The sequence below is a fragment of the Brienomyrus brachyistius genome, unplaced genomic scaffold, assembly GCF_023856365.1.
Source record: "Brienomyrus brachyistius isolate T26 unplaced genomic scaffold, BBRACH_0.4 scaffold46, whole genome shotgun sequence".
In the NCBI taxonomy this organism is placed as follows: domain Eukaryota; kingdom Metazoa; phylum Chordata; class Actinopteri; order Osteoglossiformes; family Mormyridae; genus Brienomyrus; species Brienomyrus brachyistius.
In genome coordinates this window covers 2354679-2609716 of record NW_026042321.1, presented here as the reverse complement: position 1 = coordinate 2609716, position 255038 = coordinate 2354679, and the positions used below count along the sequence as shown (strand labels likewise).

Here is a 255038-nt window from a genome sequence, read left to right as displayed (position 1 = left end):
AGGACAATCTTCCACAGTAATTTGTAAATTCTTTCATACCTTCCCACAATGAAGATAACTGACAGAACTGTGTTTTTGCCTGGACACACTGCACTTTGATGTGCTTAGTGAAGCTGCAGTTATATATCTTAGCCTATATACCGTCCGTTGGGAATGGATTTTTGCCACTGCTTAGAAATTTTAATCACTTCTTGTTATCTACTTAATTGTAATCTTTCCACAATTTCCCTAAATTGACTGGCAACCACCAATACATTGTGCGGTGTATACACCCATGATTTCCTTATATTTCTTATCCAGCGTTTAATATTTCAGTGCAAAATACTCTGTACTTGTGCAAAATATTTGTTCTTTGGCGCCTTAGCATTTAACATTGTCTGAGCGATCTTAAAGTTATCATGGACTTGGTTACAAAGAAAACGGAATTTTCTTCTATAGAACATTTAATTATCAATGTGCGCGTCAAAAATCCCGTTACGCAATTCGCGCACGGGTGAACCATTAATTAACGTACTAACATGTTCACCGTTTTAATCTGGCTTAGATGTAAGTTATAAAAGCCAACATAGAAACACATAACCAACGTGTGCTGTTATTTTGTATTACAGAAAATATGTAATCAAGAGTTTCAACCTACATCTCTGTAATGTACTTTACTCTTACTGCATCGTTCCTCGTGTGTTCAAGTCCTAGGAACAAAATAACATTATACAAACATGAAGTATTACGAAATTTTGCGTATTGTAAAGTAATGAATAATGTGTTATTAGCTAACAAAGCTAGTTGCAATCTGCCAAAATAAATAATGTTTATAAAAATTGATCGACGTGAGACGATGAAATTCAATTTCACACGGTCTTTTATTGATTAACTGTTGGTTTTTGTTTGTTTTTATTCAACCCTTTATTGCTGTTGCAATATACCATATTGGTTGCCATAGGTCTTCAATGTATTACAGTATGTTCACGTTAAAGCCACATTCTGCCGATCGCTGGCCGCTCCCTTGTCCATTTGCTCACAGGTGTGGAAGTGAGCGTCAGCCGGAATGGGAGTTTAGACTAAACCATTTTAATGGAGGGTAGGGGTTCTCTAGGTAAAAACTGTCAGGAAAAAAAACGTTAAATTATGTGATGAGAAACATTAATCATTAGTGTTTTTGTCAACTATACATTATAGTTTATATGATATTATTGAGGGGAACGATTCCGCATCTCAACAATGGAGGGGATGTGTCCCTCCGCCCCCCCTCCAAATCTATGAGTGTTCATCACTTAAGAAAAAGAGGATGTTTAATTTTGACTATATCTTCCTGTTATCATGATAAAAAAATTAAAATCATATCAGTCGATGTCGATAATTCTCGCAGTGAATGTGAGATTATTTCCAGTTTAAAGACTGCTTTTGCTCCTGAGTGAAAGTCGAAGAAACCAGATGGTTAATTACCAAGCTGAAGCTGGCTTCTTTATTGTCAGAATAGTCAGTGTGACATGCACTTGCCACACAGTGTTTCACAAAGGCAGAAGTTAAACAGGATATTTTAGTCAGCGCTGACTAAACACACCGCTGGCATACTTCCTAGCTTCTCCAAATTCTCTGTTCATTATATTACTGTCTAGATTTTTCCATGCTGGAATTATGGAATATTATTTAGCACTATATAACATAGAATACAAGTACTGTGATATTATTAAAAAGTATGCCAAATATCCATGATGTAATCATTACAATGTAAACATACTGTAATGTAATCAACACAATGTAATCAACTGAGTATCTAATTGCACCTTTTGTTAGTCTGAGTTTCTGTTAGCTACTTTATGTTAGTCCTGAATCTATGAATACTCACTTTTATTGACATATATTTTATCACTATGTTAAAGGACAAATATATTATCAACCTTTTAGTTAGACAATGTGTAAAAGGCTGAAACTGCCTAGGTTTTCTACTCAGGGATTCGCCTGAGTTCACCAGAAGTTCACGGCTGAGCATTTAAAAAAAAAACGAAGTGGAGCTGCTCGTGCCACCATTATGTTCAGCCGAGAGACCAAACGGTAAAAGAAATGATGGACAAACTTATCACCTAGGGGTGTGGATTAAGGGAAATCAATTATTGTGAATGGCTGAAGGAATGATGATGCTTAAGTGACGAGATATTGTTAAATGATAAGAACTTGTATAAAACAGTACTGGACACACTTTTACGTGCCCGGCCTTGGTTGTAACTTCATTGTTGCAATAAAGACTGAATTCTGGATACTACACAAATGGACCTCTGACTTCTGATTTGGCGGGGAAGGAGAAAAAAACCACGACATAAATTGGCGTCACGAACAGGATCGGAGAAGAGACCTGGGGAGGCGACCACCTGGCGGAGAACAGGGAGACACCCGTCTGCATTTAAGCGGCGCGCCCTAAACATAGGTAACGAAAGGTTTTTATTATTGTTTAATAGAATAGGGAAATAGAATAGGGAGACGGAGACGGGGGTGTCTCGGGGACATATGCCGCCAGGCAGGGCCTCCCGGTAAGGGTACTCGCCGATTAAAAGAACTAAAGATAAGAGAGCTGTTTGTGCAGTGTCCAGTGGGCCCAGTGTGTGTGTGATGTGAGAGAAATCCCTAAAGGAAGGGTCACGTGTGGATATTCCCTCAGAGACAAGCCTTGAAGAAGGGGAAAGTTGACCCTGAGGGCTTGATATACTGTTGCGAGGCGTAGAAGCCTTGAAGGTTTAATAGTGATTTAAAGGTATTGCCCTGAGAGAGGGCCAGTGTTTGTGCTGCAGGTTCTTGGATTAGTGTGAGTCGGAGACATCGCCCTAAGAGAAGGGGGTCTTCTTGTTCTGATAAAGTAAAGGTTGGGTTGCCCTAAGGGAGGGGCCCGTGTGTTTCAAGTTGTGGGGGAAGAATGCTGTTATGTCGTGATGCAAAGATATTGCTAAGTTGCTAAGGAATTGTTTTAAGCAAAGGTTATATTGTGTTGCAAATAAAATATTGGTAAAGTAATAAGGCCAGAAAGAGCCTAAGTATTAGAAGTTGTGGGGATTTTAAAGGTCTGCTGGATCAGACTGGTTTTGTTATGCAGAAGTGGGGAAAATGGTCATATATGCAATTTTGGGTTAAATCGGAGAAAAAGCACATATGACGGATAAGTTGAGTGATAAGGTGCATAAAGCAGAAATAAGTACCCCAGAGGTAAAACCGCTTAGGAGACTAAAATTAAAAAGGGATCAATCAAGCAGGGGACTGGATAGAGCATTTGTGCATTTTTATAAAAAATCATTTATAGTAGTGGAAGTGCAGGTAGGTGAGTCTAGAATTTTGACAAATCTCAAAATAAAGTTTTTGAATCAAATGTGATTAGAAGATTCTACGGACTATAGAGACTAAGTTTAGAGATAAAGGGTATTAAAGCACATCTTTGTGAGAGAACAACAGGTCATAGACAAGAGGTTTTATGACTTCCCATGGAATTAGGGAGTTTAACAGAGAAAGCGTGAGGAGGCTCGTGTGCACGGTGAACAGACAAACGTAAAATCAGGCTGAAAAAAAGAGAGAAGGGAGGCTTTGGTATATGTGTGCTCATAGATAATTGGGTGCAACATTAAGAGTAAGTAGAAAATAATTTAGAGTCAGTGACACTTTAAGGTGAAGTAGGTTCAGTCAGGGAGAAAATTCTTATTAAGGAAAAGAAAGGAAAACAATAGAACACGGGTTGGCTGTGAGGAAATTTGTTAATTTTTATATCAGACAGGAAAACAGCCTACGTGACAGTAGAGTGGAGGAAAGCAGTAAAACGAAGGGCCCAGTAAAGGCAGCAGACACACCAGTACAGCAGTTGGGGAGGGAGCACCCCCTGCTTAAAACAAAGATAGAAAAGATGTCTAAAAAGTGGGAGAATAGAACAAAGGCTCTGGTAACTAAGTAGCCTAAAGGGGGCACATGGGATGTAGCAGTGAGGAGATGGAGACTCTGATAAAGTATCATAAGGCTAATAAGAGCACAGAAAGGCGTAAAAAGAAAAGGCATAAGGAACTGGAGGTTTTGAGGTTGTTTAAAGTAAAGGGAGAAACCTGGAGAAGGGACCAGAAAGCAATGAGAAAGGCACTAAGCGAGAAAGAAGAGATGAGGCAGGAAGGAATATGGCCACCGTCTTATCAAAGGCAGTACCCGTTAGTGGAAGCCCCACCTCCTTCATACAAGAGTCAGTTTCCAGTAATAGAGGGGAAGGTAGAATTCAAAGGTGAGGTGACACAGAAGGATGAAGGAAGGGAGCAGAAAGGAACGGCAAGTTGTCTAGATGGATACAGGGAAGTGAGTGCATTGCTGCGGCAGGCCGTGGAAGAAGGACTGTGAGGAAATGAGCTAATAACAGAAGGCCAGGTATGTGGGTCTGAGAAAAAAGGAAGTGCTAAAAAGGTGGGGAATGGAGTAAGTAGTGGTAGTGATGCAGAAGGGCTGATGCACCTGCTGGACACCCCTAACCCTCCATTTAAAGGATGGAGTCAGTTTCAGGAGAAGGAGATAGAAACGGAGAGTGAGGAAGGAGTAGAGGATAGAGTAGTGAGAAGCAGGAGGGCTGTAAGGCCCCCCCCCCCCCCCCCCAAGGTACACCAGGTACTCCGATGCTTCCGTTAATGGTGAAAGGAGCACAGACACAGTATGTGCCGTGGGCAGGACAGGATCTGGAGGGCCTGCTTCTCAGACTCCCAGTTCTGGCAGAATGGGCCGGAAAGTAGATAAAAGCATTAGAGGAGGTAACTATGGGTCGGCTCCTGGCTATAGGGGACATAAAGGCAGTTATGGCTCGCGCTTTGGGGGTGGATGCAATGGAGAGACTGCTGCGAATTAGTGGCCTGGCAGTGGCGACAGGGACTCCTGTGAATGATGCATGTCCCTTTGATGGTTACCGCGCTAACCTCTGGCACCAGCTGCGATGTTTCCTCCACGGCTGAGTGTGGTTGAAATGAAGGTGGAGCCCATAAAGGAGGGGGAGAGCCCTGCTGCCTATCTGCAAGCTCAAGAAAAGCGGTGGCGCACTGAGACAGAGCAGGACCTGCAGAATCCGGCATTCAGAGGTCTGTACCGGAGGGCACTGCAGGACGCGCTCCCTAAGCCAGTGAGAAGCAGGCTAAGGCAAGTTGTGGGACTTATTACTATGCCTGAGCAGCAGTACCGTGAGCAGCTGATTCACGCTATTGACTTGTGCAGAGAGGAGGAGGACTCTGCTAAAGAGCGTGAGAGGGAACTGACAAAGAAACTGAATCAGATGCAGCTGGAGGAGCTGACCGCTAAAAAGAAAAAAGTCCAGGCACCAGTGGTTTCTCCGGACCCCAGCCCCCGGGGGCAGCCTGTGGACAGCCGGCAGTCTCCTGTCGCTGGGGCCCCTCAGAACACTAATTGGCCTTCTCTCCCTGATTGGAATAGAGCGAATAGATATGATAGGTGGGGGGGTGACCAGAGAGCACCTGATTTCCCACAAATTAGATGATCCCAGTCTATGGGAACACTGGGGAACAGGCCACTTCAGCTAGTGTGCTGGAACTGTAACCAGCCCGGACACACCACTAGAGTCCGCCCAATTCCACCCTTTCAGGGGGTGAACCCGAGACGCCCTATGGGCCCGGTTAATCCAGGAGGCTCTGTAGGTCCAATGCCAAATAGAGGCAGGGGTGGCAATCTGCAGTTGCAGAATAACAGACCACGGGGTCCGATCAACCCGTGGGCCCAGGGACGTTTATTCTAGGGGTGCCCAGAGAATCCTAAAGGGGGACCTCAGATGCCAATGTTGAGTAAGGGGTCTGAGGCTGAGCCGATGCTGCAGGTTCAAATAAATGGCAAAGTAATACCAATGATGATAGACACCGGAGCCACCTACACTTGTGTAGGACTAAAAGATGCCAGTCATATCCCCCAGTCCGCTGAGAAGGTTAGGACCATAGGATTCTCGGGACAAGTGCAGCATATTCCAAAATCTGCTCCAGTGGAGATTAAGATAGGGGACAAAAATGTAAATATGCCCATACTAATATCAGAGCACACCCCAGTGAATTTGTTAGGCAGAGATGCTTTGTGTCAGCTGCAGATAGACATAAAATGTACAGAGGGGGGTGTAGAGGTGCTCAGTGGACAGTACAGCCTTATGCGACGAAATTTGTTGTTCCATAGAGGGCAGTGTAGTTTATATGGGATTGATGATATTACTGGAAAAATTTGGGAAATTTTAGAACAGTGGGGCCCATTTATATAGGAACAATATAGCAATAGGTTAAATTGGACCAGGAAAAACATATTTGTTTATTGCGATGGAGAAAAGTCTGTGATCCTGAAGTAAAGGGTGAGTAGGATCAGCTGATAGAGTCTCTGCCTGGCCGGGAGAAAGAAAGGATGTGCATGATAACAGACGGGATAATATTAGGCCCTGAGGGAGTAGCCATCCCGATACGGAAAACGGGAATAGTGGGAGAATGGTACAACATACCAGACACAGAGCCCCACATAGCGGTGGCTTTTAATCAGTCCATGCTGGATCTGGGAAAAATGATGCGGCAAGCAAAGCAGGTGGTTTGGGTGCCGACGATGCATGAAGGCGTGCAGGCAGCGGCAGGAGAAAAGATGTTGAGGATTCAGGGGAGTGCAAAGGTTGTAGGTGATTTGAAGTTAGACAACAGAGATTCGTGGCTGTGGAGCATGATAAGAGTACAGTGTGATGCAAAAGAAAATACAGAGGAATGCTGGCAGGAAATGGAAAGAGAAGTGCCTGAGCAGGTGTGGACTGCTCATGATACAGATGTAGGCCTAGTAAATTCAGCTAGCCCAGTGGAAATTTATCTTAAACCAGGGTGCACACCACCCTGGAAAAACCAGTACCCCTTGAAACCTGAGGCCGAGGAAGGTATAAGGGAAACAATAAAGGGATTACTGGATTCAGGGGTGTTGTTGCCTACCATTAGCTGCTGCAACACCCCCCTCTTGCCTGTGCCAAAGGCAGGAGGTGAAAAGTGGAGGCTGGTACATGATTTGCGTGCAGTAAATGAGGTAGTGGAGGATCAGACAGCAGAAGTTCCCAATCCACACACACTGTTGACAAATGTGCCCCCCAATGCAAAATGGTTTACAGTTGTGGATTTGTGTTCAGCGTTTTTCAGTGTGCCCCTTGCAGAACAGTCACAGTTTCTGTTCGCTTTCACCTACAGGGGTCAGCAGTATACCTACACGAGGATGCCACGGGGATTTAAGCATTCGCCGCATGTTTTTAATCAGGTGCTTAAGGCAGACTTAGATGGACTGAATTTAAAAAGTACAGTGATACAGTATGTGGATGATCTATTGTTGTGTGCTGAAACGCTGGCAGACTGCCACCAAGACTCAGTGCAGTTGCTGAAGGTCTTGGCGAAAGGGGGGCATAAGGTGTCCAAGGCCAAATTGCAGTACTGCCAAGAGCAGGTTACGTACTTGGGGCGTGAGGAAAGCTATAGCAGCAGAACAGCTAAAGGGGATCACTAAGGCTCTGTAGCCTATGACTGTGTCACAGATGCTGACTTTTTTAGGGATGACAGGATTCAGCATGGACTGGATTGAGGACTATGCTGTGAAGGTGGCACCGTTGTGGGCACTGATAAAAGAGGAGGGCCACACTAATTTGAAGGCCTCCTTAATTTGGACAAATGAGGCCTCAGTAGCATTTGAATCTATCAAGCAGGAGCTACAGAATGCACCTGCTCTGGGCCTCCCAGACTACAGCAAGCCGTTTTATCTGTATGTCGGGAACAGGAAGGACAGCTTTGGGACAGCCCTGCTGACTCAGGACTTGTGTCCTGGCAGATGGAAGCAGCCATTGGCATACTACAGCATGAAGCTGGACAATGTGGCTCAGGGATACCCACCCTGTTGCCAGGGAATGGTGGCTGCCTATTTAGGCTATGAAAAGGCCACTGCCATCACAATGGGTTATCCATTGACAATTTATACTTCACATAAGGTGGTGGACCTTAATGACAAAGGCAAATTTGTGTTGACCCCAGCACGGCAGCTAGCGTACTTTGCATTTCTCTCTTACCTGAATGTGACAATAAAGTGCTGCACTACAGTAAACCCTGCAGACAGCATTCCCCTGGAGGATGAGGGGCAGCCACATGAGTGTGTGGCAGAGTCTTTGGTTTACACTAAACTGAGACCAGACTTGGAGAGTTCTCCCATTGAAAATAGCGAGATGGTGTTGTTTGTGGACGGCTCATGTTGGAGAGATGGGGATGCCTTGAAGGCTGGGTTTGCTGTAGTTCAGGCACAGGGTGATGATTTTTACACTCTCGTTTCAGGGCCAGCGGCACAGCCATGTTCCAGTCAATTGGCGGAGCTAGGGGCTTTGGCTGAGGCGTGCCGGTGAGGACAACATAAGACGGTTACAATCTACACAGACTCTGCATACGCACACGGTGTATGCCATCTGTTTGGAGCAGTCTGGAAGCAAAGGGGGTTTCGCAAAAGTGACGGCTCCCCCATTCAGCATTATAATCAGATTTTGGAGTTGCTACACGCAATGATGCGTCCTAAGCGTTTGGCTATTGTTAAGTGTCAGGCCCACCGCAGAGGCCGTGATTTTGTTATTCAAGGAAATGCGGCCGCTGATGTGGCAGCCAGGGCAGCTGCCCAGGTCAGGACTGCTCATCTTTTGCCTATGGTGACTGTAGAGCTGGACCTTACTGTTTCTGATCTGGTGGCCCTGCAGGAGTGTGCGGGCCCCTATGAGGCCTCTGTGTGGATAAAAAGGGGGGCCTCTAAGGATGCTAATGGTCTGTATTGCAACCATGAGGGACTTTTGGCTGCACCTCTGTCTCTGGTGAACATTTTGATAACGGATGCGCATGGTCTTGACCATTGCGCAAGGGGGGAGGTGTTACGGAAAATTACACGACAAGGTTTCTGGGCACCTCAGATGCAAGCAATGGTGGATGCAAGGTTGTCAGAATGTGAGGTGTGCATTAAGAACAATGTATGCAAAGCACCGGAGGGGGGAGCGAGGCTGGGCGACGAGGCCGCGGAGGGGGACCCGCAGGCAACGTCCGACCGGGAGGGCCAGGACCCGCAGGCGCCCCCCGAGCCCCAGCGCAGGCGACGGAGGGCGAGCCAGGGGGAAGGGCGGGAGGGATCCTAGCCCGGCGTCTGTGTCCCCTCCCCTTATGGGACACGGACAGGAAGCCTCGCGGCCAAGGCCGGGCTCGCCGGGGTGAGGGCACCAGAGTCACCTGCAGGGTCCCCGAGGGGTCCCACTCAAGCTCCTCCACCTCCGAAGAGGGAGGAGCTTCGGTGGAGTCCTCAGGGACTACCTCGGGAACTAGGGCCGAAGGGATTGGAGGGGGATCGGGAGCTGGAGTCACAAAGGAAAGGGGATTAGGAATGGGGCCAGGGACCGGAGCTGCAGGCTGCTGCAGCGGGGGCACCTGCCTGGGAGCTGCAGGCTGAGGGAGCACCTCGGGCGTGGGCGCTGCAGCTGCAGGCTGGGGGAGTGCCTCGGGCGTGGGTGCTGGAGCTGCTGCAGGCGAAGGGGGCGCCGCTGGAGCTGCTGCAGGCGGAGGGGGCGCCTCGGAAGCTGCTGCAGGCGGAGGGGGCGCTGCAGGATCCGCTGCAGGCTGAGGGAGTTGAGCTGTCTGCGCAGTGGACAGCGGAGGCGGCTGCTCCGGTTGCGCAGGAGGCTGCGTAGGAGGCTGCGCAGGCGGCTGTTCCGGTTGCACAGGGGGCAGCGAAGGCGGCTGCCCGGGCTGCCCTGGAGGCAGGTCCCGTGAGGGCAGCATGGGTACGGCCCCTTTAAGATGTCGGGGCACTCATGGAATCGCGTCTCGTACAGGACCGGCCCCCTTATTGGCCAGCCGCTCAGGCCGGAAGTTATACCGCTCCAAGGGAGGCGGTAGCTCCGTGGCGGCGAGGAGCTGAGCTGCGATGGTGACTTCCAGATCGGCCAGGGAGTCCTCTCGTTCCCTGGTCGGAAGAGAAGCAGGGAGGAGCGTACATGCTCCCAGAGCGATCATGAGGGCGGTCGCTGGCTTCCTTTTCTTCTTCCTCCTGGCCATCACGGTGTTCGCGGAGGGTTGCTCCCTCTCCGCTAGAACGGAAGGCGGGGGAGCCACCTCCGCAACGCTGGGTGCGTCCAATCCCAACCTCTTTACCGTCAGTCTTTGGATGAGCTGGTAGAGGTGGGAACGCACTTCCTCCAGGCATTTCCCGTCCCCCGCAGGGGACATAGTCAGCAGGAGGTCGCAGCTATGGGTGGCTAGGTCCATCGCGACGGGGTCCTCCATCACGTCGGGCTGGCTAAGCCAATAGTGGGTCTCATGCAGCAGACCGAGCCGTTCGTTCGTGGTCTGCCGCTCTGCCTCTTTGGTTAGTTCTGTCATTCTGTCACGCGACGTGTGTGCAGGTAAGGCTCACGGACAGGCAGGCAGGCAAGGAAGCAGGCAAGACAGGCAAGGTACGGGGAAAACGGGGATTTAATAATACTACGGGGAGCAGGAAACATCAGACGCCAACTAACATCAATGACAGACAATGGGAACAGGTCAGACCAGGACTTAAATACACAGGACTTAATCAAAATAACTAGACACAGCTGGGTACAATCGGGAACGAACACGTGGGTAAGCAGGGGGGCGTAGCACACACGAGGAGCGGACGGGCCGGGCATCACAGAAGGATCCAATGTATACAGTATATAGATGCGATTGGCCAGCCAAGGGGCATTCCAGAGAAATATAAGGCGAGAAGTGAGATAGCTGCTGATTTCGAATGAATATTTATTTGGCCTACTCCTAACAAAAATGTGGAATGGATAAATTATTTGTACTATAATCAGCAGAGGTTTACCAACTATACTCAGGAGGCACTCACATCTCTGGGGGAGCAGCTTCAGGCCACCAGTCTGATGACCTGTCAGAACACAATGGCCCTGGATTGGCTCCTGGTAGAAAAAGGGGGAGTGTGTGTGCTGTTTGGGGATCAGTGCTGTACGTTTATTCCTAATAATACAGCCCCGGATGGTTCCTTTACTGAGGCTATGAGAAAGTTGCAGGGGTTACAGGATGAGATGGCAAGTAATGCAGGACAACATGACGGGTTGTTTGACTGGTGGTATGATATGTGGGGAAATTGGCAGCAAGACCTTATGAAAGCACTCTGTGTGGGTGCTGTGCTCATTTTTGCTCTGCTACTAATCTTTTGTTGTGTAGTTCCTCTTGTTCGCTCCCTAGTGGGGAGAGCACTGTCCCGGCAGGTGACTATAGCTGCAATGTCTAGAGTGGTGGGAGGACCGTTTGGAGCGGCATCCTCCTGGACCAACACGGAAACGGATGGCGACATAGACACCTAGCATGCAGTCCTGTCCATAGCTGAAGTTCGGCCGTTCCGTGTGTGAATACTCCGAGCAGGAGACCTGCAGCATGCCTGCCTCCCATGACATCTGGGATTTTTTCTGATTAGGACAGACTGTCCGTTATAATTGTCTGCAATGTTATTAGTTAACCTTTTACTTATCTTTGTATTACATATATCTGTTTTTGTATTGGGTTTGTAGTAGATTTTGTAGTCCTGCTGTATATGCAATATATCCAGGGGAGGTCATTGTATGGCGATCCTCCCCTCCCTTCCTGATGTACCCCCTGTGCTGCTGTTGGTTGATTCTCAGTGTTAGTAGTTTGTGAGCCATGCCTGCCATGGACCCCGAAGGGGGGCCGTGCCTGTGGCGGACTGGGAGTGGAATTTCCCTAGGCTGGATGGACAGGATTATGTGTGGGACTCCTTGGAGTCACAAAGGGGGGAAATATATGGAATATTATTTAGCACTATATAACGTAGAATACAAGTATTATGATATTATTGAAAAGTATGCCAAATATCCATGGTGTAATCATTACAATGTAAACATTATAATGTAATCAACACAATGTAATCAACTGAGTATCTATTTGCACCTTTTGTTAGTCTGAGTTTCTGTTAGCTACATTATGTTAGTCCTGAACCTATGAATATTCACTTTTATTAACGTATATTTTAACACTATGTTAAAGGACAAATACACTGCGTTCCAAATTATTATGCAAAAAGTGTTTAGGAGTGATAAGGTAAGATTTTTTTTGTTTGTCAGTTGAACTCATGGATGGTGATATGTGTCGGAGCTCTTTATATCACTGAAAGCAGTTGCAGACACCTGTGCTAATTAGTTTGGCAGGTGTGTCCAATTAAAGGCAACACTACTTAAGAAGGCTGTCCCACATTATTAAGCAGCCTACATTTTCAACCAAAATGGGAAAGAAAAAGGACCTGTCGGCTGCTGAGAAGCAACAAATTGTTGAGTGTTTAGGTCAAGGCATGACAACAATCAACATTGCCAAGACATTTCATCGCGATCATCGCACAATCAAGAAGTATGTAGCTGATTCAGAGCACACACGTGTGTGTGCTGATAAGGGAAAAGAACAGCTGCAAAAATGCCTTGTCTTAGCAGCAGACACGTTTTTGAAGCTGCTGGTGCCTCCAACGTGCCCCGAACAACAAGATGCAGGGTCCTCCAGAGGTTTGCAGCTGTGCGTAAGCCATCCTTTCGACCTCCCCTATCCACTGCACACAAGCAGAAACGGCTTCAGTGGGCCAAACAATACATGAAGACTGACTTCAAAACTGTTTTGTTCACCGATGAGTGCCATGCAACCCTCGATGGTCCAGATGGATGGAATGGTGGATGGCTGGTTGATGGCCATCCCATACAAACAAGGCTACGGCGCCAACAAGGAGGAGGTGGAGTAATGTTTTGGGCTGGAATCATGGGGAGAGAGATTGTCGGCCCCTTTAGGATCCCTGACGGGGTAAAAATGACATCCATAAAGTATGTGGAGTTTCTCAAAGCGCAGTTCCTGCCATGGTTCAAAAAGAAGAACCGTGCATTCCGCAGCAAGATCATTTTCATGCATGATAATGCACCGTCTCATGCTGCAAAGAACACATCTGCATCTCTGGCTGCTATGGGCATAAAAGGGGACAAACTTATGGCGTGGCCCTCATCCTCCCCTGACCTCAACCCTATTGTGAACCTCTGGAGCATCATCAAAAGGAGGGTCTATGATGGTGGGAGGCAGTTCACATCTAAGCAACAGCTCTGGAAGGCTATTCTGTCCTCATGCAAACCAATTGAAGCAGATACCATCCAAAACCTGACACATTCAATGGATGGGAGAGTTCAGAAGCTCCTTTCTAACAAGGGGTCCTATGTGTAAATGCAACATCACCTATAATAAAGTTTTGACTTGAATACTGTTTGATTTCAGTTTGTAATAACCTGCTATTGCTTATAATTACACAACTGACCATTTTTTGTTCTTTATAAAAATGAAAAGTTTGGAAACTCTGTTGTGCATTATAATTTGGAACGCAATGTATATTATCAACCTTTTACTTTATAAAAATTGGTGTAAAACAGTACTGGACACACTTTTACGTGTCCGGCCTTGATTGTAACTTCATTGTTGCAATAAAGACTGAATTTTGGATACTGCACAAGCGGACCTCTGACTTCTGATTTGGCAGGGAAGGAGAAAAAAAACCACGACAGAATTTTCCTGTGGACTCTCCTTTTGGATTTCGCTAGATTACCCTTACTGGACTGGTTGCTTTGGATTTACCTGCTCTCCCGGCGAGTTGCCCTGTTTTGACTGTTATCTTTTGTCTGCCAGTTTGATTTTGCTTATTTGTTCAGTAAATGCCCCGTTTGTGTTCTTATGGATGTCTGTACTTGTGCACCGTTGCCTGTCCTGACAAACGGTAAAGGTGTATCATCATCATACAAACATGAGATCAGTATTTAACTTGTGTGTTTCATTACTTGTTCTGTCAGTAGTTCTTTAGTCACAAAGATTTACTGAATTAGCAGATATAGTGACAAATACAGTAACTCGATTCATTAATGATGAACGAATGTGAGATTAGTATGAAGGCCTACTTAGACTTAGGTTGTGTTTAATTAATACATGAGTAATAGCATAATACTACATTTTTTATGCCCCCTCAACTAAAGTGCTTTGTTCCGTAATGCAGAGGAGGTAATCAGACTACCAGGTAATGATTACTATTTACTAGATATCTACTAGATAGTCAACGGAAGTAATGGATTGAAACAAAACATTTTGCGTAAGACTGATTATTACCCTTCCTTATACAGTTCAAATAAGGGATTTATTCGACAGCATCGTCCTGAGTGCTGATGTTTGGGGCACAAGGTGAAGCAGGCAGTTACAGCAGTCATCTACGACACCAGATCAGGAAAAGAAAAATGAAATTCATGATTTCGAGATGACTCTGATATCGACTATCGAAGTTAATTTTCTATTTATCGTATTGGCTAAGATTGTCACGCGTCACGCTGTCCCGCTGAGGTGCGTTTCCAAGCAGATGACATAAATTGCCCCAATTTACGTAGTCAGTAGCGCTATATAAGTTGAGGCACAGTTCTAGAACTCGGATATTTCATCTTCACGCCCATTTAAACCGACGTTTTCTGCAACACGGATCAATTGTGCACTGGCTAGAACTTAAATTCGACATATCTCTCTAGTCTGTCATTTGTACAGTGGAAGAGATTTTTTTGTGACAGTTCCTGCAGGCTTTTGGGTGCAAGTCAGAAAAGCAAAATGCATAAGTTCGTTCGCAACTTAACCCGGCTGCAACAAGTTTCTCTGCGACCCTTGTTTCAGGGCCTATCCCACAGCCCGGTAGCACCCGGACCCTGGACTGGGAAGGGGAGTCCTAGCCTGTGTCATGTGAGCACATCAGCAGTGGCCAGGCAGGACAATGCAGTGCGTCCACAGCAGCCCGAAAACTCAGATCCTTTCCAAGACAAGTCCATCGGGCTGGTCCAACGCTTTAAGAAAACCCTGAAGCAGTATGGGCCAGTCATGATACCTGTGCACCTGGTGACGTCCTCCATCTGGTTCGGGGCGTTTTACTATGCAGCCATGAAGTAAGTGAACCGCAGTTGTGAGGAGGACTTGGAGTCAGTGTCATAGGTTAGAGACAGCACTAGAGGTTTGCATTTGGCTTAACATCAGAGGGCAGGTGGGGCTTCTGGGTTGAGGTCTGACTGTCGTACCTTAAAAAAAGCAGCACAATAGCGATGTGATACCAAGTATGAATGGTTTTGTGTTCTGGAGAGAATGTCTCACAGAAAATAAAGTGTGTTCATGTGTTGCGAGATGGGTAATATGAGTGACTTTGGGCCCCAACCCCCAATTGCTTGAGGGACTTGCTTTCTCTCAAAAATATATCTTGTTTGGATAAGAAGCATCTGCTAAGTAAGTAAATGTTTCTGTCTTGATCTGCAGGGGTGTGAATGTGGTCCCCCTACTTGAGCACGTCGGCCTCCCAGAGAAGGTCGTCAAGCTCATGGAGGAATCCCAGAGTGGACATGCCATCACCGCCTTAACCCTATACAAGGTGAGGGTCCCAGCATGCCTGGATGGGGGCTGTTTGTAAGAAGCCCCCAGGTTCTGCGCGAGTGTTTAGGTAAGTGAGCACTTACTGATGTATTCTCTAATAATCTTGTAGATTGCCACTCCAGCCAGGTACACTGCCACACTGGCAGGGACATCCATCGCTGTGAGATATCTGCAGAAACTTGGCTTCATGTCAACTGTGCCCCCAGCCAAGAACAACATGCAGGACAAAGTGGAAGACCCTATGGATCGTGGGTCAGGGAAAATGGATAAAACTAAATAAAGGCTGCAGCAGATCAATGCACACAAATATGTAGGCCTACTATACAATAGTAAAAAAAGACTTTTTGATAACATTTTTGTTTTTTTGTATTGCTTTAAATTAACATGACATGCCAACAAATGAACATACTGCATCTTTAATATTGTGATTATAAATGCATATGATAATTAATAAGCTAATGTCCCCCCTCCCCACACACACACACTCTGGCTTTGTACCTGACAGGGCTCCCCATCTACTCTGATTCTGATTTAACCCCTGCCTGAAGTTTAAACTTTAATTGTATTGTATGCATTTAAAGTATACCTATGTCCTACTTACCCACTAAAATACAATAAAACTAATCTCTTTTCAAGGTTAACATGCATTGCACACATTGTTACAGCAAGATTGCAGAGGAGAGCCAAATTAGTAAAAATAATAATATGAAAGATTCGCATTGATAAAATACAAGACACTTCTGTCGCAATATTCTTACTATGCAGGCGCTCCTCTACTTACGAACCTTTAACTTTTGAAATTTCAGACATACCAACGAAGAGGACTGTAAATCCAAATCTTGTTCGTTGGGCACCCGATTCCTCTCCGCAACATCAAAGTTTGTTCTGCACACCAATTCCGCCTAGCATGCCTTCTGGCCACTACTCAGCGTAGCGTCCGTACTCCCAGCATCCTAGTTCTTTGTACTTGTGTATTGGTAAGATGTGCTCTCGAGATCAAAGTTTACTTCGTTTTTGTTGTGAAATATTCTGTGCATCAATTATCCATTTTTGTTTTATGTATCATTAGTAATATGTTTTAGGGTAAGTAAACATGTATTGACTTTATATCATACTGTCATACCCCGGTCGTCCGATCCTCTCGTGTATTTAAGTCTGCATTAAATTATGTTTCTCCAGTCTGATCATTAACATCTTGATGTTGTTTTCATGTTCCTGAGTATGATTACCTGAAATAAACCCCATATTCACCTGATTTTGCCAGCTCCTGTGCTGCTCCTGTGCTGCTTCCCCGCATCGAATGCGTGACAGAATGCTCAGAAATATCCTGTCACACTGACTTAAATACACAAGACTAATTAACACAACTAGAAACAGCTGATGATACGGGGAATCCACACGAGTTAGTGAGGGGGGCGTGGCACACAGGAAGATCAGCATGACCCATACTTACTTATGCATGTAGATTTGAGTACCCTTAAAATGATGTTGAATAAAGACTTATGAACATTTCAAGTTAGGAATGGCTGTTCGGAACGTATCGCGGTCGTAAGGAGAGGAGCGTCTGTATTTCCACTCAAAATCTTAGAGTAAACATAATGCAAACTCAGAGAGGAAAATAAAATAGTCAGCAGTTTTAACCCAGACAAAGCAGTGGATTCTGAAAATATTCAAAATTTCAAAACATAAAACACTACAATGCACAACTTAAAAACTGAGTACAGGAATATGTATAAAAAAACTTTGTGACGTACCTCAAAGGTATAGCGGAGGTCAGCAGGGTAACTAAGGTTCAGCGCATACATGAGAGCAAACAGCATAGCCACACCAAAGGCTACATTTCCCAGGTCTTCCAACACTTTGATGCCTTCAAGGACAATTCCAATTTCATCTGGTTGATCATCTGAAGCATATGTATCTGCATATCTGGCATGATATATGTTACCCTGGTACCTTGGGCGGAGCTTAATTCTCCCCCTCTGACGTCATAAGAGGAAGTGGCGTATCCTAGATTCTGATTGGTCAAGGGTTTATGTCCATATATGGTATCAATACATGCTTATGCCACGTGTTGCCGATAGGGGGGTTTGGGAGATTAAACTTTAATAGAATAGAAATACATTACATGTATTTATTAATGTGCTTTTTTATGTTACGTTTTTAAGGTATAATAAAACATAGAGCAGGGGCAGGGTGTGGCTCAGTGGGCTAAGCCTGTGCGCCTGTAATCAGAAGGTCGCAGGTTCAAACCCAGCCTCAGCCTGTGGGTCCTTGAGCAAGGCCCTTAACCCCCAGCTCCCTGGGCGGTGCTACAGGTGGCAGCCCTTCGCAGACAACTTCCTCTACGAAAAAAGAACAAGTTGTGGGAGGCATAAAGACAATTTCCCTACAGGGATCAATAAAGGTGTCAATTATTATTATTAGGATGTTGGCAAGCTAGTGCATACACGTTCAGCGGGGGCGTCCGTCCGGCCCGTAGCCGCGTGTTGTTAGTAAGCGCCGCGGCGTATTTTAAAAGAAAGCACACAAATGTTTTAAAGAAGAAAGCACCCAAATATTTTAAAGAAGAAAGCACTTTTTAAAAGTTTTTAAAATGTTTTTGAAGTACGTAGCTAAATACCGCTCACTAGTTCCTGCAGCTATTAAATTAATAATGCGCTGGGTGTATTTGCACGTGGCATAAGCATGTATTGATACTATATATGGACATAAACCCTTGACCAATCAGAATCTAGGATACGCCACTTCCTCTTATGACGTCAGAGGGGGAGAATTAAGCTCCGCCCAAGGTACCAGGGTAACATATATCATGCCAGATATGCAGATACATATGCTTCAGATGATCAACCAGATGAAATTGGAATTGTCCTTGAAGGCATCAAAGTGTTGGAAGACCTTGGAAGTGTAGCTTTTGGTGTGGCTATGCTGTTTGCTCTCGTATGCGCTGAACCTTAGTTACCCTACTGACCTCCGCTATACCTTTGAGGTACGTCACAAAGTTTTTTTATACATATTCCTGTACTCAGTTTTTAAGTTGTGCATTGTAGTGTTCTATGTTTTGAAATTTTGAATATTTTCAGAATCCACTGCTTTGTCTGGGTTAAAACTGCTGACTATTTTATTTGCATTATGTTTACTCTAAGATTTTGAGTGGAAATACAGACGCTCCTCTCCTTACGACCGCGATACGTTCCGAACAGCCATTCCTAACTTGAAATGTTCATAAGTCTTTATTCAACATCATTTTAAGGGTACTCAAATCTACATGCATAAGTAAGTATGGGTCATGCCGATCTTCCTGTGTGCCACGCCCCCCTCACTAACTCGTGTGGATTCCCCGTATCATCAGCTGTTTCTAGTTGTGTTAATTAGTCTTGTGTATTTAAGTCAGTGTGACAGGATATTTCTGAGCATTCTGTCACGCATTCGACGCGGGGAAGCAGCACAGGAGCTGGCAAAATCAGGTGAACATGGGGTTAATTTCAGGTAATCATACTCAGGAACATGAAAACAACATCAAGATGTTAATAATCAGACTGGAGAAACATACTTTAATGCAGACTTAAATACATGAGAGGATCGGACGACCGGGGTATGACAGTATGATATAAAGTCAATACATGTTTACTTACCCTAAAACATATTACTAATGATACATAAAACAAAAATGGATAATTGATGCACAGAATATTTCACAACAAAAACGAAGTAAACTTTGATCTCGAGAGCACATCTTACCAATACACAAGTACAAAGAACTAGGATGCTGGGAGTACGGACGCTATGCTGAGTAGTGGCCAGAAGGCATGCTAGGTGGAATTGGTGTGCAGAACAAACTTTGATGTTGCGGAGAGGAATCGGTTGCCCAACGAACAAGATTTGGATTTACAGTCCTCTTCGTTGGTATGTCTGAAATTTCAAAAGTTAAAGGTTCGTAAGTAGAGGAGCGCCTGCATAGTAAGAATATTGTGACAGAAGTGTCTTGTATTTTATCAATGCGAATCTTTCATATTATTATTTTTACTAATTTGGCTCTCCTCTGCAATCTTGCTGTAACAATATGTGCAATGCATGTTAACCTTGAAAAGAGATTAGTTTTATTGTATTTTAGTAGGTAAGTAGGACATAGGTATACTTTAAATGCATACAATACAATTAAAGTTTAAACTTCAGGCAGGGGTTAAATCAGAATCAGAGTAGATGGGGAGCCCTGTCAGGTACAAAGCCAGGATGTGTGTGTGTGGGGAGGGGGGACATTAGCTTATTAATTATCATATGCATTTATGATCATAATATTAAAGATGCAGTATGTTAATTTGTTGGCATGTCATGTTAATTTAAAGCAATACAAAAAAACAAAAATGTTATCAAAAAGTCTTTTTTTACTATTGTATAGTAGGCCTACATATTTGTGTGCATTGATCTGCTGCAGCCTTTATTTAGTTTTATCCATTTTCCCTGACCCACGATCCATAGGGTCTTCCACTTTGTCCTGCATGTTGTTCTTGGCTGGGGGCACAGTTGACATGAAGCCAAGTTTCTGCAGATATCTCACAGCGATGGATGTCCCTGCCAGTGTGGCAGTGTACCTGGCTGGAGTGGCAATCTACAAGAAGATTAGAGAATACATCAGTAAGTGCTCACTTACCTAAACACTCGCGCAGAACCTGGGGGCTTCTTACAAACAGCCCCCATCCAGGCATGCTGGGACCCTCACCTTGTATAGGGTTAAGGCGGTGATGGCATGTCCACTCTGGGATTCCTCCATGAGCTTGACGACCTTCTCTGGGAGGCCGACGTGCTCAAGTAGGGGGACCACATTCACACCCCTGCAGATCAAGACAGAAACATTTACTTACTTAGCAGATGCTTCTTATCCAAACAAGATATATTTTTGAGAGAAAGCAAGTCCCTCAAGCAATTGGGGGTTGGGGCCCAGTGGCAAAGTCACTCATATTACCCATCTCACAATACATGAACACACTTTATTTTCTGTGAGACATTCTCTCCAGAACACAAAACCATTCATACTTGGTATCACATCGCTATTGTGCTGCTTTTTTTAAGGTACGACAGTCAGACCTCAACCCAGAAGCCCCACCTGCCCTCTGATGTTAAGCCAAATGCAAACCTCTAGTGCTGTCTCTAACCTATGACACTGACTCCAAGTCCTCCTCACAACTGCGGTTCACTTACTTCATGGCTGCATAGTAAAACGCCCCGAACCAGATGGAGGACGTCACCAGGTGCACAGGTATCATGACTGGCCCATACTGCTTCAGGGTTTTCTTAAAGCGTTGGACCAGCCCGATGGACTTGTCTTGGAAAGGATCTGAGTTTTCGGGCTGCTGTGGACGCACTGCATTGTCCTGCCTGGCCACTGCTGATGTGCTCACATGACACAGGCTAGGACTCCCCTTCCCAGTCCAGGGTCCGGGTGCTACCGGGCTGTGGGATAGGCCCTGAAACAAGGGTCGCAGAGAAACTTGTTGCAGCCGGGTTAAGTTGCGAACGAACTTATGCATTTTGCTTTTCTGACTTGCACCCAAAAGCCTGCAGGAACTGTCACAAAAAAATCTCTTCCACTGTACAAATGACAGACTAGAGAGATATGTCGAATTTAAGTTCTAGCCAGTGCACAATTGATCCGTGTTGCAGAAAACGTCGGTTTAAATGGGCGTGAAGATGAAATATCCGAGTTCTAGAACTGTGCCTCAACTTATATAGCGCTACTGACTACGTAAATTGGGGCAATTTATGTCATCTGCTTGGAAACGCACCTCAGCGGGACAGCGTGACGCGTGACAATCTTAGCCAATACGATAAATAGAAAATTAACTTCGATAGTCGATATCAGAGTCATCTCGAAATCATGAATTTCATTTTTCTTTTCCTGATCTGGTGTCGTAGATGACTGCTGTAACTGCCTGCTTCACCTTGTGCCCCAAACATCAGCACTCAGGACGATGCTGTCGAATAAATCCCTTATTTGAACTGTATAAGGAAGGGTAATAATCAGTCTTACGCAAAATGTTTTGTTTCAATCCATTACTTCCGTTGACTATCTAGTAGAGATCTAGTAAATAGTAATCATTACCTGGTAGTCTGATTACCTCCTCTGCATTACGGAACAAAGCACTTTAGTTGAGGGGGCATAAAAAATGTAGTATTATGCTATTACTCATGTATTAATTAAACACAACCTAAGTCTAAGTAGGCCTTCATACTAATCTCACATTCGTTCATCATTAATGAATCGAGTTACTGTATTTGTCACTATAACTGCTAATTCAGTAAATCTTTGTGAATTAATGAAAGAACTACTGACGGAACAAGTAATGAAATACACAAGTTAAATACTGATCTCATGTTTGTATCATGATGATACACCTTTACCGTTTGTCAGGACAGGCAACGGTGCACAAGTACAGATGTGGAATTAAAATTGGACATCGGTAGGCCCGGGAGGTTGGCATATTGGGACTGTGTGTGTCTTTAGGCCTTAGGCAAGAAGAGATTGTTTTGAATACTGTGTGAGCTCGCTTCGAGATAGCTGCCTGCAGTAAGTTCCGCAGACCCTGAGGAAAGCTCGGGCCTTGGAGAGGCAGACAGCGGAACAAAGGGGGGGGGGGAGAAACCACCTGCAGGGAGAGATTCGAAGCTGCCCCAACTGGTGCACAGCGAGTTATAGCTTTATAGAATAGTTGTGGCAAACAATATATAGCAAGCTATGCGGTAGTGCAAATGTATAAGTAATTGTTAATCATACTAATCATATGTTAACCATGTATTGGCAGTGATTCAATGACAATACGTCAATACGTTAATCATTAATCAAAGGACAACTGAGTATTTACAGTGATTCAATGTCATGTAATCAATATCTATATTCATATCTCCAGTAGGAGCCTAGCAGTCGAGACATGTTCTGGTAGACTGAGTAGAATGGGTGGACTTTACCTTGCCACCAAGGTGAACCAATAGAATTCGAAAATTGTGTTTGTTATACGTTTAAGCTTGGTTCATTGGTATGTTGTGACCAATCAGGATTTAGACACCCTTACTGTTAAGTGGGAGTTATTGTATATCAACTGGTTGCTCGGAGAGCTAAAAAAGATCTTGGTACCGAATGCCAGAGTGTGATGAGAGCGCTTTGCTGAGTTGCTGAAATAAAAGAGATTTTCCTTTACCTCATCAAACTGAGAGGTCCGACTTTTATTCTAAGTATTAGCTTCTAAATTTTTCTACCACACAGACACATCCATAAAAACACAAACGGGGCATTTACTGAACAAATAAGCAAAATCAAACAGGCAGACAAAAGATAACAGTCAAAACAGGGCAACTCACCGGGAGAGCAGGTAAATCCAAAGCAACCAGTCCAGTAAGGGTAATCTAGCGAAATCCAAAAGGAGAGTCCACAGGAAAATTCTGTCGTGGTTTTTTTTCTCCTTCCCCGCCAAATCAGAAGTCAGAGGTCCGCTTGTGCAGTATCCAAAATTCAGTCTTTATTGCAACAATGAAGTTACAATCAAGGCCGGACACGTAAAAGTGTGTCCAGTACTGTTTTACACCAATTTTTATACAAGTTCTTATCATTTAACAATATCTCGTCACTTAAGCATCATCATTCCTTCAGCCATTCACAATAATTGTTTTTTCCCTTAATCCACACCCCTAGGTGATAAATTTGTCCATCATTTCTTTTACCGTTTTGTCTCTCGGCTGAACATAATGGTGGCGTGAGCAGCTCCACTTGGTTTTTTAAAAATGCTCAGCCGTGAACTTCTGATGAACTCAGGCGAATCCCTTCCTTCAGTAGTAAACCTTGGCAGTTTCAGCCTTTTACACATTGTCTAACTAAAAGGTTGATAATATACATTGCGTTCCAAATTATTATGCAAAACATGTTTTTCTTAAATTTTCCAAATTACCTATATGAATTGCAGTCATTGTAATTTTCCAGTCATCAACTATTAGAGTACAATTGAAAGGTTTTTGAACAAACTGCCCAACGATAACAGTATATTTAAAAAAAATAAAACACTCAAAATGCACTCAAATGCATGTTCCAAATGCACAACAGAGTTTCCAAACTTTTCATTTTTATAAAGAACAAAAAATGGTCAGTTGTGAAATTATAAGCATTAGCAGGTTATTACAAACTGAAATCAAACAGTATTCAAGTCAAAACTTTATTATAGGTGATGTTGCATTTACACATAGGACCCCTTGTTAGAAAGGAGCTTCTGAACTCTCCCATCCATTGAATTTGTCAGGTTTTGGATGGTATCTGCTTCAATTGGTTTGCATGAGGACAGAATAGCCTCCCAGAGCTGTTGCTTAGATGTGAACTGCCTCCCACCATCATAGACCCTCCTTTTGATGATGCTCCAGAGGTTCACAATAGGGTTGAGGTCAGGGGAGGATGAGGGCCACGCCATAAGTTTGTCCCCTTTTATGCCCATAGCAGCCAGAGATGCAGATGTGTTCTTTGCAGCATGAGACGGTGCATTATCATGCATGAAAATGATCTTGCTGCGGAATGCACGGTTCTTCTTTTTGAACCATGGCAGGAACTGCGCTTTGAGAAACTCCACATACTTTATGGATGTCATTTTTACCCCGTCAGGGATCCTAAAGGGGCCGACAATCTCTCTCCCCATGATTCCAGCCCAAAACATTACTCCACCTCCTCCTTGTTGGCGCCGTAGCCTTGTTTGCATGGGGTGGCCATCAACCAGCCATCCACCACTCCATCCATCTGGACCATCGAGGGTTGCATGGCACTCATCGGTGAACAAAACAGTTTTGAAGTCAGTCTTCATGTATTGTTTGGCCCACTGAAGCCGTTTCTGCTTGTGTGCAGTGGATAGGGGAGGTAGAAAGGATGGCTTACGCACAGCTGCAAACCTCTGGAGGACCCTGCATCTTGTTGTTCGGGGCACGTTGGAGGCACCAGCAGCTTCAAAAACTTGTCTGCTGCTAAGACAAGGCATTTTTGCAGCTGCTCTTTTCCCTTATCAGCACACACACGTGTGTGCTCTGAATCAGCTACATACTTCTTGATTGTGCGATGATCGCGATGAAATGTCTTGGCAATGTTGATTGTTGTCATGCCTTGACCTAAACACTCAACAATTTGTTGCTTCTCAGCAGCCGACAGGTCCTTTTTCTTTCCCATTTTGGTTGAAAATGTAGGCTGCTTAATAATGTGGGACAGCCTTCTTAAGTAGTGTTGCCTTTAATTGGACACACCTGCCAAACTAATTAGCACAGGTGTCTGCAACTGCTTTCAGTGATATAAAGAGCTCCGACACATATCACCATCCATGAGTTCAACTGACAAACAAAAAAAATCTTACCTTATCACTCCTAAACACTTTTTGCATAATAATTTGGAACGCAGTGTATTTGTCCTTTAACATAGTGTTAAAATATACGTTAATAAAAGTGAATATTCATAGGTTCAGGACTAACATAAAGTAGCTAACAGAAACTCAGACTAACAAAAGGTGCAAATAGATACTCAGTTGATTACATTGTAATGATTACACCATGGATATTTGGCATACTTTTTAATAATATCATAATACTTGTATTCTACGTTATATAGTGCTAAATAATATTCCATATATTTCCCCCCTTTGTGACTCCAAGGAGTCCCACACATAATCCTGTCCATCCAGCCTAGGGAAATTCCACTCCCAGTCCGCCACAGGCACGGCCCCCCTTCGGGGTCCATGGCAGGCATGGCTCACAAACTACTAACACTGAGAATCAACCAACAGCAGCACAGGGGGTACATCAGGAAGGGAGGGGAGGATCGCCATACAATGACCTCCCCTGGATATATTGCATATACAGCAGGACTACAAAATCTATTACAAACCCAATACAAAAACAGATATATGTAATACAAAGATAAGTAAAAGGTTAACTAATAACATTGCAGACAATTATAACGGACAGTCTGTCCTAATCAGAAAAAAATCCCAGATGTCGTGGGAGGCAGGCATGCTGCAGGTATTCACACACAGAACGGCCGAACTTCAGCTATGGACAGGACTGCATCCAAGGTGTCTATGTCGCCATCCGTTTCCGTGTTGGTCCAGGAGGATGCCGCTCCAAACGGTCCTCCTACCACTCTAGACATTGCAGCTATAGTCACCTGCCGGGACAGTGCTCTCCCCACTAGGGAGCGAACAAGAGGAACTACACAACAAAAGATTAGTAGCAGAGCAAAAATGAGCACAGCACCCACACAGAGTGCTTTCATAAGGGCTTGCTGCCAATTTCCCCACATATCATACCACCAGTCAAACAACCCGTCATGTTGTCCTGCATTACTTGCCATCTCATCCTGTAACCCCTGCAACTTTCTCATAGCCTCAGTAAAGGAACCATCCGGGGCTGTATTATTAGGAATAAACGTACAGCACTGATCCCCAAACAGCACACACACTCCCCCTTTTTCTGCCAGGAGCCAATCCAGGGCCATCCTGTTCTGACAGGTCATCAGACTGGTGGCCTGAAGCTGCTCCCCCAGAGATGCGAGTGCCTCCTGAGTATAGTTGGTAAACCTCTGCTGATTATAGTACAAATAATTTATCCATTCCACATTTTTGTTAGGAGTAGGCCAAATAAATATTCATTCGAAATCAGCAGCTATCTCACTTCTCGCCTTATATTTCTCTGGAATGCCCCTCGGCTGGCCAATCGCATCTATATACTGTATACATTGGATCCTTCTGTGATGCCCGGCCCGTCCGCTCCTCGTGTGTGCTACGCCCCCCTGCTTACCCACGTGTTCGTTCCCTATTGTACCCAGCTGTGTCTAGTTATTTTGATTAAGTCCTGTGTATTTAAGTCCTGGTCTGACCTGTTCCCATTGTCTGTCATTGATGTTAGTTGGCGTCTGATGTTTCCTGCTCCCCGTAGTATTATTAAATCCCCGTTTTCCCCGTACCTTGCCTGTCTTGCCTGCTTCCTTGCCTGCCTGCCTGTCCGTGAGCCTTACCTGCACACACGTCGCGTGACAGAATGACAGAACTAACCAAAGAGGCAGAGCGGCAGACCACGAACGAACGGCTCGGTCTGCTGCATGAGACCCACTATTGGCTTAGCCAGCCCGACGTGATGGAGGACCCCGTCGCGATGGACCTAGCCACCCATAGCTGCGACCTCCTGCTGGCTATGTCCCCTGCGGGGGACGGGAAATGCCTGGAGGAAGTGCGTTCCCACCTCTACCAGCTCGTCCAAAGACTGACGGTAAAGAGGTTGGGATTGGACGCACACAGCGTTGCGGAGGTGGCTCCCCCGCCTTCCGTTCTAGCGGAGAGGGAGCAACCCTCCGCGAACGCCATGACGGCCAGGAGGAAGAAGAAAAGGAAGCCAGCGACCGCCCTCATGATCGCTCTGGGAGCATGTACGCTCCTCCCCGCTTCTCTTCCGACCAGGGAACGAGAGGACTCCCTGGTCGACCTGGAAGTCACCATCGCAGCTCAGCTCCTCGCCGCCACGAAGCTACCGCCTCCCTTGGAGCGGTATAACTTCCGGCCTGAGCGGCTGGCCAATAAGGGGGCTGGTCCTGTACGAGACGCGATTCCGTGAGTGCCCCGACGTCTTAAAGGGGCCGTACCCATGCTGCCCTCACGGGACCTGCCGGTCCCGCCGCCTGCACCACCCGAGCAGCTGCCTCTACTGCCTCCAGGGCAGCCCGGGCAGCCGCCTTCGCTGCCCCCTGTGCAACCGGAACAGCCGCCTGCACAGCCGCCTGCGCAGCCTCCTACGCAGCCTCCTGCGCAACCGGAGCAGCCGCCTCCGCTGTCCACTGCGCAGACAGCTCAACTCCCTCAGCCTGCAGCGGATCCTGCAGCGCCCCCTCCGCCTGCAGCAGCTTCCGAGGCGCCCCCTCCGCCTGCAGCAGCTCCAGCGGCGCCCCCTCCACCTGCAGCAGCTCCAGCGCCCACGCCCGAGGCACTCCCCCAGCCTGCAGTTACAGCGCCCACGCCCGAGGTGCTCCCTCAGCCTGCAGCTCCCAGGCAGGTGCCCCCGCTGCAGCAGCCTGCAGCTCCGGTCCCTGGCCCCATTCCTAATCCCCTTTCCTTTGTGACTCCAGCTCCCGATCCCCCTCCAATCCCTTCGGCCCTAGTTCCCGAGGTGGTCCCTGAGGACTCCACCGAAGCTCCTCCCTCTTCGGAGGTGGAGGAGCTTGAGTGGGACCCCTCGGGGACCCTGCTGGTGACTCTGGTGCCCTCACCCCGGCGAGCCCGGCCTCGGCCGCGAGGCTTCCTGTCCGTGTCCCATAAGGGGAGGGGACACAGACGCCGGGCTAGGATCCCTCCCGCTCTGCCCCCTGGCTCGCCCTCCGTCGCCTGCGCTGGGGCTCGGGGGGCGCCTGCGGGTCCTGGCCCTCTGGGTCGGACGTCGCCTGCGGGTCCCCCTCCGCGGCCTCGTCGCCCAGCCTCGCTCCCCCCTCCGGTGTTTTGCATACATTGTTCTTAATGCACACCTCACATTCTGACAACCTTGCATCCACCATTGCTTACATCTGAGGTGCCCAGAAACCTTGTCGTGTAATTTTCCCTAACACCTCCCCCCTTGCGCAATGGTCAAGACCATGCGCATCCGTTATCAAAATGTTCACCAGAGACAGAGGTGCAGCCAAAAGTCCCTCATGGTTGCAATACAGACCATTAGCATCCTTAGAGGCCCCCCTTTTTATCCACACAGAGGCCTCATAGGGGCCCGCACACTCCTGCAGGGCCACCAGATCAGAAACAGTAAGGTCCGGCTCTACAGTCACCATAGGCAAAAGATGAGCAGTCCTGACCTGGGCAGCTGCCCTGGCTGCCACATCAGCGGCCGCATTTCCTTGAATAACAAAATCACGGCCTCTGCGGTGGGCCTGACACTTAACAATAGCCAAACGCTTAGGACGCATCATTGCGTGTAGCAACTCCAAAATCTGATTATAATGCTGAATGGGGGAGCCGTCACTTTTGCGAAACCCCCTTTGCTTCCAGACTGCTCCAAACAGATGGCATACACCGTGTGCGTATGCAGAGTCTGTGTAGATTGTAACCGTCTTATGTTGTCCTCACCGGCACGCCTCAGCCAAAGCCCCTAGCTCCGCCAATTGACTGGAACATGGCTGTGCCGCTGGCCCTGAAACGAGAGTGTAAAAATCATCACCCTGTGCCTGAACTACAGCAAACCCAGCCTTCAAGGCGTCCCCATCTCTCCAAGATGAGCCGTCCACAAACAACACCATCTCGCTATTTTCAATGGGAGAACTCTCCAAGTCTGGTCTCAGTTTAGTGTAAACCAAAGACTCTGCCACACACTCATGTGGCTGCCCCTCATCCTCCAGGGGAATGCTGTCTGCAGGGTTTACTGTAGTGCAGCGCTTTATTGTCAAATTCGGGTAAGAGAGAAATGCAAAGTACGCTAGCTGCCTTGCTGGGGTCAACACAAATTTGCCTTTGTCATTAAGGTCCACCACCTTATGTGAAGTATAAATTGTCACTGGATAACCCATTGTGATGGCAGTGGCCTTTTCATAGCCTAAACAGGCAGCCACCACTCCCTGGAAACAGGGTGGGTATCCCTGAGCCACATTGTCCAGCTTCATGCTGTAGTATGCCAATGGCTGCTTCCGTCTGCCAGGACACAAGTCCTGAGTCAGCAGGGCTGTCCCAAAGCTGTCCTTCCTGTTCCCGACATACAGATAAAATGGCTTGCTGTAGTCTGGGAGGCCCAGAGCAGGTGCATTCTGTAGCTCCTGCTTGATAGATTCAAATGATACTGAGGCCTCATTTGTCCAAATTAAGGAGGCCTTCAAATTAGTGTGGCCCTCCTCTTATCAGTGCCCACAATGGTGCCACCTTCACAGCATAGTCCTCAATCCAGTCCATGCTGAATCCTGTCATCCCTAAAAAAGTCAGCATCTGTGACACAGTCATAGGCTACAGAGCCTTAGTGATCCCCTTTAGCTGTTCTGCTGCTATAGCTTTCCTCACGCCCCAAGTACGTAACCTGCTCTTGGCAGTACTGCAATTTGGCCTTGGACACCTTATGCCCCCCTTTCGCCAAGACCTTCAGCAACTGCACTGAGTCTTGGTGGCAGTCTGCCAGCGTTTCAGCACACAACAATAGATCATCCACATACTGTATCACTGTACTTTTTAAATTCAGTCCATCTAAGTCTGCCTTAAGCACCTGATTAAAAACATGCAGCGAATGCTTAAATCCCCGTGGCATCCTCGTGTAGGTATACTGCTGACCCCTGTAGGTGAAAGCGAACAGAAACTGTGACTGTTCTGCAAGGGGCACACTGAAAAACACTGAACACAAATCCACAACTGTAAACCATTTTGCATTGGGGGGCACATTTGTCAACAGTGTGTGTGGATTGGGAACTTCTGCTGTCTGATCCTCCACTACCTCATTTACTGCACGCAAATCATGTACCAGCCTCCACTTTTCACCTCCTGCCTTTGGCACAGGCAAGAGGGGGGTGTTGCAGCAGCTAATGGTAGGCAACAACACCCCTGAATCCAGTAATCCCTTTATTGTTTCCCTTATACCTTCCTCGGCCTCAGGTTTCAAGGGGTACTGGTTTTTCCAGGGTGGTGTGCACCCTGGTTTAAGATAAATTTCCACTGGGCTAGCTGAATTTACTAGGCTACATCTGTATCATGAGCAGTCCACACCTGCTCAGGCACTTCTCTTTCCATTTCCTGCCAGCATTCCTCTGTACTTTCTTTTGCATCACACTGTACTCCTATCATGCTCCACAGCCACGAATCTCTGTTGTCTAACTTCAAATCACCTACAACCTTTGCACTCCCCTGAATCCTCAACATCTTTTCTCCTGCCGCTGCCTGCACGCCTTCATGCACCGTCGGCACCCAAACCACCTGCTTTGCTTGCCGCATCATTTTTCCCAGATCCAGCATGGACTGATTAAAAGCCACCGCTATGTGGGGCTCCGTGACTTGTATGTTGTACCATTCTCCCACTATTCCCGTTTTCCGTATCGGGATGGCTACTCCCTCAGGGCCTAATATTATCCCGTCTGTTATCATGCACATCCTTTCTTTCTCCAGGCCAGGCAGAGACTCTATCAGCTGATCCTACTCACCCTTTACTTCAGGATCACAGACTTTTCTGCATCGCAATAAACAAATATGTTTTTCCTGTGTCCAATTTAACCTATTGCTATATTGTTCCTATATAAATGGGCCCCACTGTTCTAAAATTTCCCAAATTTTTCCAGTAATATCGTCAATCCCATATAAACTACACTGCCCTCTATGGAACAACAAATTTCGTCGCATAAGGCTGTACTGTCCACTGAGCACCTCTACACCCCCCTCTGTACATTTTATTTCTATCTGCAGCTGACACAAAGCATCTCTGCCTAACAAATTCACTGGGGTGTGCTCTGATATTAGTATGGGCATATTTACATTTTTGTCGCCTATCTTAATCTCCACTGGAGCAGATTTAGGAATATGCTGCACTTGTCCCGAGAATCCTATGGTCCTAACCTTCTCAGCGGACTGGGGGATATGACTGGCATCTTTTAGTCCTACACAAGTGTAGGTGGCTCCAGTGTCTATCATCATTGGTATTACTTTGCCATTTATTTGAACCTGCAGCATCGGCTCAGCCTCAGACCCCTTACTCAACATTGGCATCTGAGGATTCTCCCTTTAGGATTCTCTGGGCACCCCTAGAATAAACGTCCCTGGGCCCACGGGTTGATCGGACCCCGTGGTCTGTTATTCTGCAACTGCAGATTGCCACCCCTGCCTCTATTTGGCATTGGACCTACAGAGCCTCCTGGATTAACCGGGCCCATAGGGCGTCTCGGGCTCACCCCCTGAAAGGGTAGAATTGGGCGGACTCTAGAGGTGTGTCCGGGCTGGTTACAGTTCCAGCACACTAGCTGAAGTGGCCTGTTCCCCAGTGTTCCCATAGACTGGGATCATCTAATTTGTGGGAAATCGGGTGCTCTCTGGTCACCCCTCCCCCCCCCCCCCCCACCTATCATATCTATTCGCTCTATTCCAATCAGGGAGAGAAGGCCAATTAGTGTTCTGAGGGGCCCCAGCGACAGGAGACTGCCGGCTGTCCACAGGCTGCCCCCGGGGGCTGGGGTCCGGAGAGACCACTGGTGCCTGGACTTTTTTCTTTTTAGCGGTCAGCTCCTCCAGCTGCATCTGATTCAGTTTCTTTGTCAGTTCCCTCTCACGCTCTTTAGCAGAGTCCTCCTCCTCTCTGCACAAGTCAATAGCGTGAATCAGCTGCTCACGGTACTGCTGCTCAGGCATAGTAATAAGTCCCACAACTTGCCTTAGCCTGCTTCTCACTGGCTTAGGGAGCGCGTCCTGCAGTGCCCTCCGGTACAGACCTCTGAATGCCGGATTCTGCAGGTCCTGCTCTGTCTCAGTGCGCCACCGCTTTTCTTGAGCTTGCAGATAGGCAGCAGGGCTCTCCCCCTCCTTTATGGGCTCCACCTTCATTTCAACCACACTCAGCCGTGGAGGAAACATCGCAGCTGGTGCCAGAGGTTAGCGCGGTAACCATCAAAGGGACATGCATCATTCACAGGAGTCCCTGTCGCCGCTGCCAGGCCACTGCTTCGCAGCAGTCTCTCCATTGCATCCACCCCCAAAGCGCAAGCCATAACCGCCTTTATGTCCCCTATCACCAGGAGCCGACCCATAGTTTCCTCCTCTAATGCTTTTATTCACTTTCCGGCCCCTTCTGCCAGAACTGGGAGTCTGAGAAGCAGGCCCTCCAGATCCTGTCCTGCCCACGGCACATACTGTGTCTGTGCTCCTTTCACCATTAACGGAAGCATCGGAGTACCTGGTGTACCTTGGGGGGGGGGGGGGGCCTTACAGCCCTCCTGCTTCTCACTACTCTATCCTCTACTCCTTCCTCACTCTCCGTTTCTATCTCCTTCTCCTGAAACTGACTCCATCCTTTAAATGGAGGGTTAGGGGTGTCCAGCAGGTGCATCAGCCCTTCTGCATCACTACCACTACTTACTCCATACCCCACCTTTTTAGCACTTCCTTTTTTCTCAGACCCACATACCTGGCCTTCTGTTATTAGCTCACTTCCTCGCAGTCCTTCTTCCACGGCCTGCCGCAGCAATGCACTCACTTCCCTGTATCCATCTAGACAACTTGCCGTTCCTTTCTGCTCCCTTCCTTCATCCTTCTGTGTCACCTCACCTTTGAATTCTACCTTCCCCTCTATTACTGGAAACTGACTCTTGTATGAAGGAGGTGGGGCTTCCACTAACGGGTACTGCCTTTGATAAGACGGTGGCCATATTCCTTCCTGCCTCATCTCTTCTTTCTCACTTAATGCCTTTCTCATTGCTTTCTGGTCCCTTCTCCAGGTTTCTCCCTTTACTTTAAACAACCTCAAAACCTCCAGTTCCTTATGCCTTTTCTTTTTACGCCTTTCTGTGCTCTTATTAGCCTTATGATACTTTATCAGAGTCTCCATCTCCTCACTGCTACATCCCATGTGCCCCCTTTAGGCTACTTAGTTACCAGAGCCTTTGTTCTATTCTCCCACTTTTTAGATCTTTTCTATCTTTGTTTTAAGCAGGGGGTGCTCCCTCCCCAACTGCTGTACTGGTGTGTCTGCTGCCTTTACTGGGCCCTTCGTTTTACTGCTTTCCTCCACTCTACTGTCACGTAGGCTGTTTTCCTGTCTGATATAAAAATTTACAAATTTCCTCACAGCCAACCCGTGTTCTATTGTTTTCCTTTCTTTTCCTTAATAAGAATTTTCTCCCTGACTGAACCTACTTCACCTTAAAGTGTCACTGACTCTAAATTATTTTCTACTTACTCTTAATGTTGCACCCAATTATCTATGAGCACACATATACCAAAGCCTCCCTTCTCTCTTTTTTTCAGCCTGATTTTACGTTTGTCTGTTCACCGTGCACACGAGCCTCCTCACGCTTTCTCTGTTAAACTCCCTAATTCCATGGGAAGTCATAAAACCTCTTGTCTATGACCTGTTGTTCTCTCACAAAGATGTGCTTTAATACCCTTTATCTCTAAACTTAGTCTCTATAGTCCGTAGAATCTTCTAATCACATTTTATTCAAAAACTTTACTTTGAGATTTGTCAAAATTCTAAACTCACCTACCTGCACTTCCACTACTATAAATGATTTTTTATAAAAATTCACAAATGCTCAATCCAGTCCCCTGCTAGATTGATCCCTTTTTAATTTTAGTCTCCTAAGCGGTTTTACCTCTGGGGTACTTATTTCTGCTTTATGCACCTTATCACTCAACTTATCCGTCAAAAATATATGTGCTTTTTCTCCGATTTAACCCAAAATTGCATATATGACCATTTTCCCCACTTCTGCATAACAAAACCAGTCTGATCCAGCAGACCTTTAAAATCCACACAATTTCTAATACTTAGGCTCTTTCTGGCCTTATTACTTTACCAATATTTTATTTGCAACACAATATAACCTTTGCTTAAAACAATTCCTTAGCAACTTAGCAATATCTTTGCATCACGACATAACAGCATTCTTCCCCCACAACTTGAAACACACGGGCCCCTCCCTTAGTGCAACCCAACCTTTACTTTATCAGAACAAGAAGACCCCCTTCTCTTAGGGCGATGTCTCCGACTCACACTAATCCAAGAACCTGCAGCACAAACACTGGCCCTCTCTCAGGGCAATACCTTTAAATCACTATTAAACCTTCAAGGCTTCTACGCCTCGCAACAGTATATCACGCCCTCAGGGTCAACTTTCCCCTTCTTCAAGGCTTGTCTCTGAGGGAATATCCACACGTGACCCTTCCTTTAGGGATTTCTCTCACATCACACACACACTGGGCCCACTGGACACTGCACAAACAGCTCTCTTATCTTTAGTTCTTTTAATCGGTGAGTACCCTTACCGGGAGGCCCTGCCTGGCGGCGTATGTCCCCGAGACACCCCCGTCTCCGTCTCCCTATTCTATTTCCCTATTCTATTAAACAATAATAAAAACCTTTCGTTACCTATGTTTAGGGCGCGCCGCTTAAATGCAGACGGGTGTCTCCCTGTTCTCCGCCAGGTGGTCGCCTCCCCAGGTCTCTTCTCCGATCCTGTTCGTGACGCCAATTTATGTCGTGGTTTTTTTCTCCTTCCCCGCCAAATCAGAAGTCAGAGGTCCATTTGTGTAGTATCCAGAATTCAGTCTTTATTGCAACAATGAAGTTACAACCAAGGCCGGGCACGGAAAGGTGTGTCCAGTACTGTTTTATACAAGTTCTTATCATTTAACAATATCTCGTCACTTAAGCATCATCATTCCTTCAGCCATTCACAATAATTGTTTTCCCTTAAACCACACCCCTAGGTGATAAGTTTGTCCATCATTTCTTTTACCGTTTGGTCTCTCGGCTGAACATAATGGTGGCACGAGCAGCTCCACTTCGTTTTTTTTTTTTAAATGCTCAGCCGTGAACTTCTGGTGAACTCAGGCGAATCCCTGAGTAGAAAACCTAGGCAGTTTCGGCCTTTTACACATTGTCTAACTAAAAGGTTGATAATATATTTGTCCTTTAACATAGTGATAAAATATACGTCAATAAAAGTGAATATTCATAGATTCAGGACTAACATAAAGTAGCTAACAGAAACTCAGACTAACAAAAGGTGCAAATAGATACTCAGTTGATTACATTGTGTTGATTACATTACAGTATGTTTACATTGTAATGATTACATCATGGATATTTGGCATACTTTTTAATAATATCATAATACTTGTATTCTACGTTATATAGTGCTAAATAATATTCCATAATTCCAGCAAGGAAAAATCTAGACAGTAATATAATGAACAGAGGATTTGGAGAAGCGAGGACGTATGCAAGCGGTGCGTTTAGTCAGCGCTGACTAAAATATCCTGTTCAACTTCTGCCTTTGTGAAACGCTGTGTGGCAAGTGCATGTCACACTGACTATTCTGACAATAAAGAAGCCAGCTTCAGCTTGGTAATTAACCATCTGGTTTCTTCGACTTTCACTCAGGAGCAAAAGCAGTCTTTAAACTGGAAATAATCTCACATTCACTGCGAGAATTATCGACATCGACTGATATGATTTTTATTTTTTTATCATGATAACAGGAAGATATAGTCAAAATTAAACATCCTCTTTTTCTTAAGTGATGAACACTCATAGATTTGGAGGGGGGGCGGAGGGACACATCCCCTCCATTGTTGAGATGCGGAATCGTTCCCCTCAATAATATCATATAAACTATAATGTATAGTTGACAAAAACACTAATGATTAATGTTTCTCATCACATTTTTAAATTTAACGTGTTTTTCCTGACAGTTTTTACCTACAGAACCCCTACCCTCCATTAAAATGGTTTAGTCTAAACTCCCATTCCGGCTGACGCTCACTTCCACACCTGTGAGCAAATGGACAAGGGAGCGGCCTGCGATCGGCAGAATGTGGCTTTACTGTAATGAACATACTGTAATACATTGAAGACCTATGGCAACCAATATGGTATATTGCAACAGCAATAAAGGGTTGAATAAAAACAAAAAACAAACAAAAACCAACAGTTAATCAATAAAAGACCGTGTGAAATTGAATTTCATCGTCTCACGTCGATCAATTTTTATAAACATTATTTGTTATTTTGGCAGATTGCAACTAGCTTTGTTTGCTAATAACACATTATTCATTACTTTACAATACGCAAAATTTCGTAATACTTCATGTTTGTATAATGTTATTTTGTTCCTAGGATTTGAACACACGAGGAACGACGCAGTAAGAGTAAAGTACATTACAGAGATGTAGGTTGAAACTCTTGATTACATATTTTCTGTAATACAAAATAACAGCACACGTTGGTTATGTGTTTCTATGTTGGCTTTTATAACTTACATCTAAGCCAGATTAAAACGGTGAACATGTTAGTACGTTAATTAATGGTTCACCCGTGCGCGAATTGCGTAACGGGATTTTTGACGCGCACATTGATAATTAAATGTTCTATAGAAGAAAATTCCGTTTTCTTTGTAACCAAGTCCATGATAACTTTAAGATCGCTCAGACAATGTTAAATGCTAAGGCGCCAAAGAACAAATATTTTGCACAAGTACAGAGTATTTTGCACTGAAATTTTAAACGCTGGATAAGAAATAAGGAAACCATGGGTGTATACACCGCACAATGTATTGGTGGTTGCCAGTCAATTTAGGGAAATTGTGGAAAGGTTACAATTAAGTAGATAACAAGAAGTGATTAAAATTTCTAAGCAGTGGCAAAAATCCATTCCCAACGGACGGTATATAGGCTAAGATATATAACTGCAGCTTCACTAAGCACATCAAAGTGCAGTGTGACCAGGCAAAAACACAGTTCTGTCAGTTATCTTCATTGTGGGAAGGTATGAAAGAATTTACAAATTACTGTGGAAGATTGTCCTTTTATTTTGAAGGATCACGTACTTTGTTTAAAATGTAACGTCGACAGGCTGAAATATTATCGTGTGAATTATCGCCGTCTTTATACATACTTTTCCTAAGTCTGCAGACTTGAAATAATCCGTTTCTAGATGAAAGGTTTAAGAGGCTTTGGCCCTTCCATAAGCTCCGCCCCCGATGACGCATTTTCCCCCTCTACGTTGCAGTGACGTTAACATAAAATACGTTCTAGAATACCAGTGTGACGTGGGAGAGAATAAATACCGCAGCCGGGCAAACGATTCTCATTTCGTCTTAGTAGTTATTGGAGGAAGCATCAGGTGATAGTCATGTCCAGTTTATTTCGCTATTTCCAGCCGCGCCATTTGCTCTGCGCAACCGGACTGGTGGTTGCAGCAGCCGGTACAGCGTACCTTGTGCGGCGACTCCGTAAAAGGGCGGAGCTCCAGGAAGGTACCTGGATAATTATCGTCTATATGTGTAACATATATGCATTTCACATTTAGATAAAAACACATTTTTAAATTACACACGTATGTGCTACACACTTGAAAGAGTAATACTGTTTTCACGGATTAACACTTCAAACAATAATAATTCGTTTTGATTAAATATATGTGTAGTAATGTATCACTTACACTTAACAATGGCAGTGCCCAGAGAACCAGAGGAGCCGACCAACCCCTGCACATCGCCCATCCCTGCCGTACACACCGTGGAGCCACCTTGTAAGTGTCCCCGCCACTCCCGTCCAAAGACCTTTGTCATGTTATTTGCCAGGCTTCCCGTTTTAATGTAACATAAGAGATGCTGGTCCGGACCAATTTCCATCCATCCATCCATTTTCCAAACCGCTTATCCTACTGGCTCGTGGGGGGTCCGGAGCCTATCCCAGAAGCAATGGGCACGAGGCAGCCGGACCGACTTAAGATTGGTTTATTTATCTATCGCATCTGCTTATATTTGTGATGATACTTTGACTTGGGTAAGTGCTGTTTATTACCTAGAGAAACTTAAACTGCCAGGTAATCAGTAACACCACATTTGCCCTGATTACTGCTGTTTTCATATCATCAGTTACCGGCCTAACTTTACCTGATGATTTTTAGGTGTTTCATGTTCATGTTGTGACGTTTCCTATTGTCATTTGAAGTGCTGTGGTCTCTGCAGTTGGTACTGAATAAGCAGTGTGCTGAATAAGCAGGAAAATGGATGGATGGATAAATTGTTTAATCGTCTTTAGTTATTCTATTCATGAGATTTGTACATATCAAACAGGATTGTAATTACTTTCCTTTTTTTCTTGCTAAAGCATTTCCCTGGTTCGGAATAGACATTGGTGGGACCCTTGTAAAATTAGTCTACTTCGAACCAGAGGAGGAACAGGCAGAAGCGGAGAACCTGAAAAACATCCGCTCCTGTCTGACCTCTAATGTGGCTTATGGCTCCACTGGCATTCGAGATGTGCAGCTGGAAGTGAAGGGTCTGGAGCTGTGTGGCCGAATGGGGAACCTGCATTTCATTCGTTTCCCCACCCAAGACCTGACTACCTTCCTGCAAATGACCCGTGACAAGCAGTTCTCCGGGCTCCATACCACACTCTGTGCCACAGGTGGTGGGGCCCACAAGTTTGAGGCTGATTTCCGAACGGTGAGTTCTGTTGATGTTACATTTCATTACAATATAATGCAATTCACTTTGTCTTTGAAAATGTGAAATTTCCAGAGGAAATCACAAATCCTATTATGACTTTTTTTTCCCCGTAACCCCTTCAGATTGCTGGTCTACAGCTCGTGCAACTGGATGAGTTGGATTGTGTCATCCGGGGGGTCCTTTTCATGAGCTCCAGTGGACCCTCCGAGTGTTTCTATTTGGAAAATCCTAACCATCCAGAGCAGTGCTTCCTCAAACCATTCCAACTGGAGAACCCTTTCCCATTCCTACTAGTCAACATCGGATCTGGGGTCAGCATTCTGGCAGTCCATGGCAGAGACAATTTTAGACGTGTCACTGGAACAAGGTGAGCTAGCCTCTGGTGATAATTTTCAAATCTTCTAAAGCTAATATTGATATAACAGTTTGAAACTGTCTGGCTTTCAGTCTTGGTGGAGGAACGTTCCATGGACTGTGCTGTCTGCTGACGGGTTGCTCCACGTTTGAGGAAGCACTGGAGATGGCCTCACATGGGGACAGCACACGGGTGGACAAGCTTGTGCAGGACATTTATGGGGGAGACTATGAGAGGTTTGGTCTCCCAGGCTGGACTGTGGCCTCCAGGTAGGATGTAGTCATATAATATTTAAGTCAGCCTAGAATGACCTGCATCCCCGGTCCTGAATCAAGGCTTAAAATTGTGCTTAAAAAATGTAATACTGTAAAAAGTCACTACAGCAAGGAAGGATGTCTGGAGGTGGTGGATGCTGAGTAATCTGAAAATCAGCTGGCATGCAGTAACCCTCAGTCATGTTTAAACCTAGAATTTAATGATCAGTGTTGACACACCACTGCACAACAATGGGATGTGTCCTCTGCATTTAACCCATATGTGACAATGTGACATAGCAGGGGGCAGCTAACTCAGTGCCCGGGGAGCAGTGCTTGGGGACGGTACCTTGCTCAGGGTACCAAAGTGGTGCCTTGTTGGTCGGGGATTCAAACCTGCAATCTTTCAATTACAAGTGCACTTCCCTAACCATTAAGCCACCACTGCCCAGAGGTGTCAGCAATAATCTGCATGATACCTGATGCTGCAGGAATAACCAAGACATGTCAGAGAAGAAAAAAATAGGGTTTATTTATAGTTGTGTACTCTTTGTTTCAGTTTTGGAAACATGATTTCCAAGGAGCAGCGCGATTCGGTGTCCAAAGAAGATCTGGCCAGAGCAGCATTAGTTGCCGTCACTAATAACATCGGCTCCATCACCAGGATGTGTGCCCGGAATGAGGTAAACATTTATCAGGACTTACACACACCGTGCCTGTGTGCTCTGTTCATATATGATTCACATACGTGATGCAGAATGGGACGAACCACATTACTAAAGGAATTTGCCATTATGTTGAGCAAATCCATATCCAGAACAAAGACAGAATTCTGGCTTTTCCCTAATAAACAGCGTTGCCCTCTATTCTGTCAAGATATTAAAAGTTTCTTACAGTTTTTTATGTCTAACAAGCATCAGAATGCAGTTACTCTCTAGTGTCTCCCATGATTTAAAACCCAAATTCCAATAGTAGTAAAAGCCTTTCCTTCATGCTGTTCAGTAACCACCCGGGCAACAAGTATATTTTTGTTTTAAACGGGGGTATTTGTTTAAAACTGCTTGCTTACTGCTTTCTTTATTCTTTGAAGAATATAGAGAGAGTGGTGTTTGTGGGCAACTTCCTGAGGGGTAACATGCTGTCCATGAAGCTCCTGGCCTACTCAATGGAGTACTGGTCTGCTGGACAAATGAAAGCGCTGTTTCTTCAGCACGAGGTATGAGTCATTTTAACCTCAAGCCTCCCTTGACGTCTTGAATGTTAATGAATGTTAATGGCTGCTAGCTTATGAACTTTTCCTATAAGCTGCTAAAGAATCAGCCATTTTGTTGATGCGATTTTTATTTCCGTTATTTATTATTTTTTTTCTCATAAAACAGTTATTTATTTGCTATGAGCACCACAAAATGAATGTATACTGTTTATAATGTGCATAATGGTTTTTATTTTTTTACAGGGCTACTTTGGCGCTGTCGGGTCACTTCTGGAACTATTAAAATCCTCCTGAGCCCAGAAGTTTAAATAACCAGGGTCACATGAAATTCAACCGCCCTCCTGTACCTCTGTAACTACATCTTTGCCATGTGATCAGGTAGTGTACTCTATGGTCTAATTTAGATACTATGCATTCTGTTTTCATTTTTGTCTTCTAACTAAGCTTTTCTTTTGTAGGATCACACATGCACATATCACAGAGCTTAATTTCCAGGTACAAGCTCTGAAACCTCAAACTCACCTGAAATATCGCAAGACTCTCCCTCGTCGGCGATGAGAGGAGCTTCGCTACTGATCGTTTACGTTACCTGGTGATGCAGCTCGCTGGACGAGCCTTCTAACCCAGGTTACTATGCGATACTTGTTATTAGTGAATCCCATTTAAGTCTCACATTAACAGACTCACGGGGATTCACAATCGAGTTTGGAGGAGCTGATGGAGAAGAAGAGAAACAGATCCAAAAAGTTTGTTTTATAATAAAAACCTTTAAAAATATTTCTGAGAATGTGTTGTACCACTTATTCCTGAATAAACTAAGCTTATTTCCTGAAGGAAGATTAGAGCTAGTTCAGGGGGGTATTCTATGAAAGTAGCTAAAGAAGGTCAGACTCCACTGAAAAAGTGAGACTCAAACTAGCGCCATCTCCCAATTAAGCCTGAAGTCATTCCATTAACGCAGAACGAGACTTTTCTAATCAAGGCTACTTCAGACAGACTTGCATAGTCTCACTTAGTGCACGTACCCGAGATATTTAGGTGGTAGATAAAATGACGCAGAACAAGAGCAAACCGAGAGCAGCTTTTTTTCGCAGCAGAACAAATACTTCTGAAGGAGCTATATGAAAAATACAAAAATATTATAACAAAAAAAGGCAATACTGTAGCTATCAATAAAGCCAGAGTGATGGCTTGGCAGAATATTGCAGACAGACTAAATGCGTAAGTCATGTACATGTTACCAGTATGTGTGACTAGTGATTCGGTGATACAGTGATTAACACTGTTGCCTCGCAACAAGAAGGTTCCTAGTTTGAACCTCCTGGCCAACAGACTCCTCTCTCTTTTGGTTTTATATGTTCGTTTTACTTTATTGTGTAATTCTTTATTCTTTGATCTCCATAAAGTACTTTAAATTGCATTGAAATTGTACAAATAACTATCTCATCTTTCCATGTTACTAATAAATTCAAATTTTATTTGTCACATACGTAGTCATACACAGTACGATATGCAGTGAAATGCTTAGATAACTGCTCCTGACCTAAAAATAAAAGACTATGAATAGGAATAGGAAATAAATATGAAAATTAAAATAAAAGGTAAATTAAACTAGGAAAGAATAAAATAAAATATAAAAATTAAAGTTAAAAATAAAATAACTGTACAACAAAAACACACAATATAGAAAATATATGAAGAATATATGAAGAAATATAGAACAATAAGAGCAGCTGTATGAGTAGGTATATATTTATGTAATTTTTGTGTGGAATGGAGTTAGAATAAATGGTAATAAAGGAATGGTAATGTCCAGGATTATGCAATCCACATATTTAAAGTGTCTTGTGCAGTGCAAATATGCTTAAGAGTGATTTATTTAAAGTGACTTGTGATAGAGTGATTTGATGACCACGAAGTGTAGTTGTGCAGTGGCCACTCGTGTAAACGAATGTCCAGAATGTCCAGAGTGTATGTAAAAACCATATGTGTGGGTCAGTACTGTGTGGTGGTGTGATTAAGAGACCGTATCGCCTGCGGGAAGAAGCTCCTCCTCAGTCTCTCTGTGTTGGCCTTCAGGGAGCGGAATTGCTTTCCTGACCTCAACAGAGAGAACAGTTTATTGTTGGGATGGCTGAAGTCCTTCACGATCTTCCTGGCCTTGGTCCAGCACCGCCTGCTGGTGACTGAGTGCAGGTCAGGGAGCTCGGTGCGGATGGTGCGCTCAGCTGATCGCACAACCCTCTGTAGAGCTCGTCTGTCCTGCATGGTGCTGTTCCCGAACCAGGTTGAGATGTTTCCCGTCAGGATACTCTCTATGGTGCAGGAGTAAAAGTTCCTGAGCACCTTGGAGGGCAGTCGGAAGTCTCTCAAGCGTCTGAGGTGGTAGAGACGCTGTTGGGCCTTTTTCACCACGGTGTGAATGTGGCAGGACCATGACAGGTCCTGCGTGATATGAACACCGAGGTATTTGAAGCTGTCCACTCTCTCCACTGGACTCTCGTTGATGACGGGGGTCTGGTAGTTCCTCTCCTGCTTAGTGCTGAAGTCCACTATCAACTCCTTTGTCTTACTGACGTTTAGAAGGAGGTTGTTCCTCTGGCACCAGTTCTCCAGATTCCTAATCTCCTTCAGGTAGGCCGTCTCATTGTTATCAGGGCTCAGGCCCACCACGACGGTGTCGTCAGCAAACTTAATGATGGTGGTGGAGCTGGTAGTGATCACACAGTCATATGTGTACAAAGAGTACAGCGGGGGGCTCAGAACACACCCCTGGGGGGCTCCAGTGCTGAGTGTGATGGAGGCTGTTCGTAGTAAACTTAAAATAATAAAATAATATTAATAATAAAAATAATAAAAATATAAAACAATAAAAAATAAACTGCTCGTAATAAACTTAGATTGTTGATCTATGTGACTTGGCAGTGGTCTAGAAAATACAATTTAAGCCTATGTGTAATCCCCATAACTACAAAGACTTTAGGTTGTTAATTACAGCTCTACTGACTTAGATGTGTGTGTGAGCTCCACTGACCCACTTGTCTAACCCTTGACTTGCATATCCATCCTTCACTATTATATCTCAACAGAAGCACTCTCAGTGGAGAACGAAGAACCTGGCAGCAAGTAAAACAAAATATAAAAATATCATGTCAGTTTGAGAACAATAGTTTACAAAATTCATAAATGTAACTGTAGCCACGAAGAAAAAGAGCCAGGCCACTGCTACTGGTGGGGGGCCTCCACTTGAGTGACTCACACCAGCAGAGCAGCTGGCACTGAGCGTCAATCGAGGACGGCCTCAGGTGGAAAGAATAGAAGGGGGGATATTGTTAGAGATCATCCCCCCAGGTGCCCGGGAGAAATATGTAGAAGGTACTGTCCACTTCTTTCTCTCTAGGTGTCCATCCCTTAATACTGATGTCTGATAACTGTTGGTATGCCTGTCTCTGCAGTGAGAGGGGATGTAATATTTCTCGCTGATCCCACAGTCACATCAGTGCATATCACTCTTGACCCATGTGTAAGTATGTAATGTTCTTTTAAATAAAGGATATAGTACCATGCAATTTTCTGTTTCTTCAACAACTTTAGGGTTCCTCATTTTGCAGTTTGATGGCATCTAGGTACATCTAGTACATCTAGGGCTATTGATGAAGAAACGGTGTCAACAGACACGGACATGCCAGAGGTATGACCACATATGAAATGCTTTGCATGCGTTTGCAGTCTGAAGAATGAAATTTTTATTAACAATATACTTTTCTGCAGGATTTAATCAGACCACGGTCCCTTTCAGCAAGGAGCGAATTGAGTAACTACTTATTACTAACAAAATGCTAAACTTCTTTGTGACCCATTATCTTTTGTTACAGGATATACGTGCTATTTATAAAAGGAGGCCGCTCCTATTTTATCTGTTGAAAGGGAAAAGCTAGACATAGAATACAAAAGACTTCTGATAAAGAAAACAAAGTTGCAGATCAATAATCTGCAACTTTGTGAGGATGCTTTAAAGATCCTGGAGTCATGGACAGAGCCTGGCCATTTTGCCTCAGCATTAGAAATGAGGCAATTCCCATCAGAGATCATCTAAACACAGAGAGTGGATTCAGTTATACAGCACACTTTGCCTGTCAGAGCATTCATTGTTCTGTATAAAATGTTAAATCCTATTCAGTGCTAAATCCCTTCACCTGATATTGTATAGAGTTTCTCCAAACCTACACAGGTTTCCGTTCACATAGTCTGCCTCCATTGGGCATCGCACCCGAGCACTTCTTGGACAGCGCTTCTGGTGGCCTACCATGCTGCAGGACATCCATGGTTACGTCACGGCCTGCCTGGTGTGTGCATGTAATAATAATCCCTTCCGTGCTCCAGCAAGCCTATTGCAACCTCTTGCTGTTCCCTGATGCCCCTGGTCTCATATATCCTAGGATTTTGTGACAGGCCTTCCCCCGTCCCACAGGGGTACTCACAATAGTGGAGAGCTACTCTAAGGCTGTGCATTTTGTTCCTGTTCCCAAGCTGCCTTTGGCTAAGGAGACAGGTCAGTTATTAGTGAACCACGTCTTTAGGCTGCATGGTCTACCGTCTGACATTGTATTTGACAGGGGTCCACAGTTTGTTTCCAGGTTCTGGAGGGAACTCTGTAGGCTGATTGGTGCCACTGTCCTTTGGATTCCACCCACAGTCCAATAGACAGATGGAGAGAGCCAACCAGGACCAGACGTGCTGGACCAGATGCTACACTGTATGGCCTCACACTCACCTGAATATTAATTAATTGATACTTTATTGATCCCCTGTAGGGAAATTATCTTTACGCCTCCTCAACTTGCTCTTTGTGGAGTAAGTTGACCGCTGCCACCCGTAGAGCTGGGGGTTAAGGGTCTTGCTCAAGGAGCCGCAGACGTACTGAGGCTGGGTTCGAACCTGAGTTTGATTTTGTCACAGTACACTACACTACACTGGTCCCGGGAACCGGCAGGACCGGTTACCATATGCCCTCCCCTACCAGCTGATGGACACTAGGAGGTGGGTCCATACTTGCTTCTTTTCTTTAAGAAATTTATTTATTTTTTTGCTTCACATGCAGCACATAAGTCATACACGTCACTGGTGTCGTGAGCTGTAAATGATGGGTAATTGAACTTTTTAAAAATAATGCCATAAGTCTTGCTCAAGGAGCTGCAGATGTGCTGAGTCTGGGTTCAAACCTGTGACCTTCTGATTACAAGGACACAGGCTTAGCACACTGAGCTGCATGCTGCCCCATTCCACATGCTGCCCCAATAGTGGAGTGGTTTCCTTTCTTGGATGTAATACGGCCATAATTATCTGCCTGTATCCTCTGCGGGGATGTCCCCATTTCAGTGTTGTGTTGGTCATCAACCTCCCTTATTTCCAACAGTGGAGTAAGAGGTCCTGGTCCCGTCTGTCCACCACTTTCTTCGTCATTGTCAACGGACCTGGAATGTGGCCAGGTCTTTCCTGCTATGTGTCCGTAAACGCATGGAGAAATACTCCAACTGCCGGCCTCCCACTCTCCATGTGGGACAGAAGGTGTGGTTGGATACTAGGAACCTTCCTCTATGGGTTCCTCTATGAGTTCCCATCATCGAGGTGATAAGTCCCTTGGCAGTTCGTCTTTGTCTTCTGGTGACCGTGTGGCGAGTCCATCCTACATTCCATGTTTCCATACTGAAACCCCATGTAGTCAGTCCCCTGGGTTCTCCTGCGTTGCCTCCTCCTCCTCCCAGGTTGGTCGACGGACGTGAGGTGTATCTGCAAAGCCACCGGCATTGTGGATGACCCCACACACCCATCCCACACCCTCTTCTCTCTCCTTCCATCTGGTAAAAGGTTCCGTAGCACACAAACCTTCGCTGCCAGGATGGCAAAGAATTTTTTCCCTCAGGCCATTAGACTGAATCAGAAGTGAATCATGAACTGTATTTCATGCCATTTATTATATACTACATACTCTGTCCTGCTGCTAGTATTGTTTGCACTTTATTTACTATTTATTGCTGTCTTGCTGCTAAAATACAGTATGTGTCATAATACACTATCTGCAACAATGCTATTTTTTCAAATATCCAAACCAGCAGTTACTACCGTCGACTGCACTATATTTTGTTTTCTCCTGTAAAAATTACACTTCTCTAGTCTAATTTTCGTACTTTCACTTTCATTATGTGTAATTTTTATTTTTCAAAAAAATAACTTTTAAAGAATGTTATATAATTTATTTTGCTTTATTTTATATGTATAAAACTTAGACTGTTTCACATTTCTGTTTCACATTTGAAGACTCAAAGCACTCAGCACTTTTTTTATAGTAGTGCATGCATTAAAACCTTGTTTTCAGGATACCAGTGTTGCTTTTCATAACAGAAGAATACATATTGTGATTCTCTCAACAGGCTAGGAAAAGAAGCAGAAAACCAGAAAAGTCTTCTCCTAAAACAATAGGTATTGCTATCGTCCATTATTCAAAACCCTCTGAAGAAAATGCAGACGGAACTCGTGAGCACATTGACCAGACAATATTCTGAAGGTGAAAATGATGCAGCCAGACCTGCTCTCACAGGCACACACCATTCTGGATATTTGCATGAGGAGTTTAGTTCACCTCATTCACTTACTGTCCATGGGCATCTAGTGAACTCTGACATACAAATTGGAAGAACTTCTAAAGCCAGTTAAGATGACCTGGGCTCCAATCTTCCATGGAATTCCAGGGTGCTAAAAGGTAGTAAATCACATAAGGAAAAATTAAGGCCATTAAAAAGTATTAAAAGGTATTACGAGGTATTAAATTTTAGATTTTTTTAAACTAGGAATTGTCCATTTGTGTTTTAAAGGTTATCTGCTAAATTTCTTGCAAAATATTTTAAATGTCCTTCATTCATAGATGGTCTCTGTGATGCTGACGTCATATTTGGTGATGGAGCAAAGCCTTAAACAGTTAGCGCACTGAACTACATCTTGGATGCTTACACTCAGAAAAGCGGGGTGCCTTCGACTTGGGCTTAGGTCTGTCTGCAGCTGACATGATGTGGAGCAAAATCTGCAGGCGGCTGCAGGGGTGGAGTATAAACACGAGGCTGAAGTTGGCTCCTTATTCGCAGCTCCTTTTCCGGATTTTCCGGTCCATCTTAAATGCTTCACAGCCCAATACAATGATGCGATTGTGCCTGTAGGGGGACCGTTTTAGTACCTTAAACCTCTCTGTGCCAGGCTAATATCAATTTCGCGGTACAGGTCAGGTACCTCATTATATAGAAAAGGTGACATTGTCCTGGCCCAGACTTATTTAATGTTCTAAAAATCAGATGGAAACAAGGCATGTCATACTATAGTGCACAAAGGTGTGAATGAGAAGCCAGGGGCCGGTTGCACAAAACACTTTCAGTAAAGATGTTCCTAAAACTCCGAGTTAAGGTCTCTTTAAAATAAAGTCGGTTGCACAAAACACCCTTAAGTCTCCTCCTTAAGGTTTCCTTATAATTTTCTAAGTATTTAAGTTTTTCTCCTTGTCTTGCTCTTATACTTAAGGAATCCCTTAATGGTTGCACAAAAGTCCTTAGCAACCATACTAAGGGAAAAAAAATAAGGTACCTCTAACCGTTCCTTAACTGCAACATGGCCAAAGTTCTGAGAACAAATAACAAAAATGAACGCATCCCAAAAAGAGTGACCGGGAGAACCCCTTAGATACGCTTAATGATGAGCAATTGACTTTGCTTTATAAATTTGTCCGACCGTCTGCAGTTGGATCAACCCCCCCCAAACTGAAGCTGTGCTCCCCCGGCTGCGTTGCAGTTAATGTTTGCTTTGCGGGTTTATTCTATGGGCTCCTTCCAGGCTGTAATAAGGGATGTATTTCCTGTCCACAAGTCAACAGTGTGCTGCGTCATTCAAGTCCGCTACCATCGCTGCCTCATTCGAAACTTTGAAACCTTAAATATCACATTTTGTATAGAATTAATTCTAATAATCAATAATTTATTTTCTAGCACATTAGGTTGCAGTCTATACGTGAGTGTCATAGAACGTTAAGCCTGTTTCACGTTCAGCCTATTTTACTAACTAACCATAGCCCATGTTACCCACCCTTACAGTCTACATTATATCAATACCTTAAATACTTTGTGCAATAAGAACTTGTTTAAAGAAAATGAGCAACTTATGTACAGAGATCCATTTCACTGTCAGCAACACAGACTAATGTTAACAGTTCCCTCAAGTAATGTTAGTCATTTAACCTATCTGAAGTTGTAAGTTAAGGTCAACTGGTAAGAGTTATCCTACCAGCTTTGTCACATTCTTTCCTGTAATTAGTGATCTCTTCTTTGGCCAGAAGAGATACGTTGTATTTTTTTGGACCTCTTGGATGGACCTTTTCACTATCCATCCATTTTCCAAACCGCTTATCCTACTGGGTCGCAGGGGGTCCGGAGCCTGGGCAATGGGCACGGGGCAGGGAACAACCCAGGATGGGGAACCAGCCCATCGCAGGACACACTCACACACCATTCACTCACACATGCAGGCAATTTAGCAAGTCCAATTAGCCTCAGCATGTTTTTGGACTGTGGGGGGAAACCGGAGTACCCGGAGGAAACCCCACAATGACATGGGGAGAACATGCAAACTCCACACACATGTAACCCAGGCGGAGACTCAAACCCGGGTCCCAGAGGTGTGAGATAGCAGTGCTAACCACTGCACCACCATAACACCCCACCCACCTTTTCACTAGACTTTTTGAATTAATTTTCATTGCAATTTCCTCCCACATTTGTTGTTTTATGTTTTTTGTGGATCAAATTTACTTTTCAGTATGTTCTTTGTTTTATTGTATTCCTCCAATAACAGGTATCACAAGCAGTTGCGAGTGCAAGCATGTCTCCATGGAAATGGGACAATTTTAATGGTGTAAAACGTCTTTCAATGTTGTAAATCCCTTAATGATTTTCCTTAACTAAGGAAATCTTTTAAGGGGTTCTCTGGAACACCCTTAAATAAATCCCTTAGCTAAGGAGATATTAAACCTTAAGCGTCATACTTAAGGGGGAAATTTAAGGTTTTTTGTGCAACCGGCCCCTGGTTTCCAGATTTCATTTGAGTATTCAGTTGTACCATATATGGTTTTTATAACATTACTATTCATGACGGTGAAGTTAACTAAACTTTGAAGCATATTGCTTACATGACTGAAACAGGTTAAGTTACAATTTTAAAATATACTTAAACTGCAAGTATCTGAAACACTGTATGCTTTATTCCAGTAATGTGAGTAGTTCTAATTCATTACATCCACTCCCTATACACAGAAAAAGATATTTGGGTCGTTTTTTCAACACAAAACAATATATATAATTTTACAAAAAATAACTGTCATTTTTTACAGTAATTTCTTTTTTAAAAAAGCTGCCTGCAAAACTGTAAAATTACAGATATTATCCCTGAATTAAACCAACTTTCATTTTGCGCATAACTCCAGTAATGAAAAATTACATCTATTTCACATTTTTAAAAGGAAAAATTCTGTTTAATTTATAGTGTATGTTTCCCACTTTCTTAGATTACGTACAAATTTATGAAAAATCAAACAATTAACTGTAAAATCAAGGTTCAAAAGAAATTATATAAGGACATTTTAAAATAAATGAACAACAGTCTGGATAATTGTTGCAAAATGTACAATCTATATCAATGTGTCACGATCCGTGTTGAACGGGTGATCGTTCGGGCAGGCGAGCAGGCAAGAAGCAGGCAAGGCAAGCGGAACACGGGAAAAACGGGGATTTATTCTGGATCGGGACGGGCAAGACGGAACACTGGTACTGACGCTCACAAACATCAATGGCGGACAAGGTACGAAGGCAAGACGTGGACTGAATTAGACAGGACTGGGCGAAAATAATCAGACACAGCTGGGCTAGATCGGGGAAGCACACGTGGATAATCAGGGCGTGGCACACACGAGGATCGGACGAACCGGGCATGACACAATGTTTTTTTTTTTTTAATCTAGAAAAATTAATTTTACTGGGTAAATTTTATGGATAAGATTAAGTGATACTTCATTTACTTCATTTGCAATTAAATAACGATCAGGAATACGCAAAACGTTTTTCCATTCAATATTATCTACTAATCTGTTCCAGTCTGATATTACAGTACATATAGAACGGCACTGTGACCACATAATTTTGAAATACAGATTTAACAGATTTATTAGTTTTAAAAGGATAGGATGAGAAACAAATCTTACCAACAGAAGGGTGTACTGGAGTAAGGGGTGGAAGTTGTGTGTTATTTAATTGTGGCTGCAGTTTACATAATGCACATATCCCTGACGGAATAGCACCAAACCCAGATACCATGCGGATGTGGGCCACTTCTGGCAAATGTGTGGCACTGCTGGCCCGGTTCCGGCATCGGCAAACGGATGTATGACAAATGTGGCCCACTTGTGGTTAGACAAATGTGGCCCACATGTCACAAAACAGACATGGGCCACATGTTAAATACTTTATTAAAAAATAGTAGCGAGAAATGTTAACTCAAAAACATATATTCAGGTAAAATTAATACAGTATGACTCACTATAAACACGCAAAAGTTCAATTTTGGGTTAACTAAAGTTAACAGGTTTTGATCGCTATTCCCATAATGTTTATGAGTTGGTAGGACTGTTGGGGTTTACTGTGCACAATGGAACATATTAGTTCATTATAATGCTGCATAAATGTTTAATAATGCATTTAAATTATGTAATGTCCTCTGTCTCTGTCCAAATAGCATATGCATTACATCTAGAAAACATTTCTTTTTCCATAAGCACAAGTGCACAGTGCCTGCAGTGGCACACATTTGCCAGAAGCGGGCCACATCCGCATGCTATATTGGAAGTAATTATTGTATTCCTTCCCAGCCACCAGATGGCGAACTGTCTCAGTTAGGGTCCCTGAATGAACCGCTTTTTTGCCAAACAAAAGCCCGCGTAAATTTCCGGGCGTCCATAGGTATCTTAGCAACCAACGGAGCGAGACGAATGCCGAATCCAGTGCGCAGACGCAAATTTGTAGCCGAATAACAAACATGGAGTCTTCCGAAGGTCTGCGAGTGGAGGAAGAATGCCGAGTAAGTGGAAACAAACTAAATATTTATTTAGCAAGCCTTCTTCATTGTATTCATTAGCTGCTTCGGTAACCTTGTTATTTTATATTCCGGTCGGTCCTGGTCTAACTGTTTTGCCTGTTAGGTTAAATACCGAAAAGTTTTTGAATGGCTTATTGCATTTCGCAGCAAATATGATTCAACTAATCTGATTACCTAATTAATTTTTTTTTTAAATGCCGCCTCTTCGGTACAGTGCTTAGGTACCGCAACTGGTCACTTCTTAGTAATATCCTGCTGACGACAGTATCGCTCCAAATTGGTCTGATTCACTTTCGAACTGGTGTCATTTAGTGTGCTTATCGCGGCTTCAACAAGTCCCCCTCAGTATTTTCTAAGATAAATAATATCATAAATAAAATCTCATAAATAGTTCAGTAATAAACATACTGAATAAAATTCAGCTGAACGGAAAAAGATGAGGGACGTATTTCCTGGAATATAGAAGTGTGTAGCAGAAGCTGGTTGCATTCTTTGTTTTGAAGCAGATGCATGGATGTTGCTCACGTTGTCATTTCAGCATCGCAGTGAGAGCTGTACCCCCGAATGCCCTTGCAGCCCCCGCAGCGGCACACATCTGTCCTCCAGCACCAGCGCTGTGTCTCTTGGGGAGGTCATTGCAAACCATGCCAGACAGGTGCTCCATCCTCACAGACACAACCCCCGTCATTCTGTATCTCCTTTAGTGTATGATTCTGGCTCTGTCCTGAATTGCATATCAATGTACCCTAAACTTAAGGTTTTTGTTTTTAAATTGCTCTGGTTACCTGCTCTGATTGTTCTGGGCTGTGTGTATATAAGTGCATGATGTAGATGGTCCGATATGAAATCTGATATTAAACTTTTGAGTATCTGCCAATACTGATACTAATCTGATATATTTTACCCTTTATCAACTACTAAGCATTAAATGAGGTATTTATATGAATACATTTCCATGAACATGGCAAACTATCTGCACTTAGTGTCGTACAGTAGCTGTGTTGTTTGAGTATGCTTACATTTTACTTTTAGAACATTTTGAACTAATTAAATCCAGATCCCATTGTAGCCTCTCCACTACTAGATCAGTATCTGCTACACCACCCACCTTGGTGTCAACTGCAGATACAACCAGTTTACTGTATGTATTGGTGTCAATATCATTAATGTAAATTAGGAACAATAGTGGTCCTAAAATTGAACCCTGTGTTCAATTCAGCAGACCCCCTTAGCCAAAGTGATTTACATTAGTGCTTAGAAGTCTTATCAGTGAACATATTTTGATACTGTTCAGTAGAACCCAGGCTAAGAATGATATCACTCAAAAAACTCGGTTGGCAAGTAATACATTTTTGTTTTAAATAAGAAATTAATCTTGGAAGTGCTGGTCCAAGTACTTCCAAAAGAGCTACGTAGTCTTTGCGTATTGAGAGATGGTGGGACCAGTGGAGCGGTGCTGAGGGTCAGACAGAGCGTGGTGCAGTGTGTGGTGAGAAGTTCTTTTAGATAGAATGGTGCTGGTCTATTTTTGGCTTTGTAGGTGAGCATCAGTGTTTTGAGTCTGAGACGTGCAGCTTCAGGAAACCAGTGGAGGGAGGGTAGCAATGGTGTGGTGTGGGAGAACTTGGGAAGGTTGAAAATGAGTCGGGCAGCTGCATTCTGGATTAGTTGCAGCATGCTAAGATTAGGAAACAAGTATGCTAAGATTTGCTCAAACAAAAGTCATGCCACTATGCTACAGGATGGAATCCAAGGCCACCGTAATTTACACAAGTCAGCTTTTTGTTTTACTCATTAACATCTTTCACAAAAATGAACAGAAATATTTCATAAAGTGAAAATTGTGAAGTCTCCTTCTAAATTAAATTTAATAAATCAATCATAAAAATATGACTGTAAACCCCAACTAACCATTTATAGTGAAAAAGTACACACAACTCTCCACTACCAAATATATGATGGAGCTCAGATAAAACTTAAGTAATTTGTATGTTAAATTACTTTGTATTTATATAATATACATGCAAAATTATACCCCCCCATGTATAAAGATACTGTTGTATGCACTGGTAGCCCTACATTTTGGTTACAAATGCAAAATTAACGGTACTAAAACGTTTAAAAGTTGCAAGAACCCCAAGATTTCGTGGTGACAAAGACACCTGGCATATGAGTGAGGCTGGTTGCCAAGACAAGTTGTGCGGCGTAACCATAGCCAAGTTTATTAATGATATACTTGTAGTGTGCATGTGAACTAACAATATTTTGTATTGCTGCTATTTATATATTGTACGTGACCCGAATCATTTTTAGTATTGTTTTTGGCTTAAACGTAAAAGTGTTTTTGATTTTTCAACAAGCTCCAAAAATATTCTAGCTTAATTGTCAAATGTGCAAATGTGAAGAGGGTGTTTCCACACAGCCGACATGACAGTTCCGACATGCATGCATTGCTGAACAACTAGTGCTGACCAACCCCCACCCTCTATCCAGTCCAGCATTTTTTGCCAAGATTGACCTGATGCAGATACTGGGTATCAGACTGGTGCTATCTCTAGTAAGATGTATCTTTTAACAAAAATCTCATCTTTTCCATGATTCAGTTCTATGTATTTGACGGTGCTAAAGAATGTAGGAGCCTTGTACACAGATATTGAATTGTTTCTTGGGATTGAGAGATATAACGTTAACTGTGTGGTTTTCCGTTTCAGGCCATTGGGTCTTGGTGTCCCCTGCCAGGAGTGGAAGACACTGGTTTGTTGACAGAAGCCTCCATTAGTAGCATGACCCAGGCATCTCCTTGGCCTGCAGGGAACCATGCCCACCAGGATTCCCCATCCTTTCAGGCTGATCCTGTAACAGTAGCTGCGGATTCCTCCCTGCGACCACCAGGGGGAGCCTCCTGCTCCTTCCAGCTAGGTATAGAATATACACCAACTGTGCCAGCCATTACATGTCTGCTAATGTTGACAAGAATACATAGAAAAGAATGACTTCTCAGGATTTATTAGAGTGGCTTTTATGATAATAAGTTAGACTATTGCCACCTATTTGAAAAGTATTTATGAGTATATAGTATGAATGCCGGAGAAGTTTAATTCTGAGGATGAAAGTCATTATCAGTTTAAATAAAATTAACACAGAGATTAAAAAAAATAAACATATATATATATATATATATATATATATATATGTAATATATATATATATATATATATATATATATATATATGTAATATATATATATATATATATGTAATATATATATATATATATATATAATATATATATATATATGTAATATATATATATATATATATATATGTAATATATATAATATATATATATATATGTAATATATATATATATATGTAATATATATATATATATATATGTAATATATGTAATATATATATATATATATATATATATATATGTAATATATATATATATATATATATATATATATATATATATGTATATAATATAATATAACATTTGTGTATATATAATCTTTCTATTTGAAGAATTTCAGGATAGTCACCTCTCACCTGCCCTCCCGTTGCTACCGGCAAACTATGGGAAAGTCCACAGTCTGCTGGAAGACACAGTTTTTCATCACACAGCCTTGGAGTTTGTTGCTCTGAGGTCAGTTTCTCACCGTGTCACAAACAGTTTGTATGTGATGTGTGTGCAGCAAGTACTAAATGTTTAAAGAACGGTACAGTTTTTCCTGAAAGAGAATTACTTTATCCTGACCTGCTGATTAAATGAAGAAAAAAACTTTTTTTTCCTCCTCCAAAAATTATATCTAAAAAAACTACTGTTATCTTTTGATTGAGCACTTCAATTTAAATGTCATTTTACACATATAATAGTAGATGGTGCAAATGATCTGTCTGCGGGTCATCCATTTCAAGATCTCTTACCCTGGATTTGATGTAATACTTTTGTTTATCACAGAAATATATAAAAACATACACAGACATACTCACCCCCTCACCATCACGAAGGTAAGGGGTGGAAGATCCCTGGAAATATTCACGAATAATACTTGGATCCATTACATTTAGGGCATTAAAAGTTACTGTGACAAATGTGAGATTCCACAGATACAGAGATGGCTAACACGAGTTAGGCTGATTGCCAAGACAAACGTGTGGTGCATCCAAGCCACGATGTGTAGATCCCACAGTAATAAAAGTATTAAAATAACTTTTAATTTAAAAGACATACAGTTTGCACATACTCTAACAAATATTAAGTAACACAAATTTTTATACATTATTTTTGAGTGATTCAAATAATTTTAGTATGCTTTGTTTATTTTTTGCTTATGCGTCACTGAAAAGTATTCCCATGTAACTGCTCATGGCCGATTCTCGAAAAATCCAAACTGTAAATGTCAAATTTGTGTATCTCGAGGAATGACTGTATATGTATGTTTATTTTTACACACACATATATATATATATATATATATATATAAAGGACCATTCTAAAATGCCTAGAATTTTTTTGTTAAGGTGAAAATTTTCATCGTGTTTTGACTTTTGTTGTTTTAGAGGTACTCCAGACATTTCTGCTGCATCTGAAACCGAAAGGTTGAGCATCGCACTTCAAAGGGATACTGGAATGTGTGATCTCCCCGCTTTTTCACTGTCGGAGCTATCACAGGGGCGGCTGGACACTGATCATACCTCACTATCTGTGCACACGGAGCCTCTCGCCTTGGCCTTGGGGGAGGATGCAAGCAGCTCCTGCTCACTATCTCAGCACACCCTGTCCCCCGTGTCAGGTGATGGCGATAATGTGGCAGATTGCCTCCCCATAATTCTTGAGAAAGATTTGGTTCCAGAAGGCTCTCAATCTGGAACAGAGAGCCAGCTTTCACACTCGGATGGGGGTTCTCCAAACGCTGGTTCTCAAGAGAAGCTGCAGGAGGAAATTCCCACAGAGGAGAACAATTCAAATGGACTTCACAAACAGCTGTGCTGCGAAAATGACAGAATTCAATCTGCGAGCGAACCTGAAGAGAACCAAAGCCATCCTCCCAGAAATAGCCAGTCAGTGACCTCCAACTTTGGATCAATGGAAGCATCCACTGGAAGAGAGAGCATTACCACAGAGGTACCCTATGACAACAAAGCAGATCCACAGTGGTCTGCGGGGTTTAGCTTTGAGAGAGGCCATTCAGAGAAAGAGCTGTCCTCCTCAGGAAATCACACAACTGTGGAAGGATCTTTTGTAAGATCTCTTGCACAACCGGTGTACCAGTCCACCCCATTTATCTTCCCGGGGATTCTCCAAGCAGCTGTGCAGCCGTCCTTAGGAAAGCTTTCTGCAGTTGAGTCCAGTGTCATGGTGCCTTTGACCTCTGCTAACGAGGCCCGGAATGTCCCAAGCAAACCAGCACAAGCTCACGCTTTTGATAACAGCAGCACTGTTTTGAGTCCAAGCCCTCTATCTCTTCAGAGTTCTGGAAAGATTCAGTCTTTGCCAAGTCTCAGCTACATGGAGAAAGTGGGGGCTTGGAATGTAAACCAGGCATCAGGAAAAACCTATTCTGACTTGGCTTTGCATAGTCCTAGGCGCAACCTTGCAGCTTCGTTCTGTGGAACCTCTGATTCAGCAAGGGATTCTCTTTTGCTTCCTAGAAGTGGGGGCTCCCATTCATCACCTTTAGCTGGCCGTTTCGGTACAACCGGTAAAGAGGCTCAATGTACCGGAGCCCTTCAGAGTTTGCCCAAACCCTATTCTGGCTCAGAGGCTGGTTGTTTGTCTCCTAGCTTAGCTAGGAACTTGGCCACCTCTGATTCAGACTTGCTCTTGGAAACATCAGAAGGACAAACACCCCAGATAGAGCAGAGACAAAGTGAGCCAGCAAGTGAGTGTACAAAGATCCCGGTGAAACAATCTGTTTTGCAGGAGTGTGAAGTTAATGTCGCGCAGGGAGGAAGAGTCAAGTCAGCAGATTTATTGGAGATACAGAAGAAAGTTGAGCATTTGCCCGAAGTTGACTTGTCCCATTTCAGCACTGTTTCTTCTAATCAAGCCCTTCAGAGTGTGCTCACTAGCTCTCAGGACAGCTACCAGGGTAAGCAGAAGCTGGCAGCTTCCCCATCGGCTGTCTCTTCTGTGCCCAGCCTGGAGGTGGACACCTACACCCATTGGATGACTGACCCTTCCACACCAGTCAAAGAGAAGGAGATGAATATTGATGAAAGAATTCCGGTAATAACAGAAAAAAAGTCACAGACAAATCAAATTAAGCAATCATTAAGCAGCTTTGCAAGCATGTTTTGAAACTGTTGTAGCATGACAATATAACTTAAGTTTTTGATGATAATATATTGAAACATTTAAAATTTGTTATTCATCAGATTATAACAATCATTTACTGTTTTAACAATTCTCATTGTGCAGATGTACCTCCGTAATCTCGGAATTGACCAGTCCCCGTCGACTATTCTGACTCCTTTCATGCCCAGAGGACCAATCAGGGAGCCAGAATTCTCACCAACTGATCTCTGCACAATAAAAGATTCCACACCCACAAAGAGTACATTGCCGTCTGCAGGTATACATTTAGGTACACATTTACACCCTGTAGTAAGGATGTAATACTAAGAAAGTTTAGTAACAACTTCTAGTCCATCTATACCATTGCTAACCACTTACAGAACACCCAGAACTGAATTCCACTCCATTGCAGGGCATATTGACAAACATTATGTGTAATTTAGAGAGAATATTCAAAATAACTTGATGTTTTTGGACTGTCGGGGGACCTGAAACACAGGGAGACCATGCAGTGTGGCAATGTTACCATGTTGCCATCAATTTTTGCAATTATTTTTTAATTTTTAATGATTTACTCTTGCTGGGGGGGGTCATACCTTTGTGCTTCAATAATAACTGTTGTCTTCCAGGTAACACGCCTGAAAAAGGGGAGTTTTCCAGGTCCAGTGTTCTGTCTCTGGGCTCAAGCACAACCATTCCACTGAGTTTCGGCAGCTTTCAGCCAGACGCACTTTTCCCCCAGCAAGCAGCCATTCATCATCTAGGTGCATCTCTGGACCCTCTACCTCAGCAGCCCCTTAAGAATGAGACACTGTGTGAAGGACAGCATCCTACCCCAGGGATATCCCAGCAAGCCTCGAGTGGAGGCAGCAAGATCACGGAACATGCTCAGGAAGAAATTTTCCAGTCTAGTAAGGCTGTAAGCCAACAAGACAGGGATTCCTCTACAGATCAGCTGCCTGTCCTGTCTGTTACAGACTCCTCTATGGGTTGCAGAACACTGCACAAGCTTCTGAACAAGACTCGGAGCACTGTGTCTGAGAGGCCTTCTCTATCTTCCTCCTCAGCCACCATGTGGGGCTCTGAAAACTCCCTTCTCTGTATACAGAAGAAGCTAGGCAGCTTTGCAGACTCTTTGGCCTCCTCAGGGAATCGTGAGACCACCTCTCTGCTTGGGGGCAAGTCCTCTTCAGATTCACTGCTCATAGCCGATGGACAGAGAGACACTTCTTCCAGGGAGCCCTTCAGGTCCTCAAGGCCATCGACTGACCGGCTCACAGCCACGAAACAAGCAGCTGCACTTAGCTTGGGGATAGATGTGGGCCCATCCTCTGTTAGCATTTCAGGGCAGCCTGCTGGTTTCCTCAGTGACAAATCTGTGCGACGGGAGCCTGAGGGCTGTAGTGCTGTAGTTCCAGACCAGGCACTCCCTGCACCTGTGTCTGTCCCAGCGGAGGGCTGCTCTGAGGCTGACGGGGCCATGCAGTCCCAGGAGGTGGTGTCGTTATCCAAGGCCTCCTCCAGTGCTTCAGTAGAGATGAGGCCAGCCTCAGGCTGCAGAGAAGCGGACCGGAACGCCGAGAGCGATAGCAGCAGTGCTGATGTGCTGGCTGCCAGAGTAGCCAGTTTGTTGAGGAATGAGTCACCAGCCACTGTGGCTTCCAGCGGGGTGAGCTTTGCAGATGAAGAGGAGCGAAGGGCTAGGGGTAAGTCTGCAGTGCATGTGTGTTCCTGCGGCGATCTCTCTGTAGCGAACCTTAGTGAAAATTCCTCTGTTTACGCTACTCCATAGGAGTATTGTGGTAGCTCAGCGGGTGGCGCTGTTGCTGCACATCTCCAGTAGGTTTGTATGTTTTTCTCTTGTTTTGTTGTGCAAGGCTTCACCAGGTTCTCTGTTTTCCTAATCTGCTTCTCTGTATTGCTTGTAAGAACATAAGAAATTTACAAATGAGAGGAGGCCATTCGGTCCATCATGCTCGTTTTGGCAGAACTTAACTAATAGCTCAGAGTTGTTAAAATCTTATCTAGCTCTGATTTAAATGAACCCAGGGTTTCAGCTTGCACTACACTAGCTAGAAGACTATTCCATACTCCAAATACATGCTGTGTAAACAAGTAGTAGTTTATCATTCCGTGTGCACATGTACTCTGCAGTTGACTGGAATCTTGTGAGGAATCTTGTGCTGTCCCCCAGCCTGGGACCCTGTCCTGCTGGGATATCCTCCAGCCCCCCCCCCGCCCAAGCCTGACCAGGACAGGCAGGCAGATGGATGGGTGGATGGATGGATATGCATACATATAAACAGAAACCTGTACTGAAATTCTAGAATCAGTCGGCAAGAAACATTTATCTAGGTTGCATGCTTGTGATTGTGGTGTTAACAGTGACATGAAGCTCTTCAGTGTTTTAAGCATAGCCCTAATAACAGTGTGCATGCTTGTTTTTCATCAGAGTGGATTAGATTGAAAGTTTTGGGACAGCACTGTGAGCCGCTGGGCCTGAACATACAGGACAGGCAGCGCATTGAGGAAATTAAGCGAGAGCTTCTACTCTGCACCAGACGACAGACCAAGGTAAACAAAACTTTCCACTCCCAAATCACAGAGCTTATTTTGTTACTACTAAACATTCTGATTCATTCTGATTATGTAACGTCCACTGATCGGATCCATGTCTTATATATCAAAATATATTATATCAATTAGATTAATACTTGAGTAATCTACTGATTAATTTGGTTATTAATCAAGTTATTGTTCATATATAATATATACATTGTAATTGGACTGAGGCAGGAACCAACCACACATTTGTTAGGAGAAAGCGCCGTAGCTTTCACTCCTACAATCTAGTTATGTTGGAGAAAGCGCCGTAGCTTTCACTCCTACAATCTCCTGTGTGAGGAAGCGCCGCAGCTTACCACTCACACACTTCCACTTCTAGGACCCAGGAATAATCGAGACAGCACACGTCTTTCTGTTTTACTTGCGCAAGGGTGCCCACTTCAGGTGCAACAGACAGTATCTGCGCCTCTGTTGAGTGTCACACAGGACAGTCCCTTGGCTTCTTTATTTATAGGGTAGGGGAGGGGTTGCATGGGTCTTGTCTTTAAACTAGTCAATGCTGTGTGAGGCCTCCGTGAAACAGGGTTAATACAAAGCATTACATTTCTCAAGGTGGGCCCCCTGCTATGTTGACAGAATCTGTTTCCTTTCTCAAGGTCTCTTATTCCTGCGTCACAATCTGGTAGGCCCCTGTGAGGACATCTTGTCTGCAACCCTTTCTGGGCCATGGGTTAGTTGTTAAGGGTTGCACGTACACATATAGGAGGATAATAATATGATAAAATACACAGATACACTCTAACAACATTGAAGAGTGCACACTCATTCACATATACAATCAGTTTAGACACCATGATTCACATAAATTGTACATTTTTGTACAATTGAAGGAAACCGGAAAATCTGGCAAGACGCCATACACACACAGGCCGAACATGCAGTCTCCACGCAGACAAAGCGGTGGTGTGCAGCGACAGCATTAACCACTACAACACTGTGCTACCCTTGCACAATGTGCAATGTTAATACTGATGTTGCATGTTGTTCGAAGTAGAGATGCACCGATTGAGCCAATATATACTGATGATAAGTCCTTTTAAATTGGTGATCAGAGGTGGGTGGAGTAGCCAAAATTTGTACTCAAGTAAGAGTATAGTTACTTTAGAATAATATGACTCAAGTAAAAGTAAAAGTACTCATCCAAATAATTACTTGAGTAAGAGTAATAAAGTAAAGTACTTAGTGAAAAAACTACTCAAGTATTGAGTAACTTGAGTAACTTTTGATTTATTGTTTCAGAGCATGAATGTAGTCAAATAGACAAAAACAAAATAGCAATGCAAATTCTTTAACTAAAACAATAATAACGTTTTCACAAAATGACAAAATATTAACAGAAATTAAAGCAAATTCAACCACAGGAAATGCTAATAACATCGTAACAATAACAATAGGATTATACGGAGGAACATGCTGTGCATTGTGTGTGTGTGTGTGTGTGTGTGTGTGTCTGTCTGTGAGGCTGCAGTGTGATAAATTACTCAAAAGCAATGTACATTTGACAGTTATTTATGACGTTATTACGTTATAAAATCCACAGGCAAAACACATATACTACAACATACCGCAACGTGCTTCCTCAAGTTCGAAGTCGAGTTCTTGTAGGTTGAAATGTCGACACGCTTAGGCAGACACGTAAGACAGTGCATGACATAGAACATGTTCTGTTTTATAGTCTGTAATGAAAACATTGATCGAATGTGAGGCCAGGGGTGTTCTGCTTCTTCTGGTTCAAAATCACACACCGTTGTTTGCGCCATTGTTTTCTCCTTTCAGTCACTGCTCTGTGCGGTGCCGCGTAAATTTTGTGTGGTCATGTGACTGTATGGCTCCATTTGATTGGTGAAACTGAATGACGCGTTATTAGCTACATTTGATTGGCGAAAAAGAATCATGTGACAGAACCCTTGGACTAGTATGACAAAAAATCACCTGTGTAGCGAATAACAGATTATTAAAATGAAAGTAGCGAGTAGCGAGCAACATATGTCTTAGAATAACGGAGTAAAAGTACCGTTTCTTCTTGAAATTTCTTACTCAAGTAAGAGTAAAAGTATCATGCATTAAAACTACTCTTACAAGTACAATTTTTCCAAAAAGTTACTTAAGTAAATGTAACGGAGTAAATGTAACGCATTACTACCCATCTCTGTTGGTGATTCATATTGCATTGCCATACCCATGCACTAAACAGTTAGAAAAATGTCTGCTGTGTAGGACTGGGTACCAAACTTCGGTACTTTTGTGGTACTGACCGAAATCAAGGATTGAAAAATGAATTATCTTTCAGTGCCAAATTCCGATATCCAAACAATACAGTTCTGTGATTCTGTCACTGGTGGTTTGGCTATCTAACGTAATGCTACGTAAACACTTCATGGAGGCTGGAAGGACAAACGTATATCCAGAGACAAACTTGTAAACTGGTGTGCATGTGGTTGTGTTTGCCGCGTAGTGTGAAAAATGCTTATGAAATCAAAAGTGTGGCTCCACAGGCTTCCAGATTGTGACCATTTAGCTGTATTTGCGACCATTTTTGGAGAAAGTGTTACTTAATTTTATAGCTAGGCACACCAGTGTGATTTGCCAATATGCCCTTCATTTATGCCCCCATTATAGTGACTGACCACATCGTCACATATCATTTGAAACTCCCAGAGAGAGCGAGTGTATGCGTATGCATGTGTGTGTGAGCTAGATCATGTGATTGCAGTTCCTCAGAGGCACTGCTGTGGAGGCGCTTACAGTGATTACTTACTGATTGCTTGACCACAAGTAGCGACACTAACTTAAAGGTTATTTGGAAATGCAGAAAAAGAGAGAGTGCAGATGGAATTGTTTTGGTACCTTTTTGCTTGCATCTCCATATACTGCAGGTGCCGGCAGTGTAACGTGCCAGCGCTTATTAACAGAATAATGTTACAACATTTTTTATTCTGTGAGAAAAGGAGGATTGCTCTGCCAGCCAGGTTTAATAATGAAATATAAAAATGTTGCGGATCGTACAAGTATGATTGTGATTGATCCCCCTGTAACTAGCCAATAACTAACAAAATGACTTGTTCAGATAAAAGATTTCTGTTGTAATGTTTATTGTATTTTTGTTGTTGTTGAAATTGATTTAAAAACATATTGGTGTCGTAAAAAGTATTATTCATGAACAGGTATCAAAATCAATTCTGGCTCTGGTATCGAATAATTTTGAGTGATGCCCAGTCCTACTGCTGTGTGGAATTATTTTTATGGCATTAGAAATGCATTTTGCAAACATTGCACTGCTAACGGTGGACACCTTATTGCGATCTACTAATAAACATTTCAACACAAATTTGTTTGCTCACCTAAAGGCGAGACAGAAAAAAGTATTTCTGTGTTTCTGAAAAACAAGTCCGTTCCAGTAAAGAAGGCTTCAATACTGCCGACTAATGCTAGTCTGTCAGTAATGCAAATGTTTGATAACAAAAGAAAATTCAGTCTAGACAGTGCAAAATCAAAAGATATTACTTGGAAAATTTTGGAGTTAATTACACTTCATGATCAGCCCTTCTCTGTTATGTATTTAACATTTATAATATGTATACATTTATAAAATATAGTACTCTGGGACTGTTATTGTTTGCTAGAGTTGAGGTTTTCTTACCAAAAACTAAATACTTTTTCTTATTTTTGGAATGTAATAATTTTTTAAAATTTATTTGAATGTAGTGTCCATTCAACTCATTTAAGCAGAACCTTCCAAACCAGGGGTCTCCAACTCCAGTCCTGGAGGGCTGCCGTCCAGTAGGTTTTCTATCCTACCTAGCTTCTGATGAGCCACACCTGCTCTCAGCTGAATACCAGGAACAGGTGTGGCTCATCAGAAGCCAAGTGGGACAGAAAACCTACTGGATGGTAGCCCTGCAGGACCGGAGTTGGAGACCCCTGTTCCAAACAGTCAGTTGGTGTCGGTTTTTTGAAATAATCTGCTATTGGAATTCGCCAGAAATTTCCTTATTGGTGCATCGCTAGTGCAATACATTTGTACTCTGCCATGGGAAGCAAAACTTTGCAAGCTTTGTAATTTTAATGATTACTCCATTTTAACGTTATTTAGTATATGTTTATAACAAAACAGTCCAAAGTTTACTGCCACTGTTTTTGCATGAGCTCTCCATGGCGCTCTCTGAGACGATCGTAATCTTTCTCATCATTGCTGCCGGACTCCTCATAGATCATGTGGCCCGTTAGTCAGAAATGAACAAAAATGAGTGAGGAGGAAAAAAGTGACCAAGAACTGGTCACCAAAAGACATTCGCCTTCCACTGCATGGACATGTTTTGGATTCCATAAAGACGTTATTTAGCACAAGCAAATGATTTGTCATCACTGCTTTACTGTTTCCTGTCATTACAACTTGATGTATTATACGTATAGTGGTTATTAAATGGTTATTTTGTACCGTATTATTATATTACGTAAAACGATGTGGATAAGAAATGGGGCTAGCCTTCATTTGAGCAGTGATTATCTTGAGTTACTGGAATCGTAGAAAGTAAATCAAAACTAAGTGAAAGTGATGCCAAAGATGGGCTACGCTACTCCAGGAGGTTAAAGAACACTTAACGTTTAGTTAGCCATAGATATTTTAAGCTATCGGTTGAGTCTGTGGATGTCTTCTTTTTACATATAGTTGCATTGCAGTCGTGCTGTTATGATATTTAAGTTCTGCTTTGTAGTATTGACAGGCAACTGTAATTTCTTGCAATTGTATTGTAAAGTGCTCCCACACTTCTGAGGCTTTCGCTCTTTCCATTTGGACCCCCATCCTCTGTGCTCCATCTTCCTTTGCCATGTTGCCGAGGAGAAAGCTCACTTTAATGAATGCTTTTAAAAAAATCGAGTACTTTTCAAGTAATCATTACAGCTCTATTATGAATAATAACGGTTAATCATGAAGCCTGATCGATATACATCTTCAATTCATAATTAGCCCTTGATCACTGATAGAAATTTTAAGATTCTCAATTTCCTTTACATGAGCCGAAGTAGAAATCGTTAACGTTTCCGGGGAATTATCTCTGGTTAGAGGCAAAACGCTTGTCATCTGCTTGTCAGTCCTCATTGCAGAATAGAAATTCTTCCCCTGTATGCTTAAATGATTGTTAAATGAATGCACCCATCCTGCCACGTTTCACATTTCCTGTTATAAACTTACTTGTTTAGAAAAACCTATCTTATTTCACAGCAATTTTTAACATTACTTTGAATCCTGGTTCAGAATATCGTATTTCCCTATGGGGCAACTACAGAAAGTATGTCACAGTCACATTTATTACAGGACTGTGTAACAAACCTTTTCCCTTTGATGACAGACTGCTGCCCTTGGATACTGTCCGTGAAAGGTAACTGCACATGCGCTGTGTTTTGAGCGTGCTGTGTTGCAGTTTGAGAGAAATAAGGTTTTGCTATTGGAATGAGGTGTTTTCATGTAATGTGCATCTGGATCTGCCAGGGAGCTGTTTCATGCTGGAATCACCATCAGCTGTAACATATCTGTTATATGGTTTGAGGCTAGTAGGACCGGTGCAGGTATGACTTGCGAGAAATAAACATCAATGCATCGGTCCATCATATGTTCACTTTTTCTCCAGCAGAGGAAACTTTGCAACCTGCTTCAGATCTTGTATGAGAAATGTATTGTTTGTTTGTTTTTTATGCACATAACTAAAAATATGGAGCATGTGGTTATTGGATAATTATATATCTGGTTGTGACAGTTTGAGCGTGTGCTATAGAAGCTATTGTTCGTCATTAGCCAGTATTAGACACACCCTGTATTTAAGCGCAATAGCTCATAATTTTGATATTTTGAAAATCATTTGCATAGATATTTTCTTGTCCAGTCAGATTTCTAAACCTATTCAAACCTATTAGTTCAGTTGGGCACATCTGCTAGAACTGCCCGCATGGATATTATGTTGTTGATATGGTTTTGTTTCCTTCTACAGAGCCAGCCGAGTTCAGAAACTGACTCCAGCACCCAGTCAAGCCGTGACGGCTTGGAGGCTGAACCCAGGGCACAGGCTGAGTGCTTCTTGGCCCTAAAGACAGCAGAACATCAGCTTTCTGACCAGCTGCAGCGGCTGAGCCGCACTCCCTCTCACTCTGGGGTTCGGTTTGATTCCGACAGGCAGCGGGACCTTGAGGCACGAGTCCGTGAGATCACTCACAGAGAGGCTCTCACGCTTTCTGGGGCCGGCACCTCATCCATCAACCTTACCTCCCACCATCAGTTCCCCTTCTCCTCCACTATAACCCCTGCATCAGCTCCACAACCCCACAACAGTGGTCTCTCGTCAAAAACCAGGGAGCCAACTGTTGTCCAAAACTTTGGTTTTATGACTCAAGATTCTTTAGACACTGAACCAGACACACAAGCTGGATGCATGCTGCCATTAAGGTCAACTCCAGGACATAGTAGCACTAAAGACACTGGTGCCGTGATAAAAAACGAAACAGGCTCACCTTCAGATCTACAGGTACATTCAAACCTACTGAGCAGAGGGACACAGGACAGCTTTTATGCCGGCCTTTTGCTAGCTTCTGAGAAGAAAAATGTCAGCTGGATAAGCACGAGGGATACAGAACAGAAGAAACATCTGTCTGATTCTGTCAGCCCTTTGGCTGCAGTCAGCCAGCTTCCTGAATTCAGTACTGGAATTTTTGGTATGAACTGTACCAGTTACAGGCAGATATCCAAGTCCTTGCCTGACGTGAGGAGGTCCCTCACCAGCCTGAAGCCGTGTGCAGTTCCTTTGCACATTGTGCCTTTGGCTTCGAGTTCTTTGTCCATCTCTTCTTCCACCAAGAACATTCCTTCTGACCTGCCTCTGACCATAACTGCTAAGCAGCCTAGTGGAAACACTTTAGAATTCAGCCCAGTGACACGTTCTCAAGAAGATGGCTCCACATGTGTGAAGGAGCTGCAGGCTGACCAGCCTTCTGGTTCTTCCTCCCAGATCGCTCGTGACATGAACGTGGACTTCACGAAGCACAGTGATTTACAGCCAGACAGCCAACCATCAGCAGAGCAAAGTTCATACTTTCCAGCCACAGGAATTGCTAGCACTGCCTTTGGACCACAGAAAGGACAGCAGTCTGCTAGAAGACAGGACCCTGAGACAGCTGATGCCTCAGTTCAGATCACTACATGCTTTCCCCGGGAGGAGTCACAGAGTACCAGGCCCACCTTACCACAATCATCCTCGTTACCGCAGAAGATGATGTCTGCCCCTTTATCCATTCAGACACCAGGTTAGAAGTTGGAGTTATTTGATCATTACCATCCACGACTCATTACTAGTAATGAAGTTAACCTAGTAAACCGCTAACTCAGTGTTGTGAAAGTTCTAGACTGGCCTGTAATATCTCATTTAAAAAATCAAGGTGGCACAAACCACATTACTGCCATTGTTCACAAATCAATATCTTGTCAAATTAAATTTTTTATCACTTACATGAAACATGTGCTTTCCTTGTTCAGTGTTTCACAGAAAGATCAGCATGCTGGCTCTTTCGATTTATTTCCTTAAAGGTTCATTTTCTTAGCTGCCTTATGTGGCAGTATAACCCAGTGCCTCGTCATACACAACTGCACCTGCATCTGCTGGACCCTAAACTCCAGAGCTGGTTTTTATTCCCAGTCTGTCCCAGAGGGACACAGTTTGAATGACCAACACATGCATTGGTATGTAGGTGTTATTAGTGTTTCTGTTTTTACTTCTGACAAAAGCCTCCAAAGCATGTGAAGATATTGTTCCATTCATCCATCTGTCCATTTCCTCTACCCGCTTCTACTATTCAGGGTCTCTGGGGTCTCAGAGGCTACAGGCACAAGATAGGGAATAACCCAGGATGGGGCGTCAGCCCGTCTCAGGGCACACTCACACGCCAGTCATTCACACATGAAGACGTCATTCCTTAGTCGTAAATTGGATACTGAGTTCTGATCATCCCCTGCTGTTGCAGTGATCCGGCAGGTGGCCTCTGCATGCACGCTCGTGTGAGTGCCTTGTGGATGATGTGCTTTTCCTGTTCCCCCCCTGCAGCTGTGTCTGTTCTCCTGCCCTACAAGCCCCGCGGGAGCTCAGAGCTGTTCTACATGCCCCAGACAGGGCTACCGCTGTCCCACATTGATTCGGGCACCACTCTGGAGAGCCGCCTGCCAGGTGCCGTTTCGTACTGCTCACCGTCACAAAAACTGGGAGCCGTAACTGGCTAATCCAGCACTGCTGCTCCAGCAGGTTACTAAGCAGCTTGTCTATAAGCTCCCGCCCAGTCAATTCACTGACATGTATACCACCATGTAGAGCTGTTAATAATGAATGCGTCCTTGGTCTGAGGCATCAGCTGCTCTGCCAGGCAGGTAGATAAGGGGGAGCTGCCTCTTTGGACCTCTGCTGCTCCCATCCTAAGAACCTTTTTGTCTCCTTCAGAGTGGGATGCTTCGCTTCCAAAGGTCCGCATGGAGGTTCTGGGCTCCAGTGAGCAGGAGGTCAATAACACCATCGCCATCATGGACGTCGAGGGGACCTACAGTATGCAGCGGCAGGGCAGTGACGTCCACCAGGGGGCAGCGATGCAAGGTGAGGCTCCACAGCATGTGTCGAATGGGAATGCCGTATCTGCCATCCACGATCGACGTACGCTGAGATGGGCCATTTTTCTTTATGATCAGTGTTGAACTGCTCTGACTTGCGTTCATGCTTGTCTGCATATTCATGTATCTGTATATCAGTTCAGCTCCCTGCTATAAGTTAAGCTGTCCTAAAGTATAATCAGAATTAGGGGATGAGTGATATTGTTATAATTTACCATGTTGGTGCCTATCAGAATTCAGTGTTATGAATAGAATGAATGCGTCTCGGTTTCTGTTGCTGGTGAGTAACTGTGGAGTGGGCTTTCAGTTCATATTCTCCCCGACGACAAGACCCCGTCAGGATATATTCTTGTTCCATTCAGAACTGATTTGTCAAGCAATTTCAGCTGTACTGTTGAACTGATCCCCCACTGAAAGGCACCCTGTCATCCTGTTCTCTCACACACTCCTCTTACGACCTTCTTTGGTGCTTGAATTATTTAGTTTCTTTGTACAGTTTTAATATTCGAGATATGATGCTACGGTGATGACTAACATCTCTTACAATGATTAAGAGGGTCATCTCATCGGCTATCATTCGAACAGCCTGACATCACAGGGTTTCAGCCACCTTGGAGAGGCCCACCATCTTGTAAAATGGCTACCAGCGTTGATTGGGGTTGCCAGATATTTTGAGATATTTCATATTGCAATCAAAAAATGTTCAGTATAACGCATTGTTCTCTAATTTTGATTGGAGATCTATTTTGAACTTTTGTTTTAAACTTTTATTTTGTGATGTGCAATACTTTTCACTGATGAAATGATTAAAATATATTTCTTCTATTCATGTTAGAATATCAGTGTTTCCCCTAGGTTTACAGCTTGGGGGGGGGCAGACGGACACCGACAGGATTCATGGTGTTCATGTATTTCGTCTAATGACGGCAGTCAAAAAAATTCAGATATTTTTGTCTGCTTTTCAGGTGGTTGACGCGACATATTTTCCGACGCGCGCTCTCTGTCCGCTGGTGGGAGTGTGCTCCCTTGTGTCTACGCGCACGTGTCTATGTGAGCGCATTGGGGCGGAACTCCGCCACGTGCGATACAGAGAGCAGAGGAGAATGTAAATGTCTGATCGTATAGAGACAAAAATGACAAGCTGTTGTGTAAATAAGCTAAATAACATAAGGCTATTTAGTTTGTTTAATTAAAGGACAATGTATAGACCTGTTCTATAGGAAAGGTAACCTTAAATGACTTCTGTTGTGATCTGGCGCTATATAGAAAATAAAATTAAATAAAAATTAACTTGACCTTTGGGGGGGGGGGGGGGAGGTGCCGTTGGGGGGGTCAGTGCTCTCCCTTGATGTAATTGTAGGGGAAACACTGAATAACTTTGAATTCGAATAAGCAGTAACTTTGTGAATTACAAAAATGTCACTCATTCTCTAATTTTGATCACTGCTATACATACTGACTTGATTTTCAGATTTTCATGTTGAATACAGTTAAATGTTCTTGCTCTGCCCTGTTTATGCTATTAACTGCAGCGTAATCTTTTATCTCCATCAGGGTTGCACCTGAATGAAAATGGAGGCAGCTACTACTGCTCTCAACGATCGGACAGTCTGTCTCTGGAAAGAAACACACATGCCAGTCCATCAGCTTCCAACAGTCCCTCTAACCCTCAGGACGGAAAGCAGTGGCTGCCAAACAGAGATCTTAGCGTAGGGCACATGGTCTTCAAGCAGAGCCAGGAGCACGATGAATGTGCACCATTGCTGGGGGAGGTCGATAATGCTGATAACCCGGAGCCTTTTCACTGGACAGGGAGGGAGGGGTTTGCTGCAGCGAGGTGCAGCCTGGTCTCAGGGAAACAGGGGGGCAGCTCCCTGGATGAGCTGCGGCAGAGATGCAGACAGGGATGGAGCCTTCGGGGCACATGCTCCAGTCGCGAGACGGAGAAGTCTCTGCTGGAGAGGCTGGAACGCCTGTCCCTCCTCATCCACAGCACTGGCCTTGAGCTGGAGAGAGCGAATCAGCTCCATGGGATCAGAGAGGGACAGCAGCCGGTCGGGCTGAGGGGGAGAGGAGAGACCGTGGGCCAGGAGAGGAGAGCAGCGATGGAGCCAGTGAGGAAGGAGTGGGCGTCAAGGCGAGGAAGGGAGGAGAGCGAAAAGGCACAGGGTACCAAGACAGAGGGGGATGGTGTGAGGAGGACACAGACAGGACAGGGAGGGAGAAAGGGAGCAGAGAAAAGGGAGAGCAGCAGGCTCATGGAGTCACGAGTCTGGAGCAGCAAGATGAGCGGGAAAGGCCAGCAGCCTGTCCGGCTGGCCTGGGGGGCGCATGGTCCACTGAGGTCCACTGACACCACCCCTGAGAGCCGTCATCGCTGCCCAGCCGAGAGAGACGCCTCAGGACTCACCTCCGGCGAGACTGATGTCAGCGTCCAGACCGAGTCTGGAGACACCACGGCCTCCACCATCGACACAGCCCGCCTCGTGCGGGCTTTCGGCTCCCAGCGAGTGAATGCTGGCTTGGAGCGTCTGCACAGTGCCATTGACAGGCAGAGAGAGGGCAGGGAGCCGCGGAGAGGGAAGAAGGGCAGCAGCAGATATGTGGGCCATGTCCTGGGCCAGGCACACAGCACCGACGAGTCTGCGGTATAGATCTTGTCCCTATGATAGAGAATAAAACACGGTGGCAGGTTATTTAGTACTCTGTCACTGTCATTTTTCTTATGAGAATTAATGTAAAAGCCTAGCGGTTGTTTTTTTTTCATTGCCCTTTATGGTAAATGTTACATTTCATAATGTCTTGGATGTGTCAATTTTTGGACCAGAATAGAGCTTCCCTTGATAATTTTATTAGTCACTTCATTTTTATGTCTGGTACCTAAAGATCAGTAGTACTTTCACCCAGGATGTAATGCGGCAGTCCTACAAAATGCGTGCTGCTTATAAGGAGCTGGACAGTCCCCAGTCGTTAGCGAAAGTCATTGCTTAACAAGGCTATGATCCATCAAATCACACCGAGTAAATCCATGCTGCTTGTTCTCCTTTCAGGCGACCCCTGAGTCCGTTTTGTCAAGGAGCAGCAGCGGCCATGCCCCACACTGTGACCCCATGCGTGGACAGAGGACAGTTAAACTTCTCAGCAAAGGAATACAGGCAGGTCAGTGCTACTGCAGCTCACAAAGCGTATGTAATGTTGACCTTGTGCTGATTAATGCCGTCTGCTGCTCGGCTTGTTTGTCCAGGTCACCTTCTACCCCCAGGCCAACCGGCTACTTCACGCTTCATTGACATTTATAAACATTCACTCCTTACACTTTACTGAACCTGTGTTACGCATATCTCCCCTTTTTTCCCCTCTTTATTCCAAGTATAACTTTACTGTTCCTTATGTATTACATATTTATTATACTAGTGCATGTGAACAAGTGCATGTGAACAGTTAGTAAAAATGCCCGATATAGGGCACTTTTCCACCGCACCAGGTCATTTTGGTGCAGTAGTTTTAGTACTTTCCCTTTGACTTCTGGTCGGGTGCCAGAATCAAAAGTTCCAGGATCAAAAGTGCCGAACCAGCTGGGGTACTTTGGCCCTTGCGACTTGAAATGCTTTATTTGTAGATTGATTACGCAAATAGCCCGACTCTGAAACACAATATAAATGCCGCCTTGACAACGGTGAATTCAGAAAAGAATGACAAAGGTGAAGTAAAGTAAAAGAAAAGATGGATTGCAATCTGGTCGGATACAGCAAAAAGATCAGGGCGGCATGACAAGAAATTTAAAAGTATTTTGTTTAATGTGCTAGGGCAGCACACACACATATAGTGTGCTGCCATTGTGATATTTTTTTTATATGAGAGTAAAAATGTTTTAGTGAAACTTAAATTCCCTGTGTTATAATGTCTGTCCAGAATGGAAGGTATGAAAAAGTCCAAACTTAATCTACCTGGCTAGAGATGTAAGAATTGCGTGTGCAAAACATGCAATGTTGATATTAATATCACACATCGTCCAGCACTATAATATACTACAGCGGAAAGTACAGTGATATGTTCTCGAAGAACCAAAAGAGTACAGTACCTGGTATGCTGGAAAAGCACCCATACCCCCCCCCCCCCCCAAAAAAAAAAAATTTAAATGAGGGGTGTCTTTTGGGCCATGCATAGCCCTAATGAATAAGTACGGTAGCTGCTCAGGTGACTGCTGGCCACTCGCCTTTCAACATATGGCAGCCCAGTGACACTGAGAGCAAACGAAAGATAATACCAGAGATAATATGGTGCAGGTGCTTAACTCCCTGGACAATATAATAAAATGGGCCAGTGTAGGTAGGATAACTGTCTTGCATGGACATGAGTGATGAACCACAGATACAGTAGCCTGTGTGGGGCAGCAAAGACAGAACAGCTGAAATGAGTCGCCTTGCTCATGGTTAATGCTCATCTCCTCCTATCACATGGTGTGCACTTAAAACTGCACTTCTTTACTTACAATATCAGTCTTTAGTTCAAACCCCATTTCCAAAAAAGTTAGGATATTTTCCAAAATGCATTGAAAACAAAAATCTGTGATTTGTTAATTAACGTGAACCTTTAACTGAGAAATGTACAAAGAAAAGATTGTATTTTTACTGACTAGCTTGACTGTATTCTGCAAGTGTAAACAAAGTTAACATTTAATGCCTGCAGCACACTCCACAGAGGCATTTTTATCATTGTGTTACATCACCATTGTTTTTAATGTCACTTTTTAATTGTTTGGAAACTGAGTGTACTAAATGCTACATTTTGGCAATTGGAATATTTCTCCATTCTAGCTTTGTAGAAGACGTCAGCTGCTCAGCGGTCCGTGGTCCCCATTGTCTGATTCTCCTCTTAAAGATGTGCTTTCCATTTTCAATAAGAGACCGTTTCTGACGAAAATCAGTCACCAGACTGCTATGTTGCAAGTTATCAGCATAAGTGTACAGTCTGAAGGGTCAAATGCTGTCTGTCTACAAAGCGTGGAAGATGAAACCTGCTATTTTGTGACATGTCCATTGTGTCCATTGATATGTTCTACAGTGAGCCTTCAAATGCTTTAGACTACATTCATTTTAGACATTCTCATCACTGGAGTTTGTATCTCATTACGCTGTGAAATGCATTCTGAAAAGCCACCGCCCTCCTATTTATTATTCATGGATCTTGAGGCATCCTATTACTTCGCAGTGGCTTATAAATTGTATGTCAGCCCTCATTCTGTGCAGTATATAAAACACAGACATATAATAATTTACTCTTCTAACCAGGATACCATGTCAGAGATAACAAAATTTTAAATTGAATAAGTCTATGACACACTAATTGTGACTCCATCACAAGGTGTAAATTATATTCAAAAGGGTCAGTCCATGCCCAATCAACCAGGGGCTCCATGGGCATCATTCCTGATTTTGATGAAAACTTGGTATTTTGATCCTTATAGAGAACACTGAACATTCCCCAAGTTTTATTGAAAAATTCTGATGGAGTCCAAAGTTATGGCCCTTTCAAATTTGGGTGCCACGCCCCTTTTTTGCACTCGCGAATCGCGCATATAATTTGTAAGGGTTTTCAGGAGACCATATCTTCGCTTCTAAGCATGCTAGAGAGCTGAAAATTGCTCTCCTGGTATACTTTTCCCTGCTCTTTCAGAATCATTAAATTAAAATTTAGCTCAGGGGAAGCACTCCTCTTTGGTACACTGGGGCAGAGTGATGGCATGGTCACCTCTGCATCTCCTCTTTGGTACACTGGGGCAGAGTGATGGCATGGTCACCTCTGCAGTTCCTCTTAGGTACACTGGGGGGAGAGTGATAGCATGGTCACCTCTGCAGCTCCTCTTAGGTACACTGGGGGAGAGTGATGGCATGGTCACCTCTGCAGCTCCTCTTAGGAACCTGTTGATAGCAGTAAGGCTGGGCTGTCAAATTCCATTCAGTTGGCCACATTTGACCCAATCCAGTCTCAAATGGTCCTGTATAGTGTAGTAAGCTATAACAAAGCTGCTCAGGGGAGGTATTCAGTCAGAGGTATGGTATTCAGTCAGCGGGTACAATATTCATTCAGCGGGTGCAGTATTCAGTCAAATGGGCAGTATTTAGTCAGAGGGTACAGTGTTCAATCAGCAGGTTGGTCTTCAGTCAGTGGGTACAGTATTAATAGGGTTGTATTTGACCTTAATTATGAGAGATTATCTGCCTCTCCTCTAGTCTTCCATGCTTCTCCTACATGCCTTGTCATCAGCTGAAAATAGTTTTACTAAGCAGGTGATGCATCCATATTTACAGTGCATATTTACTCTTTTTTGAGACAGGTTTCTTGAAAGTGCCACTTTTTTTGTCTGGGTTCTTTCAAATATGTTCGTCCTGGTATGATCCGTCAAGTGATACCAGATGTGTTTTATTTGTACCAGTAATGCAAGTACCTTTAGATGCGTGATTTTTATCTCCAGGTGAGATGCAATCCAGAAAAGCTGCCTTGAACCTGTCTGGTCAGGTGTATTTCAGCCTGTCATGTGTTGTCCTCCTCACCAACAGGTAACTTGGAGATTGTTAGTAACGGCACCCGGAAACATACCCGTGATGTGGGCACTAACTTTCCATCACCGCGCCTGGCCAGGGCCATCGAGGTCATGTCTGAGGGTGCTGTGCTCATCACGAAGGGGGGCAAAGGGGAGCACAGGACCCCCCCCAAACATCAGACCATCTTGAATGAGAGGAGGAGCAGACGTAGCCAGCAAATGTACTACCCTCGAGGTATAAACATTTGTGAGTCTCCTATTGGTTAAAAATCATTTTTAAAAACCATGGCAACATGCATGCAGTAATTGATTCTTCTTCAGGTGTGTCATGGTTCGTCCCTGCTGATGATCTGAAGGCCAGGAGCAAGAAGGAGAACCGGCCAGACTCAACAGCACCAGCACTAGCATCTGGCCTGGCATGGTTTGAGGCATATACTAAAACCAAGCCCTGGAGGGAACCACTCAGAGAGCGACAGGTACAGGAAGAGCCAATGGGCTCCAGACCCAAGACCCTGGGGGAGCCAATCACCAGCACCAAAACAAGCAAGGTGCCCAGTGGCCTCATCCGGATTACCCTGCAGGTTTGCGTCTTTGCCCGAACTCCTTGGGCTACGAATCTGCAAGTCTCTTCCTAGAGCCCTTAGTGTTTAACTGGTCCCTGTAGTTAAACTGGGGAATTGCTTGATAATAATGTCTAAACTGCCCTTTTTTGCTGCCTGCTGTAAGAAACATAGTGGTGATAATTCCTGAGCAGCCTATTGAGATGAGTTTATGACCTGGCCACAGGAAGCCCTGGAGATGCGTCGGCCAGACTTCATCTCGCGCTCGCAGGAACGGATGAAGAGGTTGGGGCTACAGGTGGAGGAGCGCCGCCTGCAGGCCATCTTTGCCCAGGAGAGAGAGAATCTATTCAACCAGCCCGCGAATGTGCTGATGCACCCACAGCCTGCAGGTGCCAGTCCCACCTTTATCAGCCCAGGGGTGCAGCTGCCATGACTACGGGCGTTTCTTCTGGCTTTCACTGCATTTCTCAGCATTGCACATGTAATGTTACTTCAAGCCTGGACATGGTCCTCTGCAGCTGACCCGCTGTAGAGCTGCTTTTGGGTCAGGCAATTAGTAGCAGTTTGGCTTCACTTCAGTTAAAGGAATGACAATCTTGTTAAAATTATTGAACAATAAATTATAATGGCTTATTTTCCATTTTAAATGCTTCCATAGGGCCTCCAGCCTGTGCCAGAAGAGCCGTTCCAAAGAAGGAGATGATCATGAGATCCAAACAGTAGGTCTTATTTCTTTCTGCCTTTTCTCCACAAATCCCCAAAAATTGCACCTATCTTCCCTAACTGCTTATCCAGTGGAAGGTTCTGGTGAGCCTGGAGCTTACAGACATTAGTCAGGGTGCGCGCACATACACACACGCACATACACACATGCGCACACACACAGGAAATCCCTCTAAAGCATGTATGATCGGACTGCGGGAGGGTTGCAGGATGCCTGGACGCAAACTGAAGCATGCATCTGGTCTGTTCCAGGATGTACTCCCAGCTGCCAGAAGTGCGACGCAGGAAAGAGGAGGAGAGACGCAAAGCTGAGTACCATTCCTACAGGCTGAAGGCCCAGCTCTACAAGACCGTAAGCAGCCGGCCAAGTGGCCCTTTAACCCTTCAGCCATGTGCAGTGTCAATGATAATTCAGTATTGCAAGTAGCCAGCATTGAAGGTGAGCCTGGTGCCCTGCAAGATGTGTACTTTTACACTTAGTATACATGCTTTGGCTCTTGCAGAGCACTAGCTGTCAGATTTGAACATTGCATTATGACAGAAATTTCCACGCTTGTGCATCAAGGCCCCAGAAAGCCAGGCACTGAATGACAGGACAGTCTTACAGGCGTGGGATGAGTGATTCATTTCCCATCTTTCTTACAGAAAATCACCAACCGCATCCTGGGCCGGAAGACTCCGTGGCAGTGAAGGGCCTTGTGGACCTTTGAAACGCCTTATTTAGCATATTTAACTTGAGAGAGTGTAAAAATTTAGTGTGAGTGTTTTAATGATAATAAGATTGAATTTTGCTATAATTATTTAATTTTATTCTCGTAATATTGTTTTTATGTAGTTTTTAGTATAACTGTTTTTGTTTTATAAATATCGTAATTTTAAAGTAACAAATTTGGATGAAATAAAACATTTGTAAATGAAGTGGATCAATGAGGCAATACCAGGAAATACACAAGAGCACACAGACACACACCACAAAGACATTTCACATATTTGTTATACCTTACATCACCACCGGAGGGAACTTGGAGCTAGTATTCTGAATTGAATTCTGAAGCAAATTGTATAAAGGAAATTATAAATATTTACTGCACTAACACTATAATAACCATAACTAACCATAATCAAAGTAACCATTTCTAAATTGCATTTAATTTTGGTTTTAAGTAGTTTTTTCTATTCCAGGTTAAAACAAGAGCAAAACTGGGTTCTATACTTAATTGATTTTTCTGCCATTGCATGCAGTATGCTGGCTTATGGATAGCTTCACATCATATCTAGCTAGTACCAACCCTCATATTGTAACCAAGATAAAATCTAAAGTACTTTCTCTATTTTTTTAATAATTATAGGGACACAAATTTTATTGTAATGATTACTCTGGATTGCTGTTGAATCTAACTCTTGAGTTAACAGATATAGGTATCCATCGACTTGCATACCGATTTCATCCTGGAACGTAGTCAATCTGGACTTATCTGTATATACTGTATAACACAAGATATAATATCACTGACATTTAACTAAGCCTCCATCGTGGCAGTGCAATCGGTTGGTTCTGGTTCTTGCCGTATACTGCACACGTGGCAAAATATGCCCACTAACATGAACTACGGCTGCTTGGGATGCCTCTAAATATATTTTATTAAGGCATGGTCACCTCTGCAGCTCCTGTTAGGTACACTGGCGGAGAGTGATGGCATGGTCACCTCTGCAGCATCTAATAAGTTAACAAGCAACCAGTTTGCATGCTCTCCCCGTGTTTGCATGGGTTTTCGCCGGTAGGCTGATTAGTGTTTGTAAATTGGCCCTGTAGTTGTGTGAGTGTGGCTGGATGAGTGTGTGCACCCTGCGGTATGTTGGTGCCCGCCCAGGGTTGGTTCCCGCCTGCGCCCATTATTCCCAGGATAGGCTTAGCCCCCCCCCCCCCCCCCCGATACCAGTGGGGATTAAGCGGTTATGATAATGGATGGATGGACAAGCATCCATTTGGGGTGGTGGAAGAGATAATGAGTATTACATACTCCACAACCCTTAAGGTTGCAGAATGTTTTCAATGCAGCAGACCTACATAAAGGGTTATAAAACATATTGTGGAGAAAGGTCATATTAACAAATCAGATGACAGCTCTTTTAAAATGAATGTTACTATCCCCATATTCAAAAAAGGGGATAGTAGTAATCCAGCAAACTATAGGCCAATCATCTTAACTTGCATACCTGGAAAAGTAATGGAAGCTATAATCCAAGTGAAAATGATAAATTACCTGGATTCAAATAACATTCTGAGGGATAGCGAACATGGATTTAGGAGAGGTAGGTCCTCTTTAACAAATTGGCTTGAGTTCTGTGAGGAAGCTGCAAGACAAATTTATCACAAAAAGGCCTACGATGTTACCTACTTAGATTTCCAGAAGGCCTTTGATGTTGTTCCCCACAAATGGCTCTTGCTTAAGCTGAAAGATGCAGGGATTTTAGGAACTATAGTAACTTGGATCGAAAACTAGTTAACAGACAGGAAGCAGCGAGTAGTTATTAGAGGTACGATGTCACAGTGGGCCTGCGTTTATAGTGGGGTACTGCAGGGTTCAATTTTAGGACCACTATTGTTCCTCATTTACATTAATGATATTGCCACCGATACATACAGTAAACTGGTTAAATTTCCAGACGACACCAAAGTTGGTGGTGTAGCAGATACTGATCTAGCAGCACAGAGGCTACAACGGGATCTGGATTTAATTAGCTACTGGGCTGATACCTGGCAGATGAAATTTCACATAGATAAATGTAAGGTATTCCATGCAGGGAGCAGAAATATAAAGTACAGATATTTTATGGGTTCCATTGAAATAAAGGTAGCTGATTATGAGAAAGACCTCGGTGCGTATGTTGACGCTTCCATGTCCCACTCTCACCAGTGTGGGGAAGCAATAAAAAAAAGCCAATAAGATGTTGGATTACATCTCTAGGTGTGTGGAATTTAAGTCAAGGGAGGTGATGCTACGATCATATAATTCCTTGGTAAGACTCCACCTAGTATATTGTGTGCAGGTATGGTCACCATACCTTAAAAAGAACATTGCTGCCTTGGAAAGGGTGCAACATAGGGCTACAAGAAATGATTCCTGCTCTTAGAGCAATGTCAATGACAGGGGTGGCCAATCTTATCCACAAAGGGCCTGTCACGATCGCTGCTAATTCGGGTGATCGCACAGGCAGGCAAGCGAGCAGGAAGCAGGCGAAGTATGGGGGGAAACTGGGGATTTATTAAAGGATCAGGACAGAGCACTAGCACGGACATCGACCAACATCAATGACGGACCAAGAGCTAAGGCAAGACATGGACTAAAATAGGCAAGACAACAGGGTACAGCTGGGTACAATCAGGGAAGCACACGTGGATATTCAGGGGGGCGTGGCACACACACGAGGATCGTACGAGCTGGGCATGACAGGGCCGGTGTGTATGTAGCTTTTTGGGATAACCTTTAGGTCAGCTGTTCACACCCAGGTGTGAGGACTCTTCAGCCAATCAGTCCTATAATTAGTAATCTAATTAGGGAGTCGCAGCGAAAACCTGTATACACAGCTGCCCTTTCTGGGTAAGATTGGCCACTCCTGTCTTATGAGGAGAGGTTAGCTGAGCTGAATCTGGTCTGGATGCTGTTCAGCCAAAGGGCTATTTCAATATTAGTTTAAATACTAGCACTCGTGGCCATAAGTGGAAATTAGCGGAAGAACATTTTAAAACGAATTTGAGGAAGTACTTCTTTACGCAGCATGTAGTTGGAGTATGGAATGGTCTTCCTGCTAGTGTAGCGCAAGGTAAAACCATGGGTTCCTTTAAAACAGAGCTAGATAAGTTTTTAACAACTCTGAGCTATTAGTTAAGTTCCTCCCAAACGAGATTGTTGGGCCGAATTGCCTCCTCTTGTTTGTACATTTCTTATGTTCTTTTGTTCTTAACAACAGGTATCGGTTTAATACCAGCACAGGCAGGAAAGCCAACAATTCACATGAGACACGTGGTGCGTGATGCGTGCTAAATACGCACATTGCCAAGGTTGCCAGTTGTCACGCATCTGGCATGATAATCACGCTTTCAGACTATCATGCTTGTGCAAGAAATCTTACATAAAATCTACATTATGGTAAGTCAAATAGTCGTTGCAAAATTTAGTATTTGGTGCCATCTAATCCCTTTTTTGTCTAGACTCCGATTATAAGACTACACCATTTTTTCAAACGTATTTTAAGGGGGGGAAATTGTCTTGTATTCGGGCCAACATGGTACCTACGCATTTTGCCAAAATCACTCAATTAGTATACAGAGTACAATTATCTTCTAATTAACATTGCCATTAGGGTGGAAATTAATTACACAAATGCAGTAATTAAGATGATTGACTGCACTAAAAATACAGAATATAGCTAGATTTCAAAGGAGGCACTGATTAAGTGCCTGAACCAACAGTTCTCTGATGAAAGTGTTGCTGCTCATAGATGGGTATAGTCACAGACAGCCCTGTAGCCATCCTAACCAACTTGGCCACTTTGTGTAAGATCTAGCATTCTGAACAGCAGCAGTACTGAGGCGTGGATTCTGCCCTGTAAGCTAGAAGATTCCCTTTAACCTCGACTTAGGCCAATAACCTCTTGTTGACCTAACAAACACAGAATTTTCCACAAGACCAATGGTATTCAATATTCATTTTTATGCTACCTCTAATCAGACTGCAATCAACAAATTGATATTTATACTATTTTATTTTATACTGTTTTATACTATGTTTATATTATGTTTTGCTGAATCTGTTTAATGTACACGTGAGCAATTTACATATATTTTAAATTTCCTTGTTCAATTCCTTTCAGTATATGAGACTGAATAAGAACCAGGAACTCTGCAGTACTGCACAGAAATTCATTTTTCCAACAGGGTATTACAAGATATTCACTCTGGGAAACAGCAGTGCGTCCCTGCTTCTGTGTGTCGATCCGCTTCCAGATTTCTCCTGTTTTTGTCTGACCAGCAATCTTTCAGTGAAACGTGCTGAGTAGAGCTTATTATACTGTAATAGTGACGGAACCCTAGGCTAAACACCAGTCACCAAGAAATTTGAAAATGCCTCAGCACATAGCTCACTTAAATATAGGCTTTCAGGGATGGTACTGGCACTTTAAAGATAATTAGCTTGTATCTGGCATTCAAAACTGTTAATGGGACCTGGGGTCTTGTCGTGTACCTCCCAGGGGCAAAAGCTTACTTGATTACAGTAATCCTGTTCCTCCTTTGACAAAAGCTCCCTGTGACTCAGAATAGCTGGACTGCTTTGGCCAGATATGCCTTTCCATTTTCTTCCTTTTCTCTAGAATACTCTGCAGCATTGCAGATGGAGTGTTCTTCGGTATCTTTCCGGTAACCCCTTGAACACGTGTCCCACCGCCACTTCTTTCCACTGGTTGAAACGAGTGGGACTATTGATGAAATGCTACCCTGAGAGGCCCTTTTCTTGGACCGCTTCAATTCTCTTCTTTGCTCCTCTCTCCCACTCCTGTCTCACCAGAGAAGCTGCGTACATGTAAATGTTTATTCATTTTATATTGAACTAAGTCTGAAATTTATTCGGGGAAATTTTCATTCATTTCAATTTCCTCTGTCTATTTTCACTGCAGTTTCTAGTTCCTGATGTATTTTATCGCTATTGGAAAGCAGACAGAATAGTAATTAAGTGCGTAAACATATAATCTGAAAAATTTGTTCAGAGTCTCTTGATGTCTCTTACTATAAAGTATTATGGTATGGTAATAGCATAGTAGTACCATTATGGTAAAACCATTGTAATATACACTATATTTCCAAAAGTATTGGGACACCCCTCCAAATCATTGAATTCAGGTGTTCCAATCACTTTCATAACCACAGGTGTATAAAATCAAACACCTAGGCATACAGACTGCTTCTGCAAGCATTTATGAAAGAATGGGTTTGATAGGATGCCACCTGTGCAGTATTTGTGAAATTTCCTTGCTACTAAATATTCCACAGTCAACTATTCGTGGTATTATAACCAATTGGGTTGAGGCAATTGGGAACAACAGCAACTCAGCCATGAAGTGGTACTGTAGGCCACGTAAGGTAGGCTGTTTCCGGGGACAACACATGCTGAGGCCACCGTATGCAGAAGTCGCCAACTGTCTGCAGAGTCAATAGCTACAGACCTCCAAACTTCACGTGGCCTTCAGATTAACGCAAGGACAGTGCATAGGGAACTTCATGGAATAGGTTTACATGGCCGAGCAGCTGCATTCATCAGCTGCATTCTGCAATTACTGAGTCAACAGAGCGTTGGCAACTTTCATGCACTATGTGCCTCAGCACTTGGCAACCCCACTCTGTTACTTTATGTAATCTGGGACTTTGTGGCTGAGTTTCTGTTGTTCCTAAAAGCTTTCACTTTGACTGCGAGTGGTATTATTGCAACCATGGAATATCTAGCATGAAGAAATTTCACAAACTGGCTTATTGAAAAGGTTGTATTCTATGATAGTATCACATTTGAATCCAATGAGTTCTTCTGAACGATCTGTTCTTTCACAAATGTTTGTAAACCTGACTGCATGGCTAGGTACATGATTTTATGCACCTGTGCAATGGGTCTGAATGAAACACCTGAAGTCAGTGATTAAGAGATGTGTCCCAATTCTTTTGTCCATATAGTGTGTTTCAATGGCAGAAGCTGAAGGAATAATTTTTTTTTTTATTAAAACCAATGTCCAAATGAACAGAAATAAAACTCTTCACATTTTAAATGGTCTTTGAAATGGTGAAAATAAAATTCACATTATAATTACTGATTCCTGAAAGTTGCTTTATTGAAATTCTCATATTCCATCACCAAATGCAGTACAACTAAAATGATCGCAACCCAGTGTTTTCAATAGATGTTTTTTTTGTAAGGGAGCTATGCTATATGTGCTTCTTAGCAGAACCATGAGTACTAAATACCATAGTACAAGTAGGAAACAAACACCATGGGGATACAGGTAGGAAATAAATACCATGGTGTCAGGGTCAGCACCTGTCTGTCCGAGTCTTTCGTGTCTCCTCCCCCTTTGGCCAGCTAGTGTTACTGGCTATTCTGTCCTCCCTGTTGCCCAAGTCCTTAGTGTGTTTTCCCAGCTCCCTGGACTGCTGCATGGTTCTATGGGCTGAGTGTGTGGCTATTAAACCCTCTGTCATGTTTTCAAGTCCAGTCACCTCTGTTTTTGTATTTAGTACATTTGTTCCTTTGTGTTTCATTTGTATCAGTTTTTTCTAGTTCCTGTGTTTTGCTGTGCATTTTGTTTTGTTTTTTTGCTTTGTGCCCTTGGTATTCTTTTACTTGCCATTGTTGTTTTCCTAGTGTTAGATTCTGTTTCCTTCTTTCTCTTAGTTTTATGATTGTGTTAGTTAATTCCACCTGTGTCCTGTTTGAGGTGTCTGTCCTGATTGGTTGATTGTTTTGAGTATTCACACCTGCCTTTTGTAAGTCCTTGTTATCTGTGTAGTTTAGTGCCTGTTTGTGTTCTGTTGCCTTAGTTGCTCATTTAGTTAGAATGTTAGATGTTACTCTGCGCTGCTGCATGAGTTTGTGCTTTGTTCCCTGCCAGTTCTTCCTCCCTGTGTTGCTTTGTTCCTGGATCTTATTTCCTAGTCATTCCTTGTAGTTAGTCCTTGTTTTCCCCATTTTGCTTTTTGACCCCTTGTGGTCCTTTTCTTTGTAATTTTACCCAGTTTTTTAGCTTCTGTAATAAACCCCACTGTGTCTCAGAGCTGCCAGAGGATTGTCACCTTCTTTTTCTGCCTGCGCCACGTCTCGCTTCCATAATACCGTGGGGCATAACAGAACACTGTGGCATCAGAACAAAGTACTATAATATAAAATATTGTTCAAATACTAGGAACATATACCATATGTATATCATTATACGATAAATGTACCATGCAGAAAATAGAAAAACACTGAAATTACAATCCAGCACAACCATACTGACATGATAATACCATGATAATTTTTGTGAGGGTATTTCCCAATAAAAGACATTAAAAGTTATTACATTTATGAACGGGTAAAAACATCTGTGACGTAAGTGTGTTTATGTGGTATACAGGGTATCATTTTAAAACAAACTTTATTATGAGTAAGCACTTTTGATGTTATTAAAATTCAGTTCTCATTGCCTGGTGCCCAAGGCTTCTGAAATAGGCACTGAACCCCATTGACCCTGCACAAGGCAAGAGGGTATAGAAAATGGATGGAAGGTTAATTCAGGTCTGTATAGATAAATGACAATTTCTATTTACGGTTATGTTTACTGTCAATGCGAGTATGAGGGTAGAGAACGATACAGAATGAACAACATATGGCATGGATAATAGAAAATGCTATTGGTGGAATTTGTAAAGTTTTGGAAACTTAGAAACCTGTTATTCAATTTCATAGCTCTGAAATAATAATAATAATAATAATAATAATAAATAGTACTAACGTATTCAATAAGAATGGCTTCTCACTTGCCGCAATACAACCTTTAATCATTCTGGGTGGATGAGGTTAAACCCACAAGTCCTTATACCACATTCACAAAAGTGTATGTACAAGGCAAGAGATGACTGAAACTGGCCGTTTGTGAATGAATTGTGACTGATGGTACAATATGACGTGTAAACGAACAAGTCAAGATACGGTTCTCGGATAAGTTGGCGTTTTCCTTCCTGTTCGCTTTCGCGCGCTCACGCACACACGCACGTACAGTCCACCAAGCAGGCGCCAATTCTCTTCTGCGATTTTACACAGCAATACGTTTCTTGTTTTCTTAGGTAGACAGTTCTTAACGTCAAGCAGAGGAGTGATCATTACAGCGAGTGGTGCACACGGTTAGAGGTACTTAGACAAACGGGGATGTACCAGCAGAAGAAGTCAGTTATATCAGCAGCATGCGGACGCCCACTGATATGTTTGATCCTGCTACTTGTCAACAGTGCACTAACAATAGTGAATGGAGACCTCAGGGAACAAGGTAATTATATTGTCAGTTTAGATGGAGCATCTCGGTAGTTTAAACTTGCCTGTTCTCAGCCTACCAGTTGCATGTGCTAGCATCCGTGTCCATTGATATGTAGGTATACACTAATGAGATTTTTGTTTTATTCGGCTTTATTCCGAGCACTTAGCAGAACAGGTTTTCTATCATGCATACAGACTCTTATACTTTGATGGTAATTCTTGTATAGGTCGTTTTATGAGGATAAGACATTTGAAATAGGTTGCAAATGCGCTTTACTTGTTTAATCAGAAAGTCTGATCAGTGGTTTAAGATTTTGCATTTTTTTTTCTTCCGGTCAGAACGGGATCTCTCTTGTAATTCTGGCACAAAAATGCGTTACTTATAATAAATCATACAGTAGTCCATAAAATCAATAAATCGTCATAAAATCATGAAACCAACAAATGTTATTTTTGGATCTTGTTGCTTTCATATAAATGAAATAAATAATCTGCACTGTAAGTTACAGCTGTTTCCAGCTTTCATAGAATGTTCAGGCTTTATAAAGAGATTTCTATGCTAACGTTAAATCATTCATCAAATTGCATCATGCTTTTTTATTCTTTTTTACAAGTTTAGAAGCTGAGCTGGATGCTCCATGAGTAGCACTGTTGCCTTCAAGCTTAGGGATTTTGCATTTTTGACCATTGTGTGTGGTTGTATATGCTCTGTATAAGCTTTAAATGTTTGGCAGATTGAAACAGGATTTGCGGGGTTTACTTCACTTCATTCCTGGTTTTTTTTTTTTTTATAAAGTTGTTAATGCAGCCTGAGGAGATGCACCTCCAAGTCATCATGCTGCTGCTGCTACTGTGCTTTGAACCTTACGTGCAGCTCCCCTGTAGTCACAGTTACTGCAAGGATGCTATTTCTAGCTATGAGATTGCAGTGTGTGTGCAAGAGGTGATCTGTATTCCTCTTAGCCAGGGGTGTCAAACTCATTTTAGTGAATGGGCTACACTGGAACCTGCCCAAACTTGTGTGGGCCACATAATATTATATTTGCTAGATTAGTAATACATTATTAACACCCTTTGTATTTCTTATCGTATTTGTTTTAATTTGTTAAACTACTGTTTCAATAGCTAGTAGAGGTTTCTTTTCTCCCAGTAGAGGTACATTCAGTGAGCAATTGCATTGATCATAAATCATGTGCAATCAGATGAACAGACTGGAATGCTTTATAAAGCTTCTGAATTTTATGCAAATAATCCATGGTTTTCTCATTTACACAGGCAAACAATTGCAGAGAAGTTATGCTATGTAATGCAAGATTAAGTCTGCTTAAAAACAATAAAAAAACTGATACATTTGGCTATTAGAATCAACTTTTTAATATAACTTGTTTCTAATTTTACAATAATTACGATATTGGAACATAGCTGCTATTACTTGTATGCATCCTGTGTCAAAACTGGATCTTTTTGGGTTTCATACACTTTCTGCATTGATCATGAAAAAGACTGAAAAGAATGCTGAGAGTGTTCGTATGTCAGTGATGAGTGAGGAAGGATTTTCGTGCTTCCAGATCGGCAACAAAATCAGCTGCAATCACAGTGTGGTTGTATAGATACAAAGAAGAAAGTGATGTGTTCGTTGGTAGACAAGCCTTGGTCTGGTCATCCATGTGCATCAACATTATGCCAGGACCATGCACTTTGACACATTTCATTGACTAACCGCAAGATGACCTCACCTCCGCTACTGTGTGAGTGGTCAGACAACTGTCATGTCAGTGTCAGCTCATCATCAGTTCATTGCCGGTGCCTGCAGATTGGTCTGTAGGGCTCCAGGGCACGCAACAAGCCATTAATTACTGATATCCAAAAATGCTACTAGATCAAGTTGGCATGGACGACCTCAAGCTGGACATATGAAATGTGGGAAAAGGTGCTTTTCAGCAAAGTTTCCTGAAGAGGAGTTAAAGCCTGAGTTCCTCAACCTCATTGTGAAGCATCCTTTGAATGTCTGGGGCTCCATGGCTGCCAATGGCATCGGACATCTGCACATCGTTGATGGAATGGTGAATTGGACCAAACTACACCACAAAACTGCAAAAGTGCGTGGTGTCATCATCGCAGGAGCTGTTTCCAGACCAGTTCCTGTTCTAAGGTGACAACGCACCTTATCATCACTCCAAAAAGATGATCAACTGGAAGCATCTGAACAACATCAAATAAGCCATCTGGCCTTTAAGCCTTAGTCTATGGGGGACAATGCACACCATGAATTTTCGTATTATGTGCTTTTATATATATTTATTAATAATTACACTACGGCCATTCACCACCAGTAACTAAGCAAGAAAAGTTACCTATATATTCAGTTTTCTGGTGATAATATCTTTAAGTATAATAAGTATGTATAAGGATAATAATAAGTATATGGCTTATACTTCGTTAATTAATTCTATCTTTTGTACATTAAATGGGCTCAGTACTCAGACAAGTATTGCAAGATCTTACAAAGGTTTTGCAGGATTTTTTTCAACCATTGATTTTCTTCCCTTCCATGTTCCTTTTAGGGCTTCATATGTTTATGTGTGTAAAACTGGAACAGCTAAAAAAATAAAAGAAATAATCCACCTAGAGTTATGTATGAAATAAACTGACAAAATGAAAACTGAAGACATTTTATTCATAATTTTAGTTTATTTTAGTTTGTTTGGTAAACATACAATACAGCTTTAGTTAGGTATTGTTTTTTCATGAAGCCTTATTTTTGTTAAAGTTAATGAAAGTGTTTTGTCACATTTAGTTTTCGTTATTTTGTTAGTTATCGTGAATGATAATAACCCTGGTGGGTACTGATTAGGGAGTGAAACAGGCCCCATACAATGAGGTACCCCAGCTAGCAGGGTTCAGTGATCCCCCGTTGGCAAGTTTAGTTGTGAGTCCAGCACCCTGTCGTAGCAAGCAGGGTACTCTGTGCAGCTCTCAGCAAGGTTGGCAAGGTCATCTATGTTGCCTGCTGCATACCATTAGTGAGCATGGACTACAAGGTCTATGAGTCCCTGGAAGACATCAATAAAGAGCACACTACTACAAGTGGCTACTGACCATACAAAAGGCTGATTTCTCCAGACGAAGGGGTACCTGCTTATAACCCTTGAGATAGTCTTGGATGGATAAGGAGTGGGCCTTAACTCGACACCTGAGCAGTCCATTCATGCAAGGCATGGGGTAACTCTCAAAATGGGCAACCATGGTTCAGCCAGTGGATGTCATAGCAGAACCAAACGGTGTAGATTCATTGTTTTCATAGATCTGTTCTATGGAATAGTTGCTGGTTTGCCAGACTACAGCATATAGTTCCTGGGACCCACCCACACTCCACTATAGGGTATTGTTCCTGCCCAGTGACGAGGAACTTGTAGGAGCCATTTGGGATGTGGATAGGAACCCAATCAACTGGGTGGAACTCTTGGACCTGAGCAGGCTGGTTATAGGCCTGCTGTTGCCTCTGTTAGGATTGTTTCTTATGCTGTCTGATTATTGACTTGACTTTTTTAATCCTTTCCTGCATATCAGGATGTGCTCCACCATGATGTCCTTCTCGGTCGTGGAAGTTCTTATTAAGAAAATGGTCCAACATTTTCCATTCTCCCTGGATCACCAAACCAGTTGTCTCACTGTTGATCATTTGAAAAGGAACTGCCGCTTTGACACCTACTGAAAAAGCTCAGCATACAGGATGTCAAGGCCAGAGGGGGCTGACTTTCTTGTTCATTGTCTCCTTCCTCAGCTTACTTTACAAATAAACTGCAGAGGGTTGAGAGGAATGGGCTAGTCGATCTGCATTGATTGGCATGCCCAGTTGCAGAGCTGCAGGGATACCCCACCAGACTTCAAACCTCAGCCAAACCAGCAGCATGGCAGCCATGTAATAAGTGGGGAGGGCACCTTTAGTTGATCCTCCAGGGAAGCGGTGTGATCATGCTCCCTGAATCCAGAAGGGCTGAGACTGGATGCCCCTGAATCCATACCAAACAGGTGAGGTGTCAGACCTCTGACATGTCATGGATCCCTTTATTGGCAGATGAATTGGCTCTCAGTATGGGGCAGAGCCCCCAGGACCCGGTCTGTGGTGACCCTGACTGCCATTTGCAGGGTGTGTGGCACAGAACTGGCTGAGCCAGCTGATTTAGAGAATCGCTCTGGTCACGGAACCAGGGTACCATGGCGGTAGGTGAAAGACCCAACTAGGCCAAGATCTCTGCCTTCAAGGTGTCATAGTCCCAAATTTCCCATCCAGCAAATAGTCAGCAGTCCAGACGTTAACATATTTGATTTATTATAAAATATCAGATAGCATGTAGCATGGATCTTGCCGCTGCCTCTTGAATTGGTGTAACTCCTCGTGCTGAAGCTGAAATGAGACACTCATTGTGCTTGTATATGAGTAGAGCAGCAGGCTGGCAATCTTCTGGGTCGGTCTGACATTCGTCTAATGCAGCTCAGCATTTACTCATCTCACAGGTCTGAGCCAGTCATCAACCAGGACCCTGTGTCTCATCACAGCCACCCATGATTTTATGGAACTGCGCGCAAGTTGCCATTTAACCCAGTACTTTTATCCCCCATCAGATTATGGATATTCAGTGGCTCGTTTTTGCCAGTGTGGAGGTTTTGCAGATAAAGATGTTTCCTGTGTATATGATATGCAACAGATAAATTGAGATAAACCGACTAATTTTGCATTAGCGTTAACACTTCTACACTCACATGTTGCAGTGTTCCCTCTGTCTTATCATTAAACAATGATGAAAATGCCAGATGAATTCCGTGATGCCCTGATCATTTTACTTTATAAAAACGCACCCTTTTCCATTGCTGGCAAGATCCTTGCTCAAGTCTTCACAAACCGACTCATCTCTGTTTTTGAGGACATTCTTTCAGAGATTCAGTATGGCTTCAGACCAGGCCGAGGCATCGCAGACATGATTATTGCCTTGAGGCAGCTACAGGAAAAATGCATCGAACAAAACATGCCTCTCTACTCTGTATTTATCAATCTGATGAAAGCCTTCGGTACTGTCAACAGGAAGGCTCTTTGGACAGTCCTGGTAGACAATGAATGTCCACAGAAATTTGTAAAAATCATCCAGCTCTTCCGTGAAGTCATAACCAGCCAGGTCCTCACCAGTGGGGACTTGACAAATGCCTTTAAGATCAGCAATGGAATTAAGCAGTGCTGTGTAATTGCTCCAGATCTGTTGAGCTTCATCTTCTCTTGCATGCTGTTTCATGCTGTTAGTAGCCTAGAGATAGGGTTCCCCTTTGACCTTCATTGCCTTAACACCAGAACAAAGTGCCATCACTCCCTTCTTCAGGAATCCCTCTTCATCAATGACTGTGCCCTTGTGGCCCACAAAGACTCAGACCTACAGCTAATGCTTGACTGCTTCTCTGAGGTTTCAAAACTGTTTAACCTGACAGTCAGCCTCAGCAAGACTAATGTGCTCCACCAACTAGTGCCTAACACCAACCCTCTTGCACAAAACGCAACAATAGGTGACATTTAGCTTGCAAATATTCAGTCATTCAAATATCTAAGAAGCATCTTCCAGGATGGCTCCTTCGACAATGAAATCAACAATGGCTTCAGCAAAGCAAGAGAGACTATGGAACAGAGTTTGGAATAGCCAAGGTAACATACACCTGTTGACAAAATTGAAGATGTAAAAAGCAGTGGTCCTTCCAACTCTGCTCTCTGGCTGTGAATCATGTATCGCAGACATTCCAAGATGCTGGAAAGCTTTCACATGTGAGCTCTTCAATCCATACAGGGAATCCAGTGGCTGGACTGTATTACCAACTTTGTGGTCCTAGATCATACAGAGTCTAACTAACATCAAATCTAAGCCCAAACTTCGATGGGGGGAGGGCACATCATTCGCATGGAGAAGCCTCATATGCCCAGATGCCTCCTGTTTGGAGAGCTTGTGCATGGCAAAAGACACCAGGACACCAGAAGCAAGAAATGCTTCAAAGACTTGGTCAAGGTCAACTTCCCCTGGTGCAAGATCCATCCAAAGTAGATGGAAAAGTATGCCAGGGGTAGACTATGCTGGCAAGGCACCACCCACTTTGAGAAAAACCAGTGCCAAAAAGTTAAGCCAGCAGCCAGGATAAAATGCCACAGTACAGAACCAGCAGAGATCACAACCACCAGCTTCCAGTGCCCCTACTGATCTAGACCATGTGCCTCAAGTTTGGGGCTGCAGTGCTGTGTGAAGTACACAGATGATTCGTAGCAATGAGACATCTTCCTCAGATCTGAAGGATAATCATACTGAATATTTAAAGCATTTAAACAATGTTAAAAACAAACAGTTAGTGTATGTAATTATTGGTGATGGAAGCAAGCCACCTGACTGGGTCATGAATTACAATGAACCCCCTCAACCCACTGTGGCAGGGCTCCAGACTAATTTTCTCCACTACTAGCACTGGTGCTCCTTACTGAAAATTTTAGGAGCACCACTTACATGTATATCGACATTCAATGTAACATGTTCCTATTTTTCCATCTCAACTGTGTTATTGATAAATGCTTTTGAAATAAGTACACAATTTACAAAAATAATAATAATAAAATAGTGATATTTTATTTTAAAGGATCAAATCACAAAGTTTTCTTAAGAGAAAAGAAATCTTTAAGTTAAATGATGATTTTTAAAATGTAAACCTTAAATAAAAAATATTCAAAGGTATTTCATCAGCTGCTATTCCATCAGTGCATCTACTGCTGGGACTGAGAACTTTTGTAGCTCCTGCCAATTCGTATGTAATTTTCCCACTGTAACACACTGTCATGATCTTCCTCTCATTCATTTCAAAGGGAGTTGAAATTTGAACTTTAAATGCCAATTTCTGATACCTGGAATTCAGTTTTAACTATTCAAAATGCCAATTGTTGATATCAGAAGAAAATTTTTAACTAGTTGAAAATCCGATATCTGATATCAGGAACAATATCTTATTTCAGGGCAACTAAATTGTTGTGGTCTAGAGCCCTGTGTGGTGTACTTTGATGGGAGCTGATGGGGAAAATGTCTCTTAATAGATTTATATACTTGTCTGGCATGTCATATTGTAGGCCACACTTGTGTCTTGTGCATTGACTTCAGTGCTTTTCTCCTTATAGGAGAGAGCCTGGGCCAGACCGTGATACCATATTGGATGTTTGAAGGGCAAGCCAAACGAGAAGCTGTATTCCAGGTGAGAAGATACCTGAAAAGCCACCATTATCCCAAAGTAGCATATATACTACAGTTTGATATTTGTGCTCCAAAATCTCAAGGACCCAGTTGTAATTGCATGAGGTATTTCGCTCTGTTAACCCGCCTAAGGCGCTGGGGTTGCGTAGACAGTATCATTAAGCATTAGTCCACTTGCTGTGACTTTGCTTTCCTACTTGGAAAGACAGTATCTTAGACTGTTAACAGTGTAGCCCTGATTGAATAGGGCTGGATCAATGGCCTGATTCAGTGCAATTTCGATTCACAAGATAGTGATGTAATAAAATCCAATTTGATTTCAATTAGGTAAGAATGAACTATGAAATGGGTGCAGCACAGTGGCACAATGGTTAGCACTGCTGCCTCACTGCAAGAAGGTCTTGGGTTTGCACACTCTCCCCATGTTTGCGTGGGTTTTCACCAGGGGCTCTGGTTTCTGGGTTAGCATGCCGGGTAGGCTGATTGGTGTGTCTAAAATTGGTCCTGTGGTGTGTTGATGCCCACTCAGGGTTGGTTCCTGCCTGCACCCATTGTTCTCTGGATAAGCTTTGGGCCCCCTGCAACCCCAGTGGAGAATAAGCAGTTATGATAATGAATGGAGATATGAAATGTTATAGCATAGCTTTCCATATTTGGAGAGATGTGTAACATTAGCACCACCATTTCCTAAGCCAGTGAATGCTCAAACTCTTTTAACCGCCAAGCAAGACATAGTTTGGCATATGCAGCGCTTTTGTTTGCACTAATGTGCCATTAGTGTTACAGTTTTTCTCAATTGCTTTGGCACGTTTCATGAAACATACTTAACATTCTCATGACTATGGCAGCATTTCTCAAAACAGTTCATGCACAATGTTATGATTTTGCTGCAAAAGCCTGTAATCAAAACAATTAACAGCTGTCTCTAAAGCAAATAATTCCACCACTGAATTGGTGAGTCAAGATGTTTAGATATATTGTGAAAATGGCAGTGTACAGTAAGTATGCTCTTGATCTCCAAAATTCTGAATGATAGTTGTTTTCTGCTTTTTCATTGTCACTGATCGATCATTTTCCTTCAGCAAACTCATACTTCTTCTTGTCGTAGACACCAGCTTCATCATTTCAAGGCTCTACATTACAGTATGTACACTTCACTGACCATAGAAGCCCTCGCATGCACATTTAACTTCTTCAGATCTGAAGTACAATAGCAAACAGTACAATAGCAAACAGCAATACAAAAACAACAAAATGAAAACAAAAGCATGTACTGTGTGAACCAAAAACACAACAATCCCATATTACTGCAGTTTACAGAATGAACTTTTTAAGTTATTTTGAAACCTTGGTTAACTGTTTTACATGTATAGTTTTGGGTGTAAAATTATTACAATGGGAAAATGGGTTCCTTTAAATCAGAGCTTCTGTAGATACGATTTTAACAACTGTGAACTATTAGTTAAGTTCTCCTCAAACAAGCTTGATGAGCCGAATAGCCTCCCCTCATTTATAAATTTCTTATGTTCTTATAATCTATCTTGATCAACAAGACTAAAACAACTGAAAAATGTGCCAAATAATGACAAAACCATTTGCATATGTGTACTAAAGCATTTGGAAATTTATGTGAAACAATGAGAAATGGTATTCCGCTGTGCAGAAATGCATTATGGTGTGGGGATTGCACTTGTTGTTTTCCAAATGTCAATTGTCATTTGAAAAATTCTTTAAAGCAATTGAGAAAAGCTGTAACTGTGAATCTAACACCCTCAACCGAAAAGCTGCAAATCAACAAATTTTTGTAGTTCTTCACCTTCAATCACCACTGGTTTTGTGTATAGACCGACTGGTCCCTACAGTAATTCTCCAAAGGAGTTTGCAGATTTCTTAACAAACCTGGTGGTCACTGCTGTCAAAGTCGTGATTGTTGATGATTTTAATATTCACATGGAGAATGACAGTAATCTTTTAACAACAACATTTGCTGCTATTCTTAACTCTGGTAGTGTGTGTCAGAATGTAGTCGGGCCTACTCATGCCAGCAACCATACCCTGGATTTAATTCTTACCCATGGGGTCCTGGTGGAACTCAGAATCCTCTACTTTCAGTTCATTACTAGTTAACTTTTGAAATACAATATAGCATCTCTTCAGACCCAACTCTGAAGTTTAGTACAAAACATTCCGTAACCTCGTTATCTACAACAATGTTTCTTGACCAATGTTCACAATCCTTCAAACTTACACATGAAGTGAAAATGAACTTGAACAGGTAACTGTGAACAACTGAGAAATTGTTTCACAGCACTCTAGATCTTGTAGCTCCACTTACGAAAGTAATGCATAAGAAACCTGCCCCCTGGTACTCTGATCATACGCATGAACTTAAACAAGCTTCAAGCAAGCTGGAGCACAAATGACACCCAACTATACTAGAAGTTTTCAGATCTGCCTGGAAAAGAGCCTCTAAATATAGACAAGCACTAATGGCTGCTAGGTCTCTAGATTGACAGAAGACAACAAAAACAATCCTAAATTCCTGTTTGAATCTGACTAGTTTAACACAGAATTCTTCAATGTTAAACTCACAAATCCCACCAGTTCTTAGGAGGGATGACTTTATTACATTTTAATGGTAAAATAAATGTCAGGACCAGTGCCCATCTGATCCTGCCCATTGTGTCTCCTGTCGTTTGGTCAACAGGTGTTACTGGCCATCCTGTTCTCCTCCCTGTCTCTGTTCTTTCAGCCCTAGTGTGCTCTTCCCCTTCCCCAGACCAGGTTGAGCCTTGTGGCTTTGAGGATGGTAATCCCTTAGTCATGGGTATGAGAATGGTAATCCCTTAGTCATGGGTTTGAGAATGGTAATCCCTTAGTCATGGGTTTGAGAATGGTAATCCCTTAGTCATGGGTTTGAGAATGGTAATCCCTTAGCCATGGGTTTGAGGCTGGTCTCAGGTCAGCCTCATCTGTTTATTTGTATTTATTCTTTTTCTTCTTTTTGTTTCTTGTTTATTTTCTATATTAGTTTTCTTGTCCTTAGGTTTTCCGTACTTGTGTTCTGTTCCATTCTAGGGGGGTATTCCATGAAGCAGGCTTGATTTATTTTGACAAGTCTGGCTCATTTAAGTGGAAATTCCGTTCCATCAACGTGTCTTAAATGAATCCCCGCTTAAGCACCATGGTACTGTAACTTACGCGAGTGAACAAGTCTGCTCCAGCCCAGGTTAACTGTCTCGCTTAGTTAAGCATTGTCTCAAAGAACGTATGACATGTGGGAACAGGATCTCAAAAGATTCCGTCAGACGAAATTCCGCGATCTCACTACTAATGTAATGTACTCATGTAATAAATATAATAAAGCCTATAAAAATCATGTCTCAGCATTCCAATTAATTCCAAAATAATAATAATAAAAAAGCGTACCCATATTATAAAGGTCAAACATGAAATGCAATGACTGAAATAAAAAAAAAAATCTGTTAAAATAATATGAACAGGAAGATATTTTTATATTTTGTTTAATCACAGTCAACTTTCAAAGTTTATTAGTGAGAAGCAAAGACAAGATGCAATTATTTGTGCAGAACGTTACACACGGATCGGATGCAACTGGAAGTATTTTACGGAGATCAAATGATACAAAATAGCATTACATAGTAAGAATGACATGTGAACTCAACCCAGAAGGTTCCCCATTGGCTATGGAGATCGAACCAGGAACTTTCATGACAACAGCATAAACCACTGTGCCACTGTACTAGGCACTTGTAACATTTACGTAACTTACATATTTAGTATGTCTGCAATTCTTTGCCAAACCAACTCCTTGGCTGTATTTATGGCCACATTTTACATTCTTTCCTTGATCGATCTATCGTTCACCCATTTATTTGGGCTTCTTAAATATCTCGGGTGTGCACACTATGTGAAACTATTCAAGTCTGTCTTGTTTGAGTCTTGATTAGTTATAGCTGAACTGTGTTAGTGGAATGACTTCAGGCTAAGATTTGAGATGGCGCTAGTTTGAGTCATTTTTTGGGAAAGACTGGCTTTCTTATGTACTTTCATGGATTACCCCCGGTTCTGTTTAATTATCCTTGCATTCCATTCCTAGTGTTTAATTCCCAGCATGTAGTTAGTGGATGCAATCGACTTGGACTTAGGTTTGTCTGCAGCTGACGTGACGTGGAGTGAGATCTGCCAGCGACTGCAGAGGTGGAGTATAAAGTGACTGCAGCCAAGTTGCACAACTTCTGCTCCTCATAGTGTGCGAGACCTGACTGCAATGGCAGCACTGCCAGAAGGCTGTAGATAAATCTATAGAAATATCACCTGCATGCACATTACTTCTTTTACAATAACCAACTTCTGATACAAACTGTTAACAGTAAAAAAGAACTATTGTGTATAGTGGCCCAGTGTAAAAATATATTTGCCAGGAAAAAGATCAAATACATTTATTCCAAGGATTCAAAGTTTTTATGGTCATTTACAGAGTGCAATGCAATTCCTACTTGAATGCCTTCTAGACGATTAAACAAAAAAGCAGCACAACATTACAGTAACTAACAATACATTATTTATTATTATATAAACATTTTACTAGGTAAATTAACTGAAAGCTAGTTGTCACTGCTTTATGTGCTTTTCGGGAGAAATAGCAGATAACATACTGGAACTGCCTGGAATACAAACGTTATGCATGTGACTAAAATCTTCTGCCAATCTTCATTTCATTTGAAAGTTCCTGGGGAAAAACTTGTTGTTTATCAGCTGTCTTTCCTACAGAAAAAATAATGCTAATAAATGAACTGGCTGCAGAGCATTCTCTTATAGCGCTGCGCAGCTGTGTAATGGTCTTCCAGCGCATGTGCAGGATTCAGGCTAATTCGCAATATTCAACTAAAAACACACTTGTTTAGTCTAGCCTATGGGGACTCTAGTTCTAGCTCTAGCTAGCTGCTCACTCCCAGTTAGACCTATAGTGTGAGGTGTAGAGCTGGGTGGGGATCGGTGCCATTGACTTTGGATAATCTGAACTGTCAGTGCTGTCACTCTAGCTTCACACTCCCTCGTAGAATTGAAGTACTGACGTCCAGGGACTCCCCATGCCTGCATTCCCACTTGCCTCTCCCTCCTACTTATGCTGCCATAGCCATATCTGCTGGAGCTTACATACTGCACTCACCTAGCTGCTCGCACGACCTCTAGTCTCCCCTACTTTGGCTAACTGCACTTCCCCTGGGATGTGCTGCCTGGAGACCCAACATTTTCAAGATATCCTGCCTGCCCTGCTGCCTGAAACATCTCCACTACCTGTGGCGTTTCTCTGGTCTGCTCGCCCTTCTGCCTGTGACATCTTTCCTTCATGCCCTGCTGCTGTACAACTGTTCATCCTGCCATCAGAAACAGTACCAGCACCTTAACAATATTCTTATATTGTTATAAGAATCTAATATTCTTATAAGTGACAGCAGGCTAAATCCAATAATATCCATTTTCTCTTCACGTCATTTGCTTTTATATATGTTGCTTTTATATAACATTATTTCACAAATGGTGTACTGAATGTCACTGGGGGGTATTCCATGAAAGTAGCTAAAGAGATCCAGACTCATGCCAGACAGACTTGTATAGTCTCACACTATAGTGCGCACACCTGAGATATTTAAGAAGCCCAGATGAATGGATGAATGATCGATTGATCAAATGAGTCAGGAAGCGTGTAAAACGAGAGCGGTGTTTTTTTCCACCACAGAACAAACGCTCCTGATGAACCTGTATGAAAAATACAAAGATATAATCGCTAAAAAAGGCAATACTGTGGCCATGAATACAGCCAGGGAGTCGGCCTGGCAATGAATTGCAGACATACTAAATGTGTAAGTTACGTAAATGTTACAAGTACCTAGTACAGTGGCAAGGTGGTATAGTGGTTTTTGCTGTTGCCTTGTACCATGAAAGTTCCTGGTTCGAGCCCCATAGCCAACAGGGAACCTTCTTGGTTGAGTTCATGTGTCATTCTTACTGTATAGTGCTATTCTATATTATTTGATCTCCGTAAAATACTTTCAATCGCATCTGTGTGAAATGTTCTGCACAAATAAGCATATCTTGTCTTTGCTATTTTACTAATAAACTTTCAAAGTACAGAGTGGCTAAACAAAATATAAACATATCTTCCTGTTCATATCATTTTAACCATTTTTTTCAGTTTCAGTCATTGCATTTCATGTTTGACCTTTCTAATATGGGTACGCTTTTACTTGAATTATTTTGGAATTAATTAGAATGCTAAGACGTCATTTTTTTTAATAGGCTTTGTTATATTTATTACATGACATTAGTAGTAAGATCGCGGAAGTTCATTCGACGGAACAATCTTTAGGGATTCTGTTCCCACATGTCAAACATTCTTTGAGACAATGCTTAACTAACTTGGTCCGGAGCAGACTTGTTCACTCGCCTAAGTTACCTCAGCAGGGATTAATTTAAGACGCGTTGATGGAATGGAATTCCCACTTAAATGAGCCAGACTTGTCGAAATAAGTCAGATTTTCCCTTAATCCTGCTTTGTGGAATACCCCCCTGGTGTGAGAATAAAGACTTACTTGACTTTCTTGCATTCACATACTCAGAGTACTCCATTACTATGACTGACATTGCACCGAGATGGCAGCGCAAGGCGATTGCACAATACAACCGCAACCCTCCTATAGATGAGAGAGAAAGAAGGGCCACCTATAAAGTAAGGGGATCAACCGATACAAGTAAAATGGGTTTGGCCCATTCTTTTGGTCAGGAGTGTACAGAGGTTTCCTTTTGCTTTTTCCTCATCAGTGTATTGCACAATTTCTTTTAGGAAAGAGATTACATCTTAGGAGAAAGACAAGCTGTATGGTTGTAGATTATTTCAGAAAACCACAGACTTCTATGCAGAGTTGCTTCCTTTGCAGTTTTGCTTGTGCAAAGCAAATAGCTGACAACATATCATAATTTTTCACAACCACTAACAATCGTTCACCTATACTTAAAACACTTTTTCTAAACTCTAAACATAGCAGCACACAAACATCACACAATTTGCCAAATAGTTAATTTTCTGCTCAAAACCACATTTTGTTACAGTTTTTCTGAATTGCTACAACACTAAATCTCATTCCTGGAACAAAACTGCCTATTGCCAAAACTCATTTATTGAATTGGTCACTCCTTTGGCAAAACTTTAAACCATGCTCACCTAGTTAGACATGGTTTGCAGATCTGAGTCACCATTTTTTTCAAAACTCTAAACACATTATCATTCATCAAAACACATTTAGCACCGTGGTGAACTTTGATGCAACATGGAAAACACAGGTTGCAAAAGTTAAGTACTGCCAGCACACAGTAGTCATCATTTAAACACAATGACTCAAATCTGTTTACACATGATTCTAAGCATGAGAAGAAGTCAAAGAACATAGAATATGTACCTGATGAGAGTGCAAGTGCCATAGGTTAGTTGAATTTCAACATGAAGGTACAGATGGGTCACACAGGGGATTCTTTCTGCATTTCCAGCAAGGGAGTGCACTTCCTGTGATGTAGACAAAGTGCTCTGTCCTGACCCAGCCCTGACACATGGTGATGAGGCAGAGTGAATATTCTTCCTTCCTTCTGGTTTGGCAGTTGCACAACATTTTACAGTTTTTCTTGATTGCTTTCATGCAGCAGTCAACTCATACTCCACATTTTTAACAGTTAACATACAGACCCAAACAGTGGCACTCATGGTCAAAGTGACACATTTTGTTTGCTCCTAAAGGCTGCCAAAACATGTAATATATGAAACAAAAGCAAATTTTGCCTTCAAACAACACAACTTGCAAACAAGTGTATGAGCTCTTCTAATCAATCATCACACAATGGACAACAAAATATAGCACTAAGTGCGAATCAGTGCAGCATTTCTTGTCATTGTAGCCTATTACATAGCTTTCATGCCAGTGCCATTTGTTTTCTTTCTACATAGGCTATTGATACTCAGTCACTTCTGTCTTGACGATGGGGCCACATGGCTTCATCCACATCACATTCAATATCTTCTCTTGCACTGGAACGAGGAAAAAACCTTCTTGCATGCATTATCCAACCATAATATACACCTTGATTTATAGGTGTACAGACTGATTGCAGATTTGTGTGAAGGAGTGTCAAACAGGTGCTGTAGTGATTTCATACTGATCTAGGTAGTTTGTAATAGTTGGGTATAGATGGTTTCTGTTTGGTCACCAGAGTTAAAACAATGGATTTGGCACGATAAAATTTGGCGGATATGGGGCAACCCTCATCCCATACTGGTTCAGAATGGGACACAGCATTTTATTTTTCAATATCGGACGTTTCTGTAAAATACGGGACCACTCTGTTCCAACCTCGAAATGAAATTAAACGAAAATTAAATGAAATCTCGGTTCATACCAGCAGATGCGGATGTGTACGGCTTAATGGGCCAGTGTATCGCTCAGCAGGCTATTCAGCCTTGGATACTACAGTACATATAGCTGTTGAATAGCTGTTGGCCCTTGAGCAAAGCCCTTAATCCTCAGCTCCATGTGTGCAGCTCAGGATGGCTGCCCTTCTTTGCAAATGTTGTGTGTAATGGAGGGCAAGATGGGGTAGGCAAAAGGAGAGTTTCCCAATGGGGAAAGTATAAATAAAGAGTCATTATTGTTATTCTTGCATTAGGCAAGAAGCAGGCTATGTAGTAATGTGTGCCCACATGGAAATGAAGTAATAAACCATGACCGAGGCAAAAGTCAGCACAACAGGCGTCCAGCAGCAGGGTTTCCTACCAAACAGTCACTACATGAAATATTAAGGAAACATGTTATTATTTATTTGGGAGGTGCTTGAGCAGCATGGTGTGAGATTCGGCGAGCTAGCTGCTACTTGCTAGTTATTTATTTAGTTTTTGAAACCTCTGATGGGGGGCAAGAGGCCCCAAAGAGACATTTTCAGTGGGACTCCAGAAATATCAAACCCCCCCCCCCCCCCCCCAGTCGACAGCTACAGTAAGGAATGCCTATAGTTCCATGGATCAAGCCCAGTACATCACACAGTGTGTACTGTAACCCTGTAAATTACACATCCTAACTAGCAACCCTACGAGTATATGCATCCTAATTAGTAACCCTACGAGTATATGCATCCTAATTAGTAACACTACGAGTATATGCATCCTAATTAGTAAACCAGCTACTATATATGCTCAGTATTCTGGGGAGGCGGAACATGGCCTGGTTGGTAGTAAACACAGGGATCTCTGACTCCAGGCAGATGCTGCTGATATGACCGTGTCGAGCATTCTTATATCTATGTCTCTTCGCAGGGCTTGAAAGTCCTTCCTTGTGATTCAGTCTCCACTCTGAAGTATGACCTCCCTGTATTTCTATGTACCTTAACTTAAACTTAAAGAGATGGTGGAAGATGGTGGCACAGGTGGTAGTGCTATCGTTCAGCAACTGGAGGGTTCCAGGTTCCTCCTGACCCCATAAAAGTGTCCTTGAGCAAGACACTGAACCCCAAATTGCTCCCGGTGAGCAGGTTGGCGCCTTGCATGGCAGCTTCCACCACTGGTGTACTGTATGAATGCATGGGTGAATGTAAAGTGCTTTAAGTACTCGTAGAAGTAGAAAAGCGCTATATAAATGCAGTCCATTTACCATTTACCTAGATGGAGGGGTGGCATGCTGCAGGAGTTCCTCTCCCAGAGCCTATCCCGGGAACAATGGGCGCAGGCAGGAACCAGCCCTAGGCGGGCACCATCACACCACACGGTATATAAAGACATCAAAACTATAAAATAGCATAAGGAATTATCCACTGACCAAAAAAGTATTTAAAAAAAAAAAATAAAAAATGTGTTGAGGAGAGGGCAGCTCTGTGGACTGGGACTCAGATGGTTGCCGGATCAAATCCTTGGGTTAGCAGAGTGATGCCAGTATTGGGCCTGTGAGCAAGGTGTCTAACCCGAATTACTACAGTGACTGGCTGACCATACTTTCTCCTCTACACCACTTTCCTGCGGTGGCCTCCTGGGATGCTTTTCCAGCTGTTCTGAAGGATGTCCCACATTTGCTGAGCTCTCCTTTGCAGCTTTTCCTTCATTATCTGGTCAAACTCCTTCAAAGCCATTTCTACTGTGTTTAGGTCAGATGGCCAGGTCATGTGATGCGACACAGTATTACTCTCCTTTTTAGGCAGCTTGGCGTGTCCAAACTATTGAGTGGTACTGTACATGTATGCCTGTGTATAACCTACAGATAAATATAGCCAACCAAGTAACGTGAATCTATTGTCAACTCCATAAACAAAGACCTCTTTGAAAGATGCTGGGTAACACTTTATGCAAGGCCGTGTTTTTAGTAAATTTCATACACATTCATAATGCATTATAATTCAGTAAAAAGCATCCTTAATGCTTATATCGACCAATGTAATGCATTGTAGCGGTATCTATAGTGCATTATAAATGAGAGCTTCATAAAGCATTCATAATGCATATACACATATGGTTATACATAATACACATGATTATAATGTTATGCCTTTCGATAAATATTAAAGCCATGTTTATGTATAATGCTTCATGAATGCATTATTATTTGTTATGAATGTGTTAATAAATGACTAAAAACGTGGCCTTAAGTAAAGTGTTACCAGGTGCTGCTTTTCTTTTGGGTTTTTTAGTGACTGTTGTTGTCCAGGTGAAAGGTAAATACAACAAACAGTAAGTTCTTCATTTGTGCCTTAAGTTTATGTTGTCACCAGAAATTAAGAATAGTTTATTCCAGTATTTACTGAATATCAAGTAATTAAAGCGGAATGTGAGTGTTTTTTATGCTGTGACAGGTGAACCAAAGCGGGAAATATGCACATAGCTGGCTGGAATATGGCCTTGGTACAGAGATACAGATGAAGCTATTCAGATGACCTCAGATCTCAATGACACAAGGCTCTCGTTGGCTCTTGTTGGTTCCATAGTGATTTCAGTGTATAATAGATAAAACAATAGAGGTATGAAAAAAGAAAATGAGAAAATAAACACTCTTGGATCTGAGATAAGTGAAAAACTTTGTTTTATTGTCTCAACCTGTCTGGGGCCCTCCGCAAATATATGTTCTTAGATTCTACTGTAAATCCAAAAACACATTCCAGCGTTCTTCCAGAAGGTTAAACCTAACAAATCTTACCTCATCATCTCCTGTTTTGAGTTTCATATGTGGCTTGATTATATTGGATATCAAACTGACAACTATTGAATGGTCCAGTGTAAGTCAGATTGTTTCCTTATCACCTAAGAAGGCAAGCAGCTATTGATTTTACCAGAAGGCAATGCTGAAAAACTGTCATGTGCATACAAAGTACATCAAGCTGCACAGTAATAAACAGCCAATTCTTATCAACATGCAGATATTCCAGGTAACAAACGTACAGTACTTTCATACAGTAAGTGCTATAAAAATGCAACATTCGTTCAAATGCCACATTTATAATATTGCTGTAATGTTATAGAATAGTTTACTGTATGTGCATCAGGAAACTTGCAGTGCTTTGGAAAACTAGAGCTTGTTATGTGAGTGGATCTCCTCATACTGGATCTTGGCAGCAGAGGCATCCCAGAGCTTCACAAACTTGTCAGAACTTTGATGTGTTATTTTTGGAGTTTCTTTCTCGTTGTCTTTGTCCCATAGTGCATCCTGGTGCCATCACTTCCCCAGGTAAAAAATGCAGACGTCGCCCAGCCATCCGCATGATGTAACAGAAAATGTGACTCATCAGGCCAGGCTACATTCCTCCATTGCTCCATGGTCCAGTTGTGAGACTCACCTGCCCAATACCGGTGCTTGTGGTGATGGACAGGGGTCAGCATGGGCACCTTGACTGGTCTGCGGCTATGCAGCCCCATACAAGCAAGCCGAGATGCACTGTGTGTTCTGACACCTTTCTATCATAGCCAGCATTAACCTTTTATTCAGAACGGCTAGCTTTTGCTCCCCATGCACATTGATGAGCCTTAGTCATCCGTGACCCTGTTGCCAGTTCACCAGTTGGCTTTCCGTGGACTAATTTTAGTAGGTACTGACCACTGCATACCGGGAAGACGCTTTTGGAGATGTACTGATCCAGCTGGCTAGTCATCACAATTTGGCCCGTCTGCCAAAAGTCGCTCCCAAAACCATAGTTGATAACAACGGTAGCAACTGACATAAATGGAACCATGCAACTGAATAGTTCCCACTATGTAAGTTGTAATGGGAGCTTTTGGGTAATGTAGCCCAGATCCTTATGCTTGCACATTTTTCCTGTTTCTAACATATTAACTTCAAGAACTGACTGTTGACTTATATATAATGGCACCCTTGACAGGTGGCACTGGAATGAAATCAACCAATCAATGTTATCCACTTCACCTGTCAGTGATTTTAATGTTATGGCTGTTTGGTGCAAACCTGTCTCTGGACCTGTAGGCATCATCTCTGATTTGTACCAGGGTGTGCATGTCTGCAGAGAACCAGGGCTTGCCGTGATGTAGCCAGTCACTGAGGCCAGGTGTACTGAACTGCCATGAGTGGCAGCTTCCCTGAAGATGGTCCAATCTGTGCATTTGAAGCAGCCTTGTAGTGCAGATACAGCACGTTGAGGCCAGATTCTCACCCTCTGCAGCACTGGTTTTGTTCCGTTTCTACATGGGTCTTAAACATGACATTTAGGAGGATGGATACGTGGTTTTAATGTCTTTATAGTACAGATTAAAGCATTTTGGTGATTGGTTATTGGAGCATTTTTCCAGTTTTTGATCTGGTGTATCTCTAGGTTCACTGCACCCTAAGAAATGAATCAGTTTTTCCAAGTAATCCTGGAACAAAAGTAAGGAACAAGTAGAAAATTTATGCAAGTGGAATGGAAATGGGGAAGAGGCACTCCCATCAAAGAAAATGATTTGGGCAGTCGTCTGGATTTATATAGCTGAACCAAGTATTCAGAAGGTATGCTTTCAGATTGTGGGTCCATGTCCCATCTGAGGTTACTCCTTCCCATCTGAAAGGGGCAGTATGCAGTTCTGCAGCTGAGATCGGAAGGTTGCCGATTCAAATCCCTTTGGGCCCTTAAACCCAAAAAGCTGCAGGGACTGGCTGACCATGCTTTCCGAACACTATGTCACTTTGGGTGACAGCATCTGCTAAGTAACTAAAGAAGTTTTAGATCTATTGGTATTGAATTACCAAGAAAGATTAAAAATGGATACGAAAGCGCAACGAAAAACGTTTTCCCATGAAATGTGTGTAAGGGGCCCTGATCGGAAACTCTAGAGCAATGCTCTCGTTTTGTCAGTTCTCTTGCAGAGTTTAAATGCTACGTCTTTTCACTTCCAGCGCCATAGGAAGAGATATTTAATTTTAGCTTCAGTGACATATGCTAGACTCTCTTCCTAGAAGCAGTGTATCTGCAGTAAAACTTCTCCTAAATTATCACTGTTACCCAGCACATATAAGTGATTGTCTCCTTGGTAACCAATCGGTTCAGCCAAACTAGATTTGGGCTCAGTTTTTATAGATTATGAAAGGACTGATTTTTTGCTTAATTTTTTTCTCTATATTTATATTGAAAAGTCATGTGGTCAATGTGTTGAAGACAGGCTGCTCTGAATAGACAAAATTTAAAAACCATGCAACCAGGTCAAGTCAAGCCAACGATTCGAGCAACACGTAATATAATCTGTTCTGCGAGCTCAAGGCTAGCTCCTCGAAGAGAAGTGACAGCATTCAAAATATTCCACAGGATATTGCACTAGTCATGCAGAAGCAGAAGTCAGCAGAAGTCATGCAGGCATCAGTAAAGTTACTGCTAACAAGAGTGTGTTTTCACCTTTTTGTTGTAGCGATGGATTACTTTTACTAAGAATCCAGAAATCAAAGTAAATGGGCAAAACTGATTGAAAACGAAATTGAGGGAACCGAGAACTGAAACGTGATTCAAAGAAACAAAGTCAGGTAATCAGGCAAAAGGTCAATATAGTATACTCAGTATGCAGTATAACTCATAGTAGGGATACTTCACAATGCACTGAGAGCTATAATCAGTATTTAACAGCAAATACCATACAAGTGGTTTCCAGTACAAAAGGCAGGTGATCCAGGCAGAGTAGTCGGTTGTACAGAAGATCCAGGATGGCCCGAGATAAGCTGCACACAACTACCACTGCTATAATAATAACAGCTGCCCTCTCCTGACACACTGACATCTGCTGGCTTCTACCACATATCTACAGTCGTGGCCAAATGTTTTGAGAATGACACAAGTATTGGTTGTCACAAAGTTTGCTGCTTCAGTATTTGTTTGTAGATCTTTTTGTCAGATGTTTCTGTGATATGCTGAAGTATAATTACAAGCATTTCGTAAGTGTCAAAGGCTTTTATTGACAAATTACGTTTATGTAAATAGTCAGTATTTGCAGTGTTGGCCCTTCATTTTCAAGACCTCTGCAATTCACCCTGACATGCTGTCAATCAACTTCTGGGCCAAATCCTGACTGATGGCAGCCCATTCCTGCATAATCAATGCTTGGAGTTTGTCAGAATTTGTGGGTTGTTGTTTGTCCACCCGCCTCTTGAGGACTGACCACAAGTTCTCAATGGGATTAACGTCTGGGGAGTTTCCTGGCCATGGACACAAAATGTCGATGTTTTGTTCCCCATTCACTTAGTTATCACTTCTGCCTTATGGCACGGAGCTCCATCATGCTGTAAAAGGCTTTGTTTGTTACCAAACTGCTCTTGGATGGTTGGGAGAAGTTGCTCTCGGAAGATGTTTTGGTGCCATTCTTTGTTCATGGCTGTTTTCTTAGGCAAAATTGCCCACTCCCTTGGCTGAGAAGCAACCCCAGGATGCTTTACTGCTGGCATGACACAGGGCTGAAATGCGGTGGAAATAGTTTTTTGGGGATTAAGTTGATTTTCATGGCAAAGAAGGACTTTGAAATGAATTGCAATTCATCTGAACACTCTTCCTAACATTCTGGAGTAAATGCAAATTGCCATAATAAAAACAGGCAGCAGATTTGGTGAAAATTAACATTTGTATCATTCCCAAAACTTTTGGCCATGACACTATAGACCCCCTGCCCCCACCATCAACTACATCTGTGCCAAACAGACAAGAGCACTACACATTTTTTCAGACTGAAGTACATTTAATCAGTTTAAAGGATTTATGTTCTTATGCTGTATACATAGAAATGATGTCAAATTATGTTGCATGATTAATATTAATGGTAAAAAAGCAAATCAACAAACTTCATTCCACTAAACAAGAATGACAGAAATATATAAAATAATATATAAAATAATTACCAGTGTACTTATCTGTAACATTTTTAAATGGTTTATAATTTTTGGTTTGTTTCCTGGAAACTGAATGTACCTCCATGTGCCGACTGACAATGATAGCTACTCTTCATGAGCAGCTCTGCTGCCAATGACTAACTAGTTTCACCTGATGAGCTGTATGTCATCTTGGTACGGAAACTGCAGTATGTCAGACAGGAAGACGATGCGAATGGCTGAGAGGGTCACAAGGTCTCTTTCCGCTCCACTGAGAACGTTTTTAAGAACAGATGTAAGAAGAAAGCTCACTGCATTGTGAGACTCTCCACATGCCTCTCATGAACTGTTTGATCTCTTGCCATCTGGCCGGAGATATCACTCCAAAAAATCAAGATCAGACACAATGTGCAATAGCTTAAGCATTAACGCGTGTCGGATGGCAGCGTGGGGAGAATAATGAACAAAGAAAAATGTATTTTGAATGGCAGGTTCACCTTCAAAGCTCTGTTAGATGGGTCCATCAACAACACCCACAATATTTGCAGTTACTGTCGATGTGAAATGAGTTACCACCGAAGTACATCTGGTCTTAAATACTATAGCAGGCTACGGCTTTTCTCAGAAGGATAGACGCATTTTTATGTCTTAACATATTATGATAATACTTTTTTAAATATAAATAATTTATTTATGGGTTACTATTATTATTTTTTATTTAGGTATTCCTTTAGCTATACATGTGAATGAGGTGGTCTGTCACACGCTTTTGTAATGTCTGAACTGCATAATTTACATCTTCCTCAAAGTCATTCTCTAAGAGAGTATGTCTCCAGTCAAATGGTATTCTTTCCGGAGATTTATTCAGTGTCTGAGATTGGATGTAGGCTTATTAAGTTTATTGGCATTTCTAATTCTTTCATATATATTTTTTGTAGTAAATTGTCACCACGCCTTTCCAGATCTTTGTAAAATTATCATATTTTCTCCAATTTACATATTATAGCTGGCTGATTTCGGAGTGGTGAGGACATTTTTCACTGCTCGGTCAGTTACAAGTAGTGAAATGGAGAATGAAGGGCAGACAACTGCAGAGCCAAACAAACTTGGGTGAGGGTAAGGACTGTCCCTACAGAACTTAACAATATTGTGACATTAGTCACTGTCAAGGATTGGATCCTGACAATATTGTTATAAGTTACCGCATGTTATCCATCCATCCATTTTCCAAACCGCTTATCCTACTGGGTCGCGGGGGGTCCGGAGCCTATCCCGGAAGCAATGGGCACGAGGCAGGGAACAACCCAGGATGGGGGGCCAGCCCATCGCAGGGCACACTCACACACCTTTCACTCACACATGCACACCTACGGGCAATTCAGCAACTCCAATTAGCCTTAGCATGTTTTTGGACTGTGGGGGGAAACCGGAGTACCCGGAGGAAACCCCACGACGACATGGGGAGAACATGCAAACTCCACACACATGTGACCCAGGCGGAGACTCGAACCCGGGTCCCAGAGGTGTGAGGCGACAGTGCTAACCACTGCACCACCATGCCGCCCCTACCGCATGTTATGTTAATATTAATTGGCCAACATTAGCATACTGATAGTGATGATGCAGATATCTTATGAGTGACATTTAGGTATTTCCCTTCCACTTTGAAGTAGCATTGCTGAAATATGGATTCGAACCAGGATTGTCCATGGATTGTACCATTGCAATTGTGTGATTTGGGAGGGGAAGGGTATTCACAATTTGTTGGGTAAAACCAAGTGGGGGGGGCAGGTAATTTTTGCACATTACAATAAAACTGATATTTTAGTCCTTGTTGGTATTATGAATAAATCTCAATGAAATTGTTTTGGATGGTATATTTTAGAACTGTGTATGTGGGATGTATTGTATTGAGGAAGATAATTGTTAGATTAATTGCTAAAGGGAGAAGTTGTTTTAGCCTGTTTTAGGTGATTTTTTTTGTTGTTGTTAATACGTTGTATTTGTGCACTTTTGTGAGAGAGGATAATACATTTTTGCACCTTTTAGAACTCCATGCCCTTCTCTGGTTCCCGAAGCCTCTGGCCTCTCAGCCATTCTTAACAGTCACCTTTGTGCTGTTACGCATCCGAGTGATTTAAAACTGAGAACCCCCTTCCCTCCCTGAAATAGTTTTTCTTTATTTTTTGTAAATATATAAAGTTTTTTTTTGTGTTAAATGCATATGTACCAATATCGCATTAAAAATCGTATCTCAAACCCTCTTCTCTATCCGTTGATGCTCTTTGTAAATCTTGGGTCAGACATTTAGGATAAAATGGCTTTTTGCTTTAAAAAGGTTGCTGACCTTGTGGGATATTATGTTGTGTAGCCTGAGGGCGAGACGTAGATCCAAGCGCGGGATGCTGGGAAGGTAAAAGACAGAAGTAGGATAGTGGCTGATATGTGGTCGATGTAAAAGGTGTTGCATTAAATAAAGTTCCCCGAATGCTACTACAGTGTTACCCTCATGCTTATTAGAATAGTCAACACAACAAGGTGTCAGAAGTGCACTGTGAGTAGCCACGATTCACTCACACCGGGGTGCAGTATAGGGAGAACAGTTTAGACATTAGTCCAAGACGTTACCTATAGTGCGCTTTGCTGAAAGTTTGCAGCCGTGCCATTGTGCATTCGTCCTGGAGGAGCTTGCAACCCCTGGTGCCAGATAGAATACCGGACCGAGAGCTACCTTCAGTACCGGAGCCGTTTGACTTCGCTAAGCCCCAAGATTGGCCCAAATGGATACGGCGATTTGAGCTTTTTCGCCTGGCAAGCAACCTGCATGTTTCCCTGGAAAACAACCAGGTGGACACTCTCATCTACTGCATGGGCGACGAGCCAGACGACATCTGGGCTGACACTCGTGGACGAGCAGAGAGGTACCTATAATGCCGTGTGCAACAGACTGGACTCACACTTTATAGTGAAAAGGAATGTGATTTACGAGTGAGCCAGGTTTAATTTTAAAAAGCAGGGGAAAAACGAGACTGTTGAGTTTATAACGGCCCTGTACCCGCTCGCCGAATACTGTCGCTACGATACTCTACACGACGAGCTTATCTGGGACAGAATAGTACACATGCAGCTAGACAGAGAACTGCCGCTGGAAAAAGCTACAAGCATGGTAAGAAGAAGTGAAACAACAACAAAGCAGCCTGCGTGGTGACTTAAATGCAACCGAAAAGGAGCCAGCACCGTCGACAGAATAATTAAGAGCGGCACAGCGCACAAAAAGGATAAATCAACAGTCAAATGAGCTTTCAAACCGGCCAAAGCAAAGTTTGCGACAGGCAGCAACAGGTGCCACAAATGCAGCAAATTTCCTTCCCATCCTAGGCAGCCGTGCTCGGCAAATGAGGTGAACTGTCGCCTGTGTGGTAAAAAGGAACATTTTTAGCGTGTGTGTGCTTCAGCCACAACGGTGCATGAGATAACTGAGGATGACATTGTGTTCCTGGACTCTGTGTCCACGGGAGAAGACCCATGGATGGTGGATATTCTGGTGCTTGGCACAAAAGTAAAATTTAAGATCGATACTGGAGCAGACGTGACTGCTATTCCAGAGTGGGTGTTTAATGACATTTATTCACGCACCCCAAAACCGGCACTGAAACCAGTGACGGGGAGACACCTGGGACCTGGTCGGCAAGCCCTTGATGTGCGGGGTGTTACTGACCTTCTGCTGCGAAAAGGACAGACAGAATCAGCAGAGGAGGTGTATGTGATAAGGAACCTGCACACAGCTCTTCTGGGCAGGCCAGCTATTGCAAGTTTAGATCTGGTAGCTCGGCTTGACAGCATTAAAAAGGAGACCCGGAAGAGAAATTACCCAAAGCTGTGCAGCGGCTTAGGCATTCTACGGCGGCCCTATGCTATCAAACTTCGATCTGATGCAGTGCCCTTTTCTTTAAAAACGCCACGGAGGATTCCGACGCCCCTCATGTGCAAAGTCAGGGAGGAACTTCAATGCATGGAGAGAATAGGCGTCATCAGCAGAATAGAGGAGCCGACTGACTGGTGCTCATGAATGGTGGTAGTGCCTAAAAAGAATGGTGGTGTTCGTTTATGTGTTGATCTGATAAAACTAAATGAAGCAGTATGCAGAGAGAAATACGTACTTCCTATCGTAGCAAGTGCTAAGGATTTCAGTAAATTCAATGCCAATACAGGGTTGTGGCAAATTCCCCTAACAAAGGAGATGGCAAAGTATACTACATTTATTAGACCCTTCGGGAGGTTTTATTGTAACCGTCTACCGTTTGGCATAAGTTCAGCTCCCTAGCATTTCCAGAACAGGATGGTGACAGAGGTTGCAGAGGGACTCCATGGTGTCCTGTGTCACATGGATGATGTGCTCGTCTGGGGGAAGACTGACGAAGAACATGATGCCCGCTTACACACTGTGTTAAGGAAGATTCAAAAGGCTGGCATTACCTTGAATGTGCAAAAGTGTGACCTGTCCAAGAGTAGGGTGAACTTTCTCGGTCACATTCTTTCCGCCCAGGGAATTCTCCCCGATCCAGCCAAAACAGAGGCCATTCTGAATATGCCACCACCACCATCTAGTGGAGAAGGACAAGCCGCTCAGAGACTTGTTGTCCAAACGGAACCATTGGGTTTGGGGACCAGACCAGGTTAAAGCCTTTCAGCTTTTAAAAGAAGAGTTGTCCTCAACTCCGGTGTTGGCCCTGTACGACCCCAACAAGGACAGTAAAGTGTCAGCAGACGCTTCATCCTTCGGGTTGGGGGCGGCCCTCACTCAGAAGTGGGCCGACGAATGGAAACCTGTGGCACATGCATCACGCTCCCTCTCCCCCACGGAGCAGCGCTATGCTCAGGTAGAAAAAGAAGCACTTGGCCTAACGTGGGCATGTGAGCGATTCAGAGATTATCTGCTTGGCATATACTTCATGATCGAGACGGACCACAAACCACTTCTCAGTCTCCTTGGAGCACAAGCTTTGGATACTCTACCTCCCAGAATTCAGTGCTCCCGAATGCGACTGATGAGGTATACATATTCTATTGTGCATGTTCCAGTGAGGGACTTATGGGATGCAGATGCACTTTCACGGGCTCCAGTCCGGACGAAGCCCCACCAAGGTGACATGGATCTAATGGCGATCGCAAGCATTTATGTTGACGTGCTGTTGGACAACCTGCCTGCAAGCAGCTCGTACTTAGACAATCTGAAGAAACACCTTGGAGCGGATAGCGCTGGCGCACAAGTGATGAAATGGTGCACGGAGGGGTGGCCCGATCGCTCTGGGTGTGTTGGACCACTAAAACCATAGTGGCCTGAGTGTACTTTCCTTACAGTACATGACACACTGTTGCTTAAAGGCACAAGGCTTGTGATACCCTCAGCACTGTGCAACGATGTTCTATCTAAACTCCATGAGGGACACTTAGGTGTGGTCAAGTGCAGGGCTTGGGCACGTCAGTCTGTGTGGTGGCCTGGCCTTAGCTATCAGCTGAATGAAGTTGTTCATAATTGCCGGATATGTCTGAAGGAGAGGGACAATCACAGAGAGTCACTTCTGCCTACTGTATACCCTTAGAGGCCATGGCAGAGGCTTGGAGTGGATTTATTTACACTGAAAGGGCAATTGCTATTCCAGGTATGTTGAAATTGCTTGCCTGTCTCCCGCAAAATCCTCTGTTGCGATTACTCATCTCAAATCAGTGTTTGCAAGGCATGGCATCCCCAAAACTTTGGTGACTGACAATCGGCCACAATTTTCAGCATTGGACTTTGCGCACTTTGCAGCTGCGTGTGGGTTTAAACATGTGACAAGCAGTCCACTGTTTCCTCAAAGCAATGGGGAGAGCCGAGAGAGCAGTTCAGCCCTCACTGCTGCATCAAGAACAGTCCTGAGGTCCTGTAGGGTGTGAGACACAAGAGCACAGTCATCTGCATACTGTAGCTCGAGGACCTTCAACCTGTACAGCTTAGTGGTTGCTTGCAGCCTCCTCATGTTGAAGAGGTTTCCATCCAGCCTGTAGGCTACTGTTACCCCACTGTTGTTCTCCTTGTAGAAAAGCAGGGTGTGACAAGCACACACACACACACATACCCATTTAAATGGGGACCTTCCATTCATTTCTGTGGGAAAAATCCTAATACCAATCACGACACCCTTAACCCCAACCCAGCCCAACCTTAACCATAAGTAACCAAACCAAATACAAGTCTTTCGGCATTTTTTTTTTTTTTTTTTTTTTTTTTTTTTTATTGCAGTGACCAATTTTTTAATAAAATCGATGTTGTCCTTATTAAGACTGGGAAAATGGTCCCCACAATGTAAGGTATACTTGGATCTCTCTCTCTCTCTTTCTCTCTCTCTTTCTCATGCATGCACACACACATACAATATGTGTATATATACACTTTATGGACAAATGTACTGGGACACCTGGCTATTACATCCACCGGTACTTATACAGTACAGCAGGAACCTTCATGACATCCCATTCTAAATCCATAGGCACCTATATGGAGTTGCCCCCCCTCTACAGCTATAACAGCTGGCACTCTTCTCGGAAGGCTTTCCACAAGATTTTAGAGTATCATTGGGAACTTTTGCCCATTCATCCAGAAGAGCATTTGTGAGGTCAGGTTGACAGGGCTCTGTGCAGGCCACTCAAGTACTTCCACACCACACTCACCTTGTCTCCACATTGTCCTCCCACAGACCCGCTTCCCAGCCCGGGGTGAGATACTGTTGGAGGCCCAGGGCAAAGAACTGCTGTTGCAGGTTGAACGTAATGAGTAAGTGCCACCCCCTCCCCTCAGGTCCGCATGCAAACCCCTGCACACAGCGTATGGTGATCAAGGCTTCAGGCTTCTGGCTTCCAGCTTCAGGACAGCTGTTCTGTGAAGAAAGGTGGTAGGGCTGATATATATCCTACATTAAAAACATGTTTTGAAGTTTTCCGTAGCTTATTTGACATTGCAGTCAATGCTCAGTCTCCCACTTAACTGGAACCATTGTTATATTTTTTGGTAAAACTGTACTTGAGGGTGAACAAGTACTTAGTAGCAACTCAGTCACTACTGAATTGCAAATCGTGAACAAATACAGCAGTTAAGTGATAAAATATATGTCACAATTCATTACTGATGAACAAACATGTGATCACTATTTCGCTTATGTTCAAAACTTGTTCCTTCAGCAGTTCCTTCAGTAGTTCACAAATATTTACAGTACTAACAGATATGATAACAAATAGATACAAAAATCACAAATAGTGACTCACCATATAGGGTCTCAGTGCCTGACATTTTACCTGCAGCATAGGAAAATCTGTCACTGCTCTTACCTCTGTGTACTCATCGTATTCATCCATACATTTTCTATACCCGCTCTTCCTACTCCATGTCATGGCTTTTCAGAGCCCGGAAGCTATGAGCACAAAGCAGGAAACAACCCAGGATGTGGTGCCATCCCATTAAGAAGCACACACACACACACACACATACACACACACACCATTCACACCTACAGACAACTTAGGATCTCCAATTACCGGAGTACCCAGAGGAAAGCCCAAAATTACAAGGGGAGAACATGCAAACTCCACACACATGGAGCCATGGTGGAGACTCGAACCCGGGTGCCAGAGGTGTGAGGCGACAGTGCAAACAAAAACAACGGTCGTGTAAAACAGTATGAAATTATATATTATCCAGTGGCGAAAATTAACACCAGATGGTTGTAGGGGAAACACACACACACTGGAAAATGTTACTTCCAAAACTTTTCTCCACATTTAAGGCTAAATATAAGTATATCTATTGACTGAATTTGTACTTTTGTTACAGTGGTGGATGGTACAATGCCATAAACAGGTGGAGTAAGCCAACGGAATAACCAGCTACGCCACCCTGGTACTTTCACCCAGGGATATCCGTGCAATGGCTCTCCTACTAGCCTAACACTAGAGGCACACAGGTTTGGTCCACCGTCAGCCAGGAGCAAAGACCTGGTTCCAGTACAAAAATATTAATATTTAAAAATATTTTTAAAGCAATACACTGAATATGAGCAAGAGTGTGGCAGTGTGGTAAACCACACCCCCTTAAAGAAGTCAGCTTCTTAAAATAGGACCTCAGATTCAGCCCTGACACACTTTACTCAGATTTATACACAGTTATGGGGAGGCACTAGCGGCAAAACCACAAAAAAAATTATAAATCCAACAAAACCAAAGCACCTGCGTAACAGACACAAACACGTGCACACATACTGCACGGCATTACAATCCTAGTAGCACAATACAAAATCCCAGAGTGCCAGCCTCCTCATGGTTCGTCCCCCCATACCTGGTGAAAGGCAAATCCGCAGGTCAATTTAAGAAGTTTACAATACACAAACAATGACAACACAACCGATACAAGGTAGATTGCCCTCTCATGTGATTTAACAGGACGGTAATTACAGTCAAATTACAAATTGCATTCCCGACCACTTCTGCAGTACAGTCCAGCAACTCGACGGCTGTAGAATAGCACGGCGGTTTTCCAAAGTGAATGACGTAATCTCAACATCAGGGGCGAAAACAGCTGCGATAAGTCCAGGCCGTCCCAGGATACAACTTTAACTAAGACTATAATTATCCTGAATGTTATACACCAGCATCAATACTCAATATACCAGATGGCGACTGAACACTAAAAGCAAAGAAAAAAAAAAAACACTAACCCACCTCTGCCCCACTTGCAGCTATACTGTAACAATTAGGGCTGCCGCGATTATTCAACATGAATATTTTAAATCGACACATCTTTTTTATTATTTTAATGAAATTATGATTGATTTCTAAATTCACTACATGATTATGGGTGCAGTTCACATTATAATAAAACAAAAATGTTGTTTCACACTGTGTGTGTGTAAAATAGTTGATAGATTAATCTATAGTGTAGGTGGGCCAGTTTGGATGTGGGTTGGGTTGGATGTCCAACCTTGCCTTCCCATAGGACGCAACGAGATGCTTCTCAAATTACCAGCATATGTACATGTGAGGGTATATTTATTCATAAATGTCAAAAATGATTCATTTAATTTTAATGTGGAATTGTGTACAGTTATCATGGGACAGATGGGGAACAAGGGACCCAAATGCTGAGCAAACAAGTAGCCAAAACATTATACATGAATCTAAGTTAATCTAAGGGGTGGATCCTGTTTATGCTGTGGAGTGAAGGGAGAAGGAGGCAGTCATGCAGACGCAGGGATATCGCTTCAGGCATAAACACTCAGAAGGGGATCGGGACACTCACTCACTGGGCCAGGGGACACGTTGAAGCACAAGAGGGAAAGCAAGCAGTCGGGATTAAAAAAGGAAGATTAAATGGAAATGTGTCTACAAGTTCTCGCAAAGAGTAGACCTGTGACCTATACTTTGAAGCGGGGTTACTGACTTATCGGGATAACTTGTTGGATTGGACACTTGACAAATGGATAGGAAACCACTGAAAATGAGCACAAAAAAAAGAATTTAAAAGAGACTACACAGGACCTATCAGAGATCTTCTCCCAGAAATGGCATAACAAAAACGTATAATGTTAAAATGGAGAACATCTTTCTGTTATTGTGTTCTATGTTTTGAAAGTTGCCAAGAAAGTAGTTTCTGAACGTCAGTGGCAGGACCTCGGTGGGAGAATGTGGGAATGCTACCGGTATACAAATCGCAAAAATGGGAGTAAAACTTAAGGGGGACCCCAGCTGAGTCGGCAGGAGTGATAGTAGGTGTTTTGTTGCTGTTGGTGTCTGTGTGTTCACTCCTGTATAGAGTGCTAATCCTGTGCTGACGCTGTTGTTGATTGCTGATTGGATTAGCCTGTTTGGTACAATCCAGGGGTGGGCTAACTTCTCTGGGGGCTCTAGCCTGACATGTGGGCCATAGGAGATATTTTTTGGAGGCGAAAGAGAAAGATAATTAAAAACAACGGAACATCAACAATATGCTAAACAAAAGCAAGTGGGAGAGGAGTATCACGCCACCTGATTGATTTTAAAATTTAAGATATACTACATTATTATTTAAGCCAAATATTGGAGTGCAGGGCCCAGGGTTGTTGCTGCTCCCCCCCACCCCCCAGATTCCGCCCCTGGTACGATCTTTCCTCCCATGTATCTCCCTTTGCAGTCTTTCCTGATGATGATATTTTATTTGCCATTTGTGCAAGTATGAGTACAGTTACATTGGAATGTCTCTTTTCACATATCTCATCTTGCTCACAGACACATACTGGTGACTGATGTGAAGCCCAAAAGGAGGGCGGGTGCCACACGTTACCCTGGGGTCGGGGGAGTCCCAGAGCAGTACCTCCTACTGGATGTAGATAGTGTATTCACACACACATTGTTTTTGTCCCCCATGGTCCTTGGCTGAGCACCTAGACCCTGATACAAAACATCTGTATATATTTACACAAAGCCAGTCAGAGCACCGACTCTGACTTTAGGGCATCTTCAATACCGAAAAGGAAGTTTTTGCTTCCTTTGTACACTGCACCTCTTCCGATTCCCCCTTTCGTGTCATGCTTCAGAAGTCAGCGTCCGGTTCTTTAGATTTGAGGCTCTCGTCAGGTGGAGACTTGTTTTTGGGTTTAATTTAGTTTTTTGTTTTTTTTCTGGTAGTTTTTTTGGTGGCTCCACTAATTTTCCAGAAATTTAATTTTAGGAGGAAAAAGAAAATCAATTTTACATTTAAAGAAACAAGACAATTACAAAGCTTAATTGCATTAATTATGGATTTTGAGAGGAAGAAAAAATACCTTGTTTCCTTTCAAAGTAAAAATAGAGTATAAAGCCAGCCATGCGTGACTGTGAAAGAAGCCTGTTAATTTGGTTTTTGAGTACAGCTATAGTTTCAGTAGCTGCACTAGTCTTGCCCTTTGCCTTGTTTTCATAGTGAGCAATACTAAGTAGCAATTTGGTTCCTGTTGCATAAGACATTTATTTTGCATTTATTTGCATTTATTTTATGATTAAATAGGTGACCAATACTGGTTTATATTTTATAAATATAAGCTCTATGAGTCAGGATAATTTACATTGCAGTGTGATATACGGGTTTTGATATTGATTCGAGAGCATATTCACAGATGCTTCTGTCATTATATCATGAACATCTTATGAGATGCATAGGTTTCCTGCTCCTATATTTCTGAGAGCAGTGTCCCAGCTGTGGCAAATCATACCGCTGCAGCCATGGGGCTACATAATGTGTCAAAGATGTCAAAAGCTGCAGATCTGCTTATAGCCGTGCAAACAGTGCAAGTGAACACCCCCGTCTATCCCGCTGTTCAATTTCCAGCACAGAATTGGATCATTACTGGGAATTTGGCTTCCAGGGTAAAGATTTTAGCTACTGGGAAGATGGTGGCGCAGGAGGTAGTGCTATCGTTCAGCAAAGTGTCCTTGAGCTAGACACTGAACCCCAAATTGCTCCTGGTGAGCAGGTTGGCGCCTTGCGTGGCAGCCTCCGCCACCGGTGTGTGAATGTGTGTATGAATGGGTGAATGTATGGGTGAGGCATGAATTGTAAAGCGGTTTGAGTACTTTTAAGCGTAGAAAAGCGCTATATAAATGCAATGCATTTACTTGCAAAAAATCCAAGACTTGCAAAAAGATGTTGAAGATGTTAACAGATGTTAGGGGAGAAAATTTAAATAATTACATGGAGGCATATATACTTTAGCTAGATACATGGGCATTGCCGCCACATTTCATAATTATTTGTTTGGAGCCCCCCCCCCCCACATTTAACATAAAATATCAGTTTTATGCCAGTGCCCCCCCCCCACTCACACATTCAAAATGCTTTATGCATTAAATTTGGAAAAAAAGATCTTAATGTTTCAAAATATACTTAGATGTGTGTGGGTGAGGTAATTGGTTATGGAAAGTGCTTAAATCACATTCACAGTTTGAGATAAATACAGGAATTCCACAACAGGAAGTAAAAGAATGTTTAAAGTAAATAAAACGATACTGTATTCCTTCCATTGTGATTGTATATCAATATCATTACATAATCTGAGAAATACTGGTTAGTAGTTGAGAGTTCATGTGGTTCACGAAATAATATACCAATAATATATTATTGTATATAATAATACATATTAATAATAAATAATATAACAATGTAACAGTGCCGTGTCTTGCTTTTGACGATACAGTGAACGGAAAGCAGTGTTGGAACATTTATTTATCCCTGTGTCTTCCTCTTCCAGTCAGCTGCTGGGCCCGAATTTCACAGAGACTCATTACGAAGACGGGGTGCCTGTCACCCTCATCCCTGATTACACGGTAAGCGAGCGCCTTTCTCTCCACACCACATCTCGCATCCTCCTCCTCTCTGGACATCCGCTTGCTATTCTTGGTAATGAAATTTTGTCCTACATAGTCTCCTGGCAAACAGTCATGAGACATTTGAGACGTAGAGTAAAAAAAAGGAACTCTACGCTTTTCCATCAATACTGGAAGAGCAAAATCACAACCAGAACTGCGTGAAGTTGATCCCACCTTAGCCCCTGTTTCAGAGAAAAAGCAAATCGGTGAAATGGGCTGATGGTAAGATAGTAGGATAAGAAATGTACAATCTAAGCTTGCATTCAGTATTGTAAAAATTATGCGTTTTCTCCGACTGGGTGTGCGTATATACAAAAAATGAAAGTCTTTCACGTTGTTGTGAAGCATTGACTCCAGCACACGCACTGAGGGTGATCCAGGAGTCAGTTGTGAAGCATAGAGTAATCCATTTGTAAATTCTTCAGATTTTATCTAGATCTAAGTAGACACAGCTCAGACATACTGTGGCCACAGTTCATACTTTTAGGATGTTTGAAGAGAAGCTAAAAAACGCTCTGTGCTGGAAAATGGCTACTGCGGTTTCAGAAGCAAACCCAAGTGGCCACAATGTCTCCTCTTGATCACGGAGCATCTTCTGTAACAACCTCATCTCAGACCGCAGTGGTTGTTCTCATTGTAGTGTCTCTTCTGTACGTTGTTGCCTTCTTGGCAAACTCCTCTCAAGATCAAGTCACAGTATGGAATAGTAAGAATAGGAAATCTACTGAACAAGAAAATACATTCAGACTTTACAAATATAGGTGATAGCAACCACACAGCTCTAACCGGTTTGTCTTTTCACTTTTCGGCCTTTCAGCCTCTATTGCTAATCAAACAAATGATCATCATACTTATTCTTGGAGATAACAGTCCATCATGCATTAAGGCCTTTGACTCACTCAGAAATTTTGAACAGTCATGTTAAGAAAGTTTTTAACAGAATACAACTTTGCAAATAGATATTTTTTAAGTTTCTGGTTAGAGAAATGTAAATTTATGGATGTTTTTCTCAAATTGTATTGTTCCCTGGGGAGTGCTTTTATGTTGCAACTTGGTAGTAAAATTCAGCTGCGCTGTCTTTCAAATGGTCATGTGGATATGTTAGCAACCAATGGGGATTTTGATGCAATAAAAGAACTAACAATGGCATTCAAATCATTGCGATCTTCTTTCTCTCCTTTTCTCTTTTCTTGTTTTCAGGATCACTGCTACTATCATGGGCACGTCATTGGACACTCTGACTCCTGGGTCACCCTCAGTACATGCTCTGGAGTCAAGTGAGTCACACGTCCCAGAGTGTAAGGAACAGGGACTTTTCTTTGAGGACTCAAAATTGATATTAAAGGCACAGTGCATTCAATCTTAGTCTAGGAGAGCCAGGTGGAGAGTTTTTGGTGAAGGGAATTTTAGCATCTGCTTTCCATAGTAATGATATGATGTGGCTACAAGTAAATGTTGTGGCCCTGTTCAAAGATGGAAACCAAAGAATTAATTGACAATTTGTTCCTCTGAAAAGTAATGAAATATGAGCTAAAATAAAAGCTAACAGCTTGGAAAACCATAAATAGCGATAATTTTATTTTGTGCATTTAGACTGACAGTTCCTTCTTTTGAGGTAGGTTTTAAACAATGGACTCATTACATTTTTCAGAACAGTTTCCTCCACTTTAAAATAACGTGTTTCTCATTTAAACTGAATTAGTGGAACTGATGAATAAAATCCCAGTTAACACATAAAGTTTTCAAAAATAATAACAAAAGCGTTTAATAGCACAGAAAATAATAGCTAATAAGGAAAATATGTCCATCGATACATAGACTGCCTTAACTTTTTATATGCCAAATTCGTGAGCTTGTCTGGGTTTAATTAACTTTAGTCGGCCACCCTGTGCAAATGTATGTATGAAGCTGGGAGAGGACTGGGTCTTGTTCTGATACCAGCTGGAGTTTGATAGAGACAGCTGCCTTTAGGGGTGTGTGCAACATCTGGATGAGGTCTGGCTTCTGAGACAGAGTCAGGCACTGCAGGATACAGGGTGGAGCGAAACAGCAGATCTGACACGATGTTATCATGACCTGGGGTGAAACACTGGGTGGAGCAGAACAGCAGATCTGACACAACGTTATCATGACCTGGGGTGAAACACTGGGTGGAGCAGAACAGCAGATCTGCCACAACGTTATCATGACCTGGGGTGAAACACTGGGTGGAGCAGAACAGCAGATCTGCCACAACGTTATCGTGACCTGGGGTGAAACACTGGGTGGAGCGGGACAGCAGATCTGCCACAACGTTATCATGACCTGGGCTGAAACACTGGGTGGAGCGGGACAGCAGATCTGCCACAACGTTATCATGACCTGGGCTGAAACACCAGGTGAAACTGTACTGCTGCAGTTGCTCTGACCACCAGTAAAGTCGGAGTGGCTTGTGCCATGTACCAGTTGTTGCAAGCAAGGCTGCCAGTGCCTGGTGGTCGGTGCACAATTTAAATGCCCTGCCCTAAAGGTACATGTGCCTTCGCTCACAGGCCCAGACACGGGCTAGAGCCTCACGTTCACCTACAGAATATTTTTGTTCAGTGGCGGCAAGAGCACGGGTGGCGAAGGCAATAGGTCGGTCCACTCCATCCTGCAGCTGTGACAGTACAGCTCCAAGTGCCATAGCTCAGGTTACACAAGTGACAGAGGTACTGTAGGGCATGAGAGGGCATCCAAATGCAACATGTATCTTTCAGCAGCAGCTGAAGCAAAGGAGCTGTGGTAGCAGAGTAGTGAGGCAAATAACGCAGGTTGTAGGCCAAGGAAAAAGGCATCCTGGGCAGAATTTGTGGGTTCAGAAATAATGGCCTCAATATTAGACTCAAGTCGGATGAGGCCCTCAGCCATGAGGTGGAATCCCATAAACTCAATGGCAGGTACAGAAAACCCAAATTTTTGGCTGTTAAGCGTGAGGTTAGCACCTCAAAGCGTGAGGTTAGCACCTCAAAAACTCCATATGGAGGCGTTCATTGTGGATGGCAGCTGTAGACCCATGGACAGCTATGTCATCAAGGTACATGACCACCCCAGGGATCCCAGTAAAGATAGTAGCCATAATCTTATTGAAGCAACTGCAGGGCAGAACTAAGCTGAAATGGGACCCACGTTTACCGAAACACTCCAGCTTGCCTCACAAAAACCGTGAGGTTCCGTCTGTCAGGGGAAAGAGGGATCGGGAGACGACAGTGTGAATAGCTGTAAAAGCAGTGGAGGGTGACAGTGCTGTGGAGTTTGCAGGGGCTGAATGGCGTACTTTGGCAAAATATTTAGCTCTGCAGCAGCATTGGCACCGTTGCCCATGAGCAGGACAGTTCCGGGCTCTAGGAACATGAGAGAATGAGCCACATTTCCCACAGCCTTCAGATGAAATAGCGCTAACAGGTGGTTGTGATGCAAATACTTATTGTGCAGCGGGGTAAGCTAATTTAGATGTGAACTCTCCTGCTGTTTCAATTTGAAATGCTATTTGCATAGCGCTAACGAGAGAGAGATCATCTGCTGATGTCAACAGCCGCTCTCTAACTTTAGGCTTGTTAGTGTTCAGCCAGGTGATCACGAATGAATTCATCCTGCATGCCACCAAATTTACAAAGGCCTGCTAAAACACACAGATTAGCCACGTACTGGTGTACAAACTCACCTGGCTGCTGTCGCCTTTGGTGAAAAAGGATCCAACGCAGGATGACAGTTTGTGGAGCTGCGAAGTGAGAACCTAGGAGCGAAATAGCATTTTCATACGTCTCTGCAGGTCCGAGCGTCCGAAAGATCCGCTGTCCTTCCGTTCTGTTTCTTCTGAGCTTTGCTGACTTTGTGCAGTCCCAGGGCATCCAAGTATGTTTGGAACGATTCCAGCCAGCGAGTCCAAGGAACAGGGGGTTTGCCAGGAAGTGCAAGAAAAGATGAAGGTTAGCTTCACTCTCAGCTGTGGTGATCATGGTGCATGCTCTGCTGCGACGGCACAGTCTGTCTCGTCTCCTTGTAAGTCTGCATTCGGTTTTGTTTACATCTACCGTATCTATTGTATTTACCACGCATTTATAATGCCGAACCTGAAGAAGGTTTTCTGGATTACATTCATAATCCTTTGGATCATCGACGACTGTTCAGCGCTAAAACCAATGGGTAATGGCCACAATCCACTCACCTACAATAGGGGGGAGCTTCTCCAACTGCAGTCGTCCTTTACCTCAAGAATGGTGGTTGCTCTTCCTCCGGAGCTTCGCCCGGGGAAAAGTTGTAGGTGAGGAGCTTTACACTCCAGGCTGAGGAGGCGACCCTTCAGACCACCGCTTCCCTCTATCATACTGGCCAATGTACATTCACTCCAGAATAAAATGGACATATTGCATGCCATCTTTCAGCATGACAATGACCTTAAGCATAAGGCCAAAACCACACTGGAATGGGTCAAAAACAGAAAGGTGAATGTTCTGGAATGGACGAGTGAAAGCCCTGATCTTAAGTCTGTTGAGAATCTGTTGCACTATTTGAATGGGGCAGAGGTGCCGGTCCACCAACCCAGAGTATCTATAAATTCCATCAAGAAGAATGTGGAAGGATCAATCCTGAACAATGTGCAAATCTGATTCGCACTTACCTCAGAAAGAAAACAAAACAGTTATTGCAGCAAAAGGGTTCTCAACAAACTACTAATGTGTAGGGGTTGAATACTTATGCAAGCACTACATTTTTGAGAATTCAGTTAAATATCTACATAAAATGGTTCATTTTTACTTTGGAAATGTATTGTTACAGCATAAGACTTCACGATAAAAATATTGAATGGACAAATACGTGTACAAATCTTTTGTCATGGATAAAATTATGATGACTTTCAATAGGGTTGAATACTTTTGCAAGCCACTGTAGGTCAACAGTTCTCAATTCCTACTGTAAACAGCATGGATAAAGCCCTGCTTCCCCCTCTTGAGTTACCTGACTGTTTACAAGAACCTTTTCAAGGCCAACCGAAAGTCCTTCTCTTTAGTCTCACTAAACTCCTCCCACACCAGAGTTTTTGCTTCAGTAACCCCCAAAGCCACTTTCTGCTTGGCCTGCTCAGAGTCCCACATGATAACCAAGCTCGGACGGCTTCCTTCTTCAGCCTGACCGCTCCCTTTAACTGCTGGTGCCTACTACTGCTTTCAGGGATTTTCCACCATGACAGGCACCAACAAGCTTATGGCCACAGCTTGGCACAGCTGCTTCAGCGATGGAGTCCTGCAATATGGCCCACAGGATGCAAGAGAAGTTCTGCCAGAGGTGTGAGTTAAAGATCTCCTGGACAGGGGCCTCTGCCGAAACACTACCAGCATACCCTCACTATGCAGCGTGAAATAGTGTCCAGTCCCTATCCAAGAATTCGCTTCCAGTGACTGAGCTGCATGTTGAAGTGGGTCCAACTATATCTAGTCGGTATCTCCTGCACCACCTCAAGCTTATTTCCAACCAGAGGGGTTACACTCCATGTACCAAGACCCAGCTTTGGTAGCCATCGATAGGTCCATTGAGACCCCTGCCTTTGAATACCATCCCATATTGCACCCAACCCCCATGGCTCCCCCTGCAGGTGGTGGGCCCACAGGAGGGCATATTGCATCTTTACGTCCGATATTGAGGAGCAGTACTGTTTTAAGGGAAGGTTAGATTCTTTCATTTATGCAAAAATCCGAATATCCCTTCCATTTCTCTGTGTTCTGGATATGGGTTACAGATAGTCTACTGTAGGGTAGTGAACATACTGAAGGCCTCAACTGTAAGAATTAAAAGATTGGATTGTAAATGTTTTTAAAAACTCTAAATAAATCTTCATTCTGTACAAATTTTATCTGTACCAGCCTACACACTAATATTTTGAATGTTTTTAGGATACTATGTTATCTCAAGACCTATTAATACTCAAACTTACCTGAATTATCACCAAAACAAATAGTTTTAGGATAATGAATGAACGGGGCAGTTTGTTTTATAGGCACCATATGATATGGGTCTTTTGAAAATGTTTTCCACTGAGAGATGCAAAATACTGAATTCACCAATGTAGATATTTGTAAGGAAGAAAATCCTGCAGAAGACAATACAGGAAATAATGGAACTGCACTTTGAACTTGAAAGAATTAAATGTATGTAGCTTAATTCACAAAATGAGGTGATACGTCGTGAGCTTCCTTGTGATTAATGTTAAATTGTAAGAGGACATGAACACAGTCAATAGGAGTCAGTATATTTTAAGAAATAGTTGGCTGTAATTCATTGGAATTAGAGATTTTATTTGCATATAGAGGTGACAGAGATAATATACAGAACAAAAAATTTGGTAACAATCTTTTTAATGTAGTGACAATGCTTTCTGTAGGAGCTATCTCCGTGCTTTAGTTGAAACTATGCTTTTGAAGATTTCCTATAGCTAATGAAGTGCTAATGAAGCTGCTGTATAAGAACACCTAACAGCAATGCTTCCTTGATCTTGCAGAAGTATATAGGCATTTGTGTCTTTGCCTATCCCATCTTGTTCTTTGTAGCTTGGAGATCACAGTGCAGGTCAGCAATCATGTGGCACCCCTGAAGCTCAGGATTAAGGGCTCTGCATCCATCCATTTTCCAAACCGCTTATCCTACTGGGTCGTGGGGGGTCCGGAGCCTATCATATTTTTATATATATATATATATATATATATATATATATATTATAATTTGTATAATTTGTAATTAGAAAAGTAGCTATCATGTATGCTCAGTGTTCATGGGAGTCAGAGCATGACTTGGTTGAGAGCATCTTCAGCGAGTTCTGACTCAAGCCAGGTATGACAGCTTACTGAGGACAAATTAAACTCTTTTCACGTATCACACCAAAAGAACATCTCACAGCTTATCTCCAAATGTTCCAGCACAAGGTCTCCTTTTACCCGATTATTATTTATTCCAATAGAAACTTATATACTGTCACGTATATACTGTAACAATAGCGCATCAATTAAATATTTACGTACTTCTCAGGACCACGCTAGCACAGTTTACCGCCTCTCAAATGAAGTGAGAATCTAAGACGACACTGAGATTATTCAGGGAACATAAAGTTGTGCAGGCTAGTAGAAATGGTCTGGGAACAGAAGTTCTTTCTATAAATTTTTTTTTCCTCATAACAGATTTTTTAAAATAGTTCCTGGAAACAATTTGCTGGCACAGTTGCTCTGTTAGGAAATATTTTTGTCCCTATACTGTACATGTTATGCCTTCACAGTTAGGCTGAACCTACAGCATAATGGTTAGATGGGAGGCTTACAGCTCGCTATTGCAGGTGTAAACATCAGCTAGCATAGCTAGTTTTTTTTACTGTGTTTCTGAGGCTAGCTTATCTCCAAACAGTTATGGTCCCCCTTGCAGATAATTTTGTATACAGGAATATTCTGTTTTATTTAAGCAAACTGTAAATCTGAAGGTGTGTTCTGGGCTTTGTGCCATCTACTCCCACACTTCCCATAAAAAAAAGGATAGAGGTTTGCTGACAGCAGGATGAAAATACAAATTGGAGCCGGTGGTGTTTCTTTGCCGTTTTTGTAAAACTTTTTAAAAGCTATTTTAAGCCTCATCCTGTGTATGTCCTGTTTTCCAATTTCCTGTGCAGGGGCCTGATTGTGCTGAATGCCAACAACAGTTACTACCTTGAGCCCATTAATGGGTTGGAATCACCCCATCACAAGATGTACAGGACTGAACATCTGAGAATCCAAGGGGGGACGTGTGGACATGAGCATCAGACGGAGCATCCTGGCCATTTCTCTGATTTCCTCCAGCCTTTGCATCGAAGGGTAAGGATCCCCCAAAGGGGGTATTTCCAGTGGGTCACGGGACACAATATACCATGAATGGCTTATAATATCATTTAGCAAAAGTGAAAATTGTGAAATAAATCTCAAATGTGTTTTATTTGATGGATATGTATTTTAGTGGATGAATAACTACTCTGCATTCCTTTTTATTTAATGAACGTATTGCTGATTGCATGGACTCGAGCTTACTGGCACAGTTTACACTCCCGCATTATTTTTTTCACGTTTTGAACATTTGTAACCTTGTTTGTAATTTCCAGCTACACTGCAGCTATAAACCTTAAAGTAACGGCAAAAAACAGTTGGTCAAAAAACTTGATCATCTGTGTCAGCCTTGACTTTTATCATCTTTGCAGATGAGAAGAAACACACAGGGTTCTACTAAATATATGGAGCTTTACATTGTGGCAGATCATACACTGGTAAGAAAAGTATTTTGCTAGCACCAAGTGCTGTAATGTATTCTGTTGTCCGTCACAGTTGTTACCAAATTCTTACGTAATACTCGGCCCCGGGGTAATCATACCAACTAGGAATCAATAGCAATTAAACTTCTAATAATGGTAAGTGAATTTGGACAACCTACTGAAGATTAACTTAAGTGTGTGGGGGACTTTATGTAGTGTGTGTTTGAATGAATGAATGAATGAATGAATGAATGAAACTTTATTGACATTATACATGTAGTACAATGAAACAGATTTCTACTCTCTGGTTATTAAAAAGTTCTAACAGACAAAAAAAAACACAAAACAACTTGTGCATGTGTGAATTGTGCTTTAATATACTTTACTAACAACAAATTATATGATTGTAATGTTTGTTTTTATCATATAATGTTTGCTATTAATGTACATTAAAGCTTTTAAGGTATGTTAGGATTTTAAGGTATATTAAAATGTGTACTATGAATGCATTTTGAATGCCTTATGAAGGTGAAATTGATGTTCTACAAATGCACTATAAAGGCACTATGAAGGTGCACATAATAAAACATTACTAATATATTTCACCGTATTTACCTTTAGTTAACCAGGGAGACCCTTTGACATCAAGATCTATTTTACAAAAGGACCCTGGCCCAAACAGTGATATGGCAACAGAAACATGAACACAGATGTATAATCAGCCATCCATGTGGCAGCAGAACAATATATAAAACCTTGCAGACACAGGTCAAGAATGGTGGAAAAATGTGATCTAAGTGACAACCATGACCTGTTTGTTGGTGCCAGACAGGGTGGTTTGAGTATTATAGGAACTGCTGATCTCCTGGATTTTTTACACGCAGTTGTCTCTAGACATTACACAGAATGGTGCGAAAAACGAAACGCATCCAATAAAGGTAGATAGGTGAAGTTATTAGTCACTGTTGACACAGTGCACAACAACAGAATGTGTCCCTTGTGTTTAACCCATGTGTGACATGGCATTGGACAGCTAATTCAGTACCCAGGGAGCAGCACCTTGCTCAGGGTACCTCACTAGTACCTTGCTAGTTGGGGATTCAAACCAGTAATCTTTTAACTGCAAGTGTGCATCCCAAATCATTAGACCAGTACTTCTGTTTGTGAACATGCATTATTGATGAGAGAGGTCAGTAGAGAATGACCAGAATAGTTCAAATACAGTCGACCCTTCTGCATCTCAGCGTTCTCCATCGCGGTTTCGATATATCACAGTTTTAGCATAAGAAATTAAATGGGAATTTTTTTGAAGTTTTGCAAAAGCTGCAGATGACACAGAAAAAGTTAATTAACTAATAAATGCATAAAATATACGTACAGTGCTGGTTTGGAGGACACCAAGTGTGTTTACAGCAAGCTCTCACGTGACGTCTCGCAGTGATCTTTATATCTCGTATTTCATATATATATTTGTGCATTTTAGTGCCCTGAAATGTACTAAAATCCAAAACAATTTGCTTCACTCATCAAGAGGACCAAGAAATTTGATGTGGTTTTTCCAGATCTTGGGGGGCCTGCACCCCTAACCCTCCTGATGTGGAAGGCTCGATTGTAATTACTCTCTACATCTCTGGCGAGCAGAAAAGCAATTTTGAAAAACAAAACACTGCACATTGAGGTGAACGGGCTACATCAGTAGAAGACATTTACTAAATTTTTATTTACTTAAGATTTTTACTTAATTTATTTAGCTAACACTCAAGGGGTCAACAGCCATGGGATTTTAACCGATAACCTTCGAATCATAGGCACAGAAGTAGGAGGAGCAATGCAAACTGTACTCCTGACACTCATGATATAGTGAAGGAATGAACTGATTGAATGATCCAATATTCTATTTATTGAGTTATAACTGGTGGAGAAATGGAATGGAATTAGACTCGAACAAATAATCGGTGAACACTGTCCTATCAACTGGAACTGGCTTTTTTGTTTTGCTGTTTTTTATGAAATCTCTCATTTGTTTTCTTGAAACAATCGAACTGTTTGTATTTATAATGGCACACAGCTTTGTGATTCTGTTGTCATATTTTTGTAATTCAGTTCAAAAGACAAAATGACCTTGGAATAACCAAACGAAGAATTATAGAAGTCGCCAATTATGTGGATAAGGTAAGACTGAAGTTTCATTTCTTTGTTTTTCTTTCACATGTGCTTTTACTGTGCTTCTCAGTTAATCAGTAGTCATTTGTTTTGCATGGAGTTTGTTGCCTTAACTTTTTTTCACACCTGTGTCTAAGTACATAAAATTATCGTGTTTAAAATGACTGTGAAGATATACTTTTATACTTAATTTGATTATGACAAATTGGTTGCCACTACCTACACTGACACAAGCGTATATGAAAGGGTAACTAACAGTTGATAAACTGCCTTTTGCTTCCATTCTGTTCTCATACTTAATTTGGAAACATCAGTGTTGTAAAACGTAGGCTGTAAGACTAACTAACAAAGGTAATAATAATTAATAAAGGTTAACGAGGTGATTTTACAGTATACTGCCTGAGATTGCTAATCAGTTTCAGTCAGTATCTGGCTGAGATATTGGTTACAAGAATTGTATTCATGTTGTATTGCATTGTGTCGTTTTAAACAAGAGACCATACTTACCATCAGGTTTGCTGTAATTCTGGAACTGGAGCTGTATAGCTGACTGCCCCCCCCAGAGGATGAATATAATAAAAATATATATGATGAAATAAAATATAATGAAATAAAAAAATAATAAAACCAGTGCACAGCTGTACATCCAGGCCTTGCACATATTTGTACAACATATCAAATTATATTTTTAGTTATCTAGTATGTATGTATCTATTTAGCTACATAAAGTAAATTATTGATAATTTCCTATAGTTTTTATTGTGCTCTGCTTGAGAGAATACAGTAGAGCTCAATGTGACTCTATACCATGTCCTAGTTCTATAGGGCCCTGAACATCCGAGTGCCCCTCATTGGGCTGGAGGTGTGGACGGAGCGGGACCAATGCATAGTCACAGAGGACCCCAAAAAGACACTCTGGTCTTTCCTGCAGTGGAGGCAAAAGCTGAAATCCCGCAAGAAACATGACAATGCCCAGCTGCTCACGTGAGTCCATTGGTTAGCAAGCAACTTCCCGTGGGCAAACTTACTTTGCTCCGTCCGCCCATGGAATTCAAGTTCCTCGGATAAAATGTCTGTTAACAGCTGGTGGTTCTTCTGGAGCAAAAGAAGAGAAAGAGGTTTAAATGAAGTAAAAAAAAAAATCTTTGATGGTACATTTAATAACACAGAGATCTTGGAGGTTTCAATGAATTGAGTTCCACTCTAATCCAGTGTACTTTATTGTGTTGTACATTTTGATACTGGGCTCACTTTGTTCTGGCTATTTCCTGCAGCGTCAGTGAAGCATTAATAATGTAAATGTTTCTGAAATGATTAGCCTGCTGGGTGTCGATTAGCATTTCATGGTGTGCCACTTCATGCTCTGGCACTCCACCGCTGTGTCATCCTGATCACTCTTAAGCCTAGTACATACTTCACTTTTCCGCTTGCGCTTGCAGCTTGTGGTCATGCTACATTTGGCTGCAGGAGTGGATGGTTTCAGTCGGTGCTGCACACAGGTGTGAGATTCCACCAGACCAAGAGAGGGTAGATGTATTGCAACAAACACAAATACAAGCAGTATAGTGAAACGGGTAAACTTTTATCTACAGTTTAAAATGTATTTTTGAAGGCTTGGGTGGTATTAAGGTAACAAGGCTTTCCACAGTATTTTGAAATCCTGACAACAAAATTTGCCCTGAACCCCTGAATGAGAAGCTCCTCATTCAGCTATTAAATTTTGATGAATAACGCAGTGGCATGTTACTTCAAAGGGCAACATTCCTTTACAGACAGTGGCAATCGACCACTTGTGAAATTGCACAAATGAAAGTTACAGCAACATCAGTTTTGGCTTCAGAGGCTCCAGTCCAGTTAGTTATTAGCCTGTTTCATGTGGTACATTCCAAAGGCAAGCAAAAGTAAGTGAAATTGCTATCAAACTATCCAGCAATATGTTTACTTGTCATCTTACGTTGCTGAAGTGCACTTCAAATTCTCAAAAAACAGAAATACGAGGGACTGCAAAAATCCCTTGATGTCGTTCTTGCCCTGTCCCAAATATCAAGGATGCATTGGTGTTATCCTCGCCAACGAGAACAGTTCCGTGATTCATTTCATCTCAAATTCATTCTTAGGAGGCAAGTTAGCAAGAATGCTCTTGGCAAGAACACAAGCAAGATCTTTGCATTCTTGGTATTGATAAAGATCTTAGGACTACAGTTAGGGCAAATTAAAGGGTTGCTGCTGACACCAGTACTCTGCTGTGTTACAGGGGTGTGATCTTCACGGGGACCACCATCGGCATGGCGCCACTGGAGGGCATGTGCTCCCTGGAGAACTCGGGGGGAATCAATGTGGTGTGTATCCTCACGCAGCCTTCACTGAAAGCAGGGGGGTGAGGGATATCTGGAATATCCTGTAAGACGCGGTGAGACATCCATGGGGAGGTGGAACAAGGGGTGTTCTAACTGTCACCTCAGATAAAGGGAGCCTTAATACTGAGCTAGAAGAGCTGTGGAGAGGAGGTGCTGGAGGTAAAGGAAAGTACCCCTTGAGGGACAAATTTTACATCTGGAGGTGGCAGTCCCTTCAGGATGGAGAGAATGCTTCCATGGCAGGCTTACCTTTCTCCTTCCCTGCCCGTCTTCCTGCTCGCATGGGTTTTAGGCCGTGCAAGTGAAGGCTGTCCCTCCTCCGGATCTGCTTGATTATTAGTCACCTGCCATGTCCTGTTAGCACTCCTTCTGACTGACTGTGAGGAAACCATGGTTACTGGTTGCGTGTGTGATGCTGATTGACCCCTGCTGGTGCGTGGTGGATTCCCAGCTGAAGTGTATAAAAATAGGGAAAGCTGACAATGATGATTCTATATTTATGAAAGGTACTATAGTTACAGTACCATAGAAATACTGATGATTTATGCTGTGGGAGTCTGGGTGACGAGTACCTTGATGCTGTCAGGATCAGAAGACGACCTTTGCTCCTCACTGTTTCAGGACCACTCAGACTTGCCCATTGGGGCGGCTGCCACCATGGCTCATGAGATCGGCCACAACTTTGGCATGAGCCACGACAACGAGGGCTGCTGCGTGGAAGCGACGGCTAAGCAGGGAGGGTGTATGATGAATGCGGCCACCGGGTACGTGTTTCGTTACTGATGCTAAGCTAATATGCTGAGCCGCTGAAGCTAAGGCAACGCAGCGTCTTCACATGGACACAGCCAAAGCATGAACGTCAAAATGGCATGAGCATCGTAATTTTAACACAGTAAATTTATCAGGAAAGAATTGCAGCTTCGTTGATTTGTTTCCTTTGTTTTGTTATCTATGTAGTGCAGGAAAGATTAGGTTCAGGTTTGTGAATATATCATACATATGTGAGTAATGCCAAACGACCACCAGAACAAAATCGAAATAATTGCTGTATTGTGAATACTACTAATAATTCCCATCCTTGTTTACGTGTAAATCTGTTCATCCCTCAGCCACCCCTTCCCACGTGTCTTCAGTCAGTGCAGCAAAAGGGACCTGGACGGCTATTTCCAGAAGGGGGGCGGCATGTGCGTCTTCAACATGCCTAACGTGGAGGAGCTCGTGGAGGGCAGGCGCTGCGGGAACGGCTTTGTGGAGTCAGGGGAAGAATGTGACTGTGGGGAGCCAGAAGTAAGACCACTGGCAAACAAAACCTTCCCTCCCCAGGAGTCTGATCAGGGATGAGCAGCTACACTGGACCAGATTTAGCAAAAATGCCATGAATACAATTGTCTTTTCACCCATCATGTCATCCATGAGACACACAGACACATATTTATGTGAAATCATGTTTAGGGCTGCAGGGTCGGCCAGCGTCCCTGGAGAAATTGGGGTGCAGGGTCTTGCTCAAGGGCCCAACAGCAGCTTCAGTCTGCTGACAACGGGGTTCAAAATGGCAGCGTTGTCATCGCAGGCACGCAGGTATCCAGTGAGCCACTGCGGATTAATCCAGTGAGCCACTGCAGCTGCTGATTGTTGTGATGTTAAGAAGAGTAAATGGGCACATACTCTGAAACTGTAATATTCCATTATAATGTGCACCTTTTGGCATAGTTCTCTGGATTTTGGGTCACTTCGGACCATAAAGCTCATTTGAGGAGAACTTAACTAATAGCTCAGAGTTGTTGAAATCTTATTCCAGCAGGGGAAGACTATATATATATATAGAGGACACTTTCTATCTAACGAAATGGGACACAGCATTTAACTTGGCAATGAGGGTGAGTGGCGACTCTGGAGGCAGCTACAGTAGCTGCTCTGTCCTCATACCCTCAAAATAAATCCTTGTCTATCCACTAGTATTTCTTGTACTTCTGTATGATGTTGTTCATGTTATGCAGTGGAGTCTCTTTTTGATGGCATGTAGTTTGTTCTTTAGATTAAAGTGTGGTTTGCCCCTTTACAAGTTCAGGATCTGGTATCTGGTTGTGTCTGGTTATGTGATAATGCATTTGTGTATGTGTTTAACAGGAATGCACCAACGCCTGCTGCAATGCTAAAAACTGCACTCTGAAAGCAGGGGTCCAGTGCGCCCATGGGGTCTGCTGTGAAAACTGCAAGGTACCAGCCTTCCCCCCCCCCCCCCCCGCCCATATATTCACACAGTATGATAGAATATCTCACCACCTGACAGCCTCCCTAGCATTATGTGTCTGGCTGCCCAGGCGGGTTAAAGCACTTTGAGAGTGGTTATGCTACTATACTACTCTGCTAACCATGTGATTTGAATTAGCAACCTTCCAATCACTGGCATCAACGCCTAACCCACAGAGCCACACATCATGTATATCACCATCATCAACACTGCACAGAAACTGGGTAACAATTTACCTGACAGGGTACAAATAATGTAGAATTAAGCTCTTATTTATCTGTTATCTAACCACAAATGAAGGATACATTCTGATCTCACGTTTGTTCATCATTAGTGAACTGTGATGCATGTTTTATCTCAAGCAGTTACTATATCTGTAATTTCTTTAGGTTTCTGTGAACTACTCAAGGAACAAGTTATGAATAACACAACTGAAGTACTTCTCTCATGTTTGTTCATCATTAATGAATCATGATGCATCTTTTATCTCAAGTAGCTACTATACTTGTTCATGATTTGTACTTCAATGTGCCCATTGAAGTAGAGTAAGTTACCCAGGAATTGTGCCACAGACCCAAAACCACAATGTGAGTTTAGAAGAGTTGCTCTGTTTACTTGGTAGACTCAATAAAATCAGCCTCCCCAAAGAAATGTACATTTATGACTAGTACGTTGTACTCTGAATTTCAAGCTAATTATTGACGTTCTCCTCCCACAGCTGAAGCTGGGGGGCACCCTGTGTCGGGCCGCAGCAGGAGCATGTGACCTGCCGGAGTACTGCACAGGGGCCTTGCCCTACTGCCCTTCCAACGTCTACCTGATGGACGGCTCCCTCTGCCAGAATGGCCGTGCCTATTGCTATAATGGCATGTGCTTGACACACGAGCAGCAGTGTCTGCAGCTGTGGGGGCCCGGTAGGCCTGCATTCTCCCTCCCCTCCCCTCCCTTTTCCTCTCACCCCATGACACATGCTGTATGTGCATCCGCCCGCATCGTTTGGAATGTTTTAACCAGAGAGAAGCACTGAGTATTTATCTCTCTGCCTGCTGAGCTTCTCAAAGGGATTTCATGGGAAACTATGTAACAAACATTTGAACTTGTTCACTGACAGTCATGCACCACATAGCAATGTTTCAGTGAATGACACACTGCATATACGACAGTGGCCTCATAAGATAATACTGTAATGGAGCTGAAAAATCCCCATCGCTTGGAATCACATGATTAGCCACACATTTGTGCTGATGGTATAAACAAATCTACTGTGCTGCCAGTCATATAAAACTATAGCACATACTATTATGTACAGTATATAATACTTCCATCCATCCATTTTCCAAACCGCTTATCCTACTGGGTCAACGGGGGGTCCGGAGCCTATCCCGGAAGCAATGCGCACGAGGCAGGGAACAACCCAGGATGGGGGGCCAGCCCATCTCAGAGTATATAATACTTGATGAGGATAATAAACAACTATGTTACTCGTTTATGTATTTACTATACTACACTTATGTTATTTTTGAGTGCACTCTTTCTACTTATAATAAAAGTTTACTGTAGCCTTGTGTTGTAATAAGCTCAGTTTAGGTAAGTACACTCTGATGTTCACTCAACAGTGAAATCGCCTAACCCTGCATTTCTCAGAGCGTATCCCCGTTGTTAAGCGATGCATAACTGAAATAATTATTAGCAATCATTAAATTAAAACAAGTTTAATTTAAAAATTAATCAAAACCCCAGAGGTGGGTCAAATTCAGAAGGAAATCGACTGAAAACCAACGAAGCTGCCACTAATCAATAAACTATAATATTTTTTTCATGTTAAGATCTTATATTCAGCTTCAGTTGCCTGGAGACTCAGATGGTTTTTTCAGTGCAAAATAATGATAAAAAACTTTATCTTTAACAAAAAATAATATCATTTTAGAAATAAGCAAGATACATCAGTACATGTGAACTTGATCTGAATGGTATCCGGATACATTATCAGATTTCAATGCTAATGTGAAATAATGAATTCACTGTAATGTATTACCTTTATACCTCATAGGGAATAAACAAAAAAAATTAGATGTTCAGTGTATGGAGCATGAAGAAAATTAATGCTCAGTTCATGCTCAAACATATTTGGGGGGCCTAGTAGCTCAAAAAGGTCAGAAGTTTCATCTTATAGATATTGTGGTTGGACAGATGAGCTCTTCTTTTGTTTCCTTAACTGCAGATATGAAGGAAATAATGACAATTTTAACGTTACTGTTACATTAGTTACCAGAGGTCAATCACAGGTGCAGCTACAAAGCCACACGTGTGTAGGTCATTTAGTAATTGGACTGGTAGCTGTGGGTCTGTGTAGTAGGCCTCCTATATAAGTCCTAGTAAAGTAAATATAATGAATATAATTGATTTAATCAACTATTGTTTAACTGATAATCATTAAAATATTACAGTTTATTATCATGAGTAATTATTTGTTAGATTTTATCATGTACAATATTCTATTATTAGAGAATAAAGAGTTTTCCTAGACTTTAAATTGGGTTAGTTGTTGGTTGCTTGCTACAAATGCTACAACCAAAGGTTATTTTCTAAAAATGCATCTACTGTTTTTTTTTTAAAAGAACTGCGTAAGAAGATCTGCACAAAATTTACAAAATTGAGCTAGTCGTGTTGCATGGAAGCTAGTATGCCTACTAGCCTGTAGTAATTATTATGACTCAATGATGCATTTTTATTTGATTCACAGGATGAGCCTGTTTTTCTTACAGGTGCCCGTCCAGCTCATGATACCTGCTTTCAGGAGGTAAATGCTGCAGGGAATGAATTTGGAAATTGCGGCAAAAATGCACTGGGGGTCTACGTGAAGTGTGAAAAGAGGTAACGTAAAAGAGTGCATGACTGCGGCTTGTCTGAACAGCCTGCGTGGATGGCTATGATGCACGATTGAATACTTAGGAAACCATTTCCACTTTGTCATAAGTACATAACTTCAATCATTTGTCCTAGACTTTAGTGTAAAGGAAGGGACTTTCATTTCTGCTTTCCTTGAACCTTTATAGGATAGAACAGTGATAATTAATTCCTGTGAGGAAATTCTCTTTTGCCCAGCAGATCCTGCTTCTATGAGACACACATACAGATGGTAGCAAGCTCGGGGGGGGGGGGGGGGGTCACAGCACAGGGTCCATCAGTGTGCAGCACCCCTAGAGCTGGGCCTACAAATGTGACTACTTTGCTGAGACCAGGGCTCAAACTGACAACCTTCTGATCACAGGCACAGAAGCTTAGGCTGCTGAGTCACTCACCGCCCTGAATCATATCTCTTTTGTTATGGTTAACTCTGACAGCGATGCCAAGTGTGGCAAGATCCAGTGTGACAGCATCGCAGAAAAGCCCAAAGGCTCCAATTCTGTGGCCATTGACACCAGCATCCACACCGATGGCACGAAGAGGATGTGCCGGGGCACCTATGTTTACACCAAGCCGGATGAGCAGGACGTTGTTGACCCAGGGCTCGTCATGACTGGGACCAAGTGCGGAGATGGGAAGGCATGTGGCGTCCTTTTTACACTCCCCAAGCCCTGTAAGAGGGTCAGACGTCAACTGACATCACCATGCTCTACCACTCCTGTGGAATGCATGTAGTTCCAAAATTCTTTTTAAGAACATAACTATACAAACGAGAGGAGGCCATTCGGCCCATCAAGCTCGCTTGGGGAGAACTAAACTAATAGCTCAGAGTCGTTAAAATCTTATCTAGCTCTGATTTAAAGGAACCCAAGGATTCAGCTTGCACTACGTTATCAGGAAGACTATTCCATACTCTGACTACGCGCTGTGTAAAGAAGTGCTTCCTTAAATCCAGTTTGAAATGTTCTCCCACTAATTTCCACCTATGGCCACGAGTTTGTGTATTTGAACTAATGCTGAAGTAACTATTTCGTTGAACAGCATCCAAACCTGTTAGAATCTTATATACCTGGATCATGTCCCCCCTCAGTCTCCTTTGCTTGCTTGCTTTTTTTTTTTAAATGACCATAAGGCAGACACAAATATTGTTTTACCTTTAAATCGTTAATTCTAATTAATACATTCTATTGCAAAGAGATAGCATTCTGTGAAATAAGATCTGCAAACATACTGTAATTCTGCATGCTGCGTAACTGTATTTTGTACACTAAGGCTGTAACAATCACAGCAAGCAGCAAATACTGTAGAGCACCATATTTCTGTAGTTTGGGTATAATTATACACAGATGAGACGAAACACTACTCCCACCTCTGTGTGAAGCAGATAATGTTGATTATCTTGTAAAAACAGTGCCGAAGTTCGGATTTTTTTGGTAGACGATAAACTAGCATCCAGTACTTGTAGTCGAGGTGTTGAATGCAGAAAAAATGGGCAGAGATAAAGATCTGAGTGACTTTAACAAGAGCTAAATTATCATATAGGAAGACGACTAGGCATCTCCGCAATGGCAAGGCTTCTGGGCTACTCATAGTCAGCCATAGTGAGTGAGAACTGAGAAAGGTCCCAGCAGGGAAAAGCCATGAACTCCCGACAGGGTATTAGACAACCAAAACTCATCAATCCCATCTGGTACAAGCCTACTGTGGAAGAAATGGCAAATAATTTTGATGAAGGTCATGTGAGTAATGTGTCAACGACACAAGGTGCATCAAGTCCTAGTGAGTATGGAGCTACAAGGCAGTCAGTGCCCATGCTGACCCCTGTCCACCATTAAAAGAGTGTATAATGGGTATGGAAGCATCAGAACTGAATTTTGCAGCAAAGGAAGAAGGTTGCCTGGTCCAGTGAATCTCATTTTCTGTTGCATCATGTGGACAGCTGGGTATGTGCTGAGCAGCTGTGGGATGTGTTAGTTCGTAGCTAAGCAACCCCATACACAGCAGAGCTCAGTGCACTGTGTCATGACACCTTACTCCCATAACTATCATTAAAATTATTGGTAACACTTTAACAGGAGGTACAGATAATATAATATCCTATTACTTATTTAATAATTTACCAAAAATCTTAGTTACATACTGATCTTATGTTTGTTCATGATTAATGAATCGCGATGCATCTTTTCTTCAAAGCAATCCCTGTATTTGCTACTTTATTGGTTAATTCTGGAAATCTTTGTGAACTGCTGAAGGAACCACCAAAGTAACAAGTAATGAATAATACAAGTGAGACTGGGTAGCCTCCATTCACATCCCACCTTGATGAGTCTTGGCACCAAGCATCCTGTCAGTAAGAACGCACCACAGCTGATCATGAGCACTCCACAAGCCTTGCTGCATTGGTGATGCTCTAACGCAGTCATCTGGCATTTGGCATCATAACAATTTGGCCCCTCAGAAAATGACTCAGGTCTTTACTCCTGCCCATTTCTTCTGCATTTGACACATCAACTATGGGTAACAAATGTTGACTTACCGTCTAATATATCCCAGATCTTTACATGCGCTATTTTTACAAGATACTCCTGTTATTTGTATCACATGAGGGTGGTCATAATATTTTTGCTCATGGGTCTATTTTAGTAGAACTGGCTACATCACTGTTGTCATGCAACAATATCCTGGTAGGATCCAGTGCATCTGTGTGTCTTCTGTCTTCAGGTGTGTATCAATCAGCGTTGTCAGAACAGATCCTTCAGTGACCTGATGAACTGCCTCACTCGGTGCCACAGACATGGGGTGAGGGCCACACTTTGCTAGAAATTTGTTCACCCTTGTAGCAATAGCAACAAAATGATGTCATGTTTCACTGGATATAGTTACTGCTGTGATGGAGCATACATGTCCAAACTGGAGCAGTAAGCAGCATCCACAAAGATCATTTGAACAGTCTAGCTTTGTCTTGAGCCACCAAATCAGCTGTGCTGCTGAATTAATAAGGAAGAAGAGAAAAGTATTTACTTATGGCCATTACAACATTCTGATATGTTGTAAAGAGGAGTATTTACTGATATTCTAAAGTCTTCCAAAGCACATTAGCCAGTGTCTTCAGCCCGCTAAGCCTAACAGGTTACACGTCTCCCTTTTCTCATCACTTCTCTAGCATCAATCCAACCATTGCAAACAAATGTTGCAATTCTGTGATAACCAGTGAAAATGCAGTAAATAACTGTCTGTATCTGTGGTGGGGGGTGCATGTTACAGGTGTGCAACAGTAACCAGAATTGTCACTGTGACCAAGGTTGGGCCCCACCCTTCTGTGACAAGCAAGGTCTAGGGGGGAGTGTGGATAGCGGGCCCGTGCAGTACCACGGTGAGTGAAAAGGCTTAGGTTCTGAAGAGCTGGCCCGTGCAGTACCACAGTGAGTCAGGCGGATTAGGTTCTGAATAGCTGGCCCGTGCAGTACCACGGTGAGTCAGGCGGATTAGGTTCTGAATAGCGGGCCCGTGCAGTACCACAGTGAGTCAGGCAGATTAAGTTCTAAATAGCGGGGCCCGTGCAGTGCCACAGTGAGTCAGGCGGATTAGGTTCTGAATAACTGGCCCGTGCAGTAGCACAGTGAGTCAGGCGGATTAGTTTCTGAATAGCGGGGCCCGTGCAGAACCACAGTGAGTCAGGCGGATTAGGTTCTGAATAGCTGGCCCGTGCAGTACCACGGTGAGTCAGGCGGATTAGGTTCTGAATAGCGGGCCCGTGCAGTACCACAGTGAGTCAGGCAGATTAAGTTCTAAATAGCGGGGCCCGTGCAGTACCACAGTGAGTCAGGCGGATTAGGTTCTGAATAGCTGGCCCGTGCAGTAGCACAGTGAGTCAGGTGGATTAGGTTCTGAATAGCGGGGCCCGTGCAGTACCACAGTGAGTCAGGCGGATTAGGTTCTGAATAGCTGGCCCGTGCAGTACCACAGTGAGTCAGACGGATTAGGTTCTGAATAGCAGGCCTTGTTCAGTACCACAATGAGTCAGGCGGATTAGGTTCTAAATAGCGGGGCCCGTGCAGTAGCACAGTGAGTCAGGTGGATTAGGTTCTGAATAGCGGGGCCGGTGCAGTACCACAGTGAATCAGACGGATTAGGTTCTGAATAACAGGCCTTGTTCAGTACCACAATGAGTCAGGCGGATTAGGTTCTAAATAGCGGGGCCCGTGCAGTACCACAGTGAGTCAGACGGATTAGGTTCTGAATAACAGGCCTTGTTCAGTACCACAATGAGTCAGGTGGATTAGGTTCTAAATAGCGGGGCCCGTGCAGTAGCACAGTGAGTCAGGTGGATTAGGTTCTGAATAGCGGGGCCCGTGCAGTACCATGGTGAGTCAGGCGGATTAGGTTCTGAATAGTGGGCTGGTGAAATACCACAGTGAGCCAGGCAGATTTAGCTCTGAATAGCAGGCCCATGCAGTACCACGGTGACACAGGTGGATTAGGTTCTAAGCAGTGGGCCAATTCGGCACCATCGTAAATCAGGCGGATTAGGTTCTAAACAGTGGGCACATTCGGTACCGTTTTGAGTCAGCCGGATTAGGTTTTAAGCAGTAGGCCCATTCGGCACCATCGTAAATTAGGCAGAGTAGGTTCTAAACAGTGGGCACTTTTGACACCATTGTAAATCAAGCAGTTTAGATTAAGTGCCTGTGGGGGTGATGCCATGACTGCAGTGTCTTATAAAAGGCAGCCAAACATCCTAACTTCCTACATCAACTGGCACCTGGGCTCCATAGGTATGTCTTGTCAGTATCATTTTGTGTTCTTTTGCATTCACATGTTCAATGTGAAGGCTCTACAAAATCTCTATAAAGTGTGTTTTGTTCTGACTTGGTGTCTTCAGGCGAACAGGGCCTAGTGGTGGGCCTTTTCTTGACCTTCCTGGTTCTGGTGCCTGGTGTCCTGGTCCTGTTCTGGTGCTGGAAGGTGAAGGCCCTTACCTTCCACATGTGGTTGTCTCAAAGGTTGATCAGGTATCAGTGCCATGCCATGAGCTCCTCAATACACATAGTGTAATTGTGTTGCACAATGAGTGTACCTTGCAATGCCCAACTGGATAAAACCATTACAAGATGGGTGCATAACTGGGCTTCCTTTATTAGATATACGCTATTTTGATTATGTTGACTTTGTTAATTTCATACCGAAGAGTGTTTCCCCCAGACAGGGAATGCATTTTGTTCCCCAGACAGGGAATACATATGGTTTTGGGACCAGTCCACCATCATCGTCATTTTCTAATTATTGTGATAACTCAAAAGTATCAAGCATCTTTTTGAAACTTTGCAGAAACATTGTCTGGATGATGAACCGGAACTGTTCAAATTTTGAGAAAGTTTGCCCGAAAATTGAAGCAACACTTCTTAGTAGCAGCAAAAGGGTGAAAACAGATGACATTTAACCCTGTGAATGTGATAAATGAAAAAGTGTTTGATGGATCTTATTACTGCCTCTGAAAAACATAATATGGATGATCTACAGCTGGTTACATTTTCAGACAAATTGTCCCAAAAATGAATTGTGTGGCATCAAAGGAAGAAATATACAGTAGAGGCTGTAGTCTTGTGAACCCTGTAACTCATTTTACCAATGATATTCATACTTTACAGACACATTGTGTAGGGAAAGTGGTCAAATTCTGAGACAAAATGCACCTAAATTAAAGCAGTGCTGCATAATGATAGCATAGAAAAGGATAGCCTACGACACTTGATCTTGTTACTGCAATGACTCAAAATGTGTTTAATTGATCATTTTAACTTTTGCCAACACAGCTGAAGGGTGAAGATCTAGAACTGAAGCAGTGCGACATAATAATATCTAAGAGAAGGACAGCCTCAGACATTTAATCTTGTCGGTGTGAAAACTCAATCAGTATTTCTTAAATTGGTTACAATCTTTGCAGACACATTATATGGGTGAAGGCCTAGAAATGATTGTAATTTTAGATAAAACTGAAGCAGCACTGCATAGCGATATCAAACAAAAGGACAGTTTCAGATAAAAATATTTGACAGATCTTTTTCAATCTGTGCAGGGGCATTGTATGGGTGACAGACTGAAACTGCTCAAATTTACAGATAAATTGCACCAAAAATGAAGCTATGTCACATTGTAATAGCAGAGGGAAGGGCAGCTTCAGAAATTTGATCTTGCCAGTATTATAGAAATTATTTATCAGACCTTTGTATGGTGAAGATCTGGATAAATTTTGAGACAAGCCACACCAAAATGGAAGCAACACCACTCAGTGGAAGCAAAGGGAAGGGCGACTACAGAAGGTGCTTGACCTTGTAAACAGAATTACTGTGTTTGATTGATTGATTGATAACACTTTATTGATCCCCAAGGGGAAATTCAGCTTGATTCAACATGCATATGTTCCACAATCATATATCAATGTCATACTAAAAAGCATAATAAAAATCTATGCAGTACAGTCAGATGTACAAATTGATGTTGCCATTGTGTCCTTCACCCAGTGACAGACAATACACAATAATAACTATATTTCACTGTCCTGTGTCCTTCTGGCTGCTTGTACTCAAACCCTGCTAAAGTCTGTTCACTCAGGACCACCTTGGGCATCTCGTTCGGGATTTAAAACCTTTAGTCTAATTTAGGAAATATTAGGATGTTTTAGCACACCTATCATCTTACTGGCTTGATTTTGTGCCTTCTGGTTTTTTCTCTTCAGAAATGACATTTCTGACCGGTCGGTTAATAATGGACATCAGAACCTCTCACTGCAACTTGGAATACCTGGATCATCAAGCATCGATCATAAAACCAGCAAATCCAGGGTAAGTTGCACTTTCAGAGATTATGAGCAGTATTTAATTAATCCATACTGTGATACACACTGTGCTGTATTCATCTACTATACTGAAACCCTTTTAACTCTCAAAATAGCTTTTAGTGGGTAATAACACCTTGAGGTTCATGCTTCTTTTTTACAAAAGCATGACTTGGACTGGTTGAGAGAAAAGCTCTGGTGGATGTGTTGCTCTGCTGAATGTCTCTGCAGGAGTCTCACACCACAAAGGAGAACCTGCCCTTGAGGCCTGTAACAGAACCCAGCCTCATCCAGCCCAGCAGAAGAGCTGACCAGCATTGGTCACCCGATGAAGGCCAAGGGACCCCCTCTTCAGTGGGAAAGTTGTCCTCCATTCAGTCGCAGTCACCAGCGCCTGCACACAGTCTCACCCCACCCAAAAAGGTCCTACCACTGAGCTCAGGAACAGGCCTTACGGTTAGCTTGCATCCAGTTCATTTCCATGTGATTGCATATCTGCGTCCTCTTCGTGTGTTTAAGAGCCATTTCCTTTCCTAAAAGTTGTGTCCCATAAAAGGAACTTTCAGGCCCTGTTGTGTTAGATTGCTCAAACATTTAGCTGAGATGTGCGAATGTTTTCTAGGAGATTCTTTATCAGTGTCCCTCATTAGAATAGCAGGCTTCAGGCCAAATCCAGCCCTCCACCTGTTTTAATCTGGCCTGCCTGTCATTTGGAACAATTCTGAAATTAAAGCAAAAATCACCACTAAGTGGCCATTCTAATCCTAAACCAGGCAAAAATCACAAAAAATGAATCTCTGTAAAAATTGAAAAATTCACAGTAAATGTTGTGCTTTCAAATTAATTGGACAAACAAATATTTTTTCACCCCTGTTGGATATAAGGCAGTGTGCCTTATATGTCAGGAAAGTATTGCTGTCATCAAGGACAATATTGGAATTCATTTCTCAAGTAAACATGCTAATTAGGCTTGCAACCTATCTGTGCAGGAGGGGGAAGAACGAGCTTCTACATTAGCTGCTAATTCATAAACACATCAGAATATTTTTGTTCATCAATCAGCGGCTCAGGAAAATGTAGCCAAAGCTAGCTACATTTTGTTGCATTTAAATCGGCAACATAGCAGGCTTTTCTCAAAAGGAGAATTTTTGAAACACTGTACGGTATAGCGGCGAGTGTGGTTTGCCTGGACAGCAAATCATATTTTGAAAATATCCGCCATTCACGGCAAAAGGTAAGTTCGGACCGCAAGCGGCAACAGCTTCAAAGCAACCAGAAGTCAATCATTCTCCATGGGAAGGTGCACTTGGGCGGCGAGAACATCAAATTGAAGTTGAAGCCGGGTGAACTTTACAGTAATGAGCTGTGACGTGGTTTGGTGGCAACCAAATGGGATGTAGAGATACTCGTCTAAAGAGAGTTCCACAGAACACAAGCATGTAAACTTTTGTTCCAACCAAAAAGGTCCCAAGCACAATGGAGGAGAAATTGTATGGAATGCTGTCAGGGTATAAACCATAAGACAGAATATGTCTTGACAGGGTATTTTTTACCCTCTACTAATAGTGACGAGTTGGCATAAACCAAGGCATCTAAAATTATTGTTATTCGAGGTAGTGATACTAATTTTGGCACCATAGCATGCAAAACAATGTAAATCAACGTTTCATTAACGTCACTTATTTAGAGCAGTATTGTTTCCCGTAACATAATTACATATGCTTTGACAAATGATACCATATCGGCAGCTGGCACAAAGATAAGCCTTTGCAACCCCTTTAAAAAGTTTTCAAGGCCCATCTTTCTGAACAACCTTGTTTCCGCCTACTCTGGCTACGTCAGAGAGTGTCCCCAACGTTTGCTGGCGTTGCGGACAGGGCGGCCACAGCGATCATTAATTGATAAGGATCTGAGTGCACAGTTGGATGGCAAGCTTAAGGACTTTAAATATGTATTTTTAAATATGGACATTAAAGATACAGCACAGCTTTTCTTATTTATTTTAGGAACAAGAAATAAATTATGAGAGAAAAAAACTGACCGTGGAATCCAGGTCGCCTAGAGGAGGATGGGGTCCCCTTCCGAGTCTAGGTTCCTCTCAAGGTTTCTTCCTGCTAGAGGGAGTTTTTCCTTGCCACCGTCAGCTCAGGCTTGCTTGGTGGGATTCTGGCCGGTTAAATGTAAAGTGCTTTGTGACAGTGATTGTTGTTAAAAGTGCTATATAAATAAAATTGAATTGAATTGAATTGAATTGAAAGGTATAACAGGACAGGAACATTTCACTGCTGTTTCTGCCTGCCTTACGTTAGTTTAGCCATCACAAAGTGCTAAAACAAGCATGGGATTTAAGGGAGCACCTTTCTGGGCACCTTAGGCAAGACGCAGGATTTCCCAGAACTGCGTGACGAGAGATGGCTGTATGACTTTACTTTCACAGTTGACATTTTGAGCCATTTGAGTGACTTAAATTTGAAACTTCATAGATGCATTTATGCATGAATTATACAGCTACGTAAACACATTTCAGGCAAAACTGATGTTGTGTAACAAGCAAGTTGGCAACAGGTGATTCACTTGCCCAAACTGGCATCAGTTGACATGCCTTCACAGAATTATATGATATACAGTGGAATACTCATGGACCTGCATGCCGGGATCACTCATTTACCCAAGATCGAGGAATCACTGGAGCTTGTGTCACACCCTTTCTTGTATGATCATAAAAAGGCACCACCAAACATGCAGCATGAGCTAATCGATCTCCAGTGTGACTCTAATCTCTAAGAAAAGTGCCACTCAGCCAGTTCTACGCCTCACTAAGTGATATAAAATTTTTATTGATAAGACAGCTTGCTCAGAGTAGTTTGGTGCTGTTTTCCTTCACTTCTGAGTGCGACCAAACATTTTCAGTCATGAACTTTAATAAATACAAATACAGATCTCGGTTAAACAATGACCACTTGTGTGCCATTTTGCACACTGCATCCTTAGAAATGGTATCACGATTTAAGAAACTTGAAAAGCAACATGACCAGCTCCTCTGCTCAATGAGTGAACTGACATGTTTTGCGCATTTTGATAGATGGAAAATTACCTTATATATTCAGAACTAAGAAAAAATGCATTGGTTTGGATGTATAAAAACAACTTGAAAATTATGTTTTTTCACTATTTTTGTTGATATTAAATGTTGTTGATACCCCTAGAATGCTTGATGTTTCATATGAATTTCACATTCATTCACTCTGTTAGTAAAATTCTGTACCACCTGGGCTCTGCTCTTAGTTTGATATTTTCCTTCCGCTTACCCCTGACAGCCTGGGGGTTCCCAGCCGAGACGGCCACCTCAGCGACCCCCGCCCCCGAGAATCTCCCCCACCTGCCACCAGGTCGTACCTTCTAAAGCTGTCAGCAACATGCGATTGGTGGCTGGGCGCAAAGTACCTGATGCCTGCCCATGTGAGTGACGTCACAGCTCAGATCTCTATGGTTCAGTGCTGGGTTTTCCTCTGCTGCACACAGTTGCATATCAAGTTCAGTAGGAGAAGATATCCTGTTTCCAAGTCCTGTACCCCATAGACTCCAGGCTCAGTCTGCAACCCTGCCCTAGATAAGTGTTTAAAATAGCAGCAATAAACACAAACAAAATGTTATAACCACTGTTATGATTATATATCTATACTCATGCATGTCTTTGAATCTGCAGTTTTTCCTCTTTTTTATATATATTGAAATATTCAGGAGTGTTACTAGAGATTTATGAAAAGGGCGGCTAAGTCTATTAGGGGGGTCTACTGTAATGAAAATGCATGGGAATGCACCATTTAAACTAGGGATGAGTCAGCATTGCTTAATATCTGAATATTCTAGAATTATATTAGTAAAAAATAAAAATAATTAAATAATAAGCTATTATAAGTATTATTAGCAGTATAATTAGTTGTGATTTACACATGGTTGAGCCTAATGGTTGAGTCGGCCCTGCTTTGTGTCTGCTAGCACAGCTTTGAGCAACAAGTATAAGAGAAACTGATGCTGCTGCTGTTAATTTTTTTTATCTACATTTAAGCTGTCATGGTTGTTGCTAATGTTTTTGAAATTCATGTGGAAGAACTTCACATGAAAAGGAGACATAAGTGATAAACTAAGCAGTGTACATTTATTGGGGGGGGGGGGTGCTAAAGAATATTTTGGGAGGTTAAAGACGCCCCTGGAATTACTAATTCAGAAGAACTTCCCCTGAAAGGCATGTATCAGTTCTATGAACAGTTATCGTATTAACAGTAAATGCTGAATAGCACCAGTTGTGTTGGATCCCTTGTCTATTGTGGTGATGTCACAACTGGAGTTTGAGCCCAGTGTAATGTTGTATCCTAAAGGCATCTGTGTCATGTGTACATGTCGAGGCACATTATCCCTTTCTAGTTTCTAAGTTTCATTCTCTGGAGGAAAGATCTGCAATAACAGCTCTCTCCTGATTTTTCTTGTCTTTTTTCAGAGCTGTCCTGGTGGAGGGTATCCAGCACAGCTCAAACCATTTTAGACATTGAAAGGAGGACCATCAAGACACGCCTGTTGTTCTGCATCTACAACTTGCACTGGGGTGCAGAGAGGGACAGGGATTGGCTGAACATGCAGGGGCATTCAGTTGGTCGCGAGCAGGGAAAGCACCACTTCCTTTTGGTGACGTCATCTTAGGCTGACCCTATAGGAAAATACTACTGTATTACTGTGATAATAACTTAAAGGGGTCATGGGGTCACTGTTAACCAAATATGGGAAAACAATATATGTTCACCTTTTTTACTGCAGTTGGTTTCTCTTATTTTAAATAATACTTCATATGACAGCAACGTGTATTAAAAAGTCAAACTTTGGACAGTTGCATGTTTTCTCATTCATTATTTGTACTAGAAAATAAGTCAATGCACGAACATTGGCCATCTCTTTGCGTTCATTATTTCTTAAATACAAATAAATCTTAAATAAATTGTTGTACAGCAACAGTTCAGCACAAATTTGTTTTCCCTAGTCATTTTGGTTTTGTGAGGATACCATACAATTTCACAAATGTCTACAAAGGAGTGTTACACTTATTTAATATACTTTTTTAAAATATGTTATATAATGCAAACCCTAAAGTTAAATTAAAAATAAAATTACAATTTTTCCCAATTGCTTAAATACACGTCCCAGAATACTACACAATTTACCAAAACTGTGCAATTCACCCTGTATCCTTCACAAATTAGAAAATTCCAAAAATAAGCAGATCATAAGTTTCATATTGTGCACCGAGTCAGTACAGGCTGCAACATGGTGCAATCCACCAGCCCAGCTGGACCCAGTACATCTCCCTGGAGATCTCTCATCCAGTCTGCCATTAGCGTTCTTACTGATCACATTCACTATTATCGCAGTGTCTGAATTAATTATTGTCATTGCTCCATCATCCCTTTTCTTATTGCTCTATTGTCTTTTGAGAAATGGGCTAAAACATGAGAGAGAGGCTACAGTACCATACACAGTGGACATAAAAGGTGTACACACCCCTGTTAAAATGCCAGGTTGTTGCGATTTAACAAAAATGAGACCGTGATAAATCATTCAGAAAGTTCTCCCACTTTTTATATCCACTATAGTTTCACGCCATTTCAGAAAATGGAGCCACAAATGAGAGGGAAAGAAAAGTGCAGACTTTATAGGGTCCAAATAGAGGAATACAAAACAAAAAATGTGAAATGCCAGCATGGGGCTGCCACTGTTAATGTGGTCAGCTCAACAAACAAATTTCTATCCCTGCCTGTTTCCTCCCTGTCATGGCCTAACAAGCCACACCTCCTACTTGTTTACCCCTCTTGTCTTGCCTCTTGTGTGGATATTGCTCCCAGCTGCCTCTCATTAGTCCCCTCATTAGTTCTCTATATTCGTGCCTCCCAGACCTCTATTCCTGAGTCTGGTCATTGACATTGAACCTTCCTGGTGTTTTTCTGCTTCCTGGTTGCTAGTCCTCTTGTTTGTGTTCCCCCATAGTCCTGTTTTTTTTAGTCTCTGTTCATCTAGCTTAATAAACTCCCTTTTATTTTGCCACAACACTGCCCTTGAGTCCTTTGTTTCTCAATTCATGACAGAATGACTGGACTCTGCTCTCAATCCTCTATTGTCCATCTCTTACCCTATCCTCAGCTCTTGGCTTTTTCACCCTCCAGAGCTGATACAGAGACCTGCTTAAAGACTTGAGTATTCTGAGGTTTCCTGAGCTGATGGATAGACTCATACTGGTAGAGTATTGGCTCCCCATCAAATGGGGGGATCTATCTCCCTGCTCACCTCTAGGTGTCCTGGTGGCTCCTGCCCTGCTCACCTCCCGATGGGACTCATCGGGAAGATGCCCTTTGGGAAGACTTGGAGTGGGACTCTCTGGGTCTTGCCCTGGGTCCTGCTCTGTGAGTCCCTGCCTCAATTCAAGGCTTGGGTCAATCTGGTCCCAGGTCTTGGGTTAGCCACGGGTATTGGCTGGGGCCCAAGTGAGGGGTCGGCCCTTATTGCCACCCAGCTCTCCAGGATCCGGGAGACTCCTTGGACACTCTTGATTCCCTCTGGTCCCTGTCCTGAAAACTGAGCCTGCCCTAGCCTGTGTCCTCTGTAGCCAACCCTGATGTTTCCATCCCTGTCATTGTTGTCCCTCCAAATGTCTATGTTGTTCTGGGGTGTGTGTGTGTGTTCCTGCTACTATCTCTTTGGTCCTTGGCTCTGCCTTTGTCTGCTCCATGCCCCTAGTCATGCCATGTGTCTTGTCCTGTGTCCACGATCCTGTCCGTTTTGTGTCCTCTGGCCTTGTACAGTATGTCTGCCCTAGTGCCAGCCCTGGTGTGTGTTGTTTCCCAACTCTGTTGTTGTACGGTCTGGTGTCTTGGTCCCCGAGTACCCTGTCCATACCCCCATGCCTGGAGTGTGCATCTCGGGGAGGAGGGCGGGGTTACTGTCACATCCTTGCCTATATCCTCCCTGTCATGGCCTAAAAAGCCACACCTACTTGTTTATTATTCTTGTCCCGCCTATCATGTGAAAATCAATCCCGTTAGTCCTGCACATGTGTCTCCCAGTTCTGTGTTCCCGAGTCTGATCATTGACATCAAACCTTCTGCTGGCTTGTGCCCTTCCTGGTTCTCAGGCTTCCTGTTTGTGTTCCCTCACAGTCATTTTTATTTCCAGTCTGTGCATCTAGTTCAATGCTACAATGCCTGCCCTTGAGTTCCTCAAATCATGACACCATGATGATGCCGTGTGTAACATGCTTACACAGTGGTGTTTTTATACCTATTACATGTGGGTGCATATGTGTTGGGAACTAAATTTACTTAGATTTTTCAGTATGTACACTTCTAACTTAAAAGTCATTTGGAAAAAATGTAATAAACCCTGAATGTTAATTGTATAGTATTACAGTATATCAGATAAAAATGTTCCTGTATTTAACATGCATTTCACCAAGCACTAAGACTAACTGTAGATGCAACGTAGATGCACATCTAAACCCTTGATGTTGCTTTATTTCTGTTCCCGGCAAAACATTTGTTCAACTGCTCTGGAACATTTGTAAACGTAATTTTTCTTCAGGTTAAGTTTTTCTTTATAAATCCCAAAATCTTCATATAAATGTGTATGAAAATGTTAGCTTCTATTTAGTTCACAGTCTTTATAAATGAGCCCCCTGTTTCTGGCATATTGTGTTTTAAGTAAAAAGAAAAAAAAAAAAAACAAATCCAGACGTTACTGCTAACTAAAACATGTAAGCTGTTGTGGCTAAATCTCAGATTTAGATGAAACAGCTGTGCTATAACTTTGAATCACAAATGTACTTGCATTCCAATGCAATTAGACTATAACAATTTATACAAGGAGCGTACTGCTTGTCTGGGCTGTTTGTGTCAGTGGGAAACTACATTCAACATGCACATTTACAGATCATTTACAGACTGGCAGGGGCAGGATTTGATGGCGATGATGTTATAAAAAATGAATTCAGGTTTTATACCTAAAAAAGAAACACAAAATTCCATTTGAGAACAGGCATTATTACAATTAACAAAAAATGGAAAATGAGAAAGGAGGGAATGTCCCATCTGAAATGGTTTATTTCCTTGAAATACATTTTTATCTGTAACTTTGGAATGTATTTTGTGATTAACAATTCACTGTACAGGTAGTCCCCTGGTAATGAACATGATCCGTTCTCTAAATCTGTCTAAGTTGAATTTGTCGTTAAGTAGGAACAATAATAATACAGTACATAATACTAATAACTATACAGTAATAACAAAAGGACATACGGTACTGTACCTCGAGCAGATGAACCTCTGAAGCCACTCAATGTTTCATGAATATCACAATGTTGTGCATGTAAAATGGGGCAAAAAACTATTTAAAAAGAATTTATTTGCAAAGTATGGTGGAAAATAAGTATTTTGTCAATAACAAAAGTCCATCTCAATACTTTGTAATGAAACCTTTGTTGGCAATAACAGAGGCCAAACATCTTCTGTAAGTCTTCATAAGGTTGTCACACACTGTTGCTGGTATTTTGGCCCATTCCTCCATGCAGATCTCCTCTAGAGCAGTGATGTTTCGGGGCTGTCGCTGGGCAACACGGACGTTCAACTCCCTCCAAAGATTTTCTATGGGGTTGAGATCTGGAGACTGGCTATACCATTACCATTCCTTCATTCCTTCCATCCCGGGTGGTGTGTTTGAGATCATTGTCATGCTGAAAGACCCAGCCGCGTTTCATCTTCAATGCCCTTACTGATGGAAGGAGGTTTTCACTCAAAGTCTGACGATACATGGCCCCGTTCATTCTTTCCTTTACACAGACCAATCGTCCTGGTCCCATTGCGGAAAAACAGCCCCAAAGCATGATGTTTCCACCCCCATGCTTTACAGTAGGTATGGTGTTCTTTGGATGCAACTCAGCATTCTTCCTCCTCCAAACACGACGAGTAGCGTTTTTACCAAAAAGTTCTATTTTGGTTTCATCTGACCATATGACATTCTCCCAATCCTCTTCTGGATCATCCAAATGCTCTCTAGCAAACTTCAGACAGGATTGCACATGTACTGGCTTAAGCAGGGGGACACGTCTGGCACTGCATGATCCGAGTCCCCGGCGGCGTAGTGTGTTACTGACGGTGGCCTTTGTTACTTTGGTCCCAGCTCTCTGCAGGTCATTCACTAGGTCCCCCCGTGTGGTTCTGGGATTTTTGCTCACCGTTGTTGTGATCATTCTGACCCCACGGGGTGAGATCTTGTGTGGAGCCCCAGATCGAAGGAAATTATCAGTGGTGTTGTATGTCTTCCATTTTCTAATAATTGCTCCCACAGTTGATTTCTTCACACCAAGCTGCTTACCTATTGCAGATTCACTCTTCCCAGCCTGGTGCAAGTCTACAATTTTGTTTTTGGTGTCCTTCGACAGCTCTTTGGTCTTGGCCATAATGGAGTTTGGCGTACGACTGTTTGAGGTTGTGGACAGGTGTCTTTTATACTGCTAATGAGTTCAGACAGGTGCCATTAATACTGGTGACGAGTGGAGGACAGAGGAGCCTCTTACAGAAATCCTGCTTGTTTGTAGGTGACCAAATACTTATTTTCCACCATACTTTGTAAATAAATTCTTTAAAATTCAGTCAATGTGATTATCTGGATTTCTTTGTCTCCTTTTGTCTCTCATAGTTGAGGTATACCTATGGTGAAAATTACAGGCCTCTCTCATCTTATAATATGCTTTATGGCAGTCATTTCGTAAGAACCAGTGGTCCATAAGTCAAATGTTTTTAATCCAGGGATTGCCTGCATATATATTTTATAACCAAAAACTCAGACAAACATTTCTTATATTTCTTTGTATGTGTAATATAGTATTACAAAACATTTGTATAAGACCCAAAACAGAATTATTTGTGTTGGAAAGCATAATAAAAATCTGAATACTTGGTTGGTTTATGAAAAATTACTACATATTCCAGCATAATACTGTTAACATACCTGACACCTTCACAGATACTCCCATTTAGACTACTGGAAATTTCAGCTGGTATACAATCATAGCACCGTACTCCAAAATTGTGTATATTGATTTGTTGTACTTTATGGGTTGTTGACATGAACAGGAAATGACATTCAAATTCAAAGGTTAAAAGGGAGTCCATTCAAGATAAAGGTTGGCTATATTCCTTAAGAATGTTCCTGCTGAGCCTAGTATTGCTTAGGAAACCTGATTACTGAGCTGTCCAGGGTACTTCTCAAAGCTTCTTTCTGCCTCTTCACTGAATGCATCACCTGAGGAGTAGGGAGAAGTTGGGAAGTTCAAAAGTGGGAATCCCAAACTGAACCCTATGTACTGCACCATGATAAAAGGGAATCCCAAAATGAGCCCTATGTCATGTGCCACAACAAGAGGGAATCCCAAAATGAACCCTGTGTGATGTGCCACAAGAGGAAACCCCAAAATGAGCCCTATGTGATGTGCCACATTGAGACAGAATCCGAAAATAAGCCATATGTCATATACCACGATAATAAGGAATCCTTAACTGAGCCCTATGTGATGTGCCACATCGAGAGGGAATCCCAAAATAAGCCATATGTGATGTGGCATGATAAGAAGGAATCCCAAAATAAGCCATGTGTGATGTGACACAATAAGAAGGAATCCTAAACTGAGCCCTATGTGATGTGCCACATCAAGAGGGAATCCCAAACTGAACCCTGTATGATGTGACACCCCACGCCAGCTGGATGACACAAAGCAACCACCGCAAAGCTAATACGGTGCCGCTGCTGACTGTCCCAGCTCAGGGCCTCAGGAAGCCCGGGATAAGCAAGCTGCTTATTCTTTCTCTTTCGCCACCTTCCCTGTCACATGCTGGCATGATGGACGCGTGCCGCACCCCCCTGAATCAGTAACCCCAGCTCCACTGTCACCTCTCTCCTCTGCCCATTCCCTTGAGTGCTTAAATGAGCCCCAAAGCTACAGATGCATGATCGTGCACCCAGGTCTCTTGTGCGTCCTTGCATACCACAGTGTGCGTCCTTACATACCACGATATCACAGAAAATAAAAAACATTTTTTTAAAGAAAACCAAAGACATTGCTAAAAACGATTCTAAATGACAACAGACAAAATGTAAAGCCTGAATAAACAAATACCATACATACAAAAACAACTTACCGAGATGGCAGTTGTGCAACCAAATTCGATACCCGTCATATTTGCAGTTACATTTCATGCCATTGTTGGTAAAGTCGCTTTCTGATACTTCAAAGTTTGGGTTTATTACGACCTGCAAGTACAAAATTGTTATTGTTGTTGTCATGCTGTTGTTGGTATGGATTTTCATCTACTTGTAACATCCAATGATGCTCTAAAGACAGATATTCCTAGGCATATACATAACAGATTTACTCATTTAATCAACATTTTACACAGGGATGCCTGCAGTGCAACATGTATCAGCTCATTCACAAATGACCATCATAGCGTCACCTCATAAATCCTAAACAAAATATTACAGCAGATCCCTTTTGTTGGTCTGACTGATGAAGTGCCTCCACACATTGTTACCCCGCCTCAGAACACACCTGAAAGATGTAATGTCCCGGCTTGACGTCAGTGATGTCGACCCACTGGCAGTCTATGTCGTGTGCGTACAAGTCCCAGCAGCCCACTGTGATCCCCTGGTCACCAAAGTTGGCACATGCATACCGCTTCGCAACGCCTGGAGTAAACGTCAAACGAAGACACCCAGAAACAGATACACCAGCTGTACCATTTATATTTGATGTGGCAGCGCTAAAATGTTCTCCAAAATTATCAAAGTGTCTAATTCAATAGTCCCCCACGAATTCGCAGTTTCAGTAATCACAGTCTCAGTTATCGGCAGTCCTTAACAAACTGTAAAATGTGTAACAAGATGTTTTTTCATATATATATGGGGTTCCATGGATGGTTCACAGTTATCCATGGTTTTGGCTATATGCGATTGGCCTTGGAATGTATTACCTATTCATACAAGAGGACTACTGTATAACCAAGTGATGGCTAAAGAGCTGGTTGGCACATTGCAAGTGCCGCAGACCTATATACCTCCAGGGCTGTAGGTTTTGATCCCAATCTCTTACCGCTCTATGTGTAAGTATGTATCCTCTGAGATATCTAATTTCCATCAGCATGAAACATAGGTGGTATATGTTTCACAAAGTGACAGATCATGTTCGTGCGTGTCCTGCATTGGGCTGACATTTCGCCCAGGGTGTCCCCTGGCCTCGTGCCTTGTGATCCGTGAGATAAACCCGTCTCACTGTAACCCTGTTCCACAAAAGTGTCGTGCAAGATATTTTCAAACAAATTTTAACAAATAAAAAAAGACAATTTCCATTTTTTAAAGTTCTTCACTGTACCTGTTATTTAGCTATGTTATCTGTTATTTAGCTGTGTTATCTGTTATTTAGCGTATCTGTTATTTAGCTGTGTTATCTGTTATTTAGCGTATCTGTTATTTAGCTGTGTTATCTGTTATTTAGAGTATGTGTTATTTAGCTGTGTTATCTGTTATTTAGCGTATCTGTTATTTAGCTGTGTTATCTGTTATTTAGAGTATGTGTTATTTAGCTGTTATCTGTTATTTAGCTGTGTTATCTGTTATTTAGAGTATGTGTTATTTAGCTGTGTTATCTATTATTTAGCGTATGTTATTTAGTTGTGTTATCTGTTATTTAGAGTATGTGTTATTTAGCTGTGTTATCTGTTATTTAGCGTATCTGTTATTTAGCTGTGTTATCTGTTATTTAGTGTATCTGTTATTTAGCGTATCTGTTATTTAGCTATGTTATCTGTTATTTAGCTGTGTTATCTGTTATTTAGCGTATCTCTTTAGCTGTGTTATGTTATTTAGCTGTGTTATGTTATTTAGCGTGTCTGTTATTTAGCTGTGTTATCTGTTATTTAGCGTATCTTTTATTTAGCTGTATTATCTGTTATTTAGCTGTATTATCTGTTATTTAGCTGTATTATCTGTTATTTAGCTGTATTATCTGTTATTTAGCATATCTGTTATTTAGCTGTATTATCTGTTATTTAGCTGTATTATCTGTTATTTAGCGTATTTGTTATTTAGCGTATCTGTTATTTAGCTGTGCTATCTGTTATTTAGAGTATATGTTATTTAGCTGTGTTATCTGTTATTTAGCTGTGCTATCTGTTATTTAGCTGTGTTATCTGTTATTTAGCCGTCTTACAGTCAGTATGTTATGTATGTGTGTATGTACAGAAATGTTGGCACTGGAAACCTCCATCAGCTATACATGCTTAGCAACCCCGGACCCATCCCAAAGTACTAAAAGTCAGGAACAAGTAATGCTTTAACCCTGTTAAATAGAAGATACAAATAATCAGATGGATGCTAATCTTGGTTTTAGGGGCATGGAGCCCGTACCATGGAGCCCAGAGTCCATCACAATGCATCTCTGCTTACCTTCATTGCAGTCGCTATCCTCGAGACAGAAGCTGGCCTTGTGCCCTTCGGCCACCTTGGTCCCGTTTGCAGAGAGCAGGTCGTAGTGAGTGAAGATATCCATGCTGTGATAATGCCTGCACGGTCCAACACATTTTAAATCATCTTTGTGCTGGGTTCCTGTTTTCTTTTACACTTTTTGTTAGACTGTATAATGTAATTTTCTTTACTTCATGTTTGAAGGTCATGGATCATAACACTATACTCACTATTCCTAATGCAAACAGACGTAAACCCCATGACATTTTATTAAGGGTGAAGATTAAGGTATGTTTTTTAAGGACGTCCTCACCAATATTAGGGGAGTGGGGGGTGGGGGACTTGGGGCCAATTTTCTTTCTATCAACGATGAAATCAAACTGACAGCCTCGCATTTTCTAATTAGTTATTTTCTATTTATATACAGGGTGGCTATGGCTCAGTATGTACCACTGTTGCCTCTGCTACATGCCAGTATCAATTTTGTGCTCCTTGTTGTTTTGAATCTTCCCTCTGTACTCTGTGTATATGCGGAGTTTGCACATGCACTCTGGGTTTGCATATCCATCCTTTGTATATGCGGAGTTTGCACATCCACTCTGTGTATACAGTGCATATAAAAAGTGTACACATCCCTCTTAAAATGCCAGGTTTTTGTGATGTAAGAAAATTTGACCATGATGAATCATTTAAAAACTTTTCCCACCTTTAATGTGACCTATAACCTGTTCAATTCAATTGAAAAACAAACAAATCTGTCAGAGGTAAAATTATAAAACATAAACTCACAATAAGCTGGCTGTATAAGTGTGCACATCCTTAAAGTAATACTTTGTTGAAGCACCTGCTGATTTAATTACAGCATTCAGTCTTTTTGGGTGGGAGTCTATCAGCATGGCACATCTTCACTTGGCAATATTTGCCCACTCTTCCTTGCAAAAGTTCTCCAAATCTGTCAGATTACGAGGGCATCTCTTGTGCACGGCCCCCTTCAGATTTTCAATTGGATTTAGGTTTGGGCTCTGGCTGGGTCATTCCAAAACTTTTCTTCTGATGAAGCCACTCTGATTTTGATGTATGCCTGGGTTCATCTTCAGCTTTCTAGAAGACACCTGAAGGTTTTGTAACTGTTCATAATTCCCTCCACCTTGGCTACAGCCCCAGTTCCAGCTGAAGAAAAACAACCCCAAAGCATGATGCTGCCCCCATCATGCTTCACCGTGGGTATGGTGTTCTTTTGGCGATGTGCAGTATTGTTTTTTTTGTGCCAAACATACCTTTTGGAATTGTGACCAAGAAGTTCAACCTTGGTTTCATCAGACCATAAAACATTTTCCCACATGCTTTTGGGAGACTTGACATATTTTTTGCTGGATGTTTTTCTTTGTAAGAAAGGGCTTCCTTCTTGCAACCCTACCCCACAGCCCAGACATGGAGAATACAGGAGATTGTTATCTCATGTAGTCCACAGCCAATTCTTGCCAGAAATTCCTGCAGCTCCTTCGCTGTTCCTCTTGGCAGCCTTCCTGACCAGTTTTCATCTTGTTTTTTCATCAGTTTTGGAGGGGCGTCCAGTTCTCGGTAACGTCACTGTTGTCCCATATTTTCTCCACTTCTTGATGACTGTCTTCACTGTCTTCCATGGTATATCTAAAGCCGTGGACATTTTTTGTACCCTTCTCCTGACATATCTTTCAGCAATGAGATCCCTTTAATGCTTTGTAAGCTCTCTATGAATCGTGGCTTTTGCTGTAGGATGTAACTGAGTAAATGAGGAAAAACCTACTATGCCAGCAGAACTTTAATTATTTGGGATTAACCAGAGTCACTTTAATTGATGGCAGATGTGATGTTTACCCAAAAAGACTAAATTCTGTAGTTACATCAAAACATGCTTCAAAGTATGTGATGTGTACGAAAAAAGACTAAATTTTGTAGTTACATCAAAACATGCTTCAAAGTATGTGACGTGTACGAAAAAAGACTAAATCCTGTAGTTATAACAAAACATGCTTCAACAAAGTATTAGCTGACGGATGTGCACACTTATGCAACCAGCTTAAAAAAAATAATAATCATATTTCTCCCCCCCCAACAGATTTCTTTGGTTTTCAGTTGAATTGTACAGGTTATAGACCACATTAAAGGTAGGAAAAGTTTATTGTCGTCTTCTTTGCTTACATCACAAGAATCTGGCATTTTAACGGGTTCATACACTTCTTGTATCCACGCTGTGTATATAAGGAGTTTGCATGTACACTCTGTGCATATGCAGATTTTGCATATCTACTTTGTGTATATGCGGTGTTTACATATCTACTCTATGTGTATGTGGAGTCTGCATGTTCATTCTTTGTATTTATGGAGTTTGCGTGTCCACTATGTGTATATGCAGTGTTTGCATATCCATTCTGTGCATATGTTTGCATACCTACTTTGCATATATACAGTTTGCTTATCCACTCTGTGCATATGCGGAGTTTGCATGTGCATTTTGTCTATATGTGGAGTTTGCATGTGCATTCTGTGCCTATGCAGAGTTTTCATATCCATTCTGTGTACATACGAGGTTAACATGTTCTCCCTTGTGTTACATGGCTTTCCCCTGAGTACTCTGCACTCATCCCAGATTATTAAGATACACAGTTAGCTTAGCTAAATTGCCTTTGCCCTCCTATAGACTGTGCCCTCCATGGCCTGAGATATGCTCAAGCTCCTCCTGTGACCCTGCATTGGATTCATGAAAAGTAATTTAAATGGATATTTACGCATGGCAGGCATGCCACACCCAGGAATGGCGGCCGGCCTTGGGGCGAAAGTCAGCACGGCCAACGTTGTTGATCTGGGATGAGAAACGCAGCAGTCGGCGGTGGCCATAGGGCCAGCTGGCGTTGGCGGCTGACTTGGAGAGGCAGTTCTCCTCAGCCGCACAGTACAGCATATGCAGGGGCCGGTCCTCAATGTAAACTGTGCTTTGGACTAGTGTGGCATTCATGATCAGGTCCGGGGCAGCTGCCGCATAAAGGGGAACACCGGTGTCACATTACGCTAAGCATATGCACAATGTTTCACCAGATGTTAGCAAATTGTGTCTTTGTTCCAGAAAAAGGGGGATATAACAGTTTTACCAACTGGAACAAAAAAGTATTTTTACAAATTTAAATGTAACAAAGACATAAATGACCATTAGAACAAACTTGAACAAAATCTTAATAAAATAACGACGATTCTCCTTATAAGGTCTTCAGGGAAAGGCACAGGCAGAAAGGGAATGCCTGCCCCTGTGTCACTCACTCTCAGCGCAGATGACACCTGCCGAGAAGCGTGCCCCCGCCCTACGGCAGCTCCCACTTTTCTGGTGCAGGCAGTGGCTGAGGGTCATCTCCTCCCCTGTGCACTTCACACCGCTCCAGACCATCTCCGTCACATTGCTGCTGTCCCAGTACCATGTTTCCTTGGCAGCAACAAGAAATTCAAGGGTTAGCCAGCAGAACTTGTTCTGTGAACTCAAATGCTTCTAATGAAAGGGTGTAAAGAGGGTTCCTGGCACGTAAGGACTCTCTGCATTTGTTGTTTTCACGTTTTGCCATTTTAAAAATAGGTGTTTATGCCTCGGCCAATTGTCGCTATTGCGAAAGCACATTAAAATTCACTATGGAAACTGCCTAGTATAATCAAGCAACTATCATCTTCCAGTCACTTTTCCTGCTGAGGGCAATGCAGGCAGCCTGGCAAGCAGGATTGAGCATGGCCACAGATACCAGCTTGCTGTAGGAGATCACCAATCATTCCCAAGGTAGCTGGGAGACACTTCCAGTGTGTCCCAGGTCTGCTCTCAGACACCTTCAGCACATTCATGAGTTGAAAGTATTCTGTAATAATGGTGTTTTTGTTATTAACTGAATACAACGTATAATACTTAAATCAATTTCTTAGGGAACAGGAAATTTAACCTCCCATTTTCATTGTGTAGTAATGTTTTTCGGTAATAAATCCGCTTAAATACAAGATTAGTATTTCTGATGTGTGCTCAACACCTGACACAACTTATCCAAACTCAAATTCTTTCAGTGAGTGTTATTCCAGACCCATTATCTAATGGCTACCTGCATATTCAATTAGTTCCCCACTTTAACATCAACTTCACCTTCATAACTGGTCTGTCCACCCACAATCCAGATGTGCAGAAATTATAAGGGGAATTGTGTGAAATTATAGGACAAACTTTAGTCAGTACAGGGTCATGGAGGCCTGGAGCCTATACCAAGCAACATATGGCAGAAGGCTGTGGTACACCCAGCACCAAACTCCAGTCAATTACAGGGTTCCTGCACCATTATTAAAATCTAATTAAATACTTGCTAACAATGTTTTTACACGACCTCAACAGATAAAAGAAATATTACTGTGTGTGCAAATACCAAGCAGTATGTTTTGCTCCTTCTTCCAAGACAGCCTAGACCCACTTTTGCACAGAATTACCAGTTTTAAAAATTCACAAGTTGTAAATGAAAAATATGTCGTATGACATGCCCGTTTTTCATTTAAGTTGTACTTTCACATTTTTGCCGTTTGCCACATTTTCAGCAACGACCTGGGGAAGTTAGAGAACCAGAACAAAACAGGCGCAATAATCAAGGAACGAGATTCTGCAAAAACTGAATAAATAATTCAAATCATTTATCATGTAGGTATGATTACTCAGTCTTTAAGTAATATCTCAGAATGTAATCCCTATTTGTAGAAATTTGAACTATCTTAACTATTTTAACTATCATGCTTTTCAAGGGTGCACACACTGCAGGCAATCCAGCGAGAGGGAGCAAAAACGTGAACTGCCCAGGGTTCCCCAAGGATCAGGTTGGGAAATATTGCCATAAGATACCTGTACAATATGTGGAGCACGCAGACACCACATATACAGAGCAGGGGTGGAATTGAGGGACTCATAGCCTCATCATCTCAGATCCTACAGAGTTCTAAGGCACTAGGGTTTAGTGTCTGTGATGTGAAGGTGATGCAGGTCTGGAGGAGGTGGAAGGTGACCTACTTGCAAGCCGTGATTAGCATAGCCAAGGCCCAGTTGCCGACAAACTACCATGGCCTCCAGTGTACCCCAGCCATCTCCACAGATCAACCCCCAGCCCTGAGTTCCGTTCTTGTCTGTGGTTGCCACCTCCACACGGCCCTCGTACCGTGTGCGCCCCCCTGTGATGCGTATCTGCAAGTGCAAAGACAGAGTTACAGCGGGAGACATGGAGGTACGCAGGGAAACAGACAAAACAACCGCTAAAATAAATCACAAAGGGCACTGGAATAAAGTTTGTGATCTATTAAATGAATGACTGAATGAAACACTTTGCAACTGTTGAAGAATTGCACTCACATTGCTCTTATTGTAAGAAGGCCTATTTAATTTTCCACTTATATATCTTATGGATGTACTGTATATAAATAAATGCATAACCAAATGAATAAATGGGTGCAGAAAAATAGATTTTTCTATTTGCATTTTGCACTTGCATTCAATTCTGGGGGACAATATTCAGGCTGTTTTGTCAATATAATTACCTTTAACTATAGATAAAAGTCCTGATTGCTTGGACATTGTATGTGCGTAAGAATGAAAATCTGACTGGGTAGAAGGAAGAGTTGGATTGACTGGAGGGAAACGGCGGGCACGGCTCTCTGACCGTGTTTTCATAGGCCATGTAAGGTACGTTGCACCTCACGGAGACATCTTGTGTGTGCTGGCAGCTCTCTGAGGTAACGTTTTTGTACTGACAGCTCCAGATGGACCGTTCCTGTCCTGTGCACTGGACCTCATTCATATGGATGGGCCCAAATCCTGCAGCAATGGCAAAGGCACAACCCTTTACAGCACAGTAGATACACCTTATAGGGCTCTATACATTGCAGCACAGAAGTAAACTGCTTCAACAAATAAATTAGTATTCGAAGTTATTAAATATGTTTACCATATGAAGGCAAAACGCAGTAACTGCGCATTTTATCAATATTGAATTATGACGAGAATTGGGTCTCTTCGGCACATGATTTACCTACTTACTACACATATGGATGGACTGTCAAGAACTCAGAAGCCCTACTTCTCAATTTCAGTGTCAGCGTACCGTGTTTTGCCTTTGTACAGCGGCATGTGTTACAGCAGCTGAATTTCATGCATTTGAGCTTGTATTTCTCCGTATAATTTATTAAAAGTGAAATGCACGACCTGATTGAGAAATAGAAATATAACAGAAAAATAATCATAAAAATGAGAGATGGAACTCGAGGCACTGCATGATCGTAACTGAGCTTTGGTGCAGGAATGACAGGCTCCTCACCCTGGCCCATGCGGGCCCCTCTTAGGGCCTCTTTGGCACTGCCGAAGCCCATCTCCCGGCACACCACACTGGCCTCCTGCAGGCCCCAGCGCTCATCACACACGCTGCCCCACTTGCTGTGCCTCAGCACCTCCACTCGGCCTTCTCCAATCCGGGCACCTGCTTTCAGCCTCACGTTGTTCTGTAGCGGAGTGACACGGGACGGATGTAAGGATCAGGAAAAAAAAAATTACCTGTAATGCTGACACCCTTCTATTCGCTCTTCACTTTACCGATATTTTAAGTTTCTTCTTTTGACCAGAGGCCTGGGCAAACTGTGGGCCAGAGACACAGCTGACCACAGCTGGCATGCCCCCTGCACAGCTAGTGCTGCTGTTCCCTCTGTTGAACTTCACACTGCAGCTGGAGAGGTGCACTTCGGTGCCAGTGCAGGCCACTGAGTGGAGGTGGTAGTAGTTTTGCTGCTTCTCTGTGAAGAGTCTGGAATGTAGAGGCAGACAGAAGTATGCTTAACAAAGAGTTACTATTATCTGCATGTTTTGTCAAAAAAAAATCAGGACTCAGTAATACTCCCATCAGAGTGGAAGCCTGGATCTCACTGCATCCTGCATAAATCATGCTTAATCAAGTTAAAGGGTTACAATCACACAGTAATGTTTAAACAGCTCTCTACGTCTGTGACACATAACAACACCTTACAACATATTATAACACAATAGGCCAAAATATTTTAATTAAGAAATATTGTTCTCTGTCAGACTGGAATGTAACTTTGCAGAACAAAACAGTTAATATACCTTCATCATTACTACACAAATGATTAAATAATTTTGTGATCAGAGATGCATGACTCCCTCACAACTGAAAAACAAAAGGAGACAATAATGATTGCAAAATAAAGGATGATTGTGATAAAAAAAAATTTACATGCACTTATCACAAACATGCCATGGCAGTTCTGGGCTTCCAATGATTTCATAAAGAAAGAAAGAAATCATAAATTGTATTTTTAATTAATTTTCTGAAACAAACATATGGTCAGAATTATAGATACATGGTCAAAGATGTACTGCCAAAGCCTCTTAACCACCTGTTAGTGATCATGATTGACTACAGCTGGTAGTTTCTCTGTACCGACATAAAAACGGCTCATTTAACATCACTTATTGCATTGAGCAACAAATGTTACAATGCGGAAGTCCAAGGAACTCAAAACTGATCTGAAAAAGAGGACTGTAGACTTACACAAGTCAGGAATGTCTCTTGGAATCATTTCTAAACAACCTCAAATCCCAAGATCATCAGTTTAGACAATCTGTTGTACGTACAAGTCATATGGAGCTGTAGTCACTTTGTCAAAGCCCAAACTATCACCGTCAGGTGAGAGGAAATTTATCTGGATGGTTAAGAACCAACAAGCTACAGGTCTGTCATGCAAAATAAGCTGCTGGAGCACCAATGTCACTCCATACGGTCAGGCGAGTTTTACATTGTCATGGCCTGAGAGGCTGCCATCCAAGATAAAAGTCCCTGCTCCAGAACGGCTCCAAGCTCAGGTAAAGTGTGTGACTGATCACATGGAGGAGAGGTGTGTGCTTAGATTAAACAAAAATTGAGTTGTTTGGTCACAATGACAAGAAGTATGTTTGGAGGGGAAAAGGTCAGGGATTCAGCCCCAAGGACACTGTACCAATTGCTAAGCAAGGTAACATCATGCTCTGGGGCTGTTTTCCTGCCTGAGGAACTGGTGCGCTGCACAAACTGGATGGAACAATGAAGGAGGTTTACCTCAGAATTCTTCAACACAACCCCAAATCAATAGCTAGAAAGCTTAAACTTGGACATAATTGGGTGTTCCAACAGGACAATGACCATAAACATAAATCAAAGCTGGTTTTGGAATGACTAACATTAAGCATTTGGAAAAGCCTCCCACAAAGTCCTGACCTCAACCCCACTGACAATATGTGGACTGTGTTTAAAGGTGGGGTTCATGCCAGGCACCCAACAAATTCGCTTGAACTCTATCAAGTCCGCCAAAAAGAGTATGTAAAAAAAAATATCTAATCAGAATTCTGCCAGAAGCTTGTTGATGCCAACAGACCAAATGTCTGATCGAGGTGAACAGTGATGAGGGACATTTAACCAAATATTAGATGTGTTATATGTATTTTTCTGACCCAGTACGTATAATATTGACCCTTTATTGGTTTCAGAAAATCAACTATTTAAGACCTGTGCATCAAATCTGTGATTTTTTATTTTTTATAAAGTTGTGTGTTGTATAATCATTCTTCCAGTGCCAGTTTTGGCTTCCAGTGTTGTAAAAACCACTGGAAGCCAAAAGCTGCCATGACAAACATGTTTGTGATGTGTATGTAAATGGTTGATCACAACTGGATATTAGTTCATATGCAAAATAGGGGGTAAAAAATCAACCTTTTGGTTGTCCCAGAGACATATTATTTGGAATAATATCCCTGTTTAGGTTGCAATTTAGATCTTTGATTTAGCAATTTCTTTTTGGGTTTTATAAACCGCTAGCTGGTGTTTTTTAGTGAAAGTAAAGGATTGGCATTTCACACAGAAATTACTAGTCAAATTTTTACCAAAAAGTCATTACTGGTACACTAACACTTTCCTCCCCTGTGGCTTCTAGTCATTCGTACCTCTCTATCATTTGGTCCTCATTACCCCTGTATATCAGAACCCACCTGTGTGATATTCCTTAGTCCAGTCATTGTCTACGTTAGCCCTGGTAGTGTGTAGTGTTGTTCTGCTCCTCTCTGCTCCCCATGTTGGTAGTTACTGTGTCCTCTGCCTTATTTCCCTGAACCTCAACCGAACATTCAATTAGTCCATGGCTTTCCTTATTGTTAACCCAGCTTCCTGTTTTGCCCCCCTTGTGGTCCTTATGCTTCTATTTTGTAGTGTTTTGTTGTTCTAATAAAGCCTTTTAGTTTTCCCTGAAGGCTGGGTTGTCCCTCCTTTTGTCCCTCCTTTTGTCTTAATATAAATTTTTATTGTCTCAGATTTGTCAAGTAACATCATTTTGACCTATTTGAGATTACCGATTAAATGAAAAAAATATATATATACATAGATAGTTTTCTGTCCGGGTATTGAAGACAGATGGATGATACAGATTTGAATACAAAATACTAATTCTGAAGACCACCGTACCATGAAGTATACAATGGGTCCCAGTGAAGAGGCTCACTGGAAGGAGAAAAAGCAAGGTAGCCAACTTGTGGCAGAACTTGTGGAAACACCTACAGGACTCTTAGAGAACCACATCTGTAAGCTGGTTAAAAAAATGCCTAGAGTCTGCAATTCTGTCATTGAAGCAATGGGGGGTATTCTGAGAGAAATTCTTCGATGTTGAACCCTTCTCTTGGTCATTGCAATAGTTGACATGTATTACTTCATTACTTCAAAGCTTTACTTACTAATTGGTAAAAATCATAGCTAAAACTGAAACCAAATGAATCTCTATAAAAGACCCTTTTGACCTTTGGACAATGATTGTGTGTGACTGACCAGAAATCCATCAACATTTCGAAATATTTGCAAGGCGTGAAAACTGCCATTCAGTCTACGAATTACCAAACCGGCATCTGTATGATTTAATCGTTCAGACTCTGCAATATGGCTTGGCTACGCTCTGACACCTTCCTGATCACTCTGTGAAGACTATTTTACTTAGTATTTTATTTACTTTTTATTGTCGTTTTTGCTTATACAAAATGTTTAGTGGCTTATGACAGAACGACACTTCTGGACATTGGAAATCAAGTTCCACAATTAGATTTTGAGGTTTTCCACCTCCATTCTACCTACCTCGCGAGTTCAGCTTACTTATCACCATGGCAGCCTATACCCCACCTCATGTGGACACAGGTATAGCATTGCCTGAATTGTACAACGTGCTTAGCGTGACTCAAAACAAACACCCAGAAGCAGCACTCATTGTGGCAGGAGACTTTAATAAAGTGAACCTACGCCTAACCAAATGCCTAATTTTTACCAACACATCACGTTTTCAACCAGGGGAGCTAACACACTGGATCACTGTCACACGCCGTACAAGCAGGGCAACAAAGCTGTTTCAAAGACTATAAAGGTGTTTAGGCCATCAGACCACAATGTTTTTTTCCTCATCTTGGAATATAAACAAAAGTTTCGTCAGAAACATCCCATCACGAGGGAGATCAAGCGCTGGTCTGCCCAATCAGAAGCCACGCTACAGGACGTGCTCGATGGCGTAGACTGGGACATATTCTAGTCATGCTCAGATTTGGCAATGAACAACGGGCACTTTTCCACCCACCAAGTAAAGTACTTTTGGTACGGTATTTTCGGTTCTTTTGCTTTTCCATTAACTTCTGGTTGAGTACCAGTATCAGCTGGGGTACTACTTTGGTACTTCGGTACTTTTGGGTGGGACTTGAATTGCATAACCAATCACTTTCTTTGTCGATTGGTTATGCAAATAGCCTGCCACTGAATCACAATACAAATGCCTCCTTGTAAACATTTGCAAACTCAGAAGATAAATGATAAATGAACTGGAAAAAAAAATGGATTTGGTTGTAAGAACATACACAACAAAAAGATCCGAATGGCCTGAAAAAAAAATGTAAAAGTATTTTGTTGAATATACTAATACTGCATGCATATAACATGCTGTTCCAGCAATGTGATTTTGTTATAAATATAGCTATGTGATTTTATTGTAATAAATATCGGGGTATTTATAAAACAAAGAAGGATGACGCTATCTCTCATAATCTGCACTCCACATTCAGCCACGTGCACAAGAATCATGGGAACTATGTGAGATTGCTGTTCATTGACTATAGTTCAGCTTTCTTGTCCCAATAACAGATCTACTGTCTCAGCAGGACAGTTACCCCAGGAGATGTAAGACCAGAGCAACCAGGATCATCTCAGAGTCGTCTCGCCCCAGTAACTGCCTGTTCCACCTGCTTATGTCAGCCAAACGTTTCAGGAGTATTACGGCAAACACAGAGAGGCTCGGGAGGAGCTTCTACCCAAAGGCCACAGGACCTTTAAATCAGGGAATATCATCACAGCTTTTTAACTATTCATAATAACACATTCTGAACTGTCAGGGAAACATCCTCACCTGCTGTTATAACATCTATGTCTTAGGTCTATTTACACCAAGAACAACTGGCACAATGCACTTTACAATACAAACACATATGTATATGTATTATTGTATATTGCACACTGTACAGATATTGTCTATATTTGTAATGTTTATTTGGGTATATTTTGCTATACATTCTCAATTCCCTAATTTGTTCAACTTTAGTGCATGGTCTCAGGACCAGAATATGGTACATTTCACTATATGTTGTACTTGCATAACTGTGTATGTGACAAATATAGCATATTGAATCTTGAATCATGTGCGGAATTGACATAGGTTTACTCCATTTCCACCTGTAGATAGATAGATAGATAGATAGATAGATAGATAGATAGATAGATAGATAGATAGATAGATAGATAGATAGATAGATAGATAGATAGATAGATAGAACTTTATTAATCCCTCGGGAAGGTTCCTCTGGGAAATTCTAGTTTCCAGCAGCAGTACACCAGCATATTACAAGTTATAAAAATACAATAAAAAAAATACAATATAAGAGGAGGAATTTAAAATACAAATACTAAGGTAAGAGCCAACATACAGATAAGGATACGAGTAGGGAGGGGGGAAAGGGAAAGGGAAAAACTATTTATTTATTTTTTTTAGATAGATAGAATAGTCCAAATACACGTGCTTGGTGTCTCTGCCTATCCTGTCCAAGGTGCCGTCTTCCGTGTGCCTATCCTGTCCAAGGTGCCGTCTTCCGTGTGCCTATCCTGTCCAAGGTGCCGTCTTCTGTTTACCTATCCTGTCCAAGGTGCCGTCTTCCTTGTGTCTATCCTGTCCAAGGTGCCGTCTTCCGTGTGCCTATCCTGTCCAAGGTGCCGTCTTCTGTTTACCTATCCTGTCCAAGGTGCCGTCTTCCTTGTGTCTATCCTGTACAAGGTGCCGTCTTCCTTGTGTCTATCCTGTCCAAGGTTCCGTCTTCCTTGTGTCTATCCTGTCCAAGGTGCCGTCTTCCTTGTGTCTATCCTGTCCAAGGTGCAGTCTTCTTGTGCCTATCCTGTCCAAGGTGCCGTCTTCCTTTTGTCTATCCTGTCCAAGGTGCCGTCTTCCGTTTACCTATCCTGTCCAAGGTGCCGTCTTCCGTGTGCCTATCCTGTCCAAGGTGCCGTCTTCTGTTTACCTATCCTGTCCAAGGTGCCGTCTTCTGTTTACCTATCCTGTCCAAGGTGCCGTCTTCCTTTTGTCTATCCTGTCCAAGGTGCCGTCTTCCGTGTGCCTATCCTGTCCAAGGTGCCGTCTTCCGTGTGCCTATCCTGTCCAAGGTGCCGTCTTCCGTGTGCCTATCCTGTCCAAGGTGCCGTCTTCTGTTTACCTATCCTGTCCAAGGTGCCGTCTTCCTTGTGTCTATCCTGACCAAGATGCCGTCTTCCTTGTGTCTATCCTGTCCAAGGTTCCGTCTTCCTTGTGTCTATCCTGTCCAAGGTGCCGTCTTCCTTGTGTCTATCCTGTCCAAGGTGCCGTCTTCCTTGTGTCTATCCTGTCCAAGGTGCCGTCTTCCTTGTGTCTATCCTGTCCAAGGTTCCGTCTTCCTTGTGTCTATCCTGTCCAAGGTGCCGTCTTCCTTGTGTCTATCCTGTCCAAGGTGCCGTCTTCTGTTTACCTATCCTGTCCAAGGTGCCGTCTTCCTTGTGCCTATCCTGTCCAAGGTGCCGTCTTCCGTGTGCCTATCCTGTCCAAGGTGCCGTCTTCCGTGTGCCTATCCTGTCCAAGGTGCCGTCTTCCTTGTGTCTATCCTGTCCAAGGTGCCGTCTTCCTTGTGTCTATCCTGTCCAAGGTTCCGTCTTCCTTGTGTCTATCCTGTCCAAGGTGCCGTCTTCCTTGTGTCTATCCTGTCCAAGGTGCCGTCTTCCTTGTGTCTATCCTGTCCAAGGTGCCGTCTTCCTTGTGTCTATCCTGTCCAAGGTTCCGTCTTCCTTGTGTCTATCCTGTCCAAGGTGCCGTCTTCCTTGTGTCTATCCTGTCCAAGGTGCAGTCTTCTTGTGCCTATCCTGTCCAAGGTGCCGTCTTCCTTGTGTCTATCCTGTCCAAGGTGCCGTCTTCCTTGTGTCTATCCTGTCCAAGGTGCCGTCTTCCGTGTGCCTATCCTGTCCAAGGTGCCGTCTTCTGTTTACCTATCCTGTCCAAGGTGCCGTCTTCCTTTTGTCTATCCTGTCCAAGGTGCCGTCTTCCGTGTGCCTATCCCGTCCAAGGTGCCATCTTCCGGTTGCCTATCCCGTCCAAGGTGCCGTCTTCCTTGTGTCTATCCTGTCCAAGGTGCAGTCTTCTTGTGCCTATCCTATCCAAGCTGCAGTCTCTTTGTGCCTATGAGCCTATGCTACCCGATAAACAGTTGAAGAATGAATGAATTTAACCATGTAATTTAAGCCCATAATAAAGATCCAAACCTTTCTGTTTCAAGTCTAAATTTTTTAAATGTGAGATACTATGCGTTCATAATAATAAAGAACATTGAAGAAAAGACCTTGCTGACAGTGAATAAACCCAAATTTCTCTTCATGGAACATTTATTGTCTCAATTAACTGCATGAAGCTCTTGCACATATTTTCATAAGGTTACTTCTATGAAGGCCTATTTTGTTAGTCCACATAATATTGCCATGCCACCAAGTGCTAAATAGATGAGATGGATAGATGGATGGATGGAATATTCGCTTTGGAAGATAAATATGTTAAAATGGTTTGCTTGTTCCAGGCCAGTTAAGCCATGTCAGAATATTATAACCAAACACTGTAACTGTGGGACAAGTTTCACAAAAGCCAACTCCACTAACAAAAGTACATATTTCAAAACCAGGCTCCACTAGTTTCAAATAAGCAAGGTAGAAACAAAGAAGCTCTCAGTGATTTCTAATGTAAGATATATCCTTAAAAGGCAATCAAATAAGTTTTTTAAAAAGCAAGTAATACAACAGACCTTGTATTATAGAGTATGTCTGCAAAGTCTGGTCCAGCTCTTGCTGAATTACCCTGTGGTGCATACGTTCATCAGCAAATACTCAAAATACACAATGTACTGAAAAGTGAATATAGATTAACAACAAAACCAAAATATACTAAATATAACAAACAAGAAGTCACTATGGATGGGCAATATGGCTTAAATATGAAGTGAAAATTCTAATTTCTTGCTCATTGTTTGCAAGATTCCGGAACTTGTCAGATCCACTTAAAGGCAAGATTGCAAATAACCCTATCATAAAATCATTCAAAGTATCTAAGTTGCACATCTGACCCAATGACTTCCTGTACCTGTAGGTCAGCTCTTATACCGTACAGATGAGACGCCATATGAGATACTACAGGTCCCTTGCTCAATAGACCAATAAAAAAGTAAAAGCTATATAATAATGCTTGATTATAGTCTTGATTATAATATTAAAATGCATACAGGTGAATTAAAATATACATTCTTCCAGATAAAGAGACACAGGCAGTTTTACGGGATCTCTATCTGCGGCTTACCTATAGAAGTTCTTGTTGACTTTCTTCTCATAGGGGAATCCCATCATACCACAAATGACGTGTGTGTTCTTGGGGGTCCAGCCCAGGTCACAGATCTGACCCCAGCCATCCCGGTACCTCACCTCCACTATACCCTCAGTGATGGGCGTCTTCGTCTTGGCAAATGCTACTACAGGGCGGAGGCGGATCTCTTCTACAATGTTGTCATCCACTTCCATCTGCACACAGGAGACACCTGTCAATCAAAGTGCTCCTCCCCCACCCATCCATCCATCCATCCAAACCGCTTATCCTTCTGGGCTGTGGGGGGGGTCTGGAGCCTATCCTGGAAGCTATGGGCATGATGGGGGGGCAGCCCAAGGATGAATGATGAATTTTATCATAACACAGAATCACCAGTGACCATTTGAAAACTTGATCCTCTTCATCCATCTCCATCACCAGCATGAGGCAAAGAACTGAGCAAGAATATAAAGACTAAAACTTGCTGAGTGTATGTACATATCTCACAACACATGCACATTTTCTATCTCCAAAAAAAAAAATACAATTGTCACACCGGTCCTGAAGGTGTTAAGAATGTCCAACTTATGGTCAATTCATACTTACGAATGGACTGCCATAAAGCATACTACATTAAAAATTAAGTTAAATACAATGGTTCATAATAACTAACACACGCACTACTTTGCGACGCGCATTAAAATATTGCATGCCTTCAGCCCAAGGTACAGTACAGTATTTTATTATTACTGTATAATTTTTCTTACACTTACAAATTAGACTTAAAGACAGACTTAGGGAATAGGTTTTGTGCATAACATAGGGAGTGCCTGTAAAGTAGGTAACTGAGCCTTGTCTGGTATCTTGCCATGAGCCAGTGGTAGTTAGCACTAAATGTTATGTAAACAGAGCATTGCATTCTGCATAGTCATCATCGGTGCTCCATGAGTGCAAAGCTCAAAGCTTTATTTGGTATAGTTTGTGGGGCTAGGCTTAGCATGTTTGTGTTACTCTTGGGTTTTGAACAGTGTTACTGCTATGGTCGGCAGCTTTGTGATTTTGCGCGCCAGCATTTTGTTTTCGGATAAAAGGTTCTGGACGGCAGACACCATATCTTGAGCTTCTTACCATGGTCAGTTAGGGTCTCGTTCATGGATTCATGGCTCTGATTAGTTGGAGTTCTGCAGCTAGGGCCTTATAAGGTTTGTTGCTGCTTTTCCAGTCACGCACCCAAGCGTGAAGTTGCCCATCTAGTCAGCAGCCCCAAGTCCCATTGACTACACAATTCCTGCAGTTCATTAGTCTCAGGGACCAGTGGTCATTATGGAATGATGGCCCAATTTAGGGTGCCTTGTTTTGGGCTCAAGGCTCTAGACCAGTGGTTCTCAAAGTCGGTCCTCGGGACCCACTGCCCTGCATGTTTTCCTGCTATCCCTGCGCTATTCCAGCTGTCTTTCAGCTTCTGATTGACTGAACACACCTGATCCAGGTAATCAGCAGTGTGTAGGGCAGGGATAGCTGGAAAACAAGCAGGGCAGTGGGGCCCGAGGACCGAGTTTGAGAACCACTGGTCTAGACCATGAGTAGAGCTACCAGAGGCAGGGATGTGGTTGTCATAGCCTTGTCATAACTCAGCTTGTGAATGGCAATAAATGTGTTTTTAATGGGCTGCTCATTTGTCCCTGTCATGACAGCTGCAGAGAGAAACAATCTGACTCCAAAATATATGCTCCAGAGGCAGAGAACCACTCATCTTTTGGGGAACACAACTCTCATCTTCAAATTTGTGATAACGCCATGACTAAAACAGCAGTTTGCCATAGACCCCAAAGTTCCACTGTACACTTATGCTCTCAGCACCAGTCAAATCCACGCAACTCTACATAGTTCTTGTATAATTTTACACTTTGTTGTTACCAGTATGTAATGTCTAATCATTTAAACTTTTTAGCATTCAGACTGCAAAATTGCTTAAATAAAATTTGAAGCATATGTTTAGTACTAAGTATAACGTGCACTTTTCAGACAATCAATCTTCCCGAAAAAGCACAAAAAGACCCACTTCTGCAAGGCATATATGAGACTTCCTACGGTTAAGCAAACAAGGGTTAAATGTTTTACTTTTTAAATATGCAAAATGGCTTCAAATAGGATGATGAACCACAGTCCAAGGTAGGGCCTACAGATCATGTTTAGTTATTGTGTTACAGTAAGTAGGTAATTTTTTTTAAGAATTCTCATTTTTAAATAAGCACATTGATGACTATAATTGATAGTACAAATATCCTACCTCAGCGATGTTGTTGTCCACAAAACCTGGCAACCTCTCATCTTTACAAACCACGCCGGCATCCTCATCATGGGTGCAGTCGCTGTTGCCCCAGCCTCGGGATTTACAGAGGTCTATGCTCTTCTCACTGCCAACACACTGCACATTGTCCAACCAGATCTTCCCTGTACATAGAACAGGACACAAGAAAAGCCTGATGAGATCTAACTTGTCCCTGGGATTAATCATGTAGGTGTATGAAAAGAAGATATCCAAAATGGCTTCAACATACCAGACATGACATCTCGAAATAGTTGCTCTACTTATAAGAACATAAGAGAGTTACGAACGAGAGGAGGCCATTCAACCCATTGAGCTTGCTTGGAGGGAATTAAACTTAATCATTTTAAGTTGGCAGGGCCTTGTCAAGTGCAGATCTGAAGGAATCAAGGGTTTTAGCTTGCACTATCCCTTTGGGCAGACTATTTCATGCTCTAATTAGCTGCTGTGATAAGAAGTTTTTTTCTCAGATCCAAGTTAAAGTGCTACCCCACTAATTTCCAACTGTGGCCACAGGTTCTTGAATTAGAACTTATTTTGAAGTAAAAGTCTGTATGAACAGCATCTAGACCTGTTAGAATCTTATATACCTGGATCATGTCACCCCTTAGTCTCCTTTACTTGAGGCTAAACATATTCAGCTCTGCCAATACTCCTAACACATCCCTCCAAAACCAGGAATCATTTTTGTAGGCCTGCATTGGACCCCTTCTAAAACAGCAATGTCCTTTTCGCAGTAAGGTGAACAAACCTGGACACAGCATTCGAGGAGAGGTCTCTTACCTATTCCCTTTCCATACTTGGCACTGTGGGTCCAACCTATGGCTGAAGTAAAACCCAAATGGCGACAAAGCACATGCGCGTTTGCCAAGGAGAAGTCATCATCACAAATGGTGCCCCACTCGCCCTGGTAGAAGATCTCTACACGTCCCTCGTTGTGCTTGCGTGGGTAGCCAGCCAATCGGAACTTAAGTTTGCTACCATGGTGCTGAGGGGAAGGCGTGGTCTGGCCAAGGCAGAATGGCAGCCAAATGGCCACAAAGAAGGCCACTGTCCGATGCTGCCAGGATGCTACCGTCTTCATCTCTGAATCGGGGATAAAACAGAAAAGACTGGCAGTTACCAATATGTAACAAAATGTTTTAAGATACCTGTATCATTTCTATAAAAAGAACTCTTCACACTACAAATATGTTACCGCTGCCTAACAATGTACAATTCAAAATATTAATATTACATTATATTCAAGTATTATTATTCATTTACAAAATTTAACTAATAGGTCTACTAAACTCTAAAAACACTAAAAATGTATATTTGACAGTTGCTTTTGGCCAAAGTAATTAGAAAAAAGATTTAACACGATTATCTTCCTTGATCTCCTTTTATCAAAAGATTTGTATAAGATCTTACCAAGGAATTAATCTTACCAAGCAACATTCAATTGACCTTTTTAATTGCATCCCCACATTGGTGAGAGTTGGACATGGAAGCATCAACATACACACCAAGATCTTTCTCATAATTAGCTACCCTTATTTCAGTGTACTATATTTGTAAAATATTTGTACTTTATATTTCTGCTCCCTGCACGGATTACCTTACATTTGTCTACATTAAATTTCATCGGCTAGGTATCAGCCCAGTTACTGATTAAGCCCAGTTCCTGTTGTAGCCTCTGTGCTGCTGGTTCAATATCTGCTACACCACCCACCTTGGTATCATCTACAAATTTAACCAATTTACTGTATATAGTGGTGTCACTGTTGTTTATGTAAATTAGAAATAATAGTGGCCTTAAAGTTGAACCCTGGGGTACCGCACTATGAACGCAGGCCCACTGTGACATCGTACCTCTAATAACTACTCTCTGCTTCCTGTCTGTTAACCAGTTTTCGATCCAAGCTACTATAGTTCCTAAAATCCCTGTTGCTTTCACCTTAAGAAGGAGCTGTTTGTGGGGGACAACATCAAAGGCCTTCTGGAAATCCAAGTAGATCACATTGAAGGCCTTTTTATGATTAATTTCCCTTGTGGCTTCCTCAAAGAACTCAAGCCGATTTGTTAAACAGGATCTACCTCTCCTAAATCCATGTTCGCTATCCCACAGAATGTTATTTGAATCCAGGTAATCTATCATTTTCACTTGGATTATAGCTTCCATTACCTTTCCAGTTATGCAAGTTAAACTGATTGACCTGTAGTTTGCTGGATTACTTCTATCCCCCTTTTTGAATATGGGCATTATATTAGCATGCTTCCAATCAGAAGGTACCACACTAGTAGATAATGATTTCTGGAATAGTAAAGTTACAGGTTAGCTAATAATATCCCTCATCTCTTTTAAAACTGTAGGCTAAGATTCCATCAGGGCCCTGCGATTTATTTATTTTGAGCTTAGCTAGGCTTTGTAGCACATCAGCTTCAGTTATACATACAGTATATTAGTCAAAGACGAAGCAGGATAAGGAATGAGAGTTGGTATGTAACTGGTTGGTATGTATGTCTTTTACAGAGAATACACATGCAAAGCAATCATTAAACTCATTAACTATTGTTTATTGATTTCATTTTAATTATAAAGCCTTTACTATTCTGTAGATTAGACACTTCAGCTTTTAGAGATCTTTTAGAGTTAAAATACTGGAAAAATATATCATCCATTTAATGTCACCCTTAGCCTCCAGTGCAATCTTCCTTTTAACATTCCTCTTAGCGAGTCTAATGTTATTTTTTAACTGAACCTGGACACTTAGATACTCCTGCTTTGTTCCGACATTAGTCATTTTCCATTTGTGGAACATAGCCTCCTGACTTCATTTTTAATTTCAGTAGTATTACATGTTCTTTGAAAAAAAAAAAACAAGACTGTAGCTTAGCTATTACAATGAACTCATCTCCCAAAAATTACATTGACCAGCTTTCTTAGACTGATTTACATTGTAAAACAAAATTGAAAGAACCACATTAGAAATACATTAGAAAGTTACAAAATGATATTACCACTGGATGAAGTAATGTCATTTTCAAAGCAAAAGTCTTAATGGTGTAATAGCATAATCACGTGACAAAAGCGTTCCATCTTATTCCCTACTAATAATTTTAAGGTAGCGCTTGAATATTTCAATGATTTCGATGACCCACTTTATAACAGAATACCTTAAAGCTGGAAGTGGGAAATACTGTAAAAATAAAGCTTGCAAACATAGATTTAAAAAAAACATCTTAGTGGAGAAATGACCTGTATTTCGTATGATTGGGGGCTGGGTTGAATACGTTGCAAAGGGGGGGGGGGGGGGGGGGGCATGGGGATGCCACGACGGAAGACGATCTCTCAAAAAGATATTCAACACTTTTAAATGTTGTTAAATTGCTTTTTGTTTCTGCGGCTTTATGAATTGTGGGCGTGAAACCAGTATCATTTCCCGCTATAATCTTAGTCAAAACTTCAGAGATTCAAAACAGGTTTAAAGAACAATAGTTATGTTTTATGCCCCCGAGTAAATTATGATAATGAAAGTTAGTTACCCTCGGGCAGCACTCTCCTTTAAGTTAAAGCTGGACGTGTCAGGACATCGGCTAAAGCCGAGTATAGAAAAGTTATTTTAATTATTTGAATGTCACAAATAATAGGCCAAGAAAGAGCACTAGACAATGTCTTTATTTACTGCTTTGTGCATCTGGTTCAGTTCGACACACTAAACCCTTGCATTTCACACATTATAAATGTATAACTAAAAGACAAAAAACAGACAAAAAGTAAAATTGTAGTTGAAACCTATTCGCTGTTCACAGCCATATGCATGGCATGGCGTGGAACACTGAGTTTAGCATAAGTCATAACATCGCGGTTTATTGGTAATCTCTTGCAATCACATCTGGATCAAAATATACGCCACCACATTTTCAAAACATCAATCCGAATTGAGATCGCTTATTTTTGCAGGTATTCAAAAAGGGAAAAGTAGCGCTCTGTTCAGTCTAACTAACTAGAAGCGGACTGTTAGCTATATTTAAGTTTTCACTTGAATTGGTCGTATTTAACAGAATGTAGCACTGACAAACACAATGGATTAAATCATTCCACACATACCAAATCTTTGACGTCGGTTGTTATTTATACGTTTCCTAAAAGTGAAAGCAGATCCATCACTCCTGTGTTTTTGAGAGACTGCTGCTCCAACGTGGTGCTCCAATATGTTATTTGCTTGCGTGTGAAGAAGGTGGGGTTGGGATTTTTGGTATAACCTTTGCATTCATTAGAACATATATGTAATTATAAGGGCTCGATTATCCATAAAACGTCTTTTATATTAGCTACAACGTTTTAAACATTGTCCTTTTAAATAATAAGACGGATTTAAAAATTAATATTTAAAATTTTAAATGATTCAATTCCTTTCTATCCACCCACATTAAATGAGGGCATCTCCGTTCTTTATCGCTTTATCGTAAACAAATCCCTGGGTGCACAATGCGGGATAAATTCTGAAATGGACATAAGTGTTATCATACTAATACGTAAAATACATAAATTCTTATGGTCACACCTTCAGCGCTTTGAAAGCATGTCTGGAAGTGAAATGGGATTCATTGCCATTTGGTTTTGCTGAAACCACGTGTTTCTCTCTCTCTCTCTGTCTCCGTCTTGTAATTTTTACAGCGTGAAAACTAAGGATGTGCGGATTGAGAAAATGAAATATCAAGTCTTTCTAAAGGTTTTATTTTTTGACAGTCGATTTAAGCTGGTATTTAAATGTTTTAGATGTTTATGTTATTATAATGAACTGGACATGAATTACTATCAGGACATAAATGTCAGTATGATAGGAACTACTTCTTCTTCCGCCTCGTCTTTCTGCTCCAGACTGACAACTTCGGCTCCAAACTACAGCGGAAATGGGGATGGTCTGTACCATTGATTTTCTTTTTGATCCAATTTGATCCAGTACCAAGATTGGTATTACCAATACCGATCCTGATATTCTTAGGCCTTTATGTGCATAAAATATAAATAGGAAATGGCGTTAGGAAAAATCACTATGTAATTTTGAACATCCATCCATCCATCCATTTTCCAAACCGCTTATCCTATTGGGTCGCGGGGGGTCCGGAGCCTATCCCGGAATCAATGGGCACGAGGCAGGGAACAACCCAGGATGGGGGGCCAGCCCATCGCAGGGCACACTCACACACCATTCACACACACATGCACACCTATGGGCAATCCAGCAACTCCAATTAGCCTCAGCATGTTTTTGGACTGTGGGGGGAAACCGGAGTACCCGGAGGAAACCCCACGACGACACGGGGAGAACATGCAAACTCCACACACATGTGACCCAGGCGGGGACTCGAACCCGGGTCCCAGAGGTGTGAGGCGACAGTGCTAACCACTGCACCACCATGCCGCCCCTAATTTTGAACATTTAACAATAAATACTGCAATATTTATAAAACAAATTAGTTGTTAAATTTACCTAAAGTGAACTATAGCCAAACAGAACTTGATGTACTAACAGAGTCTCTCACAAGAGAATAGGCTTGTTTAAAAAATTGGCAATGAGGATAAAAGCAAACAAGAACTGAAGAAAGAGACAAATCCATAGATATATTAGCAGAAGCAAGTGCTTTGCCAGCACTTTGCTTTGTGTCTTGGTAGAATTAACAGCAACACAACCAACTCATTTGAAAGATCAAGGGCATGGATGTCGTTATGGATGGTAGGAACATCTCCCTACCAATATTGTTGAAGTACCGGCTAAAAACATTATTTCACTTCACATTAATGTGTCGAGTCTATACTGCCAGTGCTACATGTGGTGTAAGAAGTGGAATGGAGAGGTTTGACCTGCATCCTGAGTTGAAGAAGTATTCGGCCAAGAACTCCCATTCCTGCAGGAGATCAATCTGGATGGGCTCTGTGAAGGCTGACTCCCGGAAGCTCAAAGATGCTCCCCAGAGAGAAATGGGAGCCAGAAGAAAGATGGCGGTGCCTATGAGTAATAAAGTGGTGGTGGCCAAAGTTACCCCATTCCGTAGTGCAAGCAGATTTTAGGGTGCTGATAAGAAAGGGCTGCAGAATCACTGCTGCCTGCAATGTACTGTGCTCTATCGCTCAGCCCTGCTCACCATCCCACAGAGCTGTATACCTGAAGCTTTGGCACTGGGGCAGGAGGAGAGGGCTGGCTACTGCTCTTGGCTGTTAATTAGCCAATCAGCAGGGTAAAGCTTCCCAAGAACAGAGGAGAAGAGCCCTGGGACATCCATAGGCTTCTTTCTACCAACGTGGTGCCGGAGCTGGTGCCAGACTTTTTCTCAATCCAGAACTAGTTCTGTATATTTCCACTGCAACAAACTGGTCCTGGGCCAGAAAAAACAGCTCCAGCATGGCACCACAAAAAACTGGTCTCAGTATTTGGAACCATAATGTCAGCAAAAGTAGAATGGGCTGTCGCGTCCAAACCTTCCGCATACCCGGGAAATTCAATCCATAACCAATATAGTTTTGTTTAATATCACCACTGCTGGTAGTCAAACAACTTGCCAGTTTATTAGTGGAAATGAAACATCATTTGCTGGCCAGATTTAATAATAAATTATAAGTATATTGCAGGTCAAATTTATAAAATGTGGTACACGAGTAGTGAGAAGATCATGAGGCAGACAGCAAAGTTCTGTTACTAGCAGACTCTTTTATCGCTCAATCCTTAAAAGGACAGCAGTAAAACAACAAGCGAGAATAAGCTCACTCACATACACGGACGGGGACCCTTTAAGGAGACAAAAGTGGATACAGGCAATAGAGACAAATTGCAACAAGTTATACTGTGAAAACTTTTTTTTTGTTCGGCAGTTGATAAAAACTTCTGAAACAGATCAAGGAGAAAAAAAAAAGGAGAAAAAGGCTCCCGGCCCAGACCTGTCTATACCTATTGTTTGAAAACCATAACCGGCAATACAGAGGTACACTGGGTGTCCTGGGTTGCCCCTGCGCTCCTTATCTGCAAGAAGGATGGAAGTTCTCTGTGGACTATCTCTGCCTCAATGCTGTCACCAAGCTTGACTCTTAACACCTCCCCTACATCGATGATGTACTCAATGTGCTTTATAGTGCCTAGGAAATTTGTTCTATGGACTTGTGAAGTGGTTGACTGGCAGGTGGCACTGGTGTATGAGGCTAATGAGAAGACACCATTCGCGCTAGGGCTAGGGGCTATACAGAACTAATTAACAAGACAGGAAACAGCTGGTGACGTCGGGATTGCACACGAGGTAAATGAGGGGGTGTGGCACATGAGAGGAGCGAACGATCAGATCATGACACTCCCGCCCAAGGGTCAGAGTAGTGGTGGATAGGAGAGTGTCAGTTGGTGTTCTACTGGCTGAAGGTTGCACTCACCACCAACCCAGGGCTATCCTTTCCCAACCCAACTGTCCCATTCATCTTGAACACTGATGCCAGCAACATGGGGACTGTGCAGCACTCTACCAGTTAGTGGAGTAGGAGGAGTGGGAGGTGGCCTGCTTCAACTAACAGCTGGAAAGGGCCCACACAATGATTGGTTTTGACAGGAGCTCTTTATTATACCCTTGAATATGAAAAGTCTTATTAGTCATTTTAAAAGAATTAACTTTGGTGAAACAAAGAAAATCACAAATGAATCACTAAACACTAAAAAACATTTCACATTAAAACAGATGAACCACAAACTATTGTGTCTACTTTTGGCCAATATAAACGTGTGAGATGTGAAACTATAATACATAGAAATTATCGCAAGTAACCCCCAAATCTGTCATACATGTGTCTTCCCTGAAACTTGTCTGCAGGAAATAGTTGCTTCCCCATAGTGCAAAGTTGAGGGTTTGATCCAGTGCCCAGAAAACTTCTGTTTAAAATGTCCACAATGACGGATATGTATCGTAAAGAAGTAAATGTTTTTTTAACACTCAGCCTTTAAGCTTCAGCCATGGAGAGTGGCTGCATCTCCTTCACCACAAAAACAGCTAATAGTTTGTTGAGCTCTAATGGGATGAGTTTTGTTAGACCTACTAGCTGAAACAAAAGCTATGTTCTTTTGGTTTGGTCCGCTAGGGCCATCATTATCTTTGCTATCAAGGTTTCTTTCTTCAAGGACGGTATTGCTGTGTTTAGCTTACAAGTTCCTCTTTAGATCTGAATGACACCTGCTGTGCCTAGTTAGTGTGCATAGGAAATGTAGCTGTTTTAGGGGAGGGGTGAGTTATTTTATCTTTTCTCGTAAACTGAATGAATTTAAATAACTAGGGTAACGCAAATTGACTATTTGAAAAAGTAACTCCTCAACATTGCATGGAAGTTGGGGATAGTGGCGCTGGATTAGCAGATTGGGGTGATGGTCCCAATATTAAGAATGGGGAATGGGCCATGTGTTCCAGTTTCAGAGGGATCATACTCCTCTACCTCCCTCAGAAGGCCTACCCAGAGGAGCAATGTGGTTTCTGTCATGGTCATGGAACACTGAACCATCTCTTTACCCTCACTAGGATACTGGAAGGTTTATGAGTTTGCCCAACCAGTCTACATATGTTTTGTGGACTTGGAAAAGGTATATGACTATATCCTTCAGTGGGAGGTGCTCTGTGAGTATGGGGAGTTGGGCCCAATCCTACAGGCTATCAGGTCCTTGAATAACCAGAGTGAGAGCTTGGTTCGCGTTGCCACCAAGATAGACTTGGACTGTGCCAGGGCTGCACTTTGCAGCCAGTTCTGTTCATAACTTTCATGGACAGAATTGCTAGGTGCAACCTAAGGTGGAGGGTGTCCAGTTCTGTGATCTTAGAATCATATCTTTTTCCAGATGATATAGTTCTGTTGGCTTCATTGACTGTGTGACCTCCAGTGGGCACTGGGGCAGTTTGCAGCCGAGTGTCAGAATGAGGATCAGCACCTCCATGTCTGAGGCCATGGTTCTCAACAGGAAAAGGGTGGCTCGCCCCCTCCAGGTTGGGGATGAGTTACCACCTCAATCAAGAGTATCTTAGGGTTTTGTGCATGAGTCAGCGCAGATGGGAGCATCAGTGCAGCGCCAGGAGTTATGTGGATATTGCACCAGTCGCAGTAAAAAGAGAGAGATAAGCATAAAGGCAAACCTATCAATTTACTGGTCACTCTATGTTCCTACCCTCACCTATGGTCGCAAGCTTTTGGATAGTGACTAAAAGAATGAGATGTGGATACAAGCGGTGGAAATGAGTGTCTGGGCTCAGCCTTAGAAATAAGGTGAGGAGCATGGACGTCTAGGAGGGATTCAAAGTACAGTCACTGGCCCTCCACATTTAAGGAACCAGCTGAAGTGGTTTAGGCATTGGTCTACAGCAGGGCTGCCCAACCCTGCTCCTGGAGAGCTACCACCCTGCAGAGCTTAGGTACAGCCCTAATTTAACACACCTAATACAGATAATCAGGCACTTCAGTATCACCTCAGTATTAGAGTCAGCTATGTTGAAGTTAAGCTGGTTCTCATACTGAGATATAACTGAAGGGCCTGATTATCTGTATCACGTGTTAAATTAAGGCTGTACCTAAGCTCTGCAGGGTGGTAGCTCTCCAGGAGCAGGACTAGGCACCCCTGGTCTACAGCATGGCTCCTGGATATCTCCTTGGGCAGGTGGTTCAGTTATGTCTAACAGGAAGGAGACCCCAGAGCAGAGGCCTGACAAATCTGAAGAAAAAGGATGGATGGTGGACAGTGGGAGCTGTTTGTGCACAATTCTAGATGTCACAACTGGTGGAAAAAAACAAACACAGCATATGAGAAAAAAACAATATCAAATGGAAGTGTTTTGGTTTAGAGCTGCTTGGCTACCTCAGGGCCAAGCCAACATGTCATCATATCTACAATTAATTCATCATACCAGCAAGTGCTTGAGGAGATACATGCTGTTTTGGTCGATATGCTTTTTTACTAAAGGATATATTAAATATGAAATCAGACAAAATATAATTAAAAAAACAAATATATTTCAAGAGAATTCCCAGCAGGTGCAGTTATACACAATTGTGCAATACACGTCATGACAAAGGAACAAGCACATTAACCAGTACTTTCACATTGCTCCTTAGTTAAATAGGTCTCTATTTTTATTTTAAATAGCTCACTGGTCAATGGTGCCCATTTCTTTTAAAATTTAAAAGTATATATATATGTATGTATATTTTTTATATTCCTTATATTGTAAAAAAAAATACATTACTTTGTTTATGTGATTGGACTGAAAGGCCCATCAACCTTCTTTCAGCTGCTTGTTCAGGACTGGGCTTGGCGGGGGGGGAGGGGGGGTGGTTGGAATATATCCCAGGCAGAATTGGGCACAAGTCAAAGGTACACCCTGGATGGCCGGCAACATAGGGCACGAGGCAGGGGTACACCATGGATGTCAGTCTATTACACACAACAGGCATCAAGAGGTGTCAATTTCCATAAGTGTATTTCTTTGAGAGGAAACGTACGGAACACAGGAAAAGCATGTAAGCTTCACACATGCAAATGCCCAATCCATCAGGTACGAGGTTACACCCATACACATTAAAATTACACATATTAAAACTGCAAATCTTGATTTCTTTGTAAAAGTAAAAATAACTAACACATTTACACAGGTTTTAAAACACACATTTACTGTAATAGCATCACGAAATACAATAAAGTGAACGCAGAATGAAGAGCATTAATGAATAGACTGCAAAATAGTAAAACAAGAAAAGTATCTGGGGTAGCATTTTGGCTGTAGGGTCAGGGGTCTGAATCCCACCATTGCTGTTTTCATGTTCTCCCAGTGTGATGTAGTTCCGTTCAAAGACATGCAGTTAGGCTAACTGGTATCTCTAAAAGACCCATAAAGTATGACTGTGTGTGTATGTGCCTTGTGACGGACTGAAGCCCAGTACAGGGTAGGGATGTCAGAAGATACCTTACCAAGTTAATGCCAAAATTCTGTAAACATGACGGCACCCAATTTTCCACAGTGCGTATACAGCTATAAGTGGTCTAGTCCACCTCTCAAGCGCCCCCCCCTTTAAAAAATACCCAAAATAAAATGCTTATTTCTCTTGAACCACTTGCAATACATTCATAGTCTGGGTTAAATGCTGACAATCACAAAATGTTATATAACAACCAGATTTCTAAAGGAATTACTTTACAAAAATAAAAACTTCTACTGTAAAGATTTCATACTACCATAAATGATCTTGTTTTGGTATAAAAAACATTCTGCTTAGCCTAGTGACCCTCCTGGCAATTTTTTTTTATTTTTTTTAAAGTAACTGACCTACTGTACATGTATTTTTAAGCTCGCCACAATGTAGTTTGATTTTTCCAATGGCTTATTCAGCTACCCCAGTGTTGAAAACCTTACCTGTGTTTGTTGTTTTGTATTCTGCTTTCCATTTTTGGCTTAATATCTTATTTTGAAGTACATGGGATTTATAGTTTTGTTTTTGCTGTGGTATCAAATTGGGTGTCGAGAATCGTGGAATTGGTATTGGCTACTACATTTCTGGCGATATCCCATGCAAGGTGTATCCCATCCTCGTGTCCTGTGCTGCCCAAGATAGGCACCAGGCTCCCCCTGACCAGAATAAGCAATTAAAGGATGGACAGAAGAACAGAAACTGGGAGAATAGTGCATTTTAAGAGTTAAACGGCACAAGGTTCATTGGAAATTAGTAATATTCAGTATGAACACCATAAATGATAATCATCCCTTGCAGTAGAAAAATCATGATCAATTACTTATTACTCTTGGTTTCATAACTGCCAGCCTTTAAATTATTTAAATATAATTAAGAAATAATTCAAATATACAATAGCTGTGGAAAAAAAACATAATCCAGACGCACATCACACACCTCTCATATACCAAAAAATTTAACATAATCTGATCCTAGTTGCAAAATGCCCTATATATAAAGCAGTTTTATTTCCTTCATAAATCTTGATAAAACTACAAAGCACATACAGTATACTAGCAACTGTGCGTGAAACTACAGCAATGTTTCAGAGTCAACAAACCATGCTATTAAACTGCAGCATTTACATTTTGCACAATATTTTGAAATGGGCAGGGAAGTAATCTAATTTTTACATATACATATGTAAAATACATATCAGGACTTGTACAGTATGGGTCTATTCTGTGTACACTGAAACACTGCAATGCCAAGCCTCACTAGCTGACTAAATTTGACTGAAACTAAGTTTTTACTGCACACATTGGCTGTTCTGTCACATAAGGGGAATATTTGTGTGTGCACTTGTTGGTATGTTAAAACACTTCTTTTGAAAATCAGAAATATAGATTTTTTTTTTTCATCAGTCAAAACCCATCTTACCTAAAACTTCTTAAAGTATACAGCACCTCAGTTCATGAAATAATAATTTCCAGGCAAATTGTAAGAGAGATCAACATGAAATGTATAATAGAAGCACAGAAGACTATTTTGATGGTGCAGATTCTTGAGGCCACTACCAATATTCATTGACAACCCTTCTGCATCGTCATATAGAAAGTATTTTCATACAATTCTCAGTTTAGATCTATAAAGTACCAAACTCACTTTCATTTAATGTAGACACCGACATTGGTTAAAACTATTCATCATTTATTACATAGTCGACTTGTTAAGATATTTCACAGCTATTTAGCCTACTAATTACAAATTATAGTGAATTAGGACTGCACCTAACTTTATACAACTTCAGATATACTTAAAAAGGAAAAAATGTATGTATTCATAAATACAGTCATACAGTACTTAAGGCCAAGTCGAGATCTATTTGGAGAAGATATTGGTCTTCTGAAAGAGTGGATTCTGCGGTAAAACAATTAACATACCAAGGTTGTGGAGTGAGGTCATTCTGTTCCTTTCATTATTCCTTACACCACAGACAACCCCAGAATCCTTCCCACAGTTTCAGATCTTATATGGTAGCAAGATACTCATCTATTAAGATATTTTGAAATCTGACCTTCCAAATACTACCTGAACATAGCAATTTTAAATCACATATACTTTTTGTATATATTTAAAATGTATTCAGACCAATTGACAAAGGCAACACAGGTGAGTTTTCATGGAAAATGATAGTGCAAAGTAGATTAAAGGAAGAAAGACAACAAGTTGTCCATAACGATGGTTCCCTGGGAAAAAGGAGACATGCTCTGCATGTCAAAGGGCTCGACAGGCTGTCCAGGTCTTTGGATAAGTATAGGACATGTGTGTAGTGAAACAAAGCCTGATAGCTTGAAAAAACTAAGCAGTCATGGCACATAAACAGTAACGGAACAGTGGCAACAAAAATAAACAGGTATAGGGGGACAGATTTCTGAAGCAGCCAAGTCTCTTGTGTTTAGGTGATTAGGAGGGATTTAACAGCTCAAGAAGTGCTCCCACGGCTCCGAAATAACCCTGTAAAAAAGCAGACATTCATTATATGGTGCTCATAACACACAACTACTTCATGGGGACAAAAATCCTAAACGATGGAAACGGTGTGCATCAACCTCATCAACGAAACGGATATTAGCTATTACAAGACGTTAAGTGAGGCTTGAGGTTAAAATGTCTCATACCTCATGTTGAAGAAACAGCGCTTTCAGTTGTCCTTTGGACCAGTACTCCATAGCGTAGGCCAGCAGCTTCATGGAGAGAGTATTGACCCTCAGGAAGTTCCCCACAAACACCACCCTTTCTATGTTCTTCAGAGGACAAAGAAAGCAGCTTAAACAAATTCCCCTTTTTAAAACCAAAATATTACTAGCAGTAATTAGTTCGAAAAGTAATGAATTTTCTGGATAAAAAAGGGTGTCAGTAAATGCCAAGTACAGGTTTCCCCCACGATCCGAAAGTAAAGCGTTCCTGTGAAACCTTTCATAAACCAAAATGGCGTAATGCGAAGCAGCAATTGCCATGAAATTTACTGAAATTTTAATTTTAATGGGAAAAACTTTTCAGCATTTCCAGGCCCAAAACATAACTCATCACATCATACCAAGTAACATATAAAATTACGGTAACAAAGTAAAAGTAGGAATGATATGATAAATATACAGCCTATAAAATACAAAAAAATGACACAGTATAGTTTCACTAACTAGAATCAATAGTCATGCGTCGCTTATCGGCAGGGATGCATTCGCAGTAATCCGTAATTAGGTGATTCTCTCGTTTGAAGAACATCTTAGAGTGTACTTACAGAAACCTAAAGGGTATAGCCTACTGCACATCTAAGCTATATGGTATAGCCTAAATAACGATAAAAATCCGGTATAGTAAATACATAAACCAGTAACATAACTGTTTATCATATATCATACTGTACATAACGCTGTGTGCCATACTTTTATTGGCAGTGCAGAAGGTTTGTTTACAGTAGCATCACCACAGACAAGGGAGTAATGTGTTGCACTATGAAGTTACAACAACTACGCTGTAACTAGGCAATTTGGAATTTTTTTGGCCGTTTTACAATGCTTGACTGTATATCAATAATTGGTTAGCTGATAGACAAAACGCTAAAAGTAATTTTCACTTTTCTCCTTTTTTCATAAAAGCGAAAATTCTTTGAATTTGTTTCAGTTATTGAAAAATATACACACAAATAAAAAAAAAAAAAACCAGTAAGATAAGCGGTTTGGAAAATGGATGGATGGATACACACACACACACACACACACACACACACACACACACACACACACACACACACACACACACACACACACACACACACACACACACACACACACACACACACACAGCCAAGGCTAGTCATAGATACTGATTAAAAACACACAGCGGAACTGGCTCTGATCATTTGCAGATCCATAAATGCTGTCAGAGCAGGGAAGCTCTCTATGCTTTCATAGCCCTGTACAATGCTGCTTGATAAAACGTTCACAAGGCAGCACTGTAAAGAGGCTAAAAGCACAAAGCCACGAGGATTCTGTCATTTCTTAGATAAAAAAAAAGTTTGAATTTAACGTACAACACTGGCTGCTATGTTGGACAATTCACAGGTGCAAAATCAATTAAGCGGCATCTGAGAATTGTTAAAGGAAAGGCAGCGCAGCAGCTGATTGGCTGTTAGAAATGTCTCTGTTCTGATGGCAGAATCGCTTGTCGGGATCATCAGTTTTACAGTTACTCCAATAAACATCAGAGCAGTGAAGACAGAGGAAATGCAGAGTGAATCAGGCAGAAAGCAGAACCCCGGGAGACCAACTACCATCTCGATTAAGCAGATAGTCCCTGATGTAGTTCTGCAGCCCTCTCTCTACAAGGAACATACTTATGTTCTAGCTATGAATGGGAAAATGTCTATTTTGTGGACAGTCCTGTGCGTTCCAGCAAAATGGACTCCCAGAGGATCATGCTGGGCTGCAGTTATGCCCCAGTTGTTGCTGAACAGCACAAAGGAAAAGTGTTTTACTACTACTGGAATATGTATTTTACATCATGGGAAACATTACAAAGCAACTGCATTCTCATGCTTGCTAGACACAATAAGAACACAGTAAGAAACTTAACACCTTCAAAGAATAGAGAGAGCGGTATTAGTAGGGATAAATGAGATAGGAGTCTTTGTTCTGGAGATACGGTTTTGCTCTACATAGTGGCAGATTTCTTTAGTAATGTGGTTCGTCCCATTCTGCATCACGTATGTGAATCATATGTGAACAGAGCACACAGGCACGATGTGTGTAAGTCCTGACAAAGGTTTACCTCATTCAGGGCACACATCCTGGTGATGGAGCCAATGTTGTTTGTGATTGTAATTAATGTTGCTCGGGCCAGGTCTTCTTTGGAGACAGATTCCCTCTTCTCCTTACACATCATGTTCCCAAAACTGAAACAAAGAAATCAAATGTAATATTCAGGCAACTTAAAAATAAACCTGGAGAACCAACTGAAAATTGTCCATTTAGATGGATCATATGTGAACATATATATTATTCATTACATAAAAATACCTATCTTCTACAAACAAAACCGTACAAAGTAAATACCATATACCCCACTAAAAATATGTCTTTCTTCCTTTCAGCCATTGTTATGTTTCTAATTCCGTATGTACCATTCATTTGGTCATTACTAATAACTTTGAGACATCTATAGGGAAAGCAGTAGAACAGATACAATTTAATTGTAAGAAAATATTCAGAAATTACACAAAATTTAGGACAGATTTTTTAAGCCTATCCAGACGTAGGTCCCTATAGCAAAGCCTTCGAAAGCGAGTAAAATCTGTTACATGTCATAGAAAGTAGTCACATTCACACGTCAAACTGATTTTTTTTTTTTATTTAGCAAGAGAGGTTAGCCCGGGAATAGGTGCTACATATTGCATTATGGGTGATTATGTCAAATTGAGTTACAGTATATCAGTAAATAAGACATATACTGAGGCATCTCTGATTCCTGCCGACACTAAATATACAAAAAGATAACATAAGTAATTGTGTAAGTTAAAAGTGCTGGCTAAACACTATAAAAATACAGTATGTTAAAACCACAATGAGTATTTTCTGGAAAGCATCAAACTCCATTATTCTGCTTTTATTGTAGGCATCAGATTCATAATGAAATTATTGAACTATTCAATAATATTTACAGCTAAACTAATTAGTAAATGTAAACTTTACATTACCTGGAACTTAAAGCCTGGTCACTCTACTTTTACTCCTGTCCAACTGATAATCTTACTTCTACTCTAGTCTCTGTTCAAAAACTCATTTGAATTCTCCTGAAGTGCTTGTCCTTCCCGTGGCTAGAAACCTAGGAGTAATAAATTCACTACCATATCTCAGCAGTTTCTACTTGCTACTGTTTAAAACCCTCCTGACCAGAGTTCCTGTTTTCTGCATGACTTGCCTTGTTTGGTTGTCACTGACATTAATTTGAAGATTTTTTAACAGTGACATTGAATTCGGAACTGCTACTTTTAGCTAAAGTTTTATGAAGGTCATGGCATCTGTTGAGTTTAGGGCTATCACTATGAAACTATGAAAGTAATCAGTAAATTACCCGAAAATTAATTAGAAAATTAATTGAGCAATCATTAATATAATATACATAGCTATTGGCATGATAGATGAGTCACCAGCCGATCGCAGAGCACATACACATATGCACGCATGCACACACACACTCGGTCAATTTAGGCACTGAACTTCAGTTGCAAGTTTTCTGACAGTGGAAGGAAACCAGAGGATCCAGTGTAAACTCGCACATAAAGTGCCGGAGTGCAACAACAGCACTACCCACTGCGGCACTGCCTCATCCTCAATACTAGCACAATGTCTGGTGCTATGCACATGCAATAGGCACATTGGGAGATCCGTGATGGTCAACTGCTTTAAGACAATAGGTCCCACTACAGCATATATTTACAAATCTATTGTCATAGGGAACAAAACTTAAAAAAGCGCTGACATTTTAATGATCGAAAAATCAGTGTAAAGTTTACCGACAACTGATTTGGCACACACTATTTGTAGTGTGGATGCAAAATTTAAAGAAGTCTGGTTCCCCTATGAAGTAAAAGAGCTGAGGGATGCTGGGATTGCTGTCAGTGCCTTAGGTCATGTTTACCGTGAATGTGACTATGTACAGCAAAGTTGTGCTACATAGTTTAAAGGCCTGCAGATGACAGAACAACATATCCTGATGTGTTAGCATAACCCTGGGTTATTCTCCCAGCTGGGAGGGGAACACAGCCCCTGGTCTGTGTAGAACAGAACAAATGTAGGATTAACTCTCGTTTTGTTGGATTAGAGTGCACTGCTAGGACCAATAAAGCAAGAAAGAAACCCTTCCATCAAATGAGAAGCAGGGTCTAAGAGCCAGGCTGGAATTTGCAAAAAAAAAAAAAAAAAGTCTATTTCACAGAGACGTATCCCGTGAACCTGAGAAATAAGTGGAAATAAAAATGTTGCCGTGGTCTCTTAATTTTTTTCCCCAGAGCTGTATACAAATGCTCCTAACTTACCGACCATGTTCCGTTTCTACGAGTAGGTCGTTAAGCGAATTGGTTAATAATCAAGGAGGACATCAGATACAGTCTGATGTCATGAAGACCGCTGATATCGTGGCCATGAACAGAAATCATCGGATTTCAAGTCAGCAGCAGCATGCAGTTATTAAAACGTAATAGCCAGATAGGCCTACCTGTACTACTGGGTTCATTTGCAAATATTTCTTTATTTTACCTGAGAATGACACCTTAGTCGGGGCGGCATGGTGGTGCAGTGGTTAGCACTGTTGCCTCACACCTCTGGGACCTGGGTTCGAGTCTCCGCCTGGGTCACATGTGTATGGAGTTTGCATGTTCTTATGTCGTCGTGGGGTTTCCTCCAAGTACTCCGGTTTCCCCCCACAGTCCAAAAACATGCTGAGGCTAATTGGAGTTGCTAAATTGCCCGTAGGTGTGCATGTGTGAGTGAATGGTGTGTGAGTGTGCCCTGCGATGGGCTGGCCCCCCATCCTGGGTTGTTCCCTGCCTCGTGCCCATTGCTTCCGGGATAGGCTCTGGACCCCTAGCGACCCAGTAGGATAAGCGGTTTGGAAAATGGATGGATGGAATCAAGCCAAAATTGATTAGTCAAACTTTAGGAAATTCTTTTTGTGTAGGTGTCACAATGTAGCCTTACACTTATTTTTGCATTATGCATGCAAGTCTACTGAAGAGACTGTTTTTATTTGAAATAACTATTCTATATATATGTATATATGTGTATGTATACACACACACACACACACACACAACCTACATGCCTTGATGATGGTGATCGTTTATATAGCCTGCCTTTCAATTCCCATTTGTCTGATACATTGATATCCTCCCTAGCACGTTGACCAGTTCCAATTGTTTGTAACAAAAATGCTGTTGTGCATAAAATTGCAACATCTCATGATAAATTACCCTCATCTGACCCACCACTAGGAGTGATGTATATACCATATGTATACCATATATATGAAAGCACAACTGCTTTAAAGGCAGACAATTTGTTATGTCTCTATGAGCGTGGTATTTACATGTGGGTCTCTTTCTGCAGTCCACCCTGTCTACTGTACACGTGCCTTGAGCCCTACGCTGCCTAGAACAAATTCTAGGTTCCTCAATACACTGTAAATGGATAAGCAGCTGGAAAATGGATATGTTAGCGGTGTAATGGTGCACTAAATTCACGGTTCAGTGCAAACCTTGGTTATGGGTTCACAGTTCAGTGCAATTTCGATATAACAGGAAAAACAGAATTTGGCTCGAAATTATTTTTTAAATTTAAAACTGCAAAACAACCAAGAATGGTTGTGAACCAAACGAAATGTGTCTGAATAACACATTTGCATATTGCAAATTTGCATATTGTAAGAATAAGTATGTAAATCAAATTTAAAAATCAAAAATATAACATTCATAATGAATTAAATGTGTTCTCTACTACCATGTATGGTCAGATATCTATAGCAATAAACAGTCTTAATCGTAATTATTTTTTCAGTTTGGTCTGAATTTCCCGCCGGAAACTTTCTGCCAACCTATCACTGTTTGATATAACAGAGCAACAGACTGTCTTCGACTAATTAACTACTTTCTCTCTAGTGCTGGTGTAATTTGGAATCTGAAAGTACTCAAACCGCCAATTATGACTGACTAACAGCAGCATTAACCAACTCGCAGCCACAATTAGCATAATGTTTTTGTGTTGGGCAATTACTTGTGAACTGAGATTCCGCCCATGTTCATTTTATTGAGCGTACTGAACTGAAAATGATGTATCAAACGATACACATCATATACATATACTGCTAGAGCCACACAGGCATGCAAGTACATAGCTATAATTAAACTTTTCCCCCTCGAACTTCACCAAGTCTCTAGGCACAGCTTACTCAAAATTTTGTCTTAGATTATCCAACTTCTCCCAGTATTCTTCATTGTAGGGATGAGAATTGACATGATTTTATTGATACCGATGCTATTATGGATTCTGTTTATCGATCGGATTTTTTATCAATTCCTGATACATTCTCTCTCTCACAGCCATTTTATTATTTGTCTAAACACAGTGTAGACTGTCTACCTAACATTTGATCATGTTAAAATAAATTAGAAAGCTCCTTTTCTTAAAAGGATATACTGTAACTTGGAAAATAAATTTAAAATTGATGATTCTTCTTTAGAAAAACAGGCATTATGCCTAGCAATGTTTGAGTAACTTAATGAAAAGAAGTATTTAATTTTATCTGTTGAACACATATTCTTACCTACGAGCTTTAATTTTGCATTCAAGTAATTTTTACCAGCAGGTTTCACCGATAACCTGAGAAGCAGCTTTGACATGAACAAATAAGGAAGTCAAAGTGCACATTAAATATAGGATCGGTGCAAAACATCTAATTACTTCTTATACAATGCGTTTTTGTGTGGAACATTAATGATGTGCACTTTGACATTTCCATGCGAATGTGTCATGCATGTCCAATATTAAACCAACATCTCAGTGGTTCTAACCCTAACCCGAAATTTTATCAGTTGAGTGCTGCTCTCAGGATTCAAACTGATTGTGTAGTGTTGTACGGAGAAAGATGCCTTAGTGTTGACAATGCAGTTTAATACACAGTGGCCCTTTCTGCACTGACATACATTCTGACAAAGTTCAGTGGTAGAGATGTAAGCACGGTAAATCATATTGAGGTCTAAGAGTTTAGTCCGAAGGACGTAATTAGCTCAAGACTGTGATACTGTCCATTACATGCTTTGAAATGTGTGTAGCTGCTTGCATGTGCTGTAACAAAGCTTTACATCACAGTACGCAAACATACGCAAATGTAAAGAACATCACTGGCTGAAGTCCTTTACAACATAACTACACTAGCAAAAATACCACATAAACACAGGCATTTGGTACCGAGTCTTGAGGGGAAAAAAATGCCATGTCAAAATGCATTCTATCTCACGGTTTATACCCTGAAAGCGTTCCATAACATGGCAGCATCAATACGAGGAACTGACAACATTGGAAGCATATGATTCCAACCAATGGAAAAATCTGGAACCGGATCTTGATTTCCATCCCTTATTCCTTGCTATCGTCAGATCTTACAATATTAAACTGCTTAAGCATGATATTAAGCCTTGTATAAGGGACAGATCTGAAGGTCATTTTAGGCCAACTTGCATATAATATGACCACCAAATAGAGAAAGCTAGTGCCAGGAGATTAAATGATCATATTTAAGCAGGCGCACCCTGTCGCTCCCCAGCCACATCCTACCTGGAGGCCACAGCCCAGCCTGGGAGGCCGAACCTCTCGTAGTCGCCCCCATAAATGTCCCGAACCAGTTTGTCCACCCGAGTGCTCTCCCCAAGTGAGGCCATCTCCAGTGCTTCTTCAAAAGTGGAGCAACCCGTCAGCAGACAGCACAGCCCAAGGAAAGTCCCTCCACCGAGGCTGCAAGCCAGACATTATAAGACCGTTATATCACAATGCTAGCTTTCGAAGCAATGGAAATCATCAGTGGCAGCCTAGCTCACCTTGTCCCAGTGACACGTTTAAAATTGTCTTTGGAATAAACTGCAAGAATGCTGACCCCAGATCCGATGTTGACTAGCAAGAGTGGATAGGGGTTCTCCAGTTTGTAAGGCTTGACTATGCAGTGCACTGGATCCATTGGATTTTCAAAGTAGTAACACTCAGAGGGTCCACTGGAGTTGACCGAGTCAATATACAGGACCCCACGGATGAGACAGTCCAACTCATCCAGCTTCAGGAGCTGCAGATCAGCCATCTGATGGGGTCAGGGGGAAAAAACTGATAATAGCATTTATGGTTTCCTCTGGACGCTGCATAATATCACTCCAGCATGTTCCAAACTACCCAACAACAATGCAATGCAACTATATATAACAGTTATCCAGCAACTCAGAATAGTGGCAATGTCATTAATGTGAAGAGGTTTAATGGAGGAAGTTCTAAATACCACTGAAAGCAGACTTCAAGCTCCTGAAAGACTGCCATTTTGTTTAATTTATCCACCACAGACATAAATTCTTAGGTGACCGAGAGACAGCGGAAGACCGTTCCAGAGTACCTCCACAGAAGAGATACCCTGCTACAAATTATACTGGCCCTTAGGTTTTGAATGTGTGAGTTGGTGTTCCTAAAACACCCCTCATTGTTTCCCAGATGTCTATTATATATAATCTGGTTTTGGGAAAATACTAGGATACACAATTGTTTTTGTCCCCCCTCCTCCATTTAGTGACAAAGTGACTTGAATAACATAGTAACAACCCGAGTGAGAAACGTCCACTGAACCCACCATACGGAAATCAGCCTCAAACTTGTAGGCCCCACCGCCCGTGGCACAGAGTGTCGTATGGAGGCTAGAGAAGTGTTTATCGCGGCCCATCTGCAGGAAGGCAGGCAGGTCTTGGGTGGGGAAGCGAATGAAGTGCAGGTTGCCCGTTCGGCCACATAGAGTCAGATCCTTCAGTTCCAGATGCACATCCCGGATGCCGGTGGAGCCATAAGCCACATTAGAGGTCAGATACTTGCGGATGCTCTTCAGGTTCTCCACTTCCTCCTGTTCCTCCTCGGCTGTGATGTCCTTCGGTTCAAAATAGACAAGTTTTACGAGGGTCCCACCAATGTCCATTCCGAACCAAGGAAATGCTTTAGAAAGAAAAAAGGGAAGTAATTACTCTCCTGTTTGATATCCATAAATCTACTGATGAATAATTACTACCAGGATAACTAGGAGGATACTGGAGGCTCCATCTCCATCCATCCATCTTGCTGCTTATTCAGCACAGGGCTGTTATAACCACAGCAGAGACTACAGCACTTCAGATGATAACATAAGATATCACACAGTGGACATTCCTTATTATTTCATACACATTTACATTTTTGTATCTACAACGCCAGGTTACGTTTTAAAAAAGTAAACAATAATACTAACATGAAAATGCATAACTCAATAAAACACATGTATAACCAAAAAGGCATTCGGTACCGCAAAAAGCTTTAACAAAAATTTTAACAAAAAAAAACTGAGGTCCGTATGGCGTTTCACGTAAGGATGTATTACCTTGGATGGGAAAATGTATGTATGTATATTTGTATGGATGGGGGGAGATGTAGGCCTATGTTTGTATGTATGTTTGCATGTATGTTTGTATGGATGGATGGGATGTGTATAGTTAGACTATCCCCGAATAATCGCTTTATTAATACAGGAAATTCCTGGCTACATAAAACAACACGAAAGCAAATTCGTAATAAAACCACAAACTGACATCATGTATTTACTGGCTAACTGGCGGTTTTATTCTTGCTAGTTAATTAACAGCACTTACCCAATGTATCATCAATGTATCATCACACGTATAAGCAGATGCGAATGGTTTATTTATCTATCTTAAATCGGTCCGGACCGGTCTCTCTTACGTTACATTAAAACGGGAAGCCTTGGAAATAACATGAGAAAGGTCTCTGGACTGGAGTGACGGGGACACTTACGCGGCCTGCTCTTTCTCGGCGAATCCGCCGTGTGTCTGGCGCGGCGCTCGCTCGGTTCGCCTTGCTCCCTCGGGAAGGCCGCTGCCTCCTCCGTGCCGCCCCCAATCCGCGGATCGCCCGCTCTTCCCTTTCCGGGCGTCCGCAACCGTGTCTCGCCGTCGTCGGTTTCTGTGCCTCCTTCATCTTCGGAGTGATAGCCGTTCAGCTCCATCCGATGCTGCGATTAATGCCGGCCCACTCAGAAGTAACAGACGTCGTTTGCAGCAAACCTAACCTCAGGTGTGTTTACAGCGTTTCCAGCGGTATGCAGCGTATGCGACGGCCAAGACTGATTTGCCGTGACCTGCGCATTGAGATTTGATTGACAACTTTTAGAGCCAATCATCGCTCTAGAACGAAAAATCACCGATTTCGGTAGCCAATGGCACCTGCCCATTTCAGTAAAAGGCAAGTAGCTTCCTCCCTAATCTGGGATATTCTCTGAGATATCAGTTATGTGTGAATGTTTGTTTATGAAACCATAAGGAAGTAGCGTATATTCAGCAATTTATCTTCTATAACTACATGCATTTCAAGATCAATGTAAGCCTGGAACTTGTCTCAAGAAGTAGGGTAGACTGTGAGATGACAGTGCACAGATATAACCACTGACAAGTAAGGGGCAATTCATCTAAATTCAGTGTTAGAGGAAACTGGAGCAGGGGAAGATGCAGAATCACATACGGGATTGAGGGACAGCATTTTGCTGGGGAAAAAAGACTATGCATCTGAAATCTAGTGATGTTATATTATTATTATTATTATTATTATTATTATTATTATTATTAGTGAAGAGAACAACAAATACAAACCATATACAACAGCCAGGGGGGCTGTTGGATTTTACTATTTCCTATATATATATATATATATATATATATATATATATATATATATATATATATATATATATATATATATATACATAAATGACATAGATACAATAATTTAACCGCTTTTGTATTTTTTGAAAATTTTATACTTTTCAATTTATTTTGAAGGATAATTTTTGAACACTGGAACGAGGGGTCTACAGTTACTAAATTTACATTTTTCACATGCAGTCATACGTCTGCAACATACTGTGAAATGTTTATTGTGACCAGTTCCCCGACTGGTAGGTGTGTGTGTGAAATGCAAGTGGTGGTACAAGGGGAGTGGGAGAGATTAGAGGAGAGAGAGCATGAATTTCTGTGCAGTTGCTGATTGTCCGTTATGTGCCGTTACTGGGGAGTCTTAACGCTTGTGGATGAACGCTTCTCTTGGAGCATTCAGTCTGGGCTTCGAGGCTACAGAGGTACCTCCCTGACTTCAGCGGTTTGAACAGTTTATGTGCAGGATAGGTGGGGCCACTGGTAATCCTGAAGGCCCGGGTTCTGCACTTTTGCAGAGTAAATATCCTGCAGGCCTGGTAGAGAGGCCCTGATGGCACGTTCAGAACACCACCCACGGCAAGAATTTCTGTTTTTTTTACAGTGTAATACTCATACCAGGCTGTCATGCTTCCTGTCAGCACGCTATCTATAACGGCAGAGTGGAAGTGGTAGAATGTGGTAGAGGCGCTGTCAGGCTCTGCCAATGAGGAAGTCCGTTTGAGTGCCCCAGGTGAGGTGCTCAGTGATGTGGACACCGAGGTACTTAAAACCCCGCACCCTCTCCACACATCTTAAGCAGAGCGTAGGAGAAATAAAGGTAACTCTACTTGACTGGGCTCAAATACTTTGTAATAACTCAGTTACTACTGAAGTACAAATCATGACCAAATCATGAACAAATATAGTCACTACTTGAGATAATACGTGTCACAATTCATTAATGATGAGTAAACATGACATCAGTATTTCATGTGTTATTAACTACTTGTTCCTTCAGTAGTTTGCAAAGGTTTACAGAATTAAGTGACATAACAACAAATATAGTAACTGCTTGAGGTAAAACATGCGTCACGATCCATTAATTATGAATTAACAGTATGTAACTAAGACTTAGTTTATGATCAATTAATACATAAGTAATAGTCTAATATTATATTATTTGTGCCGCATCAAGTAAAGTGTTACTGAAATAAAACCCTTTAAAGAACATCTGTAAAAAGACAAGAACACCTCACCAGAATTTTTTCAGTATAGAACGTTATGTCTGGTACTAAGGCTTCGAAGCGCGTCGAGTAATCAGGGCTATTTCAGATGAAGTCCCATGTTAGTGCTTGTATCGTCTGGATCCGATGAATATTTGAACCAATTTCTCACAACTTGGACGTTAAATTTTATTTGATATCTTGACACTATAAAATGTCTCATTTTAATAATAGAAACTTTATTGATCTGTGGGACTATTCTCTTTTCACTTCCTCCAACTTGCTTTCTGTAGGTGAGAGCAAACTGGCCACAAAGGTAGCCCCCTGTTGTGGTATCTGTGGGGGGTGGGGGGTAAGTGCCTTGCTCCTGCAGAAATGCCAAAGCTGGGCTAGAACCAGCAACCTCACAGGCACAGGGACTTACTGCCCCAATGTGCAATTTAAATCTCCCTGGATTGTTGCAACCCTAATCACACAATGTGTAATCTCATATTATTTTACAGGTACCTAAAAATATTGTTCCTAAATAAAAATTCTTGACCTTTCCCATTGCGGAATAATGTCTGCCTTAAAACACCCGCACTGCGCTCTCACTTGGCACAAGCATTGTTCCTTGTTCTCTATTCCGTTTGCAGTAGCAGTTTTATTAACACCTCTATGTCCAATATGGCATCACGCTACGCAGTTACACACATTCGCATATTCCAAAATATCCAGAGACAACTGTCACAATTATTATACAAAATCATAAGAGACACATAAGCTAGTGAGGCGGGATGATGTCTCACTGAAGGACCAAAGCTTTCAAGCTAACTGTAGAATCTGCTTTAGTCACAGTTTACAGTATGAATTGACGTAAAATAATGTTTTTGATAGAGATGTCAGGTTGAAATTATATTGTAAAATGAGTAAAAAAAAAAACTTTCATCACTACATGACAAAATTTATGTATAAATGTACCCATTTTTTCAGTTGTTAGAATGAATAATGGACTTTTGCATACACTGTCCACAACTTTTGGATAAGTGTAGTATGTGCGTGGCAGCAAAATACAGCATTTTTTATTTTTTATTTTATTGAGCTATATAAACTGAAGTAACCTCAACAAGAATACTAACAAAAAGTTATGGATTACTCCAGTTCACCAATTATAGAAATTTAAATGACAATAAAGTAAATCTTTTAGAAAATAGTTCTGGACTTTATTTCACCCCTTCATCTACAAAGCAGCACACGGAATTTCACTGCTATTAAACAAGCAGCCTAGTATTCATGATTCCAACAGTAAATAATCAAATGTGCAAAAACAGATGAACCGCTAAGATAAAAATACTTAAAGCGCAGACACAAGCCTTTTATGCCCAAAAAGCCAAACATAATTAACTCAATGTATTGTGCAAAAAAAATCTAATTACTAAAACGGAATAAAACTCACATTCTTTTCAACAACTTCTCTCAATATAAGTGCACTATTTACATGTTAAGTCCTATTAAACTCACAGGCTCTTTATTTACACAAACATGATCTTCAAAACTTGACAAACAAGTACTTTCAGATACTTGACATTAATACGATCCATAAAAAAATACTAATCTTAAGGCTTACGTTTAAAATGATAATATACTAAATAAAACTGGCAAGTAAAGTACTAAAATAGATTGGACTGCAGGATATTAGATCTTCAAAGACCTGCTTCTTTTTTTGGACCCATCACACACTTGCATGAGTAAATGGAGATGCTTTGGTAAATATACAAAGCAGTATTAAGAATGGTTTACTGAAAGGGACACATCTCATGTGCTCATGATTAAGAGCCTTCTTATGTGAAAGCTTTACATGAAAAAAGGAATGTGCAAAACAAATGTTATGCAAAAATATTTTTTAAATATATTTAAACTCTTGTGTGAGGAAATTCAAAGACATTTGTCTATAAAATACCTTTTTTCAAAAGACAAGCATATAACGATTTTGATATTGTATGAGATATTGTACATTCACCATCCCCTTTAACATAACTATTTCCTCAGTCTCCCTAGCAAGACCAGAATGCATGCTCCAGCCAGAACAAAGAGAGGGATAGAATAGTTCTCTAACAGGTTGTAGGGGAAGCTGGGTCCCCCTTCATGTGGACAATCATGGGTTGCCATGTCAGCTCTTCCAGAAGTGGGGTGGTTGTCATGACGAGTGGTCAATTTTTCCTTTGCGGGGCTTGTGGGTTGACCTGCATGATTGAGTACAGGGATCTCTTCAGTCACATGTCCTTCAATTACGTGCACATCCTGAATATCGAGCAGGCTCTCAAAAGAGTTCTCTTCCGGCTCTGGGTGTTGCACAGTTTCACTCATCTCAGAGAGGTCAGAATTACCAGAGTATGGCTCCTCTTCCACTGACTCAGCAGTTCTTTGGTTGTCAAAATATTGGTGTAGTTCAGCAGAATGGGAACGAAGCGTTCCAGGCTTGCTAAAGTACATTTCTTCAGACATGGCATCATCGGTGGAGATGGAAGTTGCAGGATTATCGGCTTGGTTAAGATCAGCAGAAGATGCAGTTGGCCTGGCAGTACGTTGAGCCTGATGTGCTTGACTAGGCTCCGCATGGGGATGATTATCAGTTACCTTCCAGACATACAGCAAACCACATTACATAAAGAACATGGCAGTAATGCTCCACATGATTAGTAGATTAGGCAAGCTTAGGTATTTGAAGAAGAAATAAAGTTCAATTTGTTTTAATGAATATTAGAAATACATGCTTAAAATTAAATACATAAGGCTTCCAGCTTTTAGATCACCTTTACATACTTTACTTTTTTTAATTAATTACTTTATTAATTATCTTGATTTCATAAAATGTAAACTTCAGAAAAGTGTCTTTCTTTTCAATGTACTGTCAGAAACTTGTTTTAAATTTTATCAAAATGTATATGAAAATCACACCATGATGAAACATGAATAAAAAAAAGAACATCAATGGGACAGGCTTTGCGGTTTGAGGACAAAAAAGCATAAATCATAAAAAGCTGAGATATTACCTGATTATTGCCTGGATTGGAGGTCTGTATTAGTTTTGGAAATGGGTTTGGACGGGCATCTGTTGGGTTGGTATCCTCTACTGGCCTGCCAGTTAGGCTCTCCTGAGGACTAGATGCAGATACTATGGAGGCATTCTTAACTTCTTCTGTGACTCGAGGCTGGGTGACATGGGGTGACGCAGACACCTGTGAGGCGGGCTCAACTGGACCACTAAGAGTGTCAGTGTGATTAGGGGTAATGCCCTTATCAGCGGAAGCCGCCTGAAAGGGACTGGGCAGTGGAGCTGAGTGGCCCGTCCCTGATGGAGCTGGAACAGCTGGGACAGCTTCAGTAGCTGCATGTTCCAGAAGGTTTGAGACAGTGTGACGGCTGGCATCTACTGGAGCAGTCGCAGGAACAGAAGCAGGAGTGCCACCACCTGTAAGTTAGGAAGATTTTGGAAGAGTGAGACTAATTTCCAGTTCATCCATCCTTTCATTTTCCATAACAACTTATCCTATGATCAGCATGTTTTTGGACTGTGCGTGGTGGGGGGGGGGGGGGGGCAGAGGAGGACATGGGCAGAACATGCAAACTCTCCCATGTACCGTGCTAACCAATGTACCACCATGCTGCCCATGACGGCAAATTATATTATGAGTATTACTTAAGTCCACAATCGCTAATCTTGCAGTTAGCATGAAGCCTGTATCAAAACGATCAGGGCAGGAGGCCGAGGAGAACCTGGGGAGATGCCAGTCCATAGCAGCGACACAAACAGAATCACACACTAAAGGTTACTTAAGGACCAGTGAATAACTGAAACCAAAACTTACTCCTAGTGGGCCGGACCTTGAGTGATTCATATTCCTTCTCAAGCTCTGAAGCAAGTTCCCATTGCTCACAGGATCTCAGGGCCTCGATTAAATCATCAGGCCAGTTCTCTCTCCGCTTCAAACAGTCCAACAGACGCTCCATAGCGTCGTAATTGCCTCTGCTCTCTCTCTTAGCCGTTATTTCATCCTTCAAAATAAGCATGCTTAATGTTACAAACTCAGAATAAATATAGGTAAGTAAAAAGCAAGGATTGTTATAATTCAACAAGGGGCAGTACAAATCTCAGCGAAACTGTAGTCTGAGTCTACTAAACTGAGACTTTTACAAAGTTCTTTCCAAAGCTAATATCCATTTCAAAAATGTAGGTAATGGAATACAAATCAGCACAATAAATTTATTAAAGCAAGGTCAAAGCATGAACTGGGACTCACCCGATCAGACTGAGTAAGGCAGGGAAGATGAACCATGATTTCCGTTGATTTCACTATTGTCACAAACCTTGCCAAGTTGCGGCGTATGTAACCTTTGTACAATTCATCGCATGGTAAAGGCATTTTTAAGCCAAATGAGTAAAAGCTGTAGGTGACAAATATCATGAAAGATATTCAAAATTATTACAGTGGAGACTCAATAGTTGATTTTAAGAGAATTAAGGATGACTTGTATTGCATTATTAAGTTATGTATAGTGCAATAGAGCATTCTAGAGTTTCTTAGAGCATACATAATGCATAATAAACATAGTTATACCGTGATATACCTTTTTTATAAGTATTTATAGCCATTTATAATGCTTAATGAATGCATTATAATGTGTGATGTGTCAGGGTAACCAGAACAGAGAGAGCCGGATCCAGGAATGCAAGGCGAGTGGCGCTTTATTAGTGAAAACCAAACTGAGGCACCAGAAGGGATAGGCGAGAGACAAGGTCGAAAAACAGGCAGGGAGGTCGTAAGCCGGGGGGTCAGTCCTACAAGGAGGCACGAGACTGGAACACACAGGGGCACGGGAACGGGACGAGCCGGAGCAGACAGGGTAGAGGGGTCAGGTGCGGGAACGGGTCTGGAACGGGAGAGAGAGAGAGGTAAGGAGAGGACACGAGGTAAACAGGCAGGGTTAGGTAGCAGGGAGAGACAATCGACAAGAAAGTGCTTGGTAAGGCTTCTATACATCAGCGCAATACTTCGCACTGGGCTGGTGACTTCTGGCTGGCTTTATACCTAAGCTCATTACTCTTAACGAGCTACCGCCGGTGGTGTCCGCCTGTGTGGGCGTGACATGATGAATGTTTTCAGAGATTTTTATAGACATGGCATTCATAGAAAGTGTTACCAAAAAACTTTATACACACAAATATTTATCTTTTGTATAATGCAAAACATTTTTAGTAGGCCTGCATGATGTGCAATGTTAATAGACATCACATGTTATGCACATGCAGCTGTCACATTGCAAGAGCCACGGTAATCAGTTGGGTTGCAATAGGCTTGGGCGGTACCTAATTTTTCATACAGTCATACCATACAGACATTATATCACAATATGCAGTCTTTTGGTGATATTTTCAAAATCAATGCCATTCCATTATTTTGAGATCTTGGTTATAAAATTTGCTGAGTGGTGAGATTTGTCAAATGGGAATAAGTTTTGTTAAAAGATTTTGCCACAGGAAATGATACTTAGTAAGCTTTTAAATGATTATTCCTTTTCAAGATGATCTAATATATGTTAATAAAGAAATCAGTATAATGTTTACCGCTGCAACCCAGTTTACTTCCCGAGCACTTGCACATAATTACATGCTGTGTGCAGTGATCAGCCAATCACCTATGGCTGGATCACAATAGGGCATATACAGTCATGTGAAAAAGTAAGCACATCCTGTGAAAAATGTTGTCCTTTTTAACATATCTGGACAAACAAATATTTAATCTTAATTTGAAGAGCTTTGATAGATAGAGGTGATGTTATCTAACAAAAACAATGAATTGTTTGAACACGTTAATATTTCACGCCTGTAGTTACATGTTACATTTTTTCCTCTCAGACAGCCATATAACTCTGCGTACAGGCGGCATTTTGCAACTTGTCCTAATGTCAGCAAAGTGATCCTTTAAAATAAAAGGACAATCTTCCATAGTAGTTTGTAAATTCTGTCATGCCTTCCGACAATGAAGATATTTGACTGAGAAATGTGTGTTCGTCTGGTCAGACTTAGCGAAGCTGGATCTGTATCTGTATGTATGGAGTGTATATAACATGCGTTGAGAATGGATTTTTCTCACTGCTTTGATATATAAATCACCACTTTTCTTTTATTTAATCGTGACCTATTCCACAATTTCTCTAAAATGACTTACAGCCACCAATATATTGTACAGTGTAACAACCATGATTTCGTTATAGGCTACTGCTTATTAGTGTTCAAGAATTCAGTGCAAAATACACTGGTTCTTTGGCGCCTTAGCAATGAATACTTTCTGAGCGATCATAAAGTTAACATGGACTTGGTTACAAACAAAATAGAATACTTTAGAAGGCCTACATGAAGATCGATGTACCTATCAATGTACACATCAAAATCCCCGGTACAGAAATCGCGCATGGGTTAACGTACTACTGTTTAAACGAGTGAAATGATCCATTACAGTTCCTATGTTTATTCCAGGTTGTAACAATTAAACTTTCATCACAAACATTTCAGCACATTTAGCGTAATTATATGTCCACCGTTTTCACCAGGCTTAGATTTAAGCCTTAAAAACCAACGTGTGTTGTTATTTTGTATTATAGAAAATAGGAAATACAAGTCGGGTATCAACAGACATCACTGTAATGTAATTTTCAGTCATACTGCGTCGTTTCAAATGAGTATACGTCCTATGAAAAAATAGCATTGTATAAATATTCATTATTACGAAAGTTTACCTATTGTGTCGAAGTTAGAATATCTAATATACTCTCGGACGTATCATCATACGTGCTCAAACGCGCCATAACTAAGAGATAACGCAGGTCTACACCGTATTTAAACTTGGCATTTTGCTTAGTATTTGATTACAGCTTCTTTGCGTGATCATGCCGAGCTACACTAGTGACACTGAATTCGGCAGTAAGAGCCGGCTCAGCCTTTCAGCTCTCAAACGGCTCTTTAGTACCACTTCTGGCTTTTACAATTCAGCCAAAATTAGCAATGTTTTGACCTACGACTGATATATGTGCGGGTATCACTTAAATTATTAAATATACTTATAGCCAAACCTACCAAACCTTATATTTTCCGATATAAAAACACAGTGCCAACTTTGGTCAGCTGGCTGGCGTGAGATTTTCATTTCCAGACAAGCCTGCACACACATGACATGTTTTATTACCTTGTAAATAGTCTATATGGTTTGCAAACTACCCTAATACTTTTGATGTAGCTAATTTTATATTTACAATGGAATAATATATATTTACGTAACATTTCTTGCGTGTGCGTGAAGGTCAGAAAGCGTGATTGTCACGCCAGATGCGTGAGAGTTGGCAACCCTGCAAACACATGTGTATTGAACACTATACATATACATATGTATAGTATTTCTTTACAAGCACTAAGCAGTGCATCTGGTCCTTGTGATGTAAATATCAAATAATATAATAAATATAGGTTAGCACTGTCGCCTCACACCTCTGGGACCCAGGTTTGAGTCTCTGCCTGGGTCACATGTGTGCGGAGTTTGCATGTTCTCCCCATGTCGTCGTGGGGTTTCCTCCGGGTACTCCGGTTTCCCCCCACAGTCCAAAAACATGCTGAGGCTAATTGGAGTTGCTAAATTGCCCGTAGGTGTGCATGTGTGAGTGAATGGTATGTGTGTGTGCCCTGCGATGGGCTGGCCCCCCATCCTGGGTTGTTCCCTGCCTCGTGCCCATTGCTTCCGGGATAGGCTCTGGACCCCCCGCGACCCAGTAGGATAAGCGGTTTGGAAAATGGATGGATGGATAATAAATATACTATCCAAAAACACAAAACATTCCAAACAAATCACACTCAAAATGGAACATGGTGAGCCACCTAAGAAATACAACAAAAATTTGCAGACAACAGCATCAGTCAGTGCGTGAAGTGTCTGTGATTGAGAAGTATGGTAAAAAGATCATCCTATTAATTATTCAGCCTTGTATTAACAAAAGGAAAGAAAAAAAAGGAAAGAAATTGGTTTTTCGAGGGCAGCCAGTTTCCATCGTTTACAAAACTGGAGCAGGCTCATAGAACCGACTGGTTTGTGATGCATATCCCTAATGGAGGTGGTCATGGCTCATGTTGACATTGTACCGGATAGAAGGCTATGCTGCTGCAGATTTGGGACATAAAGCAAAATGACTCTTCACAATTTTCTTTTACACTGCAATCATGGGTTAATTGAATAACCTTAAGTATTGATTTATTTTCGTGACAATATTATAATGTGCAAGCTTTGTATCAGCTATTCTCATTCATATATTTATATGCAGTCATTGTGATTATGATATACATTCAATTTAGTTACTCACTCCTTTCAGGTGAGATGTCATCACTCCCAAATGGAAGACTGTAAAGTCAGTTCAGCATTCTGTCAGGGTATTGCTTTCTACACATTTAATAAATAATAACAAATATGGTTTAAGAAGTCAATAGCGGTATTTGTTCAGATAAAAGACGTTATTAGATGGTAGGCCTGCATGGACCTTACTGGCTCACTATGTGGAACTTTGTGGAAGAACAAGTAGCTCTTTCTAGATGTAATGAAGTTGCTTCACCGATTTTGGGAAGCTGTACTTATTTGGTATGGTCAGAGAAATCATTTCTAGCCATGGCAAACAGTTGTGAAAAAGAAAGTAGCTTTCAGTTCTATCGTTTTACATAAGGCATTGAAAAATCATTTATGTCATGCCCTACGTTCCTGCCCCCTTGTACTTTCCCCAGTGATACCTGTTACTAATCTGACAGACAGGTCCGGAGCCTATCCTGGAAGTAATGGGCATGAGGCAGAGAACAACCCATCTCAGGGCACACTGACACACCATTCACTCACGCATGCACACCTCTGGGCAATTTAGCAACTCCAATCAGCCTCAGCATGTTTTTGGACTGTGGGGGGGAACCGGAGTACCCGGAGGAAGCCCCATGATGACATGGGGAGAACATGCAAAGTCCACACACATGTGACGCAGGCGGAGACTCGAACCCGGGTCCGGGAGGTGTGAGGCAACAGTGCTAACCACTGCACCACCATGCCACCCCCCCCCCAACATATTCCACTGTGTAATTATTTAGTAACATGACAATCAGTCTCACACATCATTGCTGAGGAATTTTGGCCCACTCTTCCTTAGAACGTTGCTTCAATTCATTGAGGTTTGTGGACATTTGTTTATGCACATGTTTATGTTCTCTTTAGGTCCAACCACAGCATTTCAATTGGGTTGACGTCTGGCCTTTGACTGGGCCACAGCAACACCTTGATTCTTTTCTTTTTCAGCCATTCTGTTGTAGATTTGCTGCTGTCCTTGGGATCATCGTCCTGTTGCATGACCTAATTTCAGCCAAGCTTTAGCTGTCGGACAGATTGTAATCTTTAGAGTAAGGGGTACTTTAATTATGTTGTCGACAGGCGTGTCAGCTGGAATAGTTGTAAAACTATTACACACTTTCCTGTTAGGAAAATATCTGAAAAATTGGGAGTCCGGAAGATTAAACTTATTACCTAATTGTTGAAAAGAAACAAAAACACCATCAACAACTAGATCTATAACAGTGACTATGCCTCTTTGAGACCAGATTCCAAACGTATCAATACACAGTGAAGGAGGGAACAAAAGGTTTTTACAAAGTGCCATTGATAGTGGTAAAGTTTGGATTCCAAAATCTGTAATTTGACCTTCACCACAACATTTTTGCAGATCCTGGATTGAAGACGAGTAAAGACATGTAATTAAAGCCGCAAGTGAAGCTGGAGCACAAGAAAAAGATTCCATTAAACACCAGGCTGGAGAATTAGCAGGACCAACCTGAATTCACAGAGAACTGACCCCAGATTAGCTGCCCAGTAATAATATCAGAGACTAGGCAGTGCCATTCCGCCGAGAGATTCAGACTTCTGCAACACCTCTTTGCGTAATTGTGGAACTTTCTTATTCCAGATAAACTCAGAAACCAAGGTGTCACTTTTATACAGGAGAACTTAGAAAAAAAAAATATGAACACACAGAAAAGCATAAAGAGGCTTGGGAAGGATTGAGTTAATTCAGCCTGCTTAAGATAAAGGTAAAACCAATGTTGAAGATCTTCTCTAATGCTTGTAAGGAGTGAGTCAAAATTGCATTTAAACATTTTATTAAATGTATCACTAACAGTCACTCCTAGGTATTTAAAATCACTATTAGTAACTTTAAATGGCAGTGAAGACAACTAATAGGTGTGTGCCACCTCATTTAATGGGAAGACTGGACTCTTATCCAAGTTTGGCTTAAAGCTAGAAATTTTCCCAAACTTCTCTGGTACTGTAAGAATGTGTGGTATTGAAATGGCTAACAGCTCGATTGCAATTGCAAATAAGAAGGGAGAAAGGTCACCCCTGTCTATTTCCCCTAAAAACAGGGAAGAGCTCGGGGAAGTTATTATTTGTGCACACTTACTGGAGAAGAGTAAATAAGTTGTGTCCAGACTAGAGTTGTGCAATCAATCGAATTTGAATCACGATTACAATTATGGCTTCCCATGATCATGAAAAAAACTATTTTTGTTTGTATCTCATATAGAAATTATGTACTACTTTATCTTGCGCAAGAAATCCAGATTGGCCCACAAATTTTTCAGCGATGGGCGTAGCCCCTCTGTAAACGCTGTTAGTGAATTTCCTACAGCACAGCAGTTAAAACACGATCACCGCCGAAATGGCAAGGCAGGTACCAAAAGAGGTAAACACAGATCAGTTATTTGGAATCATTTTGGTTTCAATGAATTGGGTCAAGATCAACAGCAAATCATTTGCAGAATACGTTTCGCAGCTGTGTCTGCACCACAAGGTAACACGACCAGTTTATTTAACCACTTAAAGCTTAATCATCAAGCGGTTTATGATCAAACAATACGTGACCAAAAAACTCAGAAATGTGAGGCAAGCATATCAACTTGTACTGCAATGCAGATACCCGTTAAGGACACCTTCTATATTGCAACCGCACATCCGTCAAGTTCTCAAAAACACCTAGATGTTACGGATACTATGACATTATTTAGCAAAAGAGAGGGTCTTCCATCCATCCATCCATCTTCCAAACCACTTATCCTACTAGGTCGCGGGGGGTCCGGAGCCTATCCCGGAAACTATGGGCACAAGGCAGGGAACAACCCAGGATGGGGGGGGGGGGCAGTCTATTGCCGGACACACTCACATACCAGTCACTCATACGGGCAATGTAGTAACTCCAATTAACCTCAGCATGTCTTTGGACTATGTGGGGGAAACCGGAGTACCCGGAGGAGACCCCACAACGACATGGGGAGAACATGCAAACTCCACACACATGCAACCCAGGCAGAGACTCGAACCTGGGTTCCAGACATGTGAGGAAACAGTGCTAACCACTGCACCACCATGCTGCCCCTGAAATGTACTATTTTCTACCAAATAATAATAGGTGCAGGTTGATGTTATTAATATCAACATCGCATGTCATGTACATACAATTCTTACATCACTAGTAAGCTAGATGAAGATCAGACTTTTTTATACTTTCATACTGAGGTGCGTCACGATCTGTACAAATTTTACCAGGTCTGTTTTGTTTCGTTGTGTTCCAAGTTTTCAGTCGAGTTGCAGTTAGATTTTTCTTGAATGACCCGTTCAAGGTCCGAATTGGTAGAGTTGAACGCGTCTTTACCCATACAAGTTTTAGCAGGAACGGTCAAATTCCAAGATTTTGGTCAAGGTACAAGAAAAAAAAATCCATACACCTAATCGAGTTGGTCGAGTTAAGAGATGTTTGAGTTCCAAGGTTCTACTGTATATGTTTAATAATCAGTGTAAAGTTTACCTCCGATGATATAAGCTCTAAAGGTCTTCCAGATGAAGCCGACACACCTGAAATGACATTAGTATTTACAAAAAGATCAATCTAATCTGAAATAAAATTAATAAAAGCCTCATCAGAGAGCAGCAATAAATCGAAACGCGAGGGGCCACGGGACATTAAGGGGCCACGGGACATTAGGGGGCCACGGGACATTAAGGGGCCACGGGACATTAGGGGGCCACGGGACAGAAAATAATAATGTTCTTTTTGGAAAGAAGAAGCTTTTTCCATACAAGCCATACTTGTTCAGTCTTTTTTCTAATTGTACTGTCGTGATCTTTAACATTTCACATGCTAACTGAAGCCTGTGAAGTCTTTTGTAATTTCTACAGATTTCACATTTTTCATCAAAAAACCAGGAAAAAAGTAAGAAAGTGGAGTAAAAAGTAAATGTGTTAGCTAGCTATCCATGAACGGTGATTACATGATCATGTGCTGGTCCGACCGACGTTAATGATACGTTTCATAATGCATGCACCACATTTCAATCAATTTGAGCGAAGTAAAACAAGTAAAAAACAAATAACGCTAAAAGCAAATTACAAGCAAAAGACTTACTCAAGTCAGTTCAAACTCCTGCATAAACAGAAAAGTCTTTAGTTGTTTTTTAAACAAGTCACCTGACTCAGCTGAACACAACACTAGCGGGAGATCATTCCAAAGCCTCGGCGCAAACACACTGAAACGAATTCTATACTCAACCGGAAGCCAATGCAGTGTGTACCAAATGGGCGTAACGTGTTCCCCAGCCAGATCACGTTATAAGCCTAGCAGCTGCATTTTGAAAAAACAGTAAAGAAGATGCGAAGAGATGAAGGCATGATCAGGCATCTCCAGTTCTGATTAGGAAACTACGGTCCTCAGTTTGGAAATGTTTCTTAAATAAAAGAAACAAGACCAGCTAAAAAAACAGACCTTATATATGAATCTGATAATCCCCAGATTACATATACTCAATTTGAGAGCTGCAGAGACAGAAGCCATCTTAAAACTAATCTTAGAGTGAAGGTTAGGGCAAGCAACAATTATGACCTCAGTCTGAATTCAACTGCAGGTAATGACTGCAGAGCCAATTGTTGTTAATTGTTGTGTGCCTGGCATGTGTGCACATGCTAACATTAGCTGTTTAACTATTGCCAAATTGCCCGATAGCCACATTGACCGTTGGTTGTTATCATTAAGGAAATGGCTATGGCTAATAATTCGTTAAAGTGGGAGCTAGACAACAAACGTTATCAGTCTTGCCCGTCTGTAACATTAATAGACAGTGTACATTTAACAGGATAATACAATTAACAGGACAATACTTGAGGAAAGTCAACCAGTAGACAGAAACAGTGGCAGTCTACCAGAAGCAAAGAAAATAAACAGGGCTGTACCTGGAAACATTTGCATGGACCAGATCCCTGTTTACTCTGTAGACAACATTTGTTTTTGCACTACATAAGAGAATCTTGCAGCTATGTTACGGCGTGTGTGTATATATAAATATATAGTACTATGCCAGGCAACAGACAGTCTTATTTAAATAATGTATTCCTCTTAATCTTTTTTCATTTTCCCCTAGTAGTATCAAAAATGATATCAAGTATTTTCCAGGGTATCAGTACTGAGTTTGAAATTGTAGTATTGTGAAAACCCTTAAATTATCCATCCATACATTTTCCAAACCGCTTATCCTACTGGGTCGCGGGGGATCCAGAGCCTATTCCGGAAGCAATAGGCACAAGGCGGGGAACAACCCAGGATGGGGGGCCAGCCCATCGCAGGGCACACTCACACACCATTCACTCACACACGCACTCCTATGGGCAATTTAGCAACTACCTTATATTATATTTAATATAATATAATATAATATAATATAATAAAGGAGTGTAACAGTTCATGTATTCATATAGAAAATTTTCGGTATGGGTCTTTTGGTTCCATACATGTATGTACCGAACGAATGCAGCACTTCATTCATAAATGCAGGGATTTGTTTAGCAAGGAATATAACATTCTTAATTTTGCAGTGAAATCCATGTGTATGATGACCCTTTGCTGAACCATTACGGTATTTTTAAATGTGACACACCACCTCAAATGAAAACAAACAGTGAATATTTAACTTGCCATAAGATGTTTCAACACGTGCACTACAGACACCAAATCGGGCAATAACTGCAAATCAGGTAGCTACAGTGCACATGTGCAGCAACTGAGGAGCTGCTGGTCGGGTAGTGACAGCCACAACCGTTAACTAAAAAGGGATTTTATAATGCAAACGGACAGGAAAAGGCAGTGTCTAAATTTATTCATAAAGATTGTTTTCCTTTATGCTCAAGTATATGCAGGCATTACTTGAAAGCCTCAGAGCAAATTTTATAGCAAAGAATTCCAAATGTAAAATAAGATGACTTGTTGAACACCTACAGTAGTGGGGCCTCTGTATTTATTAAAGTAAATCATCACCAGGAATAATTGTTGAGGAAAAAAACCTTTGACTTGAGTATCTCTACCTAAAGAACCAAGCCAAAGATAAAAGTACAACTCAGATAACCTATGTACATACACCAAAGAACACTTGACATGTAGAATTAATTTCAAAGTGTGCTGGCAGGATAAAAAATGTAGAACCTGTAATATGATTGATGGAAACAATAGCTATACAAGTTTGTGTGAAAATGTGTTCCCATGTGTTTTGCCGTGACTTGGCACAAGCAGGAAATGAGAGGTGCAGTATAGCTCCGTGCAACAAGGCGTTAATTAACAAAACAGAAAACAGGGGTAAACCACTAAATAAAGAGACCGCAGGGGTCAATAACAAAACAGGAAAAGGTAATACTTGAAATAAAAGGAATGCAACTGGGAACAGGGCAAACAACAACCTTGCTCTCCAGTTATTTCCCAAATCTTATGATTAGGACAATGTGACTTGGCGCTTCCCCATCTCTGGCACTTAACCATCTCTCTATTTGACTATCCCTGGCGGCCCCTGGAGGATGGGCTCCCCCTTTGAGTCTGGTCCCTCCCAAGGTTTCTTCCTTCTAGGGAGTTTTTCCTTGCTACTGTCGCCTATGGCTTACTCACTGGGGGCTTTGGGTGAGGATGCTGTAAAGCGCTTTGAGACAATGTAATGTTGTGATAATGCGCTATATAAAATTAAATTTGTTTGTTTGTTTGTTTGTTAGAACTAGGGAACAACCGCGACTGTAGATAACAAGTACAGATAACAGATTCAGGGTAGCGACTTCACGCAGTAATATCATCGCAAGCTCAGACCGCTACGAACCTAACAAACACAATGACTCAGTAAGGAACAGAATGAGGACGAGCACTTAAATACATAGATAACAAGGACTAACAAATGGCAGGTGTGGACCATCACAGAAATTAACCAATCAACCAAGGACAACAAGCAAGAGGTGAAATAAATTACCAATGCACAAACAAAACAGATGAGACCGGCTGCTGACCAGCTGCAAACGCATGACTGGAGGGTATCAGCCTCTGAACTGCACACTCAATCCGTTGAGCTACACAGCAACCCAGGAAACAGAGATATGTAAGGGCTGAAGGTTACAAGAGGAAAGGAGAAATAGGATGATCAGTGACACCTGTTGGTCAAAATGTAATATGTCAGACAATGTCAGATTGTGGCTGACCCTGACAGGATGCGATTCACACCAGTGAATTGGACACATGCCAATGGTTTCAGCTGATCATTTCATTTAGTGAGGAGTAGGAGCTGATGGTCAGTAATAGTTCGCAATCATGATAAATGACAGAAACTTGGATAGATGGCAGCAGGAAATGAATTCATGCATGCCTACATTCTGGAGGTCAGCAGTGCAGAAACAAGGTCATTCCTGTAACGGCAGAAGAGGGCTGGCTCATTTCTTCACACAAGCATTTGTCAAGCATTAAAAGATCAGGAATACAGGTAACAACTCTATTTCAATGTACTATAGACACAATTTAAATTTGTCCTTGGTTTCTTGAGTCTAGGATACCTCGAATTGCTTAGAAACAACCGAACGAATGCAGCAAATACACTAACATAAAACAGGACAGCTGAGAAACGTGAACAAAATCTTAAAAGCTATTTTGTCTCATTCTTAAATTATTATCAGTAGAAGCATCAGTACACATTTAAGTAAATTATGACAACTTTTTTCACTTTTCTGGTAAACAAGTCGGTGAAAATGCCAATGAAGATCAGGCCCCGAATATTATAAATATGCAAGGTACAGCCATGTCCGTTGAATGCCCTCTAAAAAAGGAGGTCGTAACAGCGACTTCCTTTTAGAACACTTTATTAGCTGTATTGAAATATCATTATTCTATATGTATATGTAGAAAAACACCATTCACATCTGATGTAAGATGAACATTTCAAGGCAAATACATAAAACTGGTCACTGCAACCATCGGTAAATGTATCTCATTTAATAAAACAGTCTCTCTGGATAGTATGTTAGGATAGAGAGGAACACGCATTCTTCATTTTCAGCTTGTACAGTAAAATGTACTATATGTGTGTTTGAATGACGGAAAATCTAAGGCTACATTATTTCGTGTTCATTTCATGGAATAGACGATAATTAAATGATTTTGTTTTAAAAGACACGTATATATCATGGCTTCACTCGCCAGCGACGCAGTTTCCCATGATATATAAAAACCAAATAATTAATAAAAAAAGAAAACCAAAGTTGATTTTCCTGAATGAACCACTTGTATTATCCTTTATGCAATTAAGATTAAAAAAAATCAAGCATAGTCAGTCCGACCGTCTAGTCAAGGATTTCAATCTGTTAGCCGTTTTATATGTATTTTTACAGTCACGACACACGTGTTGCCCATTTGAGGATAAAAACAATACGACAAAAATACTTTCTCCTCTTACCTGAAGACGAAGGTCAAACAGCTGTACCTGAGACTCAATTGCTCTTTCCTCCCTTCCTTACTTTCAGTTTGTACCTGTGACTGACTCCTCCTCACAGCGTGTGATTGGCTGCAGCGCGCACTTCCAGTCAAGTCATTGGTAAACGGCGCTGTACTTTATAAAGTTATTACGTTTATATACAAAGCTGCCCTTTGTGCCGTCTTTTTTGTCTTACTCAGCAGCGTCTTATTCCCCGCAAAGTAGGGAGCGTTCCAGAAAGCCCCTTTAACGCGCAATCCCTTTTTAATAGCATGAACCCGATCACTTTCCCATCGACATAGAACCGATAATTCTTCTCCAGTCTTTCCCCGGCGAATATCTTCGCGAACGGTACCGCTAGTCAGTGATTTATTATTATAGTAGGTCTGCTATACTTCCCCTATAATACGGGATCAACATGTATTCCTGTAAGGGACGGTTGGCAATCTTACCTACCGAACACTTTGGCAACGGTAACTATAAGCCACGATATGTATGACTACCTGCAAAGTGTAAGCACTCAAAAGACTCCTACATCTGACAATAATTAAAGGATAGTCTCACCAAATCACAGGTTTGCAATTTATTGCGAAAATGTTTATTGGTTACGGCAATGAAAGAATTATCACAATGAATACATATTGCAACGCGATGGGCATGCTGGACTGATGCCAAGTATACATATAAATTGTTTTGGTGTATTTAAGGTATTGTAGTGCAAGGATTAAAGCAAAATAAAAAATTCGGGCTACATTAGAACGTTTACACACTGGCTGGGTTGTGTTTTTTTTTTTTTTGCTGCACCACCCTTTTCAGAAGAGCAGCTGCTTCCTGCTTCCCTACACATAGGTTTTCAAGGTGAAGGCAGCTATGAAAAAGGCACAGTGTTCATACGCCCGTAGTCTGCAATTAAGGCATGTAAACAAGTTAAATTTTATTTCAACTACGGATGTAACGAATCCTAATTTCTTGGGTTCTGTCAGATACTGAATCCAAAGTTCAAGATTCTGCCAAATACGAAACCGAATCCGATGAATGAATAAATTTAAATGTATTATGAATTATGATCACAGACTATGTTTATTGCGGTTATCCCTTTTAATAGGCTATAGGTCTATTTTGAAAGAAAAAAAAAAGCATGGAAAATAAGTATTGAGCTTGTCAACATTTTTATCAGTAAATGTATTCCTAATGGGGCTATTGATATGAAATTTAACCAGATGTTGGTAACAACCCAAGTAATCCACGAATATAAAGAAATGAAAACAAATAATTCCATAAGTCATGCATAATAAAGCGACATGACACAGGGGATAAGTATTGAACACACTTACTGAAATTTATTTAATACCTAGTAGAAAAGCCTTTATTGCTAATGACAGCTCCAAGACGCCTCCTGTATAGAGAAACTAGTCTCATGCATTGCTCAAGTGTGATTTTTGGCCCATTCTTTCACACAAATAGTCTTCAAATCTTGACAGTCGTAGGGGCCTCTCCTATGGACTATGATCTTCAATTCTTTCCATAGAGTTTTAATTGAATTCAGCTTTATTTTCTTTCTCTGACACCAATTGAGAATTTCCTTGGCTTGTTCAAGTGTTTGGTGTCACATCACGGCCTGGGACCACACCCCCCACGCCACAAAGCAGAAGCAATACTGAGAGGGACCACACCTCACTGCTTTAAAAGGGCAGTCCTAACCGGCACTCCTTGAGAAGTATTGTTGGTTTTGTCCTAATGTGCCTTGCTGAGCGGTTTCTTGTCTCCTGTCTCTCTCTCCTGCCCTACCTGCCCTCTTGTCATTTTGCATCCTGCCTGCTCCTGCCTCCTGTCCTGCCTCCTGTCCGCTACGTCCCCAGCTACGTGTCTAGCCTTGCCCTTCGGATTTGTCAGCTTCCGATTTCACAATAAACCCGTAATCTCCCGCATTCTGGATCCCATCTCTGGTGTACTGCCCAAGTCTGACAGAATACTTTGCCACGTCACAATGGGCCCAGCGGAGAGCCTGTCCTCACTGCAAAGACGGGTCAAGCCAGCTGACTGTGCTTGTCTCCCAGCTACTAGAAGGACAAGCCCTCTGAAGCAATCTACCCACCTCGCCTCCGCAAGCCTTGACCTCTCTCCCAGTGCCAGTAGCCTTGCCCGAGAAATATGACAATCCTGATCGCTGCTGTTCTTTTCTCATGCAGTGTGGGCTGTATATAGACAAGCACCCCGAGAAGTTCCGCTCGGCGTCCTCCTGAGTGTGGTTTGTTACGGGAAGAGCATGAGAGTGGGTGACAGCCCTATGGACCTACAACAGCCTCCTCCTGACATGTGACTAGGATTTTCTGGAGGCATTCAAGGAGGTGTTCAATCATCCCGCAGTCGGCTGAAGCCTAGGGGAGCGCGTTTGCGACCTGTGGCAGGGGAACAAGTCCGCTGCTGAGTTCTTCCTGGAGTTCTGGATGATCGCCGCCGGTCTCTGGTGGACCAATGACTGTTTGAGAATCTTGTACAGAAGAGCTCTTAACCTGGAGCTACGGGACAAGATGGCCACACGTGGAGGGGCTCGTTCCTTTGAAGATTATGTTTGACTCTCAGTCACCCTGGATAACACAGTGAGAGAATGGAGCCACCTTAGGGTCAGATCCAACATGCCCACCCACCAAGTCCCAAGTGCACAACCTCCTGCGGAACCAATGCAGCTGGGACGTCTACCACTGAGAGAAGATGTCGATATCAGCACCACCTTTTTCTCTATTGTGGGGATGCTCAACATGTCCTCCAGAACTGTCCTGTCTGGCCGCCACTACATAAGGACTCCGTACAGGTGGGAACCTCGGTTTTTTTGGACATAACCCAAAAACAAGTAATGGTTCCTTTTGTGTTACAGTGGGGTTTCGAAAGAGAGGCTGCGTACACCCTTCTGGGCTCTGGAGCTGCGGGTAACTTCATCGACTAATCCTTCGCTCGTAGGCTCCATCTGCGAACCGAACGGTTGGCCACCCCGATAACCGTGCTAGGAGTGCACGGACAGCCTCTCCACGCCAAACAGGTTACACATTGTACTCACCCAGTGATGCTGCAGGCGGGAATATTCCATTGTGAAACCATTTCCTTGTTAATCCTTCTGTACTCTTGTGACCCCCTCATACTTGGGCACCCCTGGCTCTGCATGCACAATCCTGTGGTTGACTGGTGGACCGGGGAGCTGATTACCTGATCGGAGAGATGCTTCTCTCACTGATTAGCCCTGCCTTGTAAAGCTACCTCAGTAGAGAGCCCTGAGCCCAAAGATCTGTGCTGCCTGAGTATGGTGACCTGCTAGACATCTTTATAGGAATTATTCGACCTTTCATCTCGCCCGTAGCCTCTAGTTTCTTGTTCATCAATAAGAAGGACGGGGGTCTTAAACCGTGTATTGATTATCAAGCTTTAAATGCCATAACGGTAAAGCGCGGCAAACCTCTGCCGCTCATCCATTCTGCCATTGAACAGCTTTGGTCCACCCCCAACTTCACAAAACTGGACCTCAGGAGTGCGTACAACCTTATATGAATCCGGAAAGGGGATGAATGGAAGACATCCTTCTTAACCAGCTCTGGTCAATACGAGTACCAGGTCATGCCTTATGGTTTGGCAAACAGCCCGTCTATCCTTCAGTCTTTTATGTATGAGGTTTTCAGGGATATACTGAATCGTTTTGTCATAGTTTAGATAGATGATTAAAGGAGAGAAGTGTGAGTTTCACCAAACATCTCTCAAGTTTCTAGGTTACCTCATCCAACCAGGAGCAGTGGCGATGGACGAGCATAAGGTAACAGCGGTGCGCGACTGGCTCACTCCCTGAACCATCAAGGAACTTCAGAGGTTTTTGGGATTCACGAACTTCTACCGGAGAACCATCCGTAATTTCAGCCACGTGGTGGCTCCTATGACCAGCCTCACTTGCGGGTACTGTTCCCTTCTAAGAGCATTCTGCTCTGCTCCAGCGCTTCAACAGCCGGATCCGGAGCGCCCCTTCGAGTGACAAGGTAATGGGCTACCGCCACCCAGTGGCTTATTTTTCTAGGAAGCCGAGTATGGCTGAGAAAAATTACGACATGGGGAATCAAGAGCTCCTAGCCATAAAACTGGCCTTGGAGGAGTGGCGCCACTGGCTTGAAGGGGTGGCGCACCTCGGCATTCGACCTTCTCGCTACGTCCCCGACTACTCCTCTTGCCTTACCCTTCGAATCTGTCAGCTTCCAATTTCCCAATAAACCTGTAATCTCCCGCATTCTAGGTCCCGTCTTTGATGTACTGCCCAAGTCTGACATTTGGGATCATTGTCTTGCTGAAATGTCCACCCTCGTTTCATCTTCAGCACCCTGGTAGATGGCAGCGGATTCCTATAAAGGTATATTTCTCCATTCGTCTTTCCTTCAATTACATGAAGTCTCCCAGCACCATATGCTGAAAAACACCCTCACACCCTGATGTTCCTACTCCCAAACTTCACTGTTGATATGGTGATTTTGGGGTGACATTTCTCCTCCAAATATGGTGTGTGTGCTATGACATTCGAAGAGTTAAATTGTAGTCTCATCTGACCAGACTGTATTCTACCAGTATTTCATTGGTTTGTCCAAATGTTGTGCAGCAACACTTTAAACAAGCTTCAACATGCCATCGGTATGTTTTGCAATAATCAGAACAATTAACAATAATACCACGTACTGTATGACATTCAAAACAGTACAGTAACATCACAATACATGAAGAATACAGGGAACTATTTACAGTTTTTACAGGACTGGTACCAGTCCAACATGCCTCGCTGCCCAATGGGTACCTGCAGCACTGCAATATGTTTTAATTTATCTCATTAACACCAAACAAAACACTATTTAAGTGAACCTCTTATGTAAGAAAAAGACAAAAAAATAACAAAACTGGCAGTACCAGCATTATAGAACAATAAGTGCAATTCTTGTGTAAATAAGTGCAAATAATATGTGTAAAAGTTACGAATGTGAAAAAGTGCTTTTCCCTTTTTCTGTTTTCCGGCAGTGAAAATATATGACTGAAGCCTGGCTACACCTGATAGCCATTTCAGGGAGGTTTTCCATGGAACTAACTACAGGTACAGGAACTAGCTAGCCATGAACAGAAATGAGATCTTGATAATATTGCATATCCCACTGACAGAAATACAACAATCAATTAAATAAGCAATACAGTATGTCAGAATTCAGAAATCCTTTGCACAGAGGCTGCGCCACGCCAGACTGAAAAAGGAAACCAGTTCTACACAAGGCATTTGGGTTTTGAACTCAAATCTAAAGTGTCTGTTATCCAAATCCAAAGTCCTCTTTCATTTCACTCCTTCAGTTTTTTTTTCTTAAAGAAAACAGGCCAATGATAGCTGTTTAGCCACGATTGCACTTAACATTGATCAAGCAGCTGCTGCACAAAATCAGTGATGTGTTCAAGACCATCTGTTTCGAGATTAAGAAAAGATCACGACTCATCCAGTCCAAGACCAAGTCAAGACCAAGACCCATCCCAACCATGAGCAAGTCTAGATCAAGACTTTTAATTAAGACCAATACTTGAAAATTCACAATCAGAATTTAGATTTTTTTTTGGTACCCATGCACCCATATTATGGTTATATTTTCATTTATGTAATTCCAAAAGACCCTGTTATTGAAAAACTTTAATGTTCACATACTTTAAGCAATAATGCATATATGTAAAAACACACACAATACAACAAAGTGACATACATAAAGCCCTGCCCCAGCTCCCTAATTGCGATAGTAAATCACAACACTATCAATCAACACTTAAACACTAGCACCAATGTCCAAAACAGTCCATTATATACAGGATGCTTGTTTTCTGAAGAATAGGCAGTGTTAAATGACAGTCCATATCTATTAATTGATATGGTTACAGCAAGATATGTACAGCTATTACATGAATGTGCTTTGCTAAATTAATTTTGGTCTATATCATAAGAACATTAGAGAGCTGTAAAATATTATGGGAATGAAGCATGTAATTTAAGGTTATTTGTAACCATATATAAAGATAAAAATGAAAGAGAAATGCTTGATATTAACACACCATTACAAACAAACATCTAATACACTAAATTTGATCTAAATTTGGCTTTAAAATGTTTCTATGGACAACATTACTGAAACTGTCCCCTTCATAAGCTGCAATTTTTTTAATGACATTATGTGAAACGTTAGTTAGCCTAATGTAGCCCAATAAGCATAATACGGAAGAAACCTAACCTTTAACACGGCCAGAGTAGCCTAGCCAACACTTATATTTAACGTTTCATACAATTATCTTTACTCCAGACGCCATAGCAGGTCGCCTTTTTACAGATAATGATCATTGTTTTTTTTCTTGCTGAATGATATGCTACCTGCGCAAACTCCCTGACAATGCTGGATGATCACTAGTGGTGGACGGATAGATCCAAGCATTGATAATATCAATAACAATGTTGGTATTGGTATTGATCAATACATTTTACATTTACAGTATTTGGCAGACGCCCTTAGCCAGGGCGACTTACATAAGTGCTTTGAGACTCTGCGATGATTTTTTCCGATACTAGCTCAATAAGGCTATGAATACCATCTATTCATACTCTGTAGAGAAAGTGCAAAATTTTGTATTATTTTTTTTATAGCAGTTAAATATATCAATACCAGTTTAATGAGATTGATACCTTATTGTATTTTTTATCGTACGTTGTTTATTGTATTTTCACAATTTTTTTATTTTTTTCAAAGCCGGCTTTCTGATTTTATGCACTTTATTTAAGAGAAAAACGTTTTGTGTTACTTGTGTTTTATAATAAAGTATTTATTTACTTATAAACTTCCAAATTCTGTCCTGGGTTTTATAAAATTAATGAAAAAAAAATAATCACAAAACCACTTAAAGGTAATGAAAATTAATTCAGCTTTAGCAATTTGATGATTAATCCACCTTGGTTATTAAAAAGTATCGATATCGGTGATGCTGGTCCTGTATTTACTTGGTATTGGATCGATACTACATCTTGTAATATTGCACACCACTCATGATCACAGGCACTCAACGTGAATTGGAACTTCTTTCAGTGAAAGGCATATGTGTGGTTCACTAGTCGCACATGCTCTATCATGCTGATCAATGCCTCTCTCTCTTACACACAGCAGACACTATTAATTAGGGATGGGCTGATCCACATTTTATCAGTTCCAATCCAATACCGATACACAACCGCCGATACCGATACAAGAGCTCCTTTTACTTTATCTTTATATTAGACCTTACACTGGGTCTTCAAAGACCTGCTTAATTTTTTATTCCTTTTTTGAATTTCAGGGACCCATCGCACACTTGCATGAGTAAATGGAGATGCTTTGGTAAATATAAAAAGCAGTATTAAGAATGGTTTACTGAAAGGGACACATCTCATGTGCTCATGATTAAGAGCCTTCTTATATGAAAGTTTTACATGAATAAAGAATATGCAAAACAAAAGAGAATGTCAGGCAAAAATATATTTTAAAATATATTTACACTGGGGCGGCAAGGTGGTGTAGTGGTTAGCACTGTTGCCTCACACTTCTGGGACCCGGGTTCGAGTCTCCACCTGGGTCATGTGTGCGGAGTTTGCATGTTCTCCCCATGTCGTTGTGGGGTTTCCTCCGGGTACTCCGGTTTCCCCCCACAGTCCAAAGACATGCTGAGGCTAATTGGACTTGCTAAATTGCCCGTAGGAGTGTATGTGAATGGTGTGTGAGTGTGCCCTGCAATGGGCTGCCCCCCCCATCCTGGGTTGTTCCCACCCTCGTGCCCATTGCTTCCGGGATAGGCTGTGGACCCCAAACGACCCAGTAGGATAAGCGGTTTGGAAAATAGATGGATGGATGAATATTTAAACTCTTGTGTGAGGAAATTTATAGACATTCAACTGAGATATCTGTTTTCAAAAGACAAGCATATAAAGATAGATTTTGATATTGTATGAGATACTGTACATTTACCATCCCCTTTAACATACCTATTTTCTCAGTCTCCCTAGCAAGACCAGAATGCATGCTCCAGCCAGAACAAAGAGAGGGATAGAATAGTTCTCTAACAGGTTGTAGGAGAAGCTGAGTCCCCCTTCATGTGGACAATCATGGGTTGCCATGTCAGCTCTTCCAGAAGTGGGGTGGTTGTCATGACGAGTGGTCAGTTTTTCCTTTGCGGGGCTTGTGGGTTGACCTGCATGATTGAGTACAGGGATCTCTTCGGTCACATGTCCTTCAATTACGTGCACATCCTGACTATCGAGCAGGCTCTCATAAGAGTTCTCTTCCGGCTCTGGGTGTTGCACAGTTTCGCTCATCTCCAAGCGGTCAGAATTACCAGAGTATGGCTCCTCTTCCACTGACTCAGCAGCTCTTTGGTTGTCAAAGTATCGGTATCGCTCGGCAGAATGGGCACGAAGCGTTCCAGGCTTGCTAAAGTACATTTCTTCAGACATGGCATCATCGGTGGAGATGGAAGTTGCAGGATTATTGGCTTGGTTAAGATCAGCAGAAGATGCAGTTGGCCTGGCAGTACGTTGAGCCTGACGTGCTTGACTAGGCTCCGCATGGGGATGATTATCAGTTACCTTCCAGAGATACAGCAAACCGCATTACATAAAGAACATGGCAGTAATGCTACACATGATTAGTAGATTAGGCAAATATAGGTATCAATCGAAAAAAGAACATCAATGGGACAGGCAGGCTTTGCAGTTTGAGGACAAAAAAGCATAAATCATAAAAACTGAGATATTACCTGATCATTGCCTGGATTGGAAGTCTGTATTAGTTTTGGAAATGGGTTTGGACGGGCATCTGTTGGGTTGGTATCCTGTACTGGCCTGCCAGTTAGGCTCTCCTGAGGACTAGATGCAGATACTACGGAGGCATTCTTAACTTCTTCTGTGACTCCAGGCTGGGTGACATGGGGTGACGCAGACACCTGTGAGGTGGGCTCACCTGGACCACTAAGAGTGTCAGTGTGATTAGGGGTAATGCCCTTATCAGCAGAAGCCGCCTGAAAGGGACTGGGCAGTGGAGCTGAGTGGCCCGTCCCTGATGGAGCTGGAACAGCTGGGACAGCTTCAGTAGCTGCATGTTCCGGAAGGTTTGAGACAGTGTGACGGAGCACTGGAGCAGTCGCAGGAACAGAAGCAGGAGTGCCACCACCTGTAAGTTAGGAAGATTTTGGAAGAGTGAGACTGATTGCCAGTTCATCCATCCTTTCATTTTCCATAACAACTTATCCTATGCAGGGTTACGAGGGGTCTGGAGGCTATGTGTGCAAGGCAGGGAACAACCCAGGATGGGGTGCCAACCCATCACAGGGCACACTCACACACCTATGCGCAATCATGGGCAATTTGCTAATTCCAGTGAACCTCAATCAATCAGCATGTTTGTTGACCAGAGGAGGACTTGGGCAGAACATGCAAACTCTCCCATGTACCGTGCTAACCAATGTACCACCATGCTGCCCATGATGGCAAATTATATTATGAGTATTACTTAAGTCCACAATCGCTAAAGGTTACTTAAGGACCAGTGAATAACTGAAACCAAAACTTACTCTTAGTGGGCCGGACCTTGAGTGATTCATATTCCTTCTCAAGCTCTGAAGCAAGTTCCCATTGCTCACAGGATCTCAGGGCCTCGATTAAATCATCAGCCCAGTTCTCTCTCCGCTTCAAACAGTCCAACAGCAGCACCACAGCTTCAGACTCACCTTTGCTCTCTTTCTTAGCCGTTATTTCATCCTTCATAATAAGAATGCTTAATGTTATAAACTCAGAATAAATATAGTTAAGTAAAAAGCAAGGATTGTTATAATTCAACCAGGGGCAGTACAAATCTCAGCAAAACTGTAGTCTGAGTCTACTAAACTAAGACTATTACAAAGTTCTTTCCAAAGCTAATATCCATTTAAAAAATGTAGGTACTGTAATAGAATACAAATCAGCACAATAAATTTATTAAAGCGGAGTAAAAGTATGAAGAAGGACTCACCCGATCAGACTGCATAAGGCAGGGGAGATGAACCATGATTTCCATTGATTTCAATTTGTCCACATATCTTGGCAAGTTGCGGCATATATAACGTCGGTATAATTCATCACTCGCAAAAGGCATTTTCTTAAGCCAAATAATTAAAAGCTGTAGGTGACAAGATTCAAGAGATATTATTTGTCTCACACACAGTTATACCGGTACAATGTGCAGTGAAATGAAAAGCTATCCTGCTCCAAGATAGTGCAAATACGCAATACAGTACAGAAAATGTCATTTGTATAGTGCAAAACATTCTTGATGTGCAGTGTTTCCCCTACCATTATATTGGGGGGGCGGGGCGCCCCCCACAACGGCACCTCCTATCCCCCCCAACGGCAGTCCCGCCCCCCCTTGAAGGTCAAGTTAATTTTTATTTAATTTTATTTTCTATATAGCACCAGATAACAACAGAAGTCATTTAATGTTACCTTTCCTATAGAACAGGTCTATATATTAGTTACGCACGGTGTCTTGCCTGCCTGGTGCCCAGGTAGGGGACCTTCCGAATAGTGTGCACAGGCTTTTGGCCCCAGCCGGGGTGGATCCAGTGGTCATGGTGCATGTTGGCTACAAAGAGGAGGCCATTCGGCCCATCAAGCTCGTTTGGGGAGAACTTAACTAATAGCTCAGAGTTGTTAAATCTTATCTAGCTCTGATTTAAAGGAACCCAGGGTTTTAGCTTGCGCTACACGAGCATACTAGGCAAAGTAGGGTCCCAAGCTGTGGTAAAAAAAGATTTACCGCAGCTTGGGACAGAATCATCCATCCATCTATCCATTTTCCAAACCGCTTATCCTACTGGGTCGTGGGGGGTCTGGAGCCTATCCCGGAAGCAATGGGCACGAGGCAGGGAACAACCCAGGATGGGGGGCCAGCCCATCGCAGGGCACACACACACACCATTCACTCACACATGCATTCCTGCAGGCAATTTAGCAAGTCCAATTAGCCTCAGCATGTCTTTGGACTATGGGGGGAAACCGGAGTACCTGGAGGAAACCCCATGACGACATGGGGAGAACATGCAAGCTACGCACACATGTGACCCAGGCGGAGACTCGAATTTGGGACCCAGAGGTGTGAGGCAACAGTGCTAACCACTGCACCACCATGCCGGCCCGGGACAGAATCATTCCTGTACAAATACTGTTTAAATCATTTGCTTAACATAGTCAAGTAGTCCACTTACAGTGTTTGCATCAGGTCTTTCAACATATGGAAAATATTCAAATTTCGGCAATTCTCTTTGCAATTCTCGTACCAGCCACTTTGACTTGCTCTAACCCATCTGCTTCTGGCTAGGTACCTAAGGCTAATGCTGCATGCACAGAAAACATTATGGAAAAAAGAAAGTAATTTTCATTTTCTATCAATTACAGATATCGACTCATCAAAGTTAATGATAAACTGCCAAAAACGAGCCAACGAGATGTGGTAGTGAAACTATAATAAGCTATATTTTATGTACAGTACTGTACTGTATTATATCTGTAGTCGAAATTATACATTTAGATGTAGTGGAAAAATGTATTTATTTGCTATTATCACAAAGTACTGTCTGTCTGTGTGGAAAGTGAGAGTCACTTAGCAGCCTCCCTGGAAGAAGGTCACACCGATAATTACAGAGCTGGTTCTGACCAGTTCCGTTTGGCTGCACACGGAGAAAACAGTAACTGTGAACCTTCATTCTTACGGCATAGAATGATGAACATGCAGCAGAAGTATAAAGGAGCCGCGCGAGAAAATAACTTCTTGTATGCGGGCACGGTGTCCCGGCTTATCTAATGCATCATATGACATTAAAATATCAATGCTGCTTTCATATCCTGTCTGGCTGCCTTGTGACTACATAGCACATTTGAATTATACACAATTCAGTCATTTATTTTGTGCAGTACTGCAGTTCGAAACAGCTCTGCTGTACTTTGAAAGAGTCAAGTAAGTTCAGTAAATAGCTACACTGTCTATTTTATTACCTTATATTATTGTAATAAATATACAAATGTCAATTAGACGGTAATCTGCCTGACACATAAAAAGGAAAAAAATGGTTATAACGATCATCAATTTATTTTGTTTGCAAGTAATGGAAACTATTTATTTTCTACTTCTTTACGGAACTTGTTTTTTACATTAAAACTAAAATGTGAACTTTTTCATGTTTTCATTTCAAGCGATTTGTGCTTTGATATCAGTTGTTCCAAACATTCAATGAATAACCATAAATGGATCTATATCTTTCCTTCAATTATTTTTAAATCATAAAAAGATAAAATATACAGTCTTTCATTACAAAAAATAACCCAGTTTTAACAGTTGGGCATATTTACAGTATAAACTTTGTAAATGAAATAAGAGCAAAAAAGAAATAAAACACAAAATTTACCAGTCAATCATAATCAAGGTAAAATGTTCAATTAATCGCGATACTGATTTGAGGTCATATCGCCCAGCCTTAACTGCACCCGACCCCCACTGCCCCCCCTGCAGGTGGTGGGCCTACAAGAGGGCGAACCCATGTTACTCCTTTGGTCTGTACTTGGCTGGACTCCAGGGTGAGGCCCCAGTCTCCCCAATCCAGGTGGAGCAACATGTATCTTGATATGTTTTGTTTACATAATTATTAAAAAGTTATTTATTCATTTGATTAATTTCCATGGATATTGATCTGATTTGTATCAACGCTAAATAAGAACTATGTGATGTTGTATGTTGTTCACGGGCATTTTAGGTAGGGCTGGGACGATTATTCGATGTAATCGATCATTAAAAATGCGTCGATGTGGAATTTTAGTGGCGACGCGTTGTGTAAAACTACGTAAATGTTTTGTAACTGCAATGCACTAAGTGATAAGCTAAACATATTGTAAGGGACAGTACTTTATCCTCTCGGGAGCACGTCAACGCTGTCCTTTTAAGAATCACACAATAAAACAGTCGAATAACTGAACTTTACTGTCCACCTGATGATCTCTTAGCCAGTCGAGAACTACAATATGTTATTTATTAGACCTGCAGCATGGTTTTCATTTACAATATAAAGTTTTTCTGCTAATAAGCTGGCTAGTTGTTTCACTGCTGGCACCGTTAAAACTATATCAATTATATATTGAATTCCGATATAGTTTTGTCTAATATCGCCGGTACCAGCAGTGCTACACTATTTTGTAAGGCATGCAGTGGCCAATCATGTAGCACTTTTCTCGTAAATATTAATGAGACATCACCTACCGCCCTGCAAAAAGGAAATTTGCCGCCTCCCCCACCCCCCCGCACACGAGGCAACATGGCTACATCTACCAGCAGAGCTGCGGAGCCTCTGGAGAAACATGTGGCAAAATAGGCTTGCACGCGGTTTTGGGAATACTTCACTGACACCTTTTCTGCACCACTACTGTAGCCAGGGACGGATTACAGACCGGGCCAGCGGGGCCGTTGCCCAGGGGCCCTTGGGGTGCAGGGGGCCCATGGGGCCCCTAGCCCAAAACAATTTGCAACACTTATCAACAATGTATTTTCGTTTGTCTATTTTAGAGGGCCTACATTCTTTGATCCTCTGCCTACAAGGGCTCCTGACCCTATAGGGAGGGCGTTTGGCTGCCAAGGGCCCTTGAATTGTGGTGGTTGTGGTGCTGGTGGTGGTGGGGTGGGGGGGGGGCCCTCGCGAACGTTTTTCCCAGGGGCCCACACAACCCATAATCCGTCCCTGACTGTAGCTGACGTTAATGACACTGTTTCAGCCGTTTTACATTTTCTGTTTACTTATTCTGTCATGTAGGATTGAGACAAATTATCGTTTACGACTACTCTTACAAACTATAGCCTAAATCGTTCCTTAATCACAGAAGTAAGCTTAACTATAAGCTACCTTTGCTAGTGTTTGTTAAAAACATGTTTCTCTAGTTATGAAATCATTCCATGTTTTAGCATCTATTTCAATATTAAAGTCAAGTTGGTGTACTGAAATAATTAAGTAAAAACTATTGCGGTGATTCACTTCAGTCTAACATAGAAATCCTATTGAATCTCTTAAGATTTGCCTTTTTTGTTAATAATGCTCTAATGTTTAAGAAATGTTTTAATAAATTGAAATGTTTATGAGAATTTAAGATGTGTGTGGGGGGAGGGGTGAATTGTATTAAATCACTAACTTGAAAATAATTGCTTATCAATAAATTTATCATCAGATAAAATCGAAAAATTAGTTAGATTAGTCGAAAAATTGAAAAAAACAATTACTAGATTAATCGTTTAAGAATAATTGTTTGTGAAAACACTAATTTTAAGTGGTGCAATGACGGAATTGCCAGGAAGAGGCGAGTCAGAGAAGTTTTGTATACCAATTTAAAGAGTTTAAAAGTGATGTCACGTTTCCTGTCTTGGAGTATATATTTCTTCAAGTAGACTCATTTCCGGACTCATTCCCTCTTGATTGTGTGTAGCCAGAGAGATGTTTATTTGAGTTTGTTTCATTGGACGTATTTATATTTTCTACAGCGTATACTTTCTAAAGTGTTTGATTTTAATATGTACATCGTCATGTATTTGAATAGCTTGATGGTGGATCGACGACAAGAAGTAGAACAAACCCTACAGTAAATGAAGAACCACAGTGGTTGTATACTTCCTGGAGGGAGTGACAGTGGTCAAGTGCAGTCAGATTTTCTTGTTGTTCTGCTGTTTTAGTGTTGGTCTGCCCATTATCTATGCCATGGGTGCTGTACAGGGTATATCACAACAGGAGCCAGTCCTGAGTACAGCACAACATAAGAAAAAACATTAGTGTTTGAACTAAGTACTTCGTAAATATTGTTGAATCCATTTAGATTCTCTTTAACCGTTCTAGTGAACTGCAATAAATAAATTGTTTTTTACATTTGTACATTATTTTGTACCTTCTGTTGCCTTTGGTGCTGTAAATTTCCTGTAGTATCTTTTATGTTTCCTGTAAATTAATTTGGGTCAATCCACATCAAATCACGCAGAGTGTCCCAAATCACTCTCACAGATTGCCTTGAAAAATTCACAGGTGCACCAATAACACGCTTACGGAAAAATGCCAAATATTAGGTCTGTATCTTTAAGTACTAAAAATCTTTAAGCTTTAGTACTGAAGTCTGAAGCTACAGCCTTTTGAGATTTTAATTAATTTCACACACTATGTCGACTCAGTGTTTTGGTCCAATATTGTTTTTAGATCTTTCCATGAAGGAAACAAGAACATTGGAATGTTCATTCAAGCAGTCTTTTATATTTGATAGACATATTTCATACTAGGTGGAAATTTTGAAAGGCTGAACTATGTAATATATGTATATAGATCGAATGAAGGGAAAACAAATAATGAATAACATAAGTGACGTATTGATCTCATGTTTGTTCATCATTAATGAATCATGAAGCATCATTTATCCCAGGCAGCTACTATATTTGTTGCTATATCTATTCTGTAAACCTTTGTAAACTACTGAATGAACTATACTGAAGGAACAAATAAGTGAAATACTGATCTCCTGTTTGTTCATTATTAATGAATCACGATGCATCTTCTGTCTCAAGTAGCTACTATATTTCTTCATGATTTGTACTTCAGTAGTAAATGAGCTACTGGCAAGTATTTGTGTCCCCTCAAGTAAAGTGATACTCATTATTCTGACAGTCCTATAACAAGTAATAAATATGAGTCCTGGAAACACATGGCCTAATTCAAGGGTGGGCAATCTTATCTGCAAAGGGCCAATGCGTATGCAGGTTTTTGGGATAACCTTTAGGCCAGTTGTTCAGACCCAGCTGTGAGGACTCGTCAGCCAATCCAATTAGGGAGCTGCAGCAAAAAACTGCATATACACCGGCCCTTTGTAGATAAGACCCCTCCCCTGGGCTAACATGTCATAAATGACAGGAAAAAAACTCTGCCTTATCTAGCATGCTGCTTGAACCAAAAGCTCTCAAAAGGGGCATTTTTTTGAATTTTTGTCCATTTTCAGAACCTTATAGCAGGGAAAGTACAGAAGTAAATAACCTGATCTGACTATAATTTTGAATTCTACAGACAAAGCAAGCCCTAGTCCCAAAGTTTGAAAGCTATACATGCCTTATCAAAGGAGCTATGAATGTTGGAAGCTGAACAGAAATGCTCAGTTGGCAAAATGCATAAAATGAAATAAAATCTCAAGGCTGTAATCTCTAAAGTGTTAGATTTACAGACCTAATATTTGGGATTTCTCCATATCCTAAAAGATATATGTAGTGACAAAAAAAAATCTATATATTAGGAATGGAACGGTTCATGAAAAATATCTGTCCCATTCGGTTTGCTCGTCGCCGCTTGGGACGTGTATCGTTCGGTTCACATGCACAACCAAAGACTTTCACCAGTAGCCTAGTTAAGGGGTAGAGTGCAGCAGGCAGGTCAGTCATTTCAGCAACGCGGTAATTCCCAAACTTTATCATGCAACACGACGAGGAATTGTCAAAGAGTTGTCCGACACACCATACGCAGCACTTATGGAATGGATGTCCAGGGCCACTGGAAGTTGCCTAACTGTGTAGCTCATTACATTACCTGGGAGTGAGAGTTGAAAAGCACTATTTTGCAGACGCGCCCACTTTATTGCATACAAGTGAGCATTTCTCTGAAGCAGTGACAGAATGGAAATTGGAGCGGGGCAACAGCAAAATCCCTGTTACTACAGACAATGCAAAAAGCATGGTTTATGCAGTCAATACAACAGCTGGACTGGAGCCACAGACCGTGTGCTTTCCACACACACTTCATATTCTTGGCTGCAAGACAATAAATCAGGTATCCCGACGTCTGGGGAAAGTTAGGAAGGTGACCGCTTTTTTCCACTGAAGCATAACAGTGGCCCATGCCCTGAAAACCAAGAAGGAGATGCTGGAATTGCCTGTTCACAAACTAATACTTGATATCACAACTTGTTGGAACACAACATATGATAAGAGCGTTATGTGGAACAGCAGGCTGCCCTGATGGACAAGGATGTTAAAAAGAATGTCAAGGATGTCGCTGTGTTGACTGAGAGTGAGGCAAAACTAGCAGAGGACCTAATTAAGATTCTCAAACCTCTGAAGGATGTGATGACCCTCATGAGCAGAGAAGCATACCCCTCATTGTAAAAGTGAAGAAGACAGGTGCACCATCAACGATGCTAAGGCAGCCATCAATAAAGACCTGGAAGGCAGGCATAAAGGCGACTATCTTCAGGACTATCTGCACAAAGCTACAGCCCTGGATCCAAGATTTAAGTCCCTACCCTACCTGGAGGAAGCCTCTCTTCAGAAAATCTACAGTGATCTCACCACAGAGATTATGGAAACTGAAGAGCAGGTATTGTGGTTTTATTTTTGTATATAATTAAATGTAATGTAATATACCATTTAACATTACTGTTTTTTTTAAACCAGCATATTTGTGCCTTAGCAATCATTTCTTTACCCACATCTAATAAAGAGCAATTTCAGAATCTTACCTGCCATGAAAGTTTTTTGTTGTTATTAATATTTTGAAAACTGCCGTTTGTCAATTTATACCACAGGATAAACCCAATGAAGCTCAGGTGGCAAGTTCATCCTCAGCAGCAGATTCAGAGGCATCAGCAATGTCATCTCCACCCCAGACAAAAAATGTGTCATGGCAGAGCTATTTGGAGAGCTCTTTATAGAGGAGAGAACCCCTAAGCCTTTGTGCAGTATCACTCAGGAAGTCATACCACACAAGGCCACAGGCTGCACTTCTGCAGAAGCAGGTCCACTTGTATGGTGAAAATGCAATGAGCATAAGTATCCTTGCGTTGCTAAGATGGCATAACACTACCTTAATGCCCCAAGCACAACTGTACCAAGTGAGAGAGTTCTCTCTACAGCAGGGGACACTGTCACTGCAAGGAGATCTTGTCTCTTGGCAGAGAATGTGAACATGAAAATAGAATGAAGAGAGCAGTGTTGTGTTGAAACAGTGCAGTGTTTATTAGTTTATTAGATTTTTACACTGCATGCTACATTAATGGTCTGCTAATTTGTTTTTTGTTTTATTTATTTTAGAACACTAACTTTTGATAAGAAAGGATTATATTTCTAATACTGCACTTTAATTTCAAGCGGAACAACCTTAAAAAATCTCTCCATTAAGAACTGATGGCCTTTGCCTATATTTTGGTCATAAAAATAGTAAAGTCAGAATTCTTTTGTTTACGCCACTTTAGGGGTCAGAGTTCAAAGAGCCATTTTCCTCTTATTTTCTCCGACAATTTTTGTAAGAACCACAGCTAGCCACAATTAAATTAAGAAAACATTCTTTTAGTTAAGATTTGACAGCGACTAAATTCTTGCTCAGAACAATTAAAGGCAAACAGTCATAAACCTTTTTTGCCAAGTAAATGAAAAGCATTTTGAAATCAGCAATGTCTCCCCATTCACTGTATAAAATAAACAAACAAATAAATAAATAAATACATAAATATCGCACAGAACCACCATAGTATTAAATCTGACACACCACCTCAAATGAAAACAAACAGTGAATACTTAAAACTTGCTGTAAAATGTTTCGGTATGCGTGATGAGTTTATGCATGTGTGAAATGGCGCACATGCGTACTGAAAAACAGGTAGGAGCTGCAAATCTGGTAGCGACAGTCCGCTACCAGATTACGTTCAGTGCGTTCAGGAAACTGCAAATCGGGCAGGAGCTGTAGATCGAGTAGTGACAGCCACAACCATTAACTCTGAGCTAAAAAGGGATTTTGTAATGCAAAAATACAGTGTTTAAATTTATTCACAAGGATTTTGTCAGTTCTTTTCAGTTTAAGTTGAAGTATATGCAGACATTTCTTCTTGTCTAACAGCAAATTTGACAGCCAAGATAATTATTCCTCCAAATGTAAAATAAGATGACTTGTTGAACACCTAGCAGGGCCTCTGTATTTAATAAAGTAAATCATCACCAGGAATAACTGTTGAGCAAGATTTGACTCTTTTAATGCACTAACTGGACAGCCCTCTTCATACATTGTAGAATGCCTCCACTTCCAGTCTACTTTCAGACCCCTCATGTTCTCTAGTGAATTCCTTTTGGTTGTCCCACAAACCAAATTTATAAATAAAATTTACTTAACTTACTTACTTACCAGGAAAAAAGCCTTAGACTTCAGTACATCTGCTTAAGGAACCGAGCCAAAGACTCATACAACAGAGATAACCTATACACATACACCAAAGACCACTTGACCTAGAGAGTTTATTTCAAAGCATGCCGACAGGTTAAAAAATATAGAACCTGTAACGTGATCGATGAAAACAATTTAGCTATACAGACGCACTTCTACTTACAAACGAGATACGTTCTGAATGGGTGTTCGTGAATTGAAATGTTCGTTATTCAACATCATTTTAAGGGTATACGCAAGTACGAAGAATTAGGATGCTGGGAGTACGCACGCTGAGCTGCTGCACGGCAGGAGTAGCAGCCGGAAGTCGTACTAGGTGGATTTGGCGCGCAAAAAAAAAAAAATTTTGTTGTGGACAGGAAACGGGAGTACAATGAATATGATTTTGACTTACAGTCCTCTTCGTTCGTATGTCTGAAAGTTTGTAAGTTGAAAGTTCATAAGTAGAGGAGCGTCTGTACTTATGTTCAATAATGAAAATGTATTCCCAATCGATCAACACCAATGAATTAGATCCATGCAGAAGGTTTTAGCTGGTCACTTCTTATAGGGGGAAGGCGAAGCTGATGATCAATAGTATTTTGAAATCATTATAAATGACAGAAATTTGGATAGATGCCAGCAGGTAATAAATTCATGCATGCCTACATTCTGGAGGCCAGCAACGCAGAAACCGGGACATTCCTGAAAGGGCAGAAGAGGGCTGGCTCATTTCCTCACACAAGCATCTTGCAAACATCAAAAATCAGGAATTCAGGTTACAGCTCTATTTAAAGGTACTACAGGTGAAATTTTAATCTGTCCTTGGTTTCATAGGGACACATTAGACATATCACTGCATTACGACCTGACATATTGAAGAACATTAAAACACTTTTAAATTAGACATAAAAATACAATAACAGGAATTAAAGTCTAATAGTCATAATCGCTTCTAAGCATAACGTAAAGTTACACTATAACGTACAACCAAGGGTCATCATATGGACACTATACAGTGTAAATGAAAAGAAAAAAATTCATCATCAGTTCGACATCATCAGTTCTGGATACCTCAACATGCTTAGATGCCTTACAGCACATACTAACTGTGTAACAGGACAGCTGAGAAAAGTGTCCAAGTCAGAAAACAAAGTTTTAACAGCAGTTTTTCCTTAATCTTAAATCACTATTAGTAGGAATATAAATACAATTTGAAGTAATTTATTACAACTTTCTTTATCTTTTTGGTAAACAAGTTGGTGAAGGTGCTGATAAAGATCCTTAGTATGACAAATATCTAAGGTGCATCCGTGCCTGATGAATGCCCTCAGGTCATAACAGCAACTTCCTCCTCTTTATTAGCTGTATTGAAACATGTCATTTATTTATACATACATATATACACACACACACAAACCCAACCCACCCTGGACACACTCTTTACACCCCTGCCATCCGGTAAACGGTACAGAACCCTGTTCGCACGCACAACCAGGAACAGCTTTTACCATACAGCTATCACACTTCTAAATTCAAAGCACTCATCTCTGACATTCTGAATATTTGTGTACTTAAACCTGCTGTATAACTCTAATTCTACCTCTGTGAAATTGCTCAAGCACTGCACTTTATACAATATCATAACCATCCATGAGTATGATTATATTGCACAAATTTACCAGCACCTTATTCCCTGGGAATGTGTGTATATGTGTGTGTATGTGTGTGCGTGTGTGTGTGTACATAATTTATTCTTTGGATTTTATTGTAAATTTTGTGTATATGCTGGCGCGCTCCAAACAAAATCTTATTGTACTTGTACAATAAAGAATATTTATCTTGTGTGTGTGTATATATATATATATATATATATATATACACACACACACACACACACACACACACACACACACACACACACACACACACATATATACATACATACATACATACATACATTTTCCAAACCGCTTATCCTACAGGGTCGCGGGGGGTCCGGAGCCTATCCCGGAAGCAATGGGCATAAGGCAGGGAACAACTCAGGATGGAGGGCTAGCCCACACCTTAGCAGTGCCACAGGCTGACTGCCTCCATGCTACGCCGCATTGAAGCAGTCATTTCTGCAAAAGGATTCCCGACCAAGTATTGAGTGCATAACTGAACATAATTATTTGAAGGTTGACTTTTTTGGTATTAAAAACACTTTCCTTTTATTGGTCGGATGAAATATGCAAATTTTTTGAGAATTTGGGGTTTTCATGAGCTGTATGCCAAAATCATCAATATTAAAACAATAAAAGGCTTGAACTACTTCAGTTGTGTGTAATGAATCTACAATATATGAAAGTCTAATGTTTATCAGTACATTACAGAAAATAATGAACTTTTTCACAATATGCAAATTTTTTGAGAAGGACCTGTACATGTATGTATGTATTTATGTATCTGTGTGTATTATGTTTATATTACATTGTGTTGACCAAATGTTGCCCGAAATGTAATAAAAACGTGTTATTTTGATGTTGTAGAGACCAGTTTTCAGGTCCTAAATCTAAAAATTCCAAAAGTCTCATATTCTGCTCGGTTACTTATGCTTATGGCTGGGTAGGGGTTAAGGTTGTTATGTTGGGATTAGAGTTTTCCCCATAGAAATGAATGGAGAGTCCCCACAAAGGTAATTACAAACCTCTGTGTGTGTGTGTGTGTGTGTGTGTGTGTGTGTGTGTGTGTGTGTGTGTGTGTAAAAACACCAGTCACATCTGATACAAGATACAGTCACATTTCAAGTACATTAATACATTAAATTGGTTACTGCAACCAGGGACACCGTAAGACGGATGGGTGCAAGTTTGATTCCAGGGGCCTCTGAGTGAATAACTGAATAGGTCTGGACTGATATGCCTTCATAGGGCACAAAATCTGTAGCAACGCCCCTAACTGCAACCATGGGTAAATATAAATAATTTATTATTATCCATCCATCCATTTTCCAAACCGCTTATCCTACTGGGTCGCGGGGGGCCTGGAGCCTATCCCGGAAGCAAAGGGCATAAGGCAGAGAACAACTCAGGATGGAGGGCTAGTCCATCGCAGGGCACACTCACATACCATTCACTCACACATGCACACCTACGGGCAAGTTAGTAACTCCGATTAGCCTCAGCATGCTTTTGGACTGTGGGGTGAAACCGGAGTACCCGGAGGAAACCCCACGACGACATGGGGAGAACATGCAAACTCCACACACATGTGACCCTGGCGGAGACTCAAACCCGGGTCCCAGGGGTGTGAGGCAACAGTGCTAACCACCACCTATTATTATTATTATTTTTATTATTATTATATTATTATTATTATTATTATTATTTAATCTCGGCCCATGGAACAGTATGTTAACATAATATGGCAGAACATGCCTTATTTTCAACCGGTACAGTAAAACGTACAGTATGAGATAATACTTGAATGATGGAAAATCAAAGGCCACAACAGTTAGTAACTATTCCACGGAATTGACGAGAACTAAAATTATTTGGTTTTTAATGATACTTATATCTAAATAGCCTCGGCCAGTGAGCTAGATGTCCGTGTTATCAACTATTAACATAGAAGAAAATTAGAACGAAAAGCAAATTCAAGTTTCCTGCAGTAATCACAGCTAATATGGCTGTCTGGTCAAGGATTTCAACCCGCTAGCCATTTTGTATATATTTTTATAGTTCCGACACACGTTGCCCTTTTGGGAATAAATCAATAGGACAAAATAACTTTCTCCTCTTACCTTCAAAGACGAAATTCAAACAGCTGAACCTGAGACTCAATTACTCTTTCCTCCCTTCCTTACTTTCGGTTTGTACCTGTGACTGACTCCTCCTCACAGCGTGTGATTGGCTGCAGCGCACACTTCCAGTCAAGTCATTGGTAGACGGCGCTGTACTTCATAAAGTTATGACGTTTATATACATAGCCTTCCTCTTGCAACCGGTTCTTATTTGTCGACTCAGCAAGCGTTATTTCATTACCCAAACCAGGGGGAATTCCAGAGAGCGGGTTTAGCCAAGAGAGTCTGACTGCAGTACGTGTACTCTCAGCTACTTACGCTGTGTACCTCTGACGTCACGTTCACGCTTTGCCACAAGGGGAAATGTATCCGTGGAATTGCTTCCTGATTGCGATATGACATTATATTCTTAATGAAGTTAACAGGTATACACAATTGAAATGCTGATAAATAGGCTGGGACTTACAGATGGAGGTCAAATAAGTGACAATTGTATGCCATACTATTTAATAATTGTTTCAAATACACAGATAGACCGGTGTTCTATCGACCAATACTACCTACCGAGACGTGCTACCGAGCCTTTCTGCGCATGTGCAGTTCCACCGTCTCGGGTGAGTAATATTTTTAAAACTCTTTAAATTGTTACTTTCAACTTATACACATGCACTTTTGTGCATCTACAATCTGTCTTCAGTGGTTGGGGTTGGGTTTAGAGTTATGCTTACGAAAAAGAAGTATATTTAAGTGTACTATATGTATACTAGGGGGCAGCATGGTGGTGCAGTGGTTAGCACTGTTGCCTCACACCTCTGGGACCCGAGTTTGAGTCTCCGCCAGGGTCACATGTGTGTGGAGTTTGCATGTTCTCCCCATGTCGTCGTGGGGTTTCCTCTGGGTTTTTTAAAATGATGTATAGCAGTAAGCACTTTGGTGTTAACACAATTAAATCCACCAGTTGAGTCCTAATCAAATGGCACCCAGGGCAATTTCCAACAGTATGCCACCTATACAGTGGGCCAGCTCTGCTACATTGTATTAGTTTAAAAGAGTGAGAGACACTGCGCATGAAACAGGGAGCAGGGCATCTCAAGGACGATCCAGCTGTGTTTTCCTGGTTGGACCAGGAGTACTTGGATGTCATATGGATGATTTAATTTGGGGAGGCACAGCTGACTTCACTGCCCCTGGGATTTCTCATATTAAAAATGCTTTTCAGGTTGGCAGAGAGACCAGTCATTTCTGTTACATTGGCATGGAAACTCCACTGGTGAAAACTCCAAACTGTCTTTTCTACAGCAAGAAAAATATGCTAAGATTGTCTTCCATTCACATTGATACAACTCAAGCTTGGCAGCGTGATTCTGTCCTTACTGAATCTGAAGTAGACCAGCTTAGATCTAAGGTTGGTCAACTTCCCTGCTTAGCGAGACAGTCTCAACCTGATGTTATGTTCGATCTGTTACTGAGCTTCAGCTTAGCTAAAATTTAAAGTATATATATTTTTAATAATAATTAAATAATTAATTGAATAATTAATTATAAAAAAAAACTGACTATATGTAGCTGATGTCATGCCCGGCTCGTCCGCTCCTCGTGTGTGCCACGCCCCCTGATTACCCACGTGTGCTTCCCTGATCGTCTCCAGCTTTGTCCGCTTCCTTTGATTAGTCTTGGTGTATTTAAGTCCTGGTCTGACCTGTTCCCCTTGTCCGTCATTGTGGATCTACTGTGGTTTAGTGTGGTGTCGATGTTCCCTGTGTTCCGTTCCCAGAATAAACCCCAGTTTTTCCCGATTTCGCCTGGTCTGCCTAGTATTTGGCCACCTACCCACACAATCGCCTGTCCGCCCATCCACGATCGTGACAGCTGAAGTTCCAGTTTTTAGGAAAACCAGACAAACTGAAGTTTGTTCTATTCAGTGATGCATCACTGGGTAACTTACTGATGGAAGCACAGAAGATGGGCCCGTCATGCTCATGGGCAGAGATGGAAAGTTCCCACCAGTGCGTTGGAAGGGTTGTTTGTAGTAGCCTTGCTGGAGAATTTTATTACTGCAGTGGTTATTACAAACTGCGCATGTGCGGTGGAGGGTTGGTTAGTTAGTGGAGAATTCATATGACAATTGCAGTAAGTGAGCTACAGTAAAGTTAGTTATTTCGAAAACAGTTTGTTTATTGAGTCAACAAATAACTGTGCATTTTAACCTTGATACTAGGGGTGGGCAACCCTGATCCTGGAGTGCTGGTGTCCAGCAGGTTTTCCAACCTACCTGGTTTCTGAGGAACCACACCTGATCTCAGGCAGATAGTAACTCATCAGGTAGGATAGAAAACATGCTGGATACCGGTACTCCAGGATCAGGGCTGCCTACCACTGCTTTATACCACAAATACATATTAGCATACCAGTTATGTCAATCCCTATATGTACTATACAATGATATATGTTTAAGAACACAAATTTACCATATTCACTAAGTATTATGGTAAAATGGGTGGTTTGATGGCAGAAAATGCTGTTTTACTTCACATAGCTTTCATCTCCCTTATATTGGAGTTCAGCATGCAAATGCATATTCAGAAGTCAGTTCCACTGTTTATCCTCCATCAAAAGTTCTGTCTATCTGCAAATTCCAAATCATGGGATGCCGGTAATCCTCTCCTGGGCTACCAATTTGGCATCTTCTGTTGTAAATCCGAAATCTATGTGCTTCACTGTGCATCATCACCAAAGTGATTTGTTTAACCAGTGGCCACCAAGTAGCTCATCTCATTAAACAAATGGTTATAATATCAGCATGTTGCCCAATATAGCTGTCCATGACTGTAAATTAAAACTTACAATCTGCACTGCAAGCATATTTTCATTGTTTCATTTCAAATTTATTGTGATGGTCTACAGAGACAAAATAATAATTAAAAAAAAATGTTTCACTGTCCATATACATACAGAATCTAATGAATTATGAGTATCACACTATGCTGATATACTTGTTTAAACAAATACAGTTTAAAGTTCAGTGAAGAAATTCTGTTCTATTCTATAATCTTTTCTCCAAAGTCATTATTTGAAATTTGAAAGCTTCATTCCTTGGCCCTCATTTTCATTTATTTATTTCATACAGCCTTTCATTAGGAGATAGTACACCGATCACGGTCTTTGCTTTTGTTTTGCTCTTGGATCAAATGTCGTAGCTGATCAACCTCTCTCTGCATTTGTCTTGCATTTCTGTCAAAACCCTGCTGCAGCATGGCATTCTGCTCCTGCAACGCAACAAAGGGGTGACATGGTTGGTCACGGTCTAACATTAAAGATCATCAACATAAAAGCAACCTTTTCATCACTGGTCCCACATCCTGAGTATTTCTTAATGGGGAAATAGGATACAAAGTCAGAATTATAATCAGATGATACCCTCAGCTTTTGCTGAAGAACTCGCTCATGTTCGGACTGCATATCTCTGCGTTCCCTCTCAATTTTTTTTATCAGCTGTCTCTTATTTTCTTCTTGTGCTCTCTTCACATCCTCAATTCTTCTCTCCATAGCCACCATCTGTACTTCTGCAGCCTTTGCTTTCACCTCCAGCATCTTAGCATGGGCTTGTTGTTCTAGAATGGAGAAAAATTGTCACGGCACCACAGTCTAGTCTTACATGCACCTAAAGATGCTTTAAGCATTATTCATCATCATTCAGTTTCCATTCTGAAAGTTAGAATTAATCATCATTTTTTTAGAACAGTTTATATAGCTGATGTTTCCTCTGAATAGCGAAAATATTAAACATATATCACATATACATTTCATGCTATGTCTATCATATGGTGTACTCTGCATTAAAAAATTAAGAGAATATAAATACTATACTTGAACCACATCAAAATGCATCAACAGTCAGTATCCTGAATGAAGTAAATGATAGTGTTTCAGACTGTAACAGATTGGGCGTGAATCCTTTTATATACTCTCTATGTGTTATGACAGCCGGCAAACAAAATTTACTATAAATTATCACTGGAACTTCACAGCCCACATATAATATTATGGTAACATCCAGAGCTGTTTAATGCCTCTCTCACCTTCTATACGCTTTTGATATTCAGAGAGACTTCTGTCTGCCACCAGTATCGTTCTGCCCAGTTCATTGCTTTTAGCCAAGTATTCTTTCAAAGCCTGTTCTGCCTGAAAAACCAACCTTGTTATGGACCGGCAATGTTCACAGGATCTACTTGCACAAGTCAAGCTATCATTAAAAAATGCATTTTCTAAATGCTAAAACATTCTAGTTGGGATACATTTATTAATAGTGCATCCTTACACCAAGATTAACATAAATGTATATTTTTATAAATATCTTAATTGTAACGCTTACCTTACCCCTATTTGTAATATCAGTATAAATTCCAACTACAATGCAAATGCTTTCCAGTAAACAAGTGACATAATTAACACACATATTTGTCCCAAGAAATCAGGTGTAATATGAGGAAATTAGGAGCGTGCACTAATACGACACATTGCTGCATCCACCACAAGACAATCAGCCATGCGGCAGGTGATACCTCAGCACCACACTAGTTCAAATGGAATTGAACAGATGTTATTCCGGTGGCTGGAGTGACAATCCTGCCACCAAACCCCAAATTTTTCCTGTAAGTTGGAGGACCTGCTTGCAGGACTGGATGTTGGGTAACATTGTACCCTGGGCAAAGCAATTGCAGGTTAAGGGCCTTGTTCAAGGGCCCAGTGCACTAGAATCAGTCCTGGCATTCACAGGATTTGAACCAGCCCCCTTCCGACTGCTGCACAGATCCCCAGCCTCAGAGTCACCCCTCCCTGTAATAACCTAGCTGTCACACCCGGCTGGTCCAGTCCTCGTATGTGCCACGCCCCCTCATTTACCTCGTGTGAAACCCCGATTTTAACCAGCTGTTTCCAGTTTTACTTGTTTAGTCCTGTGTATTTAAGTCTGCGTCTGAATCAGTTTCCCCAGATCTCTCATTGATGTTCGTTGTTCTCTGTCCTATATTTCGTTATTTGGCAAAAGTTGCATAGTTATTGTACCTTGATGCCTCTGCCTTTTGTGTTTCTGTACCGAAAAATTACATTTTCCAGGTCTTCCTGGAAGTACTGATAACCGCCTGGTGTCAGGTAACAATCTGGCTTCAAATAAGCCCCTAGTTGCATCAGCAGATCAGTGCAGTGTTTCAGGGAGAGCTCCTCGTTCTCCTGACACTTCCTATCATATTCATTTCTTACAAGATCCTGTTGACACAAGAATCAAAAATCCACAAAAAAACATTAGATGCTTTTAAATATTCAAAGCCACATACAGAAAAACTTTGATATTTGGAGACTAAGTAGAGTGTTTCTAATAGTTTCTAATAATAATAATAATAGTAAAAATAACACATTCAATGCTTCCATTTCATAAACATCAGCTTTATTTATCCTAGGTTTAAGTGAATCAAGGAAAGTGAATGAAGTATATTTAAGGTGCCTACGAACCATGAGTTGTGTTTGGAAACACTGATCATCATCTTTGAATGAGCGATCAAGGAAGAGCTGCAGCGCCTCCTTCAGGCAGATTTCATGGACATTGGAAAGCTCCTCCTGTGTCTCGGTGTGTAACACTACCCTCCCGCTCAGCAGCCGCTTGTAGAGGCTGTGTGCCTCCTCAACTGCTTTTGAGTTTTCCATCTGAGCTAGAGCTACCACTGCATTCTCCAGACAAGGAACCTTCCCGCTTTTAATGGTATCCACATACATCATCACCAGCTTAGCCAGCACTGAGACACATTGCATCATGAAATGGAGAGAACCAAAGAGATGACATTTTGTGAGAGAGGCATAGAACAGGTCAGTTAACCTGGACAGGGTTCTGTGTAGTGGTGTAACAGACTGTAGTTCATACATAATCCATACAGTTACGTTTTACATTAACTGCTCTTTCATAATGTTTTTATAATGCATTCGCAGAACATTCAGTGCACCTTCATAGTACATTTGTAGAATATTCATAAGCAGCATGTAAGTATGATAATGCAATTATGTTTCTTATTATAATGTGTGATTTATGATGTATAATAAAGTAAAATAGGTATATTTACATGCTGCTTATGAATGTTCTATCAATGTTCTAGGGACCTTGAACTTATCCCAGGCATCACAGTGCCCAATTGGCAGGACGCTAGACCATCATAGAGCACCTAAACAATTATACACTATTAACTGAACTAAACACACCAGTTAGCCTAACTTTGCATAAATAATTCAACAGTTATTTTTGTGAGGACTTTGAACTTACATCTCCCGGTGACTTTAATTCCTCCTTTGATGGTTTTCACCTGGGAATTTCCAAGCACATAACTGCAGAACTCTGTAGCTTGCTTAACAAACTTTTCTTCCAGGTCAGAATCACTCAGCTGATCAATAATCTTAAGCTTTTCCTTGTGGACAGGCATATCGAAGACGAAGCACTTTCGACGGGGAAAGTACTTCCGAATACATTCTCGGGCACTGTTGCTGGTGGTAGCACTTATATTGTGGCCTTGATGGGAAAAAATAAATGAGAAACATATATTTGAAATGATTAAAATAGAAGAGTTTCTGTTCCAGGAGCCGCAGATAAGTATCTGAAGATTGCACATTTTTATACCACAACTTACAACAAATTTACTAAGAAAATTAAGCAATAACATACTCGTCCTCATGCGGTTGTATTCCAATATATCACAGCTGTGATTCGGTCACAGGCAAAAACCGCAGGCAGAGTGTCGAAGATAATCACAGCCGTGATATACCGGAGTAGGGCTGTTGTGATTAGTCGATGACATTGAAAATGCGTCGACATCAATATCAATTTTAAACAGATGTATCATTTGAAGAAATTATTTTTATGAAATGATCATAATGAATTCTAAAATGCTTCAATTCATTATAACGAATGTTTTCCTTTAATATTCCTATGTAATTATGAGAGTTTAAATTGCAGCTTATTCACACTCTGCAAAGTTCTGCAGGGGAGTAGCGCTATGCCTGAGCACCTGAAAACACATCGGCGCTATTCTAGACCACCAGAATAAGCAAAAACCACCATAAGTGTTGTTAATGTTTATTAAATTACCATTAGTACGGAGAGCATTTCAATATAACAAAATTTATAGCGAGTGATCAAGACTATAAAAGCTGTATTTTGTTTAGGCTAAATGGGCTGTATGGGAGGTATTTTCTGCAAAAAATAAAATGAAAATGATAAAAAGAAAATATAATCTCCACTGGGGGCGGCATGGTGGTGCAGTGGTTAGCACTGTCGCCTCACACCTCTGGGACCCGGGTTCGAGTCTCCGCCTGGGTCACATGTGTGCGGAGTTTGCATGTTCTCCCCGTGTCGTCGTGGGGTTTCCTCCGGGTACTCCGGTTTCCCCCCACAGTCCAAAAACATGCTGAGGCTAATTGGAGTTGCTAAATTGCCCGTAGGTGTGCATGTGTGAGTGAATGGTGTGTGAGTGTGCCCTGCGATGGGCTGGCCCCCCATCCTGGGTTGTTCCCTGCCTCGTGCCCATTGATTCCGGGATAGGCTCCAGACCCCCCGCGACCCAATAGGATAAGCTGTTTGGAAAATGGATGGATGGATAATCTCCACTTTGGCACAAGTCTGTGTGCAAAAATTAAAATGAAATAGCACAATTTTCCAATCATTAAAAAAATCTAATTAAAAAACCTTTTTGTCTTTTCATTTTCCAATTTGACATTTCATTTTCAAGTTCACTACATGGAAATATATGTTAATACATCTCGGAAGCAATGGGCATGAGGCAGGGAACAACCCAGGATGGGGGGCCAGCCCATCGTAGGGTACACTCACACACCATTCACTCTGACACGCACACCTTTGGGCAATTTAGCAAGTCCAATTAGCCTCAGCATGCTTTTGGACTGTGGGGGGAAACCGGAGTATGCGGAGGAAACCCCACGACGACATGGGGAGAACATGCAAACTCCGCACACATGTGACCCAGGTGGAGAATCGAACCTGGGACCCAGAGGTGTGAGGCAACAGTGCTAACCACTGCACCACCATGCTGGCCCAGGACAGAATCATTCCTGTACAAATAGGTATGGTAAGGCTTTTCTTATAATTAACACTGTCTGAGATTGTGATATATTGTAAATATCATGAGCAAATTCATATTGTAATATTTACGTCTGGTTTCTAACCTTAAGATTCCAAAACATTCTTAACCATTCTTCGTGACCATCAGTTAACAAATCTGTTGGAGTTTTTTGAGGAAGCTACTCAGGAAGTTGATGATAAGAAGGCCTATGATGTCATCTACTTAGATTTCCAAAAGGCTTTTGATGTTGTCCCCCACAAGAGGCTCCTACTTAAACTCAAAGCGACAGGTATTTTAGGTACCGTAGCGACCTGGATTGATAACTGGTTAACAGATAGGAAACAGCAAGTAGTTATAAGAGGCACAATGTCACAGTGGGCTTGCGTTCATAGTGGGGTACCGCAGGGTTCGATTTTAGGACCACTATTGTTCCTAATTTACATAAATGATATGGATACCAATATATACAGTAAACTGGTGAAATTTGCAGATGACACCAAGGTGGGTGGTGTAGCAGATACTGAATTAGTGGTTCAGCAGCTACAGCGGGATCTTGATTTAATTAGTGACTGGGCCGATACCTGGCAGATGAAATTTAACGTCGATAAATGTAAGGTACTCCATCTAGGGAGCAGAAATATAAAGTACAGGTATTTCATGGGTGTCACTGAAATAAAGGTAGCTGATCATGAGAAAGACCTTGGTGTGTATGTTGATGCTTCCATGTCCCATTCTCGCCAGTGTGGGGAAGCAATAAAAAAGGCCAATAGGATGTTGGGGTATATCTCCAGGTGTGTGGAGTTTAAGTCAAGGGAGGTAATGCTAAGATTATACAATTCCTTGGTGAGACCTCACCTAGAATATTGTGTGCAGGTTTGGTCACCATATCTTAAAAAGGACATTGTGGCCTTAGAAAAGGTGCAGCGTAGGGCCACAAAAATGATTCCTGGTCTTAGAGGAATGTCATACGAGGAACGGTTACTTGAGCTAAATCTGTTCAGTCTCAAGCAAAGAAGACTGAGGGGGGACATGATCCAGGTATATAAGATTCTAACAGGTTTGGATGCTGTTCAACCAAATAGTTACTTCAGCATTAGTTTAAATACACGAACTCGTGGCCATAGGTGGAAATTAGCGGGAGAACATTTCAAGCTGGATTTAAGGAAGCACTTCTTTACACAGCGTGTAGTCAGAGTATGGAATAGCCTTCCTGATAATGTAGTGCAAGCTGAATCCTTGGGTTCCTTTACATCAGAGCTAGATAAGATTTTAACGACTCTGAGCTATTAGTTTAGTTCTCCCCAAGCGAGCTTGATGGGCCGAATGGCCTCCTCTCGTTTGTATAGTTCTTATGTTCTTATGTTCTTAACAAGAATGTTATCTAAAACTGAGTAATGATTCTAAAAAAAAAAAAAATCATTGTTTCATTCATGTGTACTTCATGGAGTAAACAGTGAATGGCAGTGTTATGCATTTACCAGGCTTCAGCTTGAGGGAGTTCTCCAAATATTCATCAGCAGTTATGGGTTTCCCATTAGCCTCAAGCTCCAGGGTAAAATCTCTTACTGCCCAGATAAAGGAGGGGAAGAAGCGGAAAAACTCAGCTGAAGCATCAGCTTCATCCTCATCACTGGACTTTACCTTGATGTGTTTTGTCAGCTCAGTCACATATCTGTTAGATGCTGCAGTTGAGGAAGAAAATCTAGAAAATCTATTTTCAGTGGTGAGAGATGGCAAGGTCAGCATGTTGAGCGGAGAAACCTAGTAGATTCAGGTAACAATTCTATTAGATTGAGCAAGAAAGTGACAGAGAAAGGAAGCAGAAGCATCAAACTACAGCATGTTTCTCAAATACAAGAATATCAAAGTCAGTGTAGGGAAACTACAAGTATGTGATCATCAGAAGACCAAATTATCTACTGCCCATGTCCACTTTGTGCCTTGATGTGAAAATGGAACACCATTGACCATTGAAACTATTTTCATAAGGATATTTTTTACCACAAATAGATCCTTGCCATGTTTAATTAGCAATAATTGTATAATTTGCAGAGATTAAGAAAAGATTTATTATGGTTAATCTATCCACCAATCCACTGTCTACCAACCCTTCAGTGATTTTGAAGATAGTGGCGAATGGATGTTGTATAACCAACAGATGGCAGCCAAGTCCTGATCAAAGCATTAAGTTTAGAGTCATTTGTGTATTTCTGTCCAGGACAGTAAAAACAAATTCCCTGCTTTAGACTGTGGATTTGTTTCTTGTTATGATGATTATTTATTCCTCAGTTAGTCAGTGGGAAAAATACTTCTAGGGAGTACCAGAACCTGAAATAGTAGTAGGTTCTGCATCAGACATCATAATTACTTTTCAGCTCTGCATGCAGTATTCCTGGAATAGAAACTGGAAATGTTCAGGTTGGTAGGATACTGTAGATTCATTACAGCAGCATTGTTGATGGTACCAATGCTGTTGTAGATGAAGGTACTGCTTAGTAACACAGCCAGGGAAAAAATCCAGTTGTCATTCTTCTCGTCCCCCTGTTACAATAAAGACAATTCTTTTTAAACCTTAGCTCGAGCAATTGTCAAATGTTGGGTGATGGGCTTTTGCAAAAAATGCTTTTGCATCATTAATAATATCAACCAAATAACTTATTTTTTTATAATGGTGTTAAACACATAACTCGTATTTAACTTGTTACTCTATGTGAAATTCTATCTTATCGCTAATTATGACACTGTAAAAGTAGAATAAACTCTTGAAAATCTTTGATGAAACAAATCTCTATAAATGCAGCCATTAAGCTTATAGTAGTGACATGTTGTCCTGGCGAACCTGGAGCCTATCTGAGGACCTACACACTATGAACACAAAATTTGGGGAGAAAACCAGAGTAACTGCAGGAGACCCACAGGAAGAAGGGAAAACTGGTGGCGAGAGAGCAGAGTTCTAACGTGTCCTCCTAGGAGTTTGAAATGATCATTTTATGATTAATGAATGTCTACATGGGCAAGGTATACGTTTAATTAATTTTGTCGCGTATGTAAAGATTTTGAAGACAGAAAAAATCCTTGAATTTGCTCATTAACTGTAGATTCCTTGTATTTTATATATCAATTGATAAATGATAAATATTAAGTAGTATCTACATGGCCAGGTATGTTTCTTTAATTTTGTAGCGTGTGTGAAGATTTTTAAGATAGATGAAATCCTTGAATTGGCTGTAGTTTTTTGTATTTTATATATCAATTGTTAAATGATTCCTTTGCAATTTCTTCAAGCATTACTGTACAGTACCTTCTCCACATCTCCCAGTCCTTCAGTGTCCAGCAAGACCAGTGTTTGTTCTTCTCTACCAGGAACAGAAACACACCACATCCAGATACCCTTTGTCTTAGACTGGATAGTGGAGCCCAGAGCAAATCCTGAAATATCAGGAACAGATTAGTGTGTCCTAAGCTGGGAGATGCAAATGTATCAGGAAAAACTTAATAAAATTTACAGAGAAATGCAGCACATACCTTTATTCTTCCCAGCCAATCGATTCATCAGGTAGGACTTGCCAGTGCGGTACATGCCCACTATAGACACCACAACTACAGGGTTATGGAAGGAGCTTAAAATGTCTACTGCTTCCTGATTGACTTTGAACTCATTATTTGTCGTGTTCTCAATTAGACAAATAGGTTCCAACATTTTCCCTGTGCTGGAGAAGACCTATAGCCACAGACCAGTAAAGTGAGGTTAGATCAAGTGATTAAAATAATCGTTTCTTTAACTAAGCAATGAATGAATAAGTTTGAATTGTCAAATGTTTGGTAATGGGCAAATTATTGCAAATTTTCAAATACCACTTTTGTCTCAATATTAATACCAATCCACCCAAATTACTTAGTTATCTTTATAGTCATCTTCTTTTATAATAGTGTAAAAACATGTCACTCGTATACTTGTGTATGTATTTTAGCAAAACAAGCAAAGTAATTATATGAAAACATCAGTTTGTTAAACTTACAGATACCTTTTCTTCTCTTCTAGGCTTTGAGAGCCCCAGACATGACGGTAAGCTTCCTGATGGATTGCTCCTGACCACAGGGGTGTATTGTGGCAAGTGCCCCTGAAAAGCCTTTGCCAGATTCTTCCTCCTGTAGCCAGCCTCCTGATTCAAATACATATTTGATCCTGTGGATACCTTTTCTTCTCTTCCAAGCGTTGCGAGCCCCAGACCTGAGAGCAGGTTTCCTGAGGGATTGCTGCTGACCCTGGGGGTGTATTGTGGCAAGTCCCCAGGAAAAGCCATTACCTTATAGCTCTTCCTGTAGCCAGCCTCCTGATTAAAATACATATTGGACCCTGTGGATACCTTTTTATCTGTTCCAAGCGCTGAGAGCCCCAGACCTGAGAGCAGGTTTCCTGAGGAATTGCTGCTGACTCTGGAGACGTATTGTGGCAAGTCCCCTGGATAAGCCATTACCTCATAGCTCTTCCTGTAGCCAGCCTCCT

General features: G+C 41.9%; 10 protein-coding genes and 2 long non-coding RNA genes across 23 annotated transcripts; 6 read left to right on the top strand and 6 right to left on the bottom strand.

Moving 5' to 3' along the window:
• Window positions 1-14666: 14666 nt before the first annotated feature.
• Window positions 14667-15750, top strand: LOC125723224 (uncharacterized protein C18orf19 homolog A-like). Its single transcript, XM_048999630.1, has 3 exons — window positions 14667-14995; window positions 15357-15468; window positions 15580-15750. The coding sequence occupies exons 1-3, from the start codon at window positions 14667-14669 to the stop codon at window positions 15748-15750; spliced, it is 612 nt and encodes a 203-aa protein (XP_048855587.1).
• A 4186-nt stretch (window positions 15751-19936) lies between these two features.
• On the bottom strand, window positions 19937-20995 carry LOC125723223 (uncharacterized protein C18orf19 homolog A-like). The gene is made up of 2 exons (XM_048999629.1): window positions 20667-20995; window positions 19937-20299 (listed from the first exon to the last, which is right to left on the bottom strand). Exons 1-2 carry the CDS (start codon window positions 20993-20995, stop codon window positions 20149-20151), a joined length of 480 nt encoding a protein of 159 aa, XP_048855586.1. The 3' UTR covers window positions 19937-20148.
• A 16170-nt stretch (window positions 20996-37165) lies between these two features.
• LOC125723240 (pantothenate kinase 3-like) lies at window positions 37166-41026 on the top strand. The gene is made up of 9 exons (XM_048999658.1): window positions 37166-37437; window positions 37638-37712; window positions 38297-38634; window positions 38760-39004; window positions 39085-39261; window positions 39806-39929; window positions 40337-40462; window positions 40703-40837; window positions 40918-41026. Exons 1-8 carry the CDS (start codon window positions 37314-37316, stop codon window positions 40751-40753), a joined length of 1260 nt encoding a protein of 419 aa, XP_048855615.1. The 5' UTR covers window positions 37166-37313; the 3' UTR covers window positions 40754-40837; window positions 40918-41026.
• A 10554-nt stretch (window positions 41027-51580) lies between these two features.
• On the top strand, window positions 51581-77954 carry LOC125723221 (uncharacterized). Its single transcript, XM_048999628.1, has 19 exons — window positions 51581-51622; window positions 52179-52295; window positions 54352-54559; window positions 55168-55288; window positions 56206-57874; window positions 58067-58220; window positions 58573-59649; window positions 60396-60517; window positions 66556-67861; window positions 68656-68775; window positions 69043-69192; window positions 70761-71854; window positions 72257-72365; window positions 75767-75985; window positions 76072-76331; window positions 76537-76702; window positions 76972-77032; window positions 77289-77388; window positions 77682-77954. The coding sequence occupies exons 1-19, from the start codon at window positions 51581-51583 to the stop codon at window positions 77724-77726; spliced, it is 7140 nt and encodes a 2379-aa protein (XP_048855585.1). The 3' UTR covers window positions 77727-77954.
• Window positions 77955-85819: 7865 nt separating this feature from the next.
• Window positions 85820-150798, top strand: LOC125723230 (disintegrin and metalloproteinase domain-containing protein 33-like). 8 transcript variants are annotated; one of them, XM_048999640.1, is made up of 23 exons: window positions 85820-86099; window positions 93276-93349; window positions 115460-115536; window positions 121013-121088; window positions 122331-122407; window positions 128797-128980; window positions 129358-129423; window positions 131512-131580; window positions 132389-132555; window positions 133826-133910; window positions 134550-134692; window positions 135038-135215; window positions 136056-136145; window positions 136898-137093; window positions 138945-139053; window positions 139524-139725; window positions 141808-141885; window positions 142351-142459; window positions 143969-144098; window positions 145823-145928; window positions 146153-146377; window positions 149239-149380; window positions 150420-150798. In XM_048999640.1, coding segments are annotated over exons 1-23 (2703 nt in total). In that variant the 5' UTR covers window positions 85820-85981; the 3' UTR covers window positions 150422-150798. The 8 variants fall into 8 exon arrangements, 1 of the variants encoding a protein (XP_048855597.1); XR_007386822.1 differs by lacking the exons at window positions 146153-146377; window positions 149239-149380; window positions 150420-150798 and adding an exon at window positions 143220-143269 and having other exon boundaries at window positions 142351-143069; window positions 143370-144098; window positions 145823-145841; XR_007386820.1 differs by lacking the exons at window positions 146153-146377; window positions 149239-149380; window positions 150420-150798 and having other exon boundaries at window positions 142351-142526; window positions 142823-144098; window positions 145823-145841.
• A 4738-nt stretch (window positions 150799-155536) lies between these two features.
• LOC125723232 (lysyl oxidase homolog 3B-like) lies at window positions 155537-181339 on the bottom strand. Its single transcript, XM_048999641.1, has 14 exons — window positions 180895-181339; window positions 177585-177887; window positions 176763-176926; window positions 174470-174687; window positions 166092-166299; window positions 165820-166000; window positions 165166-165320; window positions 164523-164693; window positions 162767-162926; window positions 162241-162484; window positions 159455-159570; window positions 157563-157699; window positions 157153-157264; window positions 155537-156259 (listed from the first exon to the last, which is right to left on the bottom strand). Exons 1-14 carry the CDS (start codon window positions 181055-181057, stop codon window positions 156186-156188), a joined length of 2406 nt encoding a protein of 801 aa, XP_048855598.1. The 5' UTR covers window positions 181058-181339; the 3' UTR covers window positions 155537-156185.
• Window positions 181340-189429: 8090 nt separating this feature from the next.
• On the bottom strand, window positions 189430-200738 carry LOC125723238 (pantothenate kinase 3-like). Its single transcript, XM_048999652.1, has 7 exons — window positions 200382-200738; window positions 199180-199532; window positions 198392-198645; window positions 198132-198308; window positions 192574-192697; window positions 190422-190547; window positions 189430-190257 (listed from the first exon to the last, which is right to left on the bottom strand). The coding sequence occupies exons 1-7, from the start codon at window positions 200590-200592 to the stop codon at window positions 190207-190209; spliced, it is 1296 nt and encodes a 431-aa protein (XP_048855609.1). The 5' UTR covers window positions 200593-200738; the 3' UTR covers window positions 189430-190206.
• A 2939-nt stretch (window positions 200739-203677) lies between these two features.
• On the bottom strand, window positions 203678-242700 carry LOC125723236 (putative uncharacterized protein DDB_G0290521). Of its 3 annotated transcripts, none has more exons than XM_048999649.1 (6): window positions 242415-242700; window positions 221454-221946; window positions 206778-206922; window positions 206346-206532; window positions 205530-205948; window positions 203678-205113 (listed from the first exon to the last, which is right to left on the bottom strand). In XM_048999649.1, exons 3-6 carry the CDS (start codon window positions 206898-206900, stop codon window positions 204514-204516), a joined length of 1329 nt encoding a protein of 442 aa, XP_048855606.1. In that variant the 5' UTR covers window positions 206901-206922; window positions 221454-221946; window positions 242415-242700; the 3' UTR covers window positions 203678-204513. The 3 variants fall into 3 exon arrangements, with proteins under 3 accessions (XP_048855606.1, XP_048855608.1, XP_048855607.1); XM_048999651.1 differs by lacking the exons at window positions 221454-221946; window positions 242415-242700 and adding exons at window positions 214408-214454; window positions 215005-215527; XM_048999650.1 differs by lacking the exons at window positions 221454-221946; window positions 242415-242700 and adding an exon at window positions 219341-219376.
• LOC125723245 (uncharacterized) lies at window positions 221935-225602 on the top strand. 2 transcript variants are annotated; one of them, XR_007386826.1, is made up of 3 exons: window positions 221935-223374; window positions 223626-223739; window positions 224393-225602. It is a non-coding gene; the product is annotated as an uncharacterized LOC125723245 (long non-coding RNA). The 2 variants fall into 2 exon arrangements; XR_007386825.1 differs by having other exon boundaries at window positions 221935-223739.
• LOC125723235 (putative uncharacterized protein DDB_G0290521) lies at window positions 225027-232722 on the bottom strand. 2 transcript variants are annotated; one of them, XM_048999648.1, is made up of 6 exons: window positions 229930-232722; window positions 229423-229569; window positions 228986-229172; window positions 228173-228585; window positions 227753-228002; window positions 225027-227608 (listed from the first exon to the last, which is right to left on the bottom strand). In XM_048999648.1, the coding sequence occupies exons 1-6, from the start codon at window positions 230017-230019 to the stop codon at window positions 227403-227405; spliced, it is 1293 nt and encodes a 430-aa protein (XP_048855605.1). In that variant the 5' UTR covers window positions 230020-232722; the 3' UTR covers window positions 225027-227402. The 2 variants fall into 2 exon arrangements, with proteins under 2 accessions (XP_048855605.1, XP_048855604.1); XM_048999647.1 differs by having other exon boundaries at window positions 225027-228002.
• Window positions 242701-242703: 3 nt separating the features above from the next.
• Window positions 242704-247952, top strand: LOC125723243 (uncharacterized). Its single transcript, XR_007386823.1, has 3 exons — window positions 242704-242839; window positions 242945-243028; window positions 247871-247952. It is a non-coding gene; the product is annotated as an uncharacterized LOC125723243 (long non-coding RNA).
• LOC125723233 (guanylate-binding protein 1-like) lies at window positions 245457-254794 on the bottom strand. Its single transcript, XM_048999643.1, has 11 exons — window positions 254551-254794; window positions 254057-254252; window positions 253833-253960; window positions 252963-253072; window positions 252010-252203; window positions 248722-248964; window positions 247923-248203; window positions 247479-247679; window positions 246494-246596; window positions 245832-246025; window positions 245457-245680 (listed from the first exon to the last, which is right to left on the bottom strand). Exons 1-11 carry the CDS (start codon window positions 254707-254709, stop codon window positions 245549-245551), a joined length of 1941 nt encoding a protein of 646 aa, XP_048855600.1. The 5' UTR covers window positions 254710-254794; the 3' UTR covers window positions 245457-245548.
• Window positions 254795-255038: the final 244 nt, after the last annotated feature.

What these genes read in the sequence shown, in the direction of transcription:
- LOC125723224 (XM_048999630.1), top strand. Translation starts at nt 14,667, where the DNA reads ATGCATAAGTTCGTTCGCAACTTAACCCGGCTGCAACAAGTTTCTCTG. An exon ending in TTTTACTATGCAGCCATGAA is followed by an intron (nt 14,996 to 15,356) that starts GTAAGTGAACCG and finishes CTTGATCTGCAG; the next exon opens with GGGTGTGAATGTGGTCCCCC. An exon ending in CCGCCTTAACCCTATACAAG is followed by an intron (nt 15,469 to 15,579) that starts GTGAGGGTCCCA and finishes ATAATCTTGTAG; the next exon opens with ATTGCCACTCCAGCCAGGTA.
- LOC125723223 (XM_048999629.1), bottom strand. Translation starts at nt 20,995, where the DNA reads ATGCATAAGTTCGTTCGCAACTTAACCCGGCTGCAACAAGTTTCTCTG. An exon ending in TTTTACTATGCAGCCATGAA is followed by an intron (nt 20,300 to 20,666) that starts GTAAGTGAACCG and finishes CTTGATCTGCAG; the next exon opens with GGGTGTGAATGTGGTCCCCC.
- LOC125723240 (XM_048999658.1), top strand. Translation starts at nt 37,314, where the DNA reads ATGTCCAGTTTATTTCGCTATTTCCAGCCGCGCCATTTGCTCTGCGCA. An exon ending in TTGAGGCTGATTTCCGAACG is followed by an intron (nt 38,635 to 38,759) that starts GTGAGTTCTGTT and finishes TAACCCCTTCAG; the next exon opens with ATTGCTGGTCTACAGCTCGT. An exon ending in CGCTGTTTCTTCAGCACGAG is followed by an intron (nt 40,463 to 40,702) that starts GTATGAGTCATT and finishes ATTTTTTTACAG; the next exon opens with GGCTACTTTGGCGCTGTCGG.
- LOC125723221 (XM_048999628.1), top strand. Translation starts at nt 51,581, where the DNA reads ATGGAGTCTTCCGAAGGTCTGCGAGTGGAGGAAGAATGCCGA. An exon ending in GAGTACATTGCCGTCTGCAG is followed by an intron (nt 58,221 to 58,572) that starts GTATACATTTAG and finishes GTTGTCTTCCAG; the next exon opens with GTAACACGCCTGAAAAAGGG. An exon ending in AGGCCCAGCTCTACAAGACC is followed by an intron (nt 77,389 to 77,681) that starts GTAAGCAGCCGG and finishes TCTTTCTTACAG; the next exon opens with AAAATCACCAACCGCATCCT.
- LOC125723230 (XM_048999640.1), top strand. Translation starts at nt 85,982, where the DNA reads ATGTACCAGCAGAAGAAGTCAGTTATATCAGCAGCATGCGGACGCCCA. An exon ending in TCGCCAATTATGTGGATAAG is followed by an intron (nt 131,581 to 132,388) that starts GTAAGACTGAAG and finishes ACCATGTCCTAG; the next exon opens with TTCTATAGGGCCCTGAACAT. An exon ending in TCTGCAGCTGTGGGGGCCCG is followed by an intron (nt 137,094 to 138,944) that starts GTAGGCCTGCAT and finishes TTTTTCTTACAG; the next exon opens with GTGCCCGTCCAGCTCATGAT.
- LOC125723232 (XM_048999641.1), bottom strand. Translation starts at nt 181,057, where the DNA reads ATGCAAAGGTTATACCAAAAATCCCAACCCCACCTTCTTCACACGCAA. An exon ending in TGGACAACAACATCGCTGAG is followed by an intron (nt 174,688 to 176,762) that starts GTAGGATATTTG and finishes TCCTGTGTGCAG; the next exon opens with ATGGAAGTGGATGACAACAT. An exon ending in AGGTGTCATCTGCGCTGAGA is followed by an intron (nt 162,485 to 162,766) that starts GTGAGTGACACA and finishes TTTATGCGGCAG; the next exon opens with CTGCCCCGGACCTGATCATG.
- LOC125723238 (XM_048999652.1), bottom strand. Translation starts at nt 200,592, where the DNA reads ATGGAGCTGAACGGCTATCACTCCGAAGATGAAGGAGGCACAGAAACC. An exon ending in GCCGAGAAAGAGCAGGCCGC is followed by an intron (nt 199,533 to 200,381) that starts GTAAGTGTCCCC and finishes TTCTTTCTAAAG; the next exon opens with CATTTCCTTGGTTCGGAATG. An exon ending in TTGAGGCTGATTTCCGTATG is followed by an intron (nt 198,646 to 199,179) that starts GTGGGTTCAGTG and finishes TGACCCCATCAG; the next exon opens with ATGGCTGATCTGCAGCTCCT.
- LOC125723236 (XM_048999649.1), bottom strand. Translation starts at nt 206,900, where the DNA reads ATGCCTTTACCATGCGATGAATTGTACAAAGGTTACATACGCCGCAAC. An exon ending in CAAGGTCCGGCCCACTAGGA is followed by an intron (nt 205,949 to 206,345) that starts GTAAGTTTTGGT and finishes CCTAACTTACAG; the next exon opens with GTGGTGGCACTCCTGCTTCT. An exon ending in CCAATCCAGGCAATAATCAG is followed by an intron (nt 205,114 to 205,529) that starts GTAATATCTCAG and finishes TATGTCTGGAAG; the next exon opens with GTAACTGATAATCATCCCCA.
- LOC125723235 (XM_048999647.1), bottom strand. Translation starts at nt 230,019, where the DNA reads ATGACCACTGGATCCACCCCGGCTGGGGCCAAAAGCCTGTGCACACTA. An exon ending in CACCAGGCAGGCAAGACACC is followed by an intron (nt 229,570 to 229,929) that starts GTGCGTAACTAA and finishes TGTCACCTACAG; the next exon opens with CTTTTAATTATTTGGCTTAA. An exon ending in GCCTTATGCAGTCTGATCGG is followed by an intron (nt 229,173 to 229,422) that starts GTGAGTCCTTCT and finishes CTTATTATGAAG; the next exon opens with GATGAAATAACGGCTAAGAA.
- LOC125723233 (XM_048999643.1), bottom strand. Translation starts at nt 254,709, where the DNA reads ATGTATTTGAATCAGGAGGCTGGCTACAGGAGGAAGAATCTGGCAAAG. An exon ending in GAAGAGAAGAAAAGGTATCT is followed by an intron (nt 254,253 to 254,550) that starts GTAAGTTTAACA and finishes CTGTGGCTATAG; the next exon opens with GTCTTCTCCAGCACAGGGAA. An exon ending in GTTTCCAAACACAACTCATG is followed by an intron (nt 247,680 to 247,922) that starts GTTCGTAGGCAC and finishes TTGTGTCAACAG; the next exon opens with GATCTTGTAAGAAATGAATA.